Source organism: Columba livia, chromosome 2 (assembly GCF_036013475.1).
Source record: "Columba livia isolate bColLiv1 breed racing homer chromosome 2, bColLiv1.pat.W.v2, whole genome shotgun sequence".
NCBI lineage: Eukaryota > Metazoa > Chordata > Aves > Columbiformes > Columbidae > Columba > Columba livia.
In genome coordinates this window covers 101,875,989-102,164,346 of record NC_088603.1, presented here as the reverse complement: position 1 = coordinate 102,164,346, position 288,358 = coordinate 101,875,989, and the positions used below count along the sequence as shown (strand labels likewise).

At 36.8% G+C, this 288,358-nt stretch overlaps 2 long non-coding RNA genes across 6 annotated transcripts; both read right to left on the bottom strand.

Annotated features, from left to right (window-relative positions):
• Positions 1–55,849: 55,849 nt before the first annotated feature.
• Positions 55,850–278,361, bottom strand: LOC110360754 (uncharacterized). Of its 5 annotated transcripts, none has more exons than XR_010470407.1 (12): positions 275,883–278,361; positions 246,523–246,569; positions 240,514–240,718; positions 224,065–224,134; positions 222,216–222,285; positions 221,840–221,893; positions 106,646–106,700; positions 73,931–74,002; positions 70,478–70,613; positions 69,136–69,185; positions 64,988–68,743; positions 55,850–57,523 (listed from the first exon to the last, which is right to left on the bottom strand). It is a non-coding gene; the product is annotated as an uncharacterized LOC110360754 (long non-coding RNA). The 5 variants fall into 5 exon arrangements; XR_010470406.1 differs by lacking the exon at positions 275,883–278,361 and adding an exon at positions 244,371–244,439 and having other exon boundaries at positions 246,523–247,617; XR_010470405.1 differs by lacking the exon at positions 275,883–278,361 and having other exon boundaries at positions 246,523–247,617.
• A 3,534-nt stretch (positions 278,362–281,895) lies between these two features.
• Positions 281,896–285,813, bottom strand: LOC110360779 (uncharacterized). The gene is made up of 2 exons (XR_002416892.2): positions 285,767–285,813; positions 281,896–283,651 (listed from the first exon to the last, which is right to left on the bottom strand). It is a non-coding gene; the product is annotated as an uncharacterized LOC110360779 (long non-coding RNA).
• Positions 285,814–288,358: the final 2,545 nt, after the last annotated feature.

Below are 288,358 nucleotides of genomic sequence, written 5' to 3'. Positions count from 1 at the left end.
GCTATCCTAATGGACCTGCAACTCTGCCATATACCTTCTGCTTACAAGTCTGTGCCCTCATCTTCTTGTAAAATATTCCAGTCCTCTCCTGTGCTGATTTAATCTCTCATCAACTTTGTGTCAACTGCAAGTTTTTTCAGCATGATCCTGCTGTTCGCACCAGTGTCATTAATAGAAAAAGACTGCCCTGAAGACTAAACCTCAAGGAACTCCACTGACAAACCTCACCAACAAAATCATTGTCTTCTCAACAAAGGTGTTTCCACTCACTAGTATTTTTCTTTTGGTAGAAATTGGGCTACCCTAAAATTTTAAAATAAAGCTGTGAATCCTTTTGTACTAACTGGTACAAATAGTTGCAAATGGTAAGTATTCAAATTATTTCAGTATTCAAGTATGTGAAGATGTCCTGAAATATTTTGCGACAGCAGAAATTACACTTTTCAAAATCAAGGACCTTTCTTTGGTGAAAGATTCAGGAGCCCTTCTGTTGTACATAATTTGAGCCAGTCAGACTATTTAATTTGAATGGTTTGCTCATTATGTATTCTTAGGAGACTACACCAACATTGACTTTGGGAGAAGTGAAGTAATGCATACAAACACATTTTCACACACTCAAGCACACATATCCTTACTAATTGCACACAAAATAAAGTGTTTGTAAACTTATATAAAATTATATTAATTAGAAGTTAATAATGGACACTATCTTTACTAACACTGATAATGTAATCTATTTTTCCTTGCCAACTACCCTATTGACAAAATACTTACAAGGATCATAAAAGATTTTCAAAGTACAAGCTTTCCTCAAAAAGTGTATTAAAGAGGCATAGGATGGAAATCCATATTCTACTTGAACAACTGAGCACTAAAATGCAGGCATTCTTTTTTCTCCTGAGGTAATTTCTAACCATAAGGCAGTCATTTAGAGAAATTGCATCCCTATCTCCTTAAGGCTAAGCATCTTTCTAGTGTAGAAAATGCCATCTAATTGCAGTGTTAAATAAGCAGCCCTCTCAAATTGAATTCTCTGTGACAGTAACACAGAATGACGTTTAGTAACGTTTGTTTCTTTGGGATTTCCTCGTATTGCAAGAACAGTCTAACCTGTACAGGCGAAACACTTTGCTATACTTCCATCTGCTTTCAGGTTGCCTAAAAAGAAATCAATTTAGACCTTAAGGAGGTTACTTGGGTACAACAGAGGTGTTTGTGAGATTTAGGTAAAAAAATTATATATGCTGTAATATGAGAGCTAACATACCACTTTAAAAAAGATAAAAAAATCCCAAACCCCTAGCCTCTTTATTTGCAAACCCTTGCAAGTAGTAGCCTAATACCAGAGATAATCTCCCAAATCTAAAAATCAAACAGGCTTAATTAGAACAAGCCAGAACAGCAGGAGAAAAAATCTCTGGAAACATCTACTTTTGCATTGATTGCCACTTAAAACAACCAGATAGAAAAATGCTTAATATTATGTGTTATGTGTTATGATATCACAGGCAACTCCATCTTTCATTCTGCCTTTTATATAAAGCAGTGGCTTTGGGGAACCATGCATTAATGTTGATTTTAGTGAATACTGCCTTGCTATAGCTTTGCAATTGCAGAATAAATTTCTATGGGAGGACAATTATTCCTGTCAGAGAGCTTTAGAGATTTCATGGTTATTGTACTGAACTGTAGACTTTACTGCTATAGAGGTAGGCTATATCCATACTTCAGATAGCATCCTGGTACCTTAGGCAGCTTAAATGATCAGGTACCAGAAGCAGCCTAATAGCAGCTGCACAGAGCTTTTGCAGCTGCATGAATTTGTGCTAATTTACCTTGCTGAGAAGACTTGATAATTCCCTCAAGCTGAGCTCTACATTAGCACCGTTAGTCTGCCTGTTTTTTTAAGTTAGGTTGAGTAACTTCATAGTGCGGGGACAGGAAGAGTACGAAATCATCAAGGCTTGTAATCTATGAATACAGTCAATGGTCTCACTAGGAGGCATGTTTACTAGCAGTTATAGCTCATTCATCAATGTGGTCGTGTCCAAGGCATATAATAATATGCAATGTATACTTTTCCTCCGCATCATATCACGTAATAATGCATGTGCTCTGCATTATTTGTGTCTTAAAAACACACCAGCCAGTTGTAGCCTTATTCTAGATATCATCTTTTTGACTCTATATGAACGGCAGGAATAGGACTGTAGCAGAGAGTCTTTCAAGACACAACAGAAGTATTTAATTGCTCTGTTTCCTTCGTCTGTTTGTATGTAGCAGTATCATTTATTTCCTTGATTTTTGCTATAGGAACTATCTATCTGATTCTTAATGATATTTTAACATTGGTCTCAGGAAGTGCTTTCTATGTCCAATAACATTTGTGTGACAGATGGTGCAAATGACCATCACATTGATGCTAGAGTAGTGTGAAATGATATTGCTTACTGCTTGATGTTTCACCAGCTGGCAACAGTGGATGAGTAGCAAGGATAAGTCTGAGAAAAAAAAAAATAAAAAAAAAATCTGTGTCCAGATTTCTCTGATTTTTGTAACGAAATTTTAAGTGTAGCTTCTTGTTTCTCTTTTCTGAATGTCTTATTCTTATATATTTCTTCTTGGCAATGCCTTTGATCACTAAGGTCATTTGCAAAGATGATCTCTTTCCATTAGACATATTTCTCACCATCTTATTCATCCTTTTCCTTAACTAATCTATTATTTAAAATCTTCTGTTCTTCGTGGTACATGCAGGATTTCAGTGAATGTGTGCAGAATATATCATTCAAGTCAGATGCCTCCAGGTCTCTCAGTAGGTGTTTGGGTTGCTAGCTGTTTTGGTCCACCAAGCATGTCAAGAATTCACCTGTTTGGAACAACGAAGTCTAAATGAAAGAAAATGTAATTTTATAGTCTCTTATCTTCTTCCTGGTATGCACATCCTGACTCTCCCTATTTTACATCTCTGAACTAGAATCCAACATAAAAAACATGCAGACATTCAGCTTCGAGATGACTGGATTTTTCTTGTCAGGTTAAGCAATTTTCCTGTTTCTGCTTGTACCACATGTCTCTACTAGTTATATCTTCATCAAATTCCCATCTCACGTGGCCCACAACCCTGTTTGATTACTGCTCTAAGCTCAACAATTCCCCTTTTTCTTGCTTCATCAAGCTGATGATCTCTCAGTAATTTTCTTCCCTAATTTCTACCAGAGTCTTTCTTCCAAACTCTTGTTGAAAAGACTGACATCACGTTTTCTCCTGACTCCTGAGCTTTATGCTAAGATATATTATCTCTTTTGGTTTTGTTTTTGTTTTTAATGACACTGTTCTCTCTAAGGCATACAAAATCTACAACACATGAATTGTCATACACGTGATAGAATGGGAGAGTTCCTTTTTACTCTGAAAGAAAGACAATATCATTCAAGAGCATTCCCTATTACTGTTCGCTCTATTAGTGAACATAACTGAGCAGCAATGTTAAAAAAGGTAGAAACTTATTTTGCAAAATGAACCTTGATTAATAAAACAACAACCATTCAGCATCTGTAAGCCCACAACCCAGATGAAACTTCTGTTTAGTTATCTTCTGTTTTCTATTTCACAGAGGTCTGAGAATGCTTTGCAACGATTTATGACAACTGCCTATTGTCAAATGTAGCTGTGAGTAAAATAATCTGAAACACCTGCAAAACGATACAAGAAACTGAGCAACACTGGAAGATACAGTTTCAGAATCATTCAGCAAAAGATGTCTAAGGTACATGCTCTCTCCCATCTACACAACTAAAATTCTCAGCTGTCATTTTATGTTCCATTGAATGCAAAAAGCTTTTCTCTGGACAAGATTGGTGTTGCTCTACTGCTAAACATTCAGAATTTTTTCTGACAGTTCAGATCCCTGATTTGTCTCTTTGACCAGATGATTCATATCTCTGAATGCTTTTTTCCTTTTACTGTAATATCAGACTTCTGCAACTTGTCTTCAGTTCCCTTTCCCTTTTAAAGTTTTCCTACAGTAAATGAGAAATAACAGTTTCACTTCTGACTGCTCCATGGTGACAGCTGTCATTGCCATTTTTTTGTGTGTTTGTTTTGGCCACTCTTCTCTCTGTTATGCTGACACTCAGCATTTGGAAAATCAGCACCACAATATCTTTCTGCATACCTCACATTTCATGAAGTCTACCACAGACAACAATAAAGCTGAAAATGTGCAGCAATGACTACCTGTCATATCCACTATTCTGTAATTTTCTTCGCTCGTTCTTTATGATCACCAATCATCCTACACATTGTGATAAAATTCAAGCACAAAGTCACAGGTACTCTTTTTTTTGTCCTGCTTTTGTACAGTAGTTGCAACAGTGGGACCATCATCCAAGATTAACACACTTAAAAATAACAGAAATACAAAAAAAAATATAGTTAATGGAGTTTTCAGTTATTTTGAAAGGAAATATCTCAGCTTGGTTTCCATATTGTATATTAACACAAAAAGGTCTTGTTGGAACAAATTGAAACAGAACTGTTACTGTGATTTTGCAGAGTTACAGAAGGTAAACACTATTGTATTACATATTCAGGCTTAAATCATGAAAGCACTTTAACTGCATAGTAAAAGGCAAATGAAAATTGTTTTCTAAAATACATATTTAAGAGAAAACACATATCCAATTTTTTTACTTAGGAACAAAAAGATCACCTTCAGAAAGCTCCATTCACTATGCTAGAGTTTAAATTCATGTATTGAGGTCAACGAGGTAAAAAGTGTTGGTGTAGAAAAATATCTTGGTAAGATACAGAGTATTGTACATTCATGTCTAAGGAGTTTGCTACATCGCTTTATCACACTCTCTGTTCTGTCTTGTTGCTTCAAAAGGACAGACATTCTGTAAAAGTCTACCCCTTAAATGAACACTATTAAGATGGAAAAATTCATATCCTACTGATTTTACACCAGACCAGCTATTGGGGGAAAAAAAAGTTCTCTGAAAAGAGATGAAGAAATTTTCCTTTGAAACTTCATTTTTTAAACAATCCACCTTTTATTTGTCTTCATCCCAGAGGAAAAAAAAGTCTTGGTGGAACAGAAAATCTTTGGACTATACTGTATGTTTTAAGGACAACAATTACTATAACCTAAAGTATGGAAATATTTTATCATTTGTTTCCTTAGACTTGTAGTATCTTTTTTTAATCTTTCACATTTTATTACTCCATAAGTAGACAAGGCAACAAAAAAAAGTTTGGTTACCAGGAAAGGGTATAAAATAGTAAACAAGAACCTCCATGACATAGGAAATGGAGAAAGATACTCACATTCTATTCCAAGAATAATGATGCTGATGTTCACATATTTGTGTTCTTATTTTATCTCCGCTTAACCTTCACTTTCTCAAGAGGAAAGACACTTGCCACTGACAAATTATTCACATTGTGTCAAATGACACTAATCAAGTAATTTATTAGCATAAGTTTTCAACTGTTCTTCAGAACAATAGCACTAAATAGGCAATTAATTCTCAAGTCACACTGTGGGTATTAATAGCAGTTGAAATAGAGAAGGACAGTGTAACAGGAACAATTTGGTCAATTGGGTAAACAACACATATAACCCCAAGTCACTTGATTCATTATTTATCTAACATTCAACTTGATCTATGCAGTTGTTAGGAAAAAAGGTTTGCATGAGGTTCAGCAAATAAATACTGCTTCAGGGAAAGTGAGATTATAAAGATGTGTTATTTGAATAATAAAGAAGAGTTTAGTTTCCTCAGTGCTGCTTCGCTTGGTTTCAGACTGATGTTATGTGGCAAGATTTTCAGCATACTTCCTCATCATTGCCTATCTGAAAATTAATGTCAATCATTGCACACTGACAGTCAGTCCCCTTTGAAATTTGCTTTATGCTCTTACTATCCTGCTTCTTTTGCAAGCTCTTTGTGCTGTTCACAGTGATCAACAGCAAACATCCTTGAAAATCATTCTGAGGGCATGTCTAAAACCAAGGTTAAAACACTGTGTAGTGTGAGTGAGCAAGCTACCACAAATGACACAAAAAGTAATCTGCCTACAAAATGCCTAACACATATTTTCAGCCCGAGAAAACACAACACATAATTTTGATTTCTTTCGTTTTCAGAATTATTGAAAAAGCTGACTAACTGTAGTCTTGAAAAAACATACTGCTTCTTCAGCCTTGGATTATGCTATCAATGACTGGTATCTCAGCTATTCCAGGAACTGCATTAAAAATATAACCAGTCATCAAGTATAAAAAGCTTTGTCTTTTCATGGTTTCCTTTTTTCATATAAGCAAATTGTAAGACTGAGCTTTAGTTCAGTGTTCGTAGCAACTTTTGGAGGGAAAAACTGTCAAATGAAATGCACAACCTAAATTAATGCACCCATAACAGAAATTCAGCATGTTTTCCCATGCCCTTCCAGCAGTACTTTAATTCAGCACTATCCGTCATTTTTTATTTCTATGTACATCATTTTAGACTTAGGTTCAGATCATACTTCCCACAAAATGCCATTCTCTGCAACTGGCTATGAGCAAAGAACAACACACAATCAGACAAGTTTATCACCATTCCTATTGGCTCACCTTCCCCCTGACTCATCTGGTTAAACTGAGTTTATGTGATTTAGTGGTAATTAGATAGTCAGTGAGTATAGCAAATGGATGAATGTTCCGGTAATAAGTAAAGCTCTGGTCTTGTCACTTGCCCCTGCTTGGCAGAAATTAGGTTGAGAACAACACTTCCAAGTGCTGGACAGTTTTGATTCTAACTCATAATGTTCCAGTTAAGTAAAAAGAGCTAATTTGCAATAAAATTATGGTGATATAATAGGAATCTTTACTTAAGAATATGTTGATCATACCATGTACTATTAAAGTAATTGACCAGTAAGAAAGACCTGGCATTAATCTGCATGTATGTTGCATTTTTATTAATATTGCTTCTGTTTTACTTTTTAGAAATCCTCCCATACTTCTCTGTGTTTGAGAAACACTGCTGAAAGTAATGTATGGTCTTGGGTTTTGTTGTTTTTTTTGTTTGTTTGTTTGGTGGTTTTTTTTGATTGTTTGCTTGGTTGATTGGTTTGGTTCTTCCTTTTTTTTTTTTTTTTTTTTCTTTTGATGAGGACAGAAACTGCCCAGCTATCTGTAAGAACTCCTGTACTGCATGCATACAGAACGTTGTTACTGAGAACGTCACTGAAAATGTTAGGAGCTTCTCTATTGAATTGTTTGCTCAGCTAGTTCTTCAGGTTAAGGACAATAATTTTGCTGAAGTTATTAGGCCTCTGCCAAGCTATACATTTTAGTAACATTCAGCTTTCTGAATAATGTTTGAAGCTCTGGTATCTCTATGCTGATGAATACACTTTCTGCCATGGATTGAGAACAGCAGTAGTTAGGAAGTTGTGCTGTTCCCTTGTATGATATCTTCATCCTGGCTAGACAACAGTTTCTCTTTTCTTCTCCTTCTCCCAAGCTAGGAGGAAAATAGATGATGAGAAAAGGTTGGGTTCATTCTGTTTCCATCAGAGTGAACAAGTTACTTATTTCACTCTTCAAATTATGTCCTCCCACTAAGTGCTGTTCTACTCATTTCTCTGGTTCAACTGATACTATTACTGCCTATAAGAAATCTGAAAAACCCAGGTGACCAGCAGGCAAGATCTGCACTTATCACCTGTAGAGATTCTGTGCACCTTATTCCTCAATCCTGGCATCCTGTTTTAAAGCCAAGTATAATTGAATTGTTGTTAACTGAAATTACTTTGAGTATATTTCACACCAAGATTTGCTTACTGCTGTGTTGATTCAACAGCTGAGCTATAATTTTCATTGTTGGAACTGGCTTTGGTGTATAGTGGCCACGGAGTCTACATTTTTATACATGTTTATAATTCAGAAAACGTTTTGGTATGCTTTAGAAACATAACTAATGTGATTACCTGGAGACATGCCATCAAGCTACTTTCAGTTCTCTGTACCATGCAGCATCTTCTTCCTGTCTACCCAGACACACGTTTGGGTATTTTCAAGATAGAAGTGCCCAGTGAATATTTGGACATGCTCACAGTTGATGGGGATTTGCTGATCATTCAGGAACCATTTTCCCTGGAGTCCCAAAAGCAAAAAAGACACAAGGCCTTGAAGACTGACTCAGCATTAATCTGGAGGATGCTCACTGCTGCACCTGTCTCATTCCTCTGCATCCCTGTAAGAAAAAGCAAGTAAAGCAGATGATACCAAAACAGCTGTGGTAACAGGTGGGGGTTGATGGAAAATCATTTGTGACACTGTTTCTTCACACGAAGGCATAAGTTGATTGGAAGGGTAGATAAGGGCAAGAACCTAAAATGATTATGCTTTTCTTCTGATAAGCTAAAAAAATACGTACATTTCAATGAAACTGTCAGGGAAGCTGGAAAGGAAGCAGAGTCATAACCAGGAATAATAGGCTGTGTCTTATCCTTGGCAAAATTCAGATTTAGTCTATTTAGGAATTTCAGAGACTCATAGAAGTACACATTATATACCTACTACAGGGGAAAAAACTTCTGCTACGGTTCCAGAGCCATTCGTTTCAAATATTTCTCCCACATTTTCTTATGCAAACATTCTTTCAGAAACAAGAAAACAAATTTCTGTTTATAAAAATGTCCATTAAAATACTGATGGAAATTTCTAGTACTGAGTATCCATAACACTAATTGTAGTTGATTCACATGTAAGAAGAGTTCAGTACCTATGAAAGGTAACACCCTTCTCTCATTTTCAATAACTTTCCTAAATATTTTGGGGTTTATTAATAGATATTTGAAGGTGAGGAAAAAGAAAACATATTCTCTCCAGGGATATAAGCAGACGCAAAATACTGCATAGCCTACTACAGCAAATTGCATATCACTTTTGTAGGAAAGTAGGACCCCACATTTAGGTAAAAAGAATTTGAAAGTCATCCTTGAGAGGCATGTATCATTTGTTAGCATTTAAGCAGACTTATTAAAAATTTAGTCACAACAAATTCATTATTTAAAAAACCCAGTCTTATTTCTCTCTTTTACATTGTCTGGTGATCCAGAGATGTCTGCTAGAGATTGTACTTGAGGTCTTCACAAGAAAGCAAGTCATTTTTAAAACCTACAGTCCAGGGAATGCCATTGGTTTTAGCACCATTCCTGAATTTAAAAACAGAAGGAATAAAACTGAGCTAAGTTTTGGTTGTTGGTTTTTTGTTCTTGCTTTTGCTTTTGTTTGGGAGGGGGGCTGTTGTTGTTTTCTTTTGTTTTAAGTTATGATCTTTTGCATATACTTCTAGAGATAAGTTGCAACTTGTGCGGATAGGAATGACTTATGCAAGTGGGAACTGTCTCTTTTAGTGCTGACTTGTGAGTAAGGGAATGCATAAATCATTATGCTTCCTTCTGGGTTCACCTAGACAGCTCAGCAGACCAGCACATGGTGCCCTGTTATGTGATTCTGCATCAACACTTGAGGTGCAGCTATTCAGCTTACCCTTTTCCGGCAAAAATACTGAGGGAACTTTCTCAGTTTCCAGGACTGCAGTTTTGCCTAGCCCTCCTGTACATAATGAATTCAATCAATCACAAACCTTCACGGTGTACTAAAATTTCTTCTAATGGAGTAGAATAAAAATATCTACCAAAAAATATTTGGCAGCCCTTTAAAATAAATGGTAAAATCTTCTTCTGCAGCATCCAGTGCAATAAATTATGCAAAATAAAAAGTCCTTATTCAGGCTTTTTAAAATAAAAGATATCTTATTGAGACATTTGACCACCATAAATCACAGAATCACAGAATGGTCAAGGTGGGAAGGGACCTCTGGAGATCACCTAGTCCAACCCAGCTGCCAAACAGGGTCACCTAGAGCAGACTGCACAGGAATGTGTCCAGAGAAGGAGACTCCACAACCTCTCTGGGCAGCCTCTTCCAGGGCAACAAAGAGTATCTCTGTTTTCAATTTTAGAACATATTGGAGTAATTAGGCTGATACATCCAAGGCAGATTTTTTGAGAACCTGGGATAGATAATGAAAAAAGTGAAGAGATTAATTTTTTGATCCTCAAATCTGTTCTGTGGAAGGATTTTTCAATTTTTTTATATACATAAAGAACTTCCATTAATGTTACAGAAAATCCGTAAATAGTCTAGTCATCCTCATTTAGTCATGATGACCACAGAGTATAATCATACTTACATAATTAACCCACCATATTCTTTCCCTTTCTTGTCCTAATTCCCAGTATTAAATCTCACGACAAAGGTAGAAAAAAATAAACTTGAAAAAAAAATCAATTAAAAATAATTTCGGACATCCAGACTTCCATTCCACAAGCAAGCAGTCAGATATTTAGTTCACTTTCCTTTTTTTTCCCCATCATGCATGTATTTCACTTCCAAAAACTTAGCCTTTGAGTTTCCATTAAGAACCTAAACCTTAAATTAATAATCTGAATCAACTTGCAGGTTCTAAGAAATAAAAGCAAATCTTAGCTAACTCATCACTGTTCTTCCCAAAGATAGCCAGAATCTACAAAGGCCATTTCATGCCATCGCTTCTGAGGTTTCTAACACAAACATGATAGGTTGAAGTGGCAGTGAGTGAAGGAAGCAAGAGGACAAGACACATCGTCCACTCTCCCTTCTCAGGTGCTGCCATATGGTGCAGCACTGTGCCTGTGTATGTCCATGTCTTTCATTCTCTGCTTTCTCCCATGGGCAATGATCTATCATCCGTCATCCATCATTCTTCATTGCACTGTATTTTGCATGCTGCCAATGCAGTCTGCACCTCTCCAGGGGTTCATTCTGCTTTGGCTATGCAAACCCCAAAATCATTGCTTATTTCCTACATCTCAGTATGTTTCCCTGTGCAATTTAGCTTTATTAGAGCTACTGTACAGCATGCAGAAAAAGATAATTTATCTTTTAAGAGTGTCTTTGCATAAAACATTACAAATTCAAATTATGAGTTCACGGCTTAACAAGAGATAACCCTGGTCTTGCTCAGTGTAAGGTCAACAAAGATTTTCCTCTATTGGCAAAAAAATGTTCAGTGAATAAAGATTTTAGAAACAAAATCATTGTTTTAGAAGGGCAATGCAAACGGTTTCAGCATGTGAAGCAACATTACCTTTAAATCCAAACACCAAATTGAAAAATACTAAGTATGCCAACATCAAAAGCAGTGGCTCACCAGGTAATAAGATGAAAGCAGTGTGAAAACTCAGGGAGCCATTTTGCAAATTACGTGTCTAGAATAATAATAGTAGTAGAAATTACGATATACATACTGCATATATTAATAGCTCTGTATATATATACAGAGCTGTATATTCACTTTTGTGTAACATATATCTGTATTATACAGATGTAAAAGTAATCACCCTTTATATGTGGTTTACATATATATTTTGCATACATATTATATACATATATGAACATGTATATATGCATGCATGCATGTGCTTGTGTATGCATGAAAGTTTAATTTTATATATATATATGCACAAGTCATTTCTGCATTTTAGAGGGTTTTTTTACAAAACTAAATGACTGGGCAGTGATGGGTGTTGCAAATGGGATAAGTTGGTTACAGTGAAGTCAGGACAGACTGACCTTTTAGAGGAGCCAGCAATTATTTGCATGGGGTAATCTCTGCTCTGTATTTTTTCCACCTCACTCTTCTCGCTTTCTCAGTCTTGCTAAATTAGTAAGTCACATTGTGACTGATACACCTAATGGAGAGGCCATTTAGTGAAGTCTGGGCCAGAACAACCTGCTTGAACAGTATGCGATGTCTTCAAAATCCCTTTCTTTCCTGCAGGGAAAGCAAAAGCTTCATCAGCTCTGTTGTGCCAAGTGCATACTTCTGCAAGTGGTACTTCTAAGAAAAAGAGTGTTGAAAATCCTCTTTCACACAGATAAAGAGCCACCCAAGTTGTACCTTGCTGCACCACAGTGAAACCACGAGCATCCCTCTGCATGACAGTCTTCTGCAGGGAGCAGTGGTGGAGTTACCTCAATGCTTAAGGGCCAAGACATTGTATTCATCCTGTGAAGTACATCCTGGAGACACAGGGGAAGGGGAAGGACAGGGGAGGTCTGGGGTCGCTGAGTCCATGATTTTTTTGCCCACAACACAAGAAAGATCACCAAATTCCTCTGGGTGAGCAGACAGAAATCTGGAGCTGAGCCCTGCATCCAGATCTATAAGTGGAACTGTACCAGTGAAAAATATTTTATTTCCAAAACTGTTCCAGCAAATTAATGTTAAAAGTACCATTCCACATTCATTTCTAGGTAACATAGAAAATAAATCCGGCTTTCTTTTTTTCCATTTCCATGTTCTAATTTTTGTACTTTTTTTTTTTCTGTTTTTTTTTTTTTTTTTTCCCTGCCGATTTTAATGCAATCGCCTACTGCTATCTTAAAAAGATAACACTTAAGAGAAAAACTTTTAGCTGGATCTCAGTCAAGCCTGTAGAATTAATCCTTTTCTGACAAAAGAAAATGTGATCCTAGCGCACACAGTGAACTGCACGGGAAAATATTTGTAGTTAGGTGTTTAAGTGCCTCATTTGCTGCTGCTGACACATGGGCAGACAGATATAGTATCTAATCCCTAGCAATTGAATTTTTTTGAAAATAAAGGGAGGTTTGAAGCTGAGTCCATCAAGACAAAGAACACTTGAAAAGTTGAAACTTAAAGCGGAGGAAGATTGCTCTTAGGGCTTTCTAATATCAATATTGAAAAAAAAAAGTCTTTAATATACAATAGGCAGTGAGCAATCAGTAAGCTAAACACTCTATGGATTTAGTACTCATTTTACAGAAAATTGCAGCATATACACTGGTAGCCACAATACAATAATAATTCAGTGTCAATTGCAGTGTTTTTATTATAATACTGCATTACTTTAAAGAGTACTTTTTGATTACAGCATTTTATGTGAATCATTAATTATAAGTAAATTATAAGTAAATTATAAGTAAATTATAAGTAAAAATGTGTATCTTTGAGCTATAAAAGTTATGGTACATCTTCATTCTTTACAATCTGAAAAAAAAAAAAAATTATCCTGATACTGATCATTTTGAAGCAGATATAAAGAATGACAGCACCAGTTCATTTTAGTAGCATGTAGTGCATTCTTCTATAAAGCTATTTAATAAAAGTCTACCTCCTATAAAGCTATTTAATACGAGCCTGCCTCATGCTGGTTTCCATTTCCACTGATGTTCTCTACAGCTCATCTGCTTTTAAAAGAACAGGAGCCAGATCTATTTTCAGGATACCCAGGGTAAATTGGAGGAATCAAATTGTTCTGGTCTGTCACGGACCATGCGAGGCTCTATGCAGGTGCTCCATTTTAGTTTATAGGTGGCTGTTGACCGTCAACACCCCTCAGTGCACAAGCTCCAGATCTGCTTATCAAGGCATAAGACACTGTTTCTGCTATTTGTGATATCCGCTTAAAAAATCCACAATTATAACCATAAACAGAAAACTGAGGACTTGTAATCAATGTACATTTCTGTTTTACGAGTCAGTAGCTTTAGTTTGTTTTCCTATATTTTCAAGGAAAACAGAGAGAGAAGTTATTAGCAGGAAAACAAATGCAGAATAGAGTTTTTTTGAGAAATTTGAGAGGATTTTTCCATCCTGAATAACTCCCCATATTTTTCTGCTTTATATAGTAATTCTTCAACACCAATGATGTTTTGTTTATTTATATCAGCTTCAGATTCAACAGTTTTAATGGAAATGTATTCACCTGCAACAGATACAGGCTTTCTCTTTCTTTTCTACATTAGTTTTGCTTCACGTGTCCTTGAGTTTATTCTTCTTCCTAATACTAAAAGCAAGAGAATTGGATGGGTTCATTAGTGAATAGTCAGAAGAGGGTGAATATTCAGCATCAAAATTAAAATACAGACTCTTACTCCCTCTCTGAGTACCACTGAAGTCAAGAACTGAAAACGTTCTAGGGGTAGCAAGGTTAATGAGTCTTATTTACAGAAAACAATCTGAGGGCCTATTAAACTTCTACATAATGTGTAGATGGACCTTGACCTAGCAAGGTAATGAACAGGGGTTTCCATGTGCCCAAGATAAATGCCAGGGAATTATTAGCAGCCTTGAAACTCAAAGGCACATGTGTAGATTCCTTTCAGTGAAATTGAACACCAGACAGACTATTGGAATGTCTGAAGAGAGGATCGCAGAGTTTTGAATGGCTTGCAAAGGGGCAAGGAGATAAGTTTATGGTTTTTTTAAGTGCCTTCACCAATTTCCAATGTGATTCTATTGACATACTTCCCCTGTTGCCTCCTAGTTGTACTAAGAAATGCAGTGAGAAGATGAAGGACTTGAGCAGCCTAAAATCTAAGGCTGTTCCATTTATTTTTCCCTTAATATATATCTTTCGGGTTTAATTACAATATTTTGTGATAGCAGTTTGGGAACCCTGTTACCTCCTAGTTGTACTAAGAGATGCAGTGAGAAGATGAAGGACTTGAACAGCCTAAAATCTAAGGCTGTTCCATTTATTTTTCCCTTAATATATATCTTTCGGGTTTAATTACAATATTTTGTGATAGCAGTTTGGGAACCAAGTAGGATCTGAATCTTAAATATTAGGGGCTGAGAATATGAAAAATAACATATGAATTATATTATTATACAATGTGCAACTGTTCATTTACCCACAGTACAAAACATGAAAGCTGGAAGTTCTTGCTTGAAATCCTGATCTTGTCCCAGGTTTATACACTCTCTTAAAACAATTAGTAGGTGAGGTTTATGGACCAGATTTTCAAAGGTATTTAGGCATCTAAACAGGCAACTGGGTATCTAGAAGCACTTTTTTCTACAGGCTTTAGGCATGTAAACGTTGCATGAAATTTGAAACCTTCAATAACAGCCTTCGAAAATGCAAATCTATGTGAAGACTGAATACTTTGTTTCAACACAGGAATGAAATTTTCCATTTTCTTAACCAATGACTGCTGGGCAGCCACATTTTGTGATGCGTAAGACAGACATAGCAGTAAATAAACACAGTATGTAATTCAGATGAGCTAACTGAAAGTTTCCTGCACAGCTATACAGTTGAAAGATAAATATTCATGATTGGTGCAAGGCATGTTTCCCTGACTGCATATGAAAAAATTATCTGTACATTCAGACAGAAAAGAAACAGACAGAAACTACCTATTACAATGATCTGTAATAAAATACGTTGTTACAGTTCCAATCCATCTATACCAAAATAATTAATGTGATTTTAAGCAAATGGAAAAGAGATAAAGAGATAAATGCAAGTTATAGCAACATCGGCCTCCATCTTATATTGAGTTACTTTATCTTGTTCTTTGGGTCTCTACAGATACATTGGTATGCAAGCTGAGTGAACTAGCTTAATACCATCTTGTTAGCACTCTTCTCTATTACACACACTCTGTGGTTTCCATGAAGGCATACTCTCTCCAGTTATGTTGTCATAAAGATAAAAATTCAGTTTAATCTCTTCCTACATAAAGAATGTATCCATATATCTTTTTGCAGCCTCCACTGGGATCTGCAGTCCAAATCCCATCCTACATCTAGGCAGTATCCTTGAGCTAGAATATTGTATATTGGTAACTGCAACTTCTACGTCACACCAAGGACATTACAGTAATCAATGGCTACTGGCCTTGGAAGTTACACGTTTGGCAAGAACAGCATAAGACTGCCTAGCAGTGGTGCCTTCCAGTAGTCCAGCTTGCATATAAACCATAATCACAGACCTCAGAGCTATTGAACGTACCACTGTAGCCACTATGATGTGCTTGAAATTCCAGTCAGTGACATTAAGTAACATTTCCAGTCACAAAAGCTCTGGTAAGACAAACTTGCAACTGCCTGGTTTGGTTATTTCCCACAATATTTTTTACATCAGTCCCTAGGGAACTCCAGGTTCTGTGAATCTACCCAGGTTTATGTCACTTCTCCTCTCTGGTACTACTCATAGCATTTTCCATAGTTTGTCATACCTTAAATCAGATCTTCTACCTCAGTCACAGATCAGCAATTAAGAACCCACCTCCTATGTATCCTCCTCTCATTCCTCAGTCAGATACTGGCACAGAAACAGGAGCCCACCATTTGAGGTAAAATAACCTTTCCATACATAGCAGGCCTTCCTCTCAGAATTTCAACCAGGGCACTTTTACCTTAGTTTGCATAAATGTAAATTACATTACAGTTCATTACTCTATCTAGTACTTAAAAACCAAGTCACAGAATTTGCCTCCATAAACCTTCTGCAACCTTGAATTTCAAAACCCTGGAAAACTATTCTATGCTGTAAGGTCCTGGTTTTTTTCTTTGCCTCATATTTACAAGGTATGATTTCATATTCTTTATGTAATGAAAACAGCCAATGATGCTCTTCTTTAAAATAGAAAAAAAAATTACAGTCCCTCTATTTTCTTCCCCCATGCTCATCATCATCTTAGACATACACATACATGAGCTTTTCTGGGCTTCCCTTTCCTCAGGCAAAAACTATCACAGGAACATAAAAACAATAATAAGGAAAAATATATGAACAAGTCAAACATATAATGATTTTCTCCCAGCCCCAGGATTTTATCTGAAGGGACCTCCTGAGCCAGAGGTAGACTGTCCTGACAAAATCAGAGAAAAAAAATCCATCCAAACCTATACAAGTCAATAAGTTCTGAAATCCAGGCATGCATTTAACAAGAAGTTCCACAAAAATGGGCTGTGAGAAAGTCTTTTTTTTTTTTAAATTCACTAATAACTTATTTTGATGCCCCTTAGTTCCTCAGTGAGTAAAGTTTTGAACAATCATTCCTCATCCAACTCTCCTATGCCACCAATTATTTTAATTACTTTTCTCATGTGCTCCATATAGTCATGTTTTCCAGGATGAACATTCATTTTTCATAGGTAAGGTCTTCCACACCTTCACTAAAACTCATTTGCTTTTTCTACACTATAGTACTTTTAAGGCTGAAAGACAAAAGCAAGATCTGAATCTGAAATGTCTGAAAAACAGCAAAATTTTGGTGAACTTCTTGTTATTTTCTATTACTTAAAGCAGAGCCAAGCATCACTGAGCATGTTTCATTCATTCATGCATGTGTACTATATATCACAGCTCTGGCTGGAGTAAGAACTAGTCCTTGCATATTCTGGTGTCCTTCACAGGCCTTAAAACTAAGGCTTGAGCTTTGAAAGTAGGTTTCCCCTATTTTAACTTCACAGAATGCCAGAGGGTCACATCCTGTGATCACAGCAGTTCGGGGCACTCAGTCACCCATGTGCTGATATTTCAAGGTGGGAGCTGCTGCATGTGTTGTAGTGGAGAATCAGTCCTTGCTCATGTAAGCATCTATTGCAAAATACAGGGAGAAGAATCTAAAATCAAGTTAGTCAATCAAACCAAAGTTTAGAAAATTGTTGTGAGTAATCTTTAAATCCCTCATGGCCCAGAAATCTGCAAGCCCATATAATAAATATGTGAAAACAGAAATTTCTTTGTAAAAATAAATCAGTTTACATCTAAATAAGCAATAGGCACACACGTAGAAATGAAAGCAAGTAAAGTTTGGAATAGTCAAATAGACACACTGCATGCATCTTTCAGCTACTTCTGTGTTCTAAACAGCCTTAAATTACTCCTTTTATACCTAATATTGTATATTTATTTTTTAGTTTTTAAGCTTACTAGAAAAAAAAAAATGAATGCACAGCTCTGAAATTTTATGCTAGTTCAAATCCTAACTACAGAATCACAAAAACTACAAAATGTTTAATGAGTTAAACAGAGATCACAGACTGAGGGGATAAATGACATCCAAGTTTGGAGTTTTATTTAAATGTTTCTGTTCTTCCCAACACCTCACAGTAATCCGAAAAGGCTGTTTTGCGTAATTAGCAAAATAAGAATCAACTATCAGTGTTGATATAAATCATCATAACTCCAATCAAGTCAGTGAGTTACAAGGTCACAAAATGAGATGGTAAGAGCATGGTTTCTGTTGCAATTAATTGGAGCTGTACCAGTTTGTACAAGAATATCACTTAGGAGCAACTCAGCTGTATGTCCATCAGTATACAGACACAAAGTGTGACGTATTTAAATACCTAAAGTGACCTGAGAAAAGTCCACAACACAAATAGGCACTATCAGCTTTAAAGTCCTTTATGTTTGCTCAGTGTGCCTAAGTAAGCAGGTGTGGAGACCAAAGTAATACTGAAATCAGTGTAAAATCTGTGAAAGTGAGACAAATAATCATGCCCTATTTTTAGCTCTTTGCCCTAGCAGCTCCTTCTTTTGCTATGGTTTGTTAGAGAGAACAAAGCACTTGTTAATATAGATCTGAATTTGTTCTCGATGGTGCTGCAGGTCATTCTTTTGTTTTCCTTAGCTTAGAAGTTTGCTTCTTCCTCCTCAGCCCTCTCACCTCAGCTTGCACAGTAGGGGTGACTCACCCTGCTCTTGCTTTGACCTTTAATGGTAGATTACTGTGCATTTGTATTTCGTCTATGAGGAAGAGTGGAGTAATGTGGTTTAGTAGCTGCCTTCATCCACAAGGAAGAATAATATAGTGCATCTTCTTATCTAATATCCTAGTGAAGTTCTTCATAATTAAAGAAAGGTTCTTTCTACTGAAGAAACAGCTAGAGCTTCACACTGTGCATTAGAAAGATGAACACAGGGGGCTCATGACTTCATTCAAAACTATCATTAGACGAGTTTAAAGAAATTATTAAAGCTTCCTCTGTTATCAACAAAATCAAGCATCTGTAACCCATTCTAGCTCCACAAAGCTGCTGAAAAGAGAACATAGCCAATTATCTTAGCACAGCTGAGACCATTAATATGTGCATCTTAAGTGGCTAGTACTGATAACCTGAACTTATAAAATCTTTTAGTTAATCATTGCTAAAGTGATTTCATTAAGGGAAAAAAAAAAATACAGAATCAGATCAAGGAGAAAAACTGTAAGAAGAGCAGTCCCTACTTTTCAAAACTAAAGCCATTTAAAATCCTGGCATCCCTGATGGTAATGAGATGTGAGGTTACAGGGTGGGCAGGTCCAACACAATACAACATAAAAAGAATTTTTTTCCTCTGCTCTATACTTACCATTTTCAAATAAGATGCTTTTTGTCAAACTCAGAATAGGAATAATGATTGCAGTGAATAATGTTTTTAAAATATTTTGCACTGAGAAGATATACTAGATATGCCCATGTCATTGATTTTCTTTGTGATTCTTAAAGCATCACCATACCTTGCATCATAGAGACAGAAAAAGACTAAACTACTATTTTGATATGTTATTATAATACAGAAGTTCTGAATGGAGACAGTTCCTGTGGCTTTCATAAGACTATACTTATGCCTGTTACAGTATCTAAATATCCATCTATACTTGGAATCAGTGCTTTAAAATGGTGTTATGAAAAACACATTATACGTCACACCTTCAGGAATAATCCTTAATAATTTACAGCCGTGTTCAGGAGTAAAATCTTGATCATTATTTTTCACAAAACTAGCAGTACTTACAATTTCAAATTTCTGCATCCCTACAGAATTTTTGGATTTTTAAAATGTATTTCACTTTTTTAGAAGAGGAGAAAATAATTGAAAATATCACGTAAATGCATTTTGTGAGTAATACTGATGAAAACTTTCTACTACTAATAATAATGGTATTATATCTGTTTCACTAATGAGTAAAACGTACACTGAAGAGCTCAGAAGTTAAAAGCAATTGCTATGTTGCTACAGGACCTGATGCAAACTCCCTGAAATACAAGCAGAACCTTTCAGTGGGCTGATCCACAGTTAATAAGAGAGATTTATAATTCAGAGGTCCTTATCTAGAGTCCAGTGAGAGATGTGCTATATGTGTACAGCATTCCTGCTGTTTGTTTGTATATGGTATCAACTTTGCAGGCACAGAGTTCTTCATGAAATTAAAAAAGCTTTTACATTATCTGCAATGCAACAGATAAAAATTTGAACAGAGCTAGAGGAAGGAAATCCTCTTCTGTACAACCTGATATACTCTCAATACAAAATTGTAACCTGTGCCAAATTAATGACTGCTGTATAAAAAAAATCTTTTCTCTTAACTATTTTAGATTTCACTTCTTCCCACAGGAGACATATCTATTTGACTTATGTCAATACCCATTTTCTTTGTTTCAACTACTTTACACTTAAACCCCACCTTCTAACAAAAGGCCATTTAATTCTTCTTTCATGTTTGCATTTACCAAATAAAATGTTAATATTTCATTTATGAACTAAATCTCCTGGCTTTGTGATTTTCCTTTTTAAATAAATTCATACAGTTATAAGCTCATTTTATCACTCTTTTATTTTCTCCATTGGTTTATTTGTGCTAAATTTGTATTAAAGACTGTATAGCAGTCTGTCAATACATCATACTGTACAAAATCTGTACTGATATTCCTTAGTTTATGGCATCAGACTTCACTGTGTTAACTAGAGCAGAATTTTACCACTGCATCAAACTATAAACATGCAAACAAACTGCAGTTCACTGTATGCTATTGCAGAACCTTGCTCTACTCATCCCTGACAACTCTCACTGAATTACTACTTTGCAGAAGTTTAATTCTCCTGAGTAGATCTTTTAAGCTAATTTCCCTGACTTTTCTTTTTTCACTCTGTAGTTCCAGATTCAATCTATTTGTATTGCTAACAACTACTTATGTATCTATGTATATGCACTCCTAAATGTGCATATATTAAGCATGTTTGTATCCTTTTTCAAGCCAATAGAACAGAAATACAGTCAGTATCCCCTTAGACATACCACTATACCTCATTATATATCTCTCTACTAATATGTTCCCTGTTCATTAGCCTGTTTTAATAATGTTTCTTTAGTATTTCAGACTCTCATAGTGCTACAATCCTCATTATATATCTCTCTACTAATATGTTCCCTGTTCATTAGCCTGTTTTAATAATGTTTCTTCAGTATTTCAGACTCTTGTAGTGCTACAATCCAGGTGAGTCAGTTGAAATTTTTCGACCATACTTTCATGGAGTAGTAGCAAGGCCTTTTTAAAAATACAAATGCACATAACACGTTCCATTATGTCTGCTAATTCTGTAATGCTGTAGAGAAGAAAGATTGACAGGAATTCTCAATGAAGAGTTAGTTAGATCAGTAAAGTTTAGGCCTTTTTTATTTTGAAATTTGTCAAGTTGAAGGATCACTCAACTTCTGCATCTTGTGTCTGGACAGAAAGACAAAATTATTTATTTCAATACATTTTCTAGGATTATTGCCAAAACGTGACAGTGCTAAGCTGAAATTAGACTGACACTACAAATCTGTATTTCTACCCATTACTTACCTTCATCAAAATAAAACAACATTGGAAATATGTTTAAAATGTGCTTCTTTTTGAGAACGCATAGTTTTTGCTGGAAAATTTTTACTAACATTTTCAGAAAAAAAATAAAAAATGTTTGCTTATGACCTGTCAGGCACAAGAAAGAGAAAATTATATACCAAAACAGGAGGTGTATCTTGGATATGAAGGCATCAGTCATTCATTTAAAAGTCATGGGATGTTTTAACTGTGTTCTAGTTTTTTTTAATTTAATGATATTTCTAAGCAGAAAATAACAAAAATACAGACTAATAATCATGCTATAACATTTAGTTGTAACTTGATAAGAACTTACAGAAGATTAAGAGCTGTTATATAAAGAGAAGGGTTGAAGTTCTTTATTGGATTCAGGCTGGAAAATTTGTCCAGTGGAAATCACCATTTTCTGTGGCCCCAAAACTTACTAATCTCTGAATCATACCAGTGCCACTCCAAGACACCCTGGGTGACAACTTCGGCAGGAACTAGCCAGAAATCCCTGATGGGAAGAACAGAGGAAGACAAAGAAGAAGCATAAGATATTGAGATGGATGGTGTTTAGAGATGAAGCTAGTGCTTTTTTTCAGGAGAGTGATTACCCACAGGAGAGTGATTACTTGGTTTTGTTTGTTTGTTTTTCAGGTAAAATAACTTGGTTCCAGGGTAAGATGACTGTTTGGTAAGAGGTTTTGTGTGTGCATATGTGCATGCATGTATATTCGTATGGAAATAGCAGTCTTCACATTCTCTAGAACAACGGTCTCTGACTCTGGATACTGGCAGTTAAGATGTGTAGGCTACAACAAGGTAACTCAATTTTGTTATAAATCATCAAAATTTACTGCTCTTTTAAACTTATTTTCATTATAAATAAAAAGCAGAATAACATACAGGGCAATTTGAACGCGTTTAGTACTACAGGACAGAAGATACTCCATAATATAGAAAGAAACTCATTTCAGTGAAGTGGAGTCCCTAGTTTGCCCAAAAGTTTGGCTGCCTTGTGTTGGTTGGCTGTAGTTTCCAATTCTCTCTCCCTTCAATTTCACTCAACATCTCTGATTACACTATTATTTTTCATTCAGTATTATTTCCAGTGCTCCCCTACGCTTTTCTCATTATTTGATTTAGTGTCTCTATCTAATGAAAAAATAAGGGAAACTTGTGGAACTAATGGAACATTTGCTTCAACTAAAGATGAAAAGACTCTACTTTGGCGCTTCTCTTTTCGGGAAGAGCTCATGTATAGTTTTATTCCCATGTACAAAATGACATATCTTGACTGAGATTTCAATAATCCTATAATAATTATTATTAATAAATGGTAATAATATATTTGAAAGACAGAAAATATTTAAATGACATTAATGTCCCTCCTTTAATGAAATATAATCATGCACATTCATTATCACTACCACCTAAATGACCCCTCAACCTACTCCAAAAATATAATATATGAGAAACTTTGAAACACTTCAAACTATTCAGTGAAAGTTCTCCAATGCGTATTTTATGGAGACATAAACTTAGTTTTTCATAAAGTACTTTTTTTATGGGCACAGGTAAAAGAATTTAAATGACCATATTTATAATTTTGAATTCTTGAGGAATTTCACAAAATAGGTTTTTAATTCCTTGTTCAAGACCAATATTGGTATTTTTGGAAAAAGACTATATCACATAGAAAAACTTCATCCTACAAGTTTTGACTGTAGAAAATGATTGTTTCACACTTCATTTCAGACTAAGTCAGAATTCAAAGATTTACACTTATTAATTCAATTCATTTACCAAGTGGTTTACAAAGGAAAGTCTTCCTGAATCCACAGGTAAGTGCAATAATTGCGAACAGAACATGTTCATGAGGCCTTATGCTCTAGCTTGATGGTGACTTTCCAGTTTATCATTGCTAATTAAGTGTTTTGTAATATCTTTGTGAGACAACTTTGATATAACAAATCATGTTTTTTTCAACAGGAATTGTATTAGTTCATCAGCTAAAAAGCTTATTCATTCTGGCATGCATTTGTTCTGCCATTTTTATCTAAAATAAGTTTGGTTTTGAGATCATTGTATTTGAGTAAGAAGATTTCTGTAATAATTTTCAATAAAACCAAAATGCAAAAGCCCTAGGTTTCCTATGTAATTTTTGTACCTTTGACTTCATTACATTTCCTGGAGTTATAGACTGTTCAGAAATATCTGAGCAGGAGGTTTTATTGATCTATTATGGAAGTCAAATATTTCCAGATGCCAAATTTTAATGAACACTTAATCCATTAATATATTTATGACTGTGAGCAAGGAGATAATTTTGTGGAAAGCAAATAACAGGTGTCAATATATATGCATGTGATTATTAATACATTACATAAAAATAATTCAAAATTATTTATCAATATAGGAAAAGCAAAAAATACATAGTAAAGAGGTATAGTACTATGCAGAAATGAAATTAATTATGCTTTCTAGTATATACTCTGTAATGCAGACAGAATGTAGATAAATTTCTAGTTCCTAGAGACAAGAAGTGTTTACGTTATTTGTAAGTCTCTTCTCCTTATTTCTTACAAGTAGAGCTACTTCTGCTCAGTTAATTCCATTCTTTGCTTGCGGAAAAAGGGGGTCATGGTAGTTTGGTGATCTAACATAAGCCAAAAAGAATTAAAACCAACACTTTTAGGCAGTGGCTTGTAATTCTGGCTTCTGGTTCAGTATCTCACAAAATTAAAATATGCAGACAAAAATTGCCATGTATTGCATCAAAAATCAGATATTTAAGCACTTCACATACTAATTTCATATTTTGGATTTCAAAGGCAACAAACAGAAAGAGTCCTGAGAAATCAAATATTCCTATAATAGGTCATTCTAGAAATTAAAAAAAAAATATAAAATCAAAGGACAGAAAAACAGATGGATAAAATCTTACACTATAGTTCATAGGAATGAAAAACAAAATAGAAGCAGGCAAAAGTAAATATTTATTTTATTGGAAGATTATTTGATAGTAATTATCTTGCTATGATGTATAGAATAACTCAGTATCCATACAGACAGAATATAAGACTATGTTTTTTACCATGTAGTCTTGGTCCCGAGATGACAAGGCACTCTTAACAAGCTGAACAGCAATGCCAGCAGTAAATATTATTTTTAAATAGAATTCTCACAAGCTAGAACCTACAAAAGGGTATACATAACACATTGAATTTACCCATGTGCTTAAGTATTTAAAGGATTGAGGTCTATGCTAATGACAAAACTGATAGGCAAAACATGCAGATGGGTAAGGTCGAGAAAAAGGAAAGAAAGAACAACAATAATACAAAAATATGTTCCACACAGAATGTGTGATTTGCTGCCTGCCAAGCAGTTAGCAGTAGGCAGTACTGTGTAGGCATCATGGAAGAAACAAGGCTTGCTGAATGATAAGAAACAGCGTAAGCTGGAGGTTTGCTTGCCTTCACATGTTCAAGCTTCTTAAGTGTTATGTGGCAACTTTTGTTTAAAGTCAGTCTTAATATTTGATAAGCAAAGAATCATCAAAATAACACTTACTGATCCCATGTCTTCTACATGCCTAATTCAGTTAAGCAATCTAGTCATTTTCATTTAAATGCTTTAGAGACAGAGTAGTGTTTCAGAGAAAAGAATATATGCAGATGGAAGCTTCTTATATTATTTTACCTGGTATGTTTTGTCTAAATTTGTTGTATTCAAAAAAACTATTTGCTAATAAAATCAACATGGTCACTTTATCTTTCTTGTAGCAGCAACATTTAGTCTTCAATATCTGGATAAATTTTGAGACCTGTGGATGCTGTTTACCTGGACTTCAGCAAAGCATAATTTTCCTTGGCCTTCTCCCGGACAAATTGGTAAGATACATGTTGGATGTGTGATCTGGGTGGCAAATCGTCTAACAGGTCACATTGAGAGGGTGGTCATCAATGATTTTACTCAGGTTGGCAGCTTGTCTCCAGTAGAGTGTCCCAGGAATTGATACTGGGCCTCACAGTGTTCAACATCTTCATAAAAGATCTGGATGATGCAATTGAAAGCATCCTTATTAAGCTTCCTGGTGATACAAAAAAGGGAGGAGAGGTAAACACATCACAAGGGAGAACCATCTTACAGAGCCCCTGGAAGAAGTTGGAACAGATGGTTAGCGAGATCAATATGAAGTTTAACAAAGACAAGAGGAAATCTTGCACCTGGGACAGAATAACCAAAGAGCCCACTACAGGATATGTCTTGTGGCTGTGGAGCAGCCTTGCTGTGAGAGACCTGGAGGTCCTGGTGGACAACAAACTTCACAAGAGTCAGCAGTGAGCTGCTGCATCAACAAAGATAAATCGAATCCTGGGCTGCATCTGCAGAGGCATTACTAGCAGAGACAGAAGCATGATCATCCCACTCTACTCAGCACTTGTCAGACTGCACCTGCAGTACTGTGTCCAGTTCTGTTCCCCACAATTCAAGACATGGACAGACTGGAGAGCGTCCAAAGGAGAACCACAAAGATGATCCAAGGGTTGGACTACCTGCCCTGTGAGAAAAGCCTGAAAGAGTAAGGTCTTTCCTCCCTGGAGAAGAAAAGGCTCATGGGTGACCTCATCATAGTATTCCAATAGTTAAGGCACAGCTACAGACAAGACAGAGGCTCTCTCTTCACAAGTCACATAGAGAAGACAAGGGGCAACAGATGACTTGCACCATGACAGGTTTCATCTTAGCATAAGAAAGACATTTTTTACAGTAAGAACAATCATTCACCGGAACAGCCATCCCAGGGAATGTGGTAGACTCCTCATCATTGGAGGTTTTCAAGATGCAGTTGGACAAGGTGATAGATCAATTGACCTAGGCTTGCTTTCCCATGAAAGGCTGGACCAGGTGGTCTTTCAAGGTTCCTTCCAACCTGATCTGTCCTATGGTTCTATGATTCTATGAGTCTGTCATATCTGTTACTATGAGTGTAATTGTGTTTTTATGGTCTACAGTAATTTTACTAGCTTTTGGTTCTAAACAGTCTTGGACATTATTTGCTGTCTCCTTGTGATGCTTTTACCAATGTGAAGGAAAAGTGAGTGTACTTCTATCACTTAAGCAAATTTTATATTACTGTGGAGAATCATTTTATATAGTTAAAAAGGAAGTATATAAATCAACACTTATTCAGCAAAAAATGCATTACTATTATGATATCCCGCTGAAAACCCATAGTCACATGAGATAAACATGCTTCCTTTGCATGAGGATTTAAATCTATTTAATAGCACTATAAAGTTCATAAGGTGTCTATGTTAGAACCAGTATTCTAAATCTGTAAATTAAGTTCTAACCAAATTAACTTGCCAATTTGTATTTGAGAAAGGTTGGTAGGGACCATAAGTATTATTTAATCTTAGTGAAACCTGAGTTATTTATATCCCTTTTGTTTTTCATTAACAGAAATAAGTCATTTGATCTAGTTCATAGAATACATGTATTTAACTTTTGAAGCATATGTTCTATGTGTTACACAGTGGTGCACAATACCGTTGGTTAAACATACTTCCTACTAAATTATCTGATCTCATTTAAATTTTTTGTAACTTTATCAGACTAACATTTTGGATTGAACTTTTGTATGTCAAACATCAACCAAACAGAGTTTTATTTTACAATGCTAGAGTTGTAAGGAAAAGTGAGACAAAGAAGAGGAAGAAAGAATATTTCTGCTTTTTTCTTTTTGATGTCTAATTAATTAGTGGTGAAGTCAGGAAATATCAAATGCTGTTGTGGAATACTATATCTGTACTCATCAATCCAAAATGCAGTGCATCATATGCACAAACAATCTCTGGGCAAATCTGGTTTTATACCTAGTATGGGAAGGAAAGAAACAAAGTAGACCATCTCCCACTACAAAATTTTTTCTTAAAGTCTATTTCTACTCCAACTCTGGAAAAACTGTGTTTTGGGATTTTCTTAATATAGTTCCATCAAAGACAACATCCCAGGCAAAAGAAGGCAATTCTTATTGTTTTTTAGAAGTTACCTCTTCAAAAGCTTTTATTTTGTAGAGAATACTTTCCCCTCTCTATCAAATTACAATTAATATTCCAGTCAATTAAGTACCTTTTTTTTTTTTTTTAAAAAAAAAAAAAAGGTGCTTCAATCCAAGCTACACTTAATTTCTCTAACTAGGATGAGTCAAAAAAAAATGAAAAATGAAGGTCAACTAGCTATCCACTGTACTGCTTCCACTGCATACCCAAATCTTTTCCAGCGTCTCTTCCTTTCTCTGTTAACTGTACACAGCTATTAACCATGCATGGACAAATTTAATTACTGTATGAAATCAGTGTCACTTCATAACGTTGCTTCTAGGCATTCTTAACGGATTTCTGTGGTGGTTATGAAAAACTGAAGACAGTTTAGCTTGCTATGTTAAAATCTCTTCCTATTAAAGCATGACTCTCTTTACCTGCCTTGTCTTATTTAAGATCGTAGATAATTAGCATCTTGCCTGGACTGCTTCAAAACTATTTTTCATTTGCATATGTGTGCACTGTGTGTGAGGTAATAAACCTAGTACATCTAAGCATCTCTGCAATACAGTGTGTACCAAGTTCTAGGTTCTTTGATTACGATGTTAAAGAGTTGTTGGGCCTAGAAAGCAAGTAAAAATTCTACATTCAGTACAAAACAGCAGCAGCTGAATACAACACAACAAGCATTTAAGAATCCAATTCAATGAAAGAAAAAATATATATAATTAAATTTAAAATTCCATAAAAGTCGCAAAATTCATATCTCATAATCTTCTAATGGCAAAGATTGTGGCAAAGAAAATGAATGGAAAAAAATACTTTGGGATACTAAAAATATGCATTGTTGATTCCAGATTGGATTCAAACAAATATCACAATATCAAAATATTGCTGTGAAATGGAAATGCTGTTTTAAAACATGAAGAAAAGAGTTAAGAGGCAACATATTGATTCAATGCTTCTAGGAAACCTTTGCCAACAGGGTCTCTATGGATCCCAGTCTTCTTTTTTGGGAACTAACAAAGCATAAAATGTGAATATTTTCTGCCCTTTCTCAGAAGTCTCACATTTCTATGCTCATGTTGAGAACAGGAGAACTCAGCCAAATCTATCTGCACAGATCAATAGAATCATAGAATCATAGAATCATTTCATTTAGAAGAGACCCTCAGCATAATCAAGTCCAAGCATAACCTAACCTAACTGTAGCATTAAACCTTCTCCCCAAGAACCTTGTCAAAACAGCTTTTAAACACCCCCAGGCATGGTGACTCCACCACTTCCCTGGGCAGCCTGTTCCAATGCCTGACAATCCTTTCCATGAAGAATTTTTTCTAATCTCCAATCTAAACCTCCCCTGGTGCAACCTGAGGCCATTTCCTCTGGCCCTGTCACTTGTTACTTGGGAGAAGAGGTCAACACCCTCCATGCTACAAACTCCTTTCAGGTAGTTGTAGACAGCAATAAGGTCTCCCCTCAGCCTCCTTTTCTCCAGGCTAAACAGCTCCAGTTCCCTCAGCTGCTCCTCATACGACTTGTGCTCCAGGCCCCTCACCAGTTTTGTCACCCTCCTCTGCACTGTCTCTAGAACCTCAACGTCCTTCTTATGATGAGGGGCTATGCTACTGTGGTTATTTCAGAAAAAAATATCAAGAATCATAAAATATTGAGTTGGAAAGGATACACAAGGATAATTGAGTCCAACTCCTGTCCCTGCATATGACAACCCCACAGTTCACACCGTGTGTCTGAGGTCGTTGTCCAGTCTCTTCATCTACACTGTCAGGCTTGGGGCTTTGACACCCCCCTTTGGGAGCCTGTTCCAGTGCTCCACCACCCTCTGGGGGAAGAACCTTCTCCTAATGTCCGACCTAAACCTCCCCTGGCACATTTCCCTGCCATTTCCTTGGGTTCTGTCATTGGTTGCTAAAGAGAAGAGTTCAGTGCCTATCCTTCCTCCTCCCCTTGTGAGAAAGCTGTAGACTCCAATGAGGTCTTCTCTTAGTCTCCTCTTCTCCAGGCTGAGAAGAGCTTTCTCTATGTATTTTATTCTGACCACTGACCAGTTCATTTTCTTTCCCCCTGTTTTTGGACAATTTTCACTCAGCCCTTTCCTGATAATACAACACAAGTTGACATCATACCTGTTAACTGAATGAGCCTTTGGGCTAAATTAACTAATCAACACCCAAACACATTAGACTAATATAATATTATTTCCTTTACAGCATTTAATTTCTATTAATTTCTCTTACTAATACACTCAACATATAAAGGATTACTGTCTTGGAAGTTTTAAGCAATGCAGCTAGGTCTAATTTATTGGAAAGTAATCTCACTCATGCAAATAAATCACAAAATTTTAGAATTATCTGGGTTGGAAGGGACCTTTGAAGACCAGCTAGTCCAATCCCACTGCCACAGGTACGGACATCTTTCACTAGATCAGGTTGCTCAAAGCCCTGTCCAATCTGAACTTGAACACTTTCAGTGATGGGGCAACAGGCAGCAACCAGGCAGCAGACATAATCATGAGCAAAGACTTCCCCTTTTTTACCTTTTATTGTCAGTGGAACTTTATTAATAATTTTCCTTTCAAATATCTAAAAATTACTTGTTTTGCTATGAGAATTATGATAGATTAGTTGCCATTTTAAATAGCATTTTTTTATTCCTAGTAATATGATTTCAATAAGCCAAATCACTTGGTAAAATTTTGCTGTTCAGAATGAAACTCACCCTCTAGACACTAATTTCTAAGAAGGGGTACACTATTCTCTGCTTGTAAATTATAGAAAAGATTTTAAAAAAAAACCTAGTTTTTGGAGTTAGAGGTTTAGAAGCTGTTTATGCACAGAACAAATAAATCAAGTAAGTCCACATAGCAAAGTCTTTATAACCTCCTACGCTAAACTGATAACGGCTACTGTGAGAAGGAAATTTTGCTTTGCTTAAACTTTGGCCTTAGTCTGTAGAAAAAAAGTCATACTTCATGTCCAGAAATGGTCTGAATGCAAAATGAAAAACAGTTCTGTTTCCCTCTTTCTTTTTTAATAATTTAAACTGTAAGCCTGATACTAAAATGCGCTGTGATCTTTATACTAAATATTTATATTTATATTTATATTTATATTTATATTTATATTTATATTTATATTTATATTTATATTTATACTAAATAATATACTAAATATACTAAATACTATATACTAAATATACTAAAATATACTAAATATATACTAAATACACTAAACATATACTACTTTGGTCTAAAATCAGTAGAATTACTCTCAAGCAAGAATATTGGCATACAAGAGTACAGTAGTACTTTCAAAACTCCCCCTTTTTTAAAATCACACTCATTTCAATCTCAAACAGAAGACTCTGTAATCAATCAGCTAAATTCTCCTGCTTTCTCTATTCTGTCTTCCATACTAGTGGGTTTATCTGCAAGAAAAGAAAGCAGATAAGACTTATACACGTTTTTATTCAATTAAAAGAATACTATTAGCTAGAGTTACTTCAGAAAAACTATGAAAGAATGGAGAAAAAAGGGAATTAGACTCAGAAGTCTGCCAAACACCACTTTAAAGACTGATGTTGGAAGTCCAGACAGAGGCTTTTTCCTCCTGACAATGGCACACTTCATACCTTTTCAGCATCAGTCCCCTGATCATCAATTATTGCTTCTCGGGGCACTTCTAACACCTCAGTTTCAACAATGCCTATTTCATTCTAAGTCCCAAGACAAACTATATATTTTTCCACCTCTGTGGCTGAAAGCAGGTGTTAGTCTTTCATATTCCTCACTTTGCTTTTTGCCCATCACCCAGTGGTACCAGGCAAGGAAATACTTCTGTTCAGTTGCCACATCTGTATCCCTTATGTTTTTTTCTTCCCAGGAGACATTCATATTGATTCATACTCATCTATTTTGCAATGAAATCATTTTATGAGGAGGAAATAAGGTTACACATGCAACCCTAAGTGTGTCTTCTCCAAGCAGTGTCCATACTGCCCAGACAGAGTGATTACCAATGGGTTACATTCACATCATTCAAGGTTGTCAGCCTCTAGAAAAGACCAGCTAATTCCGTGTTACATCATATTTAGCTTAAGCATTCCTCTGGGCCCCTTGTAGTATTCTTGCCACTCTAAAAATATATTATGTATGTGAGTGTGCATGCCTTTGTGAGAGCGCATAAATGTGTGCAGGATGAGGGATTTAGTTCTACATGTCTGAAATGAGCGAGGGCAGTGTTGCACTTCACTAGAGTAGCACTTTTAATGGTATGAAGTTACAAATGCGTGTAGAGCATGAGCAGAGGACATTCAGCGTACAAAGCTTGCTAAGATTGCACTGAAGAACTACAGAAGAATGTGAGAGCATTTCATCAGATACAGTCATGCCCTTCCCACCTGCTGGAAGTGGACACTGGAACAAACAATATATAAATGAGCAGGTAGGGTTTGCTTTGGAGAGCAAAAAATGGTTCAAAGCAAAACTGAAACAGAAAAAAATAGTTTGATCAGTAGAAAATGAATGTTTGGGTAATGTGGACAGTTGGGGAATAGGGATCTGGGACCAAAACGGGGAGATAAGTTATAAAACTTAGATATATTCTAAGCATTTTCCTTGCCTAAAACCAGGTGATTAGGGCATTCTCTGGGCTAGAAAAACATGTGAGATTTTATTCTAACAGATAGCAAACAAACAAACCCAAACATACCAAACAACTGACTCCTGTTGGGCTTTTGAAAGCAACGTATACACACATGTAGTTTCATGAGACAGTTTAGTTTGGTGAAGCCCAGGTGTGCTGTTTAAGCTTGAAATTCTTCTGCCCTTGGAGGGCCAGGTTTTAACATACATCAGTGAAATTAGTGCTGCTTCTGGCTACTTCATGCAGCCCTTCAGTTACCTTGTCAGAAGCACAGCTCTACACCAGCAATGGGGCTTCACTTCCTATTGCAGGGCTGAGGGTCTTGCTGCAGTGGCAAAATACACAGAGTTTTATTCTAGCTCACTGTTTGCAAACCATCAATAGAAGCAAGAAATTGATGGTTTTATGTCACAAGCAGTTAAAGAAACAGATATTAAATCCAATAAGCTATTCCCTCTCCAACGCCCATATACAGCTCATCCTGTCATAATCAGTCAAGAATCACAAAATAATACACCAATACTACCTACAACTGGTGTTTCTTACCAACCTAATGACAGAATAATGTTTTACATTAGAAGAAATAATAAAAAAGATTTATTAATTTTCTGATAAATAAATAATGTTCGTCCTAGACTACAGAGTAGTTAGCCTTGGGAAAACTAAATGTGTTTCATGGAATTTTTCATCCATCTAACTTAAATCCTACCAATTTTGACTTTAAAACAAAGCACACCACTCTCTCTATACACAGCAACCATATATCAAGAAATACAAAATTGCTTTTGACAGGGCAAGGTTGGGTGACTATTATTATCTATGTTTCCCTCCTACCATTTATAATTAGAAAATACCTTCCAGAATAAAAACACATGAAGCAATGTCTATCATGTCACATGAAAGTAATTTTATCCCCAGGTTCTTTGTTTTTTTTAATTTTTCTCAAGTGGTAGTTAAGTTTTTTCATATGGGTCAGAAACTTCTTCGTCCCAAGAAGATAAACATTAAAAGTATGTAGATTTGGAAGGGTTGTTTCTACTATTCACCAAAACAAACGAACAAACAAACCAACCAACCCTGTGCATTTAAATGAGGTCCTCCAACTTAAAAGTACTCAGGTACAAAAAGAGATTATTCTAAGATGAAAGCAGGAGAAGAAGAATTTAAACCTTCAGGAAAGAGAATATTGGCTAAAGCGATCAAGAAGTGTGATTCATTAAGTATAATTGGACTGGTGCTACTCCTTGAGGGCTTGTCTTAGCAGCAGATCCAACTTGTCAAGAGTCCACACTAGTACATCTGTCCACAGGATCAGAATATAAATTAGTCTTTCTATATATACTTAAGATCATCAACAGCATCACCTGGAGTTTTCAGTGGGTATTCATCACTCAATGTATTATTTTGAGGATGTCATATTCCCTCTGTACAACTGACTACATTTTTCCTAATGAAAAGATACAAATAGGATACAAAAAAGAAAACAGGAGAAGATTATTATTTCATGCTCACAACTAGAGAAATTTCCAAAGCCATTTAAATCAACAGAGTTTCAATCAGATGTTTACAATCTGTCATTTTGCTTTGTATACCTGGACATATATTTCCATGTTGAGTAACATATGTATACATGCACGTATGCACACACACACACTGTGCGTGATGTTTGTTTTCATATTGCTTAACAAGGAGTAATATGGCCTGCTCCACCCAGAATTTCAACAGACTTTACAAAAATTGACTGATAAAAATTGACTGATAAGTCAATGGATTCGCAAGGGTAAACTTCCAGATTTCATTGTTCCTATACCCCTTTCAGCACACTTTCACTTTATTTTCTGTTTCTTTACATCAGACTGCTGGTCTCTGCTTGAGGAGGGGTCACCTTCACCATAAAGATGAAGACAAATCTGTGAGAAGCCTATCGGGATCGCTTTTAGCCAAGAGGAGCCGTTGTATTAATTTCAACTGTGAAAATCTACAGATCTATTTCTGTCACAACATGAGAGTAGCTCTCTCAACAACAAATCACATTCAGCATAGGGAGTGTTTCCTCCTATTTATGCCAGGGGATGTGACATTTCCAGGCTTCTTTCTAGCCCCAGCAATAACACAAGGGGCCAGATGCCACCCTTAGGGAAATGTGTTTTAAGTTAAAAAAACCCACACATTCCTGACTGTTTGTGTGCCTTAGTTTTTAACAGTCTCTAGGAAAGAAAAAGTCAGATCTAGTCTCTGCTTTGCTTTAGTTTGAAAGCGTGCTCAGAGCTCTACTCTAAAAATTTTTAAAAAACAAAACAAAATAAAACAAACAACAAAAACATATAAACAAAAACCCCACACAAACAAGCAAAATTCAAAACAAAAACAACAAGTAAATATAACTCACAAGGATAATTTTAAAAATATTTCTCTTCTTTGGCTTCTCTCTCTCCTTTTTCCAGTGATTTGGTTATAGTTTTCCTTGTTTATTGCTCCATTTATTGTCTGCTGAGAGGTTCTTACCTACATGGCCTCATTTAAAAAAAGCATAAGCATTTAGAGTCACTGTTGGTTTCAAACATTTCTTTAGAAGGTAAGACGCCTAAAGTCTGTGTTCTTTCTCCCAAATCCCGGAACTATTCCTTATGATGGAGTGAACTCAGATTCATAAGGAAACATCCACATGCCAAAAACTGCAGTAATTTGACCCTATTTGTTTTCTTGTCTGTAAAAACAGGGAAGCCCACTACAAATGAAAAGAAACCTTGCTAATGCATCTTCTGATTATTTCATCCCCATCTAAGTGAAGAGTTCAAGTGCTTTTGGTGTATAGAAACAGTAGATCACTGACCCTTGAAATTATTTTGAAAGAAAATTTAATGTAACCAAGGCAACTAAAATTAAGAATTAATCTGTAATGATTTTGTGAGGAGAGAGGTATGGGTGGTGTTGTGCAGCACGCCTGAATTCAGTTACTTATTAGCAGAACAAAACTGCAGCCCATCAGTGTTGGTCAGTTCCTTCCCAGTCTGAAATAAATTAAATAAGCTTGAGTGGGAGGTTGTAAAATTCGACCAAGAGTTACCACCAAGAGGTTTGATTTGGGTAATAAACAAGTGGACAGGAACTGGGTCAGATGTGAACAGTGTAAATTCTATAAGGAAAAAAATAATCTTGCTGGTTTATTTCTCTTTGTGTTAGACAACTGGGAGTTTTTTCTTAATCAACTTGTTTGGGAAGGGTCAGAATGGGTTAAATGAATGGGACAAGTTAATCTTTAGGGTTGTGGGTTGTACAGTAAAATAAGTTCATTTATTCTTCAATATGACAGAAAACACGATTTATTACTTTCTGTCCAAACACTTTACAGCATAAAACAGTAAGAACTGAGAGAATTAGACACGATGTCTACAATCAGTTTTGCTGAATGTTAACACAAAAGCTAATCACATTTTAAAAAATCATTAAAATATTCCATTGACAATACCAAATTAGTGGAGGATAAGATGTTTGCTATGCAGAAAAGCTATTTTTTTAGCTCCTTCTTTTCTTATAGACTTTAGGATTATGTATATTTTAATATATCTAAGACTATTACCAGGACAACCAATAAAGTCTGACATGTGTTCAGTGCTATCATTAGTTTTCTGCAAAACAGAAATATTGTTATCAATGTCCTTATATCTGCTAAAGAACATAGACAAAATCAGTTTCTATGGTAGCCTATAAAACATATATTTCTGTCCTTTCTTTGGTCCTCAAGTGTATCCTGGGAGTCCTCTGAGCACTAAGCATTTATCCTGATGCATGACTGCATAAGACTTGCCCACCTCCCTAGACTCTTTCTTGATGAGAAATAAACATAGGTTCACACTGTTACAAACTCTGGCTGGAAAAGGAGAGGACTCCAAGATGAAATAAAAGAGGTTAGAATTGCTCCCTGAGTCTGTAGTGGTGCTCTCAAAGCCCCTCACTGTGCTCCAAGGGGCTTCTCCCTGTCCTGTTGAAAAGGTGAAGAGTAGACCCAGTTTTCCTGGCTCTGGGGAGTCTGCCTGCTAAGGGCAGAGGAGCCACTCAGCTGGGATAGAGGTGACTACCTGTGCACCAGGTATCCCGTGACCAGTCTGGGCATCCCTGAGGAGGTCAACTGAGATGGAAGAAGGCAGTTGAGGATAATTTAACCTCTTTGACCTTCCTATTTATACTGAATGTTCACAAACTCTTCAATTCTAGAATAAGGTTGTATATATTCAGATGTGTGTACATGTGTGTGTACAGGTGTATATATATATATGTATATATATATATACACACATAATAGCTGTACATCTTGGGCACTATATTGGTGGATCATGATCTTTCTCATATCACATGGAGTTTTTGCCAAAGGAGGGAGACTTCTACATGAGTGTTTACTCTTGGTATTTGAATGAAAGACTTTTTCTACCACTGTCCTTTTTGTAATAACAATGTGGGTAAAAGCTTTCCTATCTGCAAAAATCTAACGACTTCATGATGCTTACTGTCTGTAATTTCTTAGAAAATCACGTATGAAGATATTGATTTGTTTCTGGGTTTGTTTGTCCTTTCTGGACTTCTACTTTCTAATATGGAAGATTTGGGGACTGTTTCACAATGCTTCACAATTTTTTCACAAGGCTTTTTCTGAGTTGTTGCTTTTCATCCCCTTCCCCATTGATGGTGCATAAGGATACACTGCTCAAGAAAATTTGTCTAGTCTCAGAAAGTAGCACCTAAATATAACAGGACAGTGTGAACTAATTATTTGTGGGAGAATGGCACCTTTGTTTTTTATTCAAGTGTAACTTCTATAATGAAAAGATTATTAATTGAGGAGCCAAAAGTCCAGGAGGAACTGGAGATAAAAAACAAGTGACTTTATAAATCTCTGTGGATGTGACTGCTCTAATAATCCTCCGGAACTGAACTGAGGTAACTTCTCCATTTAAATGGGCTGGTTTAATGGAATGGGAATTGTTATGGCCAAGACCGCCAAGCTGAAGGAGGTTTAGAGGGCATCCCTCTAGGGCAAGAATAATATTGATGATTAAAATAGATTGTGATAGAAACTAGAAATTACTTACTAAAAGATATAGGCCCTTGGGCTAAGAGTGTGGTATTATTCAGCTATGAGATTATTATCTGAAATACCATTTATTTTTAAACTGTATTCTATTTGGCAGGGAGTGGGTAAATGATTAAGTAGATCTTTACCATCTCTGATGGCTCTTGTCCCGTGATTTATATACTCAAAGAAAGAGAAGCATGTCCTAGCATGAGGGACATAGAGAAAATTTGTGAAAGAGGAAAGCCTGAAACCAGAGACCATGAGTTACTTCAGCAGCCTCATTCAGGGACTGATAGACTTTTGAAGCCAGAATGATCATCCAGCCTGACCTCTGTGTTATTACAGGCCATAAAATTCCACATCGTTACCCCAGCTCTAAGCCAAATTTATCTTACTAAAGAGATTAAAAAATAGGAGTCATATTTTTCAAAGATATTTAGGTATTTAAGAGGTGGAGGTAAAAATGTCTATACAGATTGGGTGCTTCTCGTTGATTTCGCAATAGGCTGACATCCGACAACTTTACACTGTTTTGAAAACCTGAGTATATCCCTCTCTAGGGGGTTTAAATGCCATTGAAATTCTGGCCATACATCATGATCATATATAGAAATCACAGTACATTTCTATATTATTCTATAAATTATGTTTAGAAAAGTGTAATGTTTTTGGGAATAAGTATGTTCACCCCCTTATGATTTCACTATATGATGAGGATCTAATATCACTGGATGTGGAATTATTTTCCTAATTCAAACATCTCCCAAATGAATGCCAAGGGAGTGGAAGAGTCCACCATTCTAGGCACTAACCCTGAAAATCCTTGGATCTCATAATGTAATTTAATTCTAAAAAAGCATTATAAATGAGGGAAAGGTATCACACTTGTGTAAAAGAAAGCATTTTAAGTGCCATCGTCGATGGCATTTTAACAGAGATTAATACAAGCTTCCTATTTATGACGATGAAAAATTCTGCATGCGATGATTTAAGAAACTATGTATCACGGTGAAAACTATGTTATGTTCTGGAGGATATTAGCTTTACAGATGTTTTAGGTAAAATTTTTTAAGGAGTTCAGTATAAATCCACATATCAAATTTTAATTTAGCTTTTTGCTTTTTTAAATTACATAATTGTTCTCATTTTTACTGTTAAGCAGAATGTAATTAGTAATAAAATTACAAAACTCTTAGAAATATGTTAGCATTTTTGCTGTGCAAAAAAAAAAAAAAAAAAAAAAATTTAGAAAACCATAAACAACAACACCAGGAAGATATAAATTTAATTCCCCCTCATTTGAAATTCTTCAATATGTGTTTCACTACTGCATCCTGCCATGTCATAAAAAAGGCTGACCCAGGTATATATTTCATTAAGTGCTTAAGAATTGCTTAGTACATTTTGTTCATTTTTCAGGTGGGAATGTAATAGAAACAAAATACTTCAAAGTGTTTTATACATTAGAGGGAAATTTGAATTTGAAAATGAGCGTATGTAACTGCACCATGTAAATTATATTCCTCTAATCAGAGAATTGGGAGGGAGGAAGAGTAGTAGCTTCAGCTTTAGCAAGGTTTTCAACACAGTCTCCCACCATACTTGCATATCCAAGTTAGGGCATTATGGTCTGGAGGAACATACAATGGGAAAATAAATAAATGGTTGGATGGTCAGAACCAGAGGGTCATGGTTAATAGATCTGCTCTACCAGCATGTCAGTAACAACTGGACAACTGCAGGGGCCTATACTGAGACCTCTCCTATTTAATACCCTTACCAATGACCTGCAGGAGATAATAAAGTCTACACTTCTCAAGTGTATAGGTGATACAAAATTATGTGGGAATCCATTGATTCTCTTGAGGGTAGGTTCCCATTCAGAGGGACCTGAACAGGCTGGAAGAATGATAAGAGAGGAAACTTCTGAAATTAAGCAAGGAAAAGTGCCAAGTGTTGCCACTGGGACAGAGGAGAGCCTGCAATGGCACAGGCTGTGAACAGGCAGGCTGGGAGCAGCCCTAAAAGAAAGGCTCCCAGTGCCTCTAGGACACTTATGAGACAGATTCAGGCTCTCCATGGCCACATTTGGTGGGAGGATGAGATACAATAGGCATAAACTGAAATGAGACACCTTCAGACTGGATATGAGGAAAAACTTTCTGACTCTGAGAACCAGCAGTGAGACAAACTGCCTGGAAAGGTTGTGCAGCCTCCATCATTGGAAGTTTTCAAGATCCAACAGACCAAGGCCATGAGTAGCCACATCTGTCCTCAGAGCTGTCTCTGCTGTGTCCATGAGGTGGGAGTAGAGACTTCCTGAGGTCCTGTGAACCTGAATTGTTTGTGACAATACTGTTTTCCCAAAAATAAGACCTATCCCAAAAATAAGCCCCAGCATGATTTTTCAGGATTTTTGAGGATGCTCAAAATATAAGCCCTGCTCCAAAAATAAGCCCTAGTTGCAGTTCATTAAAAAAGTCAATTTCAATAGTGTCCAGGCAGCTATACATGTAAAAAAGTAATAAGTTTTGGTGCAAAAATTAATATAAGACCCTGTCTTATTTTGGGGGAAACAAAGTAATAATGATATTTCAGCTGCTCCCCTCCCATCATTAAATATGTAAGGCAAAGACCAATTCCTTAAATAACACAAACAAGAAAAACACAAGAGGCATTTTTGGATCTCCAATTTCACAAACTGCCTTTAACTACCTATAAAAGATGATAATTTTAATATACGAGTATTTTGAAGTTTGTTACCCCAATATCTGCCAGGTTGTGGGGCCAGCCTGAAGTCTAAGAAGTTCATATTCTGAAGAAAAATCTCCCTTTAGGGGCCATATCATGACATCCCTCAAGTTACTCCTACAGGAAGCTGCTCCATCTATTGATAATTCAGTCAAACATTCATTCTTTTTGTTAACTTTAATTATGATCTCTTACGTGACCACAAACCCCTGCTGGCATTATTTTTGAAACTTGATAAGTATCAGATGAAGAATAATTTCTGATTCACTCAGACAATGTCTTAAAATCTGGAGTAACTATTGTTACCTACTTAATGCCTGCTACTAAAACAGTATTTTAAATAGACTGGCATTGAATTTTTGGACTACCTGACCAAGCCAACATGAGTTGGGAGACCGGTGTCTTTTTCAGGTGCTTATGCATGACTTACTACCTGGCATCTTACATCATTAATTTAATTTTATTGTTACTTAGTGCAACACATATGTAAGCAATTATCTTTGCTTAGTACAGTGACTCTAAGAGAAGCAACTAAAACAAGCATAAAAAGAGCATGTTTTACAGGCCCTATGCCTTACTGCTAATTTAATTAGCTCCCTTTTACCCACAAACACAGCTTGATAGATATATTCTGTTCTTTATTATGTCAATTAACACCCTGCAACATGGTGCTTGCTAAGATTATCTCGTCTGTTGCAGATGACAATGTTTCTCAGTGGTCATATTCAGCAACACATAAGCTTGCTAGAACTGGTCCTTGCCAGCTCTTCCTAACTTCTCCTCTGAGTCTGAGACTGTAATTATTAACAAGACCCTGAAAAGTGGTCCAAAATGACCTCTGTAGAGGGAGAGAAAGTCTCAAAGTCATCAATAAACAGCTCCACAAGCAGTTCTCCAGGAGTCTCATTTTTATCTATAAGCATTTAAAAAAACAGCATATTAAAATATATATGTTTTCCTTTTGTTTGAAGAGGCATGACTGTCTTCACTGATGTTAGCTTTTATGTTCCCACGTTCAGAGAAGCCTAGTACTACTAATAACATCTAGGAGTCTCGTATTTTAAAATGGAGAAAAAAAATCCACTTATGCACAGTAAAGATCTAGTGCTGATCCTGATAATTGCTGATTACTAATAAGGAAAAATGACAATCTAGTCAGTGGATAACTAAAGCCAAATATTATCACTATAGCTATCAGTATTCATTTCCAACAAATAGCACAAACATAGCCTTTTATTTGTCTCTACTTCTTTTCTGACAGATCCACTTCATTGCTGAAGGGGAGTGCATTATTCACTGTCTAATTCACATTAAAAAAATCACGCTAATATATTTGCTGTTTCTTGTGACTACATGATTTTGTGTCCCATAATGACCAGTGACCTACTATGAGGTATTTCCTTCTTAACGCAAATACCCAAACTTTCAAAATGAGAGAACAAAACCTTATTCTTCCTTTTCAGTGTGGTGCTCCATCTTCCACCTAGTCACACAGAAGAGGTCTCTTTTGCTTGTACATAAATCCCTCCAACTGCAGCAGAATGTCTGCATTCAGAACTGGAATACAAATTCCAACCCAAAGGCAGCAAGGATGCCACCTTATTTCACGACACCTTCTCTGGGATCATCCAGATTTAGTACTTGTATAACTAAGCTAAATAATTGGCACTCCTCTAATCTGAGGTGCTAGGAGCCTCTGAACAGCAGCAGAATTCACTCATCACTTTTGTTCACAGGTTGTTTTCACATCATACAGTCCTTTCTGAGCAGAATTCAGTATTTGAATGGAGCACATCCCATACTCGAATTCGTAACATTTTACATTAAAAATAAGCAATTATGCAGTTTTGTACAATGTACTATGCAAAGTAATTTTTGTTAAAGAAGAATTATTAGTAATAAGGCTAGAGTTACTTAGACCTGATTAATACTTGAAGACAGTCCAACAGGACATATTCGGTGAATTTTCTGGAGAGGCTTTTCATAATATTAAGTATGAACAGAATATATGCAGAAAATTTCCTTACCAGAGATGAAGCAAAGGCACCATACAATCTGAACTGAGAATTAGTGTTTTCAGGAAATCAAGGGCTTCCTGAATTATTAGCATACAGCTACTAATCACTCTGTAAATTGTTGTTACAACCAGGCATAACCCTGCCAATACACTTCACTAGAAATTACTTCAATTGCTTGCTCGCTTTCAGTTCCCCGTAAAAGAAAGATGATCAAAAACAGATACAAAAAAGACAGGCCTAAACCAGAAAAACATCTCAATTTTCTGACTAATTTAGGTGCTGAGTTTATTCTTAGGCCTAGGGAGATAACAGCTGAAGAAATGCAAGAGTTAAGTCCTACAGAACTTAACCTTTTGCCAGATACAGTAAAAGCCTTTTTTCAGTTCTCTCATGAGAGGCTTCTTTAAATTCTAATTAAAATTAAATAAAATTCTAATATATAGAAAGAAATTTTAAATATACATAAGGAGAGATAAAATTATAATGTTTAATATTACCATCTTCCCCTTCTTTGCTACTTTATTGCTCTAAGGAAAACATGTGAATGCATTGCTCCATTTAAATCCCAGCTATCACCTGGGAATGTGGGGAAGCAGATGAGTGTTTTCTATTGATATTCCTGTTAAGAATATTGTCAAAGCAAAATAAACAAATAAAATTGTTTGGGAGCATTTTGTGTTATCCTACTTGAAGTTTTTTACTGTGCTTTACCTGCTAAATAGAGTATATTTTTATTTTATGCAGCACCTTTCGTGAAAGAGATAAAAAAATAGATGAGGGGAATTAAACTGTTTATGGGATAAATTTTAACCTTTTTTTTCCATGAGGTTTTAAAAAAGAGAGTGGGCTAATTAGGCAGAGAAATATAGCAAGACTGTCCCAGATGGTAAGCACTATAGAGGAGAAAGCTCTTTCATCAGAAGTGGTGTGAGTTTGTTAAGGGTCAGAGAGGAGGTTTATGAGTAAAGGCAGAAATAACATTAGGATGTATTAGATGTGGTTCCCCTTGTCCATACACTAGTTGTATTCATTTCCCCTTTGTGACAATCAGTGCCATCAGGAATTAACATTAAAAGCTCATTAGTACTTCAGGGGCTTCAGCTGGTTTTACTGTTTTTGGCAATGTGCTCATCGGTAACTAGGCCTGGGGAAGCCCATCCAGCAAACACAAGAATCAACAAAACCCTCCATCTAAAATACGAATTAACTCGAATGTATCCATTTTAAACTCATTTCAAGACCATGGCAAATAGCTTATAATACCAAAAGTATTTTGCCTCATTTCCTGACAGTTTTTTTAACTAGAGCATTAATTTGGGTAAAACAGGGTGTGAATGTTAAGTATAATAGCTGTCCTTGAACAAAATTAAATTGCTACACTTCATTTCAGAATAAAAATGCATTCTTCTTATCTAGCTTAGTCCATTTACTTGTCAGACTATCAGTTACTTGTCTGAATCAAAACCAGAAAATAGACTGAGCCAAATGAAGTTAAGATTATTTTAATCTGGAGAAGAGCAGAAGTTTCCTTAGGGCTTGTCTTTAAAATGGACCTAATCTGTTTTACACACACAAATGTCATCCATGTCAAATCTGTGTATAGCAAAGCTCCAAATCAGATTGGTATATTTTGATATATTTCTTTCTAACATAATTCCAATGAAAGCTGAATGGAAATATCCAGTCCAACTAATTGACTTGAGTATCTGAAACAACTGATGTTACAGTTTTTCATGAGCAAACACTTCAGAACATTTACTTCACAGCTGAAGCAGCAACCAAATGATCCATGCAGTAGTAATACTATATGTAAGGATAGAAGAAAGAAGCTGAAATTTTGTCATAACACACAGGACCTTGACAGCTTGTTTCTGTACATCTTTTGATAAACTTCACAACAATGAGGATTTACTTTATCTGTTTTATATATGGGAAAATCAGTCACATTGAAATGTCAGTTGAATAACAGAAAACTAAACAAGAAAACAATATGCAGAGCAATCACTAGAATTCTCCTAATAGTAATAAAATTTTTGCTTTTGAATTCTAAATGTTGCAATCTGGTATCTTTGCCAAACTACCATTAGATTAAGAAAGGGAAGCCTACCAAGTAACAATTAAAAAAAAATGTTTTTCTCATGATTGGTTCTAATACAGAAGGAACTTTAGCCAAGAGGACAAAAAGAAAACATGAGCTTAATGACAACTTATTTCTTTGTCTCTGAGTTATCTGGGCAGAAATGTATTTTCATCTTTGATAAATGATTAGATGTTTTTGTTATTGTCACTCAATAGTATTTCTTTCTTCATTTAAACAAGAGATTTGAATACCTAGGCACATTGTTTCAGTCCCAGTGATACTGAAGAAAATACACTAAGAATTATGAACTTGATCTCCTGGGTAGGTATGGATTTAAGCACCATTTAAAGTGGTTTCCAAAAGAGTGTCACATTTGGGCTTGGCTCCTCCAGTAATTCAGTTTAGTTTCTCAGCCTCTTGCCATTGTGGAAGAACCACATTTTGGGTCCAGAACATAGAATGATATCAAGGTAACAGGCTTATTCACAATTTCTTCTGATTCCATCTGTTTGACTGGAGTGTTGTACTCACAGAAACTCCTATGCCAGCGAATGGGAGAGCTTCTGAATTTCTGGGTCCAGATATTAACCCATCCTTTTTTATGACCCCACCAGACTTCTTTCCCTCTCTTCATAGGATCAGCAACCCTTTAACATGGCACCTGGCATGGCAGGTGCCTGAACCAGAGACCCTAAGTGGCAGACTACACATACCAGCCAACATAAATGAGGCATGAAGCATCCACATTCCACTTTATTATTTTAATATCTTTAGTATTTAGGAATATGTCCTCTCTTCATTTTTTTCTAATGCATTTTGCAGGCAAACTGACACCATTTCTTAAGGAATGTAACGTAGACATCTGCTTTTGTCTTTTTGTAGTGTCAAGTTATCCTAAGGGCTCCTTCTGTGCAAGTCTGTATAAGCAGGTTTTGTAGCTATCCACAGGTTTGGATGAAAAAATATTTGGAATTTACAGCATTTACAACTTAACCCATCCTTTGTTTTCCCCGCAGTTTACTTCTCATTGCCTATCCAACAGATGCTTCTTTCTTCAGTAAGGACTATATAAATCTGTGGTAAAATCCATTTCTCCCACTTCTAAGATATAATCAAGAAGAAGCACTGGAATTACAATGCAGGCTGTAATAAAGCATGAAATCAAATGTAAAAGATTTGGTCAGTATGATCTAATTTATCTTTCCTAATGATTTTTTTTTCTTTTCATAGTTTAATAGTGTCCATAATAGAAAATTACATACAACTGAGACTTTGATGTTTGAAAATTAAAATTATGTAAAAGTTTAATCAGATTTGAAAAACAATGCCAAAAAAAGTGGTAGGTCTTAACGTGTTCGAACAGATGTATCTTAATATTTCTGTTAGGAGTAGAAAAATCCCAGATCAACTGCAGTAGTTCAATGCCTTATCTAAGATTACTGCTGGTAGCTAAGGACTTGTGAATGCTACTTAATTTATTACTGAATGCACTAGAAACAAAAGAAATATGTAGTAAACAAACAAGGTTAAAGCCAGGCTGACATTTCACTGACTTTCCTGTACTTGTTGGAAGATGAGGTTTTTTGTCTAAATATTTGCCCTTGTTTGATATCATGGCATGACAAGCATTTGATGAAAACAAATATTTAAAGACAAGATACCAAGGCTAAAAGGCCATAAATACAGCTACTTTTCTTACACGTAAGCATAGAAACCATTACATCTTTCTTAGGGGAGGTATGCTTGCCGCCAAATAAATGTGACCATGTTCTTTTCCTATATATGTTTGTCTAAATGCCTACAATTAATTTGGGGGCAAAGTAATAGTGATAAACTTATGGCCCCATGCAAAGCAAGGAAAGACTCATGAAGTAATAGACTGCAGCCTCTAAGGAATTATTTTATGCTTCTAATTTACATTGTAAAAAGTAATACTTAACCACGCTCAACACTGTCAGGAACTATTTTGTCATAAAATAATTTCAAACGTGCAAACAGAAATAGTGAGCTAAAATAAAACTGGCAAGACATAAAATCTGCTTTCCAGTATGTTCTGTTAACCGAGAGTAGAGTCTGGCCTAAAAATTTTTGTCTCATGCAGATTATCAATTGAGAAGCAATTGCTATTAAAAAGGCCCTGTAGGCTACCTGTCTTATAATTATGCATGTATCTGAGCAGCATAGCACTATTTCAGTGCTGAGGATGTGTTAGTATCATAAATAAAAACCTGCTAATGAAAAGTTTATAGAACTAAAGCTATCCAATTAAATGCCTTATTTAATTAATGAGTCTATCCCTCTACTTCTTCATTTAGCTATATGTTTTTGTCGTTGTTGTTTTATTCTCTCTCTACCATGAACTTACGGGGGCCGAGGATTCAAGAGATGAAACAGGGGAGAAGGACATAGTTGTTGACATTTTTCAGCTGGAGGTCATAGGCCACTAAGTCATAAAATCACCTTCAGAAATCTTCACGTGTTGTCTGACAATTTGTCATCTTTCTAGTCCTTATTACACCCACAGCAAGGCCATGGCAAAATTTCACTTCCAAGGCAGGACTTAGGAAACATTTCCAAAAAGTGGTGTTATTTGTTTTTGGTTTTGTTTGGTTTGGTTTGGTTTGGGTTTTTTTGTTAATTATTTTAATGTTTTCTTTTATTCAAGTTTAAATGGCTTCCCAGTTCTACATTTTTCTCTCTTTTCATAAGTAAGGAGTACTGCCAAATCCTGATTGTTTTTGTACAAAATTGCTGAAAATGCATCCTAAAACTTTCTATTTGTATACTATTTCTTTCTAGATGGTTGATACAACTGAGTTCCTTGAAGAACAAGAAATATTTAAGAATCATATTTCTTTTATACTCATTTTGCTAACATTAAGTATCCATTTCTCATTAAAAATGAATGAAACTACAACTTCTTTCAAGGGTGAGGGGACCATTTTTCAGAAGCTTAGATCTGCATTTTAGGAAGGACACAGGCCCTGTCCTTAAACAATGAGCAGCCAAATGAATATCTACTTCTAGATGAAAGGTAACTTGCTTTAGTGAAGCAATGACAACCATAACGAAAATATTGCAAAGAATATGAATGTTGAAAGGTCTGAGACATGATGAAAAACCCAGTAGATTTTAGCAGAGGCAATTTGTCACACTGAATGCTTACATTTGGGTGTCCAGCACGAAATGACTTGTTTTCTGAAAAACATTGCACATGAAAAAAAGCAGAGAGCTTCTTTTGGCCAAAAGCATTGCAAGATAAAACAGCTGCCCATGTGAGACAAGATTCTATAGATTAATCACCTGATTAGACAATTCCTCTTTCAAGTGGCAGCATGACCCATCCCTAGCTCTTAATAATCAGGAAATATTTCCCTTTCCCCCTAAAACTAATTAGGCAATGTTGAAAAACTTTCTTATAATGCTTAAGTTACAAGCACCTGATAACAAAATAATAAACCTTAGAGTTCTGAAAGTACTCTAAAATTTTTATATTAGTGTATCCTATGATATATTAAATCCAGGATAAGATGTGAAGACTCAGCACAGTGACATGCTACAGAAGGTAGAAAACTGCTCTGCTGACTGCTTGGAGTTGCAAGTTTAAATCATACTCCCGTGTCTTATGCATCAGATTTGGGAAAAATACAAAGTATGAATCTATTGTTGTTCCTTTCCACAAAACATTATTGTCCTTCCTCTTTTCCCACTGAATTTAGGAGTTCCACTTTCTTCCTCTAAGGCAAAGTTAAGCCTTTAGTTGGGTTAAAAATAACTCCTTCTAATTTAGTATTTTAGCTTCAGAGTAAGTATGTTAGGAAGCAATGGTTGAATGGCTCTCAAAATGAGATAGATTGACATGACTAACACTCATCTGGGGCATGTACCTCTTTCACTAAAAAAATACAAATTTTTTGCCAACTGTTTTCCTCAGCTGTAACAGAAATTACTGTGGAGTAAGTATTCAGTCAGTTTATGGCAATTCTGCCCAAAAATCCTATTAAGCAATAATAGGATTTGTTTCTCAACTGCCAGTTTCTGTTTTGAAAATACACCCCCGTGTGCTCTGAATTCTCAGAACAAATTTTGAGGTCTTTTTCTCATCTTTTTCCTTTGAAAATAAAATTCTTGGTTTTTATCATTTGGAAGCATTTTAAGAGATGATTAAAATGCAGTCAGTCAGCTTGTTTTTCAAAAGTACAAAATTTTGCCCACCAGGGACTTAAATTAGATGTCTAACTGCAACCAGAAACTATTATGTTTGGAGTTCTTGCCCTTAAAAGAAACATTCACAACAAATTACTGCAAGAGGTTTATCTATTTTAGTGTTTATAAGTGTTTAGAAACACTTATCCTAGAATAATATAATCTACAGAGGTTTTATTTTTCATATGTTCCATATGTCAAAGAAGATAGAGGGTCTTTGAAAGGGAAAATTCATAGTTATTAATTTTTGTGTAAGATAAACAAGATAGCATCTACTCAGTCTAGGACGGACAGGATTTTTGCTTAGTAATTTTGAGTGCTTATTGAGGAATACTATGAGTATGAACACTAAACCAATTGCCTTACTTAAGGCTGAAAATTTCATGCTTTAGCTTTCAAGACACTTTGATAGCTGTTTTCAACCCATTTTTATAGATGGAAGTGAATAACAGAATTAACATCATATTTCAGTTAGAAACCAAGTAAAAAAAAAAAGAGAGAGAAAGAGAAGAAGAGAGAAAGAGAAGGAAAGTGAAAGAAGGAAAGAAGTGTTATTTGGAATGATAAATGTACAATCTCTCACCAGTGGGCCTGTCAGCCAAAACAACTCTTCAGTCCAAGAGCTGAGACTTATTCTGCAGATACAGCAGTGGTGAAACAAACACAGCAGCTACATCACCTCCTTACTTGAAAGCTGTAATTTATTTGACGGATTTTCAAAGTATATATTAAACATAAACTCCACATGTGAACAGAGTCCATATTCCTTACACTAATTATATTAAATTCCTGCACCTTAAGTCAGAATTCCTTCACATGCCTTCTTCACTCTCTGGCTCAGTGAAGTGCTGAGTGCTATTTTGGTCCATGGAGGTCATTACTATTGAATGTGGAGGAAGAGTATCCTGAGGGACATTGCATTTCAAGGCATTGTTCAGACTTCTCAGTAACACACTGGTGAATATTTTGCATCAGAGTAGGACATAACCTGTCCCCTCTTTTAGCTCCCTCTATCCTGATCTTTGACCTTCCAATTGTTAGCCAGTGTTTTGCTAGCTGATAATGGTTTTAATGAGAGTCTCCCTTTCAACAAGTATATGTTCTGTGGATCAAACCTCACTCAAAGCTTTTTTGTTTGTTTGTTTTTTGTTTCTGGTTTTTGTTTTGTTTTTTGTTTGTTTGTTGTTGTTTTAACCAGGGGGCCCATTTTTCTCTCATTAGTTGTTGTGAAGGAGTTATTTCTTTTCTGTGAAATAATCCCAAATCAGCAGCTGACTACTTGTGTCAGAAATCATAACAGACCTCTCTCATCTCTGCACAGGAAGGAACTGAAGAAAATTTGTGGTTTTCTTTGTCTGCTATATCTTCCTTTTTATTATGTTTGACATTTCTAAAGCTAAGTCTTATTACAGGCTATTGCTTTGTTACTGAGCTGAGAAGAGTCCTTGTGAAAATCAGAAGACACAAACAGATCTGTAAATGCAAACACAGAAATTGTGAACATGGTAAAATAAGAAAACATCTAATGAAATATTAACACATTTCTAAACTACTAAATAAAAGACAAAATAACAGGTGAAGGAGGAAAATTAAGTCAGGAGCTTACAGGTATCCACCAATGCAGTCTAAATAATTCTACAATTTTGAACAAAGAGACTTAACGGTTATTGTTTCTTCTTATAAATTAAAAGTCAACTTCTTTGCTCTCAGAAAAACACAGAAGTTAGTAATTAGAATCCAATACTAGAAAATTTTGAAGAAGTATAAAGGGAAGCACTTAGACTCTCTCATTAGCTTTTATTAACAACCTTCTGAGTTTGTGAAATCAGTGTAACAAGCTACAAATGATGCATGAAATTAAAAAAATCTGTTTACTTTATAGAGTTTTCATCCATGGTTGGCAATGCCATGCTGCAATATATAGAGTAATAGGTTGCCAGACCTAGCCAAAACCTCTCCAAAAAGAGTGATTTCCCAGCCTAAAAGGAACTGTTAGAATGTAATGTTTTCTGGGTTTTGTTTGGTTGCTTTTGTTGTTGTATCTGTTTTGGTTTGGTTTTGCATTTGGTTTTGTTTGTTGTTTTGTTTTACTTTCCATACAAATTATTGTTTTTTCCTTTATACAGGAGCAAGTATCTCAAATGCATTCCAAAAGTTTACCATGCTTCTCAGTGACATCATGAAATAGGTACAGCTCAGAAACCTGCATGTGGAATACAGGCCAAAGGACACTGGACAGTAGCAGGTGCTAGGCTGACGCTCAAATCAGAAAAAAAAAAACCCTAAACAAAACAAAATCTAATATTTGTGACATACCATCTCACTAGACCACAAGTTAATCATGTCCATAAATCCAAGGCTTACTAGGTCAACACTCACAAACATGGTTCTGTGCCTTCTTGGTACAAAATGGTGATGTTTAAAATCACGTTTTCCTTTGATATGTTGTGTAGAGTTTTTGACAGGAAAAGCAGCGGTAGATCTTTAAGTAGTGCTCTTGAGATAACCATACTTTCTAAGAAATACTCTCTCAAATTCATCTGCACTGAATATAAATGGTTTCTTTCAGTCCTCTCCCATGCTCTCATGTTGTCATCATCATGTGAACTGTACATGTTATGGGCATTTCTATGGCTCCATGTTCTTCTAAGAGATGTTATACTTTATTTTTCTCTTCCCGCTGTTTCTTTTTTTATTAATCTCCCTCCAGGTATTCCTCCATAACAAACTGAGCATCCTAAATGAAAGATTTTTGATCCAGGAAATGTAAAAGACACCTTTTTCATATTTTCCTTTAAGGCTGTAAGGTTGCAAGCTCTTTTCAAATTGCTTCTGTGTTTAGAAACATTTTTATCCATAGCTGAAATTTTACCTTGGAGCTGGAAATAACTTTCTGTTCAATCACTATTAGAACAGGATAAAACAGTGATATCACAAGGCATTATCTAAGTTGCGAGGTCTTCAGTGGGCCAAATGATGCATAAAAAATAAGTATCGGGTAACTTAAATTTTCCCCACCATTACTCTGAACTATTACTGCTTTTTTCTTGGGCTTTCTTATAGCTGAATTTGATAAATATATGGAGGCTTAGGCAACAGTTTCAGCTTTCAGTGGGGGCTCTGACAGCTGTTTCCATAACAAGTAGCCTCCCATCTTTTCTTTGTTTGGGGGTAGCAGTAAATAAACCAATGAATATAAATCAATTAATGAATAAACATAACTGTTAGGTGTTCAATGATGAACAGTGGGGACTGTACATATAAGAACTCATTCATTTGCCTTGCACAAAACCAGTTAGTTTGTAATTTGTTACATTAAGGCTTAGTACCTTGCCTTCACCCTTGTTGAATTGAATCCTGCTATTTTTTAAGTTATTTTGTAACTTGTTACATTACAGCTTAGTACTTTGCCTTCATCCTTGTTGAATTGAATCCTGCTATTTTTTAAGTATTTTTTCAGTTCACTGTAACTTTCAATAAGATTTTCCATTGTGCAGTAACAATAGTTTTGATAACTTTGTAAAAAAAACAAAAATTTGTCTGTTTTCCAACCCCAATGGGCAATAGTGCAAAGGAAGAAGAAACACAAAAAAACATTTTCTGTGTGTCTAAACCATTATCAAGGACATATTTCTATTTCTTCCTTCCATGTTCCTTCTACACAAAACATGTTCTTATTCTTTTTTGTTGTTGTTGTTGTTTTGGTTTCCTATAAATTCTACTGCTATACAACAAAACATATTTAATGTGCTAAGCACGTTATTAAATTGATGCTAAATCTTATTAAAACCTACTTGATGAAATCTTCTTCCAAAGGAGAGACTAAAGAAAAGACATCATTGTGTTACTGAAAATACATTTGAACTTCAGTTGGTGAAATCTTCAGATTCCAAATTTACACTTTTAATACGTGTTGCTACTGCTTACTACATTTAATATAAAAATCTATAAACTTTCCTAACCTATTTATGCATAACAACTGCAGTGACATTTTCTCTTAAATTTAGTGGAACATAACTGATATTTTTATCATTTGCTACAAAAGAGTACAGCTAAATTAAGGCCAAACCCTTGATGGATTTCTTTTTTACTGAACTACTGAATAGCCAAAGTGCCTTGTTCTTATAAGTGTTTCTTCACTTTCTTGTCCAAAGGATAGAGCTATTTTAAAAATTACTTTCTTCTGTGTGAAAGATGTAGCACTGTGCAGCCTTTTAGTATTTATTTGTCATTTACAGTACTTGTTATGGGAAAAGAAAGCAAACAATGCAATGCATGCACTTTTTCTTGTAGAAAGCAATAACAATATTTCTGGCTGTATTAAGTCTTTTATAGCTCTGTAAATTCTCAAGTTCCTGAAGAGAAATAAATTCTAGTGCAATTATGCAAACTCATAAATACTTAGATATTCTCACAGTAGATAACTACATGTACTGCTTTGGGTAGCTTTTTTTCTGCTGCTTCTATTTCAAGGATACTTATGTGACCAAAGCAGTTATATGCATTCCAGCAAAAAGCAGATAAACCTCTCAATAATATCAGCAGAGCTATCTGGGATGTGCCTTGATCATCAGCATCTGTTATCAAGTATGACATGGAAAATAGTACTGCAGCCAGTCAATTCACAAATTTCCTCAAGGCTATTAGGGAGGAAGAATGATAGAAAAGTGATCAGTCCATCTTAAATATTTCTGTGATAACCATCACTGCTGTATCTTACTTCATTTAGGAACTCCGAAATTCTTCAGTCATCCACTTCTACATTCACAGCCAAAGGAAAGAGACATTTAAACTACATGGTGCTGCTTTCCTTCTCATACAGTTTGCTGTCTTTCCAATTACTCCAGTCAATGGCATTTGGCAAGCAACGTCAGGTGGAGACTATGTTGCTCTCATCACCATACAAGGTCACAGGCAGTTCCTACAAAATTGCATTAACAGCAATTTTCACTTTGTATAAATATGTTTTAAGATGTGCGTATTAATGAGCTTTTAGTTCCTATGTCAGCAGATTTCAAGATGAAGTAAACTATACCAAAACTGATAGATTTATTAGTGCCTAATTTATTTATTTATTTTATTATTATTTTATGCTGAGGGGTTTTTTTTTCAATTTTATTCTGGGTTTAAGTATTGGTGCATTTTGATGGGTTTAGTTTCATTTTGATAAGTTTTAAAACAGAAAAACTGAGACGGCAACTCAAAAAAAAAACCAACATAAAAAGAGAATTTTTTTTTTTTTTCCGTGTTGTTGATATCATATGTATAGATATTCAGAGAACCAGTATCTTGGCTACATTAGCCACACTTATTGTATTTAGTGTAGGTGACAAGTTTTTGATAGCAGCAGAGGCTGCAGTGAGGAGAGACATGGATCTGCCCAGTGCTGGACACAGCCAGTTCCCATCCATTCAACTTGGCTGCAATGGATCCACTGCTGACCAAAGCTAAGACTTTCAGCCAAGTTGGTGGTACCTGTGGAGAAACGTGTTGAAGAAAAGGTAAAAAATGTTGCTCCTCAGCTGTGAGAGAGAGGACTGAGAGAAAATGTGAGTGAAACAGCCCTGCAAATACCCAGTCAGAGAAGAAGGAGGACATGCTTCAGGCACCGGGGCAGAGATTCCCCTATAGGTCATGGAAAAGACTTTGGCTGGAAAAGTTCACGAAGGACTGCATCCCACAAGGAGGAACTCTACCCTAATCTGTAGCAGGGGAACAGTGTGAGGAGGAAGGACTGGCAGAGATTAACTGTTATGAACTGAATGTTACCCCAATTCTCTAACCCCCTGCACCTCTTGGTGGGGAGGAGGTAGAAGAGTCAGGAATGAAGGGGAGAAGATGAGGCTGGGAAGATGGGAGAGGTGGAAGGAAGGTTTTGTCTTTGTTTCTCACTATGTTACTCTGTTCTTAGTTAGCAACAAACTAAATTAAGCTTTCCCAAGTTGAATTTGTTTTGTCTGTGGTGGCAGTTGGTGAGCCATCTCCCTGTCCTTATCTCAGACGACAAACTTTTTAATCTTATTTTCTCCCCATCTTGCTGAGGAGGAGAAGTGGCAGAGTGGCTGGCTGAGTGTCTAACAGCCTGGCCAAAGTCAACCCACCATGCCTACATTATTGGATAAGATATTGCTTTACATGTTAGAGTTAACTGGCTGTAAATCTCCTCAGAATTAATATAGAGAAGGATTTTAATCCAGGTTTTCCTATGTCCAGAGTTCTTGAAATGAATCTCAACTCAAGAGGTTTATTTTGGCTTTTGTTTTGTATGGGGTTTTTGTTTGTTTGTTTTTCAAATATTAATAAACTTATGGACCTGTATCTCTGACTACTCTTCCCCTTCATTTTTCCAAGCCTATACATGCTCCAGAATACCTTTGGTAGGAATGTAAAGATAAAAGAAGGCAAACTTTGGCCGTCTAGCCATTAAATTATAGACATTACTACAAAATCTAGTAATATATAAGCACAATGATAAGTCCATACCGAGGAAGCATTCTGTTTTACTTGTCATAAAGGAGTCTAAAACATTTTTTAAAAGAGAAGTCTTTCTTAGGTTGTTTTTTTGGTTTGTTTGGTGTTTTTTCTGAAAGTGTTCATAGTTACATGTTTTGGGGGAATTGAAATAATAAACAAATGCCATCCTGGGCACAGTCATAGAATGAATGAGTCACTAACAATTTATTTTACTTTGCTAAAGGATAAATTGTTTTATTAGTTTACCATACACTTAATTCCCACAATCCATCTCTGAGGATCTTGGGGATATTTCATTCATATAACTGAATTTCCTGTAGAAAATTCTGTCTAATCACACGCAGTTTTTCAGTTTTACATAAGAGACAGTTTATGTCTTCACTGATTTATATTCTTGAACTGTGGAATACTGGCATAAACCTGGAAAAAGAAGGTACAGGACCCTAAACTTAATTCATCTAAATATGAAACCAGATTTTGAAGTCATTTTACTCAAGGGCAATTCTAAATAGTTGGATATTTAGTTACTTGTACCTCATTTCATATTCACTTGCTTTGGCATCTAGAAGATTATAGAGCATAAAAGCCGCATCAACAATTACACATCAGTCTGGAGTCCAGGATGCAACAGGGAGTCTTAGTTAAGCTGATTTTAAAAACAGTTCATGGTACCTGTCCCTTTCAAATCTTCCCAACTGTACCAAAAAAGGGTGACCTAAAATGTTTGCTTGAAAGGTACTGTAATGTCCATGCATAATCTACAGTTCAAGGTCATCTCCTCCTTAGGTAGACTGATCTCTTTGCTTTGCATTTATCTAGATAAAATGTGAATATGAATACACATATCTTAATATGTAATTTGTTAAGTCTATATGTGTATGTTTCATAAATATTTACACACACATGTATATATGTGTATACAGGGTATTTCAAAATGATGGACCCAATTTGAAGTTACTACTGCTTTGAAATTATGTCCATCTTTTCAAAACACCTTGTATATGAAAATCAATGATATAGCCCAGTGAAAAAGGAAATAGTAAATCTTTAGTGTGTGAGCATGCTTGATACACCAGCTTGATTTCTGTATTGCCATCACATACTATCAGCCGTTAGTCTGAACACCGGCAAAACTGTAGGAATCAAATAAAGGAAATGAAGTGCCTTTAATTTTGAACTCATTTGCAATATGTTTTACATTACTCTGGTATTTTTAATACAGTCTTTCATTAAAACATCTGTAACAGCCCATCATTCTTCAATGAGTTGAAACGCATAAGTACACTATGATAGTGCAATAAACAACTACTAAAATGTTTAAATTATATATTTAATTTAAATTTTCCAAGAAGAAGTAAAGACAGATTAAATTTTAATGCTCAAGCTGCTTTGGTTAGCACCACAGGGAAACAAGAATTAAAAAGCTGGAGATTGCAACCAGAAACCCAGACAATGTTTTTCCACATAAAACCATTAAGTGAACACGATGCCCACTACATATTTCACTTTCTAGCTCCATTCTTTTCAAACCAAATCCTTGTTAATATAGACATAGCCAATATTTCCCATTTATTGCATTTCTGTGTTATCTCATTCAGGTAAATGATTGCTGATTGTTTCCTATTACCTGTCCCTTTCAGGGAGTTACTCTTCCACAGAATCTTCAACAAGAGTCCAGTCTTCCCAGATCTCAGTTCACCCAGTCACAAAGCATGAGCCAGCTTTCAAATTATTGCTGTTTTTTTTTCATTACTGCTAAATTACTTCAAAGGTAAAGAACTATCATTAGTTTAATGGAAAACATGAGCTCTAGCCTACCGGTAGCTTCAATGGTAGGCTGCAGCTACAACTACTCGTACAGGTGGAGGGCAGACTCTGTTGCATAGTGCCACACATCTATTGTACAACTGTTGTGGTTTAACCTGGCGGGCAGCTAAACACCACACAGCTGTTCACTCACTCCCCGTGGTGGGAAGGGGGAGAGAACTGAGAAAAAGGTTAAACTCATACATTGAGATAAAGACAGTTTAACAGGATAGAAAAGGCAGGCTAAAAAGAGTATTAATAATACTATTAATGATGTTAAAAGAATATACAAAACAAATGATGCACAATGCAAGTGCTCACCACCGAGAGATGCTCAGTCAGTCCCTGAGCAGCAGCCACTGTCACCTCAGCCAACTTTGCCCAGTTTTTTGTTCACCATGACACCATATGGTATGGAATATCCCTTTGGTCAGTTTGGGTCTGCTGTCAATGGCTGGGTTCCCTTCCAGCTTCTTGTGCAAAGTTAGCCTCTTCCATGGCAGGGCGGAAAGAGGGACTGAAATGTCCTTGACTTACTGTAAGCACTGCTTAGCAACAAGCAAAACATCAGTGTGTTATCAACATTATTCGCATCCTAAGTCCAAAACACAGAACTATGCCAGCTACTAGGAAGAAATTTAAATCTATCCCAGCCAAAACCAGGACAAACTCTAATTATTTGGAAGAGACCAGGTTCTCTGCTGGGCCTGATACTTACAAAAAGGGAAGAACTGGTTATGGGTCTGGAAGTTGAGGACAATTTCGCTGCAGTGATCCTGAGGTGGTAGAGCTCAAGATCCCAAAGGAGCGAACAGGGCAAAATGAAGGACCACAGCTCTGGATTTTAGGAGAGCAGACTTAAACCTTGGTCTGTCAGCATTGTATTCAAGGTGGAGCCCAGCACAACTTGCAAATAAAAAGAGAAAGACCAGTTACTCAAAAACTAATCCAGCAGAGAAACACCTGGTCTATCAATTTCATCATAAACTTATTTTAATTAGATGAAGTAGAGCAAAGAGAAGTTACCTTAAAGGTGAATGAACATACAAATTAGTTCAAGAGAGACTTAAAATTATAAAATCATGCTAAGTTGAGTCAAAAGTGGGCCCTGGCAGCAAAAAAGGCCATCCATGTCCTGAGGTGTATCAAGCACAGCATAGTGAGCTAGTCAAGGTGGGTGATTGTCCCACTTTACACTGCACTGGTGTGGCCTCATGTGCAATTTGGGATCCTCAATATAAGAATGACATCAAACTGATAGAGTGTGTGCAGAGGGGAGCAACATGGTGAAAGGTCTCAAGGGCAAGGTTTATGAGGAGTAGCTGAGGTCACTTGGTTTGTTCAGCTTAGACAAGGCTGAGGGGTGACCTCATCACAGCCTACAACTTCCGCACAGGGGTCAGCAGAGAGGGAGCTGCTGATCTCTGGTGACCAGCAACAGGGCACAAGGAAATTGAATGAAGCTGCATCAGAAAAAATTCAGATTGAACATTGGTAAAAGTTCTTCAGTGAGAGGGCAGTCAGTCACCGGAACATGGCGGGAAGTGGTCACAGCAGCAAGTCTGTCAGAGTTCAAGGACCATCTGGACAATGATTTTAGACATATGGTTTAGTTGTAGGTAGTCCTGCAAGGAGAAAACAGTTGAACTCAATGATCCTTGTGGGTCCCTTCCAACTTGAGATATTCTATTTTAAGTTAAACGGTGACTGACACTGACAAAGTAAAACAGTGAAATCTACATGTGGGAAAGAAAAAAAAATACACGCTATGACAGAGGATGCACATAACAGTATTTATAGCTAATATCATCATCTCTGATTTATCCAAACAAAATGAAGTTCCTGACATTTAATATTTACCTATGTAAGGCACCAATGCTGACATTTGTAGAACTTTAACAGGACAAAAAATGTTAAATAAAGATATTACATACAATAACAATAAAAACAATAAAGCTAGTCTGTCTTATGCTAGGTATTTCAAACTGGAGACGTTTAACCCCAGTATGTATGAAGCTGATACCTCGAAGGATACATTGGTGGTACTGCACTGGTGCTCAGTACTGCAGTGGTGTGGCCTCACCTGGAGTACTGTGTGCAGTTTTGGGCACTGCAGTATAAAAAGGATATAAAGCTAATGGAGAGTGTCCAGAAGAGAGTCATTCTATGATTCTATGATTTATATCATCTGATGGAAACCTGTATTTTTTGATTTATAAATTTGTTATATTTTACTATATTTTAGTCACAGAGCAACATTTTAATGCTGCTTTGAAAGTAAACTCAGTGACTTGCCACGTTGGAACATTGTGTGTTCCTGAATCATGCCATAAATGCATGTAAGGCCCTCCTCCTATAGAGAAGCCTGGTTGTATCAGGGCATGATGCACATTATCTGTTGCAGTATGGACACTGTAAGTCATGCAGTGACAGAATATTTTAGCATTCATACAAATACATTTCCTGTCTTAAGTCCTGAAGTTTCTGGCAGGGCTGACAACTTGTGTAAAGAGAGCATACAATATCCCAATACAGTAAGCAAGCATCTAGAGCTCAAACTAACAACTTTTTAACATAGGTAAAATAGTAACATCATAGTAATAACTAGATGTGCAAGAGGCATTTCTTTCTACTGCTTTTGCCTTCACCTCAAAACCTCCTCGATCTCTTTTCACTGTTCAATTTTAATTGCATTTAAAAGGAATATCACCAACTTAAAAATCATTTTATCTCTTTGGATTTTTTTACTGTGTTATTTTTGCAAATGATATCTTAATAAAAATCAATGTGATCAAATGGATTTCTTCCTATTATACCAGTTAATGTATATTATGCATTTCACACCATCTTTTTTGCATGAGCTGCAATCAGTTTTATTATTTTATCTGCATAACCAAGACATCCATACAAAGATAATGTGGAAACGTAATTTTTTCTTTCTCCAGCAAAACAACATAGATAGCATTGAAAATTAAAAGTAGATTCAGAATCTCCAGCTGTCTTTAAAACTGTCAGGATGTCAAACAGAGATTGCCTTTCAAACAATTACTGAAGACTCAATTTTGTCTAGCCTGCAAAAACTTCAGGAAAAGGAAGGCCTGAATCTTCTCAGAACATATGGAGAGGATGCCAGACCAATTGTTGTTTAGGTCAATTGTCCTATATTCATGGTTTTCTTCAGAAAAAAAAAAAAAAAAAAATCCTTCCCTTTCTCTGTCTCCTCTTTCCTCTTCTTTCCCTTCTAATCCTTGATATTAGAGGTGTGTCATCCTTTTTTACTTTCTTTTTCATCTCTCCAAGTTACTCACTGCCATTCTATCAGTCTAATGTCCACATAATTCCTTAGGTCACACCATAAATATATATCTAGCACAGTGCAAATACAGAATGAAATGTATAAAAGGTCTACGAAATACAATTCTGGATACCACTTGCTTAGGGCTCCATGTGGCATAAAGACTCAATATTTATAACAGTCTCAGCCTGCAACTCTTACTCTGTATCTAATATGGTTCTCTCCTTAAAGAATCAGTATTTGAAATTTATAGTCTTGATCTTTCAAATAGGACAACTGCAGGGGCAATGAGAGAGCTGATGAAGGAAAATAATGCTTTGACACTGGTGGAATATATCTGAGAATATTAATAAAGTAAATTAAAACAAAAGCAAAGAGACACTTAAAGTACTCTTTCATGGTAGACTTTTAATTGGGTAACATTTATGAAGTTTGCCTGTGTCAGACTATGGAACATCATAGCACTCAGCAGTCCTCAAAACACTTGGGATCTGAATCTAGAAAGGTGGGTTTTTTTATTATTTTTGTTTATAGCATGTGGAAGACTTTTACAGGAATATTTTCCAAAAGTATCTGCATTCATGGATTTAAACTTGTTAATGAGAAGGAGCCCCCATTTTTTATAATTGTCAGTATATCATGACAAGAATGGCAATAAAGTTACCAGGTAATACTCCCAAGCATCAGTCTGTGTATGGTTTAGGGAAAAAGTCCTTTGAAACAGCAGACCCAGTAAAGTTCAGGGATTCTTTGGGGCTTCTGAGGATTGCTACTGCTTCCACATGCTCTGGAATTTAAAGTCCTTCTGAGTGCTTTGACTTGTAATGGATAGCCAGATGCTCCACCCATGCTTATGCCATGCTCTCTAGGTTTCACCATTTTGATACTCTTTAGCTTCTTCTTTACTGGAGTGAAGGAGTTTGTTCAGGGTCCAACATTATACTTAAATGAGGAAGTGGCCCAGAACAATAAGTTAATTATGAACAAACAGTTAAGAAAATTTTAATGACCTTTGATGGTATCTTCAGATGCTTTGGTACCAGGAAAAAAAGCTTTGAGTAACAAAATAATTTATAAAAGGTCATGATAACAACTAATGACCTGGAAGTGTTTGCAGTTAAAGTGGATAATATTCCTATCTAGAAAAAGCAAGAAAACACATGCTCAAGCTAGAAAAATTGCCTACAGATACACAACACAAATGAAACTCACCTTGGAAAGGTTCAAATTCAACATGTTAAATACAATTAGTTTGGCACTGAGGTGCATAGGTAACTCACATACACACCTTTGTAGCACCCAAAGTACAGTCACACCACTGGCAGAAATGGTACCTTTTGCTGTCCCTTTAAGGACAGTGCAAGAGGCAACCAGCTTTAAATCCACGAGATGCTCCACGGATGCCCTGTTGGTAAAACAAGTCAATGCTATGCCAAAACACTAGAGATTAGAACCATACAGCATTACTTCAATAACCACAGAACAATAACTTCACAGAAGGGTTGAGATGGGAAGGAATCTTTGGAGGTCATCTGGTCCAACCCTTCTGGTCCAACAGGGTCACTTAGAGATAGCTGGCCAGGACCATGTTATACTAACATCATCATGTGGGGCAACACAGCAGAGAAACTATTTGAGAAAGGGAAAAGAATAAACCGAATCCTTTTGAAAGCTTGTTTTTTCATAAAACAATGCAAGGTCAAAGGACTTGTGGGAGACATACAATTTTTAGGATAAAATGGCAAGATGGGCATCATCATATTTCAATGGATGTGACCAACAAAACAACAGCCATGCCTCCACAGCTAACAACAACAACAACAAAGAAATAAAAACTTTCTTACATGTTTTGGATTACCTGAGAATGCATATTCTGGGTTACAACCAGGGTGTGAGCCTTCTTTATCAAGTGAACTGAAATAATTGTTTCAACAGTGGCCCTGAGCCATGACAGACCTTTGAAATGATCACAGATATCTCTTGTGATAGCCCTTGAGCCAGTCTGGACATGGCAAGAAATGAGAAATGTGCTATAATGCTGCAGTTAGTGAACTTCACCCCACCTGGAGCCTCAACTCAAAAGAGTATCCTGAGCCTGTCCCCCCGAAAGAATGGAATCAGGCAGCAAGAGAATCACCTCTCTCAAACTGTTGCCAGTACTCCTCTTAATGCAGCCAAGGACACTGTTAGCCTTCTTTGTGGCAAGGGGACACTATTGCCTCATGTTTGACTTAATATCCACCATGATGCCCAGGTCTTTCTCTATGAAGCTGCTTACCAGCTGGGTAGCTCCCAGCATATACAGGTGAAAAGTGTTGTTCCTTCCCAGATGCAGCACAGTCCATTCATCAAACCCATATCTCTACAGTTTAGCAACAAGAATATTGTGAGTGACTGTATCAAAAGCCTTAGGGAAGTCCAGGTAGATGTTATCAGCAGCTGTTCACCTGTCCAGTGATTCAGTTATTCCATCATAAAGGGGCACTAGATTAGTCAGGCACAACTTCCCCTTAGTGAAACCATGTAAGCTGTCTTTAATCACCTTTGTTTAAAATTTAGATCCAACAGGATTTCAAAAATAGTATCAGACAAACTGAGAATAAATAAGACTGTTGGTAAGCAAACTAGTAATGTAACGAGTTGTAATGCAATGCTTTGTTGACTTCCATATGTCAACAGATTTAGTTGAATTTTCACATAGACAAAACTCAGAGATAAAGGTCACATCCTTCATATGGTGTTGCTTGTCTCAAAAGTTTCAGACATATAGGGAGATAATCCATAATTTTATTATATACACAGTGTTACACTTTTTTTATTTCTACAAGCTATTAGAAGATATTCAAAGCCTCATTTTTCATTTGAATTTACTTTTCCCTAGATTATTAGATAGTTGAAAGCATAGATTATTAGATAACAGATAGCAGACTATCTGCATTAATTATGCTAACATTCAGCACTTGAGACAGAGAATAAAAATCAAATTAATCTATTTAACTCAGTGGGCTGTTGATCAGTAGATTTAATTAACCGTGTTTGAAAAAGTAAAGTTACATGAGAAAGACATATTCTGTCTTGACTGCTACAATGCATGTTTTAGGAGGTGTAAAGATAAATAATCAATCCCCTCCCACAGCTCATAGAATCATAGAATGTCCTGGGTTAGAAGGGACCCACAAGGATCATTAAGTCCAACTCTTGTCCCTCCATATGACAACCCCACAGTTCACACCATGTGTCTGAGGGCATTGTTCAGTCTCTCCTTGAACACTGTCTTGGGTCTGTGACATCTCCTTGGGCACCCTGTTCCAGTGCTCCACCACCCGCTGGGTGAAGAACCTTTTCCTAATGTCCAACCTAAATGTTCCCTGGCACAATTTCCTGCCATTCCCTCAGGTTCTTGTCATTGGTCACCAGAGAGAAGAGCTCAGCGCCTGCCTCTCCTCCTCCCCTTGTGAGGAAGCTGTAGCCACCATGAGGTCTCCCCTCAGTCTCCTCTTCTCCAGACTGAACAAACCAAGTGACTTTATTCGCTCCTCATATGGCTTCCCTGTCAAACCCTTCACTAATTTCATAGACCTCTTCTGGACACTCTCCAGTAGCTTTATATCCTTTTTATCCTGTCATGCCCAGAACTGCACACAGTGCTCCAGGTGAGGTTGCACCAGTGTAGGGTAGAGTGAGACAATTACCTTCCTCGCCTGGCCGGCAATGCTGTGCATGATTCACCCCATGTCATGGCTGGCCCTCTTGGCTGCCAGGGTACACTGTTGGCTCATGTTCAATGTCATATGTCAGACACAGATAGACAATACAGAAGTTTACACATTGCAGAAGGTACACTTGGATTCACTGTGGACCATTCCTCATTCATCCTTAGGGCATCTGTAAACTGTATTCAGTCCAGTATCATATACTTTTTAGCTCATGATATGCATGACTTTTATCTCAGATAACAAAAGCAACAGGTGGTGCACTTCTAATTAAATAAATAAGACCATTCTAAAAGCAGAAAAAGACTTGTGGAAGGAGGGAGGATTCTGCAAAGCAGAGACACCTGTAGTGCATTTGTTCTCGATCTGTTCCCTATTTACCAGGATTTTATTATGATTTTAGTAATTATCACAATCAATTACTTCCAAGGATCAGAACATGATGAAGGCCATTAAAACTACATACAAACCAGAGTGTATAAGCAACAACAATTCAGGCTTCAAGTAATCCACATTGTACACATAATTATTGAAGATTAATATAAATTTTAAAGAATAATTACTTGTCAATGTTACATTAATATGCTAGGAGTTTTTGCTGATTTTTAAGTTAATATCAGTAAAATGCCTGAAATTATATGCATATTATGTATATTTTTTACATATGTTTTTACAAATGTAATTAGAAATTTACAAAATCTATATAGATATTTGAAGTGCTCATAGTTCTACAGGTCATATTGTAATCATATACATTATTCCTTTTGCTTCCAAACATGCATTTTTATAAAAGCCTTCACAGTCCTTAATCTGCAATTTTCTTCTCTAGTTTATACTCTGGAGATAGTCTGACAAAAAATTGTATTTTATGCTTTAATTCTAAAGGAAACTGCTACTGATGGAAACAAATCTAGCAAACTCCTCCTATGCAGAAACTGCATATTAACTATTTAAAGTATATCCTGTAACAGTAAAACCCAAAGCCCAGGACCTGCTGACCAGTGTGCTCTTCATGACAGTTGACTTTGCCTGGGCACTCAGGTTATTTTTAAATAATCAGAAAACAGGGCTACCAGCAGAAGATCCTAAAGCAAAAGGCTTGTAGTGTTGTTTAATGTAAACACATACAAATATTGTGTCTCTAACATATACTGAGCTTAGGCAGACAAAAATAGGGGATCTGCATTCCTCAGAAATTAGACTACCAGGTGTGGCCTGTACTATGACTTCTTCTATGGATGTTGCTTAACTCATAAGGCAATCCTCATAAATGATGGAAGAAAATGAAAGGCTTCTTGGTGTATCCCTTAACTTGCCTGGTTTAATGTAATCCCTCTACCCAGTCCATGCAGGACATTTTACCTGCAACAAAATCCAGAGTTCATTGATCAGTACAGTAAGACGTAAGCTGAATTATTTCCTCAGCAATCTGTTCTCATGGAAACAAATTCTCCTAAATGTACCAACCTAGAAAAAATCAAAAGTAATGCAGTTGCACATTGATTTTATTTTGTGTCCATACAGACACCAGGCAAAAATTTGTGAAAGATATTGGGGTAAGTCAAGAAAAAAAAACAAGACTGAAGTGTGTCAGTTTGTGTTAATTTTAAACAAATAAAGTTCATTCATTATATTTACTCATTCACAGTCCTCCTTAGATCTCATTGCTCAAGTACTTATTAAAAAAAAAAAAAAAAAAAGGAAGGCTTTTGTGTTATTTCTTTGAATTATTACATTGATAGCCTTTCCAAAAGTAACACATTTGAATGGAACAAAACTTTTCTAAAAACATTTCTACAAGTATCTTGTATCTGCTCCAAACATGGTTCTCTACCTAAAAAGTTCTACACAAAAGTTCAAGCTTTTTTGTTTGTTTATTTTTGGGGTTTGGAGAGGGTTTTTTAGTGAAGGAGAAAAGAGGATCAAATGAAGCAACTAGTAGAGAAACATCACATCAGAACTTTTATATTTAAGGGAAGAAAATTAATTAATTCTGAAAAATTCCCCCTAAATGGGGTCTTTTATGTTAAAAACCATTTATGCCATGGAACCATGGCAAGCTAAAAAGCCATCTCAGTGTCCTTGAGTTTTGTACAATTTCAGTTTTTCAACCTTCTATTTGAGACTGTAGAGCATGGTAAGGACTCTAAAGAAGTGACCAAAGTCCCATGGGAATATGTACAGTAAACACCCAGCACCAAACCTCTGTGCTTCTGTACTCTGTTGCTCTTTCATTAGCAGCAATGGTTGTATCATCCAGTATTAAAGTCAGGCTTTCCTACTCACAATCCACTTAAACTGGTTTGGATTTTGGTTTTTGCTCTCTCCATCTTCATTCTTCTGTATTAGCCACAATAAAAAAGGGCAAAGGAAGGAAAACACTGAAATAAATAGCAAAAGAAATAGAAGTCTGTCCTTTTCTGGTTTTGAGAGAATAAAGGTTATTTTTCATGCAAAAAAGATCCAAATTAAAAAGACGGTAATACCTATGTAAACTTGGTCTAGAATATTCTGACAACTTCTGATTTTCTGAGAGGAACACATTGCTTTCCTAACCTCTTCTTACCTGGCCTCTGCAGCAGCAGCAGTAACTGCATCACAGAAAACAGCAACAGAGGAAATGCAGGTGTAAGGAAAAGAAAAAACATAACAAAACAAGACAAACAAAAACAAAACAAAAACAAACAAACAAACAAACAAACAAAATCTGTTGCTTACTTTTCCCATTTTCTCAACCTCACAATTAGGAATTTCCTCTTCTCTAATGGATGAACAGGAGAGTGACATTTATCTGTACCAGACTTTTAAAGTCAGTGTTAAATTCACTAGCCATAATAAAAGAAATAACAGTAAAGAAAATGTCCTGCATCTGAAAATGAAACAGAAGCTGAATTGTCTCAGACTTTGCAATTGCTGATATAGAGTTAAAAATTACATGTGGAAGTGATCCAAGAAGCAGAACTGTTGCACAACAGAAACATTTCTTTCCTTGTGGTACAGAATAGTAAAACAAACTATTGCTCAGCTAAGTAGGCCCAGCAGCGTAGAAGACTGCATGGATTTATATCTATTAAATATGTACTTCCAGCATTCAAATTTCTTAAGAATGCTTTCACTTCAAGTGGTTCTTCAGGCAAAGTTTAAGAGTAGTTGGCATGTTTCCATAAAAACATTAATACATTAACCTTGTGAACTGCTGAACCAGGGAGCAATGCTAATTGAATTAAAAAGGGACAATTCACTTAGAACGGGGGGGAAATGGATGCATTGATGTGTGGTCTGTGCTCATAAGTTAACTGAATATCAACTAATATTTGATAAGTCTGAATTTAGCCATAAATGAGCTAAATAAGGACCCGAGCCTCGAGTAAGTTAGTGTGCCTGTTCTGAGACTGTTTTTTCTTGTTGTTAACCATGAAGAATGAAGCAGCAACAAAGTCAGAAATAATGTTTAAAGTGTTGAATTAGTTTGGACATCATTCTGGAAAACCAGAAACATTCATACTTTACCACTCAATATCCAAGTTCTTCATAATTCATGGATCAAAAAAGGCCACTAGTCAGAGAGTGATAGACTTAGTCAATGATTAAAGTATCATCCTGCATGTTCCTCTCCCTCCCCAGGTTTGGCATCCTCCCCGCACACACTTCAGTGAGCTTCTTGAACTTGGCTCCCCATCAGCACAACTTGGGTATTCCAGTCAGAATGTGTTTAAATAAACCTTCTGTCTGATATTGCCAATATGTACTTACTGAAACAGGGTGAACTGTGTGTTTAATCAGGAAAATAATTATTTGATTCACAGGCTAGGAGAAATTAAACAGGGTAAATATTCTTAAGGAGAATAATTTCTACTTATACTGATGCTGGAGTTGCTGACTGGGAAGCCCTTTAAGATACCTGAGTCCACATAATATTTCTCTCTGCTGTACACAAAAACATTATAAAATATGCTGAAAAGAATTAAGTATGTTCTCTTTATGTATATAGAAATGGCATTTAAAAGTAAATATTTATTTCGACTTCAAGAAAAAAAAATAGCTATTTAGGATGTCTCCCTAGATGACTCCTTTTGATAGGTCTAAAACACGTAACCTTTCCCCTACAGATGCACAGGCCCCTTCCAACAACACCAGAAATAGATGTAGCATCAGCACTCGCTGAAAATTAGTCTCTTCAAAATCTGGTAAAAAGAAGTTCTGGAAATTTAGCAGTGAAAACGTGACAAAACTCCTGTCTCAATTCAGCACAATTTGCCTGAGTTAGAAGCAGAAATAAAGCTCTTTGGCAGACATGGTCAATTTTAAGACAAATGTCAAGAACAGTATAATTCTAAATTCCCTCCATGTAATCCTTTGAGCAGCAAGAACTTTTCTTTTTTTCAAAACTATATTCCGATTTGTAATACCGAATTTTCAGAATGTTTCCAATGATGAACACACATATCCTAAACATTCTCAACATCCTGAGAAACTTTTAATTAAAATTCATCAAAAGCAAAAGTAGGTGCCAGAAAACTCCATTCTAATGAGATGAATGCTAAAAATAGAACTAAATGCTTAAAGAACTGAATACTATATTCATCTGGTACAGGAATGCTGAGGTTGTTACCTGAGGATCTGTTCAATGAACTCTTCAGTTATCATGACAGAAGTTATTAATTGATAGTCATTAGATCTTCTTACTTTACCATTACATCTTTACACCTTTAATCATTTTCATTACCTATTATTACTTCTGTATCCACTAAAAGGGACTGCTCCTACAAAATCATGTCCATCTGCTTTCTGACTTTCTACATCAAATGGGATTAATCATGAGTGGAAACAATGAACACATCCTCAAATATTGATGATTTGAGGTTGATAATTCTACATTAATAGAAACCAATGTCTGTGATGAAAGTCATATCGTCTCCCACAATATTTTCAGACAGTGTTACCACGATTTTACCTTGGAAGACACTTTCCTGATTCTCCTCAATCAGAGGAAGGTCTCTTACCACATCCTTGCTGGTAACAGCTGAAAATAATACAGATAGTGGCATCATACCACCTCTCCAAGCAATAAGCAGTGTGTGTTCAAGGAAAGGTATGTTGAAAGGAGTCCTGATGATTCTGAAGAGAGGTAAAACAGAAAAAAGATTGTTGCCCATCACTTTTGCAGTCCCGAAGGGAAATAATTATATTAGTTTTGTGACTTCACATGAAAAAGAAGAAATTTTATACCACACAGATGTATTTAATCAACAGAGCAGTAATTTTATTTCAATACTGAGCTATGGTAGCTCTTTAGGTGCGTCTCAGATGCATCTCTATAGTTTCATGGTTGCCTAACTTTCATCTTGATTTTGTTTAGATCAAGAATGTTAAGGGTTTTTTCTTGCATTGAGACTGTAGAAATCATTTATTGTGTCACAGCAGTGGTCAATAATATTCATTAATGTTTAGTGCATTTGTCAGTCTGACACAACCAGCTACTTAAAATGAAAATAAACAAATACACATACCAACATCTTTCTACAGTTAATGTGGACACAAATAATGGCATCTGCTTATGCTGAAAGATAGAAAGTCAGCATAATTAATTTAAAAATTATCTGCAAGGAAGGAATAAAATAACAGACAGATTTGTAATGGAATATCAATCTAAACCTGTTCTAATTACATTGACAGTAACACAGAGCAACAGTGAGAAAAATGTATATTTCCAAATTTGTACATCATTATGGCGGGCATCTTTTGCACTGGTGCAAACTGTTTTCTGCATAGTAAAGTAAAGCTTTGTCTATTTTGTGAGAAATTCTTGAAGTAATTGCAAACAATTGATGTAGGGTCATATAAATCTGCTTGTGACTGAGTGAGGGAAGTTCTGAGGATAGGGACATGATCATTTATATTCATGAGACCCAATGGAGTCTTGCCTCTGATGTCAGAAGAAACAGCAGTAGTGCCAAGGTCTACTAACTAGAGTTCTCCAGAAAGTAAAGTTACTGTGCATTGGGCCCAATATTAAAACAATTTTTCATTTTAATTACCTACATTGAAAACATACAAGCTGAACCTTAATTAACATTAATCCTGCCTCAGATACCATTTGAGCTTATCAGTGATAAGCAGAAATCAGCAATAAATGAGATAACTTTAGTTGTATATTCTGCCAGCAATGTGAATTTTAGGTGCAATATGAATTACTAAAAACTAAACGAGGTCCAGGACTCTGCAATTAAATAAATTCTACTGTTATTCTTTTAAATTACCTGTTACATCCATGTTGTACAGGTGTTAAAGAGGTCACTGCTAAGTTTCAACTGTAAGGTAGCATTTCCTTTTCATTATGCAAGACTGTTCTAATTATTTTTATAAGAAATAGTGCAGGGTTTTCTGTTTGGTTGGTTAGTTGGTTTTGGGTTTTTTGTTGTTTGGTTGTTTGTGGCATGTTGTTTTTTGGGGTTTTGGGGGGGGTGTTTGTTTGTTTGTGTTTGTTGTTTGTTGTTAGGTTTTTTTCCTGTAGCCATCCTATGACTTTTCCCATTATTTGACCTGATTGTTGTTGTTGTTATAATCATAGATGTAAAAGCCCCATCCTTTTTTTTAAAGACCAAGAAACCAAAGGTAAAATATTATCAGCAATTTTATTCAAGGCATGACAGAGTTCACATACAAGTAGAGTTATATTGCATCTCAGAAAGGGATAACAACTCTATCTTTTTATAAAAAGAGTACTCTCATTTCAAGATCTACTAGTCTTGAATCTCCAAAGGAAATCTCATTAAGTCCTCTGCAAGCTTTCTAAGATTTTCCATTCTGCACTGGCCTGACTCATGGATTTTTAAAAAGTGATAAAAATACCTTCCACACTTCTCTCAGATTAGCAACACAAACATCTGCTTTTCTGCTTTTCCCTTGTAAGGATTTCAGTACTTGTAGAACCCATGTTGAAGCTTCTGTGTGTTCTTCTCCATGACTGAATGTGTCAGACAAGTCACTGAAGAAAAACCATAACAAACCATATAGCCAGAATCATGCGGGTGGATAGATCATGTTACACACAAAATCTTGTTACAGACAAAACCAAACACACCATATATATGAATGTAAGAATTTATTATTAGTTCAGTTAATGTTTTAACCATCCAGTCAAGCAAATTGTCCAATTAATAAAGAAAAGCTTCTTTGATATCATTTATGAGCTATACAAAGCTTTTTTTTTTTTTTTTTTCCTCAATATTATGCTCACTCTGGATCCTGAGCTTGGCAGTTTCATTCTTCATCAAGAAGAGCAGTGAAGGTTTCAAATGAGTTTTTGTTGTGAGGTCTGAACAGGGAGGGGTTTGATTGTGGTGGTGGTGGTGGAGGACATTTCTCTTCAGTCTTGGTGACCATTTGGATAATTTTTACGTGTTTGCTTATCACAACTGTCTTCCTTCTTGTTGGTTTCCAGCTACAGCTTGCACTACAGACTCCTCCAGCACAAATTAGGTTTTGTCAGACCTTTTTAAAATACATTGGATTCACAGAGCTTATGCTAAACCCTGTGAGGCTATGGTCTCTTGACCATCATGCTATTGTTAAAAAATACTAAAATCAGCTCTGGCCAAAGCAGACCTAAACAAGTCCTGAGATCCTGCACTCCCAGATCAATACAAAGTCCATGGCCCTTTTTTAGTAATGTCAAAATTATATCAGTCAGGCTGCCATTGTGAGTGTGTTCTTGCCCAGCACTGCCCAGTCGAAAATAATCTATTTATATGCTGCCTGGGGGAACCTCAGAAGAACTGCATAAAGACTGATGTTATTTGAAGAAAAATAGTTTTCTTCCCGCCTGTGTATTATGAAATTAAATTAACTTAGCAACCCCAAAGCTTACTTTGCAAAAGATGTTGTATGCACCACACAGTTCAAGACTTCATTACCTCAAAATGTCAGGAAAAGTCATTAATTCTCTCATGCCCGAAAGAGAAAAACTGAAGCCAGTGACATTATGAAAACCTCCCTTGTGAAACTTAGACAACTAAGGGATCTAACCTTGCATTCTCCTCAGGTCAGTTGACATCATGATGATGACAACAGGAAAAAATTAGAAGAAATATGTGTTTCTGTATATTGATGCTAATCCCAAGAGTGGCTTTCACCTCAACAAAAATACAAAAAGGACAGATAACAGATGGTTTATATTCCCCTTGAAGAAACAGCCAGTCAACAAATTTCTGATGTTTGAGAGTATCACTGTAGATGTTAATAGCTAATATAGAATATTAAATTGAGTGTTCATTATTCTCAGAAACTGATCACTATAAACATTTTTCCATTAATATGAGGCTTATATTTATTCTTCTAATGTTCCATGGAAAAATACATTAAAGGATAAAACAAATGATTTTTTAATGCATAAGGGATTTGTATAATGGTTTCCATAACTTAGGAAAAAATACTTCAAAGTCATGTTCCCTTTTGTTTCTATGGCTATTTATGAGGATAAGCATTTATAGTCTCCATTTTTTTCATAGTCTAACCAATGGAATAAAACATCATTAGGTTGTTGCTTTGGGATGAATGTAAGCATCTGGATTATTTGTCTTCTTGAAGAAATGCAGCTTCTTGAAGTGGGATCCAAGATGCAAGAACACAAGTAACAGGGAATCAATCATAATGAAAACTACTGCAAGTAGTACTGTATTTAGTACCCTTTAATACAAGTAGCTCTCCTGTCTCTTAATTCTTACAGCTAGTTATTAAAACACATTTACCTTTTGAGGACAAGGCTGAGATAAGTACTTACATTTTTAAAAATTCTGAACAATATATACACACACCCCAAAATAATGCTAAGTGGACAATTAAGTTGTGATATTCAAGAAAGACAAAAACTGCAGACATTTTGTTTCCTTTCTATTTGATTGCTCACAGTAGGGATCACTATTATTTTCCTGACTGAATTCTACTTGTTACTGGGTTTTGTGCCAATCAAAGAGAGACAATGAGGATATTTTCCTCCTCATTGTTTTGTCATGCTCACCAAATTTTCCAATGAAATGCTGAAATTGTAAAATACAACTAATGTATTCACAAAATAACAAGTATGTACTGAGTAAAACAACCTTCTTTTTTTTTTAAATAACTTTTATGACCCCCTACACCTCAGACATGCTTTTTTTATCAATAAAAATAAACCACAGTTGACTTGTAATTTTCCTGGGTATCTTGCTTTGTTAATTAATCTCTCTGATACATATCATGTCTCACTTCCAATGTCTGTATTTCTTAATTAGAATATATAACTTTTCAACTTGAAAAGCTGGAATGTAATTTACACATGGAACTGAACAAGGATTATTCCAAAGAACAGCAGTCCTTAAATTGTCATTCTCAATCAGCTGTAAAACATATAGATTCAGAAAGGATCACGTGATTATCATGTCTTCACGAAGATTAAAATAAATTCAAATATATACTCCAAACCCATATACTCCAAACCCAACTCTGAGAATATAAGATTTTATCTTACATAACCTTTCAAAATTCAGACTGGAAGCAATTAGGAGAACTTTCTCTTCAAAACATTGAAGGACATGGAACACTAATAGCACCAAGTCTAGAGGGAGCACCTGTTTGCACAGGATTATTCATTCTTGGAAACATGACCATAGAAGGAAAAGTTATGTGCACTGAACATAACTCCTGAAAAGTCTGATCCCTAAGTCCCTAAACAAATGTCCTGTTGGCTCCACACAGAAGTTGTGTGCAGCTTTTGCTGATAACTAGATGTTCGGTGTAATACTATCAACAACTCCATTCACTGTAGCTTTTTCTCGTCTTTCTAGAAAACATCTTCATGGAAAAGGAGTTTGCTGCTGCTGCAATATGAATCTCTTCTCACCATCTCACATGATGATTAGAAATAGATTTTTATGGAAATAAATTGAGAATAAATTGTATTTTGTTTGATATTCCAAGAAACTCTAGTTGGTGGAGTTGAAAGTTCAGTCAGCATGAAGGAGACCTCAGTAATTTAATTAGAATATGGCAGTAGAAGACAATTATGTCTGGTCAAATATAGGGTGGCAGAAGTAGACAGTGTAATTCCTCATGTTCTAAAACCAATGTATTTCACTAGCTTATCTTGTTACTTCCCAAATCCAGATAAAGTAGAAAGCTCTAACTAAATCTTAGCACCTTAGATTAAAAAACCAAACCAAACCAAAACAAAACAAAAAAAGAAAACAAACAACCAACCAAAACCAAACAAACCACACACAACCACAACCTTATTGATTTCTCCAAAATATCCAAACTCAATCATACCTGTGTCAATCCGTTTCCACTGACTCTGATTTCTCAGCTCTCCTGTTCAGTGTGGAGTTACTCTTCAAGTGGCTGCAGGCGATGAAGGACAGGTCATTATTTTACGTCATGGATATGCTACCACGTAGGGTAAAAGGGTAAATCCAAATGGTAAATTAAGTTAGAAATTACATAGCAGAAGACCCTTTCTGGAGTTTTCTAGATAACAGGATAAAACAAACAAACAAACAAACTAACAGAAAACCAAACCAACAAACAAAAACAAACAAACAAACAAACAAACAAAAAAAGCCAAAAAACTGAGACAGATGGTAATAAAAGAAATTATAAATACTTGAATTATTGGGAAGAAGATAGAAAGTTGTTATCCCATCATGGATATGTCTTATAGTGCATTCTATGTGGGAAGAAATACAGGATAGAATAAAAATATTATCCTAAACACTGACATTCTTACTAAGAAAAAGTTTAATATTAGAGAAGTGACTGATACGGGAAATTGAAATATAATAAAATAGTCTGCAAGTCAAAACTTGTTGTCTGGTAAAATAGACAGAGATAATAAGCCTGAAAAAATGTTTGTAATTTTGAAGATATGCAGAGGAACGTGGGGAGCAGAGTTTGAAAAATATTTTTAATCATTTTAGCTTATCATAGGTAAGCTTAAAAAACTGATCAGTTTTTCAGCATCTGTGCTATTTACTGTTTCCTCTATTCACAGCTTATACATAGGAATAGGTCTCAAGGGCATCATCCTGAATATTTTAGTGTATGTGACTTTCAGTACCAAAATTCTAATGCAAAGAAGACTTTGTTCTGATAAAATGGTCCCGTCCTCTGAAACAGAACTTCTTCTTAGGAAGGACAAATGTGGAAACAGATGACAAGCTAGTTAAATTTTGTCTACTGACATGGTAGATTAGATTTTTGAAGTGGTGTGATCTAATCTTATTTGCTCATGTACCTCTGCATGCTAAAATTAGGTGTCAGATGCACAACAAATGCCTAAAGCTCTAACCATACAATTTTACATGAAATGCCAATATTTGGTAGCTTAAACAGTTTCTGATTGCAGCAGGAATACACTGATATTGTCTGTATCTGAGACAGACTCTTTCCTTTTCCAAGCTTAGCAAAATGAGGACACAAAAAATATTAAAAAATGAAATTGTCTAGCTAACTTTATAATACCTGATGAAACGAAAAATTTGTTTAAGTGTAATGCAATGAGGTTTCAGTAGTGTGCTTGACTTGGTACCGCATGACATATTTCTAGGAAACCAGAAGACCAGAAAATCACCATGGTACACGTTACACACGCTCAGGTCTGAATAACCACCAAGACTTAAAGTATAATTCATTCTAAAGTGAAGACTCCTCAGTGAGCATGTGTGCGTCTTAGAGATCCCACAGGGATCTGTTCCTGATTCTACTCTGTTTATAAGTTTGTTGGCAACCAAAACAGTGAAATCCTTGGTTGATTTTGTATATTACACAAAAAAACACAGAAGAGAATGGTCTTCATTTTCAGTCAAATGGCTAAAATCAAACCTTGTATGGCATTATGACAAAGTTTAACATTAATGTAGTAAGTACCTACAGAATGGAGAATGCTGGTACGAAGTGACTCTGGAGAAGGATTAAAACTCATGGTACAGAAAGATCTTACTACATTTGAATTTGCTTTAAGATATAAGTTACTAAAACGCTGCATCCAGATTCAGTGTTCAAAATTCCAAAATAACTGGAGAATGATCAATGGACTAGAAATGTGAGAATAAATAAATTCTATTCATTGGTTCTGCTGAAAACTTAATTATCTGTGTTACCTTAATTACGGTTTATATATATACATGTGTATGGACATTCAGATACATGATGCAGACTGAATTGATAATATACTTAAGTTAGTAGTTATGTCAGCTGAAAATTTTTACAATAATAAGAAACAGTCATCTTGGTAAGAAACAGTTATCTTGTTCTAGTGAACAGTTTAGTTAGACACATTGATTTAGTTACTTTTTTTAAAATAAAAAAGTCAAATTTTTTAATTCACATAGCGACAAAACAAGTTGCTTCTGCTCTTTTATTTTGGCTACTTGTGTTTACTAGCCTAAAGGATTCAAACTAAAAGAAATGGCTATGAAAAGACAAGGTTCTATAGGCTTATTGGAATTTTCCACATTTCTTTGATCCCAAATATAAAAATCATATTCAGTATAAAAAACAAGTTAACATTTCCTTTTTTTTTTTTTTTAATATATTTTCAGATAGACCTAACTATTAACAGTATGGAAAAATATCAGAGATTAATTGAATTCCCCATTGCCAAGAATTTTAAAATAAAGAACAAGTATTTTTCAAAAAGAGATCTTCTACTTAAGTCTCAGGTCCCAGACAAAAAAAGATAATAATTCAAAAAATCCTTATGCCTTTCAAAAAGTTAGAGTAGGTCATGGTGATTCTTCCTTTAACTTAAAAATGAATTTTTTTAAAAGGAAAAAGAAAAATGTACCAGTTAGTCTGGTACAGAACTTTTCATTCATTTTCCTATAAACAGTTTTTCATGGTGCCATGAAAGGAGAGAGGCCATGTACCATCAATTAGGATTATAATGACAAGTCAACCCACTAAGGCAACAAAAAAAGAAGAAAGGCAGGCAGGCACTTTCTCTTTTTGCCTTATGAAATATGGATTTTTTGTTTAGAGTTCCTTCTGCAAAGCTGAATTTGGAATCAAATTTTGTTGTCTGTCTTTACCCTGTGCAATATAACTCAAAGAACAAACAGATTATGTTAGTTCTGTCTTTTCTTAATAGTTGTGGTTTCAGAACATGTCAGAGAGCAAATGAGCCCTTGCAGATTATTATTGTTCTGAAACTCCCTTTCTTCTCCTACCAAACTATTTAAAACTATTTCTGTGTCATGCTGTTGTCTTTTGCACTAGCCTTATACAAAAACGTATCAATGCCATAGGATCAAGAAAACACTTTAAACTAGGAATATTATTTATACCTCTCCTATACTCATTTTCAGTCATGGTTGAATTATTTCATGAAAAATTGTGAAAAATTTCAGCCAACTGTAAGACTGAAGTGTGAAAGTTTCAGACAAATGGTTGAAGTTTAACATCATCAGAAGAGGCTGAAAGACAAGACTTGCAAAGAAAACTGTAGGACAACACTAGGGGACTTATTTCACTGCCACTATAATCAAAACTACAATCAAAACATTTTCCAAGTGTTTGAAGTAAAATAATATTGCAAATAAACAACCCCCAATGCTTCAATGTTTTAAACCAAAGTTGATTGCCATTAGTATAGTTTCTATTGTAAGCCTGAATACAACAAAGAAAAATTCAGGATTCAGAATTTCTTTTATCTTGTTATTTTTTTAAGAACCTCTTTCTTTTCTTCCTGCCAGCTGGCTTAAACAGTCACTATTCAGTACCGTAGACCATAACAAGTACAATTATGATCACAGTCTGAATTAGTCTTTCCTGTGTTAATTATTAGTCTTCAGCATCACAAAACATATTTCTTACTGCTGTTGTGGAAACAGTAATGGATTTCAAACTTTTATTTGGTCTCAATAATATTTAACTCTTACGTTTTCACAGCCTTTTCACAATAGGTGAGACAATAGTCACCTACATGTGGCTAATGGTTTTACTATTGGCAACCATTCTTCAACGAGATCTTACATCACACCCAAAGAACTGCCAATATTCATGTCCTGCCCACCAAACAGGGACAGTCTCAGGAGAAGATGAGGACCATGGTTTGGAAAAGAATTAAACAGATAATGTCATACAGGAATAAGTCCATCTAAGTTAGATGTCAGTTCTTTAACTCTTCAATTTTTAAGAACTCATTATAGCAAACTACAGAGATGGTGAGTCTGGCTTTGTTCTTTCAAATGGGAATACCAATCTTGCACTCTGAAGATTCATCCTTCAGAAATGACACCTGAAGGACTTGCATGTACTGTTCACTCTAATCAGGATTTTAGCTAACCTAATTGTTACTTATTAATCAGCATGGCACATTGCATTTTACATATGCAACTTCAGCTTTCTTTACATGAGTATGATACCTGTCCAGCACTAATTATTATTCATTTGTATTATATTCCTGCCTGTAGCTCCTGTCATGAGCTATGATGCCATTGGAAGTAATACTGTAAAAACACCGAAAAAGGTGGTGCCTATCTAAAACTTTACAAAGTTTACAAGCTGAGTGTAACATGGTACATGGCAGATGGATACAGACTGGTGGACAACTGCATGGAAATAATGATATGATTATTATTAGTGTGATGGGGAGCATTGTTGTAAAATTAATGGGTGTTTTATAGCAAAGGGGATTCAATAACAAATTTAAAGCACCTAGCTTTGGGGGTGTTTCTGGCAAAGTCCTGTGGAAGGCAGCAAAAAGAAAAGCTACCAGTTAAATGCAATCATCCCTTTTTTTGATAGAGCTGAGGTTGAAGGCTGATCAGAAGGCTGTACAGATAGTGAGAAATAAGCAGGACACTGATAGAGAACACCTGGCATCTCAAGTTTCATGCAACAGAAAAGAGCCAGTGGAATTACAGGACAAGAGGGAATGACAAAATCGAAGTAGAAAACAAGATAAAATTTGTCAAGTTCTGAGACGTGAAGGTACTGGAAATTAAGATAACAGTTGATAAGAGTTTTACCTGTTGAACTATCAGTTCACGCATTAAGAGTAAATCAGCCCCTACCCAGGAAATGTACATATAAAAGCCTGAGAGATCAGGTAAATGTGTACTCAATAGCATGGAGTCAGAAAGGGAAAAATCTCAAAAATAGATTTGCTACACCTCCAGCAAACCACAGGGTACTCCCTAACACCATTCTTCCCTCACATGAGGCACTCCCTGCTTTACAGGCTTCTGATATCACTTTCATCTAGCAACTTGTTGGGTAGGAAGGAAGCAACAAAAAAAAATAATGGACTGCCTTGTCCCTCTCTTGCCTTTTGCAGATGATGGGCTTCTTTCTGCTTCATTGATTTCTAAGGTCTATAAGGTATTCCTGAATTCTCCATCAAAGATTATTTCTAGACTATTAAGCAGTTGACCCTGACAAACTACTGGAATAAGTATCCAAAAGAAATAAAGCAGTTTTGTATTATTTCTCTAACTTTCCCTGAGCCTATTGGGTAAACTGAGTTAAATGTAGTTTAGTCTGAAATAGTCAGGGAACAAAAATGCCTTAATTTCAGCCAACAGCTGCTTAATTTTTGTCTTATATGTGAAGTGGTAACTGATGGTCATGTATAGCACAACCTGAGGCTGGCAGGTAAAAGATGGGTATACAGTGAAGTGCAGATAGTAAATTCCAATGATAGTTTAGAGTAAGCAATATTGACTGTGTTGATTCGCAGCTGAAGAGTTAAGCACAACATTGGACTGAAGGCAGTTGCAAAAATCCAATGTTACAGCAGAAATTATGTATAGCTATCAGGATTGCATACATTTATTGGAAGTTAGTTTGTGATTGTCTCCAGCTGATATAGTATCTTGGCAATAAAGACATGTGATAGAAGGTTTCAGTAGCTTTAACAGCTAACACAAAGTAGAAAAGGGCAGAATAATGACTGACATTTGAAAATCTCCCTTGCAGAGTAAGGCAGTGATGTCTCTTACACATCAAAGAGCCAGAATTTCAGAAATATCTCTCTGCTTAGAAGATTATGGAACCTACTTTGCAAAATAAGATTTGAGCTTAGTTTTAGTCTTGCGTAATTAAAATGAAGATTGTATCCCTTTACAGTGGAATTTGGTGGTATTTGTTTTGAAGAGAGGGGAAGCTTCCCCATAGATTAAAGTAATTCATTCCTCCGCATCTCTGAGGCAGTGAGAGACACTCCAAACAACATAAGCAAAAACTTTACTAATGAGAGAAGAGTGAAAGTTCACCTCTAGGTAGGAGCTGAAGTTCTGGAGGCTTTGTACGATATGCACAAGCACACATACACACAAACAGACCCACAGAGGGTCTCCCAGGGTTGGCATTGCAACAAATACAGTGTTTGACACCAGGGTTTGCTCAGCAGCAGCATCTGGCATTGAAACAGACTTGGTGAATCTTGACTTTCTGTTTCATTGAAAGTGTCTTAATACCTATGACCTTATCTGTAGCATAAGTGGGCTTGTTTCCAGGAGAGCCATCAAAAAATAAAAGTTTACAAAGTGGTGACAGGTTCTCTGGGCTAAGAATGATCCTATCGGTACACATAACACTAAACACATAATGTTCTAGCCTGTGCTGCTATGTAGGAGATTGTGCAATGCTGTTAATTTGTGTTATATAGCAGAAAATGAAGGAAAATTAACTTCCACTGTCCTTAACATTAGACACAATTTCTTCAGTAAGTTATTGAATACTAGTCATCCCCATAAAAAAGTCACAGAATTTGCAAATTCCAGTGCAATTTGTTTACCACATTAATCTATTTTTTTTTCTTTTTGCAACATAAAAGGTAGTGAATGGACAGGAAAACTGCATCAACAGCAAAATGAAATTGAGGACTTTATTCAGCCTACAATTTGGCCTTTTCAAGGAACTCTAGGAAACGATAAATGACTGCTGTATTCCAAATTTATGCCAGTCTGTTTTACAGAAAGGTGATATCTCTCTATCTTCATGTCTCTCTATCTTCAGAACTTCTGCTAAAACAGTTTTTGCTGTTCTTTAAGAAGTAATTTCTGTTAATGATCACCATTAACCACAGTCTGGATGCAATTTTCAGTGGTCAGAGTATTCTGAGTTTTGTTTTTGCAACAGTTTATATGAAGAAGTTCATCAGAGCCTTGTGGTTTTGGTTTGAAAACAACCAATTCTCTTTAATTTTTTTTCAATCTATCCCTCTGTGAAAGTCTGAATACTTACTGACAGTGATATGGGCTGGGACACAACATCTGACATAAAGAGACAAATTTTGCTTTATTTGCAGCACTGCACTTGGCTGCAAGAGGGTGTTAATTATTTTGTTTCAATAAAAATGGGAAACGGCACTTCAAAACATTGTGTCTGGATTCATTAGTGCTGCAGTCAACTACAGGAAATTTGTGGTTTGCAAAATGACAGTAGAAGAAGGTCACTAGCAAATACTGAGAGTATTAGAACTAAAGGAGTTTTAGATTGAGGAGTGTGATTACTTGTTGAGCGATAAAAGGAGAATAACTGTCAGTGAAAATCTTTCCCCTGCCCTCTGCAATTTTGCTAACCACTTAGAGTAATACTTCATACTAGTCTCTTGACATTTGGCTTTTTTCCAAGGTTATGCTGTCATTCTTTCCTGAATCTGCATGAGCCTGCCAAGAGAGCTGTTTTTATAAATATACAGTTTAAAGTAAATACACCTCTGAGATGCATCTGATACTTCAAGTTCAAGCTATGAGCTTGAAAAACCTCAGTCAACATATGTGCTTTGGAGGGACTATCAAGAGCTTGGCAGATTACTAAAATGAAGTTCCAGGCTGCACTGAGGGTGTTACATTTGCTTAGACATCATGAATTTTTATCTATGCAGAAGGACTCAGCATGTTATAATTTGGTGATGAAAGTCTGAGTATGGCTTTCAATGCAGCTGCCTCTGGAAGTGATATGGTGATCAGGACATCTGGAGTGGTAAGAGAAATGGGACAGGATCAAGTCAGACAAGACAGGTACAGATAAAAAAGGTTGTAGGAAGGACAAGCTACTATGAGAAATGTAGATTCTAAGAAAAATAGAATGGAAGGTTTTACAATTTTAACAGTGGAACACGTATTTCTGCAGGTCACAAAAGCAGAGACCTCTGCATTTTCTGATTTGTGGTAATCAACTTTGTTCTGTTCATATTCTTCTAACATAGGAATTTTATACAGTAATGGTACACATGAAGTTTTGTAGACACCGATTACTCTAATAAGTAGCTTACAGACTGGTTAAGTATTTCCATTCCAGGACTCCTTCTACACTACAGAAATTACTTTGGCAATCTTATCTCCAGTTTCTGTCTCCCATAATCTTTGCTCAAAACAATCTATTTGCTAATGAAGTTGAGTTGCAATCCTTTTAATAGCTGTTACAGTAAAAATAGTCACAAGTCTTTAGGCTATAGGACTGAAAACAACTTATTTTGTTCCCGTAACTGCAGTTCAGCCATCTGCAGCATGGGTTCAAGTGCATTAGTTGCCAATAACCATAACCAGGTGCTTATTAGACCCTTTCATTCATTAACAGCCTTTAATTGCATTGATTCAGAAGCACCCTTCACTCCTATAACATTACTTACACCGTCAGCATCAGGGTTCTGAAACATCACTTTTGAACGACAGTATTTCATGTCATATTTTAGCTCTACAAAATGGCAAAAAAGTGAGTCTTCAATAACTAGTGAAGTGATAGACAGACCCTTAGATTTTTCATGTTCCCAAATGGCAGAGGTTGAAGTTTCCGGCTATAGATGAAATATACATGATACATTCCTCAGCTAATTATTTGTCAGTATGTTAATAAATCACACCAGTCCCTGCAAAACTAGCTAAATTTAGAAGGTTCATGAGATGTAATACATAATTAATACCCTTAGATTGGATGGCTTAAAGGCAAGTGATTTCCTGATCTCACATGAACTAGAAAGTATTTATCATTGTTGTCCAAGTAAGGAATTGCCAGAATGCCTGTTTTTTGGGAGTCTGTAGAAATGTCTCTATCATTTATTTTGGTTCATAAGCAGAAAATAGAAAATACATAACAAGCAGAGCTAGATTTTTTAAGTCCCTGTAGTTGTGTTTATGCACGTTAAAGGTACAAAATCCAATGTGTGCACATATGGGTAATGCATTGATGGTTGATCATAACAATCAGAGGAATTTTTACCACTGGTATCACAAGATTATTGTCAGGTCACAAATATATATATGCAGATATCTGAATGCAAATTTTTCCAATAATTTGTGTATATGGTTTAGTGGTTTAGAATCTCTTCTCAAAATGTTCATCTATAGTCTTTTTGGAAGATGGTCTTCACAGCCTCCCATACTCCACCTCTCTCTCCCTTTTTCTCTGTGGCTCTCCATAAGACCCCTTCACTGGTCCCATTCTCTCCTCTCATATGCTTGCTTTCTGAGAAAAATTGCCAACAAATACTAATTGAGTTCTGCATTAATGGTTCTGCTTTCCTCTCTGAATTGTCCTGTCTAAATAAAACATGATCTGACTAAGAAAGCATCCCCTCAATATCAGACTGACAAAACCAGAGCTCCCTCCTCTCCTTCAGACATTACCTACTATCTTGCTGACCACTGTGGACAGCACAACCATACAGCCTTTCCCACTGTGGAGAAAAAAAAGAAATCCTTTGTTGCTAATATTACTTCTCCCCACCTCTGTGATTGAGTTTGTGCCATTGTTCAGGAGGTATTATTTATGCCATTAACTCCTCAAAGGTACCTCAAGCTCATGGTTTAAAATCTTCTGAAACTGAGTGATTAAAAGAAAGTCTCTACTCCTGCCTACAACAAGAACAACTATGTCTGTCTTGTATCTTAGGTTTCATGTGACCCACTCAACTCGGAAAAGGCAGAGTACAAGAAGAAAAGAAACTTAGGAGATCAAGGAACAGAGATATCAAATTAAGCCGTTCAGCTTTCCGTCTACCAGGCTCATATAGTCAGCAAGCAGAACAAGTAACAGTTTATGGTTCAAGGAAAAGGAAAAAAACAGCTGAGTGCTCCACAGTTATAAGTGCTGAAATATCAACTTTTGAAATACCTTTCAAATTACCTAGTTCTTAGAAATGTTTTGCAAAACCTTCCTCCTGCAATTGAGCATATCTTTGCAATTGCAATTTAGGCCACTCCTTGACTGTATGGACAGATACACAGGCAACACTGAAAGTAGGCAGAACAGTATCAGACAGGAAGCTCACCTAGCTGAAATCCTGTTTCAGTCAGATATGTAGCTTTAGTAAGGATCTCATCTCTGACTTGACCTGACTTCAGCTGCTTTTTCCCTGGCTTAAACAAGCCCAAACTTATTTCATATTTATTCATAGACTATGATGACCAGAATAAATTCTTGTCTTGTTGCTGTGACCAAGTCACTTTTCTATTTGCTTTCCTTCCCTGGCTCCCTATTTTCTATCTCAGAAAACTTCTGAAAACACTTATATTTTAGGTAGTCAAAAAAATGTTTTCATGCTACCTCTTTGCTTTCTCTGCTTTGAAGGAACTTTTGCCATATATGTAGAAATTGGCATTATTCTTTTTATCACCTTCTCTCTGTCTTCTTCAATAGTCTTTTGTTTCAGGACTTCAGAGAATCTCTAGTAAAACTAACGGTGGAGCTCCATAGGCTTCGCTGTTGTCTGTTACTCAGAAAATGCTGCTTGCTGGATTTAGAGGCAAAGATCAAAGAGGGAAACATTGACATGCTCTCTCAAAGATGTCATCCTCAGTATCTCTGCCTAGCATCTTATCTTTCTAGTATTATGGTAAGCAAATTTCTTATCTTTCCCCTTTTCCTATACATTTCATGAATGTCCTCCTTTTTCTTTTATGCAACCGATGCTGGAATTGTGAAAGGGTTTTCTGTAATTTAGGTCTGGTTTTAATCAGTATTTTCAGAATGCTCTCCTTCTACAATCTCAGTGCATAGCATTCTTATTTTACAAATAATATTTTTGTCTGTTACCTTTATTTGACATTATAATACCAAATTGATTTATTATTTTGCTATTATATATATTATATTTTGTACTGATCTTATTGTAATGTAAAGAGATAAATCTGCAAATCTAAGGTGAACTTATTCGAAACGATTACCGATTACTTGCTGCTGCTTTAGTGAATCACTTTTCGTTTTCTGAAAACAGTCATAAGTATGAAAAGTTTATAACGTCATAACTTTTTTGAATGCAGAATTTCTTAATATAACAGTTACAATAATCATAAAGGTCTTGACAATTTACATATTTCATTATAAAAAGGGATATTTTTTCCATATAGAATTTGCAAGCAGCTTCACATATAAAGTTATTTTGCTTTTATATTTCAGATCTTGTCAAAATGTCTCTGCTCTAACAGGCTGGAAAAGTTTTTCTTTCTATTGGGAGAATTTTTATGAATGTCATATCACTTGCTCCAAATTGTTCTTGAACATACGAATGTCTGCAGGCTGATAAAGTAATGACATTATTTCTTAACCAGTTAACACAGTCATCACATTTTCTGAGGCATAGAATTTAAATTTTCTCTCACTTCTTTGGTTTAGGTCTGCAGATTTTACTGCAGTACTACAGAAATGTTAAGAAATTGGATATTCAGTAATACTTTCAGACACATCTTTAGATATGTTAACACCTACATATGAAACCCTTTATCATTATAAAAGTAGCGTACCTGGAGGTGATGGACTGCGTTCTTTGATCTCTCCTTGTTTGTTGTATTATGCAGTCGAAAAGAGGAAGATTTATTGTAAGATAGGTTGGTGGTTAAAAAACTAAGGAAAGTGTGAGAACAATAATAAGAGAACTCAAAATAATATGGGCAAGAAAAGCATAACAAAGATTAAGATATTTTGTTTTGCAATTTTGTACTGAGGTAAAACACGCCAATCTTTTAAAATTGTTAGTGTATGCCTTGTGTTTTCATTTTGTCTTACTGAACCACGTAGGAACATTCAGATCAGCATTAAAATGTATGTATTGTTTAACAACACTCATGGACTCTTTTCCCTATCCAAAACAGATTTCCAAAACAAGAAAGATGCTCAGTCATGGAGGAGACAATGAATTATGAAAATACAATCCAGTCAGTAAGCAAGTCAATAGAAAAAAATGACATTGTCTTTCATTCAAGATTTATAATATCTGAATTAAAATTGCTAATTCTAAAATACAATTCCTTGGACTGTAGCTTCAACAAACTAAAATATTTTCATTAAAAGGCCAAACAAACAAAAAACCAAACCACCAAAAACTCTGAAATTAATTTCTCTTAGCATAAAATTTGAAAGAAAGTTGTCCTATGAAAAAATATGTTATCTTGTAAAAACCTGTCTTTTTTGCTGAAAAATCAATGTGACAGAATATTATAAAGCAGTCATAGAGTGCTTTTGTAATTAAAAAATACAATTTTCTTAATTCACCTTTTGATAGAAGTCACAGTCACAAATAAGACAGTGTTTCTCTAAAGACAGATTACATCTTACATATATGCTTGAATTCCAGTTGTGTGGTGGCTGTACTCTGAACCAAGGTACAGTCATACCAGTATAAGTATTAATATTTTGGAGTATTGAGTTTGGCATATGTCCAATGGATATGGATTATTATTTTTTTTTAATCCATGTATTGCACCAAGAAGGCATCATTTGCAAGGTGACTATCCTAAAGAACATTGCAACTTTGTGAAAGGTAAAGGAAATTATGTGTATTACCCCATACAGTCAAGCTCACACCATCACTCAAAATGCTGCTTGTAAGAACTGGTTAAAAAATGCATAACATATTGTGAATATTTTAAAGATTATTTTTAAAAAATAAACCAAAGTGGAAGGATATAGAAAATATTTATTTTAAAAATTTACTGCCTCCTTTCATGGTCTGATTATTTTGTGATCTCAGCTATACAGTTACTGAATTTTTAGTCTTGAATAGTTATTAAAGAATAACAAATTACTCAACACAACAGCCTCATCTGAAAGCCAGACCTGGATTTTGTGTTCATGACCATACAGCATACTCAGACACAGAAAATCCTTCACTGACCTGTCCTAGCATACTGCATCACATCACCCAATCTCATCCATAACTAACACCAGAACATAGTCATGAGTGTTTTACAATGGTGGCATGTAAGGTATATTTTCAGTTACAGTGGTGATAAAAGTGATTATTCACATTTTCTCAGGTCAGTCCATAACATTTTAATAGTGAAATCATATAGTGAATTATACATAGAATAGCTAAGCCACTTAGGGAAATACAATGCAATCACTTGTGAATTTAGTAAAATACTTGCATTTAAGATATGAAGATTTTTTAAAATTCAATTTAGTATTGAATGTGTGTGTGCTTTCATTTCTTTATGAGTTTTGGTCTTGCTTGATTTATAGTTTCATAGATTCATAATCAATACCAAGTGCCTGCCTAGAAAGCAAATACAGGCATTGTTCTCAGAATTTTTTTTGAGGAAGAAAATACTCTTTCACACAGATATTTTGTTTAGTTTTATGTTGCTTTTGTTAATCTGAAATCAATAAACTATTTGGACTATTAAGATGTGCTCACTAAGAGTAAGATTGGTGGCCCTCACATGAAACATGTTTTGTGGTGATTCCCTACAAAACAGGAGGGAAGAACAGGATCTCCTCATAGCTCTTACCCACCCGAGTAGCTAATAGGGCCCTGTGAGGAAATACATCTTTTATCATGTCAGTCCATATAAATGCAGATCACAGATTGCTGGGAAGGCTTCACACATGGGCTTTCAGTGCTTGGTTCCTGAGACCTGTTGGGATGGCTGCAGCCCCCAGCTGTTGCTCACCATTTCACGGAGAAAAGCATTTTACCAAAATGCCTCTTCAGTTTGTCAGAGAACTGTGAACTTGTCAGCAGAAGCACGTCAAAACACACGAGCTGCTGCCAGGTGGCCTCATGCCATTTCAAGGCACAAAGAACTTTCCCAGATTCCTTGACTAAAATAGCTAAAAATTATAACCACAATGACTGCTGCTTGACAGCTTTACTGTAACTAGGCTTTTCTGTATCCACATTTTTATCCTAACTGCTAGGCCAAACACATTAATAAATTGATCTCTAAGCACTTTTGAGTGATATGGGGTATTAGTTTCCTTATTTTACTGGGAGAGGGACATGAAGCCGCCTGTTGCATTTCATACAAAAGACCAGTAGCACAGGCAGATGTATAAGCCTCACTGTCTGTCTCCCAGTCTGAAACGCGCACTTGAAAATTTTACATTGTGTTAATGACAGCCAACACAGCAGCTTTGCATCTGAGTGACTCCAGATGAAACCATCCCACAGAAACAATACTGCTTACTTAGTAAAAAAGAAAACACTGCGCTTGACTATATTTCCTCTTTCCCTATGTCTTCAAAATCTTGTCTGAAGCCATACTATTTTTTCTCAAAGAAATGCATCAGCACTAGGCAATGAAGTCTCCCCATCAGTCAGTAAGACCACCATGCACGATATTGGTGAAATGCTCTACAATATATTTTAACAATCACAGTTTAAGAATTGTGAGTCATCAAGCTTTTAATTTTTGCTGGCTCTAAGCAAAAGCATTGTTCACTCATAGTTTTCTGTCCAAAAAAAGTTGCTAGTAAAACTGATGCCCTAGGACATTTCAGACCCAGATCTGGTTGGGAAGCAACATAGTCAATTTAATCCAGTACTGAAGTTGAGCTTTCAGCTGTCTTGGAATACAAGCAGATAAACATTATACATCACTGGGGCGTGAGTCATATCTATATGAAGTGCTATGTCGGTTTATCTTCTTAGAATATACAATATAGACATATTCTTCCTCAGGTGTATTGTCCATCCTCTTACAACTTTTCTCAGGCTTCTAATTCTTCTTAAGCTCTCTAATCTTCCTCCCTGCTACTTTCTAAATTCTTCCAAGTGAATGCTACAAATGCTAGATTATTTCTCTCTTATCACAACACCGAGCTTATTTTATTCACATTTTCTCATCTAGTATTCTTCGTTTCAGGCTGAAATTCCTGTGCCCTTCCTGCCAACTGCAGCCTTGGAAACACATGGGTCCTTGGGCATGCCTGCGATGAGGCAGGAATAAGCTGCAAACAGTGAGGATCATATTCAGGCACATTCAGCAAATAAAACAGACGTACAGAAGCCAAAATTACACAGCCAAGTATTTCATGGGGCATAAATCTGTGCCTACAACAAAAGTTAAGGCCAAGTAGCTCTTAAAAATGTATTGAGAACAAATGTGGGAGCTGCAAATAAGTGAATCCTTAATGTGTCATTAGAAATAAAGGCTATAAAATTTTCAAAAATTGATAGTGTTATCAGGGGCATCCAACATCACCAGCTTAATCCGTTTAGAACTATATCTTCATAGTGGCCTCCCTTTTGCCACCATCTGTGCTTGCACAAATCTCTCATAAAGGATTCAAACTACACTGTCATTCTGGTAAATGATAAGTGTTATTAATGCTGAGCACACCCAGGTAGCGTGTGTGCATAAATCCTAGAAATAGGTTTTGCCCTCTCATGGATTATTATAGAAGTACCATGTCCAAGTGTTTATGCATACAGAAATAAAGACACTGATCACCTTTTAAAATGGAGTTTTCAAAAAAATATGCAAACTGGTATACAATAAGCTAAAAAAGAAAACTTAAGGTCACATACTCTCTCTACAGTTTCATCTATTGTCATAAGTGATGCTGTCTCCGTCAACAAGTCCTGATGTTAATGTCTATGTCTACTTTTTTGTATTTTGTAAATTATAAATAATAGATACCCATTTTTAACATACATTTTTATTTATCTCTTAGGAGGACATGACCATATATGCAGACTCTACCGCGACCAGAGCATGCAGGAACTGAATTTTCTTCATGTTAATATTAAAAAGGTGTATACTTCTATCTTACAAACCCATGATTTGAATAACAAATTTCAATTATAGGCATATCTTGAACCAGATGTCATCTATGTATTTAGATGAGTATCTAGGTATTTAGGTGAGCTGTTATTTCTCACAGTTCAATTTCCTGTAATGATACTTAATCTAATACAAGTACTATAAAAGTAGCTTTTTAGATAGCTACCCACTAGTAATTGAAATAGCAACAATTTCGTTTAAAAATGAGAATTTTAAGTTGATTATCTGTCACCTGCAGAATATGCATGGATAATTCAGTCTTATCTGTAACTCATTGCTTGAACAACTCTCATTTGTACTACAAGAGACTATGAGAACCATATGTCCTGCTTTTATTTAGCCTTTGATACAAAACGCCTGATTTCTGGCACAATCAGTCATAACCTCTTTAGAAATTGGATCCGCATTTCCTTTTCTTTCTATATGACTTCATTCCTGCATGGGAAAAAATATTGTTCACATCAATATTTGCTGAGTAGCCTTTCCATCTTCCTCAGCTGTCATTACAAAGCTAAGCTGTTTACAGAATTTTTGCTGTTGTTAAAAACATATTAAATTATCTTAGCAATGGATATGAGAGTATATAGTTCAAGAACATTCAATAAGATTGGGTCTGCTGACTTTTTGGATATCAAAGCTGATTACAATGCCCACTGAAGTAAGCAGACATCTAAAATTCCATCATGTAGATGAAGAATACAAGGCTCTGAAAGACAAGCAAACAACAACTGCTCATGTCAGGAGCAAAGTCACAGCAAACAAGACAGAACTCAGGTGCCTGGAATTTCCTTTTCATGCTTTATTGCCACCTTAAACCGTAACAGTCCTGATGGAATAAAACCAAGACCATCCTACAGAACTATGATGAGGTTGTCTTGCATAAATTTAAGTACATATTAAACACTGCTGTGTGGGAGGACACAACTCTGTACTTTTTTCCAATCACATGTATTTCTTCATTGTGGTATATATATGTAGATTTGTTATAAGTAACTTTTACTTCAAATTTTTCTTATAGTATCTAGTATTTAGTTCAGAAAATTCTTTTGGACAATATCATACTCAATTATTTTTTCTTAAAATTGCTATATTGTGCCTGCCTTTATCTTCTTTACTGTTTTATTTTTATTAGAAACCTTCTAGTTGATATACCTGTAAAATTATGTTGCAGAAAAATTCACAATAAGATTAATAACAAATTATTAGTGTGGGCACTGAAAACTTTTGTGGCTTTCAACTACTGGTCCTAAAAATGTGCACTTACTCAAAAAAGTATGAAAGTTTCTTTCACCTCCAGAAAGTTATATTGTATCAAAAGCTGGTTTGATACACGAAATCTTTAACTTACTTTGGAAAGAAGAGAATGGAAAGCTGCCATTCAAGCTGAGGACAAATATGTATTTCACCAGCTGAAGGCACATCCTCAAGGCTGATATTTGACATGAAACAAGGTGCTTGACATTGACATCAGTTGCACATGATAGGCTTTGCAACTACTGTGAAAACTAGTTATTGTATACATTTAACTTTACTGGATGGGTGCAACCACATCACTTTTCAATCTTCCTTTTAGTTCCTTACACTGTAATCCTTTCACCACACTCTTCCGATGAGAAGTTTCATATGATATCTTTACAGCCTCTACTTTTCAGAGATTAAAGGGAAAGTTGCTTCAATTATGACAGCAATCAAAGTCAGCAAACTGCTGTCAAAATTGAGATAAAAACATGGTGTTGATGCGCTCCATGAGATGACCCCAGGACTGGGTGGTCTGAAGGACTTGCCCTGTGAGGAGAGGCTGAGGGACCAGAGCTGGTTCAGCCTGGAGCAGCCATGCCTTTAGGAACATCTAAGAGCAGCCCCCACCCAGAGCCTGCAGGGAGGTTGTTGAGGTGGCAGAATCAGGCTGTTCATTGCAGTGCACACCAAGGGAATGAGAGACTGTGGATATTAATTGAAATGATATATTTAGGCTGGATAAAAGGGGAAACGTTCTCAGCATGACGATAGCCCAGCAGTGGGACAAGCAACCCAGAGAGACCCCGCAGCCTCCATCCCTGGAGGTTTTAAGGCACGACTGGACAAGGTCCTAAGTAACCAGGTCTGATCCCACAGCTGGCTCTGCTCCAAGCAGGAAGTCGGACTAAAGTCTTCCTGAGCTCCCTTGCAGCTTGAATTTATCCTATGAGTGTGTGGACTCAAAACAGGAATTTGGAGTTTGCAAAAATTACTGGAGGAAATTGCCTAACCTCTTTTACACTGGAGGGCAGCATAAAAATCCCTCCTGAACCTGGATTTAACAAATCTATGAACCTCAAGGGCTGCACTTTGGTTCAGAGCAGCATTGCAGTTTTGAACTGAATCTCCTGATCATACCTCCCTTACCATACATTAGCTTGGTTCACAGAGCAGTTTTAATTTATGCAAACTATATTCCTTTCAGAGGAAACTAAAGAGAAAAGTCCATGCCAGGCATGCACAGAATGCAGTCTAGCAAATAAGAGGTTTATAATGGTCCCAATCAGAGGTCAGTGCTTCAGATTACTTCAAATTACGTGTGCAGTGAGGACATTTGAATCAGGGAACCCGACTAAATCTAGTTCAATATAAACCCCCTGTAACAGTACATAGGATTGTGCCAGAGGCCTCAGCACCAGCTTCTTTGATCTGCTGATCTGTTGCTCCTCTGTCAGACTTGCTGATGTAGGCATAACCACTACCAGAAATGCTAAGCTCTCTGGCATTTGTATAGCCAGAAATAACTGTGTCAACAGAAAGATAAATGAAAGAAATACCAATTACTTAGGGGATGGTTGTAGCAAATCTCCAAATTATTTACCTAAGTTTAAAACTTAAGTCCTACAGAATTCTAGGATATTCATTAATCTGCGGGGTGGAAAAAGAGAATTATAATTCCCTATTAAAAAAAAAAATGCAGCACCAGCTACTTGAAGTTTTGATTTTATTTTTTATGCCCTTTCTCTTTTGCATATTCTGAAACTCTGTTAATATAACTAACACTGAAAGCAAAATAAAATAACGGTTATCAGCCCGACGTACAGGACGAAAACATGCAGACAAACAAAACAGCAATTTCAAATTCAATGCTACTCTGTTTAGTAACATAATAACCATTCATTCTAATTTCTATGTTAAAAAAGGGCTTAAGCCAGAATATGGGCCAAGATTTTGCTCTTACCTCCTATTCATTTCATTTTCTGTACGTGGAGAGTATTTCAAGTGAATCCCAAAACGTATAAGCACAGTCTAACACATAAATCACTACAGCATGCTAAAAAATGTAAAGTAGTAATGTAATGTAAATGAAAAATTGTAAAATAGTAGACAAAGGGGAGTCCAAGTTGTTTTTTACAAGTAATAAGTAGTCTTTGTAAAATATCCAAAATTAAACACATATTATTATTTCAGGAGTTCAAAAGGTGTCACAAGCAACCCCCAGACACTTTAATATAGTGTAAACATATGATATACAGCATAAGCTTCTCTAACCTTATTTTATCCAGAAACCAGTAAAAAAACCAGCAGTGGCTCTGGAGTAGCTTCCATGAAAATGATTTCTTTAATTTCCCTGATGAACATGAATCTACATCAGAAAAGAAATCATGCCCCTATTTTAGTATCAGCTCACTTTCAATGATGTCTTGAATGACCAAAGATGATGAACGATTTTCTTGACCTAAAATTTTTCAGGTAGGTTGGACTTAGTAACAGAAAATGAATGGATCCTCACATTCATTCAGTGCCTTAAGCTAACATTGTACACAGCCCACCAATAATGGAACAATTTTTGTCAGTAGCCATTCTAATAATTATTAGAGCAGCTTTATAAAAAATGAATTTACTTTGTTTATCTCAAAGGTAATAAGACACTAACACACAAGTTAGAAAGTTACACAAGGTTACAGTTCCCAGAATTTTGTGGAATCTGCACTCACTGAATCTTTTCGAATTGCATAATTTTCTAAAAACATTAAAAAATCACAAAACAATTATTTAAAGACTGTTTTTGAATATGACTAAAGTATTTTCCAGTTCTCTGAGTAGATTAGAGATCTGATCAACATAAGTAAGCTCTGTATCAGTATCAGATTTGTTATAGTCTTAAGCAAGTCCACACTAGACTTGGTGAATGACTTTGCATGCTTGAAGTCAAATATGCTGGTGGTGCTTTGTTTAATCAAGACATTAATAGTTTTTAGGCATTCAACTGAGTTACAGCAGAGGAATCAGAGATAATATCTTATTTCTTAAAGTAAACATCAGAAGAGGGAAGATTATGTGCAGCCTAGAATGCAGAAACACACAAATTTAATCATCAATACATCAATATGAACTTTATTGATTTGTAATAATAATAATAATAATAATGGGAACTGTCTTTACAGACCTGTTAGAAGAATTTTTTTTCTGCTTTCATGATTTAAAATTGCTTTTGATTTCTTTCATTTTCCCTTTTCCTTCTATTGATGCTACCATAACATTGATGATGTAAGTCAACATAGTGCTGTTAATTAATGCTGTTGCATCTTTTTGGTTAAAAGAAAGACACAAATTATATGTGAGTCATCCCTGCTTTCAGCAAGTAAATTAGATTCAGTTTGTTAAAAAATAAGATTAGTATTCAAAACTATCCTGAACATGCTAAAATTATTAGGTCAGTCCTTTACCATCCATGCATCTTGCCAATATAGCCTATATAACTACCAACAGCTTCTGTGGGCTGTCTGAAGCACAGTTACAGAATAAGCTAAGAGTGTCAACACTGAAGATAAGGTGAACTTCACTGTCTTAAAGTTAAGTGCATTCATCACTAACCTCAATGTGAAATTTTTCAGTAAAAAACACTCCCTCTTCAGTTTAGACTGAAACATTTTTCAAATCTGGGACAGACTGGATGGTAATATCTGCTATACAACTAAGGACATTTTGGTGGTATTTAAAGAAAAAACAATCTTTATTTTTTTACAAAGTATTTTGATAATGTTTTCATTAAGAAAAAAAAATAATTTTAAGTAAAAAAAAATAATTACCCAGCCAAATAAAATAATCTATTTGACTTGAAAATTTTATTTTATCTCACTTGAAATCAAGTCTGAAGTTTTCTTCAATCTAAATTATTTTTTTCCTGATTTTTCATTTTTGTAAACAAACTGAAACTATCATCTGTTCACACAACTGCAGTATCCTATAAACACTGGCTGTAAATATACAAATAACAGCTATTCTTCAAAGGTATGTGCTACGTATAAGGTGAATAGCTCTGAGAAGTTAATCAGCACAGAGTTTACTAATTAACATATAAATGAAGATAGTAACAACCATGTATATGAAGACTTCCAAAAACATAATACAAATTCAGAGACATATCTTGATCAAGTAATTCCTTGTTATTCTTTAATTCTGCAGTAAATTCTCTCAGTAAATAGGAAGCAAAAAGGACAGCTTGTGTAAAGTATTTGAGGCCTAGAGTTTCATCCAGTGCTAAAACTGATAAGCTAGTGACCTAATAGGCTCTCACCTAATTTCCACTTCTTTTTTAAATGAGTTTTTAACATTGGACATTGGAGAAACACCTGCCCCAGTCACCTTCTTTCCATGTACAGTTCAGTGTTGATATTGATATAGAAGTATTGTCTACTGTTTATCACAAGCAACTATTAGTGTTTCTTTGTTCCAATCATAGCAGGAGTTGATAACACTGTAACATCTCTTTTCATTCACTCCTTTTGTTAGTGACTTAATATAAAACTGCATTTTTTTTTCCCCCAGAAAATCAAACTAGGCTGGATTCATGCTTAAAATTCAACAAAAGGAAAGGAAAATTAACAAAGTCACCTAAATTTGGGTCTCGGCAAACTTCCTTCTTCCAATTACAGGGGTTCAAGGGCCATTGATCACTGCCTGACTGGGTGTCTGGGATGCCCAACAGTAAAAGGGACATAGCTAGGGAAGTTCCCAGGTAGACTTCCTCCAGATGGAGTTTTATGCTTCCAAAGAAATTTCTCCATCTATGAAATTAAAATGTGTTCTCAGTCTAGGCACATTCCCTTTTGTTTCTGTTTTTATTAAATTCCCAGAGAGACTTAGCTAAACTGTTAACATAAAATATGTGATTAGAACAAAAATACTTAATACAAATGAACATTACTGTCTCTACAGACTGACTATTGAGAAGGAAATAAGTTTGTCTTTTTCTTTATTTTCTTGCACCTCTTTGTAGCAGAATTCCCTCCTGAATCACAGTATTATTAAAATTTATTTCTTTTTTCATTTGTCATACTGAATTAGGAGTACTACATTTTTTACATAAATTATTATTATCCACAACATTTTCCACCTACTGGAAACAAAGAAGGCATTTCTATTCATGATTCAATACAATGCAGAATGATTTTGTACAAAATCCTATGCAACATTAAAGATTTTTTTTAATGTGATAATTTTTTACATAAGCTCAATATTTTGAATTCAGCTGAGGAATCACTTTGCTATTTATTCAATAGTTGTTTGTTGTTTTTTTTTTTCTTTAAGGAACAAAGGCTTTCTCCTGTTTGTATAATTTAATACCAATAAATTCAACTGCTACTAAGGCCAGTATAATCCACAAAGTCCAATGGTGAAAACATTTATTTTGTGTACTGAAGACAGTAGTATACTCTCAAAAAAAAAAAAAAAATCTGTATTTCTTAATACAATTTTTACTCTAATTACTAATTACTCTAGTACTTACTTAATCTTGTAGAGATCAGTTTATACCTTTCTAATTACATATACTATCCCTACATCTAAGTTAATTCTGTAATCTTACCTGAAAAAAAAAAAAACAAAAAAGAAAAAATGAAAACTTTGTGCCTTATGCTGGAAAGCACTGGCTTATCACAATTCTAGTGTAAATCAGTGGGACTTAAGACTGCTTATCTCACTACTCTGTTTTGAATGTAACTCAAAGCAAGTAAGGAAGAAGAGCATCATCATGGTCCAAACAGCACCAAGACAAACACATGAATTTTTCCACACCTTGGCTTTCAGGATATTTGAGTTTTTTAAAAGTGCAATAATGAAAATCATACTAGATTTCTACAGCTTGATGAGGATAGAAATATTCCAAATGAAAACATTGTGATAACATTTTAACTTTGCTATAATACCAGTCCCTATAATTTTACATTTCTGTAATAGAGGGAAAGAAAGAAGAGGAAAGGAATAAAGTTGCTAAAATCTTAAATATTTGTTCAAGTTTATTTGTGGATGAGATGTTTTTCAAATAAATGTTTCCAGCAAAATACACACTTACAACCCCTAAAAAAAAGAATTATAAATATTTTCATTCCATAGATTCAGCATGAAATTTGTGGCTAGAGCCAGAAAGAGAGCTTAACAGCCATTAGCCTGCTGTTCAGGGAACTCGCTTGTACCATATAGCAGTTCTTCTGAACGAAGAGCATTGCTTTACCTTAATTGCTGCCATTTTCTCAAAATCTCACATTCAGTGACAATTTTTGCCTTTAGCCTTTAGTTTATCTAAGTAATTTTTTCTTCAGAAAAGATTGCAAGTCTATTAAAGTAATGTTGTATCATGCTGCCCATTCTTGAATAGGAGCCCTAGCTTATATCTCATATCGTTGAGAGAGGACTGAGAAGAGGGAGTGGAAGGTAGCAAGTTCAACGGAGGAAAGAAAATGCTAAAACAGCCAATTTCTGCTCTTTCATAAAGCCATTCTGCTTCACAGAGCTTGTGAAGAAGCAAGTTAGTACACCAGAATCCTGATGGACTCCTATGTACCACCTAAGGCAATGGACAATATTACTGTCCCAGTGATCTGGTGGTTTGTTTTGCCACATTAAATGCAAATGAGCAAATATACAAATACACATATAGATAACTTCATGAAGTGAATTGGCCAATGGGGAGAAATGGACTAAGCACACGTAAAGAAATACGGCAAGAGTCCCTGGTGCAGAAGATGAGAATTTTGAGTGATTGAGCATATTGTAGGAGCTCCATGGGGCTTCTTTGGCCAATGAAGTCCTGTGTCTGGTCTAGCACAAATCAGCTCTTTAAAAGTGTAACTGACCAGGTCCTTCTACACCAAGAAACATCCTTTAAAAATTACATTGAAATGGTATAGAAAGGTGAAAGATGGAAAAATCATATTACACACAGTCTCTTTACCATCTTTAACCATGAAAGAAAGACATTTTAGCAATTAAAGCCAGGATTTTATGTACCATCTATTACACATACCTCTCCATCCTCCAATCCACTTGAAATTTAAACTATTCTAAGACTACTAGGCCTCATGCTCCCCAGTTTAATTAGATAATGACTGCATATCACTTATTTCCAATGACATTTCTTTAACCATCTTAATTTAGGTTACAGTTTCTACTCATTTTCAAACACTCTGGAGAAAGCAGTGAAGTTTTACCATCATGGGTATTTAAACAAGCAGCATAGTGCATTTCCATGTCTTCAAAGAAAAAACAGTTAATATCAAAGTCTGCTTCATAAAGTACTGCAATTAATAGGTAAACAAACCCCGGTGCAAAAAGAATTGCACTCTCTTTCTGCTACCTTGCAGTATTTTCTTCTTAAGGGAGCAGTGGTAAATGTAACCACTGTCAGTGATTAAGTGTCATGATAGAATTTGACTTGCTTATCATAAATGATGGTGATTCTGGAGTCCTTGGACACATTCAAACAAATGATTTTGTTTGTTTGTTTGTTTGTTTGTTTGTTTGTTTGTTTGTTTTTTAATTAAGAAATACCTGAAAGACAAGTGAAAATTGCCATGTGTCATCTGATTTCACTACATCCAATGTTCAAGAAAACACTGGGTATGGGGAATTTCTTCATATACCTGGGACACAAACATCCGTTGACATTCTGGATGACACAGGATGAGGCAATCACTGGGTGGCAGAGCTTAAATGGGCAATGTCAAGAAATGCTAGGATGAAAGGTGAGCCTTATGTAGCTCTGTGACCACCTCCTCCCAATCAAACACACATACAAATACTGCAAGGTAAATCACCAGCTATTTTATTAAAATTGATAATGTTATATTATTGTAATACAGGTATAAATGAAATCAGTACCACACTACCTAAAATTATGAACACACTTTTTGTTCTATTCCTTCCTATCTGCTTCTTCCTGTATTTTCAAACTCAAGTTGCCCTCTGAAAACTGTTCTGTGTATTTATACCAGTAATAAAATGAAAATATGTCTATTCTGATGAAGAATTATGTGTGTGGAAATAGGACAATATTTCTCTCTTAGTATCTAAGCAACAGAAATTATACAAAGTCTTTTGCCTGATTCATACAAACTGACCTACTGAAATCAATAGAATTAGCTGTGTAAGGAGGAAAAGCAGATTTTATTGGTAACATTGCTCTTGAGAACAGAAACATAAGAACCATTCCCCTCAAAATGAGGGGAAAATACTAAATTCAATCAACATATTGAAGATTACTATGGGCTAAAAAATACATTACCTGAAGTCAACTGAGATGATTCGCATAAATTCATAACAATTTACCTTTGCTATGAATATTGTTGTAGGACTTTCACAGTCACTTGTACCTTTTTACAGCTTAATACAACTGAACTTCCCTTGTGTCCAAATGAATTATCATTAAAGTTCCTACCTAAAAATTCCCACCTACACTGGCTAAAGAATCTGATTCAGAGATGTATGATTCTCTCATGGGAAATAAGCGGTTTGGAGTCTCCTCTAGCTAGTTGGCATGAATGCATAAAGCTAAAAAACTGTCATAGAGGATTCAGAGTTGGTGACTCACTTTTACTTTTAGATATGTATGACTACATTAATATCTGAATACCACAGTAGCTTTAATGTTTTTATTTTCACAACGGTCCTGAAACAGAAATGTGCTGTTTTCCTCTGTTTTGCTCCTGGGAACTAACAAAGAGAAATACTAAAAACTAGATGCACAAAAGATCTCTATTGCCAGCCAAAATTCACAGCCTGAAGTTAGACTCATTTGCCCCCATAGAAACACAGGCTTCACAGATGCCAGTGTACCTCTTGTGCTAGCTAAGAAATAAATGCCAACAAGTGTTTGGTCTTTGCTTCAGCATCCCACTCATTCTCCTCCCTGCATCCACCCCTTAAAAAAAAATCAATATTGCCCCATGAACCAGGCGACAATGCATTCTCATTGGAGATGATTGTTTAACAGCTGGACTTGGTGATGTTTAAAGTCTTTTCCAACCAAAATAATTTTATGGCTCTATTATTCTAGACTGAGAGTCCCTTCCTTGCTTGATGAGAAATGTCATTTGATTTCAGCTTTTTTTTTTTTTCCCCAGATTGTTTCTATCCCAGGAGAACACCACAGATGTATAAACAAACAAACAAACGAACAAACCCTAGGGACATTTCTGCAGGGGGAATTCCCACTGAATTTAGTTCACATGTATAAATAAGTGATCTTTATTGCTCAAATGTATCTCTTAAATATGAAGCTCTGCAGTAATTTTTGTGGGTTTTAGGCTATGTATCCCCGTGAATGATTTTTAATATAAAGTAGAGCTGTTTCAACCGGACATGCTGAGAAAGGCTCATTCTATCCCCAATATCTTAAGAGTTTGGGACCAAATCCAAATAAAAAATGTGTAAATTAGGTCAATGGAGAGCCCTCTAATCAGCTGGTTATTGACTCTCAAAGCTAGTGAAAAGCCAGATGTTATACAAGACACCTCTTAGACTGACTTCTTTAGTTAAGATCTAGTTTGGGGAAAAATGCATTAATTTTAGCAAAAGTTAGGGGTTAAAGAAGCTCAGTGGCAGCAGCCAAATGAACATCTAGTAATTAAGACTGATTAAAACAAGAAGTATATGCCTCCATAGTACAATGCTCTGTGCCAGAAACCACCACTCCTGCAGAGCAACTCAGCTCAGCCAGATAAGTGAACAGACATGATTTTTCTCTAAGATTCCAGCCAGTTTCTTAGGAATGAGCTCAAATATCTCCATCTAACACCCACATGCACTTTTTCTCCTGTATTTATCCTCTGGAAAAGACAGTGAGTCACTCAACAGTCAACCTAATATGGATCCATTAAACTCAAAGTCTGAACCATGCATACCATAGGAGAACAAGAAGCCATACTTCATCATAAGGCACTAAAAGTCAAAATGAAACACAGTGATTTGTTTTACTGAAAGCCTCCCCACTCCATAGTTTTCATATCAGTGTAATTATTTTAGGTGATTTTATCCAATACCTGTTAAAAAAAAAAAAAATCTTTTGTGTTCTAACCAGCAGATGTACATATAATTTGTAATTTAATTGGAAATAGTGAATACAAAAATGCAATATTGCCAGTTAAACTCATCCCCATTAAATCCTTCTTTGATATCACACAAACCAGCAAAAACCTTTTTCTCTTTTAATCAAAACTGCAGGTGGCACTAGTAACTTTTGTTGTTCTGAAGAACTCCGTGCCAATGATTCAGCCTGTGTAATTTGAGTTGGAAAGGAGGATATACACTTTAAAAATGCTATAAAAAGATTCCAAATTACTTGACTCTCTTCCAAACCAGGTAGCCAGCAGAAAAAAATGTGGTCAATTCAGCATCTGTGGCAGCAGACAGCAATCGAAATGTCCCTTTCTTCTGTAACCAAGCAGCTGCTGAACAGCTTCTTGTACCTAAATCTCCTACCAAGCTTATAACTGGGCACAGAAAGACTAGGCATCTGCCAATGTATGTTCACACTTTTGCAAATGAATGCACATAAACAATATATTCAAAAATTTAAGCATGCTGCTAAAGCAAATTTTTCTGTGTTTGACACTCAACCTGTAAAGAATTGTTTTGCTTGACTACCATCGTTACTTGAAACACTTCACCTTTTTTCTCAATAGAAACACCTCATTGAAATTCAGAGAAATGTTCATTGATAAAATTTAAACACACTAATCAAGGAATTCAATGATCATGTCATGCAGAATAAAGATACCTCCTCACCACTTCACATCCTTGCTGTGATTCACTAACAGAAAGCGAGTTAAGAAACAGCTCTGTTTAGTCCTAACAGGCAAGAGTGAAGATGCATGCACATGCTTACTGATTAAGGCTTATTAAAAGCTTCTCCAACAGGACACAAACACAGAGACACTTTTGACTAAATTCACTAGATGATCTATAAAAATCACACATTTCTTCATTCTGAATTTTAGATGAAGGGGACTAAGTCACCATGAACAGGAAGAAAGATGAGTATATACAAATTAATTGCCTTGGTCCTTTCTGTAGGTGTGTCATTCAAAATAATACAAGTCCTTAGAAAAGCAGTAATTGAAGGAAGACAAATGAGTGACAAATTCCTCTCTCTGTTAAAATTCATGTGAAATAGATTGATTTCAAAGGGTGCCAGATTTCATCTCAGCACTGCAAATGTAAGTATTTTTGTAGGAAGGGAAATGAATTTTTTTAACTTTAGAATATTCTGAAATGATGCTGCTTTGTGAACAAATCCATTTATTTTGTTTAACGTGACATAGTATCAGTTGCTAGAGCAGCCTGAAGAATTTGTGACTTACTGTGGTACTTGGAGTGGACACACCATTGGTCTGAAGAAGAAAGGACTCCCATATGAAACTGAGCAGTGCATGAAGCACTCATGTTTTTAGATCACAAATTTTAAATATACAGCCCTTATTCGCCTCCCATGAGTAAAGGCCAATCTAGAACACAGCAGGCACATCCTTTTGAGTAAATTTGCCAGTGCCAGCCACATGTCAGAGATGATTAGTGAGGCAGAGATGCCAGCCACCTCCTCTGACATCAGAGGTCAGATGAAGGAGAGTGCGACAAAAGCTGAAAAACATCAACTCTCTGATGATGACGTGGCTGATCTGGCACACCTGCTATTTCTGTCACTTCTCAGTACTTCTTTTATTGGCATTACCTGCTGTGTGAAAAGTCTCTCTAGACCTGGCAGCCTGATTTCAGTCTGAGGAAAATAATCATAATATAGTAGGGGCGAATCAGACTGCCAACTTCTGCCTTTCAAGTAGTGAATTGAGTACACTGCAAAAAGGCAGATAATATTCAGCTCACACCTTTTTCAGATGGAGCAAACACTCCAGATTGCCATAAATGAGGCAGGTTCAGCCTGCTGCATTAAAACCACATATTTTTTGCCCTTCTTCGTGAGGAAGTCTGCAAAACAGCTAAGAAAAACAGCTATCATCCTTGGAGGCTAAGAAGAATTTCAGAGAAAAGTTATGGTAGGGTTGCTGGGCTACCAAATATACCTGCCAACCAATGAAATCTGATTTTAGGCTACGAGGAAGCCGCTTCACCATTAAGCTGTTTTCCTGCTGTGAACCATCTTTTATACACGTGTTTTATAAGTAATGCACACATCATTTATAATATTTTGTCCTAGTAGCCCTTTCTCCTGGATATTTTTATGTTATTTTCCATTAAGAAGCAATGACATTGATTCTTAGGCATCTCAGAATGGTGTTTTATCAATCATCGTGGCATAGCAGAGATTTTTTTTTTTTCCTAAGGGGATTATAATCTAGTGCGCAGTCCTACATCTAGTGCCCTTCAAAAGGTCTGAACACATTGGACCAAATATCATTCTTGTGTACCAATCTGAACAGGCTTGTTTGCAGCTTTGCAGGTTCAGGAACCAGTGACACTGAACAGATATTCAAAAGGGCAGAATTATAGTTTATCACACATTTTAAAACTTAGCAATGATTATGGAGAGGAGAAGATGATTCCTTCTTGGACTTTTGCATTTGGGAGGTAACATGGTTAAAGCTTTTTGCAATGTCCTTTTCTTCCTTCTTGTTTTTGAAAAAAAAAAGACTCAAGCAAGGTAATAAATATGGAAGCACCTGAAGTCTCCCTTTGCTTTTTGTATTCTTCAAAACTCACAGTATATAAGACATTTTTATTTGTAAACAGAATTCTAAGCAGAGATCATCACTGAATAGATTGTTGAAGTTCCTCACCATTAACACATAATTTTTTTAACACCTTCTTCATATAGTCAGTTTTCAGCAGCCACATAAAGCCACATAATCAACATGTTTATATGAACAAACTGATTATTTCAACATTATTTTGAATTTAAGGGAGAAGAAATGGAAGGAAGTGGCTAGATATTGCATATCTATTTTTAATTAACCCACTGCAGTGTTATTTAAACTGAGTAAGCCTTTCTTGCTTTATATTGTTGAGCTCACAAGAACAAAAAGTGCTTTGTTGTCTTCACTGCCTCTGCAGAATTAGTCTATTAACCAGCATTTTTTCTTCAGATTGTGCCAACCTCGCTGGTGCTGTTGGTCAAGAATACCCTTTCACTGTACATCTGTGCTGCTGTTCATGGAGGTAAATATTCATATCAGCTCCATTCAGATTAAAGAAAAAAGGTTACAAATTAGTAGCTCTCAAATGTGTTTTCCTATACTTTAGTTTATCTGTCTCTGGATAAACAAAGAATCTGTAAAGTTCTAGCTTTCAGTTTCTAAGATGCATTAAGTCCCCATAGTGACTTTACATTGTAGGAAGCAAAAGTAGGATGTATAACTTAATTTTACTGAAAATGTTTATCATACTTTAAAATAACTTGTTTTGCAGACCTTAGATATATGCCCTGGATTTTATTCTCCTGACTGAATTTTCCTTTCACAGCTAGCCTCTGGAATAGTCTTAAAATACTGTGCTTATGAATATCGGTTCCTTGGTTCTCCTACCACTTCCTTTCTCTGAGGATGCGCAGAACACACAGAACACAACATCCAGCATTAGGAACATTAATAGAACTTCAGCAGTGTATTTCAAACACGTAATTGCACTTCTACTGTAAGGTACACAGCTCCATTTTTCCACAAACATACTGGCTCAAGTTCTCTAACACTGCTGCTGAGACAGAGAAGGCTTTCTTTGAACTGTAAAAGTGAAACACACTGACAGAGGAAATAAAATTATGTTGATTGCACATGCTCAGCAAGAGTTCTCATAAGAATTCAGTAAAATTCCTTATTTGTTTATTATAAGTCTTATTTGTTTATATATAAGAAATATGATGACGCATAAGCTTGCTGCAGAATATTTAGTAGGTGACTTTTAAAGGAAATATGATTATATTCTTAAAATACATTATAAAAGGAGGTATAATGATGAGTATCTATAATGATAAGTATCTCACCATGAAACCCCTAATCACCTCCCTAATTATATAATATCTTAAAATCATTTAATTTAGCTGCCTTTTTCCTATTATTGAATTAATTTCAAACAAGGTGGTACTGACATGATAAAAATAAGAGCACACACATAGAAAATATGCATGAGTTGTTGTCCTCTTATCACAATATGGAAACTGCAGGTTACCATCTTGGGAAATGGCTATTGCTAGGTTGTGGCTTATTTTCCCAGCATCATTTATAAGCATCAGTACCATTTTACACTTTTCACTCCTATCTGTCAGTAGACAATATTAATCAGTTTTGCTTTTTATGGTTTACTTATTTTCAGCAAATATAAATGTGCAGTTATATGCAGGCATTACATATTTTTATACATCTGCAGATAAAGATTTATAAATAAAAATGCAAAAAAGGCTCTAAAGCAAACAAATAAAATAATCATAGAATATGTAAGTATGCAAAATTCATAATTCAAAATAGAAGGGGTTTTCAAGTCAGGGATGGGGTGCTGTTTGTTTGTTTTAGAATTGTCTGGGAAAAATATATTCTTCCTTTAATCTTATCCTATGGCATATATTAAGAGTTTTGAAGTGATGAAAATAATAGAGAAAGGAATAATCAGAGGCAGCTGAAGGACCTTGGTTTGGAAAATGCTTATCCAGGGGTTAAAGACAGCAAAGCTATATGCAATGAAAAGGAAATTTCATTATTGTCACGAGATATTTAACCAGATTTTGTACTTAAGACAAAGAATACCAAGAAGAATCTGATTTTCCCTCGTAAAATCAATTTTAACTAATCTGAAAGTATTTTCCCTGTGCAAGAATTTCTTCAGGTATGCAACAACTGACACTTGTAATAACCACATGGAACTATTTGTTGTCTCTCTTTATCTAATTCTCAGGTAACCCAGAGAAGCTGTGGATGCCCCATCATTGGAAGTGTTCAATGTCAGGTTGAACAAAGCTTTGAGCAACCTGATCTAGTGAAAGATGCCCCTGCCCATGGTAGGGGAGGTTGGACTAGAAGATCTTTAAAGGTCCCTTCCAACCCAAACCATTCCATGAGTCTGAATCTATTTATGTTTGTCTGTGGTTCCTTTTAGTTACTTGTGGAAAAGATGTATTACAGTCACAGTTCCCAGCCAACAGAAATTATAAATTTCTTGTTCAGTATTGTCATCCTGTAGCCATGTCTTAATTCACAACAGGTGATTCTTGGCCATTATTACAATTTCTGTAAATAACCATGATGTCTGCAGTTGGTAAAAGCCCTATAATAGTTAATACAGTGAAATGCCAATGAAGGCTAAACTGTAGCAGCATAAAACTCAGTTTTTCTCTTTCTGCATAATAGAAGTGAATTTTGGCTCTGGTTTTACAAACGTGAATTATGGCCCACTAGTATTTTACGATGTCACTACTCCTCTATGTCCAATTCCAAATTTAGTGCTGAACAAAGATTATCCCTCAGAAATCTGATTTTCCTTGATGTGGCAAATGAGGACTTGAAATTCCCAGAAAAACTAATTTTGTATGCTGTTTTCTTAGCCCTGCTGTCACAGTCCTATAATTTTATTTTTATGGTGATGCCTCAGTAAAACTTCATCACTCCTTGTTTCTGCTTACACAGATGCTGTGGATGTCTGTTTCTATAGTCATTCTTACTTGGAGATTTGCTCACAGTTAACAACTTTGGCTGTCTGCTAGTAGCTGAAGGTATTTTTCATGTCAACCTCCACATTCTTGAGTTCATAACACATACCAGTTTGAGAAGGCTTCTAATGGATGTTTCAGTCTGCTTACCTTTATTTGCACTTCTGAAATGCCCATTTCTTAATTCCTGAGCATTCTTTGCAAACTAAAACAAAAGAACAATGAAGAGAACAAAATAAACAGATCTAATTTAAAAAATTATGTAAGTTTACATCAAGATTTAAGATAAGGTTCTCAATTTTTGCTATTATATCACCTTTATATATAACTCTGTGTGGTGTTATTTTTGACAAAACAGTGAAATGATTCTCCGCATTTACTGCTGTGGAAGAAATGGCTTTTTTAGTGGATGTGCGAGGGGCTGATGTGAAACTCCATCCAGTTTGTTTTGAGAAAATTTTCTGGAGTATACAACTTGCTTTTGAGAAAACTTGAAATACCAAGTGTCAGATAATCAATGCTGCACTAGAAAGAGATTCATCAGGGAGATAACATGGCCTAACAAACTGAAGGCTTTATAAATCAATGCAAGAATCCTGCAGTAGACCTGGTAGTGTGAGGGGAATTAACAGTTCATCAAATAATGATGTGGAAGACTCTGTGTGGAACACACTGATCTAGTAGTTTGGCACAGGGGCTGAACCAGGTCAACCCACCAGCATTTCCCTGGAGGACAAGGAAGTGTCAAGTTCAAAGAGGAAATGCTGTGCCAAGAGCTCAACAGCTTCACACAGAAACAGTAAACATAGAGCCAGAGGCTTCTGCCTCTCCCAGCAAGTGGGAAGATAAGAATTTGTATCACCATCTGGATGATGCATTATCCAGCTAAACAGGGAAAAGGGGCATCCTCATTCTGGTGGGCTGACCTTGGCTTGATGCCAGGTACCCACCAAGCTACTCTATCATTCTCCTTTCCCACCGGAACAGAAGGAAAAATTATGATGAAAGGCTCATAGGTTGAGAGGAAGACAGACACCTGCTCTGGCACAGGGTCCTCCAGAGGCTGCAGGTGGATATTTACTCCATTGTGGACCTCCATAGGCTACAGAGGGACAGTCAATCTCACTATAGCCTTCACCACAGACTGCAGAGGAATCTCTGCTCTGGTACCTGGAACATCTCCTCCCTCTCCTTCTTCAGTGACCTTGGTGTCTGCATGGCTGTTTCTCTCCCATATTCTCACTCCTTCCTCTGGTTGTTGCTTCCACAGCAGTTTTTTTCCCTTTCTTAAATAGGTTATCTCAGAGGCCCTACCACCATCACTGATGGGCTCAACCTTGGTCAGTGACAGGTCCATCTTGGAGCCAGCTGGTATTGGCTTTATCTGACATAGGGGAAGCTACCCATGTAGCCCCTCCCCAACAAAACCTTTGCCACGCAAACTTAATATAGTCATCTGGCTTTCCGCTCCATCCAAATATTAAGCAAATAGGAAATAAACTGAGAATTGTGAAGAGGAAGAACTTCTGTTGTTGCAACCATGAAGTAAGATAAACACCCACGCTGACATCCAGATGTAAGTTACTCTGAATCAGCTTTTCCATTCTCATGATGGAATTAGGCAGATAGTTTATTTAAAGCATTCATCATTTTCACGCAGCTCTGGTTAACATAATAAGAGTAGTAATTTGTTGACAAAGGATAAAGCTCTGTGTCCCTCGTATGTAGACAACAAACACTGTACTGCTCTGCTAAGAACTTACACTCCATTCCAACTAATTATCTGACTGTTGTTCAGTTCAGAAAGTAACACAGAAAATGAATTCCACATTTAATATCACCATCCAGGACATGAAAAAAAAATCCCAATACCTGGTAAAAATTTAAGATCTGTCTTGCACAAACTATTGTCTCCTGTACAAGAGTTCTTCAAGAGAAACCTTCAGAAAAATGTGCTAAAATGTACTACTTCTGATTTCACAGACAGATAAACACATATGCAAAGAGGAGGGGGAAAGGGAGAAAGGAAAAAAAAAGACTTTATTAGTAATTGGAAACTATCAGAGAGAGATAACACATGACATATCTGAAGGATGAAGAGAGAAATCTCAATCATTTTTTAAATCATTGTTGTAGCTTTACTATAACATTAATATTTAATAAGAACTTAAAAGACCATTGAGGATATGGAAATTTCTATTTTGTATGCATTCAGAAGAGAGAATTTAACAACCATAATGACTTACGATTAGTCTTTCTCCTTCTCCTATTACTATGATTTCTTCAGAGGTTTATAATTTACCTGTTGGCCTTTTCCTGTGCAATAAAGCTTCTCTGGGGAAACCTGTAGTTACAGTGGATAGGTAATTCTAAAATAAACTCTGTTATCTAACCCCTTTGGTCTCATCTAACTATTTAAAGTATCTGGATTGATGTCTTAGTAAGCTAATGACTGTGGCATTCTCTGAAATCTGTTCTCTGGGGCAGACTCTTCACTGTTTCTTAGAGCCATTTCTCCCCTCACACTTCCTTGACCTTGGAGATCACTTTTTCATCAGATTCAGTTGGGAAACTGCTATAAGACATTTGTTTAGTCAATAATCTGTACTGGTACATAATCACAGGAGTAGTTTAACCCTTATGCAAAAGAAGGGTTGAAAAGTTACATCTTCAGAGCTTGCAACTTCTTCGTTAAGAAATAAGTGATATAAAGTATTTCTAGAAGAGCAAATATTTTATGAAAAAGAGTAAGGAAAGATAATGGGTGGTATATATCTAAAATTGTCTTCACCTACAGACTACCTCCTAGTATAAAATTATGGGAAAATTATTTCTTCCCATACTTAAAAACGTGAAATCAACTAAATCTACCTGTAGGACAGTATTGACCTCAACAACTAAAAATTCCAGTACAAATCGAGCCTCTAATATCATCTTGCATATTAAGATACCATAATAAGCATCAACTTTTGAACAACCATTTCTATTACTGATTATACTTTTTTATCCTCTTCCTGAATTTTCTGAGAATTCAGTTTAAATGAAAGGAAAAAAACCCTACACAAAGAATGTGTCTAGTCAAAGAATTATATGGTTACTCTCTCAGCAAAATGCACTTGCTCACATTTTTTGTTTAAGTGTATGCTTTTATCTTTATATAAACTAAGCTTGGGTTTGGTGCATCATTAAAGTATTTTATGCAAACTTTTGGAGTACTAATTAAATGCATGGATTTCTTTTATTGAGCTTAGGTCTACAGAGAAATTATATAACAGAATAAAAATAATGAACTATATTATAATTATAAATTAAGTTCTGCAGAGACAGCTGCTGGGTTATTTGGTGCATACAGTGTGCAAAGACCACCTGGAAGTAACGGAAGCACATATTCTAAATACCCAGCACACTTCAGAATTAGTGTCACTGTGTTCCTTTGGGCCTTCTTTCTGTAATTTCCACAGTTAGACTAAAAATTGTTAGGGTAGGAGGCTCTGTGTTCAATAAGATGAAGATTACCATAATGCAGAATGAACACATGCACTACTTCTATGTTAATACTTCGCTGAAATATCTGAGAGATATCATGAGCAGCATTTCTCAGATGAAATCAATTCTGCCTGCCTCATGAACAGAGGTATCGTATAATGAAGACTGCTACAGCCTGAGAGAGGTAACAGCCAATGGCTCCGAAGAGTATTGCCTGGAGTTCGAGTTCATGAACACTGATGCTTTCAGGGTTACATTCATTGTAGGTGGTTTCCAGATGCCTCTCTCTGTTCACCTGATCTACTCTCTACGTTGTATCAGTGTCAACACTATTTTGAAATGGAACAGGTCCTCAAACAATGCCCAGGTCAAAGCTTTTTAGTCTCCTCCACTTCTTTCTTAACTGGAACTCAACTACCTGTCTCTTTGTTCCTGGTCTGCACATATGTTTCTTTCAAATAAAACTCAGGCATTTTAGTGCATACTGCTTACCTCATCCTGAATCTCTGAATTCTTGTGAGGTATTATCTGGGTCTGTTCATCCTGTTTCCAAGTGATCATGTACAAGAGTGCAGTAGAGGCCTTGCTGGAAAACACTAAAACACAACTAGCTTTTTGTCTAACACATATTAATATAAAGAGCCTGTGGAGAACACCTTATTCACTAGTAATTACATGGGTTCTAATGATCCCAAGGTGTCAAGCTGAGGAACAGCATAAATGTTAGCTTTCCAGCAGTCATCACAAAACACCCTCAAGGACAGATCTTACAATTTCTAATACTGTGCCAGGGCAAAGACAGAGAAGCACCCTGAGAGTCTACTTTCACATCTACACGTGTGTAAATATTAATAACATTCCTAGTATCGTCACAAATCTATTTAGATCCTTCAGGATGGTTCCCCACTTCCATGCTAGGTATCTAAAAAGAACACAGTTAAATCAAAGAATGCCCTTTACAGAAATTCACACCACTAGGGTTACTTCACTACAGTGATATATAGCACTGCAAAGGAAATTACAGAAATTTGTAGTTTTCAGGGTATAATAATCAAGAATGATGTCCCCTTAGAACAAATTGGGGAAACAATAATTCATTTAGAAAGAAACTTAAAACAACAACAACAAAATATTAACAATTAAACAACAACAAAAAATCGTAGATAAATTAAAAAGAAATAGTAGAAAGCTTAATAACTTACTTTTCAGACTTGGACATCTACATTGGTATTTTAATTCTGTAATGGGAGATGTACTCACAATAGGGCCTTAATTACATGTATCCCTTGCTCTTAATTCCTTTTCATTTTCCCCTGTACTTTAAAAAGATTTGAAAGGTATTACAGAATTCCAGGGAACTAGAGACAATTCAACCAATGGCAATATGTCGTATTTTTACCTCTAAAAATCTGGGTTTAATCTAGCTTCATGACAATTACTGTAAAATAATGTGAAATAAGAAAATTGTTTCTGTCCAGTTCCTCTGAGAAAGCATTTTAAGAGGTTAGCAGCCTAGATGACAGACACAACAGGAAAATCAGTCACTCAACTGGCTTATGAACTCAACAGTATCTTCACTGTCATGGTTTACACGTGTAGCCAGTGAGCAGAAAGGTTATGCTATCTTTATATGTGCTGTTTCCTTTCAGCAGAATCAGAGAAAGTTCACCCTCAAGTACTGTCTATTTTCTTTTCTACAAATGTTAAACTGTTGAAAAAGTACAGACTGAGAGTCAGAAAGAAAAGAAAATTACTCCTCTTTCTCTACTGCTATTCATATTTGTCCCTACAGCCAACATGAAGGTCAGCATGCTACCACATGAGAGATTTTGTCTGGGAAATCCAAACACACTACGGCTTGGGAATGAAAACAAATCCAAATGTTAGGGTGATAAAGTGCATGCGATAAAAGCACGGCATTATTCTCAACAGTATGTTCAATTTACTTCTAAAAAAGTACAGCAAAGAATGATCTTTCATTTCTACATTAAGGAATATAAATCTCAAACTATAAAACTGAAAAAGCAACAACAACAACAACAAAGTCATGACAAACATCAACACAGCAGTTTTTTCTTCATGAGAAATGCTAAATCACCTGCAGGCCTTTCAGAAGCCTGAACGCTGAAATTAAAAATATTGCTTGTGATATATTGGTGGTGTTTTTACAGTGAAAGTACCACATTTATTCAACAGGAGAAATGTCTGGTTACCAGTATAGTTTTTATAGTATTAATTATTACCGATGTGGTTTTTAACTCCGCTGCTCCATTTGGAAATAAAGCAGTATCTGGCTTCATTAGAACTTATATGGAAAACCATTATAGGAGGGGGTTCAGTAAAACTAAGGAAACACTGGAAACTGTCATTTTTTCTTCGTTGTTTCCTTTCTCCTTCTATGAATAAAATACCTTAAAAGCTAGAGGAGTTAGAAAAGTCAAGTGTTAGAAAAGTCAAGGTCTTACCCTTTTTTAAAATGAAAACTTGTTTAGGAATGGTAGCTTAAATTTTCTTTTTGAATACAATTCAAGTCATTACATTCTGTTTAACTGAATTCCTGTAGTATTTTCAGTTAGATAAGCTATTCTTTGTTTTCTGTTCTAAAGCAGAGCTCATAGCAATGAGAGGAGTGAAGAGGTGGGGAGGAAGTGTGAAACAAACCTGGAAGCATTGAGGTTGGGGAATAAGGGAGAAGAGGTGCCCCAGACACCAGAGAGAGGTTTACCTGCAGTCCATGGAGGACAACATGGTGGAGAAGGCATTTTCCAGTAGCTGGTGGAGAGGACCTATGCTGGACCAGATACCAACACTGCAGCCCATGGAGAACCCTATTCCAGAGCAGATGGGTGTTCCCTGAAGGAACTGTGGCCCATGAAGGGCCTACACTGGAATAGGTTTATCCTGAAAGACTGCAGCTTGTGGGACAGCTAGAAGGCAGTGCCTCCAAGTGACAGGAGAGAAGTAACTGAAAGTACTGGATGAAGCTTTCACAGTATCACAGTATGTTTGGGATTGGAAGGGACCTCAAAAGATCATCTAGTCCAATCCCCCTGCTGGAGCAGGAACGCCTAGGTGAGGTCGCACAGGAACATGTCCAGGCAGGTTTTGAATGTCTCCAGAGACGGAGACTCCACAACCCCCCTGGGCATCCTCTTCCAGTGCTCTGTCACCCTCACTGAGAAGAAGTTTTTTCTCAAATTTAAGCGGAACCTCTTGTGTTCCAGCTTGATCCCGTTACCCCTTCTCCTATCATTGTTTGCCACCGAGAAGAGCCTGGCTCCATCCTCATGGCATTCACCCTTTATATATTTATAAACATTAATGAGGTCACCCCTTAGTCTCCCCTTCTCCAAACTAAAGAGACCCAGCTCCCTCAGCCTTTCTTCATAAGGGAGGTGCTCCACTCCCTTAATCATCTTCGTTACCCTATGCTGGACCCTCTCCAGCAGTTCCCTGTCCTTCTTGAACTGAGGGGCCCAGAACTGGACACAATATTCCAGATGTGGTCTCACCAGGGCGGAGTAGAGGGGAAGGAGGACCTCTCTTGATCTACTAACCACCCCCCTTCTAATACACCCCAGGATGCCATTGGCCTTCCTGGCCACAAGGGCACAGTGCTGGCTCATGGTCATCCTGTTGTCCACCAGGACCCCCAGGTCCCTTTCCCCTACACTGCTCTCTAATATGTAATTTCCCAACCTATACTGGAACCTGGGGTTGTTCCTGCCCAGATGCAGAACTTTACACTTTCCCTTGTTAAATTTCATTAAGTTATTCCCCGCCCAACTCTCCAGCCTGTCCAGGTCCCGCTGGATGGCAGCACAGCCTTCTGGCGTGTCAGCCACTCCTCCCAGCTTAGTGTCATCAGCAAACTTGCTGATAGTACACTCTATTCCCTCGTCTAAATCGTTAATGAACATATTGAACAATATTGGCCCCAGCACTGACCCCTGAGGCACTCCACTAGATACTGGCCTCCAACTAGACTCCGCACCATTGACTACCACTCTCTGGCTTCTCTCCTTAAGCCAGTTTGCAACCCACCTCACTACTCTATTGTCTAGACCACGCCTCCTCAACTTATCTGTGAGGATGCTGTGGGAGACTGTGTCAAAGGCTTTACTGAAGTCAAGGTAGACCACATCCACCACTCTGCCATCATCCATCCACCTTGTTACATTCTCATAAAAGGCTATGAGGTTGGTCAAGCATGACTTACCCTTGGTAAAGCCATGCTGACTGCCCCTAATAACCCTCTTATCCTTTATATGCCTTGAGATGGCACCAAGGATAAGCTGTTCCATCACTTTCCCAGGGACAGAGGTGAGGCTGACCAGTCTATAATTACCCAGGTCCTCCTTCTTGCCCTTTTTGAAGACTGGAGTGACATTTGCTTTCCTCCAATCTTTGGGCACCTCTCCCATTTCCCAAGACTTGGCAAAGATGATGGAGAGCGGTCCAGCACCCACGGATTCATCCCATCTGGACCCATGGATTTATGGATGTCCAGACTATTTAATTGCTCCCTAACCCAGTCTTCATCGACTAAAGCAAACTCCTCCATTGACCTGGCTTCATCCAGGGTCTCAGGGGTACAGGGCTCTCCAGGACAGCCTCCAGGAGAGTAGACAGAGACAAAGAAGGCATTCAGTAATTCTGCCTTCTCTGTATCTTCTGCCACCAGGGCACCCACCCCATTCATCAGTGGGCCTACATTGCCTCTGGTGTTAGTTTTATCTGCTATGTATTTGAAAAAGTTCTTTTTGCTGTCCTTGACCCCTCTCACCAGCTGTAATTCTAAGGAGGCCTTGGCTATCCTAGCTGCCTTCCCACATCCTCTAACAGCAGCCTTATATTCTTCCCAAGTGGCCAGCCCCTGCTTCCATGACCTGTAAACTCTCCTCTTCTGCTTGAGCATACCCAACAGATCCCTATTCAACCACGCAGGCCTCCTGGTTCCCTTCCTTGACTTCCTACGTGTGGGGATGCTCTGATCCTGAGCGTGGAAGAAGCAATCTCTGAATGCAATCCAGCTATCTTGGGTCCCTTTTCCTTCAAGCAGTCTTGCCCATGGGATTTCCCCCAGCAATTGCTTGAAAAGGCCAAAGTTAGTCCTGCTAAAGTCCAGGGTTGCAATTCTACTTGCTATTCTGTTCCTGCCACACAAGATGCTGAACTCCACCATCTCGTGGTCACTGCATCCCAGGCAGCCCTCAACCTTTACCGCTTCGACCAGACCCTCCTTGTTAGTGAGGATGAGATCCAGCAGTGCACCTCTCCTAGTCGGCTCCTCCACCATCTGCATGAGGAAGTTATCATCAATGCACTGGAGGAATCTCCTGGACTCTGGCTGGCTGGCTGAATGGTCCTTCCAGCAAACATCAGGGAAGTTAAAATCCCCCACAACAACCAGGGCCTGTGACTGTGAGGCCACTCTCAAGTGCCCATAGAAGGCCTCATCAACTTCCTCAGCCTGATCTGGTGGCCTGTAACAGACGTCCACAACAGTGTCACCCCTGCCAGCCTGCCCCTTGATCCTGACCCATACACTCTCAACTTGCTCATCATCCACTCCTGGGCAGAATTTAGTACATTGTAGTTGCTCTCTCACATAGAGAGAAACTCCACTCCCATGCCTGGCTGGCCTGTCTTTCCTGAAAAGGGCATAGCCATCAATGACCACATTCCAGTCATGTGAACTGTCCCACCATGTTTCCGTAATTGCCACCAGATCATAATCTCCCGACCGAACACAGGATTCTAACTCCTCCTGCTTATTCCCCATGCTGCATGCATTGGTGTACAGGCATTTCAGGGAGCGAGCAGAGCACACCAATTTCTCCCTAGGGGCATAGGAGGCCACCCGGTCCTCATCAGTTTTAGAATGCTGCCCCACTGGGACAAGCCCAGCTACAACCCCATCCCCCTTCGAGCCTAGTTTAAAGCTCTCCAAATGAGCCCAGCTAATTCCTGCCCCAGCATCCTTTTGTCCCTGCGAGATAAACCTTTCCCGTGTGACACTGTCTGGACTGGTGTCTTATAAAACCAACCATTATCAAAAAATCCAAAGCCCTGCCTGTAGCACCAGTCTTGGAGCCAACCATTAAGAGACTGAATTTTCCTATTCCATCCCACATCGTCCCTTGAAGATGGAAGGAGTGAAGAGAAGATCACTTGAGCCCCTGAGTCTTTCACCATCCTTCCCAAGACCTTGAAATCGTCCTTCATTCCCCTCAGACTACAGGAAGCAGCTTCCTCCCCATCTGTCTGGAAGACCAGCAGCAGGTAGTAGTCTGTCGGGTGCACCAGTTTGGGGAGGTCTCTAGTGATATCCTTGATCCGGGCACCAGGTAGACTACAAACTTCCCTATGATAAGGGTCAAGTCTGCATATTGGGCCCTCTGTTCCTTTCAGAAGGGAATTTCCTATTACAATCACCCTTCTTTCTTTCTTATCAGAGGCAGTCTTAAGTTGTGAAGTCAACCGCCTCTTCCTATGTGATCTTGTAGGCAGGCTTGGCACCACCTCCTCACCTACCTCTTCTTCAAGATCCAGGGCCTCAAACCTATTGCGGAGGGGCACCTGGGGAGACAAAGCAGGCAGGGAGGGGGGCTGCCCGTGATGCCGAACCAGAATACACTTCCAATCCTCATCGTCTTTTACGTCCCCTACCTCTGCCTGACAGCAACAAGGGTGGGGCCGTCTCAGGACTTTCGCCTCTGTCCGAGAGGGCAGGAGGTCCATCTCCTTTTGGGGGGTACCTCCCTGGAACCTTTCCGCTTTGCACTGTTTGGATTATTTTAAGTGATTTGACTGCAAGTAGTGATGTTGGATGGATGAGGTGCAGTGAGTCAAGGAACTGATGGTTACCTCTGGAATACTTCTCATTAGAAGTGGGAAATGGTATTAAATTTTTGACTTAGTGAAGACTCTATTGTAAACACTCTGTGCCAGTATTTTCACAGGTTTTCAGTTATGATCCTTTATCCATATAGTTTTATTAATTCCTACACAATCTAGAAGGGAAAATTCAAAGAAGCAGCTGTCAGGATTTCCCAGTTTCTGGGTAGTATTTAAGCTAATCTATCAATTTGTCAAGAAGAACCATAAATATGCTGTCCTTGGCTCTTGTTTAGAAACAACTATCTGAAAGGTTATCAACACTTAAATGCTTTATAGAGCACATCCTGGACAAGGTCTGTTTCAATGTATGCTGAAAACATCCTGGAAGTTTTGTGCTTTTTGCAGCTAAGGCACTTCTAGAGGCAAATTGTTTTAGGGATCCTGGCATTTAATTTCTATCAAGAATGCTGAAGACCACACTAATGGGAATGCAGTCAAAAGCAAGAAAACATCCTACATTTAAGAGAATAATCTTTAAAGCAACTCTTGCAGACCATTGCCTGTATATTAATTCTTCACATTTCTAAATTGTTCAGGGAAGGTGACAAAGATTTGGGCTATGGAGGGGAAAAAAAAAAAAAAACAACAAACAAACAAACAAAAAAACCACACACCAAAACAAAAAAAAAAAAAAACAAAACACACCTCCTACACCTCTTGGAACTCTGGAACTCCAGTTTTCTCCCTACAGTTCTCTGATTAATACCCAGGAATACCCAGAAGCCTTCAGAATCAAGCTTCCTTGACTTCTTTTTTTTATTTCGTTGTCTTTTTTTGCCAAAGAGATTTATGGACCTGAAACTGTGCCATTTACACTTTAAAAGAAAAAAAAAAAAAAAAAGGAAAAAAAGAAACTCACACGAAGCAAAGAGTCATGAGGAATCTTAGAAATCTTAGAGAGGAAAAATAAATTGCTTCATTGCAATGATAAGTCTCTCTTGTCTGTAATTTATGAAAAGCCAACTGTCATCAAAATTCTTAATTTATAGTGTTCAACAAAATGTTACTAACTGAAAAGCATTAATCAACATCACCAACTTAATGTGCTTTGTCAAACTTCTCAGTCTCTTCTGCCAAAGAAGAGCATTTTTGACAAGTAGATTGATTAGTGAGCTAACAGTGTTTGACTGAGGTGAGACTGTTCTACAAGAACCTTAAAAAAAAGATGTTAGCAATAATTCTTTTTGCTTATACAGAAGCTGTGTACAATACTAATGTTTTGCAAAATGCATGTCAACAAGACTGATAAATCATTATGCACTTATAAGAAATTCTGTTTCAAACTTGATCTCATTCTCCTTGTGAAATTATTTATGAAGAGTGAAAATGTTTAACCGGCCTGAAAGATGCCCATTAGACCTGAATAATAATCAACCACAGCATGCTTTGCTAGCTCAAGTGGTATAGAAAAGGTAACATAAATTTTAGCTTCGAAGCTTAAGTAAGCACAATGAAAAATAATAGACTTACTTCTACTTTTTTAAGTATAAAAGATACTCCAGAATTAAGATTGAAAACAGCTCCTGTTACACAGAAGGCTGAACAGGGTATCCCATACTTCCCAGAAAAAAAAAAAAAAAAAAAAAAAAGTTACTATTTCTTGGTTTTCCTGATTTTCAGATATTCCAGCCATTGTCATCAAGACCTTTTTTTTTTTTTTTTCTCTTGTCTGAAAGCTGGTGAGAAGAAAGAAAAGGAATTTTAAGGCTTATGAACAAGACCACACATCTGTCCCTTCTTGCAATGCCAGTGCTGTTTGCAACTAAGATGTGCCCACAAACATCTTTCAAGACTGAGACATCCCAAGTGGCATAGATTTGGCAGAAGAAATCAAGAAATTCTGTGCCAACCACCTACATCTGTGCAAATATCTGCTACTACAGTAAGCATGGGAGAGTATGGCACTGAAGTGTATTATACTTTGCTCATCCTGAGCCAAAAGGGTAGCACAGGGTAAAGTTGCCTTGAATTATTCTGTTACAAGTATCTTCCAAAAGTCAAAATCATATCAAAAGAACAGCACTTCTGGATAAAACTGAGGGATTTATTTAGCTTATTCTGCCTCCGATAGTATCCACAAGCAGGTTTCTAGGGAAGAGTACAAGCAGAACAAAACTATGTAGTGCTTTATCCTATTATTTTTTCCTGTCCTCTAAAAAATTTTGGTTCAAATTACTTGAGCATGTTGCATTTTGTCTGCTTAGTAAGTCACTATGATTTCTCATTCCCAGTGTTTGTACAGTCGCCCCCTTGAACCCACATAAAGTTTTGCATCTCTCCAACATCTTTTGGGAAGATGGGGCACAAATAATCAATCATTGTGGGAAGAACCACTTCTTACCACAATTTTTAGGTATTAGCCAAGAGTGACAGTGACCAGCAGAGTCTCTCTCTCTGAACACAAGTTCTTTCTCTGAGTGTGCCTTCATATATTATAGATATTTAATCTGCCATTTTAGTGCCCATTCATGCTGTTTCCTAGTGTTCTTCCGCAATTCTTTGGTTTCTATCTTCATCCTGCCCATCCTGAAATACTTTTTACCATCATCAGATCTCATCTCACTGCTAACCTACTTTTCCACACATATCCTAGGACAGAGACCTCCCACTGACAGTGACCTTCCTTAAATGCAAAAAAAAACACATTGTTTGGTCATAAACTCTGTTACTCATTTTTCAATTTATTTCTTATCCAAATCGTTTGTTCCCTCTTATGCTGTGACCACTTAATGGCCTTACAAGCTTTAGCTGAAGGATTTTGTCAAAGGTTTTTTGGAAAGCAAAGACAATACCAGTCAGATGATTGCTAGCCACAAGCCTGTCGGCTTTCTGAAAGAACTACCAAAGGCCGTAAAGAAGGATCTCACTTTTCAGAAGAAATTTTCCGAGTTGCTAATTGTGCTGCTTCAGCTGGGATAGAGTTAATTTGCTTCCTAGTAGTTGGTATAGCACTGTGTGTTGAATTTAGTATGAGAAGAATGTTAATAATACGAATGTCTTTCTTGTTGCTAAGCAATGTTTATACCAAGTCAAGGACTCTTCAGTAAGGAAACTGAAGATGCACAAGAAGTTGGGAGGGGGCACAGCCAGGAGAGCTAATCTAAACCGGTCAAAGGGATATTCCATACCATATGATGTCATGCTCAGATATAAACTAGGGAAAAGTTAGCTGGAGGACCACTGCTCAGGAACTGGCTGGATATCAGTTAGCAAGTGGTGGGCAATTGCACTGTGCATCACCATTGCTTTATTACTTTATTGTTATCATCATTATTATTTTCCCTTTCTGTCCTATTAAATTGCCTTTATCTTAACCCACAAGTTTTGCCCTTTTTTTTTTTCTGATTCTCTCCCCCATCCCACTGGAGAAGGGGGAATGTATGAATGGTTATGTGTAGTGTCTAGCCGCTTGCTGCATTAACCTGTAACACCTATGTTTACAAAGATATTAACTCATTATCTTCTACTATAGCTTCTAGCAGTTTGTTTGGTAGAGACATTAGGCTTACAGGCCTGGAGTTACCAAATTAGAGTTATATTTTCCACTCTTCCAAAGAAGGCTTAGGTAAAAGGTTGCACACAGTTGCTCATCCCAGCCAATAACTATAAGAAGGAAATTTGGATGAACTACTTACTTTATGCCATCCTTTACTTACGTGTGCCATGTAATAAAAAGCCTCCACTGCTTAGCCTCCTGACTAAACAAGAAGTCTTCCTTCTGTTTTTTGGTAGCCTGTTTAGGGAAGCATGTCAATTTTAATGTGGTTTTGTTTTTGTTTTACATGGGGTGAACCAAGTGAAGACTTAATGCTCACTAGTGTCAAAAAAAATACTTACTATTCTCCATATTTTACAGTTATCAAGTGTGAAATATGTCTTGTGAATCACTGCCTTGAATTAGAGTTTGAAACAGCAATGCTTCACATTAGTAATACTGTAACTCTTGCAGGTGGAATAAAGCAACATGCTACTGGATTTGCTTGCCTTCCTCTAGCCACACTACTTGCATTATAGGTATTTTCTGTAACACAAAGACCAAAATTTTGGAGACATTTATTTATCTGTCCCTCTACCAGAATGCCATACTAGTTTTCTGCTTGATAAATATTTATTCCTTTTTGATTTTTGCTCTTTGAGTCATTATTCAAATACAAGTATCAATACACTTATTAAGAATCTATTTTTGGTATTTAAAATCCTTCCAAAAAAACAATAATGTCTTCCCACATTTTAACCACAACACCTGACATGAGTATCTGCAGGATCTAAGTGCTAAATATCCAGTGCCAAAACACAAGAGACCACTCATGTCACCTTGCAGCAGCAGAAATCTGCAGCTGGGCCAGAGCAGCCACCAGAAAAGTGCAAGAGTCACTGGGAGACATGGCTGTCAGGGGGGAGATGGATGTAGACAGACCAATTCATCAATAGAGCTTTTACAACAGAGCTGTTCTTCAGCAGAGCAGTTATCAAATATTCCTAATGCTGCATATACTTCTGCAATTTAAACCACAGTGTGAAAAAAACATCCTCAGGATTCTCTGCATTTTGTCCTCCTGGAAGAAGAACACAAGACTGAAAATCAAACCCAGACAAATGAATTTTGCACAGCTAAATGGTCAACAAGAGGCAACAATCCATATGAAACTGTGTATGATATATCAAGTTTGCTTTCCATAAAGGAGCTTATATTATATGTTTGCCCTGGGCTAAGAGCTTTCACACACACAATTGCAGCAGGTGAGCCGATTGATGTAACGTTGTTAACCTGCAATGAGTTGTTTATATGCTCCAGCTCTCAGTCAAGCACAGCAGAACTTCCTGGGAAGTGAGCACAGTCCACTTCTAGCACTCAGCATCTCATGACAACAAATTATGGAGGCCGGTTGCTAAACATGGAAACCTCAAAGCTACTCAAAAGGAACAGAAACATCTTTCACAGAATCACAGAATGTTAGGGATTGGAAGAGACCTTGAAAGATCATCTAGTCTAATCCTCCTGCTGGAGCAGGAACACCTAGATGAGGTTACACAGGAATGCATCCAGGTGGATTTTGAATGTCTCCAGAGAAGGAGACTCCACAACTTTCCTGAGCAGCCTGTTCCAGTGCTCTGGCACCCTCACTGTGAAGAAGTTTCTTCCCATATTTAAGTGAAACCTCCTGTGTTCTAGTTTGTACCCATTGCCCCTTATCCTACCATTGGTTGTCACCAAGAAAAGCCTGGCTCCATCCTCATGACACTCGCCCTTTACATATTTGTAAACATTAATGAGGTCACCCCTCAGTCTCTTCTCCAAGCTGAAGGAACCTAGCTCCCTCAGCCTTTCCTCATAAGGGAGATCCTCCACTGCCTTAATCATCTTTGTTGCCCTGCACTGAACTCTCTCAAGTAGTTCCCTGTCCTTCCTGAACTGAGGGGCCCAGAACTGGACACAATACTCCAGATGCAGTGTCACCAGGGCAGAATAGAGGGGAAGGAGAACCTCTCTAGACCTACTAACCACCCCCCTTCTAATACACCCCAGGATGCCATTGGTCTTCTTGGCCACAAGGGCACAGTGCTCGCTCACCGTCATCCTGCTGTCCACCAGTATAATGTTAAGCAAGTACAATGTTAATGCCTATTAAGAGGATTACAATAGTGGAAAAAGAGTAAAGGAGACTATTATAGCAAGCTAGAAATGTATGTGTCCTGTTGGTTTTTATGTTGCACTGTTGCCAGTTATGGCAAACCTCACAGAATGAAGATTTTGAAATCTCTCATTCCTAAAACCAAGATAATGTTTGAGAACATTTTCAGAAGAGAAGTAAAAAGTTCAAAACAAGTGGAAAACACCAGAAAACAAGTCTTCTCCCAAACGTTGAATATCAAATATTTTTAAATCAGTCTTGGAAGGAAAGAACAGTTTGAATTATAATTGAAGAAGGCTGATTTTTTGCATTTTTTGGACTTATGTGTATTTTTAATCTACAGTCATTCACATAAGTAAGTTGGACCCTCTATTCTCTAGGAGCATTTAAACTCATTTCTACTTTCAGGGATTAAAAAATTCAAATATATGAGATCCAGCCTTCTGTGGCAATTGTTTCTCAGAATCATTATTTTTTTAATCTGAATTACTCTCTTGCAATGGCAAATATAACCCAATATTTTCTGAGTAAAAAGTAATGCCAGGACCTCAAATATTTGGGTATGTCAATAAAAGAGTACTTTTTTAAAGACAACAATTTGCTTAGCTTTAATATGATAATGGTAACAGATTTTGCAGTCTAAGAGAGATGGTTAAATGGGTTATGTGTTTCACATGCACTCAGCTTTTTCTTTGTGTTAATTATATACATACTGGCAAGATTATGGTAATGACAGGAAATAAAGGAATTGCTATTTTACTACACAATATTCTATCTGAAAAAATGTCAAAAATATTTTAGGGAACTCACTAACAATAACAAAACACATTATCCTTAAAAACAACAACAAAAAAAAAAGTTATGAAGCACTGGATAACTAACAAGTGAGTTAAAAGTAGCAGCAAAGACTTCCTTCTTCAATCTTATTTTTAAATAAGAACACCAAGTGGGCAGCAGAAAAAGATTCTGCAATAACTTTAAAAGGGTAAAGCTATGAAATCTTTGTGACTCACAACTTACTAAATTACAGTATAGAAAAGAAAAACTAACCTTATGATTCAGACTATAATTAGCACCTTAGAAAATGCAGAAGAGAAAATTAGTCAAATGCCACAGCCACTCAGGGCCTTAAAAATAAGGACAAGAACTTTAAAATCACTGTACAAAATTTACTGGAAGCTTGCAGTGAAGCAATTTTTAACAAACAGGCCTATACATCAGTTAAGAATGAGAGATTTTACATTGCAAAGATATGCTCTTCCTAGCAGTAATACAAGTAAGAACTTCATAAAATAAAGTCCTCCTTTCACTGATAAACAGTTTCAGTTTGTTTATAGTCAGACAATAAAATCAGATATCAATTAAGTTTTTCCAGAAAAAATATTTAAATGCAAAAAAGTGCCATTAGGTTACATGGAAAGTATGATGCAAGAGCTTTATTTTGTTGAACAAAAATAAATAATTTTTTAACAAGGAGTTTACCTGTCATAAAAAGTCTGCCTCAGTAACAAAATAAGGACTGAACAGGAAAGTAAATTATTGATCTTACAATTCAAGAGGTGTGATCGCTCATCTGTGCACTAAGGGCTGAGAAGACACACAAGAAGTTCATTTGAATACAGGAAACCAAGGCCTGATCTGGATGCTTGCCTCATTTAAGAGTAGTTACACCACCGCTCTTACACTGCAAGGTAGCACCTTCCTGAAGGCCTTTCACAGCCAGGACCCAGAATAGACAATAGGCTGTGAGCAAGCCAACAAATAAAGAAGTGTCCTGCAAGCTATCTCCCCCTGCTTTCTAGGGCAAACCTAGGTCCTTACAGCTAATCTAAACAGCCTACTATTGTGCCTGCAAAACTTTACTCAGTCTTTCTATACTCATCTGTCCCTGAGTTCAACCATAGATGTCCCAAAACTTTACTCTAAGATGTTTGTTTTAGCAAATGTGTAAAGCACTAATCCCATCGAGTGAACAAGGGAAGACATTAAGTGTATAGACACTTAATACGTTTATAAATTCTTACAGAATTATTTTTGCCTCTGTCTCATGCATCATCTTGGGTACTAAAATATGCACAAATACATCAGGAGCCTTTTCCAGGTTAGCTATGTGCTGCTTACCCTTTGCAAGCAAAACCAACCATCAGTGACTACAAAAATAAACAAGCAACACAATAATTTTTTTTTATTTTCAGTGAAAGATCTCCAAGATATTGTGTGATATGCACTGAGCTAGTAGCAGCTGATAATGCTTTTGCAGGGCATATCATATAATGACAGAATTGCACAAAAATCTCAAAAATCTTAGTGTGTTTTTTGTGTTTTTTGTATTTTTTTACACTAATGTGTCCAGGGAAACTTAACATAGCACTGTTATATGAAAAGGAAATAAGAAATAAGATTGGGGGGGGCACCAGCATTAGACCTAAAAAATATTCCAAGAAAACAGCACTCAGATATGCACAAAATGCTCAGATTTTGGAAGGGGGTATAATGCTAGATAAATCTAATTGGCTTCAAGGAAATGACAGTAAAAGATCAGAGGAGTTAGTAGAATGGTGAAATCTACATGGACTTCAAAAGCTCCTCAGCAGAAACGCACAGAAAAAGACTAATGAAGGAAATTAGCAAAGGTGATATAGGTAGGAAAATTCAAATCGGATTCCAAAATGCCATTGTTAGGTTAATGATTTGTTCTATAGTGCATGCAGGGAACAAGGCTTTTTGAATATAAAAGACCTTGCGGCAATTAGGAACGACACATACCAGGATGCAGATAGAAATTCACGCAGAGGCAGAGATCTTGTTCAGGAAGGAGCGCAGAGCTTGGCCAAGCCGAGAGCTGACCTAGGCCTGGGCTGCTTTCTTTATTCACCATTGACAATTTATAGGATTTACAGGTACAGGCCTGGACTAAGATGTTTACAAAAAGGTGTTTTTCCACTAATTGCTATTGAGAACACACTAAACTTATGTGATGTTTGTCTCACTTGTTTTTCCACTCATTCACAGACCCGGCTCAATGACATTCACACATCCCATGCACTTGGGGGCGGTTATCCAGGCCGAGATACCATTCTCACGAGTCTGGGATTTTACAGCTACAAGAAATGTACTTCAAAGTAATCCGTCCAAGGCCCTTTATATATTATTATGTTAGTATTCTGTCTTTGACCGTCCAAATGGTCATGTTAGTGTTGATCTTTCTCTATCATCCAGGTGACTGGAACCGCACATCTTGCTTTCCTACATCCTACTTTCCAACAGACCTAGCATTTATCTTCAATCTGTTGTAATTAAATCAAATATATGTTACTTTTTCACTTCTGCTTTAGTGCAACAGAGGTGTGAATTTACCTGATTCTGGTTCCTGTACCTGCTTTTTAGCTGTAGGTTAGTAATTATTGAATCTAAACTGGAGCTTGGCATTTACAAATCTTAAAACACCCTTAGCAACCCAAAGATCTCAGAGTTTAAACAGTGATGTGATGACAATTTTGTGAAACTATTAGAAATTAATTGTTATGAACTACACGGATCAGGGAAAAGTGGAAGCTGGAAGATAGTCAAAGAGAGGATTCCATAGAAAAGAAGCAATGATATAAAGTGAAGAAAAAAATATATTGACACAAGTTCTGTCTGAAATGAAAATTAAGACTGTTAACCAATACAAATGGGCAAAATGAATATAGTATAAAGTGGGGAAAAGTGTTTGTTTAGCAAATCTTACTTGAAAACTTAAGAAAAATACAGCTGTTTCCTTACTAAAGTCTATCATGAGGACTGCTATACAGTTATTACTTTGGAACTGCTATAAATCATACCATTCAACATAAGTCCATAGACATGCAACAAAATACCACTGTTGTTTCTGTCCTATCAAAATGCAAAATTGATCTTTTTTAAAAGTTTACAATTCATATGATCTTCAGTTCATCGTAGCTTAGTCCAAGTAGTACCTTGAGAAAATTGTTCAGTTGCCTAGATCTGAATTTACACAAAAGAGCACCTAGTTTCCAAGTACTAAATCCTGAAGTAGCAGTAAGCTGACATCAGCATTAGTCAACTCAAATCATATTTGAAAGTGATTCTTTTTTTTTTTAAGTGGTCTGCAAATCCAACGATGTGCATTTTGCATGTTCCATACCAACCACATGTTCAGCTTTCCAAGAGGTGTTGCACAGAGGCATCATAAGCTAAATAAAGAGCAGCATAATGGTAAAAGGCATGGCAAGGTGCAAGAAAAACAGACCCAAAATCCTACAAGGTGATCCCTATCTTCTGCTCCCGGACAGCTTACAGCAGTAATAAGTCAAATTAATTCTTGGTACCTGAAATCAATCCAGCATATTTAATACACTAAGGTAAAAAACAACCTAAAAAAGAAGAAATTATGACAGATTCCATTTCACAACAAAATCAGATGTAATTAAACACTTGGAATGGAAATTTCCACCCTTCACAAGTGTCACAGAGGAGCATACTGTAACACCTTATCCTGGAGATTGTCCCATTTTAGCACCAAAGAAGAGGAAGCAGTTCATTATATCTACATAGGAAGATGTGCATAATACAATCTAGAGAATTTGAAACCTCTAAAACCAAAATAAATCTCAAAAAAAATAAACCTCTAAACCCAAATATAATGGCAATTCGTAAGTGTCCCAGAAGAGCAATTTTGGAACAACAAAAGGAATGAAAACCTTCTTTCAGAGTGAGAAGCAGTTAATCCTTTAATATATGTATTGAATACGTTTTTCTTCATCCCAAATTGACATTTTCATATAAAGACACAAAAAGCTAGAACCTCAAATGCATTCTTAATTTTGATGATAAATATTAAATATCAGATACAGAGAATGTTGATTCAGCATATGAACCATGAAGTATTCCATCAAGCCATAGCATAATTGTGTGAGAGATCTGTAGATATGTAAATCAGCTGTATCCTGTAGAAGTTAACAGAGAAACTCTTTCAAATGTGCTGGGAGAACTCTTCAAGCATTAAAAAGCCTCTAAACCACTCAAGCAAAAACCTGCCATGCTTGAATAATGATAACAAGCACAATAACAGGTGTATAGTCTCTGAGGCTGTTTGGCAAACTACAAAATACTTCAGTATTCTTCTCTCTGAATGATAAATCTCAAGTAAGGTGTTGTAAGCTAGTTATAGTGCACACAAAACAAAGAAATCACAATTTAAGGACCTATGTTTTCCATACTAGTCCATTAATAAAGAACAGATGGGGTAAGAGGTGATGGACTCTTTACCTGGGGAAAAGGCAGTTATCTGGGGAGAAGCAGCAGTATTAAACATTGAATAAGATACAGACAGCTTTTCATTGCATCATTTTGCATTTTGGGAACACCACACGCCATGAAGTAATTACTCTTCGCAATTACCTCCATAAATTCTTTTGGGGGGAGTTAATCATTACTTTATAAACACAAAACAGAAATATAATGAGGAAATATGAGTAGCAAGGTTGGAAGCAGATTTCAAATTAAAAAATTTCAAGACATCGTGAATGGCTCGGAAACATTAATCTCATCGAAAGTCAGCCCCTTTCACTGACAATCCCCTGCACTGTGGGGTGTCTAGGTCAGATATATTCTATTGACTTATTCTGGGTATGTCTTTTTGGACACTAAAATGTTTACAACAAAAGCTAGTCACTTTACCCTTGTGACTACATGGTGTACTTCATTTTCAGATACTATATTATTTATAATACTGGTCTTAATAAATCGTGTATGTCACAAAGCACAACGCAACTGAACAGCCTTAAAGCTTTGGTCAAATGCCCTGGGTCATGAATTTAGAAGTTCCTAAAATCTGCCTACCAGGAAAGATAAAGCTTCACATCTAATAAACACTAGTTGTGTACATGACTGAAGAGTGCTACAGAAAGATATACAACCAATAATATCCTTCTTCAGTTTATAGTTTCTCTTGTCATTATGTCAGCTGTTCTGCAATCACAGGGTTGAATCACAGCTGTCAGTGTAAGAGAAGTCTAAGCCTCACAGCATCTGTTTGCAGGATTGCTTAAGAGTTGTTTATATATTTATACATATGATACCAGGATTAAAATTAGGCTGCTGTCCTTTTCAGATACTTCCCATTGCACCAGACTCTACTGTAACTACTTTCTATCGCGGTCTATCAGAGAACAGTGTGCAGTATAAGATAAAACTATAGCAATCAATGATAGAAACCAGACAAGAAGTTCACATCGCTCCTTTGTATAATGTACTTTGTTCTGTAAATGAGAAAATTAAATTTTTCAGCATGAAATCTACTTCTTGACAAAGGTTTTTATCATTTCTATTAGCAATTCTTGCAGTCTGGAATTGATGGTACACATTAATTACATTTTTTGGATAAATCAGCTGTAGATACATAGCTTTCCATGAATAAACAACTCACTGTCAATTTTTAATGTGAGACATCTGTTTTCTTAGTCAGTTTTATATATTAGCATCTGAATTCTGATACTCCACCCATTTTCACTATTTTTACCTCTCTTTCAAACTGTGGGTGACACCTAATAAATATCTAATTGGAAATAAACATGCTGGATTATGGTTTGGTTGCAGGGTGTTCTAATTTCTAGTAAACTTGTATCACAAAGTTTTGATATCTACAACAGAGCTTGTAAATGAAATCATCAAGAAAGATATCTGGCCTAGGTTAACTGTGAGCAGTTCAGATATTTACAAAAATTTTACAGTATGTTGCTTAGTTTCTTACATTTAGATATTTTATTTTTAAATAAATACTTTAGTTATTTGAAGAAAATTTTACATATCAGGCTAGTGGTATGGCGAGCCAAGTGAGACGGAAAACTTTGCTCAGATTAATATGTATAGTGTACAAATCCAGCAGAAAGCTAATAGCTGGTTAGAACATTTCATGGGAGAGTAAAAATCTCATCCTTGCACATGATGTTATTCTGATAGAACAGGGTATTCAGTTTGTATCTCCCATGTCCCTTGAAGACTTTAAAATAACTTTATTTTACCTTAATATGATTAATGGAAAGTGTTTCCTACTTAGCTCTATTTGTAGCAGAAAAACATTCCAAGGTATAAATTAATGCACAATGATTTTATTTATTATTCCCAAGCAAACATTTAGGCCTAATTTGCCTCATTACCTATATCAACTTCAGATTAGTTCAAACCCAACACAGTAAAGAATTTAATCCGTTCAAAGTTACTACAGAAAACTATGGCATTATGATACTATGGACTTAATCCTACTTTAATTTCTGGTCTGCATGTCCGAGGCTTATTAAGTAGAATAACCAAAGTTCTGTTGACCTGAATGCTTTTCAGGCTACCAACCATAAAATCCTTCTGTTTGATAACAACACTAATGATGTATCTAATCCTGAATTCCTAAAACTGTTGTCATCAATGACAGATTTCAATAGAATTTCATTAATATATTTTTTTATTTTAAATAATAATGCTTAATATTGATGTTTCATCTGCTCAGACGTTATCCTATGCAGTTCTTGTGAGCTTTCATCTAGAACATGATATGTGCTTATTTCTATTAACTCATAGCAAAAGAAAATTACAGAAGAGTTGCAATAATGAAAAGTGGATGAAAGAATCAGCAAGCCCTGAAAAAAGCTTTGTACAGTTTTAAAATGAGGAAAAATGTAAGGTTTCCACACCACATTAAAACCCAACTAGGACATTTTGCAAATCTAAGCTCACTCCTTTTACACACATTCCAAAAGTTTCACAGAATCACAGAAATGTTGGGGTTGGAAGGGTCCTCTGGAGATCACCTAGTCCAATTCACCTGCTAAAGCAGGTTCACCCAGAGCAGATCACACAGGAATGTGTGCAGGCAGGTTTTGAATGTCCTCAGAGACTCCACAACCTCTCTGGGCAGCCTGTTCCAGTGTTTTGTCACCCTCAAAGTAAACAAGCTTCTCCTCAGGTTTAGATGGAACCTCATATGCTTCAGTCTGTGCCCACTGCCCCTCATCCTATCATTGTGCACCACTGAAAAGAGCCTGGTCCCACCCTTTTGACATCCACCCTTTAGATATTTGTAAGCATTGACAAAATCCCCTCTCAGCCTTCTCCAGGCTGAACAGACCCAGCTCTCTCAGTTGCTCCTCATAAGAAAGGTTCTCTAGGTCCCTAATCATTTCTGTAGGTCTCCACTGGACAATCTCCAGTAATTCCTTGTCCTTCTTAAACTGAGGAGCCCAGAACTGGTCTCAGTAGGCCAGATGCGGCCTCACCAGGGCAGAGTAAAGGGGGGGATAACCTCCCTCGACCTGCTCATCACACTCTTCCTAATGCACCCCAGGATACCATTGGCCGTCTTGGTCACAAGGGCACATTGTTGACTCATGATCAATCTGTTGTTGACCAGAACTCCAGGTTTAGCACTCTTCTCCTATATATTATCATTCATCTGAGCTTTGTACACACAAAAGTGATATGTGCCAGTAATGAACTACATTTTAGACCAATGTGGAATTTTAATGGCAGGAACCTTCCTACTGTATGTGTATTATATATTACACTGTGAAAATTAAAAAAACATTTATTCACATCAGTGAAACATTAATAATATATAATAGGTAGACAAACAATTAGATTAAAAGTAGCCTATGGGAATTTCTGAACCTATACAAACTATAAGGGCTTTTCTTTTCATATTGTTTTTAATCATGTTTTAGGGACAAAAGACAAAACAAACAAACAAACAAAAAAGAATTCTAAAATAAACACGGAGGGCTTAGAAACAAATTTTGGTCTAACTGAAGAATTCCTGTGTATCTTTGATAGCCATATTCTCACTTTGAATAACATTCAGAACAAATCTAAATTGACATTGTTTGCTTTTCTCTTTACTGCTGTTTAACTCAAAAGAATAAAATTTTGGTTTCACCATGCATTCTATTCCTTTTCTATTTCTTTTCTTGTTTCAAAACCTTTATACAGAATTTCACTACTTCATGGCCATTTGTCTTTGATATTAAAAATCATCCATTGATATTTTTATTCTTTCTTTTATATACAAGCTGTTTGTATTTTAAAATTTCTTCTTTGTAATACATCCAAAAGTATTAGGACTGAACCATTTCCACATATAATTTCTCATACATTTCAAACTGAAAGATGTTAATAGTCCATGTTTATTGTGGCCCTCCAGCAACTCTCACAGGAGATCATACAGAACTGCATGACAGCTGTGAAATGATGCTGTATCACTAATGAATAACTTACCATAAAAGTCAAAATCCTCAGTTTCTCTAGACTGCATTTGTAATTATATTACACTTAATCTTAAAAGAGTGATGTTCTGCCCTTTTCCTCTTCTTTCCCATACCTCCATTTGGTGGAATATCTCTTACTTAGCAGCAATTTATTATGAATGAGACTACAGAGCTTTAAAATTGTTAATGCAAATCAAGTCATTTAATAGCTTCAGAGTGAACAAACACTATTTTTTTTTCTAATTGCCTAATACATTCTCTTGAATAACTTGCAAACATTTAATACACACTTCTATCATTAGCATAATATAATCATAATGTTCCCATATAATTACTATTTATTTGAATGACTAATCACTAGTTTCATGTTTTAAAATAATGGGAACATTTTACAACCTGCCTATCAATTCATTAGTATAAAAACAAGTTATAAGATACATAGCCAATACTTTTATTAGGTCATTTTCCTTAAAAAAAAAAAAATTCCTACTGTTTTTACAATCTCTGTTATAGACTACCAGAAAGTAAGTTTGCTGCATGGCTGTGAATGATGCAGAGAGAACTGTGTCCCAAGATGATTTACCCAATCTACCAGGTTTTTTTCCAGCCTATGCCACTAATAACTTCTGTTGCTGGCATCAACCCTGTAAAAATGAGTAATTTTAAACCTGAAGGGTATCAACTGCATTTTTATAAGCATGTTAAAAATAAAGAACTCTGTAGTCAAATACGGGGTTAGTTCAATTAAATCTTCTCTACATTCATTAAATAACAGAAGAGCAGAACGTAGAATATCTTGTAGGAGAAACCAAGGAAAAATGTCAGAATCAAACCTTCAGTAATTTTCATTCAAACTGCTAGTCCTCTCTCCTCCCAGATGTGTGCACCTATGCTTGCTATTGTTCTATAAAGTCTGGCTATTTTATCACATACTCCCCATGCCCCTGATTCTATGTACAAATAAGAAAGCACAGAGATCTGTGGATCAGTACTTCTCCTCCTACACCCACTTTCTGTCAGGTCTCTCTTCTACGTGCACATCTGCTTCAGCATCACATCTGTGATGGGAAAGGCACAAAGGAACTGTTAGCAAAATTCTTGCTAAGAGACAATGCTGTTTGTAGCTTTGTTTTGAAACCCAGGCACAAAGTCTACTCATAACAAAACTTTACCACGGCAACTAAGGAAACAAAGGATCGCATTTTACTTATTTATCCAAAGACATATGCATCTGAGAGAGAATGGGTTAGCATAATATCATACAGTGGTGATAAAACTCTCTCTCGGTAAGAAACTCATGGCCAAGTCTAAAATCTTACTCAAGCTATTTGCTGAAAGTGACCCTCCTTGAAACTAATACAAGTCAGCCTGATTGTTATTCAAGCAGCTTCCAAAACCTACAGGAAAAAAAAAAAAAATAAAAAAAAGGCACATATCTACTATATGTTTTAATACTATTTTTTTAAAACCTAAATGTTATTTGGTAATAAAAACTGTCCCTGCTGGTAAATGTGACTTCAGTGTTCATGCTTTCAGGTCCTTTTGCTAAGAAAATTACTTTCCCAATAAAAATTGTTATGAAATTATTAATGGGTGAGCAGATGGAAAATTAAAGCAAATTAAATATCTGAAATATTTAGGTCTGGAATCACTTTATGTTGTTTTATTGTGAATTGCTCATCCCTATAACAGAGACTGCAGTATTACAAAACAGAATGTCATAGTGCATTCTCCACTAGTTATCCAGAATATGTCCAAGTTGTAGCCATTAATATAAACTCTTTCAATAAATTTGCCAGTTCCATATTGCTTCTGTAAGGGAACAACTGTCTCCACTTGAATATAATGAAAAATCTTTAACAGACTTGAGAAAGTTACCATAAACTTATTCTTCTAGTGTCTTCTTTTTAGAAGTAAGATTTATTCAAAAATCTTTTCTTTTTTTTTTTTTTTTTTTCCCCAGATAGGAAAATTTTTCATGGACAATTTCTTTGCTAGGATAACCTTGCTTGTTATGCCTATGTGACACGCAAGGATTAAGAGAGCTCTTATGTTTTGCTATTGGTCTTTGCTCTCATTCATCAACATAATTTATTAGGGTCTGTTCCTGTAGAATCACAGAATGGTTGGGGTTGGAAGGGACCTCTGGAGGTCATCTAGTCCAACCCATCTACTAAAGCAGGTACACCTAGAGTAGGTTGCACAAGAATGCATCTAGGTGGGTCTTGAATGTCTTCAGAGAAGGAGAATCCACAACCTCTCTGGGCACCCTGTTTCAGTGCTCTGGCACCCTCAAAGTAAACAAGTTTCTCCTCATATTCAGATAGAACCTCATATGCTTCAGTGCATGCCCATGCCCCCATCCTATCATTATGCACTACTGAAAGGAGTCCAGTCCCACCCTCTTCACACCCACCCTTCAAATATTAGTAAGCATTTATAAGATCTCCTCTCAACCTTCTCATCTCCAGGCTGCACAAACACAGCTCTTTCCTCATAAAAAGGATGCTTCAGACCCCAATTACCTTTGTAGCCCTCCACTGAACTCCCCCCAGTAATTCCTTGTCCTTCTTAAATGGGGGAGCCCAGAATTGGACTCAGTACTCCTGATGCGTCCTCACCAGCGCTGAGTAGAGGGGGAGGATTACCTTCTTCGACCTGCTGGTCACACTTTTCCTGATGCACCCTAGGATACCATTGGCCTTTTTGGCCACAAAGGCACATTGTTGACTCATGATCAACCTGTTGTTGACCAGAACTCCCAGGTCTCTCTGTAAAGCTGCTAACCTGTACTGGTGTCTGAGGTTATTCCTTCCCAGGTGCAGGACCCTACACTTGCCCTTGTTGAACTTCATCAGGTTCTTCTCTGTCCAGTCCTCCAGCCTGTCAAGGTCTCACTGAATTACGGCACAGCCTTCTGCTGTGTCAACCCTGCCTCCCAACTTGGTATCATCAGCAAACTTACTGAGGGTGCACTCAGTCTCTTCATCCAGGTCACTGATGCACAGATTGAACAAGACTGGACCTAGTACTGACCCCTGGGGAACTACCAACTACAGGCCTCCAACCAGACTCTGCACCATTGATCAAAACTCTCTGAGCTCTGCCATCCAGGCAATTTTCAGCTTATCTCACCATTCATTCATCCACCCTGCACCAGAGCTTGCCTGTGAGGGTGTTGTGAGAGGTGGTGTCAAAAGCCTCACTGAAGTCAAGTTAGACAACAACCCCTGCTCTCCCTTCACCTACCCAGCCAGTCATACAATCATAGAAGAATATCAGGCTTGTTAAACATAATTTCCCCTTGATGAATCTGTGCTGACTACTCCTGATACTACTCCCATGCATATTAATATCCAAGGAAAAGTTCCTCTGGACTTCCCACTTACTCTCTCTCCTCACCCACCATCTCTTTTGCTGTATTATTATTTTTCAAGCATATTACTAATGGTACACTAAATTAAAATAGTAACAATGGAATAAACAACTCCTTTAAATGAATTAAAAGTATAGCAAATATCTATTAGACTATGAGGCCATTCTCCACTATCAGAGACATAAAACAAAATGAAAATGTAGCCTAAAATGTGGTGGCAAATGGGAGATGTATTAGATTCTTTAGTCTACTAAATGCCATTTAGATAGATTGTGGTGAAACAAAGCTTCCCTTTCGATCTCATTGCAGCCAATAGAACAATCTTTCTGATTTTTTAGCCAAAGTAGAACCACAAAACACTGGACTCATACAATTTTTTTATTTTTTTTTTAAGTTAGAGGAATGACTGGATGTTCATTTTCCCACTCTATAGTAGGGCTAACTTCAAAAATGGATCAGGTTGTTCAAGACCTTGTCCTGTCAACTTTTGAAGGTCTCTAAACATAGAGACGCTACAACCTTTCTGCAGAAACCGTTCCAGTGCTTAACCAGTGTCATTGAAATGTAAAGGTATGGACCCTTCAGTTAATCTTGGGCATAGTTTCTGAAATCTAATAATAGTGTTAAAAAAGCATCTACTTTAGCACAGATATTTTGGTGCTTACTATTTTAGTGGAATAAATAAAGTATAAGTGTGAAGCCTGTGGCAGTTGGAAATAAACTTCTGTAATAGAGGAAAATGACAAGAGAAGAATACAGAAAAGGATACCCAAAAGAGAAGAGAGAAGAACAGGAAAGTAAAAACAACAGAGAACAGAAATGTGATAGGACAAACATATGCAGAACAATATTTTTATTGAGAAAGAGAAAACAAGAGCTGAAATACATAGTTTCTACACAACAGCAAAATGGTATTTTTTATTTATTGTGGAAACTTCCTGGAGTTTGACTTTATATTAAGGACATGTTAGTTATGTTTGCATAACCTGTTGCAATCCAGTGTTTAAGTGTGTTTAATTACACTGGGTGCTCTAGATAGATCTTTTTTCTGACTGATTGCAGATCCTTCCCCAGATGCATTATGTTGCCCCGACTACCAATCCAGTCACAAAGCTCAACTTCTATTTCCTTGAAACCTAATTCTGGATTGCATCTTTTTATCATTTGATTCCAATATTTATTCTTAACCTCCAGGAAGACCTAGCCTGACACAGGGTAAATTTAAGTCTCTACCCGTAAAAGTTAATTGCAGTGTGTGGCAGTTCAAGTAGCTAAATAGTGGCTACCTTTTCTGAGTACATATAGTACCTGCCTGAGATAAGTGAGTGTCTCTTTTGCTGCCTTTGATAATACACTGATTTTCTCTTTGCTGGCTGCTCAGAGTTGGGAAACAAACCCAGCTGATCACATTCTCCTTTTATAGTGCAATTAACTCTAATACCTTGTATCTATGCTTTTGCCATATTTGACTTCAAAAGGTAATGACATTCTACACATGGAAAGCTGCTACAAAGCTTCACTGATGTCCCTTCTTTGAAGATCAAACAAACTGTAGGCATTAGTAACACAATTTTGACATATGTTACTCGCAGAAAATTATAGAAGAAAATCACCACTTTACTCTAATACCTTTTTCCTTTTAAGAAAAACTACCCAATCTGTGGTTCAAATGAACACACCTTCTTTTAAGATTACTGAAATGCCAAACAAAATAAAAAATAAATCTCCAGGCAACATCACAGGGCTTTGAATTAGCAGAAACACACATTGAAACTAATCTGATTTTTGTAGAATTTGCCTTTCATGTAGTCTCTATACTCACTATATTTCCATAGCTACCTCCACAACCTGTAGTTCTGGCTAGTTTGTCAGAACAAAAAGCAACAATATGAACATTTTTTTTTTCCTTCTGACTTCAGACCCAGCCACAACTATAAATACTAAGAGAAGGGCAAGAATAATGAAGATTATAGATACATGGACTCCTAAAAGGAAAATATTAATTTGATTCTGGGGAAAAAAGCTGCTTTTATTTTGCTCATAGCTGTTTCTCCCCTCTCCTCCAAGTCATATGTCATCATTTGTAATCTACAACACTACTGCTACAATGGGAAAGGGTGAATTACAACATAAATATTTCACTGTATTCGGTAAACTACTGTGGTTTGCAAGAGCAAATCACCAGTTTGTTAGTAGTGGCATTTGAGGTAGAATACTTTTAAGTATTTTTAAATAAAAATAACTTAAAACTTTTAAGATAGTAAAATATCTGTCATAGCCATTAGATACAAGGCAAAGACTAAAGTGTTCTAATATACCCATTACAGTCAAATCGTTTTGTTAATATGGAAGGAAAAATTGGAGGGAAGAGAGGAGGATGAAGACAGAGAAGGAAGACAAAAGTTTGTGCAAGTCTACCTCCTACGAAGCTTTCAGAGTCACTGCATGAGAGATGGAGAGCTCTGAAAAACAGTATTACCCACACAGGAATAAACCCCTGTTAGTAGCATGGCTGTTCACAGAGAGATTCATAATGCTTTTGTCTATTCAGACATGGGGACTACAATATAAAGTGCAAAAGAGCATTGGATGTGTCATTTTTCCCACAAAATGTAGAACACATTGATGACTTAAAATACTCCTGATAAAAATAACCAGGCAATCACTGAGATACATAATTGTCTTTATTGTTTTATTTTGCAACAATAAGAAGGCTGGATTATATCCTACAGAACAGCTAATGGGCTAAAAATTGGTTAAAGGTATTCTAGAAAGAGTAAAAGGCTGCCCAGGAATGAAATATTACATGGAAATAGAATTAGAAATTAAAGAAGAAAAACTAGAGATGAGTACAGTCCTAGAATCCAGAGGTTTAAATTCTGTCACTTGATTCCACCACTGAAAATAGGAAATTTTGCAGAAATTAAAAAAAAAAAAAAAAAAAAAAAACAGAAAAAAAAGAGAAAAGTTTGAATTCTCCGATTTTTGCCAAATTGCATAGGCAGTAGGTACAAGAAAATTTATCCCAAGCAGACAATTTGACTAAATTGTGTAGTCTGACAATGTGGCTTTTAAAAACGGCAATAGTCTTTTCAGTTGGGCAGAGGAAAAGAAAAGGCTTGAAGAGGTTGAGTCATATACACTGATTCTAAAGAAGTCTAGTAAAAATATGGAGAATCTGATAGTGTTCTATGATAATCATCAGACTACTTTCTTGGAAAAACTGAACATCATGCTTTGGTGCTTTAATAAACTATTTCTACAGCATGGTCTCCTTCTAAGGCCTCACCTGTGCAATACAATTTTGAAAACCGAAAGAACACACACACCAGGAGGCTTCCATCTCTGAAATTACTGCCAAAGAACACCAACAGTGACACGTGCATGTTATTATTAATGATCAAGTCAAGGACCCTGCTATAAGATGATTACAAGTCATGTACCTTGCAATAGAATGACAATTCTTGCAGAATCTTGCTGCACATTGCAGACAAGTGCTGGGTTTTGCAAATTGCTCCATATTTGTCAGTGCTTAATTTCAGTTGAAGTGTTATTATTATATCATTAAACCAACATGACAGGCTTTTAAAAATCTCATCAAAAACATGTATCAATATCTTATAGTTTATCTTGCTCTCTGCTATGATTAATGTTTGAGAGCTCTTGCACTTTGCTGTTGCTTTTTTTTTTCTTGTCCAGCTTTCCTTCCATGCCCATTCTTGATTTCTCCCAACAGCGCATACCTGCTCTGAAACTGGAGGTATAATTGCAAAACTGTTCAAGTCAATGCTATTCTTGCTAGTTCAAGAGTATAAGAAGATAGTAATGAAACAGGGCATTTATATTCTGGCACAGACTATGCTGAATCCTGTTCTGTGTCCATATCTATGGTGAAAACAAAAAGCATTCGTTTCCAGAAACTGTTGACACAATGGAGAAGAAATCCAGCCATCCTGCATAATGGTAACATTCTGAAATTTTTTTTCCTACTCAGTGCAAAAAGGTTCAGTGTTTCTTGGCCATGTCATTCATTGCAGCATACCATACCCTTCTAAAGACCAAAAACTTGTCCATTCTTACCACCACATTCTTCCAAGCCTTCATGCTTCAGAAGTATCTATCCCAGAAATATAATAATACAATAAATGAAGAAAGAAGTAGAAATTTGGAGCCAGTATAAATAAATGTGATAAAGACCCCAGACCTTTGCTGAGTAATTGAAGTTTAATGGCCAGATGTTGATGGGACTTTATATAATACAGTGTTCAAAATGTTCACCCTCTAAATTAGTTTATGAACATATACAATATCTTGTTATGTTTGTCTTTCTCTTTTAAGGTATAATCTACCTAATATTAGAAAACATTTTATTTTAAGTAAGTTCTCCTCCTGATACTAGTTCTCTTGTATCATATCTTCCTTACTGTATTAACAGTCTCTTTTAAGAAATTCCTTTTTAAGAAACTAGTGGTTGGATTTGTCATTATAAAGCATGCAATGCTCTGCAAAAGTGTGGATTACTGCCTGGCACCACTCAGAGTAAGCCATAGCTTTATATATTTTATCCTTCTTTAAAACATAAAAAATTGCTGCTCATATCTCATTATAAGATGGGTCAACACACTTGTGTTGCCAAAGAGTAGAAACAAGCTCCAAATAACATTTTTCACTGGTATCAAACCCTCTTCTACACCCCACTGGAAAACATTCTCAAAGTACCCTCTTCATTTCAGATACAAGACCAACAGAGTGACCAAACGTGACTCCTGAATAGCCCCAGATAGATTAATTTTGACTTACTTCCACCTTCTCCATGTCTAGGCTGGTTTATATATCTTTGAGGCAACAAAGCTGAAACTTTTCAGACAAAGGCTATGATACACCTCAGTTCTTCTACTCTATGCAGTAAATATTTACTTGGTAGGAATATATTGTCATGTTCCTCTCTGTCAGGTCCCTACAATCACTGTATCTGAACACACTGTTCATGGCATGTTGGTCACATTTTGCACTCCATGAAGAACTTAGAAGAAAACCATAGGCATAAACCAGTGACTTAACTATGCATCACTGCTAAGATTAGAGTTGTTCTGCAAATGTTTACAAAAACAGCATTTAACACCTGGGAAACAGCTTGTGTCCAGCATTAAATGCCATCTGAGAAACTACTTCTGAAATTTGGTTTTAAACACGGGCTTCTACAGCCAGTAAAAGTTCTGCTTTATCCATTTTTTTTTTACTTGAAGCATGTGAACAACATGTAATACACATGGTAATATATTTAGGAGAATATGGCCAGCTAGTGGACATGAGATGTACAGTGCCTGGAGGGTAGGATGACATGGAACAGGCTTTTTACTAACACCACAGAATAAGAATAAGCTTTCTCCATCAGGTTGTAATTCCAAGATACAGCAAACAGGACCAAAATTATAGGCATCCCTTTCCTAAAGAACATATATATTTACCTGATTTGATAAGTGTGAATACAGTCTTTACAATGTGGATGCTTAATACTTCACCACAAAGAAAATATATTTTAATTAAATATACATGACTGTTCAAACACTGTGTTTGAAATTATGCATATTCACATTTCATTATCATTTACCTATATTTAGAAAATATTTATGAGCTAATTAGTTGTGTAACGATGCTGAGCATTTCACAGCATTTACATGACCACAGAGCTGTGAAAATATTGACTAATTGTTATCGAATACATCCCTATTAATAGCAAGAAAATTATTAGTTACATATATCATAAATATCTGCTTGAGAAACTTGATATAACACCACCTGTCCTTATTTATCTGATTTATATAATGTTTCTGGCACCTGGAACTATGAAGAAAAAACAGAGCAGTGTAAGACAGAAGTTTATGATTCATTACAACCATCAATTTGTACCAATGTCTGTCATTCATAATTAACTTGCTGGCTCAGTTGTGCTCAATCATGGATCTATTACATACGCTTTATCCACCCAAGGTATATTGTAAAGTACATATATCTAGGATAATGGTCGCAGATACTCTTACTCCTTTTTTCTTTGTTTTTAGTTCTTACACACCATTTTGCCCCTTATTACAGAGAAACTTTAAAAATACAATTAACGTGAGAAAATGAGATACTATTATCATGCTAATATGCATCCCTAGGAATGTAACAACAACAACAAAAGATAATGTTATAAAAAATATGAATAATTATGTTCATAGAATTAAATACATCTCTTTATAAGTGAAGCTCTCATTTTCAAAGAATCTGATTCTTTTTCATTGGATGGTGGAGAAAGGGATAGAAGGGAAAGGTTCTTGTTTATATACTTCATTTTAAATACTATAATCAATGGCTTTTTAAAAAATATTAATTTTCTGCACAGCATGCTATTTGGTATCCTCATTTATATCCTGCTTCTGCAAGCACATTCATATTTGTTCTGTTTTATGCATATGACTAATGGAATTTATTTCTCTGGGTGTACATAAGCAGCTAAAAAAGTAAAATATAAAAGACTGAATCTTACTAGACTGTCCTGAGAAACCTAACCCAAGTTATGTTGCTAAAAAATACATTTAACTATTTAATATTAATGTGGGCAGAATTAAGGCTCAGAGTTTCATTTTAATATTTCTTAGTCTTAAAGGAAAATAAATATAACATTATAGCAGAAAAATAAGGAGCAAAAATTCCAGTCATGGAACAAAATTTAAAATAAGACTTACAGCAACAAAATAAGACTTACTGTAGAAAAACATGGGTGCTCATGCTAGAGCTATTCTCCCACCAAACAATCCATCTCCCTATTCAACTATTCAGGAAGATCAAAGGGAATGCCATTTCCAGGAAGCTTAATTAGATCTCAATGAGTGCAATATTCTAGTTATTTTATAGTAATATGGTAGAACTTCCATAATAATTCTTATCACTTTAGTGTTTTGTGCTGCCTCAGAGTTTCTTATCTGGTCTGGTCCAGTTCCTTTTTTACCAAGAATCAGAGTGATTTTCACAAAAAGCAACAATAGACATGCTACTTCCACATTGTAGCTAAAGGCTAAGGTCTCAATTACCCAGAAATAGTATAATTCTGCTCCCAAAGTGCTGTCAGCACCTTGCTTTTCCTGGAACTGTCAGAACAAATGTGTTGTGTCTGCCGTATAAAACTGATTTGTAGACATAATCTCTGGAAACAACGCTCAGACAAAAGCAACTCTGTATAAATCCAATGGATCTTCTTAAAGAGAAAAAGATTACCTGTAATTGCCAAACTAGAGTCTGCAATTTTAGAAAACCTCGTATAATTATATGTACAAAAGTTTTATAATACAGGCTTTGCACACATCAAAATGCAAAGATCAGCCTGTCATAGCCAATCCTTTTAAAGTTAATTGGTATCTCATCTCAAATACATTAGGTCAGAAGGAAAAGCTCGAGCTACATATAAAATGTTTACAGATGTTCATACAATATGGCATTTTTCATTATTTTACATTATTCCTAAGTGATTTAAGTAATCAGTTCTACACACTAAAATACCTGTGAAATCACAAGCTACATTTTTATTAATGGTGGTTAAAGAGTGGTCAAAGGATGTAAATAGAATAGAATAGAATAGAATAGAATAGAATAGAATAGAATAGAATAGAATAGAATAGAATAGAATAGAATAGAATAGAATAGAAACTGTTTCCGTTAGAAAGACCTACAGTGATTATCTAGTCCAACTGTCTGACTAGTTGAGGGCTGACAAAAAGCTAAAGCCTGTTGTTAAGGGCATTGCCTCTTAAACACTGACAGGCTTGGGGCATCGACTACATTGCTAAGAAGCCTGTTTCCATGTTTGACCACCCTCTGTGTAAAGAAATGTTTCCAAATGTCCAGTCTAAATCCCTCCTGGCACAGCTTTGAACCATTCCCTCTTGTCTGGTCACCGGATACCAGGAAGAAGAGATCACCACCTCTTTCTCCACTTCCCCTCCTCAGGAGGCTGCAGAGAGCAATGAGGTGGCCCCTCAGCCTCATTATCTCATCCCATAGCTGGACAACTTGTCCAGAAGGATGCTGTGAGGAACAGTGTCAAAAGCCATATTAAAATCCAGAAAAACTGCATCCACTGCCTTCTCTTCATCCACTAGGTAGGAGACCTTATCATGGAAGGATATCTAATTAAACAGGACTTTTCCTTTGTGAAGCCATGTTGACTGCCTGAAGATTCTTTGAATGCTTTTCAATAGTACAGATTATAAACTCCATAATTTTTCCAGGATCTGATGTTAGACTAACAGGTCTGTAGTTTTCTGGGTCTTCCCTCACACCCTTCTTGTAAATTGTAAATGACACTGGCTAGCTTCCAGTCACAAGGGATCTCCCCAGACCCACAAGACTTTTGGTAGATGATCCAGATGGGTCCCACCATAACATCCACTAGCATCCTACAGTACTCTGGGGTGAATCCCACCAGATCCCATGGACTTGTGAACATTCAGCTGATACAGCTGGTCCCTTATAATTTCAGTGTTCACAAATGGAATGTCACTGTTCCCACACTTGCGGTCCTCTGACTGTGGCGACCAGGCAGTCCAAGGTCTCTCAGTATTATTAAGGACTGAAGCAAAAAAAAAAAAAAATGAATGTCTCGGCTTTTTCTTCTGGATCTCCAGCTTTAAATGGGCTTTACACAAACCAGTTTGTAGTGACTACTTGTAAAAGTTTACAATTCAGACATGTTTCTTTTATACATCATATAACATGAGAAAAATGAACAGAAGGAGGAAATAAACCTTTGAATTAGAGCAGTTAAGTAATTATGTAAATTATTTCACTCTAGAACAATATGATAAATTGCAGAAGTCCTAAAAAAAGTATAAGAAATAAGTTACATCTGGGGAAATTTACTTTAAGTATTATTTCACATCATATCTGTGATTTGTCATTTGGAAAACTGGATCGACCACCTAGCAAAGCATTCATGGGATTATTTTATCACTGCTTGAGTATCTTTACAGATATAAAATGAATTTTGGACTGGATGCATAAACCTTAATATAAAATCCTGGCAAAGATCTTAAACAATCCAATGGTCCTGACTTCATATAACATATCTGGCAGTCTTTCAATGAATCTTGTTTCCTTGTGTAGAGTGACACATTTATCAAACACAACATATGCATTTTACATCAGTGTCACAAAAATTGATCTTCTCTATTTTTTTTTTGCTCCTAGTACACGTCGAATTAAAAGTTGGTAGAATAATCAACCATAAACTGTTATATCTCAGAACTGAAAAAAATAAAAAAATCCAAATTGATTCTTATAGAAAATTGAAGAAAAAAAATCTCCAGCAGAATAGTTAAGTACTGTCCTTTTTGACTGCACAAGCTGAAATTACCAGCCACAGGAAGAAAAGGATAGAGAAGTCCAAAAGGAAAAAGCACTGGTCACAGGATCTTATTCTTTGAGATGGATATGTACCTGCTGATATTTCAATGTTTACACCAGAGATGAACCTGAACCATATTACCTACAAAAACTATTAAAATAAATTACTTTCAATTTTCACCACTGTCTTAAAACTTCTATAAATTATGAGCATCTAGAGAAGTTAAGGTTTTATTCTGATGTATTTATAGTCAGGGAATTTCAGTAGTAGACAGAGTGCAAGATTGCTCAAACACCCACTAAGAGCTCTTCAGTTTTATAGTCTGTGAGCCTCAGTTTTAGTCTGAGCCTCACTACACATGTTATATCAGTTCAGAACAGTGATGTATTTGTCTGCTTATACATGGGGCAACAAGGATGCTCATATATATGTTTCTCTCACCATTACAGAACCTATTAAGAATCAAAAATAACAGGATGCATGCTGTGGCAAAAATGTCAGGATTCAGGCCTTTAGGTCTTTGCCGTCATAACAATATCACAAATTATATAGAAAATAATGAGAAACATGAACATTCAGGTAAATTGTACTCTCAATCTGACAGCATCTTTTTACAAATCACCACGCATGTTTCTCTAGTTTTATCTCAAACTTCCCTAATTAAGCCAGTCTTTTCACAAGTTTCCTGTTAATCAAACTCAATTATCATGTGGAGGTTTAAAATATTACATTATTACATATTTTTCAATATTACCAACTCTTTTATGAAGCATAGAAAATATGCTACCCAAGACCCACTGAATTTGAATCTAAGGCCTTGAAATCTGCAAGGTTCAACAGCCTCTCAGGATTTGGCACATGGTCCATCCAAAATCTTACAACTACATATGACACTTTAACATCTATGCTGAGAAAGGCCATACTGGTCATAAGCAGAGTTAAGCCAGAAAGCACTCTAGACTTCTTTCAGGGCGTATATAAAGCCAAATTTGCTAGTTCAGGCTTATCTATCTTTTTTCTTATTTACAAAGTAAGTGTATAAATAAGGAAAAAAAATGAGGTATGTATAATATATGTATAGATATACATAGATACAGATGTAAGTATACAGTTTAAAAGTAATTTACATTTCAGATGGGAATTCAGCAGTTTAATTTGTACTTGTAACTGGGAGCACAAACTGAAAAAAAATAAGCCAGGTTTAAATATGAGTGCCGACATAAAACATTGCACTAGCTTTATATATTCTGTTTGATATCCTTTATTCATTTAAACTATTGATGCTTTATGTATAGAATATAAAGGGTAGCCAAAGGCATGTGCACACAAACAAAAAATGATGAAATTTGAAATTAATCCATCATTTGCTGTTCATTCACATCCATGTTGTTCAAACACAGGAACAACAGAGGTGCCTGAGAGGCAAACAATGCATTAATAAGTGGAATCTTTTCTGCTACAGATAATCCGTTCTTTTTCACTGGCTGAATTCCTACTTTCCTCAAGGACAGGAGATGACAGCAGTAGCTGAATAAGAAATAAAAAATATTATAAAAAAGGGTAAGTCAAACCTGATGGCTGTTCGTCTCTTGTTTAATAAAGCCTACAGTCAGTAAGCAAGCCAGTTCATTGGAAACAATGCAATCAGCTGAAACACTTGCAATGGAAATGTTCTTACTGGTGCCAGTGCTGACATAGTTACTTTTCACACCTACGTGATATAAATCATATCTTGTGGTACAAGTCAATAAGGAATCAGGATTTCTGGTAAATTAGCAGTGGAATGTACAACTAGCAGGCAACCTCACGTGCACACCTTGCTGCTGGAACAGAGATAGGATGCACTACAAAAAAAAATGAAAGGGACACTTGTCTAAAAATGCAGGCAGAATAACGCATGATTGATGCTGAGCCACAAAGCTTGAAGCAATATAAAAGGTTTCACTTCAAGTGCCAGCGATGAATCATGCTGAGTCTGGCCTGGGCTTCCAATCTGCATGCAGGGGAGAGCGTGTGTTCCCCTGTCTGCAGAGCTCTGTGTTGTTTCTACAGAGATCCAGCCTCAGACGTGGAGGAAAGACAGAGTTGTGAACCGTGTCAGATTTGTATCTCCTGATGCCGCATTCAGACAACACGTGGTGTCTTGAGGCAGACAAGGCTTGTTGTTACACAAGAGGTGTCAGAGGACAGGAAAGTCAGAACATTCACTTGTCTCACAACACTAGCTTGGAGAAATAAGTATCTCACTTCCTCTCATGTACTAACGTAACCTGTGATTTTCATTCAGTGTTTCTAGGTATGTGCAGGAAAAGCATATGTTCTGGGTTAGGACTGGTAGAAAGAGCAGAAACAGTCACACAGAATTAGTATAATATGTATTTTGCAGAGCACATACAAAATAATACAGTCCTGTCCCTGGAAGCACACAATTAAAGATGTTAAATCTGCAGTTGATATTATACAGACAAATCTTAACAGAAAGTCTCCTTGAAGTCAACAGCGCTCTTTGTACCTGCATAGTGGTACATTACCTGAAAAGTGCTGCAGGTTAAGGGGTTAGGCTGAAGAGACTTCAGGCATCGCTGAAACATGACAAAAGAGCTTATATTTAGACATGTGACAAGGAACATCAGAGTAGGATTTGGATTACAGAGTAAGATGTTACATGTTAGCATCCAAAAGAATACTACACATAGACAAAGTGTAGCTGGATGATCCCAAGAAGAAAAGACAGGATATTAAAGCCCCAGGGCACAGGAGAGCATCTTGATAAAAAGAACATTTGAACCAAAATATGAGATATTGCAGTGCAATGATGTTAGGATTATAAAGAGAAATGCAAAGCTCAAGTTGAGTGGTGAAGCTGTAAAAGACCTGGAGGGGGTCTAAGAAGATAGCTACAGTTTAAGTAGCAGAGGGAACCAGTGATGGAGAAAGACTGTTGGGAACCATTTGCATCACGATGCTGCTGTGCTAAACTGTGGGAAACGGAAGCCTGCAGGGGAATCTAAGCAGACTGCATCAGGTTGTGATGTTTTTTCTACTGCTTCATTCATTTCTATGATCAAGCAGCAGCATCAGAGCCAGAACTTCTGGGGACAAGCATGAAAGAGAATAGCATCTCACTGAATCTGTTGTGGATCTAATGGATCATTTTCACCACTGAAAGAAGTAACACCAGAAAAGAGAGGATTCTGGAGTGATTCAGTGGTTCCTCACAACATCATCTCTCTTTTATCTGCCAAATAGCACAGCTCAACATAGTTTTGATTTAGCTTTCCATAACTAATATTTCTTTAACAATAAAAAAAAAAAATACAATCTACTTTTTAAACAACTAAAAGGTAAATGGCATGGCCAAGGTGCAATTAAAAATCAGAACAATGATAAAAAGGTTTTGAAAGAGAGGGAAAGTCAGCCTTCCTCCTCTTCACATCCCTCTTAAAACTTAATTTCATTAGCTGAATTAATGTATAAAGCATCCATGATAAGTATTTTCAAAATACTACTTGCAGATTGATGGAACCAAAATAATATTTAAAAACATATTTTAAAAAGAGCTAAGACATAAAATACTTCTAGTGTTATGACTTTTCTGTTACAATTTTACTCAGAATTAAAAATGAATTAAGAATAAAACAAAAGAGACAGAAGGGAAGTATGTTTTTTCTCCTAAAGATTATGATGATATTTTTTCAGTTTCTTACACAGAAGCAATTCTCTGAGTAAATGGTGAGTACTTCATGTCAACTCCTTAGCAAATTGAATTAAACTTCTTTCTTTGAATGTGGTTATTCACATTGAGTCAACCCACTAAGAAGATGGCTGAAGAGTTTCACTAATAATGAAAACCATTTACACTGGAGTCTGCCAAATAGCTTACATATGCGAGCTGGGCTCACCTCACAGAGCCACCTTAAATCAGATATTTGCATTGCTGTATTGACGCTGACGCGTCACACAACTATATACTGGTCAGTATCTTTACCATGCAATTTTACTTTTGCTATGCACTGTGGTTGAAAGTATTTCATTCTTGATTCATGTAATATTGAATAAATTGATAATCTAACTTTCATAAAGTGCAAGCAATATCCAATGCCAGGACACTACCAGATGGACAGATTTTGTTATAGCAATGTAGGATGTTACTGCTCTCCACTTTCTGTCCTCAGACCTAATATTTTCACTACCACTGCACAGCAGAAGCAAACACACTGCAACTGCTCAACCTACACAGCTACCCAGAAGCTAGAGCAGCATTTGACAGACTAACAGTCAAGCTGGAAATTAAAGGCCAAGAGATGAGTTGGACCAGGCTTTATCCAACGGAGTTCAACAGAGTAAAAAGAACATTCAGTAGAATGAGATTAAGTTCATGTTTCTCAATTTGAACTGCAGCAGACTATACTAACAGATTTGACATAAGGTTGGAAGCAACTCTAATACAAAATGGAGAAGAGGGCAAGAAACAGCTCACTAAATTCCTCAACAAAAGGTGAACTTTACAAAACAAAAAGATTCCTGTAGCACGCCGTTGGGATTATACTCATGCTCAAACTGAAAATCCCAGTATCAGCACATCTAAACCAAGCAGAGTGCTTACCAGGTGTAGATGGTCATCAGGGAAAGGAAAGCACCTTAGACAACAGCAGGTAGAGTCCTGTATGTTTTTGCATACAGCCAGGAAAAAAATAGCTCTACAACAACAGAAGAAGACAACGTGGTAGGAAGGGAAGAACATGTGTAGGCAGTGTGTGGTATAATTCATAAGAAACCTAAAGAAAGGTTTTAGTACTGCCGTAAAGGGAAGAGACCAAGGTGGCATTGCAGGGGCTTTGGTTTCCGGGGGAATGTCCTCACAGTCCACCATGCAACCCTGCACACTTACTTTATGGCAGAAAATCTATTCCTTTGTTTCTATGCACACTGCATGAACCCAGGTTAGATGCAAATTTTTTAGTTTTCAAGGTGTTGCACCAACTGTATATAATCTGTTCTTGTTAATTGCTTTATTTTAGTACAATTGGCTACTCCAAACTACTGTTATTTTGCTCAGGTCAAATTTCTAGTCTGTATTCCAAGAAACCGCTACTTGTTGAACTGTGTCATTAGAAAGATGAAGAGTAACTTTCCTACTTTTCTGTTCCATTGGTGCTGTATTTCACACTTATAAACAGGATCTTGTTGAGGAGAGAGTTGACAAATCATTCTGTCATTTTAATTTTAGTAAGACTTATTATACCAGACCTATTACTGAGCACTTCACCCTCCATCTGTGCCTTTTCTGTATTAAATATTGCCAGTTTCACATAGATGTCATATAAAGCTGTGTATTAAAATGAACATTTCTTCCACTTATTGTTGACTACACTGTACCTTTTACCTCCTCCTTTCACACCTCTTTTTTAAGATATACAAGTCCTAAATCCATCTAACTGTCTCCGCCCTTTTCCACTCCAAGACATTTTTCTTATGGTCACCAATGAATACCTTAAGATTACTTTTTCAGCTTAAATGGACCAGTTACTCTACTACTATCTGAAGGGAAATGAACAGGGACCAAAATGGTTTAGAATTACTTGTTCTCTTCAGTGACTCCGGATCATTTCACTACAATCATATTTAAGATAAGAGATACTATTTCTTTGCTTCCTTAGGCTGAAGTTTTTCTGCTTCTGCTACAAGTTTTGCTTTCCTTTTTTTTTTTTTTTTTAAATGAGGTAGTTACAACTATCTATATCTATAAAGTAGCATGCTATTTCATTATGGTCTCCTTAAACAGTTATTTTTTCCAGTGAATAAGGACCGTTACCAGAAAAGTTCCTGAAAATAACTTCTATTATTTTTTCAGGAAATTTCAAATATTATATTAATCCAAAATGCTTCTTGACTACAAAGTTTCTGTCAGTCTGTTCTAGCCATCTGTAATATCTGATTAAGTTTCTTTTTGTTTTAAGAAATACTGTTTATTCTCAAACTTCTATTTATTATATCTAGGATTCTTTATAGAAAGGACCACAGAAGGATTCCACAGCACCAAAGCATATTGGACTGTGGCTCCCTCTAGACATGCCATTTGTTTTAAACTGCAGCTGTTCTTGCTTCTTTAAGCTCCCAGGTCCTCACAAAAATTTGTTAGAGAATTCTCAGGGCTCAGATCCCTGCAAAAATAAGCTAGTTTTATTTATTTTCCTTCTACCTGATGGATGAAAACACAATGCAATGTGGCTACATCCTCACAGATATTGAGTTAAAACTGCTTCTGCCAGCTTTTTCTGAATGGGTAATCAAACCCAACTTAAAGATCACATTTTCCATTGCTCTGTGAAAACAGTTCATCAGAAATTTCACTACCAGGCTTCTAAAAGGCAGAAAAGCAACTGCCAAGGACATAGGGAAACCACTTACTGTTATTTCTGTTATATACCACATTTTCACTTTAAGAAGCAGGAACAGCAGAACAACAACAATGTATGTTGGATGTCCTCTAATTGTTCCCCAGAGGTCAACATTTTTCTGAAGTCCCTCGAGGTGCTTCCCCACACGACGCCTCTCTGCACTCTGCCAGCAAGCGGTTCTCTGTCAGAGCACTGTGTAAACAGAGCTAAAAAGAGAAAGCATCAGGAGTGCTCCTGCTGTACAAAGTAAATTAAGTGAAGAGGATATTGATGAGATTACTAATTTATTTAACACATACATTGAATTCAGAATGGGAATAAAACTTCATCTGTCACCATTCATCAGCTACATATTGCCTAAGGCCATGAGCCTGCTGCTAGCCTGTTCTCATTCTCCTTGGTTTTGCCCAAGTTAGTTTTGTTTTTCTTTTTCTCTCATCCTACGCTTCATTTGTGACTGAACAATTTAAAATATAAATGTTCTAGTTTGTGGCACTCAACCAGCTGTCACCTCACAACCTTAAAATGACAGATGCCAAATTTTTAAAAGTAGGATCAGGTTTTCTATTTCCAGCTCTAAAAGCTCTCTGCACTGTGTTAAAAGAGTTCCCTTCTGAAAAAAATAACTGTGAGAAAATGAATTTTCACTAGCTGCTGGTCTTGACTGCCCAGATAACCCTTTTCAAGGAGAGGAGACATATATTTGTATATACTGAGCAACAACAGCTTTTTTTCTTTCATCAGGTCAACTGGAAATAACTCTGAAGAGAGCCATACCAAGAAAGGTGAAACAACAAAAAATACCACCCCTAATCCCTACAGCTTTCAATATTTTTTCAGATTCAGAGATCTACAGAATAAATGGTCATCTGGATACATAGAGCAGTCTTCAGTGACAGGTTTTAAGAGCTGAATCATTTAGTTCCCTTGAGGACTATCATAGGCAAACTTCAAATATTGGTCAGCTTGGAAGCCCTGAAGAACATGCAGTATACAGCCAAAGTGGCAAAAAGCACAGATTGGCATATTCAGGGAAAATGAGAGAAGCCAACTCAGACTGATTTCATCCTCTTACAGATCAGCAAGACACTATTGCCATCCCAAGTAGGATCACTCTTCTGCTCAGAAGCATTTGTACTGCCTTAAGCTGTTGTCCTATTGTCATTACTCTTATAAGTCAAACTACAGAAGAAAATATTGATCAATAAGTGCCTCTACTCCAACTAATACAGTTTGGTGTTGGACAGAAGAGGGAAATCAAACTGCAGAGAAGAAAGCCAGATGACTAAAAAGTTAAAAATCATTATTAAAAAAAAAAAAAAGTATACGGGAACATAAAATAGAAAACAGGCAGGAAAAATAAATACCTGCTACATGCCTGCTCCTTTAACCAGCAGATGGAGGAAATCAGCTTTGCTGCCTAATATTACTGCTACTACAAAAGCCTTCAGCAAATCATTGTGAATGTAGTACCTTTATTTCTAAGAAAGCATTTCACTCTGAAGCTTTCTTATACCTTTCTTGTCCTCAGCACCTGAAAGTTTTGGTTTTCTAAAGACAGACATTTTCTGACCAACTTTTCAACATTTGCTTTTCTTTTCTTTCCTTCTACTCCTGTTACGCCTTCTTCCTCTCTGCCACACCTTCTCTTCCATTTCTTTATCTTCCCATGTTTATTCTAGTGTTCCTTGGCCTCACCCACCCTGCTTCAAGCTAGTATTATCAGCTTATCAAGAAATACACACACGTTCTTTTCACAGTAGACAGAATCAACCACCTGTTTGGCCACAGGGAGTAGAGGTTTATGTAGTATTAGCTTTAAAAGTGGCTCAGAACACAGACGTAGTACCAATTAATTGAGAAGTTTACTTTCCCAATTAAGTGAAAAGTTAATTAAGATAACATTAGCAGGAAGTATGCTGAAAACAAAAATGAATTCACTGAGTTCTGATTATTGCTTTTTATGCTAACTTCTGAGCAGAATCAGTAAGCTAAGATGACCATGGCTAACAAGACCATGTGATTCAGTTTAAGAAAAAGCAATGAGAGGAGGTTGTTTGTTGGGTTTTTTTTGCTTTTGCTTTTTCAGGTACGATGCTCAGGGGAGTGAGGCATTTTTGAGTGTGGGACTAAAATATGATAATAGAACAAATCAATAAGTAAGAGAAAGATTTTTTGTTTTAAGTCTCATTCCAGTAAAAATTCAAAATTTAAAACTTCAACTTGAATAAAACTTTACCTTTTTGAAGCATTTCCTTTACTTTTTTATGCTTTAATATTAATATCTAAAACCAAAGAGCAATCTCATGACCTTCATGCCTTCACCCCAAACCTTTTGCTTCTACTCAACATATTCAAACAAAAATTGGAGTGCTGTCATCTCTATATTTTCAGAAATATTCACCATTTCAATGATACTGGCTTGTTTGGCATTTGCTTGGTTTGGGATTTTTTTGGACAACTTCGTGAGAAAAAGCAATAGATTCCTGGTTTAAAACACCCTGCATTTCTTAGTTGTAAGCCATTATACATCATGTATATAGTTTTACCCAAGAGCTCTGACTTTAGTTATTCGCCCTAGGTCTGACATATGACTAGTGAGATCCATTTAATCCATTTGTTTCGCCTGCACAGAAATAGGCTGTTTCAGATGTTTGAGAACATTTACATCAGTTTTACTCTGGAATAACGAACATCTTACTACATAAGACATACACCTATATAGATATGCACCTTTACTATATAGATATACACCTAACCTCACTATTGATATAACTGCTAACCAGTGCAACTTCTCAACACAGGAACACACAATGCCACTGTTGTCACAATATTATTATTTTGGTAGAATCAGCTATTCTGGAATTGTCACACACATTCACTCACTTGATATTTAGTTATTTCCTTTCAGATTTTAGGTAAGAAACCACGCACCACCAGTAAATCATTAAAATTTAATTAATTCCCTTCCTCCCAAGATATTAAATGTTATTTTGCATTTGACAAGACCTCAGGCTAGCTCAGTGATTGTCTTTGTACCTGCCCATTACTGGGAGAACAGAAGTCTTTCCTGATTGTTTTCTCTCCCAGTACTTACACTGCTGAGGTGGGACTACTTCCAGTTTGGCAAAGAGACAGCAGGCAAGCATCTGTACAGAGTCTCAGAACAGATGCGCTGTTGAATGTAAACTGATACCAAAAAATAAAAGAAAAAAAATAAACCGTCAGATTAATCTCTTCCACCTGCCAAGGTTTTGATGTATAATGGGATGCACTAATATAATTAATTTATCATCATTAGAAAAGCACACTGACTTTGTAGCTCCATTTTTAATCTGATTTTTCCTAGTAAATTGACAGCTTCAGTTGACTTTTCCATTCCCACTTACAATAACTGGGATCTTTAGGCTCTTAACCTTTAAAATCTTAAAGCAAAAAGAATTCTTCACAATTCCATAATCTCAAAAATTCTCTTTTCTCCAGTAAAAGTATCATTAGGAGTACAAAAAGGAAATGTCACTTTTCTTTTTACTGCTAGCAGTATAAGAAAAAGTCTAGTAACATGTGCAACGTGGTAGGTTTCGATCCTGCTCTTAAAAGAATTAATTCAACTGGATCTCATGCATACGTTCCCCTTAAATAGATTTCCCTCATTAACTTAAATAACAGCAGATATAAATCTTGACATAATCTTCTCCCTGAACTTTACTGTCCATAAAGCATATGGAGTCTGCTTTGCCAGAGAGAAACTCAGTCATTTTCACACTTCTGTTGTGGATCCAGGGGATTATATCAGTCTGGCTGGCACCATGAATCAGTTAAATAACTGTACCTTTCTATCTTTTATTGAATCCTATCAGATTACAAGTTTCTAACAGTCACATAAAAGGATTACAAACTGAGCCTTAAACTTATAACTGTAGATAAACAGACTGTCTATGTCAATGTCAAAACCCATACTTGGTTACAAATATTAATCTGACATCATGATCATCACCAATATCTGTCTATTTCTTTCCATTCATACACCTTGATCAGGGGTATGATAGCTGCTGCAGACAAACCACTGATTTCCTACTGTAGAGCCTTGCTCCAAGTTGTGTACCTGCACTCGTAACTCATTTATTATTTCCCTTTAATTTCCCTTTCATGACATCCGTGGCAGGAAGCAAAGTTCTTCCTGTTGGAAGAGGGAAGGAATTCTGCCTTCCATTTTTGTCCTGAGGCAGGGTGGGGTAGACAGAAAAAGGCCAGATTAAGATTTGCAATTGTTGAAGAAAGTTGCAACATTTACTTTAGTCATGAGCATCAGGAAGGGAGTTTAGTCAACAGTCCACGAAGGAGCATGTGAAGGGTAGGAGAAGGCTGAAAAAAAAAAAAAAAAGGCTTAGAGATGTAGATGGCAGAAGACTGGGAAAATACTTAAAGCAGTGAAGCACTTTAGTAACACATCATATTTGGAAGACAGGTGGAAAGCAGTGTGTGAGAACACAGGCTAACAGACCCTCAAGGTGACAACCCTTCATTACCAGTTCCAATGGACTGGTTTTTCCTTTCTTTCCAATAGGGGGGCCAACCTTGGTTTCCCATATATTTAACCATCAGATTCATGAGGACATCTGAAATTCTTTATGAAATCTTAGAGTCATATTTCTAAACCCCAGACAATAATCAAAACTCTTAGGTACCATTACCATTTAAATGAAACATTGTTGTGATACTGTTTCTTTGTACAGATAGACAGATAGATGGACAGACATTTATATCAGTCATAGATTACATTCCATGTCTCCACAGACTACAGTTTAAGAACATTATACACTATATAGAGTCAGCAGATAGGCAGATTTGTAAAGAATACAAATTAGACAAATATTTTGTTCATATCTTCTGTGGCTTAAGAACTAATTCATCATCACTATTCCAAGTAAAACACAGAGAGAAGATGTTTTTTAATTTATTTTTTACCTCAAGCCCCCTGGGCACATAGAGAAAAAACAGTGATAAATCACAGGAGGGAAGGTTTTTTTGCAAAAATGGGCAAGTTAAAAGGATTTCTCTGTGTCCTGCTTGAAAATTAATCTTCTGCATAATCAAACCCACATGGATAAATGTTTTTCCTGTCAAGAAGACTAGTTTAATAAGACTAGTTTTAAAAGGACTAAGGTGCTTACAAATCAGACAACTCCAGGCCCAGATTTCTTCAGTGCCTTTGACTGTCTTGTCCAAAAGTGGCAGTCTGGATAACTTATGTTTGGAACAGCACTGGCTTAGAAAGAGATTTTTATACATTTGAGCATTCTGAGGCATCAGAAATCTGGAATAGCTCGTCTCTGGGAGTTCAAAATTCACAGTACCCTATGCTGAAGCTGATTACCTCAAAAAGACTGTCATCAGCTTCTAAAGGGCAAGAAATGGAGGGATTCCATTCAGGGTGTAATTTTGAAGAGATAAGTTTGCATTACATTATATTAGTTAAATTTTTGATCCTCTGACTATACTCCTTTCATATTGAGAATAAAGGGATCAGGAACCAAAAGTGTGAAGATGACATTCATTCACATTATTTTCCTTTTAACTTTTTCCTTTTGCTTTGTAAACATGATAAAGATGTAAGAGGAAAAAAAAAGTCATGTATCAAGAGACTAGCTAACTGAAATACTTCTAACCCTATCAAGTAAAAGCTGTTACAACAGCATCCCATACACACATTGCTGCAGACAGTTGTTTTCCGTAAGTAGTTTATAGATAAGGCATTGTTCTCTAAAGTGAAACAAGACAAAACTAGAAGTCAGGGACATATTAATACTAAGAACAGTGATGGAGAAAATACAGAAAAGCACTTACTGAAAAGATTTTCTATATTATTTTTCTCAGCTGTAATTGTTTGTTATTCTGTCTCACAAAAATCAGAACCAGAAAAAGAATAGATTCAGTTGAAAACTTTAGCTCTAGTCTCATGACAGTCTCTTACAACTTCAGATAAATACTGCAGAACTGAGTTTAAAACATATTCATTCTTTCCTTTCAGAATCCCACATGGCTTCCCAGATGTCTACCTCCTACATTTATACATGCATACATATATACCATACTGACATGCAGTCTTCAGATACAAAATCACATACAATTTCCTCTGCAACCTCATCTCATTCAGTATACAGGGCACAGATTTAAAAAATAACAGCATAAAATTACAACTATACATTTAATACACCTCAAATTTTGTCTATTTGATGTTGTAACCAAAGCATCATTCTTTGAAATGCCGGATGTATTTACATATATATCATAATTTACATTTTCTAATAATAATTCATCTTGAAATAAATGGAATTTTTCCATTTTGTTCATGCACATTCTACTTAATTTTCTCCACATTTAGAGATTAAATCCTTTTTACTTTTAATCAGCTATTGAATTATTATAATACTTTATATTTCACAAACAATGTTGGAACTCTCTGCTCATTTTTTAAAAAGGACTCCTCAGAGTGATTTATTGAAATTTCTGCAGAAAGTTTTCATTGGAAAAATAAACTAACTATGAATTAAAAGTGAAAAAATATAAAAGTAATAAAAAAGAAATATCAGCTTTTATCAGTTCACCCAGATTGAAGTATCAGGGGAAAAATAAAGTCTCTTTTAATTGCAGCTCAGAGGCCACGTTCTTCACAACAGGATTGAAAGAAACTCTGAATCAATCTATTACCTAAATTTCTGTAGCAGACCAGCATTTGATTTTGTCTTTTATTTCTCCAAGATTAAATGAAGAAACTTTAAAAAGGCTTTCTGAATTAAATATTAAAATGCATGACAGTCTAAACTCATTTTAATATTTAGTTCAACACCAAACTATGTTACTGACTTAGTTCATTCTGCCACAATAATTTCAGTTTGCTGTAGCATTTAGCTTGGACCCAACTTCATTAATCTGTAGTACTCGCCTAAGTGCAGGAGAAAGTCACAGAATGCCCATGTTAGGCAGGATATTGAGTTTGCAACACAAAAGATACAGTTACCTGGGATTTTTTATTACTAGATTGGGGAACTGGTGAGAGAACAACCACCTATACAGATCTCTGCTGAGGAGACAGCAGACTAAGACCATGGAGGTCAAGAATGAAATATTTTCTATGGCAGACATCTGATCTGGACTTGAACAAAACACCTAATTCTATTTGTCTTGATTCCACTCTCTAAAAGGCTAAGTGGGCGATAGTAACTCTCAATATTATCAGAATTTTAAAAATATCAAACACCATACTCTTAGTTCTTTCTGACACCAATGAGAGTGATTTTCAGCTTGAAAATAGCAGCAGTTGTTTATATCACAAAGAAGGAAGAGCAGTGTCACTGTGAGCTGTCCCAGGCTAAATATTTGCTGTCCCCTTTGCACTTCTTTTTACACTTACTGCAAAGCCCTTCACAGGTAGGCAGTGTCAAAAGATTAGTGTAAACTTGAAGTAATGACAAGAGGATGTGAGTTGTTAGGGCTAATGTGTGGGAGACACCACTTCTTTGGTTGCTTCCTACTCCAGGAACCCAACCCCCAGTCATCTTTATTTTTCTCTTCCTCCCCTTTCCTTTTCTTCCTATTCCTTTTATTAGGTCAGGCAACCTTGGCCTCTGCTCTCATCAGATGCAGCTCACAGTACCTTGCAGACATGCCATCTGCCAGTTAGGCAGCTCCAGCCCTGGAAGGGTTGCAGCCACCTCAGCCCCATGCCACACTCATGTTAATTAACTCTGTCACAGGCTGATGTGGCTATGATGCTTTCAGAGCCTGAGAGGTATCTGTATTGTGCTGAGTAGGTACAGCTGTGCTAGATTGTTACTCCTCATCACCACAAACGTACTTGCATTATACTTCATAATGCTTCAATTCATTAATTCCTTTATCACCCACCTGTGTTTATCTTTTTTTTGTAATATCAATCTCCCTATATTTGCTGACTTTGCCACTACATTTGTCTTTTCTTTTATGACTTCTACCCACAGTCTTCACTTTCTTGTTTTGCTGTCTCTTTTCTATTGACACTTTTCTGTTCCTTTTTTTTTTCAGCTTTTTCTAAATTAACTAATTTGTTTTATTATTACCATTTTTAAGCTTCTCTACACTCAGGTCTTTTTGAGTAGGAGGCTGAATACGGGAGCATGACCAACAAAAGCAACAGTGTGTTTCAAGAAGAAGTCAACACTTGAGATTCATAGTGCCATTAACCATGGCAACACAGACGAGTTGTCAGTTGCAGGTTTCTTCCTCTTTTTCTCTTTATGGAGCTTGCTTCCCTCTTTCCTAGAACATGAGTCTTAGGCCACCAGCAGGAGAAAAGTCCTAATGCTAGACCTGCCATCTTCCAACATGTAAAAGAGGACAAATATTTCTATTTCCTGGTACTTCACACTATTTCACAGAAAGAAGAAGGAGGCTGCCAGCAGCTGCCTCCTGTGTTTGCACCAGCTCTTGGCAGTTGTCTGCTCCCATACACAGAATCACAGAATCACAGAATCGACTCGGTTGGAAGAGACCTCAGAGATCATCGAGTCCAACCCTTGGTCCAACTCTAGTCCGTTTACTAGATCATGGCACTAAGTGCCATGTCCAATCTCAGTTTAAAAACCTCCAGGGACGGCGAGTCCACTACCTCCCTGGGCAGGCCATTCCAATGCCTGATCACTCTCTCTGTAAAGAATTTCTTTCTAATATCCAGCCTAAATTTCCCCTGGTAGAGTTTAAGCCCATGCCCCCTTGTCCTATTGCTAACTGCCTGGGAGAAGAGACCAATCCCCACCTGGCTATAACTTCCCTTCAGGTAGTTATAGAGTGTGATGAGGTCACCTCTAAGCCTCCTCTTCTCCAGACTAAACAACCCCAGCTCCCTCAGCCTCTCCTCATAGGTCTTATGTTCAAGTCCCTTCACCAGTCGTGTTGCTCTTCTCTGGACCCGCTCCAGCACTTCAATGTCTTTCCTGAACTGAGGGGCCCAGAACTGAACACAATACTCCAGGTGTGGCCTCACCAATGCAGAGTACAGGGGAAGGATCACTTCCCTTGTCCTGCTGACCACGCTGTTTTTGATACAGGACAGGATACCGTTGGCCTTCTTGGCCACCTGGGCACACTGTTGGCTCATGTTGAGCTTCCTGTCAATTAGCACCCCCAGGTCCCTTTCTGTCTGACTGCTCTCCAGCCACTCTGCACCCAGCCTGTAGCGCTGCAGGGGGTTGTTGTGACCAAAGTGCAGCACCCGGCATTTGGCCTTATTGAACTTCATCCCATTGGAATCAGCCCATTTTTCCAGTCTATCCAGATCCCTCTGCAGAGCCCTCCTGCCTTCCAGCAGGTCGACACTCCCTCCCAACTTGGTGTCATCAGCAAATTTGCTGATGATGGTCTCAATCCCCTCGTCTAAATCATCAATAAAGATGTTAAACAGGACTGGACCCAACACTGACCCCTGGGGAACACCACTAGTGACTGGCCGCCAGCTGGATGCAGCCCCATTCACCAGCACTCTCTGGGCCCGGCCCTCCAGCCAGTTCTTAACCCAGCGTAGAGTACACTTGTCCAAGCCATGGGCTACCAGCTTTTGCAAGAGTATATTATGGGAGACAGTGTCAAAGGCCTTGCTGAAGTCCAGATAGACCACATCCACAGCTTTCCCCTCATCCACCAGGTGAGTCACCTGATCATAGAAGGAGATCAGGTTGGTCAGACAGGACCTGCCCCTCCTAAACCCATGCTGGCTGGGTCTGATCGCTTGTCCATCCTGAAGGTGCTGTGTGATTCCATTCAGGATGATCTGCTCCATAATCCTGCCAGGCACCGAGGTCAGGCTGACAGGCCTGTAGTTGCCAGGGTCAGCTCTGCAGCCCTTTTTGTGGACTGGGGTAACGTTGGCCAATTTCCAATCATATGGGACCTCCCCAGTGAGCCAGGACTGTTGGAAGATGATGGAGAGCGGCTTGGCAAGTTCTTCTGCTAGCTCCCTCATCACCCTAGGATGGATCCCATCTGGTCCCATAGACTTGTGAGGATCCAGATGGCTCAGTAAATCACCAACTATGTCCTCCTGGAATACAAGGGGCCTATTTGGCTTCCTATCTCTACCAACCACCTCCAGAGATGAGTTGTCCTGAGGGCCACCTGTATTACTGGTAAAAACTGAGGTAAAGTAGGTATTAAGTACCTCAGCTTTCTCCTCATCTTTGTTAACTATATTTCCTTCAGAGTCCAACAGAGAATGGAGGTTTTCCTTGCCCCTCCTTTTGTTATTAACATATTTGAAGAAGGACTTTTTATTATCCCTGACAGAATTGGCCAAGTTAACTTCAAATTGCACTTTTGTTTCCCTGATCTTTTTTCTGCATGATCTAGCTATTTCCATAAATTCTTCATAAGTAGCCAGCCCTTTTTTCCACAGTCGGTAAAGTCTCTTTTTATTTCTGATTTCATTCAAAATCTCCCTGTTTAGCCAAGCCGGTTGTCTTCCCCGCCGGCTAGCCTTTCGGCACACTGGTATAGCCTGTTCCTGTGCACTCAAAACCACCTGCTTGAAGAATGTCCAACCCTCCTGGGCCCCCTTGTTTTTAAGCATTGTTTCCCAGGGTATGCTCTGAACTAGACTTCTGAATAGGCAAAAATCTGCCCTCCGGAAGTCCAGCGTAGAGGTTTTGTTAATGGTTCTCCCTGCATCTCTGAGTATTGAAAATTCTATTATTTCATGGTCGCTATGCCCCAGGCGGCCTCCAACCACCACATCTCCCACCAGCCCTTCTCTGTTTGTAAACAGTAGGTCTAGCGGGGTCTTGCCCCTGGTGGGCTCATTTACCAGCTGATGAAGGAAATTGTCCTCTATACACTCTAGGAACTTCCTAGACTGCCTCTTCTGTGCAGTATTGAGCTCCCAGCAGATATCTGGCAGGTTAAAGTCACCCACAAGAACAAGGGCCGTCGATTTTGAGACATCTGCCAGCTGCTTGTAGAATAATTCATCTCCTTCATCGTCCTGGTTGGGTGGTCTGTAACAGACACCATGAGGTGTTAGGTGTTTGTATCACTCTCCACATGTTCTCTGGTGATAGAAGAACACTGCCAAAAGCACAGCAAAGAAAGCTGTCTCTTAGGGCCTCATACATAGCTAAGGGACTATCTTCAGCTACTCTTATGGCTGTTGAATTAAGAAATTCAGACCACACTAATCTATCTGAGCAATTTCCATTCTACCCTACCAAGTTTTCACTTCACAATGTATCAGCCGAATACATGGGAAATAGAAAACAGACGATTTCTTCTGACTCTGCCCTGAGATTTGTAACAGAAATGCTAAATTTGCCAGGAATGGAGAGTGCATGGTGTGAAAGAATCAGAAGTAACAAGAAAAGAAAGGGATAAAAAGATTGCAAGTTTTGATGATACAACCTATCAAGGAGATCCCAGGACCACAATCTTCACATGATTTCTCAGTAATAACCAGAGGAGAAAAACAAAGGACACTCTAAAATAAAAGATAGACCAAAACCATTTGGTGATGATGGCAGGAAGCTAAGGAACTGATTTGAAGCCCTCAGTCATCCAGATACAGGGCAAAAAGGCAGTAAGTCAGCAATGCTGCCTAAATGCTCTAAAAGGTCAAACAGGACAGAGACACACAAGACCACAATCACCACCAAATCACAATGCACATCCAGAAACCAGACCATGACTGACAACCATGCTAACCAAATCACTCCTCTTCCACTTTCTCCAAGACACTCCACAATAAAAGGAGGGTAGGTGTCCTCTATCGAGACTACAGGGCCGAAAGTTTTCAGCCATCTTAAACATATTTAAAAGGTATTTTAAGGGAAACAATCTATCAAGGCATAAATCCAGAGACAGCAATTTGAACCAAAGCACATCCATAAGTATGACTGCCACTTACCAAATCTTAGTCCCCTTGCAACAAACACCAAAGACAGAATCATAGAACAGTGTGGTTTGGAATGGACCTTCAAAGGTCATCTAGTCAAACTGCTCTGTGATGAGCAGGGACATCTTCAACTAGGTCAGGTTGCTCAGAGCCCCGTCCAGCCTGGCCTTGAATATTTCCAGGGATGGGGCATCTACCACCTCTCTGGGCAACATGTTCCAGTGTTTCACCATCCTCATTGTAAAAAATTTTTTCCTATTATCTAGTCTAAATCTCTCATTGGGAATTGGTTTAAAACAATTATCCTTTGTCCTATCGCAACAGACCCTGCTAAAAAGTCTGTCCCCATCTTTCTTATAGGCTCCTTTTAAGTACTGAAAGGCCACAATAAGGTCTCCCCAGAGCCTTCTGTTTCCCAGGCTGAACAACCCGAACTCTTTCAGCCTGTCCTCATAGCAGAGGTGTTCCAGTCCTGTGATCATTTTTGTGTCCTTCTCTGGACCCTCTCCAACTGGTCCATGACTTTTCTGTGCTGAGGGCTCCAGAGCTGGATGCGGGACTCCAGGTGGGGTCTCAACAGAGCAGAGGGACAGAATCACCTCCCTTGACCCGCTGGCCATACTTGTTTTGAATATCACTATGTGAAAGGGAAACTAACTAAAATTGTGTGTTTTCAAAACAGAAGGTTTTGAAATTAACACAGAGTACAATGAGAAATTAAGTCCAACTTTGAATATAGCTAAAAGAAACAGCCTCAATTCTGAAAACTTAGGTAATTTGAAGAGACTTCTGTGAGGCTCGTATAGACCTTTTGTAAAAGTCAGCATGAAGTCAGACATTTGCTCCACTATGACACAGTGTCAGCAAAAGTGAATATGGTTGGCCAATAACTTCTGGCACAGCTCTTGCCCTCCAATGAAAAACTTCTTCAAACAGTTGCTTACATGATAGATATCACTCTGCCATGCAAAGATTTTGTAGAGGGTTGTTTGTTTTTTTTTTTTTCCCCAATCAGCCACTGTCGCCGATTTCAACAATTTACACCAGAATTAAAGACAGGTTCAGTGTCTCCAGGAAAGGTTTGAATGCAATATTTCTAAAAGCTTTACAGCAAGCGGTCTAAACTGGTGGTCAAGCTACATAATGACAAATCTATTCAGTAATTAACTGCTCTGCATTTCACTTTAGGCAAAACCTCTGTTTGTTATGTGATGAACTGGTGTTAGGTGGATGGCTGCTGGGCATCTGGTGGGTGTTATAAATGGGACTGCTTCACTGCAGATACCTTTGCAACTCCAGTTGCAGTTGCTCGGTTGTCAGACAACTTCCCTGAAAATAGGTTGCAAATAAGATGAAGCTGGGGAGGGTGTGTGTGGTTAGGAGCATCTTTTTGAACCTACATTTCTGTAAACTCCTCAGTTGTTCCATCATTAACATTACAGTGCAGGGCGTTTATGGGACTACAGGAAACTTGTATCACAAAGTACTGTGAGAACACCAGGGAACTAAAGTAGCCTCTTGAAAAATGGCAATAAACATGTATCTCCCCAAAGTCCAATTATGCTGCAACTTCAGAATCAAAATTAATTCTCTCAAACATGTTGGCTGAGTCACTAGCTGCTTTCAGGGTCAGCATCAAGGCCCAAAATTAACACCAGAAGCTTGGAACCAATCAAAACTAAAAGACAATTAAAAGTTTAAAGATGGCATTGTAGATAGATATGCAGAATAGTAACAGATGAAGTACAGCTGAGTGTTTATCAACCCTCTAAAGATGCAGTTATAAAGAAATGAAGTCTAAAAGGATATACAGACAACAGTAAGAGCATTATGCAAATTGTAGGAAAATTTCTAAGGACTGAGATCTTATAATTGGATCTGGGAGACCAAAATTCATCTTCATAAACTACTTATCTGAGACAAGTTGAAAAAAAAAAATAAAAAGGCAAAAAAAACTAAAGAGATTAAACATACTAGCAGTCAAACACTGTTTAAATAAGTATATTAAATAAGTATAGTAACAATACCAGTCCCCCACTAATAGAAATGCTGAAAAAGTGTTGCATCTTGCACCTATCCAGTTTAAAACCAATTTGCTTTTTCTGAAACTTCTGTGACTAGAACCACCCAATAAATATTGAAAACCAGTCCTCCATCACCCTCTAATCCTCAGTTTTCAAAGGTATTGGTATCAATGCAACAACTGTAGAGAAAACTTCCCTACATATGTATGGTTTAAAGGTAAGAAGCCTGCTACTCTGTGCTCTTTGGACAATACCTTGGGGCACTGGGAGAGGAGAGTGCAGCATAGCACAAAGTTGCTGAATGAGAACCACTGCTTCACAACATTCAGTACAAGTAAGTTTTACATCCCATTGGGTTCTCTCCCTTTTTGTAATAGCACTGAGTCTGGCATTTTGGAAGGCAACATTTACAACGCAATTGAAAAAGGGCTTCCATGGGCTATTTTACACAGGAGTATAGTTACCTTATTAAGCTCTTTACATCAATCTACCGGTGAGCAAGTTGCAGCCATGGGACTGCATACATGGGTGCTTCAGACTTTTCTGAAATAGAAATATATATTCTGGCTCACTGGTTACACAGTTTTAAAGAGGAAAATGTCCTTAATCCCATTTGCAATAAAGTGTTCCCAAAAGACATGTTATTGTTTAAGTGCCAATTGACTTACGACCCAAATCTTCAGCTCCTGGGATAATTTGGAGAGGGAACAACTCCTGAAGATTGCAAAGAAGAGAATTTTTCTTTTTGTCTATTTTTTTTTCCTCCTGCAGCTGGTGAGTTGAAGGGAAATAGAAGATAAATGAACTGAACTAAATTTTTATTGATTTATACCTCACAACTGACCCTAAAATGTGGTTATCTCCAGGTGTATTTGACAGCCTTGGGGTGAAATGGTATGAACTGACTGAATTCATTCGGAAAGAGCATTTTGAGAAATATTGGTTAACAAGAAATCACCCTCAAAGGAAGTTTCCTGATTCTCTATCTCTGCAGAGACACAGACATTATTTACAAGTCCAGATGGTAAAGTAATACAAAAATCAAACTATGCAATCAGTCACAGCCTGTATCATCAGGATGAAAACTGCCCAATACCTTAGAGTTTCTTCCTGTAAGATAAATACTTAATACTAACATTTACAATAGTTGTCTAGAACATCATCTTCTGTATAAAATCACTAGATTGACAACAAAGTCAGTTCTTCAATTTATTTTGGGAATTGATGTTGTGTTTGAATTTTTAATATGCCTTTATGTACTTTTTTAATCCTCTATGTAATTCTCTGGTATTTCACTAACTTTTTTTTTTTAAACTGGTGTCTCTCAGAAATATCATTAGAATCTTTACAAATGTATATTTTTGTTTTGTTTTGGCTTTTTTTTGTCTGAAGTCAGCACATTCTAAATCACTTCTAATACCAAGGGAAAAAAAAATTATTAATAACATAGCCCAATATTTCAGGATTTATTTCTAGGTTGTTAGTACTATAGGTTAGTGTATCTCTGAAATTTTCCTTTTCATTAAAGACTGTCATAGCAGAAATGTAAACACAAATCAAATTATTCAAAACATAATAATAACACTGTTTGAAAAGCTTATCTTCTACTTCCTTCTTTATACTTACCTTCCCAAAATTCAGGTAGAAACACTCATTATCATCAATAGATGGTAAAATATAGATTAAAGCATTTTACCAAGTTTTCATGCTAGTCCTTTGTGTGTCACTAATAATGAAAAGACAAGGTCAAAGCCAAATCTAATAATATTTTTTCCATTGTTTAGTCCATTGGTATTTATCTATCTTTAATATTTAGCTAAAATTACATATTTGGTTATTAACTTCTTACCAAATCTCTTTGGAGTCTGATAATCAAGTTATCTTCTTGCATAAATGCTGACTGCAATGGCAATGTACCTGCAGTCATCCCACACAAGTAATTCTGTGTTCTGAGTTATTGAACACACTGTTCTCATTACAAAAGTTCTGTCTGTAGTTTTAACTAAACAGAGCTTATCCTGAAAGGAAAGAAGCACACTTAGAGGTCTGAATAAGAAAAATCAGACTAAGGTGGGGCTAGAAGAGGTCTCGAGATCCACAAGTCTGCCCATTAGCATGGAAGGAAGGTCATATAGATCATCTCTGACCAACATCCAATTTGTTGATTCCATTCAGCATAAACTGAAGGAGGTTGCACACTCTCCTGTTATGCTGTTCCAGTGTTTTATAAACCTTCCTATTGAAAAGTGGTTTACCTATTTGTTAACAGCTTCTACAAATTCTTCCTATTTTCTTCTTGCACTACTGGGGTGTGGAGAAGTAATTCTTATCTTTTTATTAGGGACTTGTGCATCTTGCAAAAGAGATCATGCTCTTCTCTTTTAAAACTTATTAGATCTGAATTCTTTCTTCATTTCCAATGTTTTCCAAACCTGCTGGTTATCTTTTCTTCTGGACATCCTTACTTTGCCTTACAGTCCTTCAAGGATGATGCTCAAAACTTCATACATTATATAAGTTAAGGACTTCACCCACTTCAGAGAATAATAATTAACTCTCATGAGTTACAAGCAAAGCTCCTGCTGCTTCATTTCAGTTTAAAATCGGTGATTTCCCTCCTACAAGATGAAGAAAAGTTTATTTGACCTTTTTCTCATTCTAGACATGTGGCTAGCCATCTGCTGCAAGCCCCAGGATCTTTCACTGCAGCAGCAGTGATTAGCCAGTTCATAATTTCTCAAAGCCTATTCTGGTATTTTCCTATAATATTAAAAATATTCTTAACACAGTGAAATCCAGAGATATTGTAACTATATAGAATCATAGAATCAGCTTGATAGGAAAAGTCCTTTAACATCATCGAGTTCAATCGTCAGCATAGCACTGTCAAGTCCACCTCTAAATCATGTCCCTTAGAACTTCACCCACGCCTCTTTTAAAAACCTCCAGGGAAGGCGATTCAACCACTTCCCTGGGCAGCCTGTTCCAATGCCTGACAGCCCCTTCTGTGAAGAAATCTTTCCTAATATCCAATCTGAACCTTCCCTGGCACAACTTGAGACTGTTTTTTCTTATTCTGTTGCTCGTTACTTTGGAAAAGAGGCCAACATTCTCCTCGCTACAACCTCCTTTCAGATAGTTGTAGAAAGGGACAAGGTATCCCCTCAGCATCCTCTTCTCCAGGCTAAACAGCCCCAGTTCCTACAGCTGCTCCTCATAAGACTTGTTCCCTAGACCCTCCACCAGCTTTGTTGCCTTTCTCTCAACTTTCTCCAGCACCTCAATGTCTTTCTTGTAGTGAAAGGCCCAAAACTGAACACAGTATTTGAAGTAGGGCTTCACCAGTGCTGAGTACAGGGGGATGATCACTTCCTGCTGTCCTGCTCGTCACACTATTTCTGATACAAGCCAGGATGCTGTTGGCCTTTCTGGTCACCTGGCCACAATTTTGGCTCATATTCAGCTGGTTGTTGTCCAACACCCCTGGTCCTTTTCCACTGGATAGCTGTCCAGCTGCTCTTACCTGAGTCTGTAGCGCTGCCTGGGGTTGTTATAACTCAAGTGCAGGACCTGGTACTTGGCCTTGTGGAACCTCATACAATTGGAATCAGTCAAATGATCCAGCTGGCCCAGATGCCTCTGTACGGCCATCCTACCCTCCAGGAGATCAACACTCTCTCCCAACTTGGTGTCATTTGCAGACTTACTGAGGGTGCGCTCAATCCCCTCATCCAGGTCACTGATAAAGAGATTAAACAGAACTGTCCCCAAAACTGAGCCCTAGGGAACATCACTCGTGAACTGCCACCAACTGGATTTGCCTCCATTCACCACAACTCTTTGGGCCCAGCCATCCAACCAGTTTTTTACCCAATAAGGAGTACGCCCATCCCAGCCATGAGCAGCCAGTTTCTCCCGGAGAATGCTGTGGGAAACAGTGTCAAAGGCTTTACTAAATTCTAGGCAGACAATGTCCGCAGCCTCTCCCTCATCCACTAAGCCAGTCATCTTGTCATAGAATATGCTCTATTCTATCAGCAAAACCAAACCTGAAAACATCAAACAGACATGCATTAAGTAACCCTTTTGCAGGACCCTACTGAATATCCTCTCCATTTGTGAGAAAACTACAGAGAGTAGGGTGGGTGCAAGAGATCAGCCAGTTGCACATATACTGTGTAACAGTTTCGACTCATCAATATGTTGCTAGTTTGTTTGCTCATGTCACAGAAAACAACATAAAAATTCTTACCGGGCTAAAATACCACAGACTGCTCTCCCTTTTCCACTAGATTAAGATTTTCCATTGAAGAAAGTAAACGGTTTTGTTTGACGCAATTTGTTCTTGTCAAATTCATCTGGTTCCTTTCCTCTTATTTAATTATCCTCTAGGTCCTATAAATTAATTCATAATTCATTTAGAGTTGGTTGGTTTTTTTTTTCTTCCCTAGTGCTGCATATTGTGTTCAGTTTTCCTTAACCCTTAAACTACATTTGCTATATACTGTTTGTTCTTCTTCAGTCCCCTGGGATCTAACCTATGCTCCATCATTTCTCAAAGGTAATTAATGATTCAAAAAATGCCTATCATGATTTTTAAGACCTTGAGAAAGAAAAGCACTTTTGAGTTTGCCAATTATAAACATTTAAGTTAATGACAGACTCTTATTCTCTGTCTAAAGAAAGAATAGAGTATTCTTTCTTTAAAGAATCTTAAACCTATTATTTATCTGCCTTTATTAAAAAACTAATATATTAGAAAATCAATTATAATGTATCTTTGTTCTGAAAGCCAAAACAAAATCTTTAATACTATCATTCAGTCACCCAGTTTGAGGAGCAGTACTTTCCGTTATTTCTCCCAATTTTTCATATTATCTGTTTATTGGGTTTTTTAGCCATTCATCTACCCCTCAAACAAAATCCTGATACAGAAAAATTATCTTTGAGCACATAAGAAGTAATGGAAGTACCTTCTCAATTATTAGTGATTACATTTGAGAAATGATGGAGGGAAGGTGAGCTGCCAGGAACTCCAGAAAAGAACACAAAATATATTGAAATTATAACAAAAAAATGAGGATCACAGGCAGCACTAGAAAAATACTGGGAAGAGAGGATTAAGAAAAAAAAAAAAAAATAGCAACAACCAACCCAAACCCACAAAACCAAACCAAAGCAAACACAATACAAAAGAACAAAAAAACCCACTCTCTCCGTATGCTTCATATCCATGCTTCTGTACTAAGATGGCTTGCTACTGTTTTTTAACATAGTTCATTTTCTCCTAATATATTTAGAGAAGGTATTAAGAGAGAGATGTATTACTTAGGTGATTTTCCCAAGGGACCCTGTCTGTCATTTCCAAAAGACTGATTTTTCATAAGTTTATTCGCTTTACTTTGCTACTCTATTTCTTTCTGTGGGGTTGCGAGCACTACCATTTCACAAACATTTCCAACACATTAACAGGTTGCTTTAACTTCTCTATGCATTGTCCCTGTGGAGTGAGAATATAGTCACATTCTTTAACTCCTCCACCTTCTGAAACAAAGCAAAGCTGTCAGTGTGGCTTTGCAATGTCATTCGGGCTTCTCGCGACCTGTCATACTGTTTTTCCTCAGTAACTGAATTCTACCATTATCAAGAGCTTCTGTTCTTTGGGTATCTATTTAAACTTCTCAGAAACAGACATATGACAAATAGGTGAACTACTTGTTCTTCTGATGCTTAATCAGCAACATTGTGTATTTGCATAAGTTTGAAAAGCAGGGCAAGATCTTGGTGAGCCATTGAATACAACAAGTAGAGAAACTTGCATTTCCAGAATAGCCAGACTTTTCCATCTTTACTCATGATGATAGTACTTCACTCCATAAATAATTACACTGATTTAGTTAATTGCTCCAGATTTAAGTATAAATAGTTCCAGAAAGAAAACTTTGGCTGAAATAATGGTGAGGGGGAGGGGAAATCAGTGACAGCACCTGACTTTACATTTCTTAAACAATTCTCTCTCTAGCTGCACTTGTGTGACTCACAGTTAAAGACTGGAAAACCATGCTAATGATTTATTCATACCCAATGAGAAATTTAAACTGGTTAGATTAAGTTTTTTTAATAAAATACAAATATAGAATGCAAATATATGCAGATAAAGTAAACTCAGTTGGGTAACTACTGCTGTTTACATAAAAGTATGCAACCACACAGTTAATAAACGCATAACATACAATGTTTAATTAATAATTTAATTGGAGGATACCAACATACACTAGAGGATCCAAAGACAGGTTTTTCTTCAGTGTGACTTGACTCTCAAACATACAATGTAAGAGAACAGACATCATCTTAATACAGGAATGACATATATAGTGAGATATATTGGAGACATTTATGTCCTTCACTATCCAGTTCCTACTAGATGCTTTTTATACCAATAGAAATGAAATAGAACATTCTCAAGTATGTTCATCTAAAATAAAAAATTAATTTTTAAGTGTTCATTTGTCTCCACTCACAATAAAAGGAGTCTAAACTAGTTCTAGTGCAGACATCTATATGAAAGTCTTCTAAATTATGATGAAATTAATCCTCTACAAAGTACCAGCTCTATGAGTGTCCTCAAAGCTTGCACATAGCTGGGTTAGTCATTTCAACTGAAAAATAATAATTTCATTTGCAGACATGATATAAAACACCACTGATTAAGTAGAAGTCTGTGTAATCCTAGAGTACAAAGACTCCCAGTGGGTGAGCAGCACTGACATCTGAAGTAAAAGGGCTGGGCTGGAGATGTCAGTACAGCAGTTGGTTGAGAAAGAGAAGAAAAGCAGGAAGAAGGTTATCCACCTTATGATTCATGCAGAACGCTTGGTGTGAAACCATAACTATGCACCAAGTTCAACTAGGGCAGTCAGCAGTTTACTGCAGTATTCATTGCCACAGCCAGAGAGGCTTCAGAGTATAAAGATAACACATCTTCAACCTGTGTCTTTTTCCTGCTTTACATTTCACTGTAATCATCCTAGACTTTCCTTCAGCAAGTGTCACCCCTGAAGCAGAAATGCCAAGAACTAAAGTAGTAGTTAAAGTAGCCTCATTATTAGTACACACCACTGGGACCAACCTGCTTGCCACAGCAGCTACAAAGCCTGGGTTTCTGCCACAAAGAGACATTTAACTGCATAAATAGGATAATTTAATCCACATACAGTGTAAATTCAGTGCAACCCAAAACTGCACATATGCAGATTCAACTGCACTATGCTTACTTCTGAAGCTTTTGCTCACAAACAGCAGATCTCATCTGTCAGGATATAACAGCAGCCACTTCTCAGTAGTCACCTTGCCTGAGGGCCCAGATGACAATGGAAAAAGCTAGGATGCATCCTGGTAAATAGGGCTAACAACGAAAACCGACCTCTGCATGGCACCATTGGCAGGGGAAAATCCCTGGTCACAAAACAATAAAAGCATACATCATAACATCAAGAGGAACAACAGGTGCACCAGGAAAGTTGGAAGCTACCTTGCCAGCCTGCTTCTGAGTGTTGTCTGGAGGAACACGGAAAACAGCATAAGCAAGCAAAGTCAAACATTTTGGGCTATAAATAGCCCATGGGCTGACAGTTGATCCTCCCTGTTTTCTAGATGCAGTAACATATTAAATAAACTTTAATGAGCTATCTCTTGAAGGTACTCACAACATGAAGCGGACACCTACAACAAGATGTTAATTGGATCCCAAAGGTTAGTGGGGTCAAAGCTATGTGATTAAAGGATTAAACAGACATGGCAGCAGAGGAAAACTCTGTAAATAAACGGAACAGAGAATGAGGGCTTTGTGATTGCATTTTAAACATATTATCTAGGAAATCGTCAGTCTTCATATTTTATTGGTGCTTGGAGCTGGGGCAGAGAGTAATACCAGGAGGCTTTTATGGCAAATCTAATTAATCGTCAGCAGCATTTTGAAGACCCCTAAAGTTCATTTTCAATTTTTGTCACATTGCTGAGATGTTTTTAGCTATTTTCTTCATTAAGCACTGAAATTGAGAACCTTAAACAAACAGAAATAAACAAAACAAACAAATATTTAGATTCCTAATTCTTATATGCAGCTAAGAGCTTAACAGAAGATTAGCCTTTGTTCGATATTTCAGCTCTTTCAAACTGTAATTACAGAGTAATTCACAAGGGCATTTTCCAGAAGTTAATGTAAATGTTACAGGAAAAAACACTACAAAGCCTCTGAGGAGCCCTATTTTTTGTGAACCTGGCTAAGCTATGAAGAAAGTAAATTGATGTTTAACTAATAGCGAATAAAAAAGGCAGACAACACTGTACAGAGAGATGCCCATAATAATTTAAAAAGTAAAGTAAGGCCAAGTCAAGCAATATCTGCCTACATTTTTCCCACACAGTTCACTTATTTCCCTCAAGTTTACTAGCTTTCTATCCACCTCCTCTTTTCTGTAACCTTTTAAATTTCTTTGGGAACAGCAGGTTTGGCAAACACATATACTTCAAAAATCAGGTCTTACCATCATTTGCTGAGTCTTTATAAATCACCTGGTAAATATCTTTAGTGGATTTTCCACTGCCTTGTCAGTCTAATGACAAAAAGTGAAAGATGATTGACTCAGGCAGAAAACAATCAGGCCAATAGATTTAGTAGATCGGAACCTGAAAGTGGGATGCCTTATATACACAGTATATACAGATTCACTAATATCAAAGAGGTTATGACTGAGCATCAAGCAGATATGTGTAAGTAAATTGTAACCAAAAAATCATACTTCTGTCAAATTCCTCAATTCTGATTAACTGTAATAGTTGTTGCATCCACAGTCAATGAAGTACCTCCCCCCCCCCAAAAAAAAAAAAAAAAACAAAACATACGAAAAACCCTTTCAGAGTTAAAATTGCCAAATATGGTAAAGGAAAATTACAGAGGCTTAAACTGCACTTGCACATAGCACTGGGAACAGAGAAGGCCTGAATAATGGGATAGTTGTTTCATTTATACTTTTTATCTTCTTAGAAGATTTTGGTATAATCAGAGGGTGAAGCTGTCTATGAGCCTACTTTATTTCAGTAATTGGAGGAGTGCTGAATTTTACACAAAATGTAATACATAGATTGTATTTTTTTCAGTAGAGTATATGAAAAAGATCACAGAACAACAACAACAAGAACAACAAAAAGGTCTGTGATCAATGCAAAGCTCATGACCTGGTTCCCAATTTCAAAGGCGAAAAGGTAAATAGACAAACCCTTGGCAAGAAAAAATATTATTATTTGGGTCAAGCATAAAAACAAGCTTACTATAAAGCTTAGACATAAACTATTAAAAGACCTCAAATTAGTCAATGAAAAGGCACTGTATGGCTCATATCAGGTAGATTTGCTATATTATTATGGAAAAGTACCAGTTGTCTGATATGACAGACATCACACAGTTTCCAAGCTGCTATAAGAAGAGAAATCAGTGACATAAAGCAAATGGAGGGTCAAAAAAAACCCAAAAACCATAAAGAAAATACACCAACAACACCACAGACAGCCAAGTGTGAAGAAAACTTCACCAGGCAATATAGCACCTTTTTACTTTTTTGTAAGAGTTGGGGTAGAGTGGAGAAGAGAAAAAGCCCTGGGAGTCCAGCAAGGTCAAATATGTCAAACAGGTTTATATTCACTAGCAGTTTAGTGGAATCTTTAGCAGCATTGAGCAACTATTGGGTTAGGGGACAATTTGAGCTATATATCAAAAGTAAATAAACTTTTCTTATTTTCTATCCTGGGCAGCAGAACTTAGAACCAATAACATTCACAGCATAAAATAGTGAGCTAATCCTCATTAAGAGTGCACTCAAATGAAGAGCCAGGGAGCAAAGCAATTGTGTAAGAATTTATAAATATCTTCCATAGATTAATGAAGCTATTGAAATTTGTTTCATACAGCAGAAATGAAGGCCAAGTTAAACTGTTTTTACTTTTTAGGTCTTATAAGTGGTGAACATGAATTTTCATGGTCATTTAAAGAATAATAGGGCTATTTAGTTAAATGTTTCCCTCAAATTCATACACACAGATTTTAAGGCATCCACAATACATGAAGAACACATTCATGAACTAAGCTGTTACATTGATATTTCTGAGAGCTATCAACTTTCAGTGATACGACCAAACTGTTATAACTGGATTTCTACATAGGAAAAATAACTTACCCTATACTATGGTATGGCATCATATTTACAGTACATGATCAAGCATAGTGAAGAGATCCCTGACTGGAGTACCACATCCAGCTCTAGGGTCCTCAGCACAGGAAAGACACGGAACTGTTGGATAAGGTCCAGAGGAGGGCCACAAAAATGGTCAGAGGGATGGAACACCTCTCCTATGAGGACAAGTTGAGAGAGCTGGGGTTGTTCAGCCTGGGGAACAGAAGGTTCCGGGTCAGCCTTATTGTGACCTTTCATTACATAAAGGAGGTTTATAAGAAAGATGGGGACAAACTTTTCAGGAGGACCTGTTGTGATAGGACAAGAGGTAATGGTTTTAAACTAAAAGAGAGTAGATTTAGACTAGATAAAAGGAAGAATTTGTTTATAATGAGGATAGTGAAACACTGGCACAGGTTGCCCAGAGAGGTGGTAGATGCCCCATCCCTGAATACATTCAAGGTCAGGATGAACAGGTCTCTGAGCAACCTGATTAATTTGAAGATGTCCCTGCTTATAGCAGGGGGGTTGGACTAGATGACCTTTAAAGGTGCTTTCCAATCCAAACTATTCTATGGTTCTGTATTTTGGTAATATTTATCCTAATTGTTGGCCTTCTTTCAAGTCTCAAATTCTGAGAACTGATTGTCTCCATGGATTTTGTCCCACATGAGGTCCATGGTTCTCCCATACTGATTCAGAGGCTAGTATGTGTTAGTGGATTTTGTGCATGATCCAGCCTCTTCCATTTATTCTGTTTCTGTGGTTAGAGGCATGAGCCACTATTGATATGTTTAGAACAAAGTGGACTACTTCCAGCTTCTTCCAAAGGTACCTGGTAACCAGAAACTAAAATACAATCCAAAAGCTGTACTGTTTTCTTTCTTTCCATTCTCCTGTCCCCTATGCCTGGAGGTAAGTGACAGCAGGGAACCTTGTCAAGAAATAAAATTATTGGACTTAGGTTTCAGCCTTAGAATTTGGTCAGAATGGAGTTCAACAGATTATCAACTGAATAGATGAGTGTTACTAGGAAAAAAACTTATAAAGAACATATAATTTGCAGTAGCTGGGTTGGATTGGTTTAATGCCCAAAGCATCTTTAGTAATGAAAAGCTGTACTGCATCAGATTCGTCTCCTCAAAGAAGTAAAGCAGAAATATTTCCTTACTAGCCCCTACAATCTTGTATGTGAGTAAGAACTTGTTATGGCAACTTGTCTTACTTTACCAGATAATACAGAGAGTAGAATCCAGCTTGTACTGGGCTTTCAAACCCACTCATAACAGCATAGTGAATGTTTTTTCATTCTAGTCACTCTAGTAACTCTAGTCACACATTTTGTTTTGTTCTTTTTCTGAAAGCAATTCATTCCTCTACCACAAATTCACATCTGGATTTCTCTCTTTTATCCAAAACACCATCAAATGGCAGAAAATGTTATGGTTGCATGCAACTTGATAAAAGGTGGATCAACTTTGTCACTAGGTTCCTGATACTAAGTTTGACAAGACACAATAAAGATGCAGACAATCCTCTGATTCATGTCTAACATACATGCTTGTGTATCTATTTGAGCAGCTGGATGTTGGATAGAACCTGTAGCAGTGCCTTTCTATTTCCTCATCCCTGTACAGCAAGCAAGGGCAGCTTGCTTAGACTATACTTTAGACAGAGATTTTTAGATATCCAAAGTACATATTCTTAGCTTTTGTGGCTCTGTCTTACTCATGTGTCTCCATTCTATGCTCAAGATCCAGACCTATCCCAATTAACTTATCTCAAACTCATCATTTAGTGATAGCAAGACTAGAGATTTTCAGTAATCCACTCTGCTCTCCCAAAGTGTCAAAGAGAATATTTGAAAGATAAACTTCTTAGTTAAATCATCTTTAATGCATATAAATATGTTTAAAATTTTGTGTTTACTGCTAAAGTAGAGTATTCCTTTAATTGAACAAGGAAATAATCATGTAAATATTCTGAATATTCAATGAAATATTAAATATTAAACTAACATTCTGACTTCATTTTTTGAAGTGCTAGTGTAAAAGGCATTTCTAGAAATAAGGCTGATAGTGTCCAAATCACTGACAAATGTTATTAGGAACTTAATAACAAAGCCATTCATCAGTGTCTATGTCCTTAAATTGTTCCTTCCCACACTTGCTCAAATAAAGAGTGAAATTAAATGGAGAATTGTTTCTCCTCCACTCTCACACTTACTAGGAGTTAAAACTGTTATCTCAAAGTGATAAAACCCTCTATTACTTTATTATCTATATGAAAGCTTTCAAGGAATCCTTTACAATCTTCAGAAAACATTAATCTTTTAGCTGAATGTGCATCTTTTGTCATCCCTTAAGAGTTTCCTTCTTTTCCAGTACTTCTACTTGTTAACTTTTGAATCTTGTTCATCACGTCTGGCATTGTGGACCCCATAGCATTCGTGGCTTATTAGATGTGTTCCTTGTTTTGATTCAAAAAGACACTGAAAATGTGTGCACTTCTGAATATTTCTGTGCTCTTGGTATTTGTAATGACATCACTATTTTCTTTTAAGAAATCATTGATGCTTAGGCTGCAATTGACCAATTTTACTTTTAGGGCACATTCAGCTCCAAAGCAAAAGCATAGAAACAAGTTTTTAAATATTTGTTGGGGTGTTTCTTGCTACTAACAAGGTGAAAGCAGCCACAGTCTGTCATGTAGAAATGCACCTTTTATTCCAAGAAGTCTACTGGAAAAGAAACTATAAACCCTGGTTTAAAATTTGGCTGAAAGCTCTGTAAGATCACTGCAGGACGATATATGGGTTTATGAGATCACAAGATACAGCTATAAAGAATGAGTCTAACAGAAAAAAAAAAAAAAAAAACAAAAACCAAAAACACATACCTAATAATTTATTTTCTTTCCTGCTCTGAACATCTGTAAATAGGTAGAGGATACCTAAATCTGCTTTTTCTGTAAATCACCATATATGCAGTGATATACAGATACACAGCCACTTTTTTTCTTCCCTCTCACTCCGCCAGCAAAATAAAAACTAACCCAAAACATCAGACCAGAAATGAATCTTAGACTACCTGAGACAGCAGGAAATCAAAACATTATTTATTTTAGACCATATTTAAAACATACAAGTAAGCTGGGAACACAGCACAAGAAAAGCCTATGAAAAAGTTAATCACACACTGTTAGCAAGCAGTCTCAGCCTTACAGCAGAACAATTAAATATTGGGAAAGTTTAACAGAAAGACAGGAATCAATAAGTTTCCTCAGAGAATAGAAAAAACACTTAGGGGAGTGAGCTGTGAAGATTTTCTCTGTGGATTCCCACTATTACTCTCTCCATATTCCCATTTTCTTTCCTCTCATCTCTCCCTACAGGATTATCTCTATCATTCTCATTCCTCTAAGGAACTTGTATCTCCATGTGAAACAGGAAGACACGGTTCTTACTGCTGCACCAAGCAACATCTCAATTCAAGCTTCATTACTAGCTCACATCTTAAGCCAGACTTATCAGCATGCTAGCCAAGGTTAATGTGCCTATATTTTAACAACACTGAACCCAGTCTGGATTTGAGTGTCAGTGCAAAAGGAATGCAAAGACCAAAAAGGAAACTTGACTGTACATGAAACTTCAGTAGTTTCTGAATTGTGTGCTTTTGTCATCTTTCTAGACAGGGTATGTTTCTTTCCCACAAAATTTATTTATTTTAAAATAAAAATAAATTTCAAAAATGTAGCAATACTGACTCTTCTTTATGGGACGTCATAAATCATTCTGCTTTTGGCATTTCACATTGTAAGAAAAGAGTACTGAACTATTCATTGTATATCAAAAACATTCCTGTCTCTGGTGCTCAATTGTTATTGTTATTGTGAAACCAGGGCAAGTTCCTGAAATGGACCTTTTAACATAAAATGCTTTACTAGAAATTCACTTTTCCACTAGCTGTCAAAAAGAATCAGATGATATTTGAGTGCTCACAAACACACTACAACACAGCTGTTTTAAAAGGCCATTTTCAACCATGGAACAATCAAAAATGTGTGTCGTTTTAGGGTAACACATACCTAAGCAAGCTTTTCTGAGGGTATCTTGTGAAGACCTGCGACATCTGCAAAGATTTCATTGATGCCTGACTGTACTTCTTTTTCAGCCTTTCTCAGAAGGACTGTCATTCCTCTGTGAAACTATTTTCAATTAAATTGGCTGGTATGTTTCTGGCAGCAAGTGAAAGCTTCCATTTTAACTTGTCTAACAGTCATCTTAGTGACAGCAATATAAAATACTGAAAGTGTATATGGTTACATAATTCAGTTTGGTCTTTTTCTTCACTACAATAATGGAAATTTTGAAGAACTTTGTATATGAATGGGACACAGATATAAAATTTTAATTTGGTTATTTTTATAATAATAGCATATAACTTAACCATAGGGCAGAATTAACTCCCTTAATCTTTAATTAAAATTTAAATACAGCAGATGTGAATCTAAACATTTTCACCTTTTTTAGAATGACTGTTTTCTGTACCACTAAAGGACAGCCATATACGGAGACCAGAATCACAAAGTTAAATAGTTGGGCTTAATGTGACAGCCACTTCTTGCTCTCAGCTGCCTTGCATCAAGAGTATGGTTGCCGTTTTCTGGTGCTTACTCTTGGACAAACCATTCTGAAAGGGCTGATTATTGTACTATTCAGTTTGACTGCTACTGGAACCATAAGTGAACTTCCCAGAAGACACACCAAGAGGTTAATCCTGCGCCATTTTGAATAGAATAGAAGCAACAATAGAGCATAGGGGAAGAGGGCAGTCAGGAAGGAAAATGAGAAGTAGCATGGTAGAAAGACACCTGGGACAAGAGAAATTTGTAAGAACTTTAAAAGATCGAACAGCAAACACTTCAAATGAAAGCTCTGAATTCTGTTTTAGTTCCACCCACTCTGTCATAATATTCTTTGTCTGACAATAAAATGACTGTCACACCTCCGTGCCAAGAGTTGAGTAAGTCTGAAGGAGAGAAGTAACATTTTAGCAAAGTAAAATAATTGTCACAGCCAGGGTACTCTTGGGCAGATCTTAATAAAAAAAAAAAAAAATTAAACTTCTGAAAAACATAATCTAAAACAAATAATTATCTTCCCTGTTTTGATCTGAAACCATCAACCAACCAAGAAAACAAAACCATTCAATGACCAGCTGATGACTCCAAACAAGAAATATAAGTGCATTGTAATGATGATTAGCTAGAATATAAAGAGAAACACTAAAAGAAAGTTAACTATTCTGAAAGTTAATCAGCTCCTTATAACCATTTATCCATTTATCATTATACTCTATTAGATTAATAAAGCTACATTAATGTTGATTCTGTAAGAGTTATCAAAGTATAGAAAAATTTAAAATAAAAATTTACTGACAAATTATATATCTCCATTGTTTACTTCAGGTATCTCTTTCTGAGAAAGGAATAATGATAGCTGTTCCTCTAAAAATAAAACCTCTACAAATATAGACCCACAAAATTCAACCATACCAAGTTATGCTAAATATTCCTGACATTTAAAAAAGGCTGAGGGAGGGGTAGCATATTCCAACCTACACTCCTAAACCACATAAAATATCCTTAGAAGAAAAAGATCACTCATTGTAAGTCTGCTCAAAATTACTACTGTTCTGACATTCATCCTGCTTCACATTCTCATTTTAGAATGAGACTAGGTAAGTATGTTTAAAGTATTTGCCTTGAAATTTGAGTTCATTAAGTGTACTGCACTGATGAGTGTCAGAAAAACAGACCTTCATTTCTAAAATGTGAATCTTTAGAGAAACGTTTCATCCCTGATATTGAAAATTATAAGCTGAGAGTGGCTGGGATCTGCTTCTCAGTGTGTAAAGGATCTCCTCCCATTTATTCAGTCTTACCACAAAGGCTGTGAGCTGGGTGCTAAGTAGCGCCAAATGCAGTCTTTTCCTCCTGAAGGACTTCCATTGAATGAAACTGCAAAATCCTTTCACGTAATTTCCTTAAAAGTATTTATTAACCTTGTGCCAAGAGGTACCAGTATCCAAGAGGTAAGTGATTACATACACCAACATCAAGCTGTGTAAACTCAATCCCCAGTGCTTAGTTGTAAAGCCTTTTCTTATAAACACAGTGAACAAACTACTCTTAGAGACTACTATTGACACATCATTTTAAAAGGGTAATAGATCACTCTTACATAATTATAGAGACACCTAACTGTAATCAACAGCAGGCAAATTTTATCCAGACTAATGCTGAAGTTGCTATTCAATCATAAGAGCTGTCATTTAATTTGAAAATGACTATGGATTCCATGATAAATGAAACATCATGGCGAAAATCCATTAAACTTGACAAATTCAAGAGGAGTGCCAAGGAAACAACACAAATCAATATTTCATATTTATCAGTTTGACAAAAAAAAGCACTTGACAGAGTGCATGGAAGATGCTTGTGAACACTCATGGCTTGATAAGTTTTGGTCTTAAAAACATAGTCACATCCTCACAATGTCATGTACAAAAAGATGGTCTTTGAAAGGCAAATCTAAATGGCATGGCCTACCCTCAGCAGTGTCAGGTATGTCTATGCTGCTGCCCTATGTTTAATATCTTTTCAGTTTTGGCAAATAGCAGGGAGATCAGACCTCAGTGCGTCTGCTGTCTATGATTCAGATGGCAGACTGTATGAACTTTGCAAAGGGCAAGTCAAAGCCAAACACTACAGCACCTATTAACAACGTTTTGCTGATGACCATGGAGTACAAATAGCTTATTTGTAGACAGAATGTCCTTAATCATTCCTCTGAAAGTGTAAACCACTGAGCAATTTATGGGCTAAATCGTGACTGGCTTGTAAGTAGCATAGGGGCACAAAAGCCCAGAATGCCGAATAAACCAGCTTTGCTTTCAGATTTGTGATCCTGAATATAGTCAGGAGCCATGAGCAATGTTCTAGGTATAAAAGTGCAAGTTGATTAAAAGACAAAGATTATATACAAATAACCTTCTCCTGCACTAGTTCCCCTTTTCTCTTCCTGCCAGTGTCCCAAGCTATAGTAAAACTTTGGGTGGCTGCTTTAATCAGAGAAAAGTGGATACAGAGACCCTCTTCTATGCAAACATAAGAGGAACGAAGTTTAGCCTAGTGGTCTGATGAACAACTCTAGTGTCGGCCCTGATAACCACTGAGAAATCTCCTGCTTTGGAATGCTAGAAGCTCCAACATAATGCAGTGTTCTGCGTACAGCAAGTCCTCCTGACTCAGCTGCCATGGTCAGCAGTCCACTACTGCAAAGTGACAGAAATCTGAAGGACGGCCACTCCTATTTCTGTCATCAGTTTTTATCCTTCCTCTTCAGGATGTAGAATGACCTGCACCACTGCATACTTAATTTGACAATACGCTGCAGTTGGATTAGAAGGGTCTAATAAAGGGTGCGTACACATTTTGTATATGCACATGATATTTTCATATAAATAGCTTGATTGCATGATGAAGTTTCAGCTACTTAGTCCAGGAGCTAAAGTATTTCACCACTTAAATTTGTTAGCTGCACCGCCATGCTCACCCCAGTGCCACCACAATCACAGCATAGCACTTGGGTTATCTAGTTTAAAAACAAGATTATGTAGCCCTACCTTTGACTGTTGTATATTCTCAGCATGAGTTTGTACACTCATTACTCAAAATATGTTTATCAGGTCACTTACTAACACTGTAGCATCAGCAACTGCTAAAAATTATTCCCTGACCATATAGGAAATTAAACAGAACTATAGTGTACACGGTGCATTTCAAATGACTAGAAAAATCTAATTTCTACTGATTATATCAAAGCACTGACAGAAGGGCTTTCAGCATTAAAGACTTTTCCAGGTCAGACAGGCCTCTCTCTAGAGCTGTAAGACATTAGGCACAGTTAGACAATAGCCAGCTCACTCAAACATCAGAAAAACTATTTATTAGTTACAACCTTTATTTTCAGCTGAAGTCAGGTAAGTGATCTTTTGAAACACCAGTCTTCCCTGACTGTCCCTTCTCTCTGCTAATCTCCAATACCGTAACTTTGTGCAGAGAAATTATTGCAACATTACAATGTTGAGAGAAAACAATCAATGCCTCATATGAGCTTCCTGAAGTTCTCAGTGTCAGATTTGTGCAAAGATGCTACCACTAAAATCTCAAAATCATACTTATCTACATTTGATTTGCCATAAAATTGCAGGAAGTATTTCAATGATTACTTTGAAGAACTATTAAAATAAGATGGAATAGTTTCCATTTTACAGTAAGTAACCCCAAGGTTGGAATCCAAGCCCAAACATGAGATGATCATCCTGATACAGACAGCATGAGAACCAGATCTTTTTGACGTAGATGCAAATAGGTTGAACCAAAAAATACCAGGAAATTGCAAGCAAGGCTGGACAAAAGGTCAGATGGGGCACCAGAGAAAGTTGTTCCATAGATTTATTTGCATTCAGGATTTTTCTCAGAAAATTCAGAGAGAAGGATCATTTTCTCACAAGAAATGCAGATGCAAAAAGTGAATGAATTAAAACAAGAAAAAGCAGGGGAAGATCACAAAAAAAAAAAAAAAAAAAAGAGTGGTTCATTAACAGTTTGGAATTAGGGCATTGGCTATAGCAGTTGCAGGTAGCCTTACTAGTGTTCCTATTTGCATTAATTTCTGATTTTCAGCTCTCTAGCAGAGGCAACATGTGAGTGAAAGTTTACAATTTATCTGAGCTTCCTACTTAGTCTAATCTATTAAACTTTAATCTAGCAAACTAAAAGGCAAAGGATGAGGAAAAACAAAATATGCATTTAACAGCGTGTGGATTTTTCAGACTTAGAAAGGGGACTACCCCATTCTGGGTGGGTTTCTCCCTCAGTAGTTCATCTTAGACCTCTGTCAGTACAAAACTGTGTCAGACCAGTGAGGCAGTCCTAGACTAAATTTGGAAAACACTAAACTTTATCACCTGAAAATAATAAAAAGATCTAGAGGTAGGAAGGATTGCATGGAGGAGTGAGAGAAGGAAATCTCTGTTACAGACAGAAAACTGGAAAATGCCTGAAGCTTATAAAACCTTATTCAAAAGTTCCTTTTTAAACCTAAATCCCAATTGAATTCAATCAAAGCCTATGTTTTTCTCACATTATTTTAACTTGTTTAATTTCAAATATCATAAATTTTTATTCTAAAAAAAAAAATAAATACTAGAAGTATTTTCTCAGTTCAACACAAAAATGAGAAACTTTCAAAACTTTTTCTAAAACCAAAGCATTTATCAAAACCCAAATATTTTCATAATAAGTTTTAATCTTGATGAGTCACCATTGTCTAAAACAAGTACATGGTAAAATATCTTTCCAGGTCCAGTTGGTCACAAATGTTGCTTCCCATTAAACCAGTGCACTGACTGACTAAAAACTACAGAATTTCTTCTGCTTCTTGCACTTTTGAAAAACAAAACAAAACAAAAACAAAACAAAAAAACCCAACCAAACAAACAAAAAAAAAAAACACAAAACAATACCAAAAAAAAAGCCCCATCAAAACACTCTTCATGATAAAATGTATCTGTTCGAAGTACAGGAAAATTAAATTTTCTCCTTTCTCTAACCTGCATGCAGTCGAAAACTGATCTGAATTAGAAGAGTCTCTTATATTTTGAGTTGTATGCACTTCTTTAACTGTCCTACAGTACAATGAAAAGGGCAAAAATTTAGGTTTGCTTCCATTTTTCAAGTATATTGATGTCTGGCTCAAGCCAGAATTTTGTTTCACAGTCTCAATTGTCTCTTTTCAAATTTGAAACATCTTGATGACCCGACCTGAAATGAAATGACCTAATTTTCTGAAACACATCAGAAAAGCAAAGTTGCTAGATGCTTGGAAGAAGTTCTGGGTGCTACACTGGAAACAGTTGAATTCCTAAAGCATCTGAAGCCTAAACAGAAAAGCCATAGACAGACATCAGGTTAACAACCAAGGACAATTCAGGCAGCAGCTAGCAATCCTGCTTCCTTTAGTCACTGTCAGTTCTCCACAGAACAGTTACTTTCAGTGTCACGAGACTGTGAAAGCATTTTCAGAATTCAGCTTGGAGAACAAAGAGGAAGATAAAACCAAAACAGTGTTCTACCTACTAGATAAATTAAAAAGTGACGTTGTCAGGATTATTTCATTTATAAAAACGAAATAATCCTGACAACGTCACTTTTTAGATGGGTGGATTAAAAGAGGACAAAAATAAAATCAAAAGTTGGTAAATAACTGAAAAATGAAAAGCATTTGACTAGAATCAGTTATTTTAGTTTCAACATTGAGAAAAAGTGGTTTAAGGTTTTTGTCTTAGTTCTCAATAGAATATTTTTGTCACAAGTCTTGGGTCTTCTCATGCAATATGAACCAGTGTAAGTTTCACTGCTGAAATTGAAAGTCCTTTACCCTTGAAATTCGTGGTCCTTGAAATTGCCAATGTACATGCTCCTTTTAACTCTGTTTCTCCCTTTAGAGTACATCTTAAATATCCTACCTGTATTATTCTTAAATGCATGTCTTAGAAGAAAGATTTAGTTCACCAATAGATTTATGACAGCCTGTTAGGCTCCACATTGTATTTCACTATCTTAAAACTCGCACTGTCATCTTAAACCCAGTCTCAATTCAGAAAGATCTCTGAAGTGCAACACTATTTCTGGAAACTGAACGTAAGCGTGTGCTGCTTTGCTGAGCTTAAAACCCACAAATGGATCCAAAGCACAAGAAGCAGTAAAAATGGAGCCCAAATGTTCATAGTTTCACTGAGACACAGCATATACCCTATTTCAAAATGGTCAGTATTTCTCAACTAAGCACTGACAAGATTAATCTTTGCACATTGTTGCTTAGCAAACAATTAAGGAAATGTCTGAGTGAAGCTTTTTTTTTTTTTCTTGGCTGACTCCTTTCAATTTCTCCCCTCATCTTCACTTTTTTCCTTTAGCCATTGTAAACTGCATAAAGTCATGAAAGAAGAAAATAAAACCCTGTTTATTTACCACTGGATCTCCAAGAACATAAGCAAGCTTTTTGTACAAGTTAAAGATATCCAACTGATTTTTAACAAGAAATACATATCTAAGAAATCACTTACAAATAATCTGATTTTACTTAATGTTTTGCAATATTACGCATGGTGTATTTTTGCTGCACAGTTGGAAGATATTCTGTTCTTGAAAACTGCAGAAAAAACACTTTACTGACTGAACAGTCAACAGAAGATCATGGTCAGAGTTCCACCAGACATAATTACTACACCTGTACCAACAAAACCCACCATGTTCTCCAAAACCACATCACAGAAAGCTCAATTGCCTTGCCAAAATGTTGCTTTTTATCAACAGCACAAGTTTCCTATAGAGCAAGATGTTTTATCTGTCATTCTAGTAACTTAACACAAAATATTTGCAAATCATGTCAATAGTCACCTTTTACAGAATATTCTATCACCAAAAGAGAGTCGATCTGTGGTGACAATTTTGCTTTGAAGTTTTCCTCTGGAGATAGCACATTAAAATCTATGAACACTAAAAATGAGATGGGGGATAGATTTGTTATTTGGGACTCAAACTATATGTTTTGGGGCTGAAAATTATGCAGATTTTCAGATCACAGATTAGTGGTTGACTTCTGTCTCATCAGCGTGTTTCTCTTCAGAGCTCTTTCTGACAGTTTCTGAGATAGCCAGGCCAGAATGTTCTTTTACTAAAAATGATATATTACGTGTCACTCTAAATATCCTAGTAAGAGCTTCTGTTGGAAGAATTTCCAGCAATATCTGCAGCTCTTCCATTTTCTCAAAGCCATTAATTGTTCATGACTTTCCAGTTCTCAAAGTTACCTAGAAAGTGTAGTATCAGCACATCTTGACCATGAACTTGAACTGCATTGTAAGACAAGAAGGTAGATGGTTGTTTATCATTCTTGGAGTAACCTCAGAGTGTGAATTAGAGACTGAATTTCACATTTGCTACTTCTTCTGCTATCCTCATAAGCAAAATATTTATTTCAGAATCAAAGAAAAAAAAATAAATAAAGAGTAGAAGAGTATTCCAGCTTGCAACCATTGTTTCAACATTGGTTTACTGCCAATAAGAAACAAACATTTTAAATAGATTAGGCAGTTATCTTTTCTACACCTAGGAATGAAAAATATTTTATAAAAATAGGTCAAACATAGGAATTCCAACTTTCAGGCAGAAGAAACTGACCATAAGCAACACTCTGGTGGGAAGAACAATTCTGTTGATTTATTCTTTCATCCCAAAAGTGTATATCTGTATTAGACACGGGAATAATTGTTATCAAATAAACTAAGCAGTAAATTTTGTATCTTATAAATTGCAAACTCAAATCTAAAATCTTTAATGCTCAGTGGTCCAAATTGAAAGCAGCCATTCTGCCTAGGGACACCTGTTTGAAAACAGAGAGTGTGGGGTGGGCTTTACCACCCTAGACTACTTTTATTATCTCTCTTTCCTGTGCAACTGCCTCTTAGAAGTAGTGCTGGTGATTCTGTGCTGGCTGAAAATGAAGTGTAGAAAAATAAATTGTCTGTGAAGGGCAGAGAAAGTGGTACTATACCAAAAACCTATTAAAAAATGTTTCTTTCCAACAGCACTAGGGACAGATTCAGATTTATTTCTTGGATGAAAGAAAGTCTTTCTCTGAGCTACCATACCGTTTTACTTAAATCAACACATTACCCAAAAAAAGTAATTTTGATGGTTAATTTTCATCTCTCTCAAATTATCACTTCTTCCTTTCTATAAAGTTTTCACTGTGTGAAACTCTGTTTAGGAGCTTAAAAAAAAATGAGAGAAAATGTCTGCTAAAATTTCTTAAACGTTGATTCTTCATAATTGTAAATCTGAGTGTAAGTCACTGCACTATTTATTGTTTGTGATAGATGGTTTAAAAATTCTTATACTTTTCATAGCTGCAAAAGTAATATCTTAATGAGACAATTCTGCTTGTATGTCTCTCTCACAGTATTTAGTTAAACCAATAAAAGAAGAAAAAGACCTTACACACCGCCACCACCCATGTTGGTGACATAAGTCATTTAAGTCATTTAGCAAATGTTGAGGTGTTTGGCTAATAAAATGCCTCATTTTCACTACAAAGACCACTGAATTTTTCTCACTGAAATGCTTGTTATATTTAGCATGAACCATTTGAAAAAAAAAAAAAAAAAAAAAAAAAAAAACACAACCAGCTACATTTACAACACCTAGTATTTTATAAACTTCATAGAAAAAACACATTTACACAGGTTACTAGCTTACTTCCTTTATGGAGCAACACTTTTCTGATAAACCCCTTTACAAAAGGGTCTTGAGCAGAATGTAAAATGCACATCACAGCATTTTATGAAGTTATTTCTGCACTAAGCACTTTTATCCAGAGTGCCTTTACCCCAAAAATCATGACTTCATATCATTACTTTTTATCATAAAACTGAGCTGAATTCAGGATATGCAATGCTAAAACCAGAGAAAGGTCAAGCATCTCATTACAAGGCTGTGTTTACGGAAGGCTAACAGGCATGATTTAGAGGGCAAATTAATGAACGTTGGGAAACTTTCATATATGACAGATTCTGATGAAAAATTGCTTATTCCTTCTATAAGGCCTGAAAACATCTGTGTAGCAAATTTGCCAGTTAGCAGACTTGCAGCTTCAACTTTTTAATTTTACTTCTAATAGTTTTCATGTAATTAAACTTAAATTGAATTTAGATTTAAATCTCTAACTTTTAGCAACAATCCATCTAGAGGTGAAACCAACAGCTATGTGTAGCTAGAAATAAAGTGGAATCAGGTTTTGAAAGGAACAAGCATATTGGCATCCCAACAGTGTGCAGTATGTAAGTATTCGAAGCATAAACTTCACAAGGACTTCAAAGCAATTTGTACAACATCTGTAACCATCTTCCTCTCTGAAGCCTACTCAAAAATACTCTAGTTTTGCACTGGAATGTCTCTAAGTCCTTTTGAACTCTCTTTGGAAATACTAAGCCAATACACATTATTCATGTCTTGGCATACCATTTACTACTACACAGACAGAGAGATATTTAAAAGATATTTTTAAATATTTGAGATATTTAAAAGATAAATATAGATATTTGAAAGTGATAACTAAACACATCAGTAAAAGTTTCTCCTGATCACACTGTATTCACTTACTAGTCAATAGTATAGCCACATTTACATTAACAAAGTATTTCCAGAATTCTTTGTGTACTTTCTCTGACCTGAAAACTACTCAAACTCTTACCTTTGCTTCTAAAGTATTTCCAAAGACCTGCTTTGATCTTCTCTACCTTTGTAAGTACAACAACTATTTTCTCCTTACCTATCCAACCAAAGCAGAACTTAAAAATGCAAACACTAGCCTCTTCTGTACTATTTCTTCACAGATGGTGCTACAATGTCTCTGGGGATGAATAACACGTTCATTCTCATTGCTGTGGCAATAAGACTTGCTTGACCAAGGAGACCGGAAACTTTTCAGCTAGCCTCTCACAGAGTAAGCTGTATATAGACTGGGCAAGTCAACAATGCCCAAGATTGCAAAAGAAAGATAACAACCAGACCTTTAAAGGGGGGGAAGAGGAAAAGGAATGGGGCATTTTATGGGCTTTTCACTTAGAATTCTTTAGAACAATTGTCTTTAAATGATTAGGAAAGCTAATGGAGTAGAATATGTTTGGGGATTTCATCCTGCCTATCAGTGGAGACAGTATTGTCACTTTGGCATTAAATCCTAATAATGTCTAAATACACAGAGTACATTAACCAGGTATCTAATTATCACTAGCTAGAGAAAACTGCTTTTTGTAGAGTGACAAGCATTCAAAAGCTGAATTGGATGGATATTAAATTAGTGATCTGAAAGAAAATGAACAAGTTTGAAAAGTGCATGCTGTAGTCATGTAGACATAGCATCTGTTTAACCTAAGAAACATAACAGCAAAAGCATGTGTGACAAGGTGAGAAAAATCCATTTTATAACTGTTAGACCTATTTTGGGGAAGTTATTGGACAATGTCCAAGGATGACAAGTCCACAGTTTCACACTTATTTTTCTCACAGTACAAAACTAAGCATAACAATAATTCATTACACACAGAGTTTCAAATCAGGATGATTATAAGGGAAACAGTACAGCCCCTGCCTGAGCTGATAGGTTTGACTACATGAGCCAGGAAAAGGGCTCCAAAATTCAGGTAACAGACTTCTAAGAAAGCATAAAAATTACCTAGCTGTCTTCTATCATTTGTCTGCAGCCACAGCCAGTAAGATAACCTTCCCCATCATTAGCATTCATATATTCCATATAAAACAAATTTTATAAGTGGTTTTATCAGTCAGGTAGATTCATTTGGTCACCTCTGAAACCAGCTATTGATCCCTTGTTTTCAAGGGAAGCACTTTCAGCTCCCTCTGACATACGACTGAATATAGCAAATGAAATCTTGACAAGAAATCATAGAATGTTACAAACCAGAAATTACCTAGGAAGAAAATAAAACATTAACAGAGATTTTTTTTTTTTTTTTTTTTTTTTAAGGGGAACAAAATAATGCATTTGACCTATCTGTGCCCCTGTGCCAAGAGCCCCAAAAACAGAAGAGGGTTTTTCAAATATATGATTTTTCTTTTCCTCTCCCCTTTCTCCATCCCTGCCGCCACCTTCTTAGCAGAGAAATCCCTAATAAAAAGAAAACCGAAGACAGATATTGACTAACGCTGGCCACTGGCTTTTACTAGATAAGTTGATTGTCTCTCCCTTCTTCCGACTGAAGTAAAACATATTGGTCATAGTATTGATTAAATGGTCTTTAAAATCTCATCTTGACTTGACATCTACAGAGTTACAGAAAATTCCAGAACATCAACATGAACACAGCAAGAATATAGACAAAATTGAAAAGACAATTCTCAGAAAAATTCATTATTTCTTTATAAAGTTCTTTTACTCAAAAACGATTCATTGTAATATCCTACAAGTGTATCATTTCATCTTTAGTTCTTTCCTAGTTTTATGGCCATGTGAAAGAGGTAGCTGTCTTCTGAACTGACACAGGAAATAGACCACAAAGTGGAACACTAAATGCTTCATATTTTTGTTTTTCTACTATCTCCTGTTCTTTCACAACGATAGGAAAAGGAGATACCTGAGCTTGCACTTCAAGAGGAAGAAATGTATTTTTTTGCAAGTAATTCCAGAAACCAATAAAAGTTTGAGATTATTTAGCAGTTTGCTGAAAAGGTTAAGAAACTTCAGAGATTATACTACAAAATGCACTCTCTAAGATCATGCAGAGTTAAAGATTCAAAATTCTTCCTTTTCTTTAGCATTCTAAACAGGCTTCCTTGTGTTTCAAGTTAAGGCCATTCAGAAGCTAGCCAGTTCTCCTGTTGACAAGCATTTTACATCACTGGGACTGCCTCTATAAACAGTGCTGTCAAAATCTTTGAATACCAAGTAGACACGATTTAACTCATAACTGGTTAAGAGAAAAGATGTTGAAATCACAAAGCAGCACATTCACTACAATCTAGTAGTATTTACATTTTTCTATCGAAGTCTGGTAGAAAATATATCATGTTGCTCAAGACAGAGGGTTCTACTCAGCCCTAAGTACCCTCAGACCCTACACACTAGACAGCATTGGGTACAGTGTTGTTGTAGCTCTATTCAGAATCTGTAAATGAATTATGTGATGCAAACTGCAATTCTAGATTGCTTCTCATTAATCAGGGACATTAAAGTATTTCATGGGGGGTCGGGGGGAGAAAGATAGTAAGAGAAGAAGAGAAAATTCTTTAGTTTAGACATCCTCGATGAGGAAATATTACTAGTTTCAAGTGACTGTGACAGAAGCTGGAAGGAGTAAGAGAACTTTGATGAGTCTAAGACAGCTGGAAGCCTACAGCCAAGTCTGCTATTATGGTTTTAAGAATCACAAACTTGGATTTCATTCAGAATTTTTAGTTTGCATCTGTTGCAATTCCATGGTTTTAACCAAGGTTCATTCCCAGATTCACTAAGTACACAATAAACATTGCAAAAGTGTCAGTTATTCACCTTCTCATCTAATACAAGTTCTTTTTGCTCTCTCTTCTTCATAACAAAAACTGCCAATAAGGACAAAGGAATCAGTTCAGATAATGAAAATACCATCACCAATATTTTTTCAGGAATAAATATTACTGTGAACATGTCAACTCATCTTTCACAAATGTCTAATGTTAAAACTACAGTTTAAGTAATGTTGAATTGGATGTTAGAAAACCATGCCAATCGGCAAAAGAAAATTAGAAAATAAATCCAAAGAAATTTTAGAGGCTTTGGATTTCACAATTAGAAGTAAGCCCTTATATATCTGGAGGAAAAAATCGTGGTTTTTTTTTGTTTGTTTTTTTTTGTTTTTTTTTTAATTGAGTAATAATCCTTCTATCCCTGATTAAAAAACAAACAAACAAAAAAAACACTAGGGCCACTTTTCCTACATTTTCCTCCGAATGATTAACCTTTTTGTATGAGAATCAATCAGATACACAAAGGAAACTACTTTCAAGTCTATTAAAAAAATTTAAAAAATGAAAACAAACTAAGTGAACATACGAGCATAGTTTCATTAAGGCTCAAATCCTTACATTTACATAGAAAGATTCCTAAAAGAGAGTTAAATAAAATATTAAATAGGAGATTTAAATATAAAATAGATTATATACTCAAATTATGACTTCTGAAATTGATTCTTATTGTCTTATTGGGATTAAAGGCAGATCAATTCATTAAAAAACCCAAAGAAACCAAACAGAAAACCTCTAGCAAACTGCAAGTAGGGGTAATATTGTTTCCTACATGTCTGGTAATTTTGCTGTGCTTTGGAAACAAGTCACCTGCAGGGCAAGGCTTCTCACCTGCCTTTTAGCTTTTCCCATATAGATAAGTTCATTACCTGAATACAGATTGCATAGCACAGCAGCACAAGCAAACTACTCGAGGTACCATGTGCCCAACTGAAGACGTGTTCCACCACTGCACATTAAAATAGCTGGTTACAGAGAAGAAGACAGCCTATTGAGGGGAATTCAGGAATTCTACAGGAGAGTATTTGCTTCCTATCACATTTTACTGTACTCCTCAATGCAAAATGTAGAAAGACATTCTGAAGTACCAGCTTCTCAAAAATTTTTAAATGTCAAAAGAAAGATGATGGCAGCAGCAGAAAGCTGAGAACAGGACAACAGTGTGGGGAAGGGTCTTATCCACCAGGAACTCCCCCACCCATTGGCCCCTCAGCTCAGGCACTGTGATTTTGGACGGCCTGACCAATACCGGCAACATTAAGCTACTGGACAAAAAGGTATTCTGTTTACACAAGAAGAATCAGGACCCATGAATCCATTCATTTTTATGAAAATGGTTTTCTTTCACCTATATATTAACCCAATAAACACCTTGTACTATTGTGTACAGCCAGCAAGTCCACAATTAGCAGAATATTTCTCTGTATCTCTGATAAATGCATCAACAAATAAACTTGAGAAGATTTTGTTTTGGTACCTTGATGTACTCTCTACTTAGATCCCTCTCAGAAATGCCATGCCTTCTTTGTACATTTTCTTCCTTTTGCCAAACACATGGCATCATTTCCAACAGATTCTCTTCAGCTAATTAATAACAGAAATTCAATTACCTATCACTCACAAAAATGTTTATTAAAATTGGGAATAGCCCAGGGTGTGTGCTTGTGTGTGTATTTGATCATTTTGTACTAGAAGGAGCCAATTAATGCCAGTTATTGAAGTACATTAAGTTTCCCCATATGCTTACTTTGACCTTTTTGACCACTGATGGATGCACAGGAAGCTTGAAGTTCAGTGGTGAGATAGATAGCAGTTGTTTCAGGAGAAGCTGTCAAAAGACACTGAACATGCCATTCTGGTAAAGTCTGCTCCACAAGAATGCTTTCTGCATGTTTAGTAAATGTGAAATTTTATTAATAATAACTACTGATGGGGGAAAGAAAAAATGAAGTTGATTGTAGAGCAGGAAAGAAGAATGAAAGGTAATCAAACCCATTGTTGTGTGAAGTATGTCAGGGAGCCATATCAAGAAATTGTCTCTCACTTCTTGCAGATATTGCCAGCACTTCAGTCAGTTGGTCGTGACTGCATGGATTGCTGACTATCTTTTGGCAGACAAAAAGTGACTGTTTTGTAAGAACTATAAGTTCTGGTATGTTTTTGTTCAGTATATTGAGGATTATTACAAATTGTTATATTCATGTTTAGGACACCAAAACAAATGTTTGTCTGCATATATTTAAAAAAAAAAAAAAAAAAAAAAAAAAAAAGAAGAAAAAGGACTTCCCTGAAAAATAGGAAGCAGAAGTATCAAAAAATTACTTTTACTTCAGTAAGTATGGGGTTGCTCTGCTCTGCAGAATATTTTATTTAGACACATTACTATATTTCTCACGTTACGGAATCAGGCTCTAATGTTAACTTAATTTTAACACAAAGAAAGAATTCTTATTGCCTAAATAACACGTTATAATCTTTCCCTGAGCCACCGCATGCCCCAAATACAATGCCATTTCATTTACTGTGGAATGCTATGCCAACATTATCCATATCACTCCAAATCAGCCTCCAACAATCTCTCCACTGCTACTAACAAAATATAGTTTTATTTTTCAATAAATGCAAACAAGAAAAGGGAAATGAAGGTACATTCCCTATTGAAGCATCATTTCAGCATAAGTGAGCAAGTAAAAAGATAATTCCAGCATATGCGTAACATATGTTGTAAAAAAGCATCCAAGGATGAGTCTGTGGTTTCAGGATCATTTTAAATCTGCCGGAGTACTGACAAATAGGAAAGTCCCACTGACACATGTTTGCTCTTTTACCCAGCTTCCTTCTCCGTCTTCTGTGCCTTATACAATTTATACGTCAGGTGAAATAACACATTCAGCTGACCAAAATCCCATGTCTTTTTCTGTTCTGGTCAAACTGTTTCTTGTATTCCTTGATCTCTATGAAACTTCATGAAGAAGAAAAGTGACAGAAATAGCAGAACTATGTTTTTGGATCGTGACCAAACTTAGATCTAATTTAAGCAACCAGAAGACTTCATCCTTAGAATACAAATTTTAGAAATGGATTTTGTTTTCCATCTGGATTCATTTAGAACTTGTTCATGTATGTGTACTGAGGCTATGGTAAAACACATTGCAGACATATTTAAAAAGATTGTGTGACCATACACCTATTTACAAATCTACCTACTTACATTAGTTTAGGTAAATAAAATATAATTTAGCTCATGATAATTCTAATTGCAATTCTTTACAATTATATGTGAAACTACAGCTAAGAACAGCAGGAAGGAATGTAGAGAAATATGCAGCTAAAAGATTTTCGACAGGGAGATATTCATTTGCGTAAATGTTTCTGTAGTGAATCCAGAGCAGTGTTCACTTTCTGAAAGCTCTAAGTGGAAATGGAAAAAAAAAGCAAGACACACCAGTGATCATTATCTCCCAATGCATCATTTATGAATTGAATCTGGAAGACCTAAGGAGTCTTTATTTTTTCAGTCTTAGATTCCAGAAGTATAGCTAAAAGGGAAGTGTTTCTATTAAAGAATATTAATCAGCCTTTGAAATGAAAAAAAAAAAAAAAAATTTAATTCTTTTTTTCCTGCTTGTGAAAAAAACCCTAGGAAATAAATGGAAAAGAAAAGGTTAAAAACAAACAAAACCCCACATAAAAATTAAACTCAAGTATGGAAACATGTTCTTAGATTTAACAGAAAACTGTTTTCTAATAAAAAATTGCAACCAACTGTAAAAATAGTGTAAAATAATTCATTAATAAAAGACTCAGAAAGAAAACATAATACTATTTAGACAAACCCAGAATAAAAGTTCACTTGAACTTCCTCTTGAAAGTGTAACTTAATATAATGTTTTTAATACCAGTCTAGCTTTGGCAGCAGTCAAATACTTTTCAATATTTGACACATTTATGTCAAAAGGAAGTAAATTATTTTTGCTGTTGCTTGGTCCATTCTTGTCAAATTCCAACTAAATTTCTATTTTTCTTCATTCCTGGAACATCATTCCTGCAGTTGTCAAGAAAAGATAGAGCTGGATGGAAAGAATGAGGTTACTAGAGTACAAAACATACCTTTAAAAAGAGAAAAAAAAAAAAAACGAACCTTTACATGTTCACAAAAAGTTATCTAACACTGTAAAAAGCAGCTGCTTCAAGAAAAACACTTTAGAGTTTTGACCGAAATCCCTACTGAAATAAATCAATTATTAAAAGAATTATTAAAATAATCACATAAACTAAGAATAAATCAAAAACCATGGCAATTTTCTTGACTTGCCAGAACCAAATTTTGTACTGACTAATAAATCTTCCAGTCTCTAGAGCTGGCCAAGAGAACTATGTGAGGAAAAAAAATGGCCCAATTTATTCTTTCTTTTACTCACTTCACATAGAGCTACTAGTGCCTCCATTAAAAAGTTGGTAGAAGATAATACTCTATTAGTACAGCTATAGCTAATTCCGTAGATGGAAACACAGTAAGATTTAATTCTAACAACTGACGTGACTGGAGTTTCCTGCAGGCAAATTACTAATGAAAACATGCACTAAATGTGTTATTACTGAATGTGCACTACTACTAAAAATAACTAAGAATTTGCCTAATGCAAAGCCAGTTCTTTGGTAACACAAAAGATAATAGAAACTATTTTCAGCTTGTACTAGAAACCCCTCTAGCAGTTTCCACAAGCACTTATTCAGAACACATTAGCCACTGTAAATCCATATAGGAAAAGAGGACTTAACTTCTTCATTAAGATTAACTAGATGGCTTTCACATTTAAAAATAATGAGATAAATAGTTTTCATCAGAATTATACTCCTTCCAGAAACCATAAACCTTGTGTTTCTGAACGAGATAAACCAACAAAGTTGGTTGGACTTCTTTAAAATTTCCCTGCCTTTTGACAGTGTTGCCTTGAAACGTATCTAAGATATGTTATTTCTTCTCTTGTACAACTTAGAAACACCCAAAAAATTATTATATGAAAAACACCTATAAGAATATGAAGATAATTCTGTAGAGGGCAATTAAGACAGTCGTGTTGGCACATGCTACACCAATTTTAAGTCACTTGTATTATTCATGTTCATGCCCAACACCCATACATGATTTCCCATAAGCTTTGGTCACAGCATTATTATCTGATATAATCCACCATGGAACAGGGATTTTATTTTGAAAATGCAGTACTAAAAGAAAAACAAGAAGTTTCTACATTCAGCAAATCAGAGCTGTGAAGTAGCCAGTTTCCATAAAATGATAACAATACATAGCAAGGCATTTTTCTTGGCTTTTTTTCAGGAAATAGTAGAGGTAGAACCCTATATTTTAGACATCTAACAACGCTCTGTTTATGGAATACCAAAGTAAGAAGCAAAAGAGAACTTCAAAAGAAGTGGCTGGATATTTGGAAGAAAGCACTCTGGTAACTGGTCAGCAGCAGCCCAATATCAGTCAGCAGTGTGCCCAGGCAGCCAAGAAGGCAAACCGCATCCTGGGGTGCATCAAACACAGTATAACCAGCTGGTCAAAAGAGGTAATGATCCTGTTGTATTCAGTGTTGGTGCAGCCTCACCTTGAGCACTGTGTGCAGTTCTGGTCCCCACAGTTTAAGAAGAATGAAAATGTCCTTGGATGTGTCCAGAGGAGGGTAACAAAGCTGGTGAAAGGGCTGGAAGGAACATTCTGTGAGGAGCAGCTGAAGGACTTTGGGCTTCTCTATTTTGGAGAAAAGGAGGCTGAGGGGTGACCTTATTTTTCTCTACAGCTTCCTGAGGATGTGCAGGAAATGTTCAAAGCTTTGTCATAAGAGGTTTAGACTGGAAATTAGAAAACCTTACTGAGAGGTTCACTGAAATAGTACATGCCTAACGTAGGATATTCTTCAAGACCCAAATAACCCTGCAGTAGGACTTGAATCTTGAGAACTTTTGCCTGAAAGGCATACCTTGTTTCAGAGTTTCTCACAGGTATTTTAAATCACAATCCCTTCAAGTCAGAACAGCTTCCAATAATCATCACGTACTTGGCTGGCCAGAACACACCCAGACCTCCTCCCCTACCTACACTCGATGTAGCTGATCTCTTTAGGAGCCTTTAAGAAAAAGATGAAAATTGGAAAAAAAAAAAAAAAAATCACTGGATCCCAGATCACTTTGGATCTTTCTGCTAAAAGGGCCAGCAATTCCATAACAAATATGAAACCATATTAAACTGGCTAAGGAAACAGAAACTAAAGAGTTCAGACCTATATAATTTTATTTGACATACCAGATTTTTATACAACCATTACCCTGGATTAAATGCAACAAGATATAACACAAAATGAATGAAGCACTCCACAGTAAACCTCAGTGCAACATGACATGACAGTGAGAATCATTTATTTTGTGAATAAATAATGTTCAGAGAAATAGAAACAGTCTCCTAGCTGCAAGGGTTTCAAGCTTGTTACCTACTGCTGTTCTCTGAGCATGATAAATAGCTTGTTGTGCACAGGACTGAGATGCAATTCCACTTCCCATGGCAAAATGCAGACATTCTTATCATTCTAGCATATATCTGGCATCCACACATTGTTGTTTTCAATATCCACTAAATCCTAACAGGTCTGAGCTAAGAGCATTTCAGGTAAACAAAGAGATACAATTCTTTCCCAAAGGGACAATCAAGGAAATGACTGCAAAGTATCCTCAGTTCCAGTGACTTGCTGTATGCTAACAATCCTTTAATTCCTCCTCACACCTCCTTGCTTTCAATGCCATATTAAGATCTTTAATTTGGACGAGTCAAAGAAATTTAGCAGAGACAATCTAGTAAAATGGAACAGAGAAGGGCATCTGTCTAAAGGAAAAATAAGAATCTGCTTTCCTATTCTTTATAAAGAAAAAGAACAACTCTCAAAACAACAACAAAAAATTAAAATGTTGGGTAGAAAAGTGTAATTATTCACTATGAGAACCACATGTTCTTCACTAAAATTAGGTTCTGTGACTGAAACTAATGTAAGAAATATCTAGCAGTGACAATATAACTTCAAAATAAATAGGAGATATGGAAATTAAATTCTTCTAAGCATTCTTAGAAGCTACAAAGTCAAATTGATATAATTAGTCTGATGGAGTATCAGAAACAGAGGAAGAAGATGCTGGGTTTTTTTTTAACAATATCGAAAACCCCTTATGCCTTACAACAGCTCATAGAATGACAGAATCTGCTGAGTTGGAAGGGACCCACAAGGATCATCAAGTCCAACTCCCGTCCCTGCATATGACAACCCCACAGTTCACACCATGTGTCTGAGGGTGTTGTCCAGTCTCTTCTTGAAAACTGTCAGGCTTGGGGCCATGACACCTGCCTGGGGAGCCTGTTACAGTGCTCCACCACCCTCTGGATGAAGAACCCTTTCCTAATTTCCAACATAAACCTCCCCTGGCACATCTTCCTGCCATTCCCTCAGGTTCTGTCATTGGTCACTAAAGATGAGTTTGGCGTCTACCCTTCCTCCTCCCCTTGTGAGGAAGCTGTAGACGACAATGAGGTCTCCTCTTAGTCTCCTCTTCTCCAAGCTGAACAATCCAAGTGACTTTAGCCACTCCTCATATGGCTTCCTCTCCAAACCCTTCACCAACTTCATAGCCTTCTTCTGGACACTCTCCAGAAGCTTAATGTCTTTCTTCATAGTGTGTTGCCCGAAACTGCACACAGTGCTCCAGGTCAGGCAGCACCAGCACAGGGTAGAGCAGGACAATCACCTCCTTTGAGTAGCTGGCAATAAATGGTACCCAAAACTGGAATTTCCCTTTGACCCATTTGCTAGGGTGGCCTTGTTGAGTACATGCAACTGAAGGCTGGCACACTTCATAAATTGTAAACCAAACTTTTAAATCACAACTATAACCAAAATGTTACATTGAATCCTGGCAGTTTATATAAAAATGTCTTATAGAGATGTATAAAATGAACTTTTAATCAACAGTGAAATGAATCATTACTGCCCTCAGCACAAGAGAAAAAAAAATACCATTGGCAATAATTCACACATCTCCACACGCCACAGCATTTTTTTTTTTTTCTGAAGTTAATCCTAATATCAAACAACATTTTTGGTTGGATAGTCTGATAATGCAAAATACAGAGTGTTTCAAAAAGATGGACACAATTTGAAATCACTGTATCTTTGAAATTGGGTCCGTCTTTTTGAAACACCCTGAATTGCAAGAAAACTCAGCTAATTATTATTAATGTAAACGACAAAACAAAGTTGAGGCAAGGGAAAGGATGAAGTCTATTAAACTGTAAGTAGGGATCAAGGACTTTAGCAATCTTCAAAAAAGAAGAAGAAAAAATCTGTGGATTGTGCCAACATCCTCTCAGGGAGTATAGTGTTGCTAGGCTCAGAGAAAACTATTTCTGATTATTTCAAAAAAGTATTTTGCAATGCAGTAGCTTGAGTTTACCCAGTATACATTATATGAGAAGGATCCTTCCCTCTAGCACTCACCTTATTTTTAGAGAATTACTAATTTCTGCCCTTGCATGATCCATGCATCTTAATAGGACTCCCTAAGGAATTAGACAGATAATGGAAATATGCAGACAGCTCCTAATAAGAATACACCAGGAGGTGTGGGAGTAGAAAGCCTGAGAAAATGGATCAGGTTGTGTAGGAAGCCTACTATTTTCCTCTCAGTCTCTTCTTTTGCAGAAACCCAGCTGTGACAGGCCATCTCCTCCTCTCCCACCCCTGGCAGACGGGAAGGATGCAAGGAACAGAATGCTGCTGTTAGTGTCATTAAGGCCATTGCTTCATCAGATGCAGATCCATGGGTTCATATTACTCAGTTTACCTACTGCAACAGAACATTAGGAAGAATCAATAGCTCTGGATCCTTGTAAGCCATTTCCAGACGCAAAATGAGAAGACTACATTAAAGAAGCTCAAAGGAAAACGCACCTTACTAAATAACTGTGTTGGAAAAATGCCTTCTAAAACTTGTACATGGCCTACTACACCCTAAATAGCATTTTTCCTAATATACAATTTTACCCTTGGTTATTTAAAAATATATCCTTACATAGGTTTCACTTTGAAGGACAAGATACACACAAAATAATGTGCAAGCTTTATTTTTTCTTTTTTTTTAATATATATATAACAGTGCTCACTATCTTCTTTGTTCTTTTTTATTATTACCATTTTCCTTTACAGATCTTGCTAGAACATGAATGTAGAAACGGAGTTCACTGCTTTTCTCTGCAATTTTCTTGTCAAGATATAGTTTGTAATAGATTCCAAGGATAAGCCAATTTGAGAAGATAAACCAGAATAAAAAAATAAGTGTACAAAAAACATTAATAGTATTATGCTGGTGTAACTCCCTGAACTGACTTATTTATGGTATCAGACAAGAATCTGTGTTTGCACAATGGCTGTAGTAGGAGAGCAGTAAGGTAAGGCCACCTCCTTCAGATCTCACAAAGAGTCTCATCAGCTTGACTGTGTCACAAAAGCACATGCTTCAGCCATGTCTACTTTAAGTGGCATATAGAAGCTGGGAAGGAGGCATGAGCCTTTTCCCCACACAAATAAAAGCATAGAGAAGATAGGGGCTGGTGTCCAGTAATACTTCATTGCGATCAAACTCTCATAGATCTGAGAGCTCAATAGCATTTCTAGGTTCACCATCCTAGAAGTATGAACAGTAAAAGTAACTTTTTATCCTCTCTGTGTCTCACAACAAACCTCAGCTTTACATCAGGAACCTAACTAGCCTGTAGAATTTGAAATAGCTTAATTAAAAAAAAAAAAAAAAAAAAACAGCTCTTTAAAATGTAGTACACTGTGGAAATAAGAATATCTACATCTTAATATAGACTTTTCATCTGTAAATACTATCATTAGAAGATAATTTACACATAAATACATAATACTCTAATACAATGAGAAAAATATGGCATAGACTGTATAAGTAACTTTCTGAGGACCCTAAGCAAATCTCTCTGTGGCTTAGACATTTACCAGACCCAGTCAAGAGCTTTGTCAAGAAAGCACACCTGCTTAGTGAAAGGCAGAAAATAAAGACTGACATCAAATAACATGCTCCTTAGGCCTAAATCACAACAGCATTCATGAATGCTGAATGATTTCATATTTTCCAGTTTCATGTCTGGTATTACCTATTATCTTTGTATATGATTTCTCTTGTCCAGATAATTAGCAGATTTTCTACACTAAGCCTTCACAATAAGGTTTCTTACTACTCCTATAGCTTTATTCCTATACACTGGTCATCGGTAAAGTAATTATTTGTCTCTTTCTGATGACACAGAGTGCTTACATGAGGCAAAACTGTATGATTAGCATTACAACAGGCCCACTGCCTATTTATATACAGAGAGAGGGGAGCAGGGAGAGAGAAAGAGGAGAGAGGGACATAGCTCTTCATGAGCTTATTGACTTGGTTTCACAATTGCTGCTAGTTACAACTACAACCACTGAAATTCTCCAAGGAACTAAACAGAACTTATACATTATTTTTCTTCTTATAAAGCAATGCCTTTTGCACACTATCCACATAATCATATCATCTAAGTAAATCTTCTTAATGATATAAAATGATCTTCCTTTGCCTCCACTGAAATAAAATAAGTGGTACTTGCCCCATTACAGTGAGTGCACAGGCACTACTTTACTACTATTAGTAGAACCGTACTGTCTTCTACCTGACTTTTTCTTTCTAACACAAAGTCTTCTATAGCTTTTCAAGAGTAATTTTAATTTCTAAAGCCAAAGGAAAGCATTTTTGTCTAGTACCTTCCATTTAACAGCTGGCATCCCCTAACTATCAAAAATATTCAAGCAAACATTGAACTTTTTCTTTCCCATTCTCAGACAGCAACAGAAAAACAAAAGATAAATTTAAGAAATAATTCTTAACAGTAAATAGTGTTTAGGATAGTCATCACTCTTGTTTTTCTTTACCACAAAAACATTTACTACAGAAAAGTTTAACCTGAGAGAAATTTGCTTTTCTTGCTTCTGCAATGGAAATCCAGAATGTGCAAATACAAACTTACTTATAGCAGATTTTTTTTCCATATTTTTGAAACACAAATATTTAATCATATAATTTATTACAGCTCTTCCTGAAGTGTCACTCACCAGCAACTGCTATGATCTCTGAACATCAAATTAATAGTCTGTATACAAGATAGCTTTCTTTCTTGATAAGGCCATGCTTCTTACCTGTCATTCAAAGGAACTCGCTGTAAAGGGACTTTTACAGTTTAATTGGATTAGCCTGCAAAAATATCCCTTAACATATCCTTTTTAGCCTTCCAGTTTCACTAGCAAATTTAAAACTAAATAGATTCATTTTAAAGAGGAAAACTCTCACAAACATCTGCAGGCTAAGAAAACATGAGACACAGTAGAACAATATAAGGAATCAGTAACAATGTACACATCACCACTGAAAGACTGCATTAACTGAATTATTTTTCCCTGTATTTACCAAATACAGAGATTGATATATCCCATGGATGCATATTCCTAGGGAAAATGTGAAATGTCAAGGCTTTACCACTTCACCAGAGCAGATAATTAAGTAATCAGAACAATTAAATGTTAACAGAGCACCAGCAACCCCCAGGTGAATTACAACCCTGAATTATGAAAGCATTAATAGGCAAAGAGGGAAGACTTTGGCACATATGTAAGACAGATTAAAGGCAGTGGTGAGATAGGTTTAACACTTTATGCACTTATCTTCTAGATGTGCTCAGCAGTCCAGAACTTTCTTTGTCAAACTGCTTATTTAGATGCCTCGGGGGGAACTCATCTAGGTACATTTTCTCTCTGAAGTACCAGTGAATCAGAATGCACAGAGTATATAGTCATCCATACTTTCACCCTTTCACGTTGCATGAAAGTGCTGAAATAGTATAAGTGTATTAAAAGATCTGTGTCCATCTGAGTAAAATACATCCTCCAGCCCAGGCACCTGGGAAAGCTGATGTTCAAGGGGCTCTCTGCTAAAAATATACATAGGACATCAATGGCTAAATTGTGCCAGAGGCTGTTAACTTCCATCACATACAATGCTGAGGACTGTCTGCACTTCAATAACTGCTCTGATAGTGTTTATGCAGAAATAAAGGAAAATAAGGAATATAAGTAATATAGTCACTGCAGCAGGGAGTTCAGGATAAGCTTCCTCACTGACTATTAGGGCAGATTACTTAGCTTTTTACAGTGGGGGAGTGGGTTTACAACACGTTGGACTGTCTGCTGTGATGAACCAGCTCCAGGTAGAATGAGCTGGCCCAGGAGAATGGATGCATTAGGTGGATGGACAGCAGGGACAGCAGCATAGAGACAGCCTCAGAGTACAGGAGAGATGAGTAACACATGTAATTCCCAGCAGCTGTCAGCTACGATGACTACAACTACCAGACTTCTTGCAAGTAAGAGTGTGTGAACATGTTATAGGCTCCAATTCCCTCCAAGCGGAAACTTGTTTTAAAAATGAAGAGGGAGCAGGAAAAATGTTATGAGAGAGATCTACAGATGCTCACCACAAAGTCAATACAAAAAAAGGTCACGTACAGGAGATTTCACACTTGTTTCTATATAGGACATTTCTTATTCTTCTGTTTTGAAATCTTTAATAATTCATTTCATTGCCTTTACAAAATGGGAAGAAAGATCCTGGAGAAAAGAAGATTAAAGACAATTAACTATTTGTTTCTAAAATTAATTAAAACACTTTAATAATAAAAATCTAGTCAAAAAACACTTTGTCAAATAATTGAGATTGGAAAATGGCTATTGAAAACAAAATTATCATCTCTGACATGAAATTATATAAAATCATTATTTTCCAGTGGGGACTTACTCAAATCTGAATTTCTATAATTTTACAGCTTCAAGCAAAAGCATATATTGATATGATTTAACATAAATTACTTCATTAAAACAATTCTAAATTAGTCTATGGCACAAAATGGGTAGAAAGTATCAAAGATTATAGGATAAGGAACAAAACTTTCAGAATGGTTTCTGTAGATGAACCATGTGGGTGGATAAGTAGCTCTCCAAATTCAGAGTAGAGAACAGAGTAACATCAATGCAATGAACAGAAGTAGGTGGATGGTTTCAGTTCGAATCAGAACATCTCCCACTTCGTCAAGGCTGCTGAAAATGATTCATTCTGTGCTTCATAATTTTAAATGCCATGGCAATTCAGAAGGTTTTCTGTCCTACTTGTCAAAGCCATGCACATATCAGAGGAGGTAGCAAAAAAAAATGCTCTTTTAATTATGGTCCAGCACACTTTGCCTTTGTTAAAGATAAATAAATAAATATCAAAAAACTATAAGTTTGCAAACAAGGAAGAATGGGGAAACGTAAGCTTAACTGAAAGTCATATAAATAGAGGAGGAAATACAAAACTAAAATACGAGATGTAAGATTGGGAAAAAAATAGCGTTATTACTGAGAATGCTTACTTTGTGTTTGTATATCAGTCCTTATAGGTTATATAGCTGCATTAATACCCTAGTGAAAGTTCCTCTAGAGCAGGGGTGTCAAACTCATTTTCACCGGGGGACACATCAGCCTCGCGGTTGCCTTCAAAGGGTCAGCTGTAATTTTAAGGGTGTATAAATGTAACTACTCCCTCAGTGAAAACGAGTTTGACACCCCTGCTCTACAGGTTTCCACTGGAGAAGAGACCAGCATCCATTCTCTGGAATAGCTAGAAGAAATAAAAAAAACCAACAGCCCTTCATCTCTACCCCCCAAAATCTATGCAACTCATGAAAAGATAAGTTTTTTCACTGTAAAACAGCACCAGATCAATTAATGCCATTATTTTCCTTAGTAAAAAGCCTAGAAATAGGAGTCTCCAAGCAGTCATGCTGCTACTTTACCAACAATATAATTAATGCACCAACACATATCAGTAAGTAAAAAGGAAGTAGAAAACAAGGAGAAAGCAAAAGCTGGCAACTGATAGCCGTATGAAAGACACCTTTCTGAACTTGCAGTGACCACTGACTACTGAAGTATAGCCCAGTTACCACTGAACTGATGATATTTTGCCTCTCATTAAACCTCTCATTATACTTAAATACATATTGAAATTTATTTTCTCTGAACAAGGAACCCAAACATATGATGTTTAATTCTGAGCACACGTTGTGCAAAACTAAAGCCTGTATCCTTTGTAGTAAAGGAGGTTAAGTAGAGTTAAAAGTGCTTTTTTAGATCATTATCTTTCAATATACATATCTGTTGAAAGACTTATGCACAGGAGAATTTGATTACTACTTTTCAGATCCACCCTGGATTGCCAACAGTTATTTTAAGTTTCATGCATTAGGCTAGTGGCGGGGTTTTTTGGAATAATTGCAATAATTAATTTTCAGAAAATTTCTTATCCATTAATATTTTGCTGGCTTACAAACTAAGCAGAAAGAACAAAAGATAAGTACTTTTAAATTTGAGCTGAGAATCGAAAACATGTCTAATAGCTGTAGAGAATGCCTAGTGATAGTGAAAAAATAAATGGAAACCTAGATATTTAATCCAGTCCATTTGGCAGACGTTGCAAAGTATGACACGCTGGTGTCCTAATTTCAGGCTGGGATAGAGTTAAGGTAATTTTCTACCACAAAGCTAGATAATTTTTGTATTTTTGAGCTTTCACCAAGACAGACTCAAACCTCTGGAATGAAATCTGAAAAGAACTAAGAACTTCTGCAAACTTCACTGTCCTTTAAGTGCAAAGTTTCTTCTTTGATGTGCCTTCCCTGACAGGCACAGCAAGGTATTTGTTTTCCAAAGGAGCTGTAGGAAAATGAAACATACTACAAATAAAGCTTTCCTTCCATGAAAAATTAAGAAAAGAGTGAACAACGTATGACAGATAGAAGTTGTACTACTGAAAGGCTTTTGCATACTCTAGAAGAACATATAAGGATACATACTGGGGGTGGCGAGTGGGTAACAACCTTGTGTGTGGATAAATTTGGTAAATATGTATATGCACAAAACAAATCAATAAATAATACCTGAACGTCCTCTCTGGTCATCATGTATCCTTTCAGTCGGTGCTGGCTCTGGTAACTTCTAGCTGGTGATGATCTCAACAGAAAGCTGAGCATATGCATGTGTATATTGTACCATGCATGTGAACTATTTTAAGTTAAAAGAAAAGAAGGTGAGCATTTTGTGGAAACTGCCACTAGATCAATCTTTTCTACCTCCTGTGGAAAGAATCTAAGCCATATCTGGTGCTAACATAAGCTGTGAAGGAAAGAAAAAAAAAAGTGATATAAAAACAAAGCCACAGAAGTTCATCTTTCATTAGACAGCACTTTATTATAAAGGCATGGGAGAAAAAAAATCAGTGAAACCTAAGTTAAAAGAAAAAAATATTATGCCAAATCAGCATGCTACTGAAAGAGACATTATTTCCCAGGTTCTCCTTTAACAGAGACAACAATTTACAGCATTAAATTCTCCTCTATGAAAGCAGGTGTATGACTAACACTAGAAATAAAAAGTAGACATTAAAAAAGACTATTAATAAACATGCATTCCAGAGAATATTAGAGAATATTAAGGAGAATGTAAAATTACAAAATTTCCAAAGAGGCTTGAAAAGAGGAATGTCTTCATTTTTCCTTATTTAAGCACGCAATTAATTTCTCCTCTATCTGCAGTAAGTCTCTAACTATAAAACCAGCAGGCATCTGTTGCATTGCATATACTGGAGATCCATTCACACCAAAACTTAATAACCCTTGGTAAAATCTTGGAGACTTTAAGCAAGGATGGCTGATGTGCTGGCGAGTCCAGCAGCCCAAGACATAGGTATGAGAAGCGCACTATGGTTGCACAGTGACCCTCAATAAGGAGTTCCTGGCTGTCCACAAGTTCACAGAGAGGAGTGATTACTCAGTATGAGTACAAGTAGGTGAGCTTAAGAGAAAATGACAAGGTCCTTCACAAGCCAATAGCCAAATTTTTGCCCAATTTTTTGTCACCTCATTAACAGGGACATAGACAAAGCTGAGACATTTAATACTTTCTTCACCTCCATGTTCAACACCGATGATGGACTTCAGGGCCCACATAACCCTGGGCTGGAAAACCATGGCCGAAAGAACAATAAACTCCCAGTCAATCTGGAACTTGTACAGGATCTGCTATTCCAGCTACATCCTACAAGTCAATGGGGCCTGATGTGATTCATCCTAGGGTGCTTAAAGAGCTGGATGACATCCTAGTGAGACCTCTCTCTGTGATTTTCCAATGCTCTTGGAAATCTGGAGAGGTCCCAGAAGACTGGAAGCTGGCAAACACTGTCCCAACCTACAAGAAGGGCAACAGTGATGACCCAGCAACTACAGACCTGTCAGCCTCCCTTCTGTCCCTGGCAAAATCATGGAGAAGACTGTTCTAGGAGTTATTGAGAAACATCCGAATGGCAACATAGTCGTTGGTCCCAGCCAGCACAGGTTAATGTGGGGAAAGTCTTGCCTGACCATCTTAATTTCCTTCTACGACAAGGTTACCCATCCAGTTGACCAATGGAATCCTGTCAATGTGATCTTTTTGGATTTCAGTAAAGCCTTTGATACTGTCTCTCACAGTATCCTCATGGACAAGATATCCAGCATGCAGCTGGGTAAACAGACAATGCATTGGGTGAGCAATTGACTGATGGACCGGACTCAAAGGGTTCCAATAAATGGGGTAAAGTTGGGCTGGCAACCAGTCACTAGAGGATTTCCACAAGGATCAATCCTAGGGCCAGCACACTTCAATGTCTTCATTAATTACTTGGACACAGGACTTGAGGGATTGCTTAGCAAGTTTGCGGATGACACAAAACTGGGGGGAGCTGTTAACACTCTCGAGGGCAAAGCAGCCCTGCAGAGGGATCTGAAAAAACTGGAGAACTGGGCAATCACCAACCACATGAAGCAAGTGCAGGATTTTGCACTTGGGACACAGCAACCCTGGCTGTACATACAGACTGGGGGACGAGATGCTGGAGAGCAGCTCTGCGGAGAGAGATCTGGCAAGCAAGCAACATGAGCCAACGGTGTGCCTCGGCAGCCAAGAGTGTCAACCGTGTCTTGGAGTGCATCAAGCACAGCATTGCCAGCTCTTCAAAGGAGTTCTGCTGTGTCCCGCTCTGCTCTGCACTGGTGCAGCCTCACCTGGAGCACTGTGGGCAGTTCTGGGCAATACACTATAAAGAAAGATATTAAGCCGCTAGAGGGTGTCCAGGAGAGGGCTATGAAGTTGGTGAAGGGTTTGTAGAGGAAGCCGTATAAGGAGTGGCTGAAGTCACTTGGTTTGTTCAGCTTGGAGAAGAGGAGACTAAGAGGAGACCTCATTGTAGTCTACAGCTTCCTCACAAAGGGAGGAGGAAGGGTAGATGCCAAACTCTTCTCTTTAGTGACAGAGGGAATGACAGGAAGATGTGCCAGGGGAGGTTTATGTTGGAAATTAGGAAAAGGTTCTTCCCCCAGAGGGTGGTGGAGCACTGGAACAGGCTCCCCAGGGAGGCAGTCAGGGCTCCTAGCCTGACAGTGTTCAAGAAGAGACTGGACAACACCCTCAGACACATGGTGTGAACTGTGGGGTTGTCACATGCAGGAACAGGTGTTGGACTCGATGATCCTTGTGGGTCCCTTCCAGATGAGGACATTCTATGATTCTATTATTTTTTTTGCTTCCAATGGGTACCAAATAAATATCTCCATCTTGTTCATATTATTTTGACAACAAATAACCTATACTATTCTCATCCTACATGACATTGTCATCTTAAAACTCTGTTGTGCATGACTACTACAAAATTTTCTGTTGAGATCCCTACCACGTAAAAAGCATTACAGACACCATGGGTTAAAAGGATCCTTCATGACTAAGGAGGACATATAACTGTAGGGACTTAATGGAAGATCTCTGTTCCATTTCCTGTCATTAGTTAGTCAAATTGCACTTAACAGAGGAAAAGTAATTTCTTGCATTGGGAACAATAGAGGCAACTCTGACGGTATTCTCAAACACTGTGCTGGGAAACTCAGCCTAAAAAAGAATACAACAAGAAGAGAAAGGACTTGGGGGGAGCAACCACATTTATGCTATTTTTGTGTCATGAATTAAACAAATTTACCTGCTACATGGTTTAGAAGTCTTGCTACATTACTTTTGTTTCCCAAATGCTAATGAAACAGAAGCTGCCAAAAATTGTATTTACCATTTGCACAAAGCTAAAAAGTTCCCCTTAAGCATTTGAGAGCAGTTAACAACAGCTTTTTTGAAGCAGTGCAATCCTTTTTCATATAAAGCTAGGCCTTACAACCATTTAAATATGACAGATATTATCTAAAACATTTTCACTTTCATTAAATTTTATTCATGTAGAAAATAAATAACCAGACTTCCAGTGTATAGAAATCTATTGGGTTGTCCAGGATCTTTTATAGAGATTTTCCGGTTGGTTGGCAACTCCCTTAGAAACTGTCCTCTTTCATTGTGTAAAATGAGATGCAATAAACCAAGCACTCAGGATAAAATCTACCTACCTCAGCAGGATAGGGACAATAACAAATATGGCTTTCATTATGATTGCAGGCTATTTTTCTCCAAAGGACCCTCTCTCACTCAGAGAATAAGTACATTGTAAGAATACATGAGGATCACAGAAAAAGCTTCCGTCTGTAAAGTTCCTGTTCCTTTGTAAGTGTAAAAGTGAATATAGATAAACTAGAAGAATTAATGTACAGCTCCTATAACTTTGTGCCCTCTGAAGAAGTAGATCACATTCTAGCATCTGCTAAAAAGATCCAGGGCGGTGCTGACCAAATTATTTAAGCTGATTTCACCTTTCATTAGTGGCAATTTCACTTTTCACTAGTGCTAATTAACGATGCTCTCTTCACACAATTATGTTATTCACAGCTGACTATGTTAAAGAAGTCATCCACAGAGCACGCTGCTGACTGATTTTGTGAACTCACCGTGAAAAGTTGCTGTGTTTTGAAAGACAGAAGATTAGGCTGTTCAAATCAGGCACTTTCAACAGCACAGCATGGCTCCTTAGATAGCCTTGGAAATTGTATTAGCCATATTACTGTGCTCAGTCTTACACAAGAGACATCTGAACTAGTTCTCCCACCTGATGGGAACAGAAGTAAACAGTGGTCCTCAAAGCAATCTTGCTGTCACAGGAGACTCAGCTTCACCCCTTCATCACTGACATAAGCCAGAAGAAAAAACGATATGAGTAGATGTAGATTCTAGAAACACTCAAGACTCTTCTGTATTTGTCACAGGGTTTGGGGGGCCTAAAGCCACTGTTTGCTTACATGTCCGTACCTCAACATCAGCCAAGTCAACATCAGTACCAGGTCAGATACTGATGTCATGCAGATCAAGAGTCAAAAGGACAGTAAGATATTCTTCCATGCTTCAGCAAATGGGTTATCAGCAAGCAAAGACACTAAGCTGATAAAAAATAATTAGCATTTTATTTACTTGTTTACAACTAAGTAAACAATTCTCTTCAGATGACATAACAAGAGCAAGTTATAACGAGAATACATCACAGGGAGAGCTGAGGAATTGATCACCATTTTCTCTCTTGGCAGTATCTCAGGCCAAACATTGCCTCATTCTCTCTATTTAGCAACAAGCACCTGTCCTGTGTTAAACACTTCTGTTCTTGGGACTTTTGGATGAGATAGCTGAAATCAGATCTCTTATCTGGTAACTAGACAAAATTCAAAAAGCTGAAAATAAGTCTTTCTTCACTCTAATATATGTCCTGCATGGTAATGAAGAGTCCATTGTGCTCCTTAGTACATGTACTGTTCCCTGTTCATCTTGTTATCCTCAACTGCTGCAGAAGCCTATGAAGAAAAAAATCATTAATACGGAATCACCATTTGAAAGTTTGAAATGTGAAAATTCAGAAAATTAATTCAAAACACAAAAATGCAGACAGGTACATAACAACGTGCAGACTACATGAGGTATCAAGATGTTTAAACATCACCATATGCCTATGTGCACTCAATTGTTAAAACATGTAGCAACAGCTTGTGGAAACAACTGGCCTTTAAACCCAGTGACGGCTTTAAACACAGGTCCTTCCATGCTGTATTTATTCTTGTAATGATGCTGGAAGAGATACAGAAAAACAAATCTAACTGCCCTCCTTTCTTGACAGGTAGAATACCCCACTCTCACTATCACTTATCCTCCTGAAGCCACTCCATGAGTCTATACAACACTCTAATATAGCAGGAAGTTTACCTAGGGGGAATAAAAAAAATAATTTTCTACATAACAAAATGAATTGAGTCATGAAAGGGCCTCACAAGTAAAAATAAAGAAAAAAAAAAAGTGCATCAGGTCAGCTTCTTGTGAAAATGGGGTCTTAATTTCTGTGTATCTCAGTTCCTTCTCACTAAAACAGGAATATTCATAACATTGTACCTCAGAGAAGTTTTTAGAAATGTATTTAAATAAATGCCTCAGAAGCACTGAGAAAAGCATGACACACTATACTGAGTACTGAAGTAAAGTCCATGAGGAAATTAATAATTCCAGCTTCAGTGCTTGTTCTTATAACTTTAAATAAATGAAATATAAGGTCAAATACTGAATGAAGAAGATAAAAGTGAAAAATTAAATAGCTGGTCATGAATGGTGAACACCATTCATTCTCTATGCTAAACAACACACTGGTCTTATTGAACAAACAAAAACCACCAAAACACAGATAAGAGTATTTAATTAAAACTTATATTAAAACCCAATTGTACTCACTGTTTTTTCTAAAGAAAATATGAAAAGACAACAGTAGATGAATTCTGCAAACGATGCCAAAGCTCACTGTAAAACTAATAACACTGAGAACACTATAGCTGGTAATGCTCAAACTAGCCAGATTGTATACCCTATTAAGACAGGATCCTGAACAACATGCACTTCTGAACTCCTAAAATACAAAGTCAGGTACCATTAAATGAACTGTAAGTTACAGTTATACAGCACAGTTGTAGAGATCTATGGTACAGATATGATACAAAGGAATGGTAAATAATGAGATCACATTGAGCATAATGCCACAAAAGCAATGTAAAACAAGCCCCTAGTATAAATAAGGGGAATGTTACATAGAGCAAGAAGAAGACATTGCAGAGCATTAATATACTGTCTCTGAAATTCCACAATAAAGAGTAAACTTCATGGATCCACTCCAGTAAGAGATAGTACAAGCTTTTGCAGCTGAGCCCCCTTGCCTTTGTCAAAGAAACTGGTGTTCCCAAGTATAAAGTTTCCTCTTATCAGCTGTGAGTTCAATCAGAACAGAAGACCAACGGAGCCCGATTAATTACTGTTGGTGTTTTGCTTGCTACATCAACAAGGTTAAGTTTGATTAGCTGGTTAGCAGAAACAAAATTTAGTATGAATAAACTAAGAAAGTCAGTTGTGAAACTCAAGAACATTTGGATAATGCTGATTAAAGCCTTTTGATCTTCAGGTGTAAATACACTCTACTATTTGTACCACTGCAAAAGGGATGTCAGAACCTGACAGGCTCTAGAAAAAGTAAATCAGCAATGACAAATAATAAGGAAGCATGCAAGCAAAGAAATGGCTGAAGAGCTTCTTCTTGCATGCTCTCAAGTTTTTCGTTTGCAGGGCCTGGAAATTTCTGTTTCTGGATGTATATTTCTGATATTATATTGTCTGGGCTTTGTCTTTTTTCCCCTGGGCAATCTGATTTCTTTATTTTGCTTGTTTATTAAAACTTAGAAGTCATTTATTTGTGCAAGTCTATGCTGACTTACACAGGAATAAGAAAGACTCCTTTTGCTCACATTTTGGGCATACAAAAATAAAAATATTTCCCAATTGTAGAAATCTGTATCACCTACCATTAGAAGCACATTATGTAGCTTGTTCCCAAATGTATCAACAAAGACAAATGAAGGATTAATTTTGCCCCAGAGGAACGTAAGACAGATAAATTATCTGTTTAAAAAGGGTGGAGAACTAGAGAAAAAGTAGTTGAATGAATTACAAAAAAATTAACCTCATGTCAAATGCTAAGATACTTTAGATTGTGCTAGTAAATGAAAGGTTGGAAAGGTATAACAAGTCTCTAATGAGCTAAGCTAGCTCAATTGACAGAAAAAAATCAATCCATTAAAACCCTATATCAATAATATGTTAGGAAATAATTGTTTTGCAGGTGGGCAATTTTGTGTGTGTGTGAAGAAGACAAGCAGTCAGCAGGTATGAATGTTGACCTGGACTGAAATTCCTACTCGAGACGTTATAGCTATGGAGAAAAATATCTGTCAAAGGAATGAGAAAAAGTCGTGTTTTGCCATTTAGAATCTGTGTGTTTCAGAAGCAGAAGAAACATTTGAGCCGGGCAATTTCACTCTTTGAATCCATCTGAGCCTGATTGAACTAACAAAATCTTATTTTGAGATGTGTGTTTTCTGGTTGTGTGCTGACCTACTTGTTAGTTTTTACTTTTTGCAGCTCAGATGCTTTTATTTGATATTAAGCCCTGAGAAAAGTTGTAACAATAATGACTGTATCAGCTTAAAACATCTTGCTCACTGTTGATGTTTTCTTTCATCGCAAAAGCACACATTTTTAAAAATAAGCAACACTGAAACTCTTGAGGAACTTAGGTAATTAGAGTAGTGTGGTTACCAGTAGTATTATTACGTAAACAGACTGTGGAGAAATGGTTAATCTAGTGTACATAGAAATAAAGGGGCCAAGCTCTGGAGTCAGCAAAGTATTTAAATATACCTTACAAGGTAGTTCTAAGTGTCATCCCATCATCAAAAAGTCTTTAGAAGTTCTAGAGGAATCAGACTGAGTTAAATGATGCAGGTAGAGCAAGTGACTGAACAAAATGAAGCAAATAAAAACATCATGTCTAACAAGGTGGCAGTACACGGAAAAATGTGTTGCACACAGAATGGTACATACCCCAGTGAACCATAGGTGCATCTTTGAATATACACCCTGGTATCTTCTCTAGAAACAGGGTGAGGAGAAGTGCACCAGTACCCTCACATTTTCATAGTCAGACGTGGAAATTCTGCTGTCATCGGAATGGCCAGAAAACGAGCATTTCAGAAAATACTTTATTGGTTTATTTATATTAAATGGTGCCTGAGCTGTAGATAATATCTTGGTCATTCACTTACTTATCCAGGAATGGTAAAATTTGGTTTTCATGTCCTGCCCACCTTCCATTTCTTAGGGGGAAAAAAAAAAAAAAAAAAAAAAAAAAAAAGATTAACCAAAATCCATGTTCTTATGGGTCCCAGATCAACTGGAACACCAACACAGGATAAGGAAATCCAGACCATCCAGACCTGGTTTCACTTACAGGACAATCTCCAGGTTCTTTTGAGAAGAACCATTGAACCTCAAATCCATAAACAGTTGTGAAAACAGGACTAAAAGACAAGATTCCCCTCACTCCCCAAAAGATAAAGGTCCTAATTGCTGGACTACAGAGCCCTACACTCCTCCATTCTTCACTAACTGTAGTTCATTAGAGAAAACGTGTTGGTTGGCAGAACTGTTCTTTGTCTGCCACTGTCTTGATGGAAAGAAGGAAGTCGTGCTCCATTCCTTCAAAAGAAATGCCAACGTGTATCTGTCTTGAGAAGTCTTTTAATCTCCATATCTGGAAGCAGAAAAGTTTCTGATGTCTGGAGAGGAGTAAGACTTGAGACATAGTCTCATGCTTTGCATTTTCTCTGGCTTTTTGACCAACATTCATGGTTTTCTACCTTGCTTTTCTGAGTCATTCAAATACCATGGTGTTGTTTGTGAGTCTGGGTTCCTGTTCTTCCTTTGCCTTTCAGGAAACAACATCTTGAGTGTGGGCAATGTCTAAGTTATTGGCATTTTAGGCCATTTTAAAAATTATAGTTCCTAGCATAGTAAGAGTAACTTCCGTTGTCTCCAGGTCTCTTATTCCTCATTAATTTTGTATTGCCATCAGCTTTAGTAAGGTCTTAAGGCCAGCCGTAAATGAAAGTCAATCGCATTTTTCTGGCATAATGTAGTATGTTAGCCTCTTCACCATGCAAAGGATTGAAAGGTTCATCAATAGCAAAATGAAAGCAAAAACTAATAGAACTGGATGACCAATACACTGCAAATAATAACCATGATAATTTTGCATCTCTGGGGATTATGATGTCTTTTTTGAGTGAACAAAGTGAATTTACTAAAACATCTGAACGAACTATTCAGCATATATACAGTATTCACCATGCAACATCCAGCTAAACAATGAAGCAAAACAACTGTTGTACTTTCTTTAAATGTCAGTTTGTAAAGACATCATGCTACCTCACTAAATCCAGCTTTTTGGATATTATCAAATCTGTCCTGCCTGCGATATGCTATTCTGCCAAAACAGTCCACAGTATCAATAAATCAAGCTATAAACTAATCACCAGGAGATTCATATTGATGGCTGTATCATTAGGTCGAGGCAATTGTGAAAAATTCATTCTACAAGAGAATGCAGAACTAATGATGGGAATCTGCAGCATTCTCTGTTTGCAAAACAGCTGTTCATTTACTTGTATACAATGTTTTGCAACTTTCTCCTTCTTCCTTCTATTTTAGCTCTAATGTCTTATTTGTAAGATAACTAGAGACATCAAGAAAATTGTGGTTTTATTTCCATGACAAACATAACTTAGAGGGGAATAATAAATATAATTTAATTTAGTTTAGCATACAAATCGAACTACTGCATGTATAGTTCATCATTAGACCTTCATCTACATCCATTCTTTCCCTCATGTGTTTATAAAATAAGCCGGATTTGCAAATACTAAAACTATCTCAGCCTACTCAGTGTCATCACACTACCAGCTAGGAAAGCTTTGCCAGCATTGAGACACATGAACACTAACTATATAAAAACAGATTCTAGTTTGTGGTACTAGTATTGCCTCCCTCTGTCACAGGTAACATGAGCGGTATCTTTTCTGATGTGCTAAACAGCCCCCAGGTTGCCTGTGAAGTTGAGAGAGTCCAGGTGTCTGCCTGCTGAGAAACTCCTGGGGGTTTTCACATGCCAGTGGGATGGTTATTTTTGAGCTCTCTCACTGCATGTGAAAAGCACACTGACCCATTCTCACAATATCCCTGAAACCCCAGAGTTTGTCCCAAAACCGATATTACCATTTTTTTTCAGGTGTAAACAACTCCTAGATATATATATTAAAAAAAAAAAAAAAAAAAAATTACAACAGTAGATCACAAATCACTTTCTTTTCCTTAAAAGGAAAGGAAAAGTGGTAAGACAAGGCACTAGAAAATAAAAAAGCATTAATGCTCATTTTGTTTAAAGGAAAAAAAGTGCAGTTTAACCTGTTTGACATATCAGCCTTGGAAACTGACTGACAAACTGCGATCAAAACATGTCATTTATGAAATCAGAATCCAATGGCTTTCTAAGTGGATTTCTTGTTTATAAGCAGAGCTAATTCAGTTATCTGACAGGTGTAAAACTACCACCTTAATTTCATGTATTTAGTTGGTGCTAGATAGAACGCTGATGTAACCATATGAGACAATAGAGATATGAATATGAAGGGAACTGGAAATGTACTGAGGAGATACCCAAGAAAAATGTCACTGGGAAATGAAATTCAAAGCAAAACTATTTGTATAGTGAAAGGAAAATAAATGGTGGGGAGAAATAGTATTGACAGTAATTTATACACATTTAGAACTCAATATAATGAGGAAGGAAATGCAAGTGTAGACTGCTATCTAAAAGACATTGTACATCAGAATCAAAGGGAAGCAGAGCCTTTTTAATAGCTAGCAATAAAAACTGCCCAAGAAGATGATGCAATCAAGCCAGCTAGTAAGAGAAGAATACATTATTACTGGTAGACAAAGGTATCCTGCTCTTAAACCATTATTTTTCCTTCCTCCATCACCCAGAATAACTCCTGATACCCTCTTGAACTTATGTTCAATGTTACTTCTTGAAACAGAGTTCTAACCTAGTTGGGAAAAGCTTCTGTTTTCATTCTTCATCAGGGATGCATCAGTCAGAGAGAACCAAATTGGACAGTTAACCATAGAATGGTTTGGGTTGAAAGGCATCTTAAAGATCATATAATTTCAATCCCCTCTGCTGTGGGCAGGTACACCTTACATTAGATCAGGTTGTTCAAAGCCTCATCCAAACTGGCCTTGAACACTTCCAGGGATGGGGCATCCACAGCTTCTCTAAGCAGCCTGTTCCAGTGTCTCACCAGTTTTGTGGTGAAGAATTTGTAATCTAAATCTACCCTCTTTCAGTTTAAAGTCATTACTCCTTGTCCTATCACTACATGCCCTTATAAAAAGTTCCTCTCCAGCTTTCTTGTAGGTCCCCTTTAGGTACTGGAAGGCTGCTATAAAGTGTCGCCAGAGCCTTTTCTCCTCCAGACTAAAAAACCCCAATGCTCTAAGCCTGTCTTCGTAGGAGAGGTTGTCCAACCCTCTGATCATTTTCGTGGCCCTCCTCTGGACTTGTTCCGATAGGTTCATGGTCTTCTTATGTTAGGGGCCTCAGAACTGAATGCAGTACTCCAGGCAGAGTCTCAAAAGACTGGATTAGTGGGGGAGAATCACCTGCCTCTACCTCCCTCTATCAAAAGAAGTTATGCTTCTTTTGATGCAGCCCAGGATACAGTTGGATTTCTGGGCTGCAAGTGCACACATTGCTGGATCATGTTAGGCTTCTCATCAATCATCACTCCCAAGTCTTTCTCCTCAGGGCTTCTCTTTGTGCTTGTATTGCCCTGGCCCATGTTCAGGTCCTTGCACTTGGCCTTGTTGAACTTCATGAGGTTCACATGGGCCCACCTCTCAAGCCTTTCAAGATCTCTCTGGATTGCAACTCTTCCCTCCAGTGTGTTGATTGCACCACACAGCCTGATGTCATTGGCAAACTTGCTGGGGGTGCACTCAATCTCATTGTCCATGCCTCCCACAAAGATGTTAAGCAACACCAGTCCCAATACTGACCCCTGAAGAATGCCACTTGTCATTTGTCATTTGTCTCCAGTTGGACATTGACCTGTTGACTGCAAATCTTTGAGTGCAAATATCCAGCCAATTACTTATTGACTGAGTCCATCCATCAAATCCATGTCTCTCCAACTTAGAGACAAGGATGTCATGCAGGACAGTGTCAAATGCATTACACAATTCCAGGTAGATTACATCAGTTGCTCTTCACTTATCCACCAACAATGTAAACCCATCATAGAAGGCCATCAAATTTGTCAGACTGACTGGCCTGTCTTTCCCCAAGTCTTCACTTTTTCCCTTTTTAAAAATGGGAGTTATATTCCCACTTTTTCAGTCAGTGGGAACTTCACCAGACTGCCACCACTTCTCAAATACAATGGATAGTGGCTTCGCAACTTCATCCGCCAGTTCCCTCAGGACCCGCAGACGCATCTATTCAGGTCCCGCAGACCTCTGAATCTTCAGGTTCCTTAGATAATCTTGAACCTGATCTTCTGCTACAGTGAGTAGTTCTTCATTTTCACAGTCCCTGCCTTTGCTTTATGTGAATTAGGCAGTGTGGCTAAAGCACTTGCTGGTGAAGGCTGAGGAAAAAAAAGTCCTTGAGTATCTCAGCCCTCTCTATATTCCAGGTAACCAGGTCTCCTGTTTGCTTCCAGAGAGGGACCACATTTTCCCAAGTCTTCCTTTTATCACCAGTGTACCTACAGGAGCTTTTCTCATTGTCCTTGATGTCCCTGGCCAGATGTAAATCTATGAGGGCTGTAGCTTTCCTAACCTGACCCTTGGCTGCTCAGACAATGTTTCTATATTCCTCCCAGGCTACACATCCTTGCTTCTACCTCCTGTAGGCTTTCTTTTTGTGTCTGAGTTTGTCCAGGATCCTCTTGTTCATCCATGCAGGTCTCCTGGAGTTTTTGCCTGACATTTTGTTTGTTGGAATGCATCACTCGTGAGCTTGGAGGAGGTGACCCTTAAATATTAAGCAGCTTTCCTGAGCCCCTCTTCCCTCCAGGGCTTTCATGGTACTCTACCAAGCAGATCCCTGAAGAGGCCAAAGTCTACCCTGAAGTCCAGGGTAGTGAGCTTGCTGTGCTCCCTCCTCACTGCCCTACAGGTCTTGAACTCCATCGTTTCATGGTCACTGCATCCAAGGCTGCCCTTGAGCTTCACATTGCTCACCAGCCCCTCCTTGTTAGTGAGAACAAGGTACAGCATAGCACCTCTCCTTGTTGGCTCCTCTATCACTTGGAGAAAGAAGTTATCATCAACACATTCCAGGAACCTCCTGGATCGTTTCTTCCCGGCTTTGTTGTCTTGTTGTCCCTCCAACAGATAACAGGTTGGTTGAAGTCTCCCAACAGGACAAGGGCTTGTGAACATGAAGCTGCTCCTGTCTCTTTATGGAGAGCCCCATCTGTTCAGTCTTTGTGGTCAGTTGGCCTGTATGGCCCTGACTATGATATCATCCTTGCCTGCCCTTTACTCCTGACTCACAAGCAGTGAGCAAAGTCCTTAGACATTCATTACCATGCATGATGTAAAGACTCTGAACTACAGGCAAACAAAAAGAAAGATCACAAAAGATTCAAATTAACAGAGAACATTAAGATAAGTGCTTGATTTTAAGGTGTAATAATCAAGGAGAAAAACACTTGTTTACAATTAAATTAACATAGTTTAGAAAATCAAATAAATTTCCTAGAACACAGGTAACTAAAAGCAGTTTGATTAGAGAAGAAAATGGATACAATATGTGGTTTATAGTAGCACAGTATACATTTCAGAAATGTTTATAGTATGTTCCCTGAGGAAAACAATCCAATTGGAAAATTCAACCTTGGCAAGATCTAGGTGTAGTACTTTCCTGTTTCTAAATTGTGTGGTTCGCAATTATATAAACCCTGCTTCAACAATATCGTCTTCTCGTATTTTGCAGACATCTCTGGTTATCTTTAGCGGGGATATGAGTACTGTGAACTATAAGATAGAAAATAGACAATTTCTTTAATTAGATTCTTCTCTGTTTAATGTCTGGATGATACTCAGAATGGTTCTGTGACCTTCTGACCTTGAGGAAAATAAAGGACTCCACTCTTAAAGCTTCCATTTGGCAAAATATGTTTTGCACCATTTCTATCAAGATGTTTGTGTACCACTGAGAAAGCATACAGTAACAAAGAGGAGAAACGCAGTCAGTATTGTATCTTCCAATGAACTCCCATCAGTTGTGACAGCTTTTGCTATGATGAAAAATGTAATAGGATATATAGATAATACTGGATTTCTTGTTTTGATTTTACATTCTTTACTTGTTCAGTCAAGTGCACTGAAGACAAACATAAAATGACTGACCTGGAGAGTTCAAATTTATCTATTTATTTCAAAGTCATGATTTCTCTCAAATATCTGCAAGAAAAAGGGAGGCAGAGAAGGAAAATAAGACAACATTTCTGTGCCAAGAGCCAGTCCCTAGGTCAGATAAAAGGCGATATTGCTCTGTTTCTTATAGGATGCAATAAGAAAAGCAATTTCTATGGGCACTTCCAAGGATTCAGGTTCAATTTTGTGATTTCCATTAATGTGAAAGGAGGTCATACCAGTAAAGCCCAATAATGTGCACTGGAAATCAGGAAAAAAAAATAAAATAAAATAGAGCTGTATGAAGATGAAACAAAACAGCCACTGTGGATTCCAGCTCTAAAAAAAAAAAAAAGCCCAAAATACTTACTGTTGCTTCTGTGACCCAAGGGATGTACAACCTGAAGCCCCTGTCACACCCCTGTGGCCAAAGCTCTGATCTATGGAAGAGAATAAAAGTGGGCTTTTTTTTATGAGGAGGAGGGTGTGAAGCAAGTTTGGTCTCTCCTTTGCAAAATAAGAGGTTAAACAAGCAGATGTGTTTCCTTAATCAGCCCTGACTAAGATTGCAAAATAACTTCATACAATTGATTCTCTTATACTCTGTCTCTACAGAGGAGGCTGAGTAAAGAAACGAGTAAAAGAGCTTTAAGTCAGCTCTGTGCTACATTTGGTAGGCCAGTTCAGGACTCAGTGTGCTCCTACTATAAACCGATGGCTTCCCAGACAACTTTTCATGCTGTTCCCCCATTACCTGACACCTGCCCCTCCCTGAATTATGTGCTGCTGCCACTTCTCTTGCAACATTTCAGGCACCCATTGGACCTACTGGCCATTACCAAGCAGTAGAAAACTCATGTGCCTAGAGGAAAAAAGAAACCGCATCCTACCAGTAGAGCAAGTTGAACTGGTTCAGAGAAGAGTTGTCAATGAATTGTCACTGGGGAGGGAGTATGATCACCCCTATTGGCAGCTGAGAGCCATTAGCTTAGCTCAGCTGTCCATACCTTCAGCTAGGAGTGAACTCATCAGCAACACCCCTTGCAGAGAATGTCTTTTCTAAAGGCCTTTTCTTTAATCTTAAAGAAACTTTACATAGAGAAATAAATAAAAAGCAGTAATTCAAATAAAGCTCGAAGAGCTTCTAGAAGGTCTAATCAAAACATAGCTACAAAGGCAATCATTGCTGCTGCCCCTAGATAAGTGAGAGCTTGCAGCTCAAGCCCTCATTCTTGGTTTGTAAAACAGGAAAATACACTGGCTACTGTTTGTCATTTGGCTCAGACCAACACACTAGGAGCTTGGTGGAGCACAGCTACTGAAATAAGGACTACAAGTACCCCATACCCTTAAGCTCCTTCTTTATCATGAACTGGAACATCAGTTCTTTGTCTCTCCCTCCACATTTTGCAAGCTCTGCAGATGGGTGTTTCTGAAGCTCTATGAGTGTTATGAAGCTCTGGATAGTTCTAAGTAAAATTCCTCAAAACAGTTCAGGTTCAAAACAAGAGAAATGATACTTAACAAAATGCTAATTAGATAGACCTTAAAGCTCTTATTCAAGATAAACACACTTGTCAGATAAAGACATGGATAAATTCTTGTTTATGAAGCTAATTCCAGGGTGTTATTTCACAGCCTTATACCGTAAGAGTATTTTAAGGGTAAACCAAAGTCATTGAAGTGTGAAAGTTACACAGTCATTTGCATAATATAGAAAGTAACAGTGTGATTGATAAAGCAAAGAAAAACTGAAGATTTTAAAATATTAAAATGTAGTAGTACAAATACCATTAAAATGTAGAGGCATTTTAAGACAATTATTTTAGTTTAATTTAAGGATGCTTTTAGAAACAAAACCTTTTTTTTTACACTTTTTTTTTTTAAGCAAGTCATGGTCATCCTAGAATCTCTTAGATGAGATCATATTAGTAAAAATGTTTAAATACAGATATTAGGTGTCATAATAAATAAATAAATAAATAAATGTTTTGTAAACAAAAACCAAAAAATTTTTCTAAGAACTGTGCAAGTAATCTGGAGATATAGGAATATATTATGTCATAATACAAATTAATTCATAGATCAGAGACATACCTATAGTTAAATATTACCAAGAAGTACACAGGAATATAATCAGAACATTTGCTGAACAAAAAGATAACAAAACACATAAATGTAGATTTTGAAGATAAAAAACTTAATTCCAGGTAACTTACCTGAATGAGCCAAGACACAGTCCCCAACATATCTATGTTTTCACATTCATCGGTGGGGCAGTATTTCATTCTGTATAAATAACAAAGCACACAGCAATTAGCTGAATGTAGTACCAGTCACACCATACCATTTTCTTGCATGTTTCTATTTTATTAAACTACTTGCTTTCATTCCCATTCACACCAGGTCTTAAGCATGTACACAGAGTTTATCAAATGCTAAAATGTTCTCTTGAATTGAATGCTAGAAGCACTTTCCTGTCATTCTATTAAAATCATTACAGAGAATTCAGCAGTTTCAGCACAAAATATACATACATAAACATTTCAGCTATTTAAAAACTAGGTACATCTCATTGAAGTAACACCTATGGATGCCAAAAGCCACACACACGTGCAGCCAAGAGAGAACGCACAAACCCAGACCACCAGACAAGTGAGTGGTATCAGCGAAGAAAGTTGCCACAAGAATTATCCTGCCATTGCTCCTCTTAAAAGATGTGCTCCAAATGGCCTGTGACAGCTGCAGGGAGGTAATTAAATTATTCAATTTAGAGTAAGTTGCTCCTGATACAGTGTGAAACTCTTTGTATGAGAAAGGTTTATATGGGAATGGGACATAAAACAATAAATGGCCTTGGGAAGCACAAGCAGAGTTATACATTACCATGAGGAAAATGGCCCAGATGGAAAAGGACTTTAGATCCTGCAGTATTCAAAAATAGCTCTTCACTATTCCTCCTCACACAGCACTATTGGTGCCAGGGTCAGATCAAGCCATGGATGAGAGACATCCATTTGAAGGAGAAGAATAAAGTTTAGCCAGTAGATAGAGAACAACACATGTTGGAGCATTTCAGCCGTTGTGAAGTAAACCACTCTGCAAACCCAGAGTTTAGAAGTGCTCCTGGATTTCTCTCCCACACTAAGCTGACACGTCTCCCAGCTATGCTTCCTCCCGTGTTCAACTGGATGAAAAATCCATCCTGTACTAATTTATCTGACTTTAAACATGTGATGACATAAGTACTTTTCCTGATCAGTTTTGGATATGAAGCAATATCACAAAATGTTGGAGGCTTTTGTCCACAGGACTTTTATCCTACTGTTGCATAGAGGTATGGATATAGTAAGGAAAGGTATTGCAGATAAAGGTGGTAATCCCAAGGTGAGACTGCAGAAAAATATTGGATTCCATCCTTGCATTTCTTGTCAAGTAAATAGGGAGGTCACTTATTCTGAGGTTTTCCCACATGGTCAGGAACTGCACATTATTTTATGGATGTCCAGCTAGAGGAATTAAGATGTTATTAACTGCTTAACACCCCAAAGTATGAACTGAATAAAATTAGGATAAGTAATTAAAAATGGGATACAACCGATATGAGCTTCTGGTTCTTCTTGGTAAATAGAAATGTCGTAATTGTAGGTTTGTATGCATAAGCCTAGATGAGAGCCTTGGTTTGCATTCCAGCTTCACTGCTTTAAGAGCTGTGAAGTTTCTAAAACACAGGGTCTTGACAATCTCTAGTTACCAGCAGAAAGTCATCCCACTACCCCAGTCACTTATGTGATGGGGGATAAGAAATAGTGTTTTAAGGAGCTGATCCTTATTGCTAGTGAGTTCTCAGTTGTTGTTTGTCATATCCACTCTTTCTTCACACTATGCCTCTGGGCAATAGTAGATTCTCTTGTTAGTTATACACAATTGCTGCCTTCCCCACAGCCCTTCAAAGCTGCTTATTGGAATAAAAGATTAGTATAGAAAGATACGCACTTTTTTATGTGACGTGAATGCTTTTAAACATTCACAACAGTACTCCTGAAGTCCCATTTCAGCTGCTAATTACATATTCATGATCATAAATATATTCATTGTGGATTTAGCTGTAGCATGTTCCTCAAAGTTTTAAAATGTTTTGTATAAAGCCACTTACACTATACTACAGATAAATTATATCATTTGCCTTTTCGCAAATTTATGAGAGGAATTACTGCAAAAAAAATGCTCGTTGAGCAGATCACTGTCCTTGACCTTTTTACATAATGCCATCCTTGACCTTTTTACATAATGCCACTTTTATCCTTCCACATACCTTCTAATTTAATATCAGAAACAATAAAATACATGTGCAACTGCCATATTACAGATAAGGTGACGTTTCCCTGACCCTCAAAGTCATAGTTTGTTTGACAGGCCAATGTTTCAATCAAAAATAGTTTTTCTCTCTGCTGTCCTGAAAGGATATTTGATACAGAACTGAACAGACAACATGTCTTTATCCTCTTGGACTTTTCTTACACAATTTCTGAAATTCTGATGTAAGGATCTGTTCAAATACTGGAGGTGCTACAGGTATAATGGCACGTGCTCACTTCTGGTTCCATATACCTCAGGATTAGTCAGGTTAACTAATTGTAGATATAGAGACAACCAACTTCTACTAAGTTAGGAAAGTCCTGTGATTATAGTGTATAAATGTGATCAGGAAATGTGCTTCAACAGGCAGCAATGCTATAGATTTTCAGCCAATTACAGCCTAAGCTCTTGAAAGACAAGCTCAGAAAGCTGCTTTAAGATAGATACTTTCTTTAGCATTTTCCTGCATGAGGCTTCATATCAATTTCTCTCGTCTGTTAAATGAAGGCAACATAATTTCTTTACAGATAGTTACAAGGGCATTCAAGTTCCTGTTTATATGGTCATTTTGTATTTCTCTAGCAAAGCTGAGGGTATATAGGTTATTTCTACATCCTTTAAGACTGCTGCACCCACTCACATTAAGATTATTGTACATACAGTCAGATTCTAACAAATACAATCTCATAATTTCTTCATAAACCAAAGCACATGGTCTCCATTTCCAAGAAGATACCAGCTATGCATGACATAATTATCCACAAATAATATAGTGAGAAAGTAAAAACATAAGTTATACATCATCTAAGGGACTCTCACTGTATAGTACAATTCTATAGTGATGTGACAAAAGTTGCGATTGTCTGCTCCAGTTCAGCCAGAGAAATCCACTTTGCTCAAACTTCAATCATTTTTTGAATTGTGAACTTTCCGATTTTCTCTACTGTGGAAATGGATCAGTCTGGACATTATAAACAAGAAGAGATACACATGAATAATAAAATTAGCTCATATCTGACAGTCTGACACAGATATTATGACACATATTTAAAAAACAGTATATCATGGAAAATTATCTGTCACCATTGATGTATAACAGCCAAATATTGAAATGCTTGAAATCAAGCAGCAAAGGAATGCTCACTTGCCATAGGCTCTAGATAACATAGCTGCTTCACCTCTGTCCCTTAACTTCAAATTTTATGTTTCATGCTAGCAAAAACACAACATTTTTTTAGTTTTATTTTTCCACTGATACTATTGGGATATTCCATAACCTAAATCCTGTAGCTTTAGATCCATCAATATATATAATCACTATAAGGAAAGCTGGATTTTGTCCTGGTATCACACGAGACACAAACTGATGTCTCACAAGTGATAAAAGAGAAACATCACAAATACAATGTATAGAAAGGATTATTCTCCCTTGCCGAGCTACTGAATCTCTGACTAATGGTCAGAAATTAAAGTACACTATCTTCCAAAAAATGCCAGATGAAGTAACAGTAGCACAGTGCAATTAAGGAAATATATTGCCTGAAATGGTAACAGTTTCTCTATTTAACTGATTTTATCTATACCACTTCAAGGAAAAAAAAAAAAATGAGTATTAGATAATCTATATCAGACACAATACCAGGATGCAGTGAGAAGTCTAGTTTGCAAAAGAGAGACCTGCTGTTAGCAACTGAGATACTATATGTTACTGACAAGAGCACCAAGGAGAGACTACCAGAAAGGTAAGACGTACGTTTTTTCCACCCTCAACTTCCAGGGATAAGTTTAAAAAAATGCATATATATTTATTTTTTCTTTAAAAAAAAAAAAAAAAAGAAAAGAAAAGAAAAAAAGGAGAAAAAAGCAAAGCAAAACAAAACAAAACAATCAAAATCAGCATTTATTCACATGGAAAGACTACTAGAGCAGCCTTCATGCTTGTTCTCATTGCTGAAGCAAATCCTGTGTTAAGAGTTGGATTTGACCCTCAGTTCTTCTATATGCAAAACTTCCACACATATCAAAACAAGGTTTGAAGAGATACACAAGGTTTGAAGAACAAGACTTGAGATGGTCTTGTTTATAAAATAGCCCACTTCAGTAAAGCCAAATGGAATTCCTTGGTTACATGGGTATTTCAAAAATAGGATGTTGCTCAGATGCTGCTAAATGGTAATGTTGCAATTCATCAATAAAAATGAGTTGGTGCCATCAATCTGTTATTTTGAGATGCAAGAGCAGCTGTTCTACTCTAGTTGATTACAGAAGCTGACATTTTTGCCACCATATTGGCTCTCTAAGTCCAGCATTTCAGCCTTAAGTGAATATTGAGTCATTTCTCAGGAACTGCAAGAAACAGCTAAGCAGATGCGCTCAGTCAGCCTCGTCAGCTTTTCCCTTGTGCAAATCCAAATGTATCGAAGTTTGATTAGCACTGTAGAGAAAAAAAGACCATCTGCTAACAAACCAAATGCATGTTCCACTGCAAAAAAGGAGCAAAGAGCTGTTAGATAGCTGTACTGCTGAAATATAAAGGAAGCAGGAAGTTGTGGTTTCCTTTGAACAAATATGCACCCAAAATAATACGGTAAACTGTGAAACCAGAATAGCAAAGGTGAAAACACACAGAACACTTTTCCTACAATCTATTTTTGCTGTATGTAAAAATACAGCAAGTAGCATTTTTGCATCCAGTTTTCAAATCAGATTAAAGAAATCCATTATTCACTGGATAAAATGATCATGATTATTTTTTGCAGTTAATCCTAAACACTTTAGATTAAATTCCTAAGCCTGTGGCTGCCTAAATTCCTGTGGAAAGACTTTTGGAACACACTTTCTAGCCATCTGCTTAAGTGGATGATGTAAGGTCACATTCAGTAGAATTCTTCAATGAAAGATAAAAAATCTTTTCACAACTCCTGATGCTTTTGAAATGTTGTCTTGGGCTGGACAGTGAAAAAGAGGTCCTCACATCAATTTTGTTTCTGTTTATCCAATAGTTATTGCTCCAAAAAGATGGTTAGCAAAACACAGAAGTTGGAAAGATATTTCATTCATGCCTACAATATCTATTACTTCATGAAATAAATGACCGTGAGAAATGTCAGTTTGTACATTTTAAAACAAGTTTTAATTTAGACCTGTTGTCACAGTACAGAGCAATATCAAAAATTAATGATGTGAAACTGGTAGCTAAGATGTCATTACACACGGGAATGTCACAGTGAATCAAGTTAAACTAGCTACTAAAAAAATTCAGCACTGGAATATTAGTTTTTATATGCACAGTATATCAAATAAATCTTCGACAGGCTACAAAAAAGAGTATGGATTAAATATGATATGGGATGAGCAGATTTGGTAGAAAGCTGGCCTAGAATCACAAAATGCCAGCAAATCAAGGCCTGTGGGTAAGTCAGGCTATTTATTTGCCAAGCTGACCTACATCTTACCATTCTTCTCAATACCGTTTGTGAGAGTCTTTCTGGCAGGCAAAAGACAATGTTAATTCATCAGAGCTCTGATGTAATTTCTAAGAAGGCTGCATACCTTCTGAAGAAGCATTTACTAGCATTTCCAGGAAGTGCTTTGAGGTGCTCAGAACAGCTTTATCCCACTACTGGCTGACTTTTTCTGAATCAAATTAGTATTTATACTAAAAATTAGGTGTAAAGTCAAATTAGCATTTGCACCAGCTTAAAAAGTATGTTCAGTTTTTATTTTTCATTACAGAAATACACTTGTTAACAGCTTAAGTTACTTCTCCTCTAAATATTCATGTACAATACAATGTTTCAAGAGAGCATAACGTAATTGAAACTGTGTAATAGACTGGAAGTATGGTATCTGCTGGAACTGCTTAAGAGGCACATAGTCCATTCCCCTTGTGTCTCTCTGCTTAACGGTAGGGGGCATTGATGCACACCTAGCTAGCAAAATTCCCGGCTCTAGGAGCAGAGGTACGATTTAAACTGGAAGTATGAGCTGTTGCTTTTATAAAAATAATTTGTAGCTTACTATTATTCCACTGGATTCAGTGTATCTTCACCCAAACAGTAAACATTCATCGACTGAGTGGAACAGAACAAAAACATTTAAAAATAAACAACTACAAAACCTCCAAGTTTCTCTTATTGTACTTGCATTAGTTTATGGCAAGAAACAATTACCTGTTTGCTACCAGCATGTTCTGATGTGTAGGCCTTTTCATTTCAACAAATGAGAGCATATAAGAGCTATTGCTGCTCTCGTACAGGTCAGTGGGTTTTTTGTTCCATTTTGTAGATGGATTTTTTTTCCCTTTAGTAATCCTCCCTTATCAATATTATCTTGTTTACATTTGATTTGTACTTTAAAATCTATTTTTTCTCCTTAAATAAAGACTGTACTTCTGTGGACACTTTCACTAGCCACTCATGCTTAGTAAGTTTTGTACTATCCAACACTGCAGCTGATAGAAGTTCTGATTGCAACCTGGGGATATACCCAGGCTAATTTTGAACTGGTTTGTTCAGTCAATAACTTCAGTGAGGATTCGGCCCCATGGGCTTTCTTCTGCCTCTCCCTGCATATAATCAAACATTTCCATAGGCTTATATTTAGAACCCTGTGCTGTTGCCAATGCAATCATCAGCCTCTTTAACCAGAAAAAGCTGCAAAGCTACATGTGCAACAGTCACTCCTCCACTGTAGCATAGGATTCACCTTTAGGTAGTAGAAATATTTAAACAGGATGTTTTGAGAGCACCCTTATGGGGAGTGCTTTCTCTGCCTCTCTCTTCACAACTAGGCATTCCACTTTCATCTCATGTAACCCTGCCTACATGCACCTTACTCACAGCATCTGTCTCTAACGAGCTCTTTCATACATGCTCAGCCAGGCATGCCTGAAAGGAACGTATTTATATCTCTTGCTGAGGACTTCTGTCTCAGAGAGAGACCATTAGTTCCACATCTGTATCAGAGAGAGTCTATTAGTTCCACATCAACCTTTCCTACCTTGATGCAAAGTTAAATTTCCAAGTTAGTGGTGTGATAGTGGCTTTGTGTGGAATATTTGTACAAAAATTCATGTTAATGAAACATACAACACTACTGAGTGCTGGTATGCAAGTAACCATAAAAATAGATGCCATTTTCTTCCTTAAAGAGTGTTTTCAGCATTACATGCATTTCGTTGTACACATTGGTCCCATTTTGTTATCATCACATGGGCTTCAACCTAGGCACTTCTCATGCAGTCCTGTAGAGTACTGAGAAGGGAGGAGAAAGGAGAATTTCCAATGCGTTTTCTTCTAGCCAGCTTTTAATGTTTTTGTAAGCCTTCACAGATGTTACTGTTACACAAAGATAAGGTAAGAATGGTTGCGTGTATACTTTAAAAAAGTGTTTATTGCTCTGTGTGTTGTCTCAGGTCACCAGTTACCCACATTTTACCCATTCATACTCCAGGAGTGTTCTCTCTTGTTCTCTCTTTCTATAAGAACCAGCAGCTAAAATCACCTGATTTTAACTTTGATTTTAGCACCAAAGGAGAGATGTAAAGAAAGGCAAAGGAAAGGCAAAAGGAAAAGATACAGAAACGTATCATCACTAGCACTGTCTGTAGGGAAGACTTTGTGAACAAGTCTTTGCTCTTACCACTATGAATATAGGAAATGTACATTTGTAGAAAAAGGACATACCCCAAAGTATAAGGCATACCCCCTGAGTTCACAGACTGGACACCAACCTTGGCTGATGTTCCCTTTCATACCCCACAGTACTTATTCTTTAAGGATGTAAGGAAAGCATGAAAAGCATTAAGACATTACTTTGTTCTTATTTCCCTACTCTCTAACCTTTTAATGGGTGTGGGAAACAGTGTTGGAAATGGGTGGCAAGAGGAATGTGCTTTGTAATAGTTTCATTATTTAAGCCAGTGCTGGGCAAATACTGGCCAGACAGGCTTTTAGCATAGTTATTAATTCTGTACCTAAAACCTCTCAGTATGGAGCAGGAAAATGCACTCTGAACTCTCTTTACTACATGGCTAAAGGCAGAAAACAAAGAACCTCACTGCTTACTGCAATAAAGACAGCACAGAGAGTCTCACAAATTCAGCAGAGTTTCTAGGGCACACCAGGGATAACAGATCATTAAAATGTGCTATGTATTAAGCAGTATGCCTTTTGCCCAACTACCTTACCATTGTCAGACCTAGCAAAGGCTAAACCAAGGGTCATTTGGTTCAAGGGACGAGATGAAAGTGAGGCAGGTCGCCTTGCCTATCTGAAGGCATTTATGGTAAAACAGCAGCAGCACAATTTTCAAGGTGAGAGAGGGAAAGGAAGTTAACAAATTCCCTTTGAAATTCAATGTTATTGGATTCAAATACCCAAGAGAACATGGTCAGTGTATAGAGGTCAGCTTTCTGCCAACTGCTGCAAACTGGAAAAGGCTTGGAGAACAAATCATTCTCTTTGTATGCTGAGACACAGAAGCTATGAGGAAATATTTAATAGTTATAATAAAGATAAGGATTAAAATGATATTGTATCAAAATGTCAACTGTTTCAAAGTGCAGCTGCTGGCCAAAAAAAGGAAAGTTTGAATAAAACCCTAAAAAAAATAAATAAAATAAAAAGCAAAACAACTAGCAAATCATGGCAGAAGATAAAGTGAGCATTTACTGGAACGTGTGACAGGTATATTACTACTGTTCGTAAATAGTCCTGTAGCCCCAGCACCATGGTAGGCAGTTTGCAGACAGACTGAGTAACAAGATCTATGCTGTGAAGAGCCTCCAGTCTCAGCTGATACAAACAGGGACAAGGAAGTAGAAAAACAAGGAGGTGTGAGGATACACATTCTCATTAAGTACCATTTCAAGAAACAGAAGTCCACATACCAGTTCACTGATGCTGAAAGAAAAAGTCCTGCTCTACCTCCTCCCCACAGTTTTTGTCTCCCGTCCTTATATCCAAGTATACTTCCTGCATCAAATTCACCTCTCCTTCCCAGAATCACAGGATGTTTGGAAGGGACCTCTGGAAGTTGTCAGGTCCAAACCACTAAATATTTCTTCTTTCCTTCCTCCAAGCCAAGTTGACTTACCAGAATGTAAGTAAAATAGAAATAGAAACGCCACTCAAATACCCTGAAATACTTATTGCTGTCTTAATGAGTTAGATCAGGTGAGAAAAGGGACCGGTGAGATCAGATTCAGTGTAAGGATGTGGCCACCAAACTGGGAGAGAAGAAACTCTTCCTTATGAAGGCAGAAAGCCATTGCTTGAGTTCAGCTGCACACACAGTCATCTCATCCTCTCCACTCCATACCTGATGGAATTTTGCTACATTATTTTTAATTTGTTGTTGTTGTTTCCAGTAAACTAGCTGAGTAGATGCAGGAAGGTAGTGCATTATGTGTCTCTCTGAAAGTATGATTTCAGGAACATTTTTATTCTGTTTTGCCATAGGAACTCTTGTCTGGGAGACATCTCAGCCGTATTTCCTGAGGCTGCCTATGTGACTCCAAATGAGACATTAAATATCCATGAGATTTGTCTGCATAAGTCTCATAGGTATCTTCAAAAACCCTTTTGTAGGTTTCTTGAGGTTATTTTCCTCTAGTACACAGTTTTATATCCAGTCTCATTGCTCAGTAGAGGTACTTCAAGATACTTGCCCTGGTGTTGTGCTTCAGATATAGCCAAACCATGAGGCATTTCACTGAAAGCCAAGCCAAAGCAGGTGTTACAACATTAGATATCTCATTACTCCACTGTCTTCTGTGGGGCTTTATTTCCTTTTTATTCCTTTGTTTTAAAGATATGTGGGTGCTTGGTGGGTTGTTTTTGTTGTTTTAATCAATTTCCACTGCCATCTTCCTTTTTCCATAACCAAAACATATTTTAAAGGAATTGTAGGCAAGTAAATTTAATTCTACTTTGCCCCTGACTGAACATCTATTTTCTCCTTCTTTTAAGTGCGTAACACTGGGCTCTCAATTCCATTTTCAAGCCAATCTCAGACAAGTACCAGTTCTTACACTTTCCCAGACAGCTGGCCAGCCAAGAGATTTTGTAGCATTAGTGCTCAACTCATTTAGACTTCCTTCAATGCTGAGTGATTTCTGGGAGGAGACTCAACCTCTGTGACCTCCTACTGCACTGTACTTTGCTGCTAATCAGTCTCTGAAAAGCAATTTTACATAATCTTCACTGGGCAAAAGAAATTACAAGTATTCTGCTTATTACTCTAATTCTGTCTTGAAGTTACAAGGTCATTCATATTCTGACCAAGTATTTGCATCTGCCTGTATATAAACATACATGTATGCACATATATCACAGAATCACACAATGGTTAGGGTTGGAAGGGACCTCTGGAGAATGTTCTAGTCCAATCCACCTGCTAAAGCAGGTTTGCCCAGAGCAGGTTGCACAGGAATGTGCCCAGTTGGGTTTTGAGAGTCTCCAGAGAAGGAGACTCCATAATCTCTCTGGACAGCCTGTTCCAGTGCTCTGGCACCCCCAAAGTAAAGAAGTTTTTCCTCATATTCAGATGGAACCTCCTGTGCTTCAGCCTGTGCTCATTTCCCCTGATCCTATCATTGGGCACCACCGAAAAGAGTCTGGTCCCATCCTCTTGACACCCACCCTTGAGATATTTATAGACGTAAATAAGATCCCCTCTTAGCCTTCTCTTCTCCAGGCTGAACAGACCCAGCTCTTTCCTTACAAGGAAGATGTTCCACACCCCAATCATCTTTATATCCCTTTGCTGGATTCCCCCCAGTAATTCCTTGTCTTTCTTAAACTGGGCATCCAAGAACTGGACACAGTACTCCAGATGTGGCCTCACCAGGGCAGAGTAGAGGGGGAGGATAACCTCCCTCTACCTGCTGGTCACACTTTTCCTAATGCACCTCAGGATACCATTGGCTTTCTTGGCCAAATGGGCACATTGCTGGCTCATGGTCAATTTGTTGTGCACCAGGACTCCTGGATCCTTCTCTACAATGCTGCTTTCCAGCAGGTCAACCCCTAAGCTTCACTGGTACCTGAGGTTATTCCTCCCCAGGTGCAGGACCCCACACTTGCCCTTGTTGAACTTCATCGTGTTCTTCTCTGCCCAGTCCTCCAGCTCATCCAGATCTCAATGAATGACAGCACAGCTTTCTGCAGTATCGACTTCTCCAAGTTTTGTGTCATCAGCACACTTTCTAAATATGTATGTGCATATGGACTGAAAAGACAACTTAGTTAGTAGATCATGGTGCCAGCTTCAGAATCTTATCCAAAGAATCTTAAAATACCCAATACATTCCATAATATATAATGGGAAGGTCAAATCTGACTTGAGTATATTCACACTTTATCCAATATGCCACTTGTATTAATTTATAATAATCCTAAAAGCACAAGATAATAATGACAGTAGTGACTTCACAGTATCACAGTATCACAGTATGTTTGGGATTGGAAGGGACCTCAAAAGATCATCTAGTCCAATCCCCCTGCTGGTGCAGGAACACCTAAGTGAGGTCGCACAGCAACATGTCCAGGTGGGTTTTGAATGTCTCCAGAGAAGGAGACTCCACAACCTCCCTGGGCAGCCTGTTCCAGTGCTCTGTCACCCTCACTGAGAAGAAGTTTTCTCTCAAATTTAAGCGGAACCTCTTGTGTTCCAGCTTGATCCCATTACCCCTTGTCCTATCATTGTTTGCCACCGAGAAGAGCCTGGCTCCATCCTCATAGCACTCACCCTTTATATATTTATAAACATTAATGAGGTCACCCCTTAGTCTCCTCTTCTCCAAACTAAAGAGACCCAGCTCACTCAGCCTTTCTTCATAAGGGAGGTGCTCCGCTCCCTTAATCATCTTCGTTGCTCTACGCTGGATCCTCTCCAGCAGTTCCCTGTCCTTCTTGAACTGAGGGGCCCAGAACTGGACACAATATTCCAGATGTGGTCTCATCAGGGCAGAGTAGAGGGGAAGGAGGACCTCTCTCGATCTACTAGCCACCCCCCTTCTAATACACCCCAGGATGCCATTGGCCTTCCTGGCCACAAGGGCACAGTGCTGGCTCATGGTCATCCTGTTGTCCACCAGGACCCCCAGGTCCCTTTCCTCTACACTGCTCTCTAATATGTAATTTCCCAACCTATAGTGGAACCTGGGGTTGTTCCTGCCCAGATGCAGGACTCTACACTTTCCCTTGTTAAATTTCATCAGGTTATTCCCCGCCCAACTCTCCAGCCTGTCCAGGTCCCGCTGGATGGCAGCACAGCCTTCTGGCGTGTCAGCCACACCTCCCAGCTTGGTGTCATCAGCAAACTTGCTGATAGTACACTCTATTCCCTCATCTAAATCGTTAATGAATATATTGAATAATATTGGCCCTAGTACTAACCCCTGAGGCACTCCATTAGATACTGGCCTCCAACTAGACTCCGCACCATTGACTACCACTCTCTGGCTTCTCTCCTTAAGCCAGTTTGCAACCCACCTCACTAGTCTATTGTCTAGACCACACCTCCTCAACTTATCTGTGAGGATGCTGTGGGAGACTGTGTCAAAGGCTTTACTGAAGTCAAGGTAGACCACATCCACCGCTCTGCCATCATCCATCCACCTTGTTACATTCTCATAAAAGGCTATGAGGTTGGTCAAGCATGACTTACCCTCGGTAAAGCCATGCTGACTGCCCCTAATAACCCTCTTATCCTTGATGTGCCTTGAGATGGCACCAAGGAGAAGCTGTTCCATTACTTTCCCAGGGACAGAGGTGAGGCTGACCGGTCTATAATTACCCGGGTCGTCCTTCTTGCCCTTTTTGAAGACTGGAGTGACATTTGCTTTCCTCCAATCCTCGGGCACCTCCCCCGTTTCCCAAGACTTGGCAAAGATGATGGAGAGCAGTCCAGCAATGACTTCAGCCAGCTCCCTCAGCACCCGCGGATGCATCCCATCTGGACCCATGGATTTATGGATGTCCAGACTATTTAATTGCTCCCTAACCCAGTCCTCATCGACTAAAGCAAACTCCTCCATTGACCTGGCTTCATCCAGGGTCTCAGGGGTACAGGGCTCCCCAGGACAGCCTCCAGCAGAGTAGACAGAGACAAAGAAGGCATTCAGTAATTCTTCCTTCTCTGTATCTTCTGCCACCAGGGCACCCACCCCGTTCATCAGTGGGCCTACATTGCCTCTGGTATTAGTTTTATCTGCTATGTATTTGAAAAAGTTCTTTTTGCTGTCCTTGACCCCTCTCGCCAGCTGTAACTCTAAGGAGGCCTTGAGGAGGACTTGGATGGATACTGCACTGACTTCTATTTTGATAGGTCCCAATTATAAACCTCTGTAAATTCTGAAGGCTCCAGCTGCAGCTGTTTACAATGTATGGCTCTTTCTCTTGATGCTACCACCAGTCCCTTGCAGAAGTTGCAGAAGGGATCACATCTGTGCCTCAGTCACCTCCAGCATCTAGAGCACATTGTCACCTGGCATGAGGTCAATGGAACCACTGCAGGATCTAAATTGGAGGAGCTGAAAACTAAGTACGTATTACTTCAGCTTCTCCTGCCAGAGAGGTGGCAGCTCTTAGCTGAGGGCATTTTGTCTTAAACTACCACACTACTACATTCTTCAATTGTGGGGAAATTGTCTGCCATTTTTTATGGTATTAGTTTAAAGTGGGTGACTGGTGATACTCAGATCTGTCAAATACACGTTTTCAAATCAGAATATCAGTAGAATCCACAAAATATTTTAATGGTAGCATACATGACAACTGTGCTGTATTTGAAAATATTTTCCCTTTTGAAATCAAACACGGGGAACTCTTCTCTGCCAGAAAAGCTCAGGGCTGGAGTAGGATCATTCTTTTCTCAAAAGCTTTGCATGTCCCTCTCCTGCACACAGAGCTGGGCAGAGTCTTGCATGCAGCTGTCAGGGCTGAAGCTGGGACTGCCTGAGAGAAACTGGAAAGGATTTGGAGGAGCAGTGGATGTCACATGTAGTCTGTGAAGGAAAAAAACAAGTGACTAAGGAAGAAATGAGAAAACATCAATGGCACTAAGCATGTCAGCAAGGAAGAACAACAAGCTGTCAAAGGATGCTTTTGGATTGTGAATACTGGTATTTCCACTAGCTTTGCTACAATAAGTCATGAATGGTAAGCAGGAATGGTTCCCTCTCAGACACTGGCACCCACTTAGGTTCAGAAATCCAGACCAGTGCTACTGCAAAGAAAGCAAACTCATCCTCAGGGTAAGCATTACGTTCATATTCCAGCCATCTCCTTTCACAAGGGAAAAAAATAAACAGTGTCTGACTTGACTTCAAGACTCTGACCGTCAGTTACACTTAAGTGTCTACTAGAACAGCACTGTGTAGTTAAATCTGCTAAGGAAATATGGGGATTATCACACAGCTTTGGATCAGCAGTGGTAGCACGGGTAAACTTCCACTCCAGGATTTCACAAGCCTGGTGGTTTTGGAAAGGCATAGCTAGAGAAGGGACTTTTACTCAGGAGAAAGCAATAAAAAAATGGTTTTAATATATGCTGGTAATTGAAGAGCTACTGCTTAATCCTGTTCATACATTTAATAGCTTCTAAGGGAATTTAAATAAGTTAGGGAGGTTTAATGTTCCTCCGAGAAAAGATTCCATGTATAACCTTGTATTTCATAATTAAAAATCTCTTTGATCTGTAAGACCCAGAAAATTGATTACAGTAAATTACAACCTGAATAACCAACCACTTGATGCTATGAATAATACATGAAAACTTTCAAGACCAGATTTAAGGTCTGGATAGTCCGCTGAGGATGTGAGACAATAGATGTCTTAGCTGCATAAATGACAACTGCATACTATTGAAGAACAGGAATAACGTCATCATCTACTTTCCCTTACTCCTCATTAGCACTATTCACAGAGTAGCCAAATGTGCATAATTTTAGCAATAATGTGAATGGTATAATAATAATAAATGAACCATTAATCTCTGAACTGGACTGAATGTCTAAAGAAAAAACATGGCCAGAAAATAGAGACAAAATATTCCACAAAAAGAATGTGAGAAAAAAGATTAAATAGGTAAAACGAACTGGCTTTATTGTGGCTAAGAAGCATAAACCGGGTAAAAGGAAGGGCAATGTAAATAAAATGATAGCTCAATCTGGGAGAGATTAACACAAGCTGTTTTTTACTCAGTAGCAAACTGTATTAATTTATTTAGATTAAATATTAAATATGTTAATTCAGTAACTGAGCTAGACATAAACAAATGTGAGTGTATACAATGTAAAAGCATATTAATATTTAAACATAAAAACCTTAATCTCCATCTTGCTCCCCTTCATCACCTCTCTTTCAAAAATCAATCCCTTTTTCCCAGAAAATGATATTTTGAATTAGCAAGCAGGGAGTTTGCCATTAAGGTCATAAAGTCAGAGATGAACCAAATGAAACAAAGTTGGGCAATATAGAAAAAGAATTTCAAAGGCAAAGGCAGTATGAAACTATTTTAAATTAAGAACACGTCAATACTAGACCATGTCAAGGAAAGCATTAATACCTACATCTCCAGTGATTCTGAACTCTGTCAAGACAATGGTTGTCCTTTACATTCAAACTGTAATCACACAGAAAATACCATATTCTCAGACTTTTCTGTGTTATTGAGACATTCCAAACCAGAGAGCTATACCATAATTTTGTCCATAAGGGGAAATGATAAAATGAAATTATTTCATTCAGCATTCTTTCCATCCCCATTCCTAAGAACCCTCATGAAGAGTAGTGTATGCTACAAATCCAAACTTTTCATAAAAATATGCATAGATAATCAAGATAAGTTGTGAAAGAAGTATTATACTTGGGAGTTACATCTCTATCGTCTTTAATTTATTTTGTTTCTTAAACAGATTTTATTTGAAGATGTTTGTAAGTAATTTTTTCTCTACAAAGGTGAAGCTCTGAAAGATAAGGTGTTTCATCTTAGACCTAGCTCCTAAATAGAAAGCTTGATGAAACACCTCATCTGTAAGTGACATGAGACCACTGATTGTTGGAATATAGTTCACATTTTGTCAACAGTTGAATGTTGACTGACTTTAAGTTGTAACAGATCTTTCACTAAGTTGCTTCTATGGAAATTCAGCTGAATTTTCCCTAAGTTTTTGACATAAAGAATTTCACAAGTTTTGGTTTTCATTTAGATAATATCGTGCACCCATGTAACTACTTAAATAACTTCCGGAAGGTTTCAAACTCATAATTTCCAATGCATGTTCCAAAATATGTACTTACATTTGAATAATAAAACTCTTCATATTTAATTCCATTTCTTGCACCAAGGGTGTTTTTTTATTTCACTGTAATAACTAAGGCCAGGAGACATATGCCAATCTTAACAAACAAGACTAAGAAAATCCATCTTCATTTTTCTTCAGTAGTATTTTATGCTTGGATAACCATGTTCAGCTGTCTCTCTCAAAGGAAACATATTCTCCTGCTGTGAAGACACACAACTCTTTTATTAAGCAGTTCAGCTTACAAATAAAATTAATAATCTCTACAGAGGTTTCTATTTAATGAGTGAGAAATCTATAATTGTAGTCTTGATTTCAAAAACAATGCCAGGTAAGATCTTTCAGAGTTCTCTACTATTCTTTCCCCCTCCCTTAACCAAGCTTATAATCTATTTTTTTTTTTTTTTATTTCTAATGACTCTCTATATTAAATACGTTACACAAAATAATAATACTTGTAAAAATAAAAATCAATTACTGAATGCAGCATGACATTTTAGTGACTACATTTCTGTAAAGGATAAAAGGTTTCCTCTTGTGTTATCCCAAAATTGCAGGCAGTCATGAAATACGTGTTAGAATAAACTGGGTCACAAAGCACCTACTTCAACAAAAACCACCACATACCATCTTCTACCTAGTATCCTACCCTATGGCCATCTAATCAGCACTAAAGTGAGCACCACATTCTAGACAGGATACTAATGTATACTATAGGTAATTTTGATCAAGTCTGGTAAATCATATCCTATATTTGCCAGTTACAGGAATATTCTGTATACATTACTAGAATTTTCTATCATGGGGCAGAGCAAGGTTAAGCTTCTACTACAGACCTGCATTTTCTTTAAAGTATCTGTTGTAGTCATTTAATTGTTGCATACACAGCACACAGTCAAATAAATAAGGAGAGCATTAAGCAAAAGCCAGATAAGAGGTGATTACTGAGAACTGTGAACTAATGATAATGCTTTTTTCTGGTTTTCAGTGATGTACTCAGCAGCATACCTGCAATAACTAAAGTAGCAGATAATCCCCCTATCTTCTTGTAGAATCCCAATGATACCAATTATTGTCAGAGGGATACATTTTCAGTCTTACAAATAGCATCCACTGATTTCAATTTTTCCTTCTTAAGAACACTGAAAATAGTGGCAGCTCTTTTACACTTCTGTTGACATTGCAAATCTATGTCTGCCCATACTATATCAATGTGATAGCTTTTCTAATTGGATCTATTTGTGGGAGGAGGAAGGATCAGTAACAGTGCAAGACACAGGGAGATACATTTTCAGAGGTGAGGCAGGAAAAATATTGAAGTTGCATTTTCATCAGTGTGACAGGAGTTCTGCATCTAATTCCGTGAATATGGAAAATACACAACTTCCTTACCAATGTGTTATTTTATGAAAACAGGCATTCAACTAAACCATATGCTGTTGGGTTTTTTTCTAACCAGTCTCAAAATATCTATTCAGAACATTTAAATAAATCTCTGAATATGCACAAATTTTTTGTGAAGAACAACAGAGAGGCTGAGATACAGCCCATGATGGACAGCAGACAGCGACTCGCATGGTTAGAGACTGAGCTTTTCATAGTCTACAGGCCTCCCCACACTCACTATCATGACAGTGAAAAGTGTAGTAACTTTACCAGAAACAGAGTTTCCATACTGGCTTATTACATCAGATGTTGTACAAAGACTAATATCCAAGTATATAAAATGTCTTTAACTCCTTGCCTTAGAACATCAATGGTCTTTTCCTCCCATATGGATCCACAGGAGATACAGGTGTTGGGTAAGGAACCACAGAAATTGTTCAACCCATGACTCACTAACTGCACCACTCATGAACCTGGATATCTATCAGTCCCTTAAAAAAGTAGCATTTCATTTTTTGCTTAGTATTACTACAGAAAGATGCTGATACCAGAGGCTGGTTAAAAAAAATAAATAAATAAAAAGACAAAAAAACACTCCCTCCCCCAAACCAATGAAATGTATAGGTCAGGACAGTGAATTAGTCAAAAGCACAGACAATTTGAAATGGCTCATTATTTTATTCCAGATATATCAAAAGAATCAGGCTAGAAAAAAAAAAAAAATGTATGTATCTTTAAACATTTTTTGCAAAATGAAGTAGCAATTAATGGCTCAGAAATTACAGCTCTGCACCAGGTTATGGAGACCAAGATCCTCTTTGCTGCTCAGTCTGAGAGATGAAGGATTCAAAGCTCCCACTTTTCAATGCCAGAGAGTGTTTTGACCACTGACTAGGGGGCGATGAGCTCAATCTCTTGCTGAGAAAACACATTCATCTTATAAAAGCTCAGCAGCAGCAGAAATAGAGCCCAAGTGTCCAGACTTTCGAAGAAATATCTCACAGGTTTGTTATTAGATACTCTCAGAACCTATCAGATTGCATAATACAGATTTTAATTATTAAATGCAACAGTTTTTGGCCTATCATCTTAAAACAATGGGGATTTAATTAAATATTGTGAAGTTAGATAAGAACAAATTGATTTAAGTCAAAATGCCTCACATTTTCCCACCAAAATATATAAATTAAAAATTACAAAGCCTGTCTACTGTAGTGTATACAACAAGGCCATTTTCAAAGTTTCTGTATAGTAATTTTCAAACATGCTTTCAGCACATATTGCTGGGGGGAGGGGCAACTGAAAAAAACATCAGCACCTGGAAACGTTAGTCACAAGTTATTAACAAATGGTTATTTTTGGTTCAGATGTTGCCAGCACAAAGTCTTTGTAATATCAGTGTGAACACAGAGCTGTCGTTTAGTTGATAATAGCATTTCCATGAGAGTGTCATTCAGTTCTGAGTGACTTCTCATAGATCCAGGGGGATATGCTAAAATTCTTGCCTCACTGCCTTTAGTTCTGCTTCATGCTAAATTGATCCCACACTGTGGCATGCCTGCCAATAGCACTTTTCCTTATAATAAACATCTCCAAACTTAAGAGATAAAGTCTCTGGTTGCTGCTGTGGTGCTCTCCGAATTTCTGTTTCAGATAAGAAACTTCTGAATCAGCAAGATATTTTATATGTGACTGCTGGAGTCATGTTTCAGTGGAATATCTATATTCCCTTCATAGAATTATTTTTTGTTGCTTTGATTCTTGCAGCTTGTACCTTCTGTTTAAGATGTGGATTGCTTAAGATTTATATTCTCAAAGAAACTCCAGATTATTTTTTGATGCCAAGCATTTCCATTGTTGAACTTTCCTAAAAGAAACGGTCATACAAGTGCAGCTGTCACGTTCCTTTTGTTTCTGTATTCCTGCCCCAGCTAAACTGTGCATATCAGCTCATTTCAAGATATTCATAGCCCTAAATTTTGTATCTAACATCGATGACCAAATCTTTCTAGTGCACATTTGAGGATGACTATCTATGTCTCGAAGCAAAGAAATATAAATGCACAGGCAGTACCCATGACAAATATAGGGGTAGTAAGAGCATTGTGTCCTTGACTGGCCATAGAGGCTGCCAAGAAAGGGACAGAGAGAACAGAGGCTTTAGAAGTTCTTTCCAAAGTTGCTTTCCAAGCTACAGCCCACAGGTCTCAGTTAAGTTCTCCTGGTAAGGCTGATATGTGCTTAATAAATAGTGGGTGTTAACCTCATTTTTTCTGGCACAAGCCTAACCACTGTCATGTTGGAAAAATATCACATGAGGAAATACTTAAGGAAACTGAAGCCCTGACAAGATGCGCCTATGAGTGCTGAGAGAGCTGACAGACATAACTGCAAGGACATTCTTGATAATCTGAATGAGAATCAAAGAGAAGTTCCCAAAGACAGAAGGAAAGACAGTGACACACCTACCTGCAAGAAAGGCAGAAGGAGAACCCAGGAAACTACAGGCGGGTCAGCCTCAGTTAACCTCATCCTTACCTGAAAAGGTAATGGAGCAGCTAGTCCTGAAATACATTGCCTGACACATGAAGAACAAAATGGTCATCAGGAGTAGTCAAGCAATTTGCTTAACTTCCATGATAAAATGGCTGGCCTGGTAGATGAGAGGAGAGCAGCAGGTATCATCTACTTGGACTTCAGAAAGGCCCTTGACACTGTCTCCCGTAAGATCCTCATACACAAACTGTTGATGTATGAGCTGGATGAGAAGGACTGAAAAGTGGGTAGATTGAATGACCAGGCCCAGAGGGTGGTAATCAGTGGCATGAACTCTTGTTGGCCAGTGACTAACTATACTCCAGGGGTGCTTTTGAACATCTTCATTAATGTTCTGCATGATTGAGCAGAGCGTACCCTCAGGAATTTTGTGTATATTAGAAAACTGAGAGGAGTGGCTGACACATCAGTGGGTCATGCTGCCATCCAGAGCGACCTTGATAGACTGGGAGAAATGGGGTGACAGGAAGTTTATGAAGTTCAAGAAGGGGAAGTGCAAGGTCCTGCACCTGGGGATGAACCACCCCAGGCACCAATTTATGCTGGGGACTACCCAGCTGGAAAGAAGCTTTGCAGAAAAGGAGGGTGTAAAGTGGATGGAGCCAGGCTCTTTTGAGTGGTGCCCAATGACAGAAGCAGAGGCAATGGGCACAAAGTGAAATGCAGGAGGTAGAAATAGTAGAAAAAATTTTCATCAACAAATTAAAAATTATTTCTCTTACTTTCTGGCTTTGTCAGAATAGCATTCTAGCTACTTTTTTACACAGCTTTGTGGTGGCTGCTGAGAAACTTTCTGCCTCCAATTCAAAATCTCAAGAGATTTCTCACTTTCAGACAAAGAATCATTATAATTAGTTATTATGGGTTGTTAGAAACCAATGTGTCAGGCACCAAATTAAAATGTTTAAGTAAATCATGTTCAGTGATCAGTGCAAGTTCAATAATAACTGATCCTTGTTATAGTTGACTACTAATACAAGTTATTGTATTTAAAATAGAAAAAGCCAGTTTTTTGCCCAAGCTGCTAATGTCTCAGAAGTAAAAATGTTTAGCTCTGTGCATCTGGAGAAATTAAAGTTGTTGAGCTTAAAATATCTTAATTTAAGGTCTACAATCTCAGCAATTCTAAAACAAGCTGGGCCTCTCCTCTGTCTCTTATATAGCTTTCAAATAGCACCCTTGTCAGGCCAAAGTTTTAAAAATTTCTCAAAGGAATGGGAATAATATCAAAATACAAGATTTTTAGCCCAAAGATTCAAACACATACATTTTATTGCATATTATGCTCCTGAATAAGTGGCATGATATACATTTGGTGTTGTTTTTACTTAAAGTTTGAGGTTTTTTTACTATTCGAAAGGTGCTTGAAGCTGAAATCATGAAGGCATGCATTTCCCGTAGCAGTGAGGCTTCAAATGGTAATGCTTTAAAGATCACTTTGATACCAACAAAATAGTTTTTTTCCCATAGCTGATTTCCCTCAAGATAAATATTTTAACTTCCAGCTCACGATTCTTAACTACCTTACCATTCTTGTGCCAACCTTGTAATATATACACCAGATATCAATATTAGTAGGAATGTTTTCATGTCCCTTAAGCCCTTAAATCCTCTTGTCTATACATGCACCAATCTGTAGTGGTTGCATAAGAAATGAGTCCACAAAAGATTTTTCAGTGCAATTCCAGAAGCAAAAGATTTCTCTAAAAGCATGGTTTAGAGTCTGTCCAGTAGTAAATTTTATTCCTCTTTTTATGTTCATATTTCTTAAAGATTCTCTATGTTTCCCACTACCCAAATCAGATCCTTTGAAACATTACAATATCTTTCATGGCACTTGATGATACAAAGTGAAATCTGTGCTTAATCTCAACACCTTAACATCCTTTTCCCATAGATCTTACCACTCTAAATACAATATCCTATGTTTTCTCAGGAAAAAAAATATCAAAATTACTGAATTAATGAGATTTCCCCCACAAAATAATTAGAATTCAAATTTCACATGTTTGTATCATATTTCATCAATATTTAAAAAATAATATAGTAACAGCAGTAGGCTTACCTGGCTTGGAGCTTTTGTCTTTCAGCCGGTACAAAGAACTAAAAATACTGTTCAAATGAAAAATGAAAAATAAAAAATTTGAAAAGAAAATTTTGAATCCCATTCCTATGGTCCATCCCAGCCCCTGCAAATAAAATATAGTTACCCATCATGTAAGTAGCAAATAAAAAAAAAAGGGTTATATATTTGTCCCTATACACAGCTTCAGTGGTATTTCAAATTTGAGTATTCACCCGATTTTCAAGATGCATTTTTTTTTTTTCTTCTAGATAAAGGGAATGAGCCTTGGATCAATTAGAAATATTAACACAATGTAATAAAGACTTAAGACTTGAACCAGCCAACAGTTACCATCTCCCTAAATCAGGTAGAGAAATGCCAGTACCTGTGGAGAAAGCTGAAGTGTTAATGAATAAAAGGGACATCCAGTGCAAAGTCTCATGACTTCTGAAGTGGAAAGTTCTCAGGAACAGAAACCGCACAGCAACTCCAAGAAACTCTGTTAATGAAGGTGACCTACAGTCTTTGAAACCTTTGCTGCTACAAAGTCTCCTGACTATTCCTTTGCTCTGCCAAGTTGTTTAGGCAATGAATACTTGAATACTTATGGATGTCTCATAGCTCTAAGCACTTCTTACAGCATGTAAAAGACATATTTGAGTACATTTCTGTATGGGACCACAACTATTTCTGATTCTTTCTTCAAAAAAGTGATGTATTTTTGATTTTATGTGACTGTTTACAGTAAGTTACCAAGTGAAATTCTAGTAATAAAAATATTGGAAAAGTCTAGTAACCCAAATCTGCTTCAATCTCAGCATGATTTATCTTATCTACTCATTATTACAATCCTTTCTGTTTGGCCACCTATTTGATTTCAGAGATTTCTTAAATTACTTAAGCCAAAAAAAAAAAGATACTTCTACCTGCAATCTTTTGTTTGTTTGTTTGCTTGACCTTGAGATTCCAAAGGCTTCAAGAAAATACAAAACTCACAGAAATTGTATTGTGAAGTAAAAATCCCAAACTGGCCAAGACAGATATGTGGTTTGCAGTTATACAATGAAGGTATGGTGAAAGTTGCAGAAAACAAACAGCCCAGTTAAAAGTATTTTAAACTAAAATATTATTCCAGGTTTGTTTGTACTAGAAATACTGTTTCACAGATCATCTATCATATTTTCATTTTTCTGATTAATATCTCAAAAATATTGATAATTTTTCATACATGTTGAACAGTGCCCAAGAAAAACAAGCCCTAATACACTTTGAAGCATCACAAAACTTTGGTTGCTTCAGGAGCTCTGTTGCATTTTCTGGTATATGATGCCAAGGCAGAAAAATAGGAGCAAGGTACCAACATTGAATAAAACCTAAACATCAATTATATCGACTATCTCTCTCACTTGGGCTAAGAAGCAAATAAGACTCTCTGAACACCAGCTGGAGACTAATTTATAGCTATAAGCACTTTGCTCATGGTAGGCAAATGCTTGGTATTTGTTGATATGAAACTATTAAAATATTACAGCATGCCCATACTTTAAATTCATAACTCCCAAAGAGCACACCATTATGCTCAGACATAAGAAATAATTAACACACTAACAATGCAACAAGAATACTACAGGGAAAATAAAATTTGACTTAGTTATCATTTTCCTAAAGCACATCAAAGAGTACAGATAGAATGGCTGTTCCTGTCAGTGCATTTACGTGGCCCTACTTGTTACTCTTTTCATAGCTTTCTCTACTATATTTCTTACTTAGTTATTACCTTAAATCAGAGGTCAACAAGCAAGGTACACCACGAATTCACAAGTTTATCTATCTGGTGTGACAAGAATGATATTGTGTCATATCTGCCTTGGGATGTAGTTAACTTCTTCCACAGCAGCAGCAGAGTGCTGTGCTTTGGATTTGAGGCTACAGCAGCATTGATGCCACACCAACATTTCGGCTGTTGCTGAACAGCATTCACACACCATCGGGACTGTCCTTCCAGCTCTGCACCACCAAAAGCCTGTAGGCTGGGAATGTATTCATATTGTCCACCTTCGTTGGTGTTGTGATGATGTTACTTTGATTTTGGTGTGGGGAATTTCTATTGTTGATGCAAGCAATTTTTGTGAAAAGTGTGTGACAAAATGATATTTTAATGAAAATTCATAAATAATGTTTTTCAAAGAGGTGTGGGGTGGAATGTAGCAAGTGCAGGTGCCCAAGTCCTGACCATAGGGGCTGTAGGGACCTCTATGAAGAGAGGCCATGGCTGCCTGAATCACAGATGGCTCCAGTCAGGTCCAAGAGACCCGCTGCAGGACACAGCTGAGCCGGTGGCACCTCTGGGAAATCATATATAAGAAAGGGCAATATGCTGCACAGCAGCTGTGGGAGAAAGGAGTGAGTAAAAATATGAGAAAAAGAGCCCTGCAGAAAGCAAAATAAGAGAAGAAGGAGGGAGAGGAGGTGCTCCAGGCACCCGAGCAAATGTTGTCCTGCAGCCCCTGGAGAGACCACACAGATTCATCCCGAAGGACCACAGCCTTCAGGAAGGACCAGTGCTGGAGCAGTTCAGGAAGGACTGTGTTCCCTGGAAGGGACCCCATCCTGGAGCAGAGAAACTGTCAGGAACAGCAGAAAGGAAATGTTATGGACTCATCAGAACTTCCATTCCTCATCTGCCTGCACTTCCCAGGGAGGGTGGCAATGAAGGAAGGAAACTGAGCCTGGGAAAAAAAAAAAAAAAGGGCAGGGGGCTAGAGGTGTTGTTTTAATTCATATTTCATACAATTCTGTTTTAATTGACAATAAATTAACTTCCCCAGTCGAGCCTGTTTTGCTTGTGACAGCAACTGCTAAGTGATCTTCTGGTCTTTATCTCAACCCATGAGCTTTTTGATCTTATTTTCTCCCTCTGTCCTGTTGAGGAGGGGGAGTGAGAGAAAGGCTGGGTATGCATCTGACACCAAGCCAAGGTCAAACCTTCGCAGTCAGTTTAGCATATGGATTTCTCAATCCCAAATTTGCACTGTGGTCTCAGTCTGTGCACCCTGTGTGCATATTATGTCCCTAAGAACAGCTATGATAAATCTAACAGCAAGAAATCATTGTCATTCTACATTTATTTCCCACTCACAGCTTGCATTATCATTTCACTGTTACAAACGTACTTTCAAAGGTCTAAATGTCACCAGTAAAGCTTCGTCCTTGCAAATACTGATATTGAGTTTCAGTATCTTTCACTTCATCCATCAGTAGAAAGCAATATTTTGTCAGTAATCCAAGCAATTCTAATTGACAAAATCTGTGCTCTTACGGTCTGTCATTCAGGCATCATAATTGTAAAATCAATTTTCAACAGCACCATCAATACAATGTAATGAATATTGTCACAGAAAGATAGCATAAGATACAGAAGGAAATTAAGCAGTAAACATAAGGGAATCTTTGTGTATATGAACCGTATTTTGCAACCCTTTTTTTTCCTCAATCAAATATCTCTAACAAAGGAGAACTAAAAGGAAAATAATTTTACTTAACTTAGTATTATCAATGTATCTGTATCCTGTTCATGTTATATTATTATAGTCTATGATGTAATACTTGTAATTTATATTATAAATTGTAATCTGTAATACAAACAAAGAAGAAAGTATTATAACCCATACGATCTAAGAAATATGACTAAGAGGGATCATTACTTTATTCTACAAAATTTGTTAAGTATTTGAACTACAGTTCAAGAAAATTGTGGAATTATAAGAACGCTCTGGAAAAGTATTGAGCATATGCAAAATTTTGCAGTGTGTTTTGTGTTGCATTACACGCAGAAAAAGTCACTGAAAAATATTGCTGAAATGTGCTTCTCCCAGATTGAACCATTATATCTATGCAGTTCCTATTCAAATACTTTTGAACTGCGGTGAAAATAGGGTAATGTGATATTGTTTCAAAATGTAACCTTATCCTTAAATTCAAAAGGACCTCAAAACAGAGGTGAGGAATATGCATTGCATATTAACTGACTTTACAAAAGGTGAAAAAAATCCTTTATGATATTATGGCAGCAAATTTCTTTCAGTGAACTAATAAATCTTTCAAATATGTGTTTGTGGACTCTAAACTAGTGCCTAGTAAATGAATTAGCTGGAGATTAGAATGGGGTTTTTCATATCTCTAGTCTTACCCTTGGGCTGATCCTAAATCTTATAACTGCTTAAAATACTGTGCATGGTTTTAACAGAAAATAAACACTTGCACTCCCTCTAATAGCTGGCAGCTCATAAAGGTTCTTGCATATCTCCTGAAAAATCTGAACAGCGACAGTATATGGAAGCTCGTTTTATATATCTCCTAGGTGACATTAAATATGAATTCCATTCAGATAACATCCTTCTTGCCAGTCAAACCAAAAAAAGAAAAAAAAAAAGTATCCACCTGCCTATATCCAGTAAAGTTAAAATAAAACCTCCACAAAAATCAGTAAGCAGCTTTAATAATAAATTAAATATTATATATTTAGATAAGCATATGGGTTTCTATTTGAATAGCTTACACTAATTCAGATCAGCAACATATACACTGTCCCTAAACACAGTCTAATTCTAAAGCATTGCTGCATTCCTCACTTCTTGTTTCTACCTGGACAATACTGCCTGGAAAATTACTCACTGGGAAATATCTTCTTTACTGAAGACAGGTCTGGAGGTTTACGATCATGTTTTGCTGAGGCTCTTCCTTCTTTTAAGACCTTTGCTTTTAATAAGAAGCACCCTCCTGCATGCCTCAATTTACAGTATATTACTTTGAAGGTATCAAAATATGGGAAACATACCTTTTAATGTCTTTCAGTCGTCTCACCTTAGAAATTCTAGTGACAAACTTTTCAAAAGAGTGATACAACATTTCATGCAACTGAGTTATTGTTGACTTACACTTTTTATTATATGTGCATCTATTTTTTATCTTCTCAAGTAGACCATTAAAAGACAGCTATTCTCTGTCTTCACAATTCAAGATTAGTCATTAACATACAGTGTGTATTATTAGCCTCTACAGAACAAAAAGACTGATCTAGAAAATAGTTCTCTTTTGCTATTCAGTTTGACATTTGACACTGTATTTTGATCTCAAATATTGAAAGAGTTATTGTAGCCCTATCACATTTTTTTGTCCTCAGTCTTTCTTTAAAACCAAAGCTAAAAGTACAATCCTTTACAAAGAGGGACATCAGGATTACCTCTACATCAACTCTGACATATGGTATATTTATCAATTTTTTACATGTTTTCAGTTTGAGCAAATGCCAAAAAATGGAAGTACAACATAAAGCTATGCATTATTACTATCTGCAAATATGGTTCTAGGTATCTTTATCAACTTCCCCTAAAAAATTGTTCCCAGCACATATCCACCCTTGCTTTTCCTCTAAACCCTCAAAACATTACAAGAGATAAAAAAAATTAGATCCATTTCAAAACAAAAATTACGTTGGTTTTTAGTACTAGTTGTTTTTTAGTACCAGTTGTTTTTATATCAAACCTTGATGTTCAAATCCTTATGAGAAAATAATAGAAACTTAATGGAGAAGGATCATTCAGAAGCTATCTTTTTTAAGATTTCCATCTGAATTCTACAAAAGCTAGATAATCTATTTGCTGATTTCCTCCCATAAGAAATGCATAATGCATACATTATTATTAAACCAAAGCACTAAAAACTTCATTAACTGAGCACACAAAACTTTTCATTTAATACAGGGTTACTCTTTTCCTTCCCTCTGATTGCTCCCTTCTGAACCCTAGACTAGAGCTGGGACAAGTTCTTCTCACACACAGAAAGACTAGAAACCACAGTGAATTGCTAAAGCCAAGCTTTAGGCTACGTTCAGGAGGATGTGTGCACTGAGGCACACGTCTGCTTCACACACACTGCCCTCCAGGTGAAGTGTGACCGAGCTCTCACTCCATGTTGTAGTACCAGAGTACCATGTTCCTAAAGCTATAAAAGGAAAGGAGAATACTAGCCTGATCATAACTTTAATGTGGCTTCTTAGTTTCTGAAACAGAACATCCAGTTCCTTTGGAGTATTGACTGGTTTGACCCTCTCTGCCCAAACAAATGGTTGTAATGTGAAAAGAAAAGCACAAATCTTTAAAACGCATGCTTCAATTTCTAGTTTAAAATAAACAAGTTTTAATATCAGATGGCAAACTTTTACACCTCTAAGCTTCCATCTCTAAAAACAGATATCAGAACCAATGTCTGTTTGGTTGGGGGTTTTTTTTGTTTGTTTGTTTTGATTGACAATCAAATAAGAAATCTCATATCAAGCCTGTGCTTTAGAAATTCTGTTTCTATTTTAACATGTGTCTTTTACCTGGGGATGACAGCTGAGATGAGACCTCAGAGGCCTAGAAGGGAAAAGCACCAGAATCTAAATGAAAACTCCAATCAGCTTGCTTGAAATCTGAGTAACTCAACCTGCTGAGTAGCTAAAATACAGTGGAATTAAAATTTCCACAAAATTCTCTACCAGAACAATCTATAAGAACAAATATAGGTTTACTTTTTATGACACATTAAATTACAACATTCTGCCAAAAGCATGGTTTTTTAGTGAGTGCAATTCTGTTGAAGTTTTATTGACAGCTGCACTGAATCAAGGTAATAAAAACGCTATGGCCACATGAGTTCTTAAACTACACCTAATTGGTTATTTGAAATACACACTAGAACTGGAAAATGAGGTTTTTAACTATTTTTGGCATGCATTTGAGATAAACCTTTTGTTCCACTTCCTGAACATTGTTGTCATTCTCATGGTAATACAAAATGCCGTATCTTATTATTAGCACTACTGGACATATAAATATTTTTTTTTAAGCCCAGAAAGTGACAAAAATACATCATAAATATAGAATGTTTCTGTCCCTAACATATATATTAGATTGTAAAATGGTCGTTTCTGTCAGGTTGTCTGACCATCAGACTGAAAATATTTCAGTCAAGTGCATTGTGGCAAACCAGGAGATATATTTTCCCCTTTCCCTGCTGTATCAGAAAGGTTATATTGTTACTTTTTTCCCTGGAACAAGCCTCTTTTCCTGTCAATCCAGCATAAACTTCAGCAAAAAGAAAATGTAACTACACATTCAAAGAAAGAAAAAGCCATGGACAGATTTGGTTTGTATCGCTTGATGCATGACATGAATAATTGAGTGAGTCTTTTCTCTTCAGTTTCTATGTATAAATCCCATCATTCAGAGGCAAAACACTACCCCCACTCACACTGTTTACAGATGCTATTAGAAACCATAAAATCAAAATCACATGCCTGAACATCTATTTCGAAAATCATGAACTTATGAAGAGCAAATGTTAATTAGACATCTTGCCTTGAAGGACTGGAAGTATTAGCTCCTGTATTAAGAAAAATTAACTTTTCTTCTTTGGTCTAAACCTTGCTTTAATTTTTTTCATTAATTAGTAATGATGCATAACACTAATGTACCAGAACTGTGTCATGGAATGTTATTGAAGAAAAATTAAGGAACTGTAACAATGTATTTTAACTGCATGAAGAGGTATACTATAAGAAACAATACTGAAATACATTCAGAGGCCTTCAGAAATGAACAATTAACAATCTGTGAATGAATGATTTAGAAAGTTAATTATAGATACATTTGATAAAGTGCATTTACACCTAGCTAATCAGAAAACCATTGCTTAAAGCAGTCCCAAGATGCTGATTTCCATCAACATGTGAATACTAAACAGCTAGGCAGTTTTGCTCATAGCTGGAGTTTTGCACATCAGGCAAGAAAAGCTTTTTAATAAAGCAGCTCTGTCTGATTCAGAATAGCTCCCAGTGCTATCTAAAATGATGGCTCAACCTTCATTAAATTAGGAAAACACAACAACTTACATGTAGAATATTACCATCTGATATCTTAATGCAACTGAGTCCTGCAAAATGCTACAACTGTAGTTCCAGGGAGTGAATTCTCCTATTGTTGGCACCAATTCATTTGACTAACTGGCCCAGTGCTGGCCAGCTGGTGACACAGGAGCTGGACCAGAGCCCACAGGAGGTCCCTGGCTGCCAGTTCCCTAAAGGACACTCTCTGAGAAGCCAAGCCAGGAGAAAGGGACTGCCACCACAGCCTGGATGCCCCCAGCCAGTGCTACAGCAGGGATTTGGCAGCGGTGGCTCTTCCACTGCATCCCCCTTGACAGCAGCAGCCTCACTGTGCCAGGCAGAGCATACAGTGACAATTGCTGGAGCTGACAAGAGGGCCTGAAGAGAGAGAAAGGAAAGGGGAGCTGTTGAGAGGTGGCTCTAATGCTCTTGTAGCAAACAGGGTTGCAACACAGGGAAGAAAGATCAAGCATGCAAGTATGTATTTTCCCTCAGTTTCACAAAAAGCATCAACATAAACCAGGGTTCAAAAATTCTGTACATGGAGGCTGATTTTCCCTGCAAAATTTGCTCATTCTGGAGTGGGGATGATATTTCTGCAGAAAAAAAAAAAATTTTCATCAGTCATTGAAAGAGATCATTGGATGTAGATGCATTTCTATATGCAAATGACCTTTACTAATCCAACTTCATCTCCCTAGAATCCAAACAACTAGCACAGAACAGGGACAAATTATAACTACAAGGACAAAACAGAATTTTCTTTTTTTTTTTTTTTTTAAGATTTCAGCTGAACAGGAAACAAAGACAAATTGTAAAGTCAAATCCTGATAGTCTCTCACCTTGCACCTCTCACCTCACCTAAGGCACTTTGCCTGCCCTGGCATTTTAACCCTGAGCCACCACCTAAGGCTGACAAGTCCTCCTTTCCTGCCCATTTCCACGTAATTTGAGGCTTTTTTACTTAACTGTTTACTATATCCAAGCAGAATAAGTAATAACCAGTGAATCTCAAAAGGTTGCAAGGTTTAATTCAGAGAAACATCTGAAGGGCCTTATATCCTTCAAACCTAATGAGTTGAATAGCTCACAGGAATCAAGTCTCTGTTGACATTTCCAGTAACTTGATTTTTAAGAAAGACTGAAATATTGCAAGAGCCTCTCCTGTTGTTTCAATATTTCTTTATACTTTCCTAAACAAAATCAGACATATCAGATTATGGAGGGGAAAAAACAAATAATGAAATTAAAGAAACACAATTTAAAGGTACCTCAAGTTTCAAACAAAAAGTTCAAAGGTTTTTGGGTAGGTGGTTGGTTATACGTGGTTCCAACTGTGTTGTCAGTTTTTCCTTGACATTTGAATTGAGACTGAAGAAACAGCCTGACATACCATCGTAACTTTATCACATCTTTGGCAAAGTGTGAGCTCTTCTTCACTATTGTTTAACTTGAAATTTGCTTATTTGGACCATCAAATTGTGCTAAATCTGAAGTGCTACCCTTGGATAACATAATTCCTGTTTATAAAGACTATTTATTTTCCTCAGGTCATGGTCTGATACTTCAGTCTCAGTATGGACTTAATACAAGATAATAAGAGATGTCACTAAATTTGCTATATGCAGCCTTGAAATTCATTCACAGATTAAGTATTTAATATAAGAGAAGCTGACTGCATCTCTGTTCAAATATACATGTAAGTTTTTTTTTAGAATAACCTTTCTTAATGTACATCTTTCTTAAATGGTAATTTTAAGTTTTTGCAAAGTGTCAGCACCTCTGATTTCCCGGTTATGTGATAGGACTACTTATTACTGAAATACCTGCATCCTTGATAATTCAACCCCCATGGGGTTAACTTCTGTTTAATAGCCAATTTCATTCGTATCCTCCATGCAGTGGCTGTCCTCTGCAGGCATGGCGCTATATCACCCTATGACAAAGGTAAGGCAAAAATGTGATCTGGAACAGCCTGTTCCCTGCTGTAATTCCCTTGAAGCTAACTTATTTTCACCAAGGGTGAACTCAGATCACAGTATTTTAGATTGGTTTCCTCAGTATTTATTGAAGGTAATCCAAAGAATTACTTGGTTTTTTTTTAAAAATCTCATGAAATGTTTTCTGGTACTACTGCGTACTATTTCAAGGCAGGATTATTTTATTTATAATATTAGTCTAATATAAAACATACAATAGCTTCTGAACTTTCCAAGACACAGTTACCTTTTAAGTACCTGAAGTGAAAAGGTCATACGAAAGATATTCTGAGTGGATTTAATAAACTGAAAATAGCTCTGGGTGTCCAGTTCTTAAATAGGGCTTGCCTTTAGTTACTTACCCCTAGTTTCTAAGACACAGAATAGTTTACTAATGTTGCTTCATCAGATGTTAAGCCAATTATCCCTGTTTTTTCAGCATAACATGTTTTTCCATTCCCTTTCATTTTGCCTTGTGTTGCTTAGTCTTTGACCCCTAAACACAGATATCAGGAGGTATTCCAACTGTCTTTGAATATTTTATGGTCTAGAGTTTCTTTCTTTATGTCTTGACCTGTCTCTGACAAGGCTGGGAGGTTGCATTAGTCCCAGGAATATGGAAATAGCTGAACTTCTGTGAGTTTTACATCAAATACAATACCAAGAGCAGAGGAACAGTATTTTATGTAGTGTCAAAAATGAATCATGCCAGTCTGCTTGAACTGGAAGGGACAAGTAGGCAATCCCGTAAAATCAAAATTGAATAGTCCACAATACATTCAAGTATTTCAATGAACTAACAAGGAAGCTACAGTCACACAAACTGTATCATGTTAAAAGATATCAGATTGTTTTTCCCCCCTACAGAATATTAAAATTACAGTAAAAGTAGTAAAACGAAAAGGTCTAGCATGATACTCTCAGCATGATATCTATGGTTGGGGTTGTTTTTGTCTTGAAAGCCAGATGCTTTATTTCCAGTAATGCAGGAAATTCTCTATTTAATGTTGGTTCAGCCTCGCTTTGATTACTGTGTGGAGTTTTGAGCTCCACAATACAAAAAGTATGTTAAGGCACTTTGCATTCAGAGGAGGGCAACAAGCTGCTGGAAGGCATGTCCAGGTGGGCATGTTTGAAGTTGGTTTCGCAAATAGAAGGCTGAGGGGTGACCTCATTGCTTTCTACAACTTCCTCAGGAGTAGAAGTGGAGAGGGAGGTGCTGGTCTCTTCCCTTTGGTATCCCGTGATAGGACACATGGGAATGGTTCCAAACTACGCCAGAGGACATTTAAAGATTAGAAAACATTTCTTTAATGAGAAGGTGGCCAAACACTGGAACAGGCTTCCTAAAGAGGTGTTCAATGCCCCCAGCCTGTCAATGCTTAAGAGGCATTTGGACAATGCCACTAACAACATGCTTTAACTTTTGATCAGTCCTGTAGTTGTCAGGATTGTAGATCCACTTTTTAATTTTGTCACTTATCCACCAAGCCTAAATCACTCACAGGAGCATATTCTACAATTAAAACTTCTTCAATATGCGAAGAGTGGCAAAAATATGAATAATGTATGTGTAACAGAACTACATTAGGTTAGTCTTTGGCCTATGTGTTTCTTGAATTCAATTGATCTTCAGTAAGGCTTCATTGCATTCCTCCCACAGTATCTAAATGTAGTCGCCTGTGACACAGAATGAGCTCACTCCCCCCAGAAGCAGAAAAGAAAGGAAGGAATTAATCCGCTACTGTGTTATTAAACAGTTGGAGTTGCTATAAACACAAGACACTTGTTTAAAATCACTAAATGATAATGCAAAAAGCCTGACAGTGTCACTGCCTTGTAGTGTAATCATTCTACTGCATGCTTTTATACTTCTTCCCCTGAGACCCAGCCTACTAGGAGTTAAGTAACTCTATGAGAACACCAGCCCTCGTTAATTTCTACAGTCTCTGCCTTCACAGCTGTAAAAAAACTTGAAATTACTACAGGAGTATAGCTTAAGAGGTGAAAGTCAGAATGCGTATTACTGTAAAGAGTAACGAGATTTTTAGAATGATCTTGTGACTTGAGGATTCAGCTTTTTCAAATGCTTAGGATTTGCAATGTTACAACAAAAAGCATTTCTTTTTCTTCCCAGACACAAGCTTAATTTCTCTCTCCTGCAGCTACTAGATATCAAGAAGCTCCACCCTTTCCTCCTTAAGTGCATCAGCTTTCCAGCCCCACTTTACCCCACACGCCGGATTATGTAACCCAGCTTCCTCTCTGCATATTTCTTTCAGGGCATTACCACTCCCGAATGGACAAGAAAGAGAGTATGTGAAGACAGGGAGGCCAGAATCCTTCTGTGATTCGTGTTTACTCAAGGTAATTATAACTTTGCTGTTGGAAGAAGCTGGAGCACAGTGTTTATCGTCATTATTGAGAGAAGCACATAGGTTCATATCTATTGAAAATGCTGGAATACCACAGCCATTTCTGAAAAATTAAAGTTGTAGTTGCTTCAAAGATGAAGAATGAACATCACAATCTCTGCTTAAGGTGTGAGTTGCAGAAAATGGTACTGTCTCCTTAGTATTTTTTTAACAACATAAGCACACCAGATCGTGCCACAATTCACCCCTGTAACAATGTTTAAATATACACCTCAAGGATAATTTGTCCTGCTCATTCCAGATACTTGCCTGAAGTTGCCTCTTTTTCTCCAAGGATTACATGCCTAATTGAAATAGCAGCAAAAGTTACATGAGAAAAATACGACCAAAGGACTCAGTCTTAAGTACGGTACTGGCCCAAATCAAGCAAGGAGAGGAGAGCGAGAGGAGACAGAGAGCAAGAGGAAAGGGGAGGGAGAGGGAGAGGAGAAAGGTTATCATGTTTACTTCCTAGTTAGCAGCACATGGGAAATACATCAAAAAGTCATTGATGGGGATAGTTGCTATGGATCAACAACTAGAACAACAGAAGTTAATGCTAATGAAAATGAGCAGCAGTTCAACAGTTTAGTACCTAAACATTAATGTTAGAAATACTGTTTTGAAAGAACTTGTTCATTCTCTTTTCATTCTCTTTCATTCTCTGTTCATTCTCTTCTTAGATGATCACCATCGCTTCATCACATTAGCAGAAAAGTGGATGGTAATATTCCTCAAGAGATCAGTTGTATTGTTGTTGAAAAATACTTAAAATAGCAGAACAGAATTCAACATTAAGAATTGTGTGCGCCAAAAGCTAACTTTTAGCACTACATGATTATTATTCTTCACTAGGCTTAGAAGAGAAAATTTCCATTGTCCAATGTTTGTACTGTCAACTGTTATCACTTTTGGAGGTGAAAGTTAGTCAGCTAACTTTATATGGGGAACATAAACTGAACACATAACATGTTCTTTTCTACCTAAAATAAGAATAATTACTCTCCTGTTGCTGCAATATCCCAAAGTCAACGAAAGAGTATAGGTGCTGAAATTGAGACAAACAGGATAAATGGAAGGCATCCATCAGCAGCGATCTTCTCATTTTAAGTTCTAGCTTCTACTAGAAGTTGAATTCCTCACAAGAAATTCAGTTCTAGTCATATTCTCAAGCTCTGTCCTGAACAGGTTCAAGAGATTGTTTTGCATTAAAATATCTGCAGATAATCTCATAACTGACTTTTCAGAATTTAATCAGCAAGAATATAGCCATATACTTACTGTTATGCCTTGATAACCATTAGCTTTTTTCATTAGATAATATTATGTTTTTTATACCTATTGCACCTACAAAACTCCCTATAATCAGCTTAGCTCTCCTTGCTCTAAAACCAAAATGTATGCTAAACCTATTTCAGAGATAATAATTTGCTAGATTTATAGTGAGTATGTTCTAAATTGATCTAATTAGAGTGTCTTGAGAATAAGGGTTGCAAGACCTATTCTGATTAAAGCACCAATTTTAGTAATTTATGGGGTTTTTTTCTCAAACAAACTCCTTTGGGTCTGAAGGTGTTTACAGCTCCATAACTTGGAGGGGGAGAAGGTACAGTATCAGTTAGTTATCCTTATATTTGTGTTTAGAAATTATTAAAAGCATCACATTTTTGTGATATTTTAAGTAATCTTAGTAACTGTAGAAAATATCATAAATTTCACAGCAATATCAGATAGTATACAAAAAAAAAAAAAAGCATGGAGTAAAAGTCTTTTATTTACTCTTATTTTTAAGAAAGAGATCCCAAATTACATGAGAGCTGTTAAAAATCAGTATTTTTTCCAGTTTTGAAAACACAATAGATTTTTGTTGTTATTTTAAAGTGGCAGATAAACAGATGTCATTATATGTGCCCATGGCATGGCTGAGAGGAGCTGTTTGGCAGGGAGTGGATTGGGAAAGAGCAATGATCACAGTATCACAGTATGTTTGGGATTGGAAGGGACCTCAAAAGATCATCTAGTCCAATCCCCCTGCTGGAGCAGGAACGCCTAGGTGAGGTCACACAGGAACATGTCCAGGCGGGTTTTGAATGTCTCCAGCGAAGGAGACTCCACAACCCCCCTGAGCAGCCTGTTCCAGTGCTCTGGCACCCTCACTGAGAAGAAGTTTTTTCTCAAATTTAAGTGGAACCTCTTGTGTTCCAGCTTGATCCCATTACCCCTTGTCCTATCATTGTTTGCCACTGAGAAGAGCCTGGCTCCATCCTCGTGGCACTCACCCTTTATATATTATAAACATTAATAAGGTCACCCCTCAGTCTCTTCTCCAAACTAAAGAGACCCAGCTCCCTCAGCCTTTCTTCATAAGGGAGGTGCTCCACTCCCTTAATCATCTTTGTTGCCCTGCGCTGGACCCTCTCCAGCAGTCCCCTGTCCTTCTTGAACTGAGGGGCCCAGAACTGGACACAATATTCCAGATGTGGTCTCACCAGGGCGGAGTAGAGGGGAAGGAATGATACTAAATATGATAGCACTCCGAAGTAGATTAACGGTCCAGGACTACTGTGGTGCCTCACTTTGTCAAGGACTTAACTCTGCAAGGTGCTGAGTGGTTTGGGGCCTGATTCAGCAAAATACTGTAACATCAAATATGCCCTTAAATACAACTACACAAAATGCCCTAGTGTAATATTATACACACCTTTAAACAACTTAATTGCCAGGAGCTGTCTACAAAAATCATATTGTTGCACATAACATCAGTACAGAAAAGAACCAGACTATAAGCTTGTGACACCTGCCCCAATACTCAGAAATATACTCTTCAGGACAAATTAGCCTGAATTGTTTGCCACACTGCCACTAATAATTCAATGAGAACAAGTATTTCTACACTATACTCCAGTTTCCACTATAAGCAACACATGAGATAATATCCCTCATTAGGCAAACTAGTTAGGGGGGGAAATAAAACAAAACAAAAGAAACAACAACAACAAAAACTTTCAAGTGTGCAAACCAAGACTTTGCCTCATTTAGATCCTTAGATGCCACAACCACACTCATATTTCAGCATAAGGATGCCTCTAGATATGTTAACTCTGACCCCGTGCACTTCAGTATCACTGCCCATTGAAATTCAGTGGACTGCATCAGCACCCAGCCAACAAAGAATGAAGACACCAATGCAGGCAGTCTGAATGCTGACTCTATAAAGTCTTGACAATATACACAAGTTCAAAAAAAGCAAAATAGTTGGTGCTTTCTGTGTGAACAGCTGCATAACAAGGCTATTTTTCTGATTGTAAATGGCTTAGTATTTATTTGAACAGAGGCTATTTCTTTATTCAAAAATCAAAATCCTTAGTAACCGTTGCTGACATTTCATCTGCCCCTATATAAAAGCATGTTGCATGAATTTGAGTATATACATTCACTTACAAACGGAGAGACAGAAGATTAAATCAAAGATTTCAGACAGAGCCAGGCTAGTAAGTCAAGTATTTATAATGAGGGAACTTAAGCTTATGTTTTTTAGAAGAATAGGCAGAACTGGAAGACAATGCTAATGTTTCTCTTTCTTTTTCTTCTGTCATAAGCAAACAAATAAAATCCCTTAATTCTTCCCCATGTATTTTACTAAAGAATGGATGAAATGGATCAAACCAAATACTGAGAAAATCTGTTACAAAATAAAACACCTTGACCAAGGAGGATGCAAGCAAGAGGCCACAGTATGAAACAATAGTAACAAGATCCTGGGGAAAATCCACTCTTAAATCTTACCAAAAGATGTTCAGGGTTTTCTCCTTTTGTTGAAAATTGATTTAGTTCTTCATAGAAAGCATAAACAGGAATGAAACTTCTCTAATGATTTTAACATTTACCTTTTCCCAGTTCTTCAGAAAGTACCACTCTAAGTCTAAAATAAAGGACTTTTGAGATCATAACCTGAACAGTTATTTTTGTTGGCTGAAGAGATAATACACCAAGCACTTACTCAAGAATTTGCTCTTGGAAAATCTAAAGCATAGTACCTGAGTCTAACAGGAGCAAAATTGCAGAGCATTAGACATATTGCCACATTCACAGTCAGTACCAAAGTCACAGTGACAGGCATTCACTACTACAGTATCGTCAATACGATCCTTCAAAATTATCTTTCCATCCACTGAACCAGCTAGTGCTGAGAAAGAGCAAAGACAAAGAACAGATTTTGGCTGATTTTGGTACTGGGGCTCTGTTTGACTGTCCTCATGGTATACCTTTGCTTTATTCCAGAGGTATAATTTCAGGTAATATGGACAGCTTGGGTTTCACAAAGCCAGCAAAACTTGTCAAGAGGCCTTAGTCAAAATGGCTCCCACAAACCACAATTCTCCACAGTGCTAGCAGTACCAAATTATCTCATCTGAAGCCAACCAAGGTATACCTATGAGTTCCAGCCACACCTTGGAACCTGACCAGTGGTGGGTTATATATCCTCAAAATAACCCTCAGGAGTGTCTCTTCTTTGTGTTCTATTACATTAACTTCTATACATTGTAGTTTCAGCAAGGGAGTATTTTAAAATAACAACACAAAATAACATTTGAACATTTCTTCATATGATCTCTGAAGGATGGAGTTTACACAAGGTATTAGAGAGATATTTCTACCAAGGTCTTTCAAGAAGTATTTTATTTCAAGTATAAAAAAGGTGTGGTGAGACAATGACAGTACATCTCAAATAATGCAGAGCATGACCATTTTTATTTTGTTAGATCAACACATGTGGCAATTTCTAATATCAAACTGCTCAGCAAATACTATACTGGTTCCATTACTGTTGTTTATGCTCAGTCAATATTAAAAAAAAAAAAAAAAAAAAGGAAAACAAACAGGTCCACATATTACAGGTCTACATGAGGGTAAGTATGATAATACAAAGATATCTTACAACAGTTTCTGAAACAGATTTTTAAAAGAGCTCATGTGAGCTCTACTCACCTTCCAACACCAACGGTAGTAGAGCTCAAAGCAGCCAACAGAGGCATATGTTTTTCAGAATCATATTCCATACATTTATGTTTTTTCTAGAGTATAGTTCATAAGAAACTGTACTAATAAATGACTGCTTAGAGCTGAGTTTGCCTCCAGTGAAAAAAGTGACCTGAATACTGTGGACATACAGTATATGTAAGAAATTTGGTTTTATTTATTTTCACTTAAGAAATACAATATGTTTTACAAGGCTGAAGTACATCTCTACAAGTTTTTAAAAACACAATATTGCAGAGAAGAAAAACCTCTTGGGTGACCCACACCCTGGTGCATTAGTAGTGAACACAGCTACTCCTACTTAGCAATGAGCTTGCAAGCACCAGCTTGGAAACAAGATGGCACACCTCACTTTAAGTAGAATTGAGGCACTAATTGGGACAAAATATCACTTTGCTTGAAGAAAAATCATAGGTTATAGTTGCATTACTCTTTTGAATCACCAGTCAGACCCACCCTAATGAAAAGGGTGAGTCTTAGACCCTGATTGATTTCTGAGTGCCATGCTGAAAAGAAAGTACAGGAGCACAGTCCACCCACAGCACACTTAAAGTAATTCAGAACTGACAGGGAATAAAAGAAATATTGTTCCTCTTTTCATTTAGAAGAAAAAGAATAGCTGCAGGCAATTTTATTTCTGAATTTGATAAGTGAAAAATGACTCATTTTATTAGACAAAGAGCATTTGAAATGTTAAAAAAGCTTGCTACTACAATTTGCATATTTTGAAAAGGAAGCTGGTTCATCACAGAACATTTAAGTATAGTATTATAAAATACATGAAAGTTTGTAGATATAAAAAATGGTTTACAACGTATTACTTTTCAGTGTTGTGTTATGTTATTGGTCATTAAAAGTACACAATAAAAATATTATGGAGCTGTTCATATATGATTTGGCATTTTTTGACATGGCATGATTGGAAGACCAAAATCAAATACCTCTGCAGACACACGGTAATAAAGCAAAAAGGAATGGACTAAAAGGAAGAACCCGTTTTGAATTATATACCTCTTCCCTCAATTTATTATACAAATAGATGTGCCCACCATAACCACAAATATGAATCAGTTTATCATCCGAGTGACTCACGAAGAGTCTAAACACATGACTTAGTAGTTCTGAGCCCCAAATCAGGCAGGTAATTAAGATCTTACAGGTTGAGAGGTTGTCCTCAAACACACATATCATTATCTTTCTCACATGCTCACGTGCTTTTAAGTAAGATATGTCACTATAACTGTATAGCTACATTTCTTCCCTCTATCCTTTTCCCATCTGTGCCATCAAAAAAGAGTGAGTGGTATGAAGGAAAGATATGGTTACACATCCAAGCAGGAAACAGTTCAGTGAGACTGCCTGGAGAGATGTTAATATGTGGGTAAATTCAAATCTCAGAATAGGTTAGAAAATCATAGCAACACAATTAGAAACTCACCATAAAACTACCACTTTGCTATATATAGTCAAAGCATAAATATCCTCTATGTTGGCAGTTGTTTAATTCAAATGTATACTGGGGAAAACAAACAAACAAACAAACAAACACAGAAAACAAAGAAAAAATTTAGGAGTCAGAACAGATGACTGAGTATTTAAATCACTGGGCTGGAATTCAGTGCACACAGTTCAACCACGTCCACTGCAGATTTTTTGTGTAATTTTAAAACCATTTAATTTAATCCCTTCATAAATCTGTCTTGTCTATAGTTTGTTCAGGTTATGAACTCTTTGGAGAAAGAAGTAGGGTTTTTTATATATGTGAATGCTGCACCTAGCCCACAGGGCCTTGCAATGGCCACTTACACCTGAAAAATGAATAATGGGGTTTTATGACTTTTGTGCTTCACCCGTCACTCACGACTGAGAAGAGCCCTGAGTGAATATCTGCAAAGCACCAATTATTTAAGTAGTATAGCGAGTAATTCTTATTTTGAATTCCAGTTCAGTAGATGATAACAATTTGCCTTGAGTCATCCTGCAAGGATTGGAGATGATCAGCAGATAATGAAAGATCCTATTTACACAGCTAAAACATTTTAATTCTGAGGAAGCTATCACTACCTTGAGTTCCAAAGCAGTGGAGGAGTCTTTTACTTTTTGTTATAGGCCAGAGAACCACCTTGCAATGTTAGAGATTCAACTTTGCCTCAGAGCAGCCCAGGAAGAAAATTGTGCGTTGAGTTACATAGAGAAGAGATCTGAGTGGAGATTTCCCACTACTCATTGTGACTCTAGCTATCAAGGCTCCCTTTTTTGTCTTTCACATCAGTAAGCTCTGACTTGGGGAAAGAGTATGAAAGCCTGGAGGAAAAGGAAAAAAAAAAGGCACTGCAGACCAAAGGTTAGAAAAACCCTCCAAGTTGGTCTGGAAATACATAGCCATCTTTTATGCAACCTTTCCCTGGGTATTTGAATGTTGTCAAGGACAGGTCTAAGCACAGATAAAGTCAGTAGCTGCCTAAGGCAGGACACTGCAGAAAACAGCAAGAGAGCCATGGCTACCCTGTCTTGTTAGTCTGTGCCAGTTCCCCAATGTGCCAGGCTTGCTATTACAGTTCTTGTCAAGCAGAGGCAGAAGACCTTTCTTTTGGGAAAAAAAAAAAGGTATGTATTTCCACTTTTCCTTTCTCGTTCTTCACCTTGACAGTAGATTTACATAAAATGAAAAAGTGGAAAGACAAAATATGTGCTATTCACATATTCCAAAATCTTAGAAGTTAGCAGACCCAATTTTGCACATCCAAAATAGAGTTCCAAACTAATATCAGCACCTATCAGTTAGGAAGATGTCAAAATATGGGCTTGATAATTTAAAAAATAAAATGTATATTTATGTATATATGTCCAAGATACAGGGCGTACTTTTTTTTTCTTTTAATGGTCAAGATGCTTTTAAATATCTAAGTTCTGTGGAAACTTCTCCATCAAATGGTATCTCATTTTGGATTAAACCTACCTTTATTAAATCAAGTCCTGTTAAGCATAAATTGTTCTCTATTGACCCAGTTATCTAACGTGTGTGTGTACTTACCTGCCCACATGTACTCTGACAAATGCTATAATTATCCCGATGAATCACAAATAGAATTTTCATTTTACCTTGCAAGTACCAGAAAGTAGTGGCTAGAGCATGACTTGATTACATAAATGCTACCTTATTTCCAGGAATGACGACAGAGATGGTAAAAAGTGTTGTTAAATATAGGTCTAAATGAGCCACTCTGTTCAGCAGATAGAGAGAAAACAAAAATCAGGAAAACATTGTGAAAGTAAATAACAAAAGAGGAAAGACTTGAAAAAAATCACCATAAATAGATACAAAAGCTGGAAGACAAAAAAAAAACCACCAATATGCTGAAATTAAAAGCCTTCTTAGGAAGGTCTTTAAAGTGGAAAGCCAGGAAGCTTATTACATAGTGTAATACTAAAAAGGCAGGAAACACATATGTGTGATTCTTCTCCTCGAGTTTCCTAAAGTATGTAAAGCCACTCGTTTCCCCACTGACTATGTATATGAAGCCACTGCAAAGCCCCAGGTCCTTATTTCTGAGTGTTCACTCTAATTTGCACTCAGCTGGTTACCTTCAGATCCCTTTTCAGAAGGGCACTTATTTCAAATGTCCTGTGATGGGAAGATACAACCTTTTGTTTCTTACAGGTATGTAATGCCATTGCAAAGTCCAGCTATGTTCTGGCTTCCCACGGTGAGAGGGATGGGAGAACATTTGCAAAGCTATTAAGAGAACTAGATGAGAGTATCCTCGAGTTCTGTACAGTAAGACCAAGAAGATAGCACTGGCTTTGGTTTGTTTCAGTTTACTTTGGCATTTCTTCTTTTAAAAAACAGTTAGAAAATACTACCAACATTTGCTTAGGAATTGATCAGTGAACTTTCAACTACTGTAACTACATCTCCACAGGGTGGCATCATGATTTATGAAGGCATCTCTATTTAGGAAAACATTTAAGCAAATATTTATTGAGTTTTCTTGAGAGGTAAATATGTGCATTCCGAAACAGCTACTGACAACAATGATAACTTTCAATCTACCTGAGGGTTATTAGGTTTTAATCAAAAATCAGTTTTTTTAATTTAAATTCACATCTTCTAATTAGAGAGTTTAAAAATTAATTTATACTTCAGGTTCTGATGCATGGGACTGAAACTGAGGTTCCATTTCTCTCTTTATAAATGTTTCTTCTCTCTTTTTAAATGTTTATTCTCTCTTTTAAAATCTTGATTTAAAGTTATTAGGAGGTGGGAGGGATTTGGTTTTATTTGGGGTTTTAATTTCCTTATACCTTTAGAGGAAGAAAGTACTATTTTTCCTCAAACAAATCTTAGTCTGACCTTGATAAGAACAGTTTCTAAAATTTAAAAAGACTGGAGCAGCAACTAACACAGCTTTGTCAAGAACAAAGCTTGTTAAACCCATCTAAATGCCTTTATGGCAGTGTTATACAGCTTGACCTCTGGCACTGTTTCATGTGACACTTCCAAAACAAACTCAAGTGAATAGTTCTAGCCAAAATTGCTACTAGGTGGGTAAAAAAGAAAGAAAGAAAAAAAAAAAAAAAAAAGTACAGAATATCAGTGGTCCACAATAAAACTGTGATGAAGGTTGTAATAGGTTACAGTGGTCTCCCCAGGATCTGGTACTATTCAGCACTATCAGCAGACTATGGTTAAGGTAATGAAGTTATGAGATGGTAATAAGATATGAAGCTGGAGGAGACTGGAAATACACTGAGCAAAGATTATAATGATTGTAACTCCAAACAAATCAGAAAAATGACCTAAAAAAAAAAAAAAAATAAAACAAAAATCGTTAAAGATACACACTCATGGGAATAATCCAACTTGTACAAATACTGACCTGAAATTTAGTCTGTGGTGAATAGTGACCTGAAAACAGTCAATATATCTCTGTAAAAAACCTGCAAAGCATGATGCAGAATGCATAAACTGGAGTGTAACAGACAAGTGATGCAACTCCTTCATTCTATACTGTTAAGTCTTCACTTGAAAGATCTTACACAGTTTGGGGATCCCCAATTCAGGAAGGGTATAATCAACTGCAAACAATCCAGAGAACAATCAGAGAACTCAGAAACCTATTTTATGAGAATAGTCTACTAGGAAGGCTGACGAGAAATATGATAACTCTCCTCAAATGCACAAGTGGATATTACGAAGAAGAAAGAAATTGTGTAGGAGCCATGGTGTGAAATTGCAGCACGACATAACCAAGTTAACCATTTAGGAAAACTTTGTAGTAGTAAAGAAGGTGGAACACCAAAACATATCCCCTGAGGATTTGTCTTCCATCACTGGAGACTTTTAAGGATACAATAAACAAACACCTACCAAAATGTTTCTTTATTTATATATGCTTGTTTTATCATGACAGGAGATTACCTAGGTCATCTCCAAAAGGGCCACCAGATCTTATTTTTGTTGGTTTCTTTAATTCTAAAATTTGCTTTTAAATGGGAGGAAAGGGAAGAACATGAAAGAGGAAGCATATAACAGAATTATTTTTATCATTTATATAAACACACTAATTTTTAACATTCATGTAAATATGAAAGTTTTTAAAAAATATTGAAAAGCATTTACTTGTTCATTTATACTACTGAAAAATTTTGCATTCTTGTAAGACTAGTTATGATTTTATTTTGTGGCTCAAGAAATGTGATTTCCCCTTCCCCCCACCATAGAATAGACAGGACGAGCTTATATCTTAGTTTCATAAGAGGTAGCTTTGTCCTTCAGTAATAACCATCTCCTGCATCTTAGAAGCAACTCAGCATCTTCACTTCCTTTCTTTGTTATTGGACCAAACCTCGTTTTGTTACAAATATATTCTACCTACCATAGTCATAAACATGGATTTATACATTAAGAAGCTCTAGATAATTCTTGCTTTGGAGAGTTCTTGAAAATAATAGTAGAAATATTCCCTGTTTTAGTATAGAGCAGATGTTGTCCATGTTTGACCAATAACATCAAATGACCAATTCAACTCAGCAGAGGAAACACATGAAGCAGATCAATTTCTCATCTTTTTCCTCAAGATACTACAAAATATATAAAGCACAAATGGTTCTCAGTCTGAATTCTCAAATATACCACATCTAAAAGATAATTAAGACACCAAACCTAAGCTTTGCTAACAAAAACTTACATCTACAAAGCCATTCAAGGGAATGTGTTCATTCTAACATGCACGAAGCTTCGCTACTTTGTCGTGCTTTTGAAACCTGTGTCGTAAGACCATCTTGCTCTGCAGAGGTATGCTTTCCACAATGAAAACAACATTATGACCAGATAATATCTACATGCCTCACTAACCTTTAGAAATACTAATAAAATACAGCCACAGTACTTAAATACATACATTTATTTCTAAGGATGTTAACTACCATTATGGAAAGGGTTATTGCTAGGAACACAGCAGTCACATTTTACATCTCTGCATTAGTTAAGTGCAAACCACGTTTTCCTGCAGAATATCCTTTGGACACAGTATTAACAACACTGTCTCTAACAAGTGCTAAGCCTATGTGGCAAAATGGATGATATTTGAAAAGGTAAGAGAGTTCTATAGAATTCATTCTAAATAACGAAGTATTTTACATATTTCCTACATGTATTTTGGCTGTGATAACTTATCAGAGCAGGACATCCCCTCTGGTCAGTACATGCAGGAACAGAGTACAGTCATTGTCATTGTATTGGACACTGAGAGGGGAACTTAAAGAAAAAAAAAACAAAACACCACATGACTTTTGAAAAAACCTTCTTCCACCTCTTTCAGTGTGGCACCTTTGGTTTATACAGTTTAGAAGTCAAAAATTTTTGCTCCTAAATTAATCATTGTATATGCTATTTCAGATGTAATCTAGGACCATACTACCCATGAATGTGGGGTAAATAAAATAGGCAAACTGGTATGAAAAACTCCATATTATCACAGTACTTTATTCTATGTCAAGATAATCATTTAGGCCTTAATTGTACTACAAACTTGTCAAAGTCTTTACCCACTAACAATGAACTGCCTTAAAATCAATTAAGCATTTCCATATCCATACCAGACTCATACAAGAAAGGACATTATAATATGTTTTCCAAAGTAGACTATATCTGCATATTCTAAGGTATTTCCACAAATATATAAAATCCTATTCCTTTCCTAACTTTGCCTAAAGTGTCTCCTGAAAAGTAATAAGATTCTACACTGCAATTCTTCCCAATTCTTCTTACTCTACAATTATGTATTCTTCAGTTTTAGTAAGGTCATGTTTCTTTAAGGACAAGAGTTTTTATTGCGTGAGTTAGAAAAATCAAACATTTGCTAAATGCAAAACAGACCTAAAACCCAACAGTCTCTTGTATTTTGTGAACAAGAGGAAAAAAAACTTTTTGGTTGCTTAAAAGTATTTATCCACAAACTATGACAGAAAAGATCAGCTAAATGATTAATAAAATCTACTTTAATCAGATGTCTATTCCGCAGTGAGAACAATACATATAAAAATAAAACTCTGAAACGCTGATGTTAATTATGTTTAAAATACATCCAAATGTTCTAGTTTTATTTCAAAGTCTAATGAGTTTTTCTTTAGTCAAAACCAATGAAACATTTTGTCATCACCTGAAGTTAATTAATGGTTTCATGTTGACCTCAGTGAGCACAGATGTTTTCCAAGGTGCATTCTGTTAAAAGCTCTTGATAGTATAAATGCTTCAGAGTAACTAGGTCTGTCTTCCTCCTCCCTGCATTTCTCATGCCCTGCACTAATTAAAACTGGGAATGATTACTAGTAATTTAATGAAAAAGGCAATAATCTTCACCCTTACTGAAATTGTTTTGACTTGGTACAACACTTATATTTTGCAAGCCAATCTGTAAACTAAACAATAAAGAGCACCTGATGTAAAGGAGGTTAAAATGTGAAATCCAAAGTGAAGACAATCAGTGAAGGTGCAATTATTCACAGGAATACAGAGTGGCTGTGGGAAGTCGAGATGAACTTATTAATTAGACAATGCTATTAATTTAACAGCTCAGAAAAAACAATGTTTTGCTGAATAAATATATTACTTTATTGCTAATATGTAAGCAAGTATTTGAACAGGCAGAGAGCATCATGTCCTTCCTGGCATTCAGAAACATGTTATGAAATATTCCTGTTTGCATGCAATCCCAGCAACAGCCCCCATCCTAAATTTAGACTCTTGTATATAGACATGTACAGCCACCTATTTTGAGAAAAGAAGCCTATGTTATATGAAACCAAGAGACTAATACTCAGTTTCATGTTCTGTATCTGTGACAAATTAATGTGCTTCAATGAGTTTAAGTTGATGGACTTTTAGAGCAAACTAAAAAGTACACAAGACTCTCCAGCAGTCAATAGCCTCACAGCTCTGGCATTACCTGCAGAACTGGGTCTCCCACCACATGCTGTCACAAGTGGTGGTGATGTATGATGCACAACAGCCTCAGCAAAAGTAGCTGAGGTCCACTTTAGTGATAACAGAACAATCAGAATCTCAGTATAGTTAGCCAAAGCCATCACATTTGATATGCTTTTGCAACCCTCCAAATTTCCAGTCCCTAAAATCACTGTTGCTGTCCCAGAGCAAGTGGAATTCACTGGTACCAAGCACTCACTATTGCGGAGATGCAGAAATGGTTCTGCAGCTGCACTTCATGATAAACCTGGAAAAGGACTTATATAACCTTGTAGTGCTCCTACCAAGGCCACTGACAGCTGGAACCTCACACCTCTGTCTCTGATCATCTTCTCCACCTTTCTGCCAATTACTGGTCCTGAAGCACAATTTATGGAGTGAAAGAAGCACATTTCTTCTAATACAACATTTAGCACCTTGCTTAAGATTACTTTTACCAGTAGCATTGACTCACTACTAGTCTTTACCCAGAAGCAGCTGAGGTATAAATATGTTTTGCATTTTTTTTTACTTTGCAATGATAGCAATAGATTCAAGCAGGAAGATGGTAACCATCCATCAGTGAGGACTTCTGCAGTTGTTTCCTAAGGGATTGCAAGCAGAATCCTAACTGAACTTCCAGGCTATATCCAGTTTACTAAATTAAAACTGACAGGAACATGACAATCCTTGAAGCCAGCTGACAAGGATCAGTCTGCATTTATGCTGGTAAAAATCTTTTAGCCTCTGACCCAAACTGGCTAAATGCTAACAGCTATCGGGACTGGGCCCTGACTCCTTTTTACCTCTGTTTATGCCCAAGTACTGTCTCAGAGTGATGCACTCCAGTGCCTGGCAACTTTTCTAGGGAATAAATTTTAAGTACACATGCCAATACAGACCCCTTTTTTATAGTGTCAAAATCCAGCTTAAGGATGTATGGTTTGCTATTCAGAGTGTACTAAGTGGGAAGTGACATTGTATTTTCCTCACACCATTAGTATGTCCAGGTGCAAGAGATTTCTGCCAGTTCTTTATGTAATAATTTATCATAACATTGTATGTCTTTGAATAGGAAATTTGAATGTATCATAAGATCATGTCTTTTTGGCCATCCACATTCTTAAACTTGTAAAAGCAAACACTGGGAATATTATATCAAATTTTCATTCATCATCCTTAAATGGCAAATCTTAGTTTGCTTACTCTTAAGACTGATACTTCAAATGTCAGTCTTTTCTCACATGTACTTTTTTACCTAGCTCAAGTTCATTGATAGTTTTAAGAAAACTGGAATCAAGTGGCATCATATAAAGCAAAGAAGTCAGATAAACCAAAAACAAGTCAAAGGAGTAATACTTTTTTCCCTTTAGTGGACCTATAGTGAAACATAGCCACCTGGTTTCACAGAGCTGTTCCTGGACTCTAATAAAAAAAGGCCCACAAACACAGGCTACTCAAAAATGAGAAACACTGGAAATTTCCAGGAGAACGTGTGCATGAGTTTTCTAAAAGTCAAGCTGATACTTTTTCCAAATTCTATTTTGATCCTCAGCTCGAGTGAATCTCTGAAGTTGTCACACTGTGTCCATACTTTTTCCACTCTTCAGCTTGTGAGTAGCTTACTGAAAACCACCCAAATTTATGCCAAGTTTGTTTTAAAATGACAGCCAGCTTTGGCAGTCAAGTAGCGGAACCAGATGCTCCAATGCAATTTCTGGAAACTGAAAATAAAAATACAATTCAGAAGCCTGATAGGGAAGGACTAGTACTAAAAAGTGCTTTATCTGTTATCCAGAGCACGCAGCACAAGCAGACTCCAGGTTTGGGGGTGCTCAGATGTAGCAGCATGGAGTTAATTTCAACACACGCTGAGTGTGCTGTTTTTTCCCAGCTCCCAGCAAAGTTTCACAAACTGCACTGAGCTCCCAGTTGCTGCAGCTAGATTGTTGGCAGTCTCTAAGTTAGTTAACATAAACCTTATCTTGGGTATACATAGATTAGACTGAAGCTTTGATTTTTTTTTTTCCCCCACAAAATAAACATTAGTATATTCTGTCATAACTGCGGTTTCTAGGTAAGATACAGAAATCTTGCTTCATAAAGGATTATTTTTTTTTTTTGCAGCTGCTCTGTAGCACAATTAAATGCACTGTTGCACTCACTATAACAGGCTCCTGTGTATGTTTAGCAAGATGTTTAACAAGGTACAACAAATTCTAATGTTTCTGCATTTTATTTTTTACACGTGCTTTCTGTACCTCAAGTATAGCAAAATATCCCCCACTGGATAGAACACAACTGCTATTGTGTGGCATTTTTTTCACATGGGCTTTACTTTTTTTATTCCCACCAGGGCCAATGAAATCATTGGTACCCTTGTTTATTTTTGATACCATAAAGGTGTTCAGAAGTTTTGTGACACTAACACTATCCTTCATTCTCTGAAGACTGAGCCTAGCATGTTAGCTTCATTTTGAAGGAAAAGGTCTGGTAATATGTCAGTGTAACTACTTTCCTATATATATATATCTACATATATTTACTACCCATGGCACAGAAATTGTCATCCTGCTTTAGCCCACTCCACCTGGGGAGATCTCCCAAAGAGAAGGCTCAGGAAGACATATTTTCCAATATCCATATTGAAGTGTGATGATACAATGAATACTTCTGAGTCATCTTTCCCATTAATGCCTCTATCACTACAGACACAATATTTGAGTTTCCGGCACTGAGGGGATGCGGTTACCCTTAATATATTGAAGCAGGAAAGTATTACCTTTTAAAAATTTTCCATACAGTAATATTCAATCAAGTATTAAACCACATTACTGCTGTAAGGATACGCATGTCACTGACAAAATTCTTACCCTACACATAGGTCCAGGTTTTCACTTAAGCTGAAAAAAATTAAACTGAACTTTTCATTATGCAGCATAAATTAGATGCCTCCAGAGAATGAAACAAACTCAGGATGTAGCACACAGGTTTCCTTTAGGGAGAGGTGTTAGGTTTTCTTTAACCCAGGACTGTATCACTGATCCTGTATAGCAGTGGAGTCCACACATTGCTGCACCTGCATAGCTAAAAAGATAATGAACCACAGCAAGGGAACAAGCCTCTGGGAAAAGAGGAAGATTTGACAGATGAAAGCTAGCCCACCAGGAGACTAAGCCCTGACACGGAGCTCAGGGCTTTGTATTATTTACTCCCATTTGCCTTAGAAACAACTTGTTAAAAATATGCATACAAAAGATGTATCTTTTTGCAATAAATGCTATTCCTTCTCTAGACTTAAAAATACTTCAGCACCCATGAAAAGTTAAACTCCACCAATCAGTGGAAAGTCTTTTAGTAATGCTAATGAACTTTGTATCAAAACCAATAAAGGTTCATGTAATTATCACCTGTTATAACCTTACATTTAAAGAGCTACATTCACATATTTATAATACAATTATAATAGCCTTCCAGCCTTGCTTATGATCAACATCGCCTTTACAGAATGATAAGAAATATTATTTTATTACCTTGATGGTTTTTTTCATCCTTCTCTCATTTTTAGTCCTTTTTTTTTTTCTTTCATTCATTTTATTAAAGGTTTATAATTAAAAACTATATAGAAATGCTAAGGCTTCTGTAAAGTATCATGTTTACCATTGGCCCTGCTGGAAAAGGGTGTTGATTTCACCATGTGTTGTTTCTACCCAGTCTCCCAGCAACAGGTAATAATTTCATTCTTTGCTGGCTGTACCTGAATAACCAGATTTTCAACAACTGATCTTCTGCTGGAGACAGAATGGAAGAATCAGGAATTCATCTTCACACTTTCCGTGCAAATGTTCCCTCTTTGGGAAATATTGCATCTATGTCCTTAGTGTAGCTAGACAGAAAAGTAAGCATCCAGCAGAAGAATTTTTTGCGAAAGTACTGGGTACCAAAAATCAGATGCTGCAGCAAAATCAGCTTATATCATTGTCTCAGCAGCACTGGGGGACTCTGGGTTGGTTTCTTTTGGGATTTTGGGGGGTTTTGTTTTAGTTGTTTTTTATTTGTGGGGCGGGGGCGCTTTTGGGAGATTTGGGGGGTTTGTTTTTTAATGTAAACTTATCAATCATGACAAAGTGCAGGATGGCAAACAATGCTGTCAGATATTAGATATCAAATAAGAATGTTTTTCCCACTTTTGAGGGATCATAGCCGTGGGCAAACCACACTGGGACAGGGACAAAAAGACCAAGGGACTGTAGACATGGGAAAAACACATGAAGGTAGAGGAAAACTGGTAAGAAGAGCAGCGGAGCAACAGAGAGAAAGTATTAGTTAGCGTTCCCAGCCTCCTGTGCTGCCTCACCAAAGGGACTGGGAGGCAATGAGTGTAACACCAACCAAAAGGGGAGGTAAGACCATGATGTGGGGGGAGAGGTGTTGGAGTGAAATTGAGCTGGGGAGATGGGAATGTTCTTTGCTGAGGTGTTTGATTGTTTATTTTCTGTCCCTTATAACCTGAATCAGTGATGAAAAGTTTGTTTTAATTAGCAATAGTTAGCTACTTTTGCCTGAAAAAATGGGTAATATAGATACCCTGCCTATATCTACCTGTCAGCTACATACCAATGACTTCTATAGCTTGAGACAAGTTTTTATTGCATTTCATGCCCATTTCCCATGACTGCCATTATCAACTGAGAGGTACTTGACTTCTGTTCACCTTCCACTCAAACAAAAAAGAACCTGAAGTACCAAATTCAGGCTAGATGTAAAGAGCTAGCCCTAAAGAGAAAGGGTTTTCCTGCAATGGTGTGGTCAGGTTTCCAGAAGAAGTTCTAGCTGATCTTCTGCCAGACCATTCTCCTTGCTGTTAGAGGTCCCTTTAGTTATGGTTTCTATCACTCACTGTACAGGGAAAAGAAAGTCGCCTTAAAAATCTGAAAATGGATACAAAAAATAAACTGTCACTATTAACATTCTGTTTTGCCAATACACACAGAACTAAAGCAGTACATGTAAATTCTAAGTGGGGAAGAATCTATCAAACTAACTTCACCAGTATTTTGGAATAAGGACAGTTCCAGACGATCCTCAAGTCACTAATACCACAGGCTTTTTTTTTTTTTTTTTTTAAATCTTATAAGTTGGAAAGACCTTTAAGATCATTGAGTCCAACCATTAACTTAGCACTAAGTTCATCACTAAACCATCATCCACACGTCTTTTAAACGTCTCCAGAGATGGTGATTCAGCTGCTTCCCTGGGCAGCCTGTTTCAATGCCTGACAATCATTTCCATGGATAAATTTTTCCTAATATTCAATCTAAACCTCCCCTGCAGCAATTTCCTCTTGTCCTGTCCCTTGTTACTTGGGAAAAGAGACCAACACCCATTTCACTACAACCTCCTTTCAGGTAGTTGTAGACAGTGATCAGGTCTCACCTCAGCCTCCATTTCTCCAGGCTAAACAGCCCCAGTTCCCTCAGCCGCTCCTCATCAGACTTGTGCTCAGACTCTCCACCCGCTTTGTGACCTTTCTCTGCACTCCTTCCAGTACCTCAATGTCTTTCCTGCAGTGAGGGGCCCAAAACTGAACACAGGATTCAAGGTGCAGCCTCAACATATATGTGAATGTTCATTTGTTTAAAATATTAGAATGTCAAGATGCAAAGATAATAACAGATGCCAAGTTCTCCCAGAGAACTACATGAGACAAAATACATCACCATACCTCTCAGAAATTGCATTTTCACTTGCTTTTCTCGGCTTAGATTTTTGTCATGTATTTGGGTATAGAAATAGAAGATTGGACTCATAATATGAAAACAATGAAAACAGATGAAGCTTGAAAACACTGTAGGATTAACTGTCAGTAAAAATGAAAACTTGAGTATTTTCTTCTTTTTTCATATATAACCTTGGTTTCAGAAATCAACTTGCATAATTACTATCACAACAGTGGAGTCTGTAGTGTAGTTAAACATTCGTTGTGTGTACATTTTGCTGTCAGACTTCAAGTACCTGTGGCTGAAACACTACACAGCTACCAAATGCCTTTTTGGACCTAGACATAAATTCCTGGGAGGTAGCAAGCGGTGACATGAAAGAAAACCCGAACTTTAGAGGAACTTTTTCTGCTTTTCATGCTAAACATACCATAACCATATGCCTGTTAGGAAGACAAGTACTGCATATTCATCTCATGACTGCATTCACTGGAAGTTTCTACCCAGGGTGACATTTACCTTATTCTGCCTCCTAAAATTTCAGGATCTGCTCAAGATGTGCTTACTATGAGAAGTATAGTTGTGTGGTGAGTACTCAGAAAATATCCCTTACTCAAAGTCACCAGGAACAATTTCAGCATAAAAGCTTGCAATTATTATGTATTAGAGTTTTATGTTCCAAATGCTCCTTATTGATTTTACTTTCATTTCAGAACCAGATCCTTCCTCTCTCGTGGTGGTACTTTGAGAAATATTCATAAAGGAAACAGTTTGACATATGACATGGAGATAATGAAATCTCTCTCACATATGTGAGAATATCTGATCATACAAGTGATCATACCTGATCATTCAAGAGGGATTTTGTCTACTTCCCTAAAAAAAAAAAAAAGAAATCCATTCCCTCTCTCTTCCTCTTGTCCCAACCCTTTAGAAAGTGTTTAAGGTTGGAGAACACACAGTCTAAGAATTCTTCATTTAATCAAAAATGTAAATAATATACTATATAAAATTCAGAAGCAAAGTTAAAATAACCTGCCAGTGCAAATGAAGAAACTGTAACGGAAATGCAGAACTGTAAAAATTGGAGTGTTTTCATCTTGGAATGCAGAAATGATGATTCTATTATACTTGTCATAGGCAGGAGGGGAGGGGGAGGCAAAGTACTTTGATACTACTTAAATTTAGTGCTGGATCCAAAAGCCATGAAGATAATACTACTGCAACTGAGAAGATGAAAACTTCAGTTTCACACCCCATGATACTGATGTTCAATGTTACAGCCAACTTAACTTTAAATCTATTTTTATCCACATCTTACCTTATTATTTCTTTGCCAGAGTTGCTCTCTTTTTTAATTTAAAAAAAAAAAAAAAAAGTGGCTTTTCACTAGAATGTTTAAAAAAATTATCCATGATTTAAAAAAGGCTTTAAAAATTGAGTTCTCAAGATAATGGTTAGCTGAACGTTTCAAAGGCCTACCTAGGTGACTTCAACTGTAGCAGTAACTCTGCCTATGGCATTTTTTCAAAGTTTACTATCAAAATCAGGAGACCAAATTGCGAAAATAAAACTTATTAAAAAGGGAAAGATACTTAAATTTTTAAGACAAACATTGGTAAAAATGGCCTGGAAGAAATTTTGCATCAGAGGAATGTTTTGGGGTCTTTTGGGGGGTTAATAGAAATATCAGGAATAGGGTTACAATAGACAGCAAGAGAAACCCAGGACCTCTAGCTGCAGCAGCCCCAGCTGCCAAAATCTAGTGTGAGCTGCAAAAACTTATTTTTCCAACAGAAAATATGTGGTTACTGTTAAAGTACAAGCAAAAAGTTAGATCTGCAGGTGCAGGGGGCTGGGAAGCAGTTGGTCAGGCAAAGAGCAGGCTACAAAAGGACCTGTCCTGGGAGAAAGTTTGCATCAGGGACATGCAGATTTTTCAGGACTGTTTTTAGAATGTGGGTTAAGACAGAGAGAAAGCCTGGATTTTTTCGTGAGTGGGGCTATCAAGTGCCTGTCCTCTTAGGTGTATGCTTAATCTGCTTCTGAGCTGGGGGAAGCTTTTCTTCACTTATTGTAGGTGGGAGGTGTCCGAGTTTATTTAAAGGCAAGGTTGTTCTCAAGTGTAATCAGGCCAAACTCAGCTACATCAGCTGTTTTCTCAGGATAGCCCAGTCATCACTATCTTGGCAAACCTGACCTCTCTCTCTGGTGCCCCTTCATACCAGTATTCAGCTGTCAACAACAAAAAAAGCCAATGGTCATTTGATTTCATATTCATCCATCTATTTTGCATTTTTAGCAGTTCAACTCATTGTCTTCTATTTTGCATTTTTAGCAGTGTAACTCATTGTCTGTGGTCACTGTGTTCTATAAATTTTGTCCTAGGAGAGAAACAGAGAGGGCGTTAGGAAGCCCTATTTGTGCTTTATGGTTAAATTTTCATTTTACTTACAGTGGCATCAATCTGGTATCTTAAGTGAAACAGTGAAGCTATATAGTGACTAAGGGGTAAAAACTCTTCCATGTCTCCTGACTCATAACAAACAACAAGGTGTTTCCACTAATTCTTAAATCAATTGTCCTCTGTCCTGAGAAGCATCTTAAGCTTTACCATTATCACACTTCCTATTCATTGGCTCAGTACCATTAAGAAACAGCACTATTGGAAGATCTCCAAGTATTGTGAACCTAAGAGCAATCGTGCCCGTTACAGCATTTGTGACACTATGATTCCCATTTTGCCTTTTCCCAGAATTCACCAGCTCTGACCTGGATGCTGCATTAGCACTTTCTTCACTGTGACCATGGGAACTGAACACAGATCATCATCTGAGATGCGAAGGCTTGACCAATGTTTTCAGTTTACAATGATGCTTTGTTTTAAGGATACAGGCTTATTAGTATAAAGGTTTTTACAGATTAGTGCTTTCCCTGCCCAAAAAATAATGAAGGTCAGCTGTTGAAAATACTAATTCTGTATTTCAAGCAGAGATTTACAGTTTTGCATAGAAAACTGCCCTTTGCAGTAAATAACTGCAGCAGTAAGAAAATAAAAACATCTATCATGAACACATGAATTCTTAGTAATCCTGTGACCAGTTTAAACAATGCACTCATAAAACTGGAAATCTTGAGGTCTCTTTCTGTGTAATCTATGGTCTGTTACTCTTTTGCAAGTGAGTCAAACCACCTGCGCCTCAGTGTCTCTGTGTTAACCTACATCAAGTCCATAAATACCTGGTTGCTGAGCCATTTCATTTATTTAAGCTTGTTAAACAGATGCCCCCGACAGAGGTAGTACAGAAAACCTTAATATTAAAATTTATTATCAGTCATAGTGAGATGGCATGGCCAAGACACATTGAACATAAGAAAACTGTAACCTACAAAGCCTCCTAAGTAGACACAACTGAACTGGATATCAAAGAAAAACATGGACCCATCTGATATTTCTTCCATATTCTTCACTTTACTTGGACCATAACTATTCCTAGCACAGTTTCTTCCTCCATTTGATTTTCCAGGTCTTCAACTGGCAAAAATGTGTGATTCATTTTTTTTCCTCTTTAGGAGAAGTTTTGTTTATGTTCCGTTTTTTGAGAAAGACTCAGGACTGCTGATTAGGCTGCATTTTAGTCGCTGACCCATTCTTAACACAGTAATTTATTTTCCTCTTTGTTTGAAACTTGGCCCTAGCCCTCTCTCCATCTCCCATACCCTTTCCTCACTAACAAAAAATTACTCTCAGATCTGCACACAGAGCAACTCAGTACATACTCCCAGTGATGTCAATGCTGAATTAAGCAGTAGTCTGAAGCTCAGATGGGTGGAAACACGCCTTTTTAATAAGACACCAAATGCACAGAAATTCATATTTTAACTGCAAGAGATTTATGATAATAGAAGTATAACAACTTATCTCTCCACTCTTCTTTCCTACCCTTTGAACCTTCACATCATACAAGGTTCTACTGTGTTCATCTTTAAACCTTACAGCTGTTCTCTATTCATTAACAGTAATCCTACTTTTCTTTTTGCCTCAAATGATACTGCAGTATCACTCTGCAAATCTACTGACTGGATACACGAAGCATTCACTCAAATGAAAACAGCACCTGTAATGACCCAATCTAAATAAATCTTATTACAATTTTTACTGCCTAGGGCTCTAGTAATCGTCATCTGCCACTCTTTGAACAAACATTACATAGCTATATTTCACCAACACGAGTAGAATACACTAAGTGAAGTCAGAAGTAAATTCGTTAAATTTCAATTTTATCTGCATGATTCCTTTCAGTTTTCCAAAAAAATGTTTAACTTGGAAAACATGTCAAGCAATGTAGACACCATTACAGTAACATAAAATATTATTTTCTTTTCACTCAAAATTCTAAATTTATTTGGAACTGTGCTAAAATTTTTATATAGCATTAAATCATTTTATATTTATTGACTTTCTATAATTCTTGATGTTGTTTCAATGTCAAGGCTAATTTTTATAGACCAGTAGCTGTGAAGCCTGTATTATTTTGATTCTTCGATTCTAGTGCTCCCTTCTAATCAATGAGTCAAACTGAGGTTCTGAGGACAAAGTTAAGAAATCAGGTAGCAAGTATTTCAAATTAAATTGATGTGTAAAAATACAAGCTCTGCAATGACAGCAGTTACCCTAGAGGAGGATCTATACTGGAGTCTGTTACCATCCAACAACTCAAACACCATTCAGAGATGATGGGTCTTTTATTTTCCTAAAATAAAACTGCTGAATAGCATCCTTATCCAAATGCTGGGAAGTAAATAAAGAGGACACAAATATCAAATACTGTTTCTGAAAAGGACATAATCTTATTTTTACCATATTTGTAAGGTGTTTGGCACACCATTTCTTTTTGGTTGTTTGAATCTCTCTCCATCCTAAATCATTACAAGCAGTCTTCACAAGCAGATTGAGCTGATAAAACATTCTTCATGCTGTTGAAATAAATATTACTAAAATCATAAGCGCTACTGTAAAGTAAACAAAAATATGGGGTAAAAAAGTGCCTAAAGAATTTGCCGTGTAGACCTTAAGGGAAAGAACCTTCACTTCTTCACATGCTTGTGTTACCTCTTCCAATATTCAGATCTACAGATGAGCAACAAAACACGCTTCTGAGAACAAAAAGTAATAAATGAGATATCAGTTGACTACATCTTCTAGCACTAGAGAAAATGTCAAACTAACCAAGTAAATAAATGAAGAAACAGATAAAATGGCCTAGACTCAGATCCCAAAAGCAGAATCCACCCCTGACCCCCACATTTATGCCTAAATTACAGAGAGACATACTCCAGAACATATGTTATGTGATAATGTACCACAGCCTCCCATGCAGTCCTTTTTTCTGGCTAAACATTTCAACCAACATAAAAGCAACCATGTCATATGTGTTGGGTTTCCTCTGCAGAAGAAAACCCAGCAGGCAAGAAGCCTTACTGCTCTTCTACAAATCCTCCAGTGTATATGCGGGGGGCACAGACCTGCTTGCAGGCAGACCTGGCCAGAAGTAGCTCTCGGGAAGCAATGCTGACACACCCTGTAATTACAAAATATCAAGGTCATCAAAACTATTAGACTTATTTATTATTATTACTCAATACTGTTATTATTCCAATACTGTTACCAACCTTTTCTCCTAGTCAGACATCTATCTTTTGTTTTGTGGTTTTTTTTATTTGTAGAGACATCAGATTAATACATCAAATATTTTTCTTTCTAGAGAGGAGTTCTCAGAGTATCTTTGCTAAAGATCCTATCTACCAAGCCCGGACATCCCAGGGCAGGCTCTTACAACCTTTGGGTCCAAAGCAACCCGTGAGAACTTCAGATCACGCACGTGTGAACTATATAATAAGTCTTTACAGAAAATACATCCAGGTTCAATTGCGATTCTTATCCATACCCAGCAGTGAAGGGAGTAGACATTTGCCTGCAATAGATTGTATACATCTGCTGTGTGCTTTTCTTTCTGTGTCAGAGAATTGCACGCAGTTTACATCCAAGAAAGGCACAGAAAGACCCAGAAGAACAGTTTACAGACCGAATGCAAGGTCAGCAACAAAAGCTCTGATCGCAAAGCAGTGCTTTTTGGGAATAATGTTCATCTCATTTATCTTTTGTTTATTGCCATCATTTAAGCCATTCTCTTTTTTTATGAGCTTCTCCACATAGCATTGCTTATTCAACTTCTGCTGCTCTTACCGTACTGATACATTCGCTTTTGTATGTTAAGCGCCATCACTTGTTATCATCAACAGTTTCAAATAACTCCCCTGTGAAAACTACAGCTTTATTATACACAGGCTCTAAATCTATTAGCTTATCATTAATGTTTCTAAAATAGGAGAGGTAAAAACAATATAAATGCAAGTAAAACAGCTTAGCTATGACTTAATTTTTATGATAAAACATTGATCTAAAAAGACACTAAAATTATTTTTTACTGTCTTATCTATAACTTTTGAGTTTCATTCTGAGATTCCTCCACTGTTTAGGATTCACATAAAGGTGCATACAGATGCATAAATCTATTCCATATACAAACTTTGAACATCAGAATATGCATGCTTAGCTGCACAGAACAAGTCACGTCAACATACACACTGATAATTATTGGCTCAATTTGATGAATAATGACTTGGTACCAGTAAGTTAGAACCTCAAGCAACAGAGTAGCTTACTCAGAGTACATTAATTTCCATGTTATAAATAAGAAACAAATATGAGATATGCTACAGAGTAGAGACATCTCTTGGGATTTTTTTCTTCCCTATATCAGACAATAAGAAGTCCTATAATTGAAAAAAAAAAAAAGCCACAGAAAGACAGAAAACCAAAGGCTCTTGCCTTGTTGAACATACTGGGTTTCTTCTCTAAAAGATGATACACAGTAACAATACTTGCATGTTTTTTTTTTTCACAGGAATCAGAAGGGAGGCAAAATGCTCATCTGAGGATCAGAATCACAACCATGCAGTGGATTATAACTCATAACAGTCTCTGATGATACAAACTCAGTCTCACCTTCAAAAGTTATTTACACTAAATCCTCATGTTCATGTCTCTCTCTATTTATTTTCTTTATAACATATGCAATCTACTATAGAGGTAATACATGCAAAGTAGCTATTTGCACAAAATTATTCTGGGGGCATGTGAAAAAATGAACTATTTGCAGCTGAATTTTTCATTTAAAATCAATATAAGTCATTAAGTTTTTCACAGGCTTGAAATTCCTTTCACCTATGACAGGCTTTCATCAGATTTTGAATTTCAACCCCTGATTTAGCAAAAAGATAAACAAGACTTCATCTAATAACCTTGTTTTCAGTTGCCTTCATAACTGGTATGCAAGGATTAGATTTTAAAAGACCTCTACTGCTACTTCTGACAAAGTCATTCAGCACTCAAACTTCAAAGTTTATTTTGAGTGTCTGATATTCAAATATCCTCCAAAACAGGGGAAAACTTTTGAAATATGGCATATATGACAGGATATTAATAACACTTGAGGTATATTTTTTTCCAAACTCTATTAAATACCAGGCATTATTTTCTTCTTAAGGATACTCAGCACTGACAATACAGAGAATGAATGCTGAGTTTCTAAATGTAACACATATTTCAGTCACTGGTCAGTGTAATAACATACCTGTCTCATTAAATGGAACAAAAGTATTCACTAGCTTCCTTACAAACCTGTAAAGACACAAAATGAAATAAGTATTACAAATGATTCCACATAATTATCTGTTGTTTCTGCAAGGCTAGATTTGCAAGTAGAAGTAGTACCCTGAGTTTGTTTGTTGGTTAATTAGTTTGGTTTCGTTTGTGTTTTTAAGTTAGGCAGCATATTTGGAAGGGGCAAACAAGCTGTTGGGCACATGAGCTCTCTAAGTCTGAAAGAGAAGCAGCAAAGTCCAAAACCAAACACAATTTGAGCATAATTCCTCTTAGTTTCACCTGAGTTACAGTTAAACCACCACAGAGAAAAGCAAGTTGGGCACAGTGTTTAAGTGACATGTTAACACAGAGAGGTCATGCCATGGTCAGTTAACTCCTACAAGGAGTGTCCCTACATGGGACACATAGAAAAGTAGGTGAATAAGATGATATTGTGGCAAAAAATTTGGAGTCCAGCAGAATCATGAATTTCAGGTCCCAGGCTTGGTTTTGGATGGTATTCAACCTTTGAGGATCAAGAGCAGGAGACCACAGATCTGTTTAGTGAAACATTCTCCCTTTGGCAACTGTTCCTGTTCTTTTCTGATTGCATGTGAGGTTTTACTCTGGTGCAGAATTGTTGTTTCGGATCCATCTACTTTTTATTTTTATGAAAAACGCTATAATTCTAAGACCAGCAAATGTTAGATTCAGTGACTGATTCAGAGTATCCTCAAGAAAACACCTTCCAGTGTTGTTCTAATAGCTGTAATGTTTGGCATTTCTCTTAAGGTTGCAAAAAATATTTTAAAAATGAATAAATAAATATTATTATTTTTAATTCTGGAGCTGTTCTAATTATCCTTTTAAGAACTAAGAACTTTCTCAGATAATCAAAACTAGTTAAACAATTGCTACTGAAGAGACAAGAGCTGAATCTCATCACAGTGTTTTAGGTCCGCAGCTAGGGAGTTTTCTGGTATATAGCACATGTTCTTTGCTTTTTATTAACACTAATATAAGCCAGAACAATTTTCAAATCAGCAGAAAATGCCACTTTGTCTTCCGTCAGGACAGACAGATTCTTTCTTTCCCCTCCCCGAGAGACAAATGAGAGGAAAGGGGAATTTGCACTCCATGGACTGCTTCACAAAAAAAAAGAGCAGAGTGAAATTCCAAGCCTTGATTATAGAAAGGGAGAAAAGATATAGAGAAAAAAAGTGGAAAAGACAGAAATTTTTCCAAACTTAATGCTCCATTCACCAAGGGATTCATACCTCACATAGATTAAAACCTTGGTATCTTGGTAGCTAGCCTCGTATCAAACATCCCAGAAGTTCAGCTTGGTAAAGCTTTGTGGTGTCAGAGCAATCTCTGTAATGAACAAATCTTGCCCAAGCTGTGTGTTTAGCTCATGTACTGCATGATATTTTTAATTTCCGTGTAACCATGATCTCTTTGCTCTATCCATTCTTGCACTAACTAGTAAATTTCACAGCAAGGAAAAATATGTTTGCAATACAGATTGGAAATGCGTCATAATCTTCTAACATGCCAGGAGATGTGGGAAGTTTTAGGCCTCAAAGAAGTCAAAGAAACTGAACAGAAGAGTAGTAATTCTAAAGGAAAATAGCACTGGTCAACACACAACATTTATTTGCTGGTTTTTAACTTTTCACTGTTTACCAAACAGAAGCATGGAGTTGTTTTCTACATAAGAAAATGAATTTGTATGAAAATTAAACTGCAGCCTTTTAGCAGATGACATGTGGGTTTGATAAACCCTGGTCATAAACACAACAAAATAAATTTTTGTATATAATCAGTCCTCACACTTCTAAGAGCCTGCAGAAAAATGTGCATACAGAAAATGACTCAGCACATTCACTGCCAGTTTATTAAATGGTTTTACATAATTTAATAAAATTTAAATACAGTAAGAGAGTAAAGCTCTGATACCCAAACTCTTGTTTCAACTTTTTCTTTTTAATGAAGTAAGCACAAAACCCCAAAAGAGAGCAGCTTTACTCAGCTTTATTCTAACCAGATTTAGAAATTAGACCAAAAAAAAAATAAGGCTCAGAATGTATCCACTTTGGAATAAAAATTATTCCTTAGAGAATTTGAGATTGCAGCATTTCCTGTAACATAAACCGTGAAGTCTGTGTAGAAGGAGGCCTTATATCAAAATAATTATGTAAAGATTACCATAACAGAGATGTTTAGGGGTTTAGATTTTTCCTCACATCCCACATATTTTTTTTATTCTTTTTATTCCTTCACATTTGAGTGAGTCAAGTAATGCAGATCTCCTATCAAACAGTGCCAAACAAATTTGCTTTTCTTGAAAAGTACTATTAGCATAAGCCCATTTATACACTTGTACTTCTCTCCCCAAGTAGCAATTCAGCTCCATGCTGTGTTGCTTTTTTAACGGGAAATCTGAATAATGTTAAGCAAACCTGGGCAGGAACAGAAAATTTTACATCCTGTTTATCGCCCTAAGTAGTATACAGCTCTAATACTCGTTCAGATTTATGCAAAAGTGGTAAACAGCTCCATGTTTACTCTTATTTTAGGA